Source organism: Prionailurus viverrinus, chromosome D3 (assembly GCF_022837055.1).
Source record: "Prionailurus viverrinus isolate Anna chromosome D3, UM_Priviv_1.0, whole genome shotgun sequence".
Lineage (NCBI taxonomy): Eukaryota > Metazoa > Chordata > Mammalia > Carnivora > Felidae > Prionailurus > Prionailurus viverrinus.
The window spans coordinates 13843203-14070166 of record NC_062572.1 but is presented as its reverse complement, the minus strand read 5'-3'; the positions used below and the strand labels follow the sequence as shown (position 1 = coordinate 14070166).

Below are 226964 nucleotides of genomic sequence, written 5' to 3'. Positions count from 1 at the left end.
TACACCACGGATATGGGCAAATGCTACAAAGTAGGGCGTCCCCAGCTTTACCTGCATACCACTAGATAGCGCTTCCCCCGTCAGGCACTGTTTTAAGCCCTTTCAAATACCCACGTTTCGCCCTCACGCCACCCGGACCAAGGCATCATTATTATTGCCATTTTACAGATGGGGAAACTGAGGCCCAGGGAGGGGAAGTCACTTGCGCACATATGGTCTGGGAGCCTTCCCTAACGGGAAGGTGGGAGAGCCGCAGGAATACCATCCTTGAGGTCTCTGGGCACCGCTGTCCTTTGTGGACTCACGGTCACCAGCCATTCTAATCTCGGCCACCCGTTTTAATCAGCTCCTCGGGGAGAAGAGAGGCAGTTGCCTGGTGACCGAAGTGTTTTCCAGCCCCCGGAAGGGCACGCCGTGTAAAGCGAACCTAAAGATCCCCACACGGGGTGCCCCTTTTGCAGGGCTCCAGATGCAATCAGCCGAGCCAGACCCCACACGAGGCTCCAGACCTCCTTCCTGCTCTGACGCCACCAGAGCCACTGTTAGGATGGAATTAAAGCCGTGACGCCCTAGAACAGGCAGCAGCAGGCTTCGTGTGGGGGAGAGCCCATGCTGCGTTCGTGCATCACCGCCAGAGCAGGGGGGCAAGGCCCAGGCCCCCCACACCTCACAGATACAGCTGTCCACCCAGTGTGTGCCTCCGGCCTGCCCATTTGGGCTCGCAGCTGGGGCTAGTCCTGGATTCCCCGAAGCTCGGCTTAAGGGATGACAAGAGTCTTTCCAGGAACCATTCTGGCTTGAACATTCTGGATCTTTCCTGGCCTAAGTCAGCCCGTGCTTGACCCCTCTGCCTTGTCACCTCCTGTGTGTCTGTCTGCCCATTCCTCCAGGAGTTCCTTAGGAGCCAAAGGGTGGCTCCTGATTGTTCCTGGTTTGTGGCCCCAGGACCCAGCCAGGGGTTGCCACATCAGGGTTTCAATAAACGTGAAATGGATGAATGAACGAGCACTTGGCCTTGGCCTCTCCAGCTTCCTGCTGCCACAAGGAACTCCTGAGTATCTCCCCAAGGCTTGCAGTCAGGAATAAATACCCCCCCTGGTCATCACGTCCCAGGCCCCCCCTCCTCCAGCTCCCTGCTGGCTCCTGAAGGTGGCTTATTGGCAACAGACCCAGGAGGGCGGAGGGAGGCCTTGAGGAGGCCTCTCAGAGGAGGTGATGTTTACACTGAGATCTGAAGAGGAAGCCCCAGCTGTAGGAAGAGGGAGGGGAAGGGACAAGTGCCAGGACTCATCTAGGAGCTGACAGGAGCCAGTGGGCTTGAGGTGACCGTGTAGACAGGTCATAGAGTGAAGACAGACATCCCACACGCTGGGGCCTCTTGGTATCACTGAGGGGCAGAGCAGAGCCATGCTTCCCCCCACCACCCGACTGCCCCAGAGCTTTCTTCCCCACCCACCTGCACTGTCTCTAGCTCTGGGAGCAGCTATGCCGAGGGGGCGGAGGTGCGGTCCTGAAAATGCTATTTTCTGTGTCTTCAGCAGAAAGCCCCGTCATTTAACCCTTGGATAATTTAATATAATAAAATTCCAGGAACTGGTATTTTACTTTATTCCAAACTTTGTTTACTTATTTAAAAAAAATTAATGTTTATTTATTTTTGAGAGAGAGACAGAGCGTGAGCGGGGGAGGGACAGAGAGAGAGAGGGAGACACAGAATCCGAAGCAGGCTCCAGGCTCTGAGCTATCAGCACAGAGCCCAACGCAGGGCTCCAGGGCTCGAACGTACAAATCATAAGATCATGACCTGAGCCGAAGTAGGACGCTTCGCTGCTTAACCAACTGAACCACCAGGTGCCCCTAAAGTTTATTTATTTATGTTGAGAGAGAGAGAAGGAGGGAGAGCAGGGGAGGGGCAGAGAGAGAAGGAGACACAAAATCCCAAGCAGGCTCTGTGCTACCAGCACAGAGCCTGAGGATGTGAGGCTCAGACTCACGAACCATGAGATCATGACCTGAGCCGGAATCAGGAGTCCAGTGCTCAATCGACTGAGCCACCCAGGTGCCCCAGGAACAGGTACTTTTTTTTTTTTTTTTTTTTTTTAGGAACTGGTATTTTAAATGAGAATAAAATTGTGTCCAGCAATTGTGGGTAATTCCGAAGGGGCCCTAGAACCCCTTTCCTGGTCCTGAGGCCAATCTGGATTTCTAGATTCCTTCTTGCCTTGAAATGCAAACTCTGGGTCCAGTTAACTCAGACCAGCTGATGCCCCACAGCCAACACTCCCCCAGCTTGGCTATCTCGGCACTGCCCAAGAATGCTTTGGAAATGCAGATTCCAGGTACTGCTCCAGAGTGCCAACAGAGTGGTAACGGGCATCTGGATCTTCACCTAGGAGGGGGGGGTCCCTTTCCTTCTTTCCGCAGCTCTGGCTGGTTGCAGGACACTGCCGCCTCCCCCCACCCCAGGGCTGTGACTCTCACTTTGGACCTGTGATCGGGAGGAATGGGCAGTGCCCTCCCCAGTGCCCTGTGAAGCTGCTGTAGGTGGGCCCATCTAGGTCTTTGTGAGCACCTACACTGTCACAGAGCCTGGCATCCGGGACATACACCAAGTACGTGCTGAACATTGATGGCCACATCACCAAGCACTGTGGAGCACAATGGCCTGGCCTTGAGACCTAGAAGATGTTGACTTTGAATTTCTGCCCTGGCCGTGCGACCTTTCTGAGAATCGGTTCCTCCCTTGTAAAATGGATGTGATTCCACAGCAACTGCCTTGTGCTTCGTCCCATGCCAGGCCCTTCTGATAGACCTGTCATTGACTGTCATCGTCCCCATTTTAACTAGAAAGAATCAGGGTCAAACAGGTGGCAAGACTGGCCCAGGTCATCCAGGCTGACCACAGCATCCCATTCCTTAAACCAATTTAAGGCAAAACTTCTCCCAGGAGGCTCAGGGACCACCCTCATTACATTCTCTCTGGCATTTGGAAATGCAGCCTCCCGGGCCCTGCCTCAGTCGGAATGGTGGGGGAAGGGGGAGTCCCCTGCCCCTCAAGTTTGAGAACCTCACCCCCCCCACCCCGGGCTCCTGGGCTGTGTTACTAGGATGGGCCGCTCTGGCCTGGGGTTTGTCCGCTTCATCAAGGTGCTGGGGAGGGGCCAAGGACTTTTCCTGGAACAAAGCCAAGCCAAGCACCCGGTGCGCATTTAAGTGGGATTACTATTATTAGGTTACCTTCACTGCTGTTCGCCATCGAGCTAGTTAACCCTGGCTGTGTTTCTTCACTGTCCCAGGTGAGTTTCCCTCCTGAGATCTGGGAGGGTGTGGTGGAAGCGGGGTGGGGGTGAACACGGAACCTCCCAGGGGGCTGCTCCCGCCCACCTACACCCCAACTCTGTTCACACCTGCCTCTTTCCAAAGCCGGCGGCGCTGCGGAGGTGGTGCCGAGCCGCGAGGAGCCCGGCCGCTGCGTGGGGGACGGGGGAACCTTGGCGGGGGGCTCCTAGGCCCTGCACCCACTTCCACCCCTCCTCACCGTTTCTTGCGGGGGGCAGGGCGCTCCCCCTCCTCCCCGCGGTGCTCGAAGCCGGCGCGCGCTAGGACCGCGGCGCGCCGCCCTCCGCCGCTATAAGAGGCCGCGCTCGCGCCCCACGCGGAACCCGCGGCTCAGACCCGTCCCCGGCGTTCCGACCCGCGCTGGACCCGAGGCCGGACCCGCCGCGGCGCAGCCGACGCCAGCCCGGGGCCTGCGAGGGACGCGCGCCCCGGGGTCCCCGCCGCGGGCACCATGGGCGCTGCCCACTCCGCGTCCGAGGAGGTGCGGGAGCTCGTGGGCAAGACCGGCTGTGAGTATCCGCGGGGACGCGGGCGGGGACCGGCGGCCGGCCGGCCGGCTGGCGCGGGGCTCCCAGCCCACTGCCGCCCGGCCGGCTCCGCGCCGCCGCGCTGTGTGACCTTGGGCCGGCAGCTGGCCCTCTCTGCGCCTCAGTCTCCCCCTCCTGCAAATGGGTCCCCGCCGGCCACTTTGCAGGCTGCGGCGAGGAGCTCCGCGGCGATGCTGAGTAAGTGCCGCGGCCGCTCAGCCTCGGCGACCTCGGGGTTGGCAGGGAGCCCCCGGGCCTGGGGATTGCGGACCCGGGAGGGAGCAGGGCTGGGCAGGCGTCCCGGCCGGGAGGGTGAGCGCCCGGGCCGCCCAGCCGGTGTGCGCGCTCCGCACCTGAAAGTCGTTCGGGTTCGCGAGGCGCAGGGGCCGGAAAGTTTTGAAGTCGACGGGACCTGGGTGGCAGCCGGGCGTTCTCCGGCCGTGTGACCTCGGGCGGGGGAGCGCCTCCCCCTGCGCCTTTGTCCTCCCGTCTGTAAAGTGGGTTCAGGCGGGCCCACCTCCCCGCGTAGCTGGCAGAGCCCGGGGAGCACTGGGCTGGAGCCCGGCGACCTTCCTCAAGCTCGCCCGGGCTCCTGGGACCCGCAGAGGCTGCGCGCCCCGCATCCGGCCCGAGGCTGGGCGCACGGAGCTGTCTGGCCGCGGGGGCCCCCCGAGCTGACCGCAGGGAAGTGACGGCGGAAGCGTTTGTCCGCCCCAGTCCAGCCCAGCTGGGAACTTGACCCTGGGCTCTGACCTCGGGGTGCCGGGTTCTGCCACCCGCTGTGAAGGGGAGCGTGGACTGAAGACCCAGGGAGGCCGGGTTCCCAGTGCGAGGGGGCGCACTAGACAGGGCGATGTGAATCCTGCCGACACCGCTTTCTGGCTGTGTGACCTTGGGCTAGTCACTTCCTCTCTCTGTTTCCTTCTCTCTAGAAGGAGAGTTCTGCTAGTACCTGCTAGATGCCCAAGATATGGGAGCTGCAGTGTTATTTCAAGGGAAGAGCTGGCACCTGCTTTGAATTTTGTGCAGCCAGGTCCATAATTGGTCACCTGGGTGGGGGTGGAGGTGACCCAGCCACTTGTGCCCAGGCTGAAAGGCGACCCCTGCTGATCCTAATCTGAACAGCTCTTTCCAGGAGAATTGGGTGAAAATTACAGAAAACACCTTAATAACTGGTCTGGGGAGGGTGTGTGTGGGGGTGTGTGTGTGTGTGTGTACACGCATGCGTGCATACACACATTCACACACCACGTACATGCATGTGTATATCTTCCCGTGGACAAATACAAAAGTATTTGCGACTGGAGGGGGGAAAAGTGTGTACTATATATAATATGGAACACTTTTTGGTTTAAAAATAATAATAACAGGGGCGCCTGGGTGGCTCAGTTGGTTGAGCGTCCGGCTTCGGCTCAGGTCATGATGTCACGGTCTGTGAGTTCGAGCCCTGCGTCAGGCTCTGTGCTGACAGCTCGGAGCCTGGAGCCTGCTTCCGATTCTGTGTCTCCCTGTCTCTCTGACCCTCCCCCGTTCATGCTCTGTCTCTCTCTGTCTCAAAAATAAAATAAACATTAAAAAAAATAAGAACCTATGTTTATAATCGCTTTGTTTACATCAAGGACTCTGGAAGGATCCACAAGGAAGAATAATGAATACTTGGAGGTTTGGTGGGAGGGATGAAGGGAGAGGGAGCTTTTCATTATAGTTTTTTAAAATATTTTCATTTTTGAACAATGTATGAATGTTTTACTTCGAAAAGTTTTAAGTCCAGTTCAACCCGAAGGCTAACATGAGAGAGGAGGTAGGATTCCCCTCTTTGTTGGGTTTCCCCGGTTAGCTGCACACTCTCTTGCTGCCTTGTGTCTGGACTGGTTGAAATCAGGGTTCCCTGGAGCTGGGATTTCTGCCAGAAGGGTGGGCTGGCCACCAGCCTCCATCACTCAGGCAGCCCCCACACAGGCGGTTGCGGGGGATTCCATCTGTTTGTGAGTTTGACAGGCGATGGGACTGCAGAGCATGATGGGAATCTTGTCAGTTTCCTGGGTCCGTCAGGTCTGGGGTAGGGGGTGGGGGGAGAAGACTGATGCTGAGTGTTCCCCCTGTAGCTTTCCTACAAATGGCTGATGTGGCTTCCCTTCCTGTTGCCCCAGGATTCTAGTTTCGTACCCCAAAGGGAGAAGAGAGACGGGGGGGGGGGGGCAGGGTCAGGAAAGGGGTTCTGAAGTCAGAAAGGAGAATGAATGCCTTCAGTTCTCTGAACTTTCAGCAGGTGGAAAGTTCCACCTAGTTCTCTGATAGGGGCTGGTACAGTGTGGCGCTTTTACCCGTTCAGTGAGTATTTGTTGACCAGGGACTTGGAGATTTAGAGGCTGACGTCCCTGAGGGGAGTTACACAGTGGCACGAGAGTCCCAGGAAGGGCAAGGGAACAATTCTTTAGAGAGGATCAGGAGGGCTTCTCTGCAGAGGCAAAAATGGAACAGAAACCTAACTAGGAAGGAACCAGCTACGTGCAGGTCAGCAAAAAGTACATTTTGGGCAGAGGGAACAGTCAGTGCAAGGGCCCTGTGGCGGGAAGACGTTGAGGACAATAAATGAGAATTGTGTGAGAGGAGGGTGCAGCCATAGTGAGGGCTCAGTTTGTGGGAGGAGCCTGATTTAAAGGGGTCTTGCTAGGTGTGTGGCTTTGGGTGAGTGTTTGGTACTGTTGGCCGTGTTTTAGACCCATTTGTCCCCATCACTCTGAACCACGGCTAAGAGTTAAAGCTTGGTCCTACTTCTTCCCAGCTGCGTGACCTTAAACAAGTCCTTGTACCTCTGAGCGTCAGTGTCCCCATCTGGATTCTGGGGCGGTTACATGGATTCAGTGACATGATGAATATATGTATGTCAAGGGCTTGGCTTGGCATGGGAAGGTCAGCTCCCAGGATCCTGCTCCCACAAGAATCCGCGGCAAGCATTCAGCCTAAAGGCCCAGTCAGCCAAGGAACGGGCTGTGCCCACAACGTTGCTGGGCTCCCCGGCCTCTTTGAGGACCAAGACGTCCCTAATTTGAAGGGTCAGCCTGGCCCCTCTCTGAGGACTCCATCTGGAACTGATGAGCACGAGATGATGACAGTGGGCATGATTCCTTGAGCACCGGGCTCTGTGCTGAACCCTCTGCGCGCATTCTGGTGGAATCTTCATAATAACCCTCCGTGGAAGATGGCCATGTGGCCATTTTACGGATAAGGAAACTGAGGCTTGGAGGGGTGAAGCCTCCAAGGTGGCAGCCCCAGGGGTCATAAGTGGAGGAGCAGGGGCTCAGAGGATCCCTAAGTCCATTTCCTCCGACACTGTGCTTTCACTGTGTTGAGTTGCCTCTCTGATGTCTAGGAACGCAGAAGGGGTAGGAACAGGTTGCTCTTCTCTTTTTCTCACCTCCGGGCCGTGGTGCAAGCCATTCCCTCTGCCTGGAGCACTCTTCCCTCGACTGTGCATGATTTGGCGTTTATGTCAGGAGATGCTTCTGTAACCAGCAGCCAGGTTAAGATGGCAAACACTTCCCCTCAGGCCTGTCTTTTGGCAAACCCCTTCGTCGTGGTCCAGGGCTCCGTAGCGCCCTTCCAGAAGCCGCCCTGGTTACTCTCCATCCAGCCTTTGAGGGTTAATGTGCATCCTCGAGGTGGCCACGCCCCCTGCGTCCCCTCCCGTTATAGCACACATCACACCCCGGTGGAACTGTCAGCTCTGTCACCAGCCACCCCCTCGAAGCTGGGCGCTTCTCGACCGCAGGAGACGTGGTGTCTTTCTCATTCACCTTTGTATGTGTGCGTGGTCCTCGGGCCACAAGGCGCTCGTGTTGGAGAGGCGGAGACCCCGGGGACTTTATGACCCAAGGGGTGTTGCCCAGGAGTGACCCCCGGTGCCACCCCACCGGCCGGCCTCGGCCACGCCCGCCCGGCACCGTGAGATCCAGTCTGTGGGCTTCAGCGCTGAGCCAGCCCCGCCAAAAATAGGCCTGAGCGCAAGCTCGCCCACACAGGGCATCTCTGGGTTCCACGCCCACCTCCCCTTGCCTGCGAGAGTCTCCTTGATTGATTTAAAACCTAAAAAAAGTCATCCAAACATCTCTTCTGAGCCGAGAAGGCTGACTACCTGGATTGTTAAAATTCACATTAAACCCTGAGCTGGCCTTTCTCTTTCCACAGCGGGATCAGTCCCGAGGTGTGACGGGGGCCCCCTGATGGGAAGAGAGGCCCCTAGGGAATCACTCACCGAAGGTGTCCGTCCGCTCCCCTTCACCACCTTGAGCAGGCGTGGCCCCTTCCTGCCACCCGCCTCCCCCCCCCCCCGCCCCCCCAATCTGGTCTGCTCCTGAGGCTGCAAAGGAAATAATAAATGAAGAATTCTGGGAAAGGTGGAGGGTCTATTTTTTCCTTCAGGCTTCCAAACAGCTCCACAGGCCTATCTATGTACATGCCAAGAAGCTGCCAGAAGGACGAAGGAAAAACAACGTCCCAGATCTAGAGTTAGACCTCGTCATGGTGACAGTGAGTGTGCACCAGGTGCCCGTCATCTGCCGAACTCGGAGCCGAGCCGTGTGGTTTACGTGCACAGCTGCTCTTGGGCCCCCCACTCCGCCCCCCTTCCCCCAGGTACACCGTAGATTCCCGTTTGTCAGATGAGGCCCTGGAAGCTTCGGGGAGCGGGCCCCTTGCCCGAGGCCGCAGGCTACTGAGAAGTAGAGCCGGGGTTCGGTTTCTGGTCTGCTCCCCAGACCTCTTCACCAGGGACGGAGGCTTGTGTGGCCCACACGGGCGAGTGTGGGTGGCACTGCGTTTTCCACTGGCCTCTGGCCGCCGGGCACTACTCTGAGGTCATAAAGGCCTCGGCCTATGTGCCGTGCGTTATGTTCCCTCTGGATAGCCAGGCCGACTGGACCCCTTCCCGGCCCTCCAGGAGCTCAGGGCCTTTGAGGGGTGCAGGCGCCCTGGCCGGTACCACTGAGTTCGTCCTGTCATCCGCCGAGGCCTGTGAAGTCAAATGACCGATAGCACCTACCCAGCCCCCTTTCTGTTTCCTGCGGGTGGATTATGGCTTTTGCCCTGGGCTCCGGGGTCACTCTGTAAGCCCCACGAAATAGGGTGCGCTGCTGTGTCTGTGGGGCTCTGGCGGGGTGGGGTTGGGACCAGACCCCCAGCGCTCATCAGACTCATGTAAATCCTAAATCCTCCCGTAATAAGAAAATAATTGAAAACATTTTTTAGGACAAGGCGAAAAGTGGCCTCTGGGCAAGGAAGAATAAGCACGTCTGTGGGGCCTGGGGAGGATCTGTCACCACAGGCTGAGCTCTCGGGGTGGGCTGGGGCCCGTGGTCTGGTGGTGATGTGGGCACAGTGGTCCCGGCCCTCGGGAACCCTCCAGAGCTTGGTAAGGTGGGCAGTATCCAGATTCTTCCACCCCTGCTCATCCCGGGGTGCTTGCGGTGCGGAAATGTGCAGGCTGCTTCTGGAAGCCTTTAAAAGGGCCGGGTGGGAAATGCACTTAATTCGTAAGCACCGGAAGCACCTCTGCCCTCTGGCCCAGCACTGCTAATACTTTGTACCCCGGCTGGGCCGGATCCTCTCCACTTTCACGGTAGCATATGTTGCCAATTTACAGATGAGGAAACGGAGGCTCAGACACCCGAAGGGACTGCTCAAGGTCACTTAAATGCTGAGCGTGGAACCCAAATTCAAAGCTGACTCTCCCACGTGACCTAAGCCCCACACAAGCTGGACAGAGACCAAGGATCTTGTATGTCTGGGAGAGGCAACGCCGTTACACCGTGACCTCGTAGACAGGGTCCCACATGCTCGTTTACTAAGTTGGCAGGGGGAGAATTGGACCTTGAGGCAGACAGGCTTGGTCTTGTGCTGTCCCCAGGGAGGACAAGCTCGGTGGGGGGCATCACGAGGGGGGATTGGGGGCTCTGAGAGCGAGAGCTGGGATGTGCTGCCCTCTCCGCTCCGTGGGGTCTTACTGGGTGGCTCACGTCTGTTTCAGAGGAAGAATCTGTATTTTCGCTGCAGGAAAGTAATTGGCAGGCCGCTCAAGACTTCCTATAGCTCCGCGAATTAGGAGTAACCAGATCCCTTATGCGTCTTTCTTTCTCACCCCACCCCCAGCCCCACTCTGGCAGGATCTCTTTTTGTGAGTTAATGGCCCCCCGGAATGCAGCACGGACTGTCACCAGTGCCCAGACATGCCGCAGGACCCAATCATCCAGATGGAATACCTTGAGTGTCGATAAGGTGCTTTTTACTCTCGCAGAGCCCTCCAGTATCTGCTATCTCAAGTGGCGGGAACATGGTGTTTTTGGCTCAGAGGTGCCCACTGCTTTGGGGAGATAGGGCGAGGGGCCCTCTCGTACCCACGTTGGTGGGACCAGGCGAGGGGATGGAGAGGAGGCGGCGTCTGGGCCCGTGAGCCGCCCTGCCCCCCCTTCCAACTTTATTATTAATTCATAAAGCCAGAAGGTCGAGTGGGTGATTTGCGCCGGTGGTGGCAGCCACCTTAAGCGCGAGGACAAAAAGGCCCTTTGTTGTTCCAGCAGTGTGACCTTTGCGGATGGGCAAGCTGTCAGAAGTGGGTCTTGGGCTCTTGGCACGGCTCCCTAGGAGGCGAGAAGGCACATTCAGGTCTCGGGGATCAGGTGCCTCTGGGAGGGCGGGCAGGCGGCCAGCAGGAGACCTCACTACTGGCGTGGCGGAGTCCTAGACCGTGATGGAGGGAGAAGGTGGCCACGGTCAAGGACTTTGTGGGCTGAGGTTAGAAGGGGGGGGGTTCCCTTCCTTCCTCCTGAGCATTTATGCTGGGGTCCCAGTGGTCAAAGAACCCTCAATTGAGCACTTAGCAGTTAGGCCCAACACACCTGATGTTCCTGGGGGTTCTCTTGTCTTGTCCTCACCTGCATCCCCCAAGACTGCAGCCGGGGTCCCACACAGGCACATGCTGGCCTCCCCCGACCTTGGCCCATAGCAGCAGATAGATGCGGCTTTGAACTGTGGCACCGCCTTTCCCTGTCTGGGCGAGTAACTTTGCTTCCACGTCTTGGTTTTCTCATCTGTCAGATGGGCACGTGTTGCAGGGCTATTGGGAGGATTAAATGAGAATTTTAGCAAAGCCCTTGACACATCGTAAGTGTTCAGTAGCTGTTGGCAAGTACTAATTCCATTAGAAACCACTCGGAGGCAGGGGTGCCTGGGTGGCTCAGTCAGTTGAGTGTCCGATTTCGGCTCAGGTCGTGATCTCGTGGTCTGTGGGTTCGAGCCCCGCATCAGGCTCTGTGCTGACAGCTTGGAGCCTGGAGCCTGCTTCGGATTCTGTCTCTTTCTCTCTCTCTGACCCTCCCCTGCTCATTCATTCTCTCTCTCTCTCTCTCTCTCTCTCTCTCTCAAAAATAAGTAAATATTAAAAAAAAAAAAGGAACCATTCAGGGGCTGGCTGTGTTCCTCCCTTTTTAAAATTTCATTTCATTTTTCATTTTGTGGAGAGTGGGGGAGCGGGGCAGAGGCAGAGAGAGAATCTTCAGCAGGCTCCATGCTCAGTGTGGAGCCCAATACGGGGCTTCATCCCACGACCCTGGGATGGTGACCTGAGCCCAGATCGAGAGTTGGATGCCTAACCGACGGAACCACCCAGGCGCCCCATACAATGTTTCCCTTTTAGGGCATTCTGTAACTTCGCTAATTCATTTCATGTTTTGACATGGCCGCCATTTGACACAAGTGACATTAGTCTTTGTCTTTGCCTGTACTGATGATCAGGGACCTTAACACACCTTAATTTGTGTCACTCTGTGGTGCTTTTTCTGTTTTTGAAAGCCACTCATTGGTTTGATTATTCCTATATGCAGACCCTATTAATTCTTGGAACAGGTTTCCCCCCCAGATCTCATTTTCGTATGTGCTCCACCTTTCCATAGGTTTTCCAGTGACTCTCTGAGTCAGCAGCTGTCTGGAAGTGACTAGATTTTGCCAGGATCCTCCTGGGATCACTGGCTGGCTATATCTTCTCTCAGCACTTTGGTTTTGGTCCCTTGTTGCTGTTGAGAAGTCAGCTCTTTGGTCTGATTCTTTTGTGTGAAATCTGCTTTTGCACCTCTGAGATTTTGGGGGTTTTGTTTTTGTTTTTAACTGCACGTTGTCTAGGTGGATTTGTTTTATTTGTCCTGCTTGAGAATGGTTTATGCTCTTTTATTCTGAAGAAGGCTTACGTCTTACAGTATGAAAAATGTTTTCTCCCCGACCCTTCTCTTTATTTTCTTCTTCAGTAATTCCTATTAGAAATACATTGGACCGGGGCGCCTGGGTGGCTCAGTCGGTTAAGCGTCTTGCTTTGGCTCAGGTCATGATCTCACCGTCTGTGAGTTCGAGCCCCGCGTCAGGCTCTGTGCTGACAGCTTGGAGCCTGCTTCAGATTCTGTGTCTCCCCCTCTCTCTGACCCTCCCCTGCTCATGCTCTGTCTCTCTCTGTCTCAAAAATAAATAAACATTAAAAAAAAATTTTAAAAAGAAATATGTTGGACCATGTCATTCTGTCTTGAATGCCTCTTTACTCCTCTCTGATATTTTCCATCATTTTATTGCTTTTTGCTGTATTTGGAGTCTTTTTCCTAGGTCTCTCTTCCACTTCACTAATTCTCTCTTTAGCTATTAAAACCTTATTGCCCCAGGGTACCTGGGTGGGTCAGTCGGTTGGGCATCCAACTTTGGCTCAGGTCATGATCTTACCATCAGTGAGTTCGAGCCCCACGTCGGGCTCTGTGCTGACAGCCTGGAGCCTGCTTCGGATTCTGTGTCTCCCTCTCTCTCTGCCCCTCCCCGGCTTGTGCTCTGTCTCTCTCAAAAATAAAATACACATTAAAAAATTTTAAATCTTGCTGCCCCTTAAGTTTTTAAATTCCAATGACTTTAAAAAAAAACACGGGGCACCTGGGTGGCCCAGTCAGTTAAACGACTGACTCTTGATTTCAGCTCAGGTCCTGATCTCATGGTTTTGAGATCAGGCCCACATTGGGCTCTGCCCTGATGGTGTGGAGCCTGCTTGGGATTTTCTCTCTTCCTCTCTCTCTCTCTGCCCTTCCCCTGCTCCTGTGTGTGCACGCTATTTCTCAACAAAACTTAAAACATTTTTTTATGAGTTCTATATGGTTTTCAAACTCACTGCTTTTGTCATAGTGCTCTTTCATTATTTGTAAAAATTTAACGCTTACTACAGGGTTTCTTCTGTTTCACCCTCTTGTGGTGCCATTCCTTGTTAAAATTAAAGAAAAAATTTAAACTCTACCCCCAACATAGGGTTCAAACGTACAACCCCAAGATCAAGAGTTAGGTGCTCTACCGACTGAGCCAGCCAGGCATGCCCCCCCCCGGCCCCAATTTAAAAAAAAAATTTTTTTTAATGTTTATTTATGTTTGAGAGACAGAGACAGAGTGTGAGCAGGTGAGGGGGCAGAGAGAGGGAGACACAGAATCTGAAGCTCCAAGGCTCCAGGCTCCAGGCTCCAAGCTGTCAGCACAGAGCTCGACGTGGGGCTTGAACTCACAAACTGTGAGATCACGACCCGCGCGAAGTCGGATGTTTAACCAATTGAGCCACCTAGGCGCCCCCCGATTTTTTTATTGAAAAAAATTTCTTGAAGCATAATTGACATACAACGTTAGTAAGCGACCTAGTGATTTGCCAATTCTGGACATTACTCAGTGCTAGGCACAGTAAGTGTGGTCGCCATTTATCACCATACGGTGTCATGACGATAGTATTGTCTCTATTCCGCACGCCTACCTTTCATCTCTGTGACCGAAAGTTTGTGACCCTTAATCCCTTTCACCCATTCCTCCTCCCACACCTTCTCTCTGGCAACTACCAGCTCCTTGTATTCAAGAGTCTGTTTTGTTTTCTAGATCCTACATAGCAGTGAAATCCTATGGTATTTGTCTTTCTCCGACTTATTTCACTTCGCATAATTCCCTCTAGGGGTCCATCCCAGATCTGGTATTGTCGGATCTTGTCGTCGGCGACACTGGGGTGCTTCCGTATTTTGGCTATTGTAAATAGTGCTGCAAGAAACATAGGGGTGCGTGTGTTTTCAAATTCGCGTTTCCATTTTCTTTGGGTAAAATACCCAGGAGTGGAATTACTGGCTCGTGTGATTTTTGTTGTTGTTGTTGTTGAGGAAACTTCATGCTGTTTTCCACGGCTGTTATGCCGATTTACATTCTTACCGGCAGTGCTCGAGAGTCCCTTTTCTCCACACCCTCACCACCACTCATTTGTCTTTTTGATATTAACCATTCTCACTGGTGTGAGGTGATCTCTCATTGTGGTTTAAATGTGCATTTCCCTGAGGAATGATATTAAACATCTTTTCACGTCTGATGGCCATCACTTTTCTTATATATCTTCTTAATGTTTATTTTGGAGATAGGCAGAGTACGAGTGGGGAAGGGGCAGAGAGAGGAGGGGTTAGAAGATCTTAGATGGGCTCCACGCTGAGAGCTGAGTCCGACACAGGGCTCAAACTCATGAACCTTGAGACCATGACCTGAGCCGAAGTCAGACACTGAACTGACTGAACCACCCAGGCTCCCCTGGCCATCTTTTCTCTTTGCGAAAAAAATGTCTATTCAGGTCCTCTGCTTGTTTTTTAAATAGAATTGTTCGGCATGGGTGGGGAGGGGGTTGGTGTTAAATTGTATGAGTTCTTTATATACCTTGGATATTAACCTCTTACTGCACGTGCCATTTGCAAATATCTTCTCCCATTTGGTACGTTGCCTTTTGGTTTTGTTGATGGTTTCTTTTGCTATGCAAAAGCTTTTTAGTTTAGTGGTCCCATTTGTTTCTAAGCTTGATGTCCAAGAGATTATTGCCTATGTTTTCTCTTGGGGCTTTGATAGTTTCAGGTCTCGTATTTAGGTCTTTAACCCATTTTGAGTTTGTTTTTTTGGGTATGGTGTGAGCAAGTAGTCCAGTTCTATTTTTTTTTTGCACGTAGCTGTCCGAGTTTTCCCAACACTGCTTATTGGAAAGACTGTTTCTTCCCCATTGTGTATTCTTGCCTCCTTTGTCATAGATTAATTGACCACAGGAGCATAAGTTTATTTCTGGGCCCTTGTTCCTGTTGCAGTGACGTAGGTGTCTATTTTTTTTTTTTTTGCCAGTATTCTACTGTTTTGAGTATTAGAGCTTTGTAGTAGGTTTTGAAATCTGGAACCTGTAAGTCCATCTTTCTCAAGATTGCTTTTGCTATTTTGGGTCTTTCATGGTTCCATACAAATTATAGGCTGATTTGTTGTAGTTCCGTGAAAAATGCTTTTTGCTGTTTTGATAGGCATTGCTTTGAATCTATAGATTACTTTGGGTAGTAGAGACATTGAACAATATTCTGCCAATCCATGAAGATGGTATATCTTCCTATCTGTGTCCTCTTGAATTTCATTTATCAGCGTCTTACGGTTTTCACAGTATATGTCTTTCCTTCCTTGGTTAAATTTATTCTTTTTGGTGCAGTTATAAATGGGGTTGTTTTCTTAATTTCTTTATCTGCCACTTCATTATTAGTGTATAAAGTTGCAACAGATTTCTGTATATTCTGTATCCTACAACTTTACTGGAATTCATTTTGTTTCATGTCTGACTGCTGCAGCTAGAAGGACTTCCACTACTATGTTGAAGAAAAGTGGTGAGAGAGGACAACCCTGTCTTGTTCCTGATCTTAGAGTAAAAGTTCTCAGTTTTTCACCATTGACTATGATGTTAGCTGTGAGTTTTTCGGCTATGGACTTCTTTACGTTTGTTTGGGTATGTTCCCTCTAAATCCCCTTAAGAGTTTTAATCCTGAATGGATATCTTGTCAAATGCTTTTTCTGCCTCTTTTGTTATGATCATAAGGCTTTTATCTTTTCTCTTGTTAGTGTGATGTATCACTTTGATTGATTTGCAAATATTGAAACACCCTTGCATCCCTGGAATAAATCCCACCAGATCGTGATGTTATTAACACATTTAAAACAAAAAGGGTGCCCTTCCTTTTGTTAATTGTGTCTGCTGATTGTCCCTTACGGTGATTCATTTGCTTGCGTGGTTTGATTTTTGATTATGAGCTCATGTTCGACTGGGCTGCCTCCCCTGGTTTTCACATCCTCTTGGAACTATCTTCAGCGCCCGATTTATGCTGAGGCCAAACCAAGTGGAGAAGGGCTTATCTAAAGTACCTCTCCCATGAGGGTCCCTCACAGTGCTTTGCATTTATTTCTAGTACCTTAGAGATGTCACTGGTCTAGAAACACTTTTTGCATTGATTCCTCAGTTTGGCTTTCCTGCACCACACGGGTTTGGATCTTGCACCTGTGCATGGCACAGACTTGGCATCTTGGTACATCACAGGCCTGCCCCCTTTCTCCTGCATCCGGTCACCTCCTTAGCCAAGTCCACTTCCTTGCTGATTGTCGGAGACAGTAGGGAATACTTTTTCTAGCCCATCTTCCATGGGGAAGCAGCCTTTTATGCTTCAGCTTCTGATAGGAGTCTCCCTTCTAGCCTCCATAGAACCACGGCCACTTCTGTCACTCAGTGCGCTGGAAGCTTCCTACCCTTAGCTGTTAGAGCCTGTAACCATTCTCACAGCCCTGGGCCACCTCAGCAGCATCTCATACTCCCACCGTGCTGGGTGTGACGTCCCTCCTTGCTTCTGGCCTTGAGAGTGTCCCTTGCTTTTGAGCTTAGTGGTGTATGTGAGGTTTTTCCTATTTTATCCAGTGCTTCGGGGATCTGTGCTGGGATGGAGGGTCTGTGTTAGTTCCACGTAGCAGGAACTGGAGTTCTTTACCTAATAAGCCTTCCTGCTTTCGGTGAGCCTGTCTCCGCTTGATTTGGCCTCCAGCTAATTCTGGAGTTGAAGATAGTTCTGGAAGGATGTGGGAAGCCATTTGTTTCCTTGGATGCTCTGAAAGACGCCCACTCTTCAAATCTCTGCTGGTTCACTCGCATCTCCCCCCACCCGCCTTCCCCATCTTTAGTCTTCTTATTACAACGGAGACCTCTTTGTCTCTTTAGTGACATAAATGATACATGTTCCTTGTCCCCCTCATCCTCAACTTTGGGCACAGAGCAGCTCCTGCCTCTGAGTAATTGCTACCACATGGCAGTTATTGCTGGGATCGGGCAAATGGCAAAGCACACAGCAGTAGGAAGGTGAGCACAGATGAGCAAAGCCCAGGCTGTGTGATTCTGAGAGTCGTGCTCACCCACTCTGACTGGGTGCCAAGGTGCCTCATCGCTCTTGGGAGGAGGATAGTTTCCAAAGTCAAGCCCCTTCATTCTGTCTCAGCTTCTGCTATGGAAGATTCATTCCGCGAGGAAAGATACCCACAGAGATCCTTAGGAGACCCTCCATACTTGAGACTAAAATAAAAGCCATCCCCGTGCTGGCCGGGACCTGGGGCAGCCCCTCCCAGGAGTTCCTTGGCTCGTAACTTAGAGACTGAGTTGAAGTTGGCATGAAAAAGGTTCGAAGGTGCTGGATAAAAGCCAGTAGCGGACCTCCTTGTTCCTACTTCTGCTTTGGAGATTAGAATTGGCTTTGATAATTTCCTTCTCAAGGCCGAGTGCGTCTTTGTGGGTTTTTTTTTTTTTTTTAAGTTTGCTTATTTTTGAGAGCACGCTCATGAGCGCGGGGGGAGGCTAGTGGGCAGAGAGAGGGAGAGAGAGCATCCCAAGTGGGCTCCATGCTGCCGGCACAGAGCCCGATTCGGCGCTCGAACTCACGAACTGCGGGATCATGACCTGAGCTGAGATCACGAGTTGGGACCCTTACCCAACTGAGCCACCCAGGCGCGCTGCATCGCTGGTTTATTTACAAATCCCGGCGGTGAGGCGTGGTCCCTGATGGGTACACACTGAGCGTGTGGCGCAGGGGAAGGACGGAAGCAGGGCGTCCGTGAAGCCACGCGAAGCATCTTCTGTACGACGGGCTGGTCCCTTTCCAGGCTGTGGAGGTCTCCATCCACTCTTACCCCTCCTCCCCCCCACCTCCCTCCCGAGGCCCAGGATTAGTCATTGCTTTGGCTGTAGCCCCAGGCAGCGTGCAGTTGCCTCTTCCCTCCCCTGTGAGTGAGCTGGGAGACCTCGGAGGAGCAGAGTAGGTACCACAGGGTTATTACTTTAAGGGCATCGTCATAGCCCTAGTGGCAACTCTGGTGTCTCAGCTCTTCCCGCTGGGTCCGGTGCAAAATATATGTGATTTTCTTTATTTAAAATTAAAAAAAAAATTGTTAATGTCTATCTATTTATTATTTATTTTTTTAATGTTTATTTTTGAGAGAGACAGAGACAGAATGCGAGTGGGTGACGGGCAGAGAGAGAGGGGAGGCACAGAATCCAAAGCCGGCTCCGGGCTCCGAGCTGTCAGCACAGAGCCCCATGTGGGGCTTGAACTCACGAACCCGGAGATCACGAACCGAGCCGAAGTCGGACGCCCAACCCACGGAGCCACCCAGGCGCCCCTGATTTTTTTTATTTAATTGGGGAAAGACTCACACAACCTAAAACTTCCCATAGTCACCATTTTTGAACCTACAGTTCGCTGGCTTAGTTAAGCACATCCACGGTGTTGTGCGGCCATCAGTTCCAGGGCATCCTCGCCGCCCCCCCCCAAAAAAGAAACTTCATGCCCATTAGCTGCCCCTGAAATCCCCCCGCGCACAGCCCGTGGCAACCACAAATCTGCTTTCTGAACCCGTGGACTCGCCTTTTTGAATTTTTTTTTTTCCAACGTTTATTTATTTTTGGGACAGAGAGAGACAGAGCATGAACGGGGGGAGGGGCAGAGAGAGAGGGAGACACAGAATCGGAAACAGGCTCCAGGCTCTGAGCCATCAGCCCAGAGCCTGACGCGGGGCTCGAACTCCCGGACCGCGAGATCGTGACCTGGCTGAAGTTGGACGCTTAACCGACTGCGCCACCTAGGCGCCCCAGGACTCGCCTTTTTGGATGCTCCATGTAAATGGCAGGCTACAGCGGTGGCCTTGGGTGCTTGGCATCCTGTTTTCAAGGTCGTCTGTGCTGCAGCAGGTGTCCGTGCTTCCTTCCTTTCTGTGGTAGGATGATGTGGGGCTGCGTAGGGCTACCCCGTTTGGTTCATCTGTCGACCACTTGATGCACGCTTGGGTGTCCCTCCCCTCCGGGGATTGCGCATGGCGTGTCTGCGACTCTGATTGTTTTCCGGGGCGTGGACAGCTTCAGGAGGGTGGTGCTCTTGTGATCTCTGTATTCCGGGGGAGGCGAGGACAGTTTAGTGGGACGGGAAGCTGGGGACCGAGCCAGCAGCTCTTGGCAGAGATGTTGTTAGCTCACCTTTCTGTCTGGCCTGGCTCACCTCTGTATTTGGGGACTTTGGCTGGTGCTTGGGTTGAGTCCTGGCCGGTCTGTCAGGACATGGCAAGCCGGAGAGCTTTGGGGGCCCTGGAAGCCACCGAGACTTTCCCAGTGATGCCACTTGGCGTCCTGGGGCCTGCATCCAGGGCGGCACGGCTGGGGAGACGGGGAGGCAGGGTGGCTCCTGCAGAGCCCCTGGAGAGATCAGGTGCATAATGTCAGCCACCCTTGTCCTTGCAACTGCGTTTTGAGACCCCCACCCCCACCCCCGGACGGCTACACCTGCCGACCCCTCAGTGGGTTCCCTACATCCTGTCCTTTGCATCCACCCTGCATACTGTCACCAGGCACATGCGATCTTGTCTCTTCCCTTAGCATCCTATGTAAACTCAGGGTGAGGTCTGAATGCTTGAGTTCAGTCAGTATGTGTGACTGCCGCTACTTACCTCCTTTCTCCGCTGTCCTCAGCCTGCCTTCTGCCCAGGCTGAAGAACCCGGGGCTTCCTGAGCTCTGCCCTCCCCGGCCTGGCCCTCAGCCTTCAGGATCCCACAGGGCATCAGCTCCCTATGGGTGCTCCTTGGCAAGCTGACACCATGTTTCTTACCCTGGACCCCAGGGAGGTGACGTGCGTTTCCAGTAGATAAGGGCTCTGCTCGTGTCTGTACCCCCCAGCATCTACCGGGCGCCCAGTAAATGTCTCTTAGTGAACAGCATCCCTCAGAGGGAGTCAGTCAGGTCTCCCCACACCCCTGGGAGCCAGCGTGGATTTGGGAAGGACCAAGCGCTATTTTAGGTGTCCTTTGCCACCAGACTCGGGCCCCTGGAGATACAGGCTCAAGTGATCCTGGCCACCCCATAGTGGGTGTGGTGAAGGCTGATGCTCGATCTCCTCCAGAGTCAGATGAGGGAGGCTGGGCCTCGTGACGGATTTCATGCCCCTTTTCTGGGTCTCCTGCCTCCACCCGGGCTCCTGCCTCCACCTCCTTGAGGGTTGTCTCTGACCTCCTGGTCTACGTGACCCTCCTCCTGCCCGGTGACCCCTTGCTCAGCACAGCGAGGCTGTAAGGTGGCTCCCACAGCCTGACAGGGGAGGCCAGGACCAGGCAGAAACCCTGTGTCCACATCACTCCACATTCCTCTCGACCCCGAACCCTGGCAACCCCTTAATCTTCTTTCTGTGGCGAGATTTGCCTACTCTGGACGTTTCACATACATGGAATCCTACGATACGTGGCTGCATCCGGCTTCTCTCCTTGGCATTATGTATTCAGGGTTCATGGATGTTGGAGCACGTGTCCACGCTTCGTTCCGCTTGTGACCGAATCCTATGCCACTGTATGGACAGACCACGTTTTGTTTATAGTTTCATCTATCGTTGGACGTTTGCGTTGTTCCCTCTAGGCTATTGTGAATGGTGCCGCTGTGAACGCTCGTTTATGGGTTTTTGTGTGGACGTGGTTTTCATGTATCTCGGGTACGTATTTGGGAGGAAGATTTCTGGATTACGTGGTGAATCTGTCTTTATTGAGGATCCACGGAATTGTGTCCCACGGTGGCTGCACCGTGTGACATTCCCATCAGCAGCTCACGAGGATGTCAGTTTCTCCGCAGTCTCACCAGCGCTTGTTACTGTAGGTTTTAGTTTTCATCCTAGCCATCAAAGTTGAAATTGAAGATTATACAAGGCATCTCTGATAATTACAGAAAAGTTAAGGGACCGATCAGCAAAGATCAGGGACAAGAGGAAGAGAGGGATGTCCTGTAAACCTGCCGCCTGGAAGCACTGTGCTATTTTGTTCATCCTTTCCTATTTTTTTCCTGTGCACACAACTGTATCATTACGGACTTTCATGTACGTGAGATCTTGTGGCCTGTTGGTTTTTCCCTGTAGCGATATCCCATGAAAATTTTTCTGTGTTCTAAATATTTTTAAAAAATTTTTTTAATGTTTATTTTTGAGAGAGAGGGAGAGACAGAGTGTGAACGAGGGAGGAGCAGAGAGGGAGACAGAGACGGAATCCAAAGCAGTCTCCAGGCTCTGAGCTGTCTGCACAGCGGGGCTCAAACCCGGGGTCACGACTTGAGCTGAAATCGGATCCTTAACCAACTGAGCCACCCAGGCTCCCCTAAATATTTTAAAAATGTTTCTTAAGGCTCTGTAGTGTACTGCCTTTGGGATGTACCAGGATTTATTTCAACGCGTTTCCTTATAGCTCACCACTTCCCCAATTTTAAAGTTTGCTTATTTACATACTTATTTATAGATTTTTTTTTAAAGTTTATTTTGAGAGAGAAAGAGCATGCAAGCAGGGAAGGGGCAGATAAAGAGCGAGAGCACATGAGAATCCATAGCAGGCTCTGCACGAAGCCTGACACGGGGCTGGTACCCACTAACCATGAGATCGTGACCTGAGCTGAAATCAGGAATCAGATGCTTAAGCCACTGAACCACCCAGGTGTCCCATGAGTTTATTTATTTTGAGAGAGGGAGGGAGGGAGAGAGAGAGCGGGCATGTGCACATGAGCAGGGGAGGGGGAGAGAGAGAATCCCAAGCAGGCTCCACACTGTCAGTGCAGAGCCCGACGCTGGGCTCTGTCTTCCAGTTAGATCATGAGCTGAAGTCAAGAGTCATGTGCTTAACTGACCGGGCCACCCAGGTGACCCAGTTTTTTACTGTTTTAAACAGGCCAGGATGATGACGGTTACCTGTTTATCTCTGTACAGTCGTCTCAGTTCCTCAGTATTTGTTCCTAGGGATCAAGTTGCTGGTTAAAAGCAGATACCAGCACTGTCCAGTGCAAATTATAATGCAAGGCGGAATAATTCTAAATGTTTTCAGAAGCTACATATGTAATTCTACGTTTTCTAGTAGCCATGCTTTAAAAAAAATTTTGTAATGTTTATTTTTGAGGGAAAGCACGAGCAGGGGGGGAGGGGCAGAGAGACGGAGAGACACAGAATCCGAAGCAGGCGCCAGGCTCCAAGCCAACAGCACAGAGCCTGACGCGGGGCTCGAACCCACGAACCGAGAGATCGTGACCTGAGCCGAAGTCGGCCGCTTAACTGACTGAGCCACCCAGGCACCGCCCCTGTAGTAGCCATGTTTAGAAAAGAAACAAGATACAGTTAATTTTAATATTTTACTTCTAAAATATTTCAACGTGTGACCAATATAAAAATTATGGAGACTGTGTGCATTCTTTTTTGTACTAAGTCTTTGGAAGCTGGTGTGTATTTTACACAATTTCACACCTCCGGTCCCAGCTTGGACTACACACACACACACACACACACACACACACACAGATTGGGCCAGTTAAACTCCCACCAGCCTGTGGAAGGGTGTGACCTCAACCCTCAGGCTGAAATCTAAAACCAAAGATAACGAGGTCAACGTGCCAGGCACCCAAGTGACTCTGCCTCTTGTCTCCATGACACCCGTGACCGCCTGGGGACCTGGAGAAGGGCTGAGGGAGGAGCAGGGAGACTAGAAGAGCTTCCGTCCTCGATGGCGCTCCGCACACAGGTGTAGGTGCCCACAGGACACATCCTCTGGGGGTCCCCAGGGACCCGAGAGCGCGTGAGGTCTTCAGAAGTCAGTTCGTGAGGCCTCGGATGTTCCTTCTCCCAGTCCCTGAGCCCAGGGAGGCTTCCCCGAGTTGAGCTCCGAGCTCTTGGCTCAGGGGATTTGGGTGCCGAAGACGGGACCAGAGATGGGAGGCTGTTTTCCTCATCCCTCTGCTTTCAGTCAGGCACGACAAGGAAGGGTGTGGGCACCCGTGCGTGCGCTTTGGATGCAATTCGCCAGAATTTCATTAGACAAACCTGGTCTCTGATTTCTGGCGTGCCCACCACCTCTTGTCTGTGTGAGCGTGGGCACGTCTCGGTGTTCCCGTCTCTAGAATGGGGGTACACACCATCCCTAGCCGATAGGATTGACGAGAGGGTTGTGTGAGTAGGGCTGACACAGTGCCCTTGACACAGCGCTCAATTGACGTGGACTACTGTGGTTCCTGGGATTAGGCACGTAATTCATTTTCCTGATGGCGCTTTTGAGACGTAACACGTTCCCTACATCTCACCCATTCAAAGTGTACTCGGGTTTTAGTATAATCACAGGGCTGGGCGTCCCTCACAATCTAACTTTGGAACATTTTCCTCCCCTCCCCCCCGCCCTCCCCCAAGAGGCTCAGTACCTATCAGCATGACTCCCCATCCTTGCCTAGCCCCAGGCAAGCCCTGGTCTAGTTTGGATTTGCCTACCTGAGCATCTCCTATAAATGGATTCATGCAATGTTAGGAGCACACGTGTGGCTGCAATTTCTATGGTTATTTCTCGTCTGTGTGCTTTTGTTTTTTGTGTTTTTGTTTTTGGGGTTTTTTTTGACCTGCGGTTGAGAGCTGGGCTGCCTTTGATCGGTAACCCACGAGCATAAAACCGCACACGTTCTGCCAGACAAACTGAGCTTAAATCCTGGGTCTCCCTTTCAAGTTTAGGGCCTGACCTTCAAGTCACCTAACCCCTCAGATCCTCAGTTTGCTCTTCTGGAAAATGGGAGCAGTCCTTCCATTATACGGTCATGGTAAGGGTTAAATAAGACCACATGTGCCCAGGACGTGGTACTCAGCTAACAGATGATTCATCAGTAGCAATATTTTCGAGATCCTTCGGCTGTCCCATGTGGTACTATATTGTGTGCCTCAAATATTCATTACATGACTAATAAATATGCATTGTGTATTAGAGGAAATTTAGAAGATATAGATGAATTCAACCAAAACAAAGCCTTTAATCCCTCTACTGAGAAAGACAATTGCTATTATTATTTTGGGGAAAGGGAGTCCGGATTTTCTTTCATAACTTCTATACATTTGTGTATATCTACATGTTTTCCCCAGCATGAGGTCATGCTATTTTTGTAGCAGGCGGTTGTGTTTTAAGCAAGGTCTATGCCCAGTGTGGGGCTTGACCTCACAACCCCAAGACTGAGAGGGGCAGGCTCTGCCCGCTGAGCCAGCCAGGCGCCCCATAGCAAGCTGTTTTAAACATTTTTAAAGTTCATTTTGAGCGAGAGACAGACACACACACACACACACACACACACACACACACACACGGAATCCCAAGCAGGCTTTGCATTGACAGGGCTCGAACTCACAAACCATGAGATCATGACTTGAGCTGATATCAAGAGTGGGACCCTCAGTTGAGCTACCTGGGCGCCCTGACTTTTAAACATTCTCTGTGGAACGTATTTTCATGTCCGATATATAACTGTCACTTCTCAAAAGCAGCTTGCTTTTTTTTTTTTTTTTTAATTGGCTAAGCATGCCGTAAAATATTTGACCAATCTGCTTTGGGTGAGCACTTAGGTCGAGTCCATTTTTTAAGCTGTTAAGAATCCACGGGTGGGGGCGCCTGGGTGGCGTAGTCGGTTAAGCGTCCGACTTCAGCCAGGTCACGATCTCGCGGTCCGTGAGTTCGAGCCCCGCGTCAGGCTCTGGGCTGATGGCTCAGAGCCTGGAGCCTGTTTCCGTTTCTGTGTCTCCCTCTCTTTCTGCCCCTCGTCCGTTCATGCTCTGTCTCTCTCTGTCCCAAAAATAAATAAACGTTGAAAAAAAAAAATTTAAAAAAAAAAAAAAAAAAGAAAAAAAAAATAGAAAAAAAAAAAAAAAAAGAATCCACGGGTGGACACATTTAAGTATTTGTCTTTTGTACTCGTTGGATTTACTTTTTCCTGCCAGGTAGAATCACTGAAATTTTCGGGTAAACCTTTTATCGTAGTATCAGGTACAGAAAAGTACATCACCTGTGAGCATAGAGCTCCATGTCCTTGCTGAGCACACGTGTGTGTAACCTGAACCTGGATGAAGAAATAGAATATTCCCACTACCCAGAGGCGCCCCTCACGCCCCATTCAAATCACTACTCCCCGTTCGGGAGCAACCACTATTCTGACTTCTCCTTTTTAAAAAAATAAGACAACATCATCATCATTTTTATTATATTTTTTAAAGTCTTTTGTTTCTTTTAGAGAGTGCATGAGTGGGGGAGGCGGGGAGAGAGAGAGAGAGAGAGAGAGAGAGAGAGAGAGAGAGAATCTCCAGCAGGCCCCATGCTCATGTGGAGCTTGACGTGGGGCTTGCTCCCATGACCCTGGGATCATGACCCGAGCCGGTATCAACGGTTGGACACTCAACTCTCTGTGCCACCCAGGCACCACCTTGTCATTACTATTATCAGACAAGTTTTAGATAGGTTCATAGCAAAATTCGGAGGAAGTTAGTTTTCGCCTGTGCCCTCACCCCGACACGTGCCATAGCCTCCCGCCTTATCCGTGGCCCCCACCAGTGTGGAACGTTTGATACAGTCGATGAACCTGTATCGACACTTGATTATCGCCCGGAGTCCATTGTTCACATTAGGGTTCACCTGTGGTGGTGCACCTTCTGCAGGTTTGGACGTATGTTCAGCGACGTGTGTCCGTCATGATGGGACCCACAGGATAGTTTAACTGCCCCGGAAACCCTCTGTGCTCTGCCTGTTCATTCCTCATCCCCAGACTCGGACACGGAGACCTTTCTCATGTCTTCGCGGTTTTGCCTTTTCCAGGAGGTCCTATAGTAGAATCTCACCGTGCGCAGCCTTTCCATCCCGACTTCTGACACTACAGAGGAGTTTTTACCCGTTTTCGAGCTCCATTTAAATGGAATCCTGACGCACTTGCTCTTTTGCATCTGACTTCTTTTCCTTGGTTTTATGTTTCTGAAGCTCACCCAAGTTATGGCACGTGCCGTCTGCTCGTTTTCCTTGCCGTATTCTATTCCATTGCTTGAGTAGACTGCACCTCAACACTTGATTCTGCTGCTGTCGGGCGTTTGGATAGGTTCCAGTCTAGGGCTGTTGGAACCGCACTGCTGTGACCCTCTCCTTCTTTTCTGTACCTCTTCTGACGAGCGCAAGTGTGCATTTCTGTTGGATGCGTACCCAGGACTGCAATCGCTCAGCCCTGTAGAGTATTCGGATTCCTCGCTGATACACTCATGATGGGAATGGCCGTGTCCTCCTCCAGAAAGGTGGTTATTGCCCCTCACGGTCGTCCCACTTTTCCAAGAGTCAGTTTCTACAGCCCTATCCCAGGGTGCCATGGGGAACAGGTGCACTAATGTGTGGAGATGTGCCTCTGGTACACGGAGAACCCTTCACAGCTGTTGGCCGTCCTAAGGGGTATTTCCTCACCAACAGCTTCTAGGGAGGCTGGAGAATTCTGAGCTATAGATGCTTTTTTTTTTAAAAAAAATACTTATTTACTTTGGGAAGAGCACAAGCAGGGGAGGGGCAGAGAGAGGGGGACAGAGGATCTGCAGCAGGCTCTGCGCGGACAGCAGTGAGCCCGACGTGGGGCTCGAATTCACAAACCGTGAGATCATGACTTGGGCCGAAGTCAGACGCTCAACTGACTGAGCCGCCCAGGAGCCCTTGAGCTACGTATTCTTTTTTTTTTTTTTTTTTTTTCAACGTTTATTTATTTTTGGGACAGAGAGAGACAGAGTATGAACGGGGGAGGGGCAGAGAGAGAGGGAGACACAGAATCGGAAACAGGCTCCAGGCTCTGAGCCATCAGCCCAGAGCCCGACGCGGGGCTCGAACTCACGGACCTCAAGATCGTGACCTGGCTGAAGTCGGACGCTTAACCGACTGCGCCACCCAGGCGCCCCAAGCTACGTATTCTTAAAGTGATACAACCTGAGCCTGAGACCCCCCCCACCTCACCCCTCCCCAAAAAAAGAGGAGGACACCTGGCTAGCTCAGTCGGTGGAGCATGTGACTCTTGATCTTGGGGTTGTAGTTTGAACCCTGCATTGGGGAAAGAGATTACTTAAATTACTTAAAAAGGGGGTGCCTAGGTGGCTCAGTCGGCTGAGTGTCTGACTCTTGATTTCGGCTCAGGTCATGATCCCAGGGTCGTGGGATCTAGCCCCACGTTGGGCTCCGTGCTGAGCGTGGAGACTGCTTGGGATTCTCTCTCCCTCTGCCCCTTTCCCCCCTCATGCACACACACACACTCTCTCTCTCTCTCTCTCTAAGGTAAAAAAAAATATTTTTTTCTTTTAATACTTGGAAAAAACCCAACAGCAAATGAGATGACCAGCTGGTCCCAGAAATTAGCTGTCTCTGGAACAAGAAAAGACATTTATAATAGGGCATGGGAAATGCCGGGAGGAGCCGGGGGGAGGGGGGGGGATGGCTGTTTCTCAGCCCAGCCCCTGTTTGGAAAGTTTTGCCTGAACCGTGTATAGTCCCCGGGAACCGGCCCTCAAGGCCTTGGAGCACCAGGATATGTGGGCGGGCAGGCGATACCGAGTGAAGGCAGGTTGAAGGCAGGGTCAGGAGATGGACCCCACTCCACCAGTCACCGGTCGTGCGGTCTCGAGTGCTCTGAGCTGCAGTTTGCAAATTATCCCACAGAGAAAAGCACATCTGCTCCCTTATGCAGGATGGGTCGTGGATGAGGGGAGAGAATGCAGGTCCGGGTGCCATACTGTGTGCTTCATAAACAGGCCCTCGTGGGGGCGGAGCCCTTATGAAACCTGGAACGTGCAAGGCCCCGTCTTACCGGGGAAGACACGGCGGCCCGCCAGCCCGAAATGGTAATTACGAAAAACTGTACTTAAGGTTTTCTAGAACTACTGGGAAGGTCTGAATACGTCCTCCACGGCGCAATGATCACAATTCTCTTTCTTCTCCCTCCCAGCCCCTTGCTGCACCAGATTCTCCTTCCGCGTCCTACTGCGCGTCTCCCAAGTGACTTCCAGCAGCAGCCCGAACCCCTTTGCCCTGCCCCTCTGTCTCTCCGTCCGTGACCGTATGAAGCCCCTTGCTCAGCTAGGAAAACCCCTGTCTTCGGGAGCAGGAGGGGAAGAAGTCACACGGACGTGATCCCTTTAGGGGGAAGGGGAAAGTGAGCTGGTTCACTTTCGTGCTGTCCCGGCAGCTGCCGTTCGTAGCACAGGCTGTCTTGCCGGGGGATCGGAGGTAATGACCCCAGGGGTGCACTGCCAGGAAGAATGAGACGCCCTTTGTCGGTTTCTTCGTCTGGTGGTGGTCGGTGTTGCCCGCCTGGGAAGTGTGGGAGAATGTCACCAGCCTCCTGCTGGTGGCTCAAGTTCAGCGGTCAGTGATGTCTTCTCTCTCTCTCTTTCTCTCCCTCCCTCCCCCGTTTCCCAGTCTCCTCAGACCAGATCGAGCAGCTCCACCGGAGGTTTAAGCAGCTGAGTGGAGACCAGCCCACCATTCGGTAAGATCTGCAGTTGGGTTTGGGCCTTGGGCAGCTCCATGGCCCTGGAGGATTTCTCTTCTGTCTCTTTCCCTGAGTTCAGCATGACTCTGGAAGAGCCCCTGGGTGGCCCCACTTCCTGTGGCAAACTTGCAGTTGTCATTCTTTTGGTCCCTCTAGATAAGATGTTCCAGAGCCAATGTAGAGCCATACTTGTTGGCATCAGGAATGTCTGTCTAGAGTGAAGACAGGGGGCCAGTCAGCCACGTGTACCCTGCCCTGGCTTCCTCAGATGGGACATGCTCCTGGCCTCTGTGCTTAGAATCTCAGGTGTACGTAACTTGAAGACCTCGTTGAAGGTCTCTTCACTCTGCTTCCTCTCTGTTGTTAGTTCCGGCCTCAGGCAAGATGGCGGGCAGCAGACTGATTTCTTGACAGAAGTCAGACTGGCCATCCTACATTGCCTTTAAAAAAATTTGTTTTTAAATGTTTATTTTTGAGAGACAGAGCGTGAGTGGGGGAGGGGCAGAGACAGAGGGAGACACAGAATCGGAAGCAGGCTCCAGTCTCTGAGCTGTCAGCACGGAGCCCGACTCGGGGCCTGAACTCACAAGCCGTAAGATCATGACCTGAGCTAAAGTCAGATGCTTACCCGACTGAGCCACCCAGGTGCCCCCCTACATTGCATGTTTAATGTTAATCTTTTAGAAGCTGGGTAGGTTCATTCTCTTTTTTTTAATTTGTTTTTAAGTTTATTTTTGACAGAGTACGAGCATGAACTGGGGAGGGGCAGACAGAGAGGGAGACACAGAATGTGAAGCAGGCTCCAGGCTATGAGCTGTCAGCACGGAGCCGGACACGGGGCTCGAACTCACAGACTGTGAGATCATGACCTGGGCCGAAGTCAGACGCCCAACCGACTGAGCCACCCAGGCACCCCAGGTTATTTCTTTATGAGGAGGAATGCCCTAATCTGTCCTCCTTACCCCAAGAGAGAGTGTGTTCAGTCTTCCATGCTGGTTGAGTTCTATAGAACTAGGCTAGTGAGCGATCCTAGTTAGCATGTTGGGTCGTTGCACAGTTGGGGGGGAGGAAGCTTCGAGTTGAAGTGTAGCAAGCGGGGTCCCCGACGCACAGTAAACAGCGTTCTACCACAGACTTTCAAACAGATGGAGTTTCCTAAAACAAGTATGCAAGGTCGTAAGGTTACAGTCTTTGAACTTCCAACATTTAATAGTATTTAATAATAATTTAATAATATTAAAAATATTAAAATTTAAAAATAATACTTAATAACCTTTAATAACCCAGGGAAACGTCCTTCTTCTTAGCCAACAGACTAAAATTTCACCTAAGCTTTATGGAAATTGACAGAAACAATGATCCCTTTCCCTGGTCTGTCTAAACAAGAGCATGTTGTCGATCCCACGCGTCATGGTTTCAAAGCATCCGTTTCCAGAGCTTAGATTCTGGTGATCTCTTGGTTCCTGTGGCCTCCTGTCTCAGTTTGATTGTATCCAAGGCAGAATTAAAGCCAGTTAGGAGTGTCGTGGTCAATTCTGTCCGTGACACCTGGGTAAGCCCCGTGAAGGAGAGGGAGTGAGCCCAGGGGAAAGTCACCTGGCTTCTCATCGGCTCCGAGAGCGTTCCATGTCCGAGTCGGAGCCGGTCACCGTGGCCAGGGCTAGAGATGCAAACAGGTTTTTCCCAGAGCAGTGACGGAGCAGGGCTGGGCCATCAGCCGGGGTGGAGACTGGAGTGCTTTCCCAGGGCCGGGTGGGCACACCTTGGCCGGACAGCTGGGAGTCTAAGGAGAGGCCGCATCTGTGCACCTGGATGTTGGAACCTGGAAGTGTCAAGGGCACCCCCCTTCCTTCAGAAGTGTCTGGGCATGTGCTCTGTACCAGGTGCTTCGTACCTGTGCTGCCGGATGCAGCCTACAGTGGGTGGTGTGTGAAGGCGGGGCCCCCTTTCTCAAGATAGTTTTCCAGTAAGCCCCGTAAGAAGCTGCTCTAGTCTGGGGTCTCTGGGTCTTGCCTCTTGAGAGGTTTTAAGTTCCCATGCCACGTGTGTTTAATTTCCAGACTTGGGGGAAACAGAGGCAAAAACCCAGACTTGAGAAACCGTTTGCATCGGCCTCCTGTATAGGAGGGGCTGTGTGTGTTTGCGTTAGTTGCTCTCTGTCTCTGAGCCTCCGTCCTCATCCGTAAAGTGATTTGGGTGCGGAAAGTAAGCAGGTGCCATGCGGGAAGATGCCACTTTGAGCCGGTTGGGCAGCCCGACTGCCATCCGCCCCACGGTTGGTGAGGTCTCGGGGACCCACCTTGAGATGCCTGTCAGCAGATGTCTGACCGTGGGGCGGGAGTGGAGGCGGGGAGCACAGGTGCTGTGTGGGGAGGGGGCTGTGAGGCCCTCGGAGCCCCTCCCACTTTGAGGTTCTAGCATCCGAGCCCGGTGTTGCCCAGCGGCCCCTCCGGGGCCTCTGCAAGGATGAACTGAAACACTGTGACCTGCACACATTCTTTCCCAGCTTGAGCGTGTGTGTGTGGATCACTCGAGAATGTTCCTAATGCAGGCTCGGCCTCAGCAGGTGGGTGGGGCCTGAGACTCTGCATTCACTGGGGGTCGCAGGGCCCCCCGGGCGGCCAGCACGGTGCCCCGGGGCACAGTTAAGTGCTCACTCAGCAAATGCAGCTGCCTTTCTCTCTGCCACTGACCAGCTCTCCCGCCCCCTGGCCTCAGACGTCAGTCTGTGTGGTATTCCCAACCTCCTCCACTCCCCTCAGGCCCGTGGCCTCCCTCCCTGGCCTCACATCCCTCTGACTAAACCCGACCCGGCTGTTGGGCCTTAGCAACGTTTCTTCAGCCAAGTCTGCCTGGACGATGCCCCTGACCCGGTCAGCACCCCGTCAGGCTCCCTGGGCCCCGCACATCTTCTCTGTAGCCACATGGGGTGACTCCAGTTCGCCTCCCTGTGGGACGCTGGCTGTGAATGTGCGTGTGAATCACCTGGGAGCCTGGTTCAAAGGCAGGATTTGATTCACGGGTCTGGAGCCGGGCCCGAGACTCTGCATTTCCAACAAGCATGGGTGGCCGTGGGCAGGTCGGCCTCCCCAGCACAGAGGATGGTGCCCAGTGGGCCCCCCGGGTTCTATGGGTGGAGGCTGCACCCTCTCAGGCATGGAGACTCCTACCTCCCACTCGTGGGCTAGGCCAGGGCGTGGGAATACGAGCCCTCGGCTCTGCCTGCCCACCCCCAGGACCACCGCACACCTCACCCTTTGCGCATCTGCCGAGACCCAGTGAGCAGCCCTTGCTCCAGCTTTTGGGGCTCCCCTGTGCCTTTAAGGTGCCATCCGTACTCTAGCTGGGGTCCGCCAAGGTCTTTAGATGCTGGCTTTTGCTTTGCTGAGGTCTCAGTGTGGACACCACATCCTGCAGGATAACCCCCCTACCTCCTGTCCTCCCATGGCCTCCTCCTGGGGGTGCCCCAACCTGCCACTTACAGAATTGCAACTGTGCCCCTAATAGACAGCTGGCCCCGTGCAGGGCGGGAACTGGGGCTTTTTTTCTTGGGCCTAGTGCTCAGTTCAGGGCCGGTAACGTTCTAGATGCTCGGGGGTACAACTGGTCGGTTGAATGAATGAATGAATGAATGAATGAGACCAAAGTAATGAGGCAAAAGTGAGTATAAGAACTACCAAAATTCTTTAAAATTGTTTTTAATGTTTATTTTTGAGAGGGAGAGGGAGGGAGGGAGGGGCAGAGAGAGAGAGACAGACAGAATCTGAAGCAGGGTCCAGGCTCTGAGCTGTCAGCACAGAGCCCAGTGTGGGGCTCAAACTGATGAACTAAAGATCAGAGGCTTAACCAACTGAGCCACCCAGGCACCCCAGGACTACCGAAGTTCTCTTTATACGCCATGAAGCATGGTGTACGTGAGACCCGTTGTTGTTAATACTGTTTCCCTCCAGAGGGTGTACGTATTCCCGGGAAAGAATTTATCTGGGGCCTGGCTCGTAGGAACTGCTCACCGATGTAAGCTGTTATTATCTGCGCACGTTTTCTGTGCTGCGTAGCCGGAGCATGTTACTTGAGCCTCATAAAAACCCCACAGGAAGCAGTGGTAGGAACACCTGTTCTTTCCATTTTACAGACGGGAGGCTCAGAGAGGTCGTGTACCTACGCCTGAGTCACACAGCTCGTAAGTGGAGGAGCTCAGTGCTGAGATGCCTCTGTAAGGAAGTTGTGGACATTTCTTGCGAGTGGTCTCAGGACCTCATTCGCCCTCGTCTGCCGTCTGAGGACCCTTACCATCCACGGTGGGCATGTATAATTCCCACCACCAAAGCCCCTGCTCCCTAATTTCCTAGTCTCTGCTGGGAGGGTAGCGTCAGCTGCACATGGTGACAGCCCTGCCCAGCAGGAAGGAGGTGACAGGCCACAGTGTTCTATGCAAACAGGCCTGCCTGAAAAGCCCCTCCCAGACCCACTTTGCCTGATCCTAATCTGTCTCTCAGGACCTGGAAAAGGGTGATTGGGCAGGTTTTCCGTCCCACGGGCTTTCCTGCCCACCCTCCTAGGGCAGAAGGGTGAGCAGCCCTGGGCTGTGATCTGGTCCTTAGCACCGTCCCCACACTGCCAGGGGGTTCCCGAGTGACCCTGGGGGGGGGGGCTCTCTGATACCTGGGCACACCTGGGGGGGCTGTGGGCTATACTGGGGTTTCTGAGTAGGGAAAGGAGCTTTTGCTTCCTTAGGGTTGAGTTTGGCGAAAGGCACTGACTGGGGTCCGCTGGGCGAGGCCCCCAGCACCGCAGTCTGTGAGGGGTGTGGGAGGCAGCACCCTTTGCCCCTGCCTCTCAGAAAATGAAGGTGCCCACGAGCCTAGGATCCCATGGGGCAGGGGTTGGAGGGGGGGGGGAGGGGTAAATACCTCCAGTGCAAAAAGGCTCCTTAAAAGTGGCCATTTAAACCTGCAGGCTTTAAACATAGACCTAATAAGTTCTGTAAGTTGCATTAAAAAATGAAGAGGGGCTCAGGTCATGATCTCCACGGTTCATGGGTTCGACTCTGCATGGATAGTGGGGAGCCTGCTTGGGATTCTCGCTCTCCCTCTCTCTCTGCCCCTCCCCCACTTGCTCTCTTTCAAAATAAGTTAACTTTAAAAAATATAAAATTTCATTAATGAAGAATTGAGTTTCTGAATTTGTGACTTTGATAAGTTGTATATAGCTTAAAAAAAAAATCAAAACCGAGTGAAAACTGCCAAAACGGATTTAATGTTAACCCACCATTTTTTCCTATCCATGTTTGGTTGGTCTCCTCTCCTGCTAAAAATTATCCTAGGATGTGCAGGGATGGCCTCACCCCTGAGGCCTCAAAGCTGTTGTGTCAGGACTCCTGCTGTGTGTGTGTGTGTGTGTGTGTGTGTGTGTGTGTGTGTGTTTCTTACAAAGCCCAGCATCTGATTTAAAAAACAAAAATTCGGGGCGCCTGGGTGGCTCAGTCGGTTGGGCGTCCAACTTCGTCTCCGTTCATGATCTCAGGGTCCGTGTGTTCGAGCCCCGTGTCGGGCTCTGTGCTGTCAGTTCTGAGCCTGGAGCCTGCTTTGGATTCTGTGTCTCCTCTCTCTGCCCCTCCCCTACTGACGTCTGTCTCTATCAAAAAATGAATAGATGTTAAAAAAAATTTTTTTAAACAAAAATTCATAATGCTGCATTATTTTTCTTTAAGGGCCCCCCAAAACCTGAATCCACCCTGACCACAGAGCATTGAGCTCCGTGGCCTCTTGGAGAAATGCTTGAGTAGAAAATGGTCATGTGACACATTGAGTACCAATCCTATGCAGAGACTTCTGTCCTCAAAACGTTGTTTTCTTCTTCCAGCAGGGAAGCCCCTCCCCAAGGAAACCCCAAGGATTGCAGGTAGTGAGGAAAATACAATAATTGCTGCTTGCACTTTTTCTTTCTGAAGTCGGGCCACTCGACTGGTGAATGTCTTAAACAGCAAATTTGACTTCCTGAGAGTGCCCGAGGCAGGCTCTCGAAGCCCCAGAAATAGACGCTGTGCCATAGGTCAGACATAGTGCTGCAGGCCGGTAGGAGGGCTGATTAGGTAAAGCCACACCGCAAAAATATTTGTAGATTCACCAGGCCCCCGAGTGTGGAGTGAGTCGTGGCATGAATGGAACCACGGACATACGAGGCGAAGGCGGGGAGCGGTGTTCGTTGTTCGTCCCCAAAGCATACGGCAGTCTTCGGACAGGCTGCCCGCCAGGGCACTGACAAAGCCCTGACTCCACGTCCTGTTTTGCGTCCCCCGGCGGCACTCACCCCGGCTCTGTCGAGTTAAAGGTCTGCTCACAGTCAAGTGTGTACGTAGGAGCCCCAGCTGCCGTTAGCTGAGGGCTGGCATGTGCCGGGCACGGGGCTGAATGGCCACACGTGGGGTCCTAGGGGTCTCAGGGAGCCTGTGAAGTTCACGCCATTATCCCATCTTCCAGATTGAGAAACTGAGGCTCCAGAGGATAAGGTCACCCAGCAGGGCTGGGGGGTTCAGAGGCAGAGCTGGAGGCCCCCAAATATTTTCCTATTTAAAATTTGTATCTTTTAGGGACACCTGGGTGGCTCAGTTGGTGGAGCGTCCTAGCCTTGGTTTCAGCTCAGGTCATGAGCTCACGGTTCATGGGTTCGAGCCCCGCGTCGGGCTCTGTGCTGGCAGCTCAGAGCCTGGAGTCTGCTTCCATTTCTTTGTCTCCCTCTCTGTGTTCCTCCCCCACTCGCACTCTGTCTCACTCTCTCAAAAATAAGCAAACATTAAAAAATTTTTTTTAAAGCTGCATCTTTTGATGGGTTTACTTAGGGAGGGTGTTCCCTGCTTAGAAGAAAAGCCAGAGCCTACAGTGATCACACTGCATTTGTCTAAAGTAAGTCATTTTAATCCAGTAACTTTGCTTTTAACTTGTCAAATAGCTAGAAATTTCCTTTTTTTTTTCCCTTTCTTTAAGTACTCACAACAGTGAAGAGTTGAGGCCCTGCCTTCATCCTCAGGCCATTTTGCTGTCAGTGTTTAACAGGTTCCGGGAGTTAACGCATCTTCCCTTTAAGGCGTCAGCTTGTAAAACTCCCCAGGCCACAGTGGGCACAAGCGGGCCCGCTCTCCTGTCCGTTCAGGTGACCCGGAGAGCCGTGCAGGGGTCCCTTCAGTGTGAGGGGTGCAAGGTGTCCCTGAAACAGGACGAAGCTTTCTAAATGGACCCGAATAAGTCGCAAGTACTCGAATAGAAAGTTTTTACAGAGACTCTTTCCCCCGGAAGTTGAAGGACTCAGCCCTTGCTTGCAGAAGCTTCTGGGGGCTTCTGTTTGGAGTGGGGACATGGGTGGGGGTGCGGGGAGGGAGGACCGCAGAGGGAACTAGCATGCACACAAGTTCATTATATGTATTCTTTAGGGTTTTTTTTTTAGTGTTTATTTTTGAGAGAAAAAGAGCATGAATAGGGGAGAGAGGGAGACACAATCCAAAGCAGGCTCCAGGCTCTGAGCTGTCAGCACAAAACCCACCGCGGGGCTTGAACTTACAAAGAATGAAATCATGACCTGAGCGGAAGTCGGATGCTTAACCGACTGAGCCACCCACGCGTCCCGCAAGCTCATCACATGTGAGATGAGGGAAGGAAACAGGACAGGGAGGGTGTATGTCTTGGGACCGCGGTGGGAGAAGGACCTTGGGGTAGGTGGCCATGTTTGGACTAGAACAGAAGGGACAGAAGGAGCTCTGTGTGATGACAAGAGGGAAGGGGCGCTAGACAGAGGCAGTGGCAGACCCCTGTGCGATGGGCCTTCGTCCCTACCTCCCTCCTGACCTGTCAGCCTCCTGCTCCAGTCCTAACTCCTCGTCCTGTTTTGCATCCCCCGGCAACACTCACCCCTGCTTTGTCAAGTTAAAGGTCTGCTCACAGTCAGGTGCATACATAGGAGCCCCAGCTGCCGTTAGCTGAGGGCTGGCATGTGCCGGGCACGGGGCTGTTCCTGCTGTTCCCGCCTCGGAGCTCTAGAACGCATTCATGACCTGCTTTCTAGAATGCTTTTCTCCAGAGCGGGGTTTCTATTGGCACTTGGGGGAGAATGTGTGTGGGGGCAGGGGTGTTCTGTGCATGGTAGGGTGTAAAGCACATTCTGGGACCCCCCCCCCACCGGGTGACTCCCGAAAAGGTCCCCAGACGCGGCCCCGTGTTCCCTGGGGGTTTGAGAACTCGCCACCCTCTGCTCTCTGCCATGTGTCACCTTTCCTGGTCACCCCACTGAGACTTTATCCGATTCTCTGGGGTCTCTGTCCTGTCTCTGCTTGGTGTGCTTGCAAAGTGCTCATTGCTGCCCGAGACAGGTCATTTTCCCTCTGTCTCATTTCCCCTGCTGGAATCCCAGGAGGGGTGATGTCTGTCCCACTCACTGCTGAAGCCAGCACCTGGAAGCGGGTCTGGCACGTGGAAGGTCCCTGTGATCAGCACATGGCAGGTGTTGAGAGGACAGCTGGGTACGGGCCTGGAGCAGATACAGGAGAAGTTGAGAAAGCGTGTGGTGGGGAAGGGTGACGTTGGTGATGCTGCCCCAGTCACTGAAAGAGGCGTTTGCCTGGTGGCAAGGGGACCAGGGCTCTGTGTGTGTGTGTGTGTGTGTGCGCGCGCGCGCGCGCGCGCGCGCACACACACACATATTTAGTGTTTATTTTGAGAGTAAGAATGTGTGTACATGAGCTGGGGAAGGGCAGAGAGAGAGAGAGGGTGGGAGAGGAACTCCCAAGCAGGCTGCACAGTGTGCAGAGCCTGATGCAGGGCTCGATCCCACGAACTGCAAGATCATGACCTGAGCCGAAGTCAAGAGTTGGACGCTTAACCGACTGAGCCACCCAGGTGCTCCTCTGCCAGACCTTTTGTGCAAAGGCATGTGGACGGGAGAAACGCCTGGCACGGTTAGGGAATTCCTAGCATTTCTTAAACGTTAACCTTCACGCGAGTTCCCCGGGGATCACGTTAAAATGCAGGCTCTGATTCCGGGCCAGCTAAGGGCTCTGTGTGTCACACACCAAGTGAGACTGATGCTTCTGGTCCGGGGATGACACTTTGAGCTGCTCAGCATTGCCCGGGGAGACCCGCGGTTAGTGACTCTTGGTTCCTCCTTTGTGAGTCCCCATGGGTCCCCAGTTTCCCCAGGGTGGGGCCTCCAGGAGAGTTGGGCAGGCAGCCCCCGCGGTAGAGACCCTTCTCCGATGGGCCGGTGAGAGCAGGGAGGCTGGAGTTCCAGGCTGGGAGCCGTTGGGGCCTCGCTGGGTCTTCAGCTCCCGGTGGGTCAGGCCCGGTGGGGGCTGAGGATGACCGAGCCGGCAGAGGGCCTGGCAGAGAAGCTGGCCCTCAGAGCTGCCGGAAACCGGCCCCCACGACGAGGCTTGCGGAGGAGCCCCTCCTTGGTGGTTGCTCAGTCTTTCCTTCCCTTGCGGGCTGGACGCTTGTCTTGCCTTCTTTCTGGGTCCCGGATGGGGCCTCTCGGGGCTGGGTGGGGGCAGATCCCCAACCAAGATTTCAGTTGTGTGCTCTCTTTCAAGTAAAACCGTGCAACCCAGAGGAAGTAGCAAGTGTGAGGAAGCGCACAGGGCGGTTAGAGCCGGATTCAGAGCTGTCCTCCTAGCTGTGGGGCTGTGGCCTCCTCACTTGGCCTCCCTGGGCCTCCTTTTCTCACCTGCACGATGGGGACTGTGGTTGTGTGTGGGGCGGATCAAACGTGGCGGTGTTTGCAAAGCGCTTAGCACAGCCTGGCCCTGGGAAAGCCCTCAGGATGCGGGCGAGGGGGGTGCAGAGAACCCTTAAAGCCCGGGGTTCGATCCCCCACCCCACCCAGAGGAGGTGTGCCAGTTGTGTGCCCCTGGGGTCTCCGTGGGGGACCCCTCCCCGCTGGTCACAGGGGCCCCATGGCCGGACCCCCTGGCCACCGCCTATCAGCTGTGGCCCCAGAGCCCTGGGCTTGGGTGGAGCAGAGCCCTTCTCGGGCTGCAGCCTGGGCCCAACACCTTCAGCTGAGCCGGTTCTACCGGCCCAGTGGGCACCTGGCGGTGGGGGTGGGGGAGGAAGGAAAACAAGACCGAAACTGGCGTTTATGGGACATTAAACTGCGGTCAGCCTCTCCCAGGCTCCTCTGGACTCGAGGCCTGCAATCGGCTCGTTCAAAAAGGAGGTTGGCAAATATCCGGGAGTGTCCCCGAGACCGGCAGCCAGGACCGAAGTCTTGCTAGCATCTGCTCCCTGGGGCTTCCGAGTGCTGCCTGTCTCTTTTCTTTGCCACAAGACAGTTCTTTAGCTCTCTGCCTCAGTTTCCCCCATCTTTAACATGGGGATGAGTGTCTGCCTTGTAGGAGAATAAGGTAAATCTCTTAGAGCACTTACCAGACACCTTGGGAGTAATAGGTTAGTTGGTATTATTCCACTTTTAAATACACGCATACGTGTGTGTGTGTGTGTATACATATATATTTATTTACTTTAAGCTTTTATTCATTTATTTTGAGACCGACAGAGAGCAAGTGGGGGAGGGACAGAGAGAGGGAGAGAGAGAATCCCAAGCAGGCTCCACGCGGTCAGTGAGAAGCCTCACGCAGGGCTCGAACCCAAGAACTGCGAGATCATGACCTGAGCCGAAACCAGGAGTCGGAGGCTTGACCAACTGAGTCACCCAGGCACCCCTATTATTCTCATTTTAAAGTTAAGAGCTCGCTGTGTGTCAGGCAATGTCCCAAGTACCTTATGTGTGTTTATCGGATTTAGTAATTTCGTTAACCCCATGATACTGCCTAGGCATTCCCGTGATCCCCATTTCACAGAGGAGAAATCGAGGCTCTGAGATGTGGAGAGGCTCACCCAAGATGATGGGCCTGGTGAGGAGCAGATCCTGAACCAGACCCCGGGTACACTTGATTTCACGTCCCCTTTGCCGTGGGAGGTGCTAGGTGTTCACCAAATTCACAGATGAAGAAACTGAGGCACGGGGCATCAGTACGGTGCCCGTGTGAGGGAGAGCTGAGCTTTGAGGGGGAATCCAGCAGGCACCCATGGAGAGAGGGAGCAAGGGCAGCTGGGCTTCTGAGACACCTGCACAGACCCGCCAAAGGCTGTGATGCCAGGACCCAGGACACTGCCCTCGTCCGAGTCCGAGTATCTGCCTCACTTCCTCTGCTGTCAGTGGGAGGTCAGCCTTCTTTTCTAAATTTTTTTTTTTCCAACGTTTATTTATTTTTGGGACAGAGAGAGACAGAGCATGAACAGGGGAGGGGCAGAGAGAGAGGGAGACACAGAATCGGAAGCAGGCTCCAGGCTCTGAGCCATCAGCCCAGAGCCTGACGCGGGGCTCGAACTCCCAGACCGCGAGATCGTGACCTGGCTGAAGTCGGACGCTTAACCGACTGCGCCACCCAGGCGCCCCAGCCTTCTTTTCTTATTACCATTCTTCTGTAGACACTGGTCAGGCTCCGTGAGGTCCTTCTTCCCTCTATCCTGCCTCCTTCCAGAGTCAGCATAGGCCCGGGTTTCTCCCAACCCCCTAGCACCCGCAGTTTCCCTGTCGATGGTCTCTGTTCCCTTCCGGGGAATTAACCAGATCCATTTCCCGGGTGTGTCCCCCACTATGCTTCTTCCAGCAGCTCCGGGGGACAGCTCCTCTGGTAGCCCATTCCCGAGCTCAGCAAGCCACAGCTGGGGGTTGATGGTCTCCAAGGATCCAAGGGGAAGTCCTGGGAGCAGCTGAAAGGTCTGGGCACCTGGGAGGGGAACTGAGTCTGGTGCCAGCCAGGTGCTCAGGACAGAATGAACCGGGAGGCGAGCCCCGCCCCTTCCACTCCGCTCCCTGAGCACCTGTGATGCCCCCAGCCATACGAGGTTGAGAATGTGGGGCTATGGGAATGAGAGTCCCTGTCCCCATGCTGCATGCGCTCGGGCGTGTGAAAGCTTCCGTCTGTGGCAGCTGTGTGCCTGCTTTACAGATGAGGAAACTGAGGCTGAGGAGGAATTAGCCGTGACCCTCTGGCCAATGAAAGCCAGAGGGGGCTTGGGGTCTCGTGTACTAACTCGCCACGGGGCAGCTGGTTGCTGCTTTTCCATTCTTCCAGAAGTCTCTCTCCGGCTCCACGTGGCCCCTTTGACTTGACTTGTTCCCATGCGGGGTCTCTGGGCATTCTGTCTCTTGTCTCCAGTTGGGTATGATGTGCACAGAGAAAAGCAGAAATGTGTCGGGTCACAGAGAGGGACTTTCATGGATTGAACATACCCATGACCGACACCCAGATCGAGAGCAGAACGTTCTCAGCCTCAAAGCCTCCCCACGGCCCCTCCTGGTCACCCTCCCCGAAAGCAGTTGACCTGTATCCTGACTTCGAGCTGCAGGGCTTAGTGTTGGTACCTTTTGTTCTTTATGTAAATACAGTCACAGTGCAGTGGTTCTTTGCTTTTTGGTTTTTGGATGTATTTTAGGGGATTTTTTAAAAATGCAGCATTGAGATATAATGCACATTATTGTACAGTTTACCCATTTAAAGTACGTGATCAGGAGCGCCTGGGTGGCTTGGTTGAGCTTCCAACTTTGGTTCAGGTCATGATCTCCTGGTTCATGGGTTCGAGCCCTGCATCAGGCTCTGTGCTGACAGCTCGGAGCCTGGAGCCTGCCCCGGGTTCTGTGTCTCCCCTTCTCTCCCTGCTCCTCCCCTGCTCACACTCTGTCTCTCTCTAAGAATAAACATTTAAAAGAATTTTTAAAAGTATATTAAAAGAAAGTATGCAATCAATTTGAGGACATTTCTGTCACCACCCCCCCAAAGAAACCCTGTACTAATTAGCCATCAACCCCTCTAGGACCCTACCCCTGGCAACCAGTCGTCGTCTTTCAGTCCCTATGGATTTCTCTCTTCCAGTCACCAAGTATAAATGGGTCCTCTCATACGTGGCCCTTTTGAGCCAGGCTGCTACTTTTTCTTTTTCTTTTTCTTTTTCTTTTTCTTTTTCTTTTTCTTTTTCTTTTTCTTTTTTGTTCCCTTCCCTTCCCTTCTTTTTTTTTTTTATGTTTAATTACTTTTGAGAGAGAGGAAAAAAAAAAAACACACAAGTGAGGGAGGGGCAGAGAGAGAGGGAAACACAGAATCCGAAGCAGGCTCAGGCTCTGAGCTGTCAGCACCGAGCCGGGTGCGGGGCTCGAACTCACAAACCGCGAGATCACAGCCTGAGCCAAAATCAAGAGCCAGATGCTCAACTGCTTGCACCACCCAAGCATCCCGTGCCTGGCTTCCTTCACTTAGTGCCATGTCTTCAAAGTTGGTCTACATCGTAGCATGTATCCGTACCACATTCCTTGTCATGGCCAAATAGTATTCCATCCCCCAGGCCACTGTCCTGAGTGCACCCCTTCTTTGGACCTGGGATCTTAGGAATCTAAAACGCGGGCATCCACTGACACTGGCTCCTGAGTTTGGCCCGGCGCCCCACCAGCCAGCCCGGCCGGGAGCATCGGGAGAAAGACAGAAACGAGTGTGGGGGTCGGGGTGGGCTCACGGGGGCAGGGGATTCTGAACGCCAGGACCAGGTCTCCGTTTCCCTCTGGGCCTCAGTCTCCCCATCGGTAGGGTGGGGGCGGGACAGGGGTCAGCCATGTGCTTCGGGAAGCTTCCAACTCAAACCGTGCTTAATCCTCCAGGTATGTGGCACTTCCTCCTTCCCAGCAGGGCTTTGTTCTAGTTTTGAGTTCCAGATCTGATGAATATCCCACCCCTGGACATTCTCGTTTTAAGTAGCTACTATTTCCTCTTCCCTGGCCTGGGGTGCCTCCTTGCTCCCCGGGGTTACCAGCCTGTGCCTTGGGTCCCTTTCAAGGCTACTACTCCCTGAAGTCCATGGAACAGAAGAAAGAGGTGAGTAGGAAGCAGGTTCTGAGAACAGAGGATGGCCTTATGTGGGAAGGTTGGACTGTGGACCCGCAGCCTGTATGACCCCGGGACAGGGTAGCTGGGTTTGAAATTCACCCTCTCCCACCCCAAGCCAGCATCGTTTTTTTGTTGTTGTTGTTTTTGTTGTTTCAAACATCTTTACCGAAATACAGGTCACCTACCATACGTCTTGCCCATTAGAATGTATAATTCCAGGGGTGCCTGGCTGCCTCAGTGGGTAGAGCAGGCGACTCTTGATCTCGGGGTTGTGAGTTCAAGCCCCACGTTGGGTATAGATCACTTAAAAATAAAATCTTTTTTTTTTTTTTTTTTAATTTTTTTTCAACATTTATTTATTTTTGGGACAGAGAGAAACAGAGCATGAACAGGGGAGGGGCAGAGAGAGAGGGAGACACAGAATCGGAAACAGGCTCCAGGCTCTGAGCCATCAGCCCAGAGCCCGACGCGGGGCTCAAACTCACGGACCGCGAGATCGTGACCTGGCTGAAGTCGGACGCTTAACCGACTGTGCCACCCAGGCGCCCCAAAAATAAAATCTTAAAAAAGTGTATATAATTCCGTGGCTTTTAGAATCCTTGAAGGTGTGTGTCCAGCCCCACAGTCAATTTCCGAACATTTTGATCATCCTCTAAAGAAACCTTGTACCTTTGCTGTCACTTTCCATCATTGTCCCAGCCCCTGGCAACCACCGGTCTACTTCCTGTCTCTACGGATTTACCCGTTCTAGATGTTTCGTGTAGATGGAATCACACTGTGTAGTCTTTGGCGTCTGGCTGCTTTTAGTCAGCACATCTAGTGTTTTCAAGGCTCCTCTGTGTTGCAGCGTGGATCCCTACTTCTCTCCTTTTTATGGCTGGAGAATCGACCGCAATTTATCGACTCATCGATTCACAGACACCTGGGAGATTCCCACTTTGTGGCTCTTATGAGTAAGGCTGCTATACCACGCACGTACGAGTCTTTACGTGGATGCGTGTTTTCATTTCCCTTGGCCGTATATCTAGGAGTGGAACTGCTGGGGCACGCAGTAACTCTCCACGCCACCCACTGAGGACTCGTCAGACTATCTTCTGGTGTCCAAGCCACCATTCTGCTGCCCCAATTCCAGAATGGCCCAACCAGGGTCTCCTTACCTGGGGGTCTGTGATGGGCCTCCGGTGGTCTCTGAGTCCTTGGGGTGGGGTGCACGTCTTGTGTCTCTGTGTTTTTCTGAGGGTGAACGTCGAGGACACGTAACATCTTTGAGCCTCCGAATCCTCCCAGCTCCTGCCAGTCAAAGGTTAGAGTGGGGGCAGATCAATGCAGCACATTCCAGTCTCATCTCTGGACTCTTCTTGTGGGATTGGCTCAGGATTAAAAATACAGCCCGATAAGTGGTGGACCTGCCATCTGACATTTGATTTCTCCCCCCCTCTTTCTTTTCCTGGTGCTTCTCCTTCCTGGAACTCAGCAAAGAGAACTTCAACAATGTTCCTGACCTGGAGCTCAACCCGATCCGCTCCAAAATCGTCCGTGCCTTCTTCGACAACAGGTGGGCCCTTGTCCCTGAACCGGCCCGATGGCAGATGACTTTGGCCTTGAGGGAGTGTTTTCCCTTTGTACCTTCTTATGGTGCTGTGTGCTCCGAATATCTCCTTAAGCCATTGAGCAGAGGAGGGGGTTGCTTTGAGTAGGAGTTATGAGCACAGTTTGGGTCAGACAACTCTGGCTCGTTGACTTTGGGCAGCTCACTCAGTCCCTCTAGGCCTGTGTATTAGTTAGCTATGACTGCGTAACAAATTATCCCAGTACTTAGCAGTTTAAAACAAATACCACCTCACTGTTTCTGTACATGAGGGACCCACGGGCAAGCTATCTGAGTTCTCGGGTTCAAAGGCACTGGGGCTCCAGCAATCTGAAGGCTCGACGGGGGGCAGCTCTGTTTCCAAGCTCACACATGTGGCTGCCAGCAGGCCCCACTTCGGGGACCTCCCATCAGTTTTTCTGTGTCCTCTTCATGAGAAGTGAGTCACCAGGGCCTCCCACACGAGGAGAGGGGACCACACGGGGCTGAGTGCCAGGAGGTGGGGATCGTTGAGGGTGATTTCAGAGGCTACCTCAGTTCCCTTACCTGTAAAACGGATGTAACGATAGCATCTGCCTCGCAGGATTGCTGAGGGTACACTGATCTGATGTGTACCAGGTTGGCTATCATTCTGCTCATTGCCCTGACTTACAGGGAAACTGAGGCACAGGGAGGCGGTGCACCTGGGCCAGTGTCCCAGAGCTGAGGCTCCAAGCAGAGCTCGTGTCCTCAACCGTCCAGCGTTGTCGGAGTTGCGAGACTCTCGTGACTGGATGGAGGCTAGCTCTGTCTGAGGCTCTAGCAAGATTCGGGTCGGGTACGCCCTCTCCAGGCTGCCAGGGCCTGTGGGCAAACACACCGGGACCATATGCCCGACAGCCAGTGTCTGCAGAGATGGCCGAGAAACCGGGAGAACCGGCAGAAAGAGGGAGGAAGGGAACAGCCATGCTGTGGCCAGAAGATGGGCAGTGACTTCCGGACAGATTTCAGGTTTGTGAGCCTGAGCCACTCAGCTCTGGTTCTGCCAGCTGTGCCTCCCTCTCTGGGCCTTCCCTGTTCATGGGGTAGGGGTAGGAGTCCTCAGCTGCTCTGGAAGATGCAGGGCAAGGCCTGAGACAGTGACCAAGAGTTAATGAGGCAAAGCAGAGAGAGGTGTTCTGGGAGGACAGAACTGCATGTACAAAGGCCCTGCGGCACAAAGTACAGCGAGTGTGTGTGGCAGAAAGGAGGTCTGGCCGGAGCACAGGCCACGCAAGAGGAGAGGGGTGCGGAGGGCAGAGCTGCATCGTGCGGCCTCTTGACCAGTAAGAGGGGTCTTGACCTCAACCTGAGAGCAGCGGTGGGGGCGGGGGGGGGGGGGGCGCTGATGGGTTTAAGGTGGGGCGTGGAGCGCACACTCTGGCCGCCGGCGCGTTGTAGGGGCCCGGGGCCCGGGAGGGAGCATCCTGCGGTTCCCCCAGGCTGGAGGCAGGGCTGCTGAGGGAAGCCGGAGAGCCGTGGGCAGCTTTGCGCCACCGGGGAGGGGATGCCAGAGGACGGAGCGAGAGTCCGGTCTGGGGTTGGAGGTGACGAGCCGGCGCAGAAGGAACCTTCACGGCGGATTGTCCCGTCGCCGGGGTGGAAGGCGCACGGTCCGTGGTGGAGGTGGGGCTGGAATTCAGAGCCCCCACCTCCTTGTGACCCTGGTTCTGTCTGAAGGGTCTCGGAGGGAGGCCTCGGTGGGCAGTGAGGCTGACAGGTGGCGGGAGGGGGTGCCGGGGGAGTTGATATGGGTTGGGGGTTCTAGGGCTGGGGTCTAGGGTTGAAAGGTGTCACGGGAAGATGGCAGAAGGTGACCAGAGCCTAGTGGTGCCTGGCACGGCAAGGGGGGGTGGTGAGGATGTGTGCGCGTTGTCCGCGTGCCTGCCGCGTGTGGGTCTGTAAGGGGACGCTTGTTTCCAAAAGGCTCCGTGCGGACCTGGCCACCTGAGTAGCTGGCCGGGCACCAGGGACCCAGCCTTCCGTGGGGTAGAGCTGGAGGGGCCAGTGTCTCCCGTAGCACGAGGTCCACTCGGGTGGGGAGAGGGTGGTGGCCCCGGAGGGACCAGCAAAGCCGGCTCCCCGGGGCCTGCGGGAGCCGGCCGGGGCCGGGAACGCGCAGGCTGGTCCTTCATTCCTCCCCACTGCTCTAGCAGGGAGCGTATTCGGACGAGAGAGAGAGAGAGAGAGGGCACTCCTGGCGTGGGCAAGAATGTTTGGGGGCCTTAAATCTGACCCGAGGTCGCAGCTTGGCTTTCATCCGTCACCCGTGGGAACTGGGAGCGGCCTCAGGAGCTGGTTTTTCAGCTCTCGGGTGGCATTCAGGTGTCGGCTGAGGCCTCTGTCCGGCTCGGGGACTGGACTTCGGGGCGGTCAGTGAGAGGCAGGAGGGACAAGCCCCCCCTTCCTCGGAGGGTCCGGAGTTAGGACAGCTGGCGGAGGGCTGGTGCAGACGCGGTGCTGCCACAGGAGGAAGGAAGTGATGTCAGGCGGTCGGGGGATATTGAGTGTCCAGAAGATAGACATCCGGACAAGCCTGTGGGGACCGGAGTGCGGCAGGAAGGGTTGTCCAGGGCTGGGGTGGCTGGTGAGACCAATACCTGCCTTCCGGGCCTGAGATAGCAGGTGGGGGGAGCTGGGGTTACCCTGAGAACCGAGGCCTCTGGATGGCTTCGGGCAGGGGAGCAGTGGGGTCTGATCTGCGTTTTGCAAAAGCCCATGTGGCTGCTCCTGGAGCACAGCGGGGGAGGGTCCTGCTGGGAATGGCGGAGCTGGGTGGCCATGGCAGGTAGGCGAGGCCAGGCAGGCAGGCAGCCTGGAAGTCTCTGAAGAGGGGACGACTGAGGAAGGGCTCCCCCAGCCAGTCCCCAGAACAGCCTGGACGCTGCAGCTAAGAGTCTGTATATCCCGTAGCTCTTCACTCCTCGTCCTAGAAGTTCCGAGGGGCGTGGTGAAGAAGGACTTTGGGGGGGGTGGGGCAGAAACAGAATTTTCTTTGCACGAAATACCACGGTCAGCCTTGCCTCCCGAGACCCTTCAGGAACAGGACTGTGGACGGAGAAGCCGGTCTGGAGGGCGGTGTGAGCAGGGTCCTTCCCCACCTCGAAGGGTTCCATCATATGGGATCCTCGGGAAGTTAAGGATGGAAAATAGTGTCTGAACTGGGCATCTTTGCAGAAGAGAAGGGAAACTGCCCGTCTGCTGAGCGCCTGCTGTATGCCTGGCACCGGGCCAGCCACGAGGCTGACCCAGCTTGAGCCTCACCTGGAACACGAACCCTTCTTGCCCCTTCTGAAAAGCAGGTCAGCGGCGACCACCTGGAGCCCGCCTTGACTTGCTAAAAAAACCCTGAAATTAAGAGTAGACTTTTCACTTTGGTAGTAAAGCGGTTACTCAGCCAAGCTGACCACTGTGCTAGAGTTTGAGGCAGCTGATAGACAGCAGGAGTCGGCAAACTTTTTCTGCAAAAGGCCACAGAGTAAATATTTTAGGCTTCGTGGGCCATGCGGTGTCTGTCAGGGCTGCTCAGCTCTGCCTTGGTAGCAGGAAAGCAGCCACAGACAGCAAATGAATGGGCGTGGCTGTGTGCCAATAAAACTTTATTTATAGACGTTGACTTGCAAATTTTATGTGATTTTTACCAAAGTTTGTCATGAAGTGCTGCTACCGTTTCGGGTTTTTTCTCCCCGAAAACCTATTTGCAACCATTCGAAAACATAAAAGCCCTTCTCTCGGTTCACGGACCATACAAAAATCGGCAGCAGGCAGGGTTTGGCCCGCGGGCCGCGGTTACCCGCCCTGGATCTGAAGGAAAGGGTCAGTTTGGTGAGTTACTGAAGTGCTTGGTGCCTTGGTTTCCCCACCCTTGAGGGCCCCGCCCTGCGCACTGTAGCACACCCAGGCAGCTCTCCACCCCGGCCTTCACCAACAGCAGTGCAACTGTGTGTCTCCCCCTGGCCCCCCTCATGCTGAGGTCTGGGAGGGCAGCACCTCCTCCACCCCTCCCACCCCCACCCCCCACCCCCCAGCTGCCCCGCACCCCATAAGCAGGTTGCTGGGAAACAGAACCCAAGGCTAGGACGGCCCCCGTGGGCGAGGCGTGTGCCCAGAAGGGCCGAGTTCTCTGAAGCATCGGCGCTCAAAGAGTAAGATCCGGCGTTTAATCCGTCGCTGACTTCCCGTCTCTGCTCCCACAGGAACCTGCGCAAGGGATCCAGTGGCCTGGCCGACGAGATCAACTTTGAGGACTTCCTGACCATCATGTCCTACTTCCGGCCCATCGACACCACCATGGACGAGGAGCAGGTGCAGCTGTGCCGGAAGGAGAAGCTGAGATGTGCGTGAGCATGGGGGCCGCGCCCCTGCGGCAGGCGGTGGGCGAGCATGGAGGGGTGGGTGGGGGGACGCCGGTCCCAGGTTACGGCACCCAGGAAGGCCCCCACTGGTGTTTCTCCTCCCAGGCCGCGCCCTGGTGGCCTCCTCGTGGACACCCCCCAGCAGCTGGTGTTTTGGGGGAATGGCGGGGGGTGGAGTGGGTGACGGGAACAGAGCAAGGACCTGGGCTCCAGTCGGGCCCCTTCCACTAAGCAGACGTGTGGCCTTGAACCAGGACACGTGCTGATGGTGAACACAGCCCGTTGTGAGGCTCAGTGAGGTCACATAGGCAGAGACCCTGGCTTCCCTCGTCCTCGAGGCGCCTCAAATGCCAAGTTCATGGGACAAGCCTCTGGCTGATATGTCCTGGAGGAACCCCCCGGGCCTCCGGGCTCTGGAGCAGGGTTGGCTGTGATCCGGGCTGGCCAAGCAGCACAGGGTCCCAGGGTCCCATGCGTCACACGTCCGTCCCTGGTGTGGACTTTCCCACGACTCCTGACATCCCGCCCCCACCCCACCCGAGGCTCAGCCTCATCGGCAGGAACATGTAAACACGGGGACTGGGCTGTATTTAGCTCTGGAATGCAGACGGGAGGGCTGCCGGGAACTTTCCCGGGCTGGGTGGCCCGAGGCCTTCCGACGGCATCCTGGACGGGGGGCAGCCTGGTGGCGGCCCAGCTGCCCACCTGCTCCAAGGGCCAGGTCAGAGGTCGTGGGGGCCCCTGGTTTCCCCTCCCTTCATGGGGCAGCCGTGGGCAAACACGTTAACTTGTCTGAGCTTCGACGGTGCAGTCTGTGAAACGGGCTCAGGGCAGCCTTGCCTCACGGGGTCACGTGTGGATGAGAAGAAATGACGCTTGCCACACGCTGCGTGGCTCAGGGCGTCTGATCCATGCGGGGTCAGGGCCGGGGACTTTGTGAGTTTGAGGGTGAGCCGCTGGGGCAGGGCTTGCCCCCCCTTCGGCTCCTGGCCTCTTTGGGCTGCTGGATGCTGCGTGATGCCAGTAAAGGAACAAAGGACTGTCACCAAGTGGGATAACCAGAGGAGAGGAGGTGCTGGTGTCCTTCGGGCCCGCCAGGGACCAGCTCAGACCAGTCAGGGGTCTGGAGCACGGGCAGTGGGGTCCACGACCTGCCGATGGTAGTCTTCGAGGAAATGACATTTTGGGATCATGTTGATTTGTCTTCACTTCGACGAGAGTGTCGCATCTGCGCTGACAGTGTGCCGGGACCGCTGGTCCCTAACCCCCAGCTCGGTGGCTCACTGAGCCCTCGGGACGCCTCGAAGTGGACACTGTTGTTGTTGCTCTCGTTTTATAGGTGGGAGAGCCGAGGCTCAGAAGTTAGGTCACTTGCCCAAGGTCACCCGCCAGGAAGTAGGCGGTCTGGACCCACGGCCTTTGCCCTTGACCCCTACGGTTGCCGTTTAGGGTTCATTATGGGTGTCTTTTGCTCATTTGGAGGTAGCTTTCTGAGCAAGAAGGTTGGGGGAGCAGGAGGACCCGGGGCTCCCCTCCTGGCTCGTCTGACCAAGCCCTTCTCTCTCCCCCCGCCGCCGCCCCCAGTTCTGTTCCACATGTATGACTCGGACAGCGACGGCCGCATCACCCTGGAGGAATATCGAAATGTAAAGTATGCTCCTCTGCCCACGGGCCAGGGCTCCTGGCACCTCCCCGCCCCGTGGCCTGGACGGAGGCCCAAGGTCACCCTGTGTCTACTCGCCCGGCAGGTGGTAGAGGAGCTGCTGTCGGGAAACCCGCACATCGAGAAGGAGTCGGCCCGCTCCATCGCCGACGGGGCCATGATGGAGGCGGCCAGCGTGTGCGTGGGGCAGATGGTGAGCCAGGGCCCCAGAATCTCCGGTCCCCTCCCCTGCCCCTTGGCTAACTCCCACACCTTGCCCTGCTTGTGGTCCGTGTTTCTGGAAGGCCTGGTGGTGCCTGTCCGACTCGCTGCTCTTACCCCACTGCTTTCCCGCCCCGGGGAGACCCCTGGAGTGGAGACCCCGCCAGGCAGCCCCCGCAGTGTGTAGCCTCCCCCCCACCCCCCCCCCCACCGAGCCCTGCTGTCAGCGTGCCACACGCAGTTGATGACAAGTGGCTGGGAGGGCATTTCTGGTCTGGAGAAGGGGTCAGCAGGGCCACCTAGTCTGGGGACCCGTGTGGAGCTGGGAGTGGGGGGCACGTGTAAACGGGACAGAGGAGGGGGGTGTTGGCCTCGGGGCTGGCGACTGTGGAGGGGGAGCCCCCGGCCGGCCCCAGAAGTGATGCGGGGGCCAGAGGCAGGTAGCCGTGGAGGGGGACGTGTGGCTGCCGGGGGCCTGGGGCAGGGCTGAGGGGGGAGGAGGACAGGCAGGCGGGAGCATTGGAGCCTCCACACACGTGCTCGTCGGGGCTGCGCTGGTAGGAAGCGGCTGGGTCATTTCTCAGAGCGCCACGCGGGACAGCCATCCGTGGTGGGGACCGTCCTGTGAGTCGTAGGGTGTTTAGCCGCGTCCCTGGCCTTCACCCGTTAGACGTCAGTCACTCCCTCCTAGTCGTGACAACCAAGGGTGTCCCCAGACGTGGCCAGATGTCCCTGGCAGGAGGCCGGGATGGTCCCCAATGAAGAGCCGTCAACTGGAGGGGCCCAGAAACAGACAGTGAGCCGAACGGTCGCCGCACTGGGCCCGACGAGTGGTGGCTGTCGCGCGTGTGGGGCACCCGCGGGTAGGCTCCTCCCTCTGAGCGTGACCGCACGGCATGTGCAGACGTGCGTTGTTTCATAGGTTTTTAGTCCCATTTTACTGGTGGGGAAACTGAGGCCCGAGGACATAAGGAACTTTCTGGAATTGGGGGCAGTGATCTTTACTGTGCCCGCTGGACACACTCTTGTAGGACCGGGTCTAGCCTGGCTAGCCCGGCACAGTGGCTTTGAGCCCCGGGGGACCTTGAGGACAGGACGGGCACCCGACTGTCTCGATGACTTCGTTCCCTGAGGGTTTCGGTGGGTCCCACCGAACCGTCAACCTCCTCACACCTTGTGCTTAAAGCGGCTGTGGCTCTCGATGCCTTTACGGCGTTGGGTTCAGCACGGCCCGAGTGGAGGGGTGTGTTCCTGCCGGAACCTGCTGTCTGTGCCCCCGGCCTGCCATCGAGGGTCCTGGCACGCCCGGGGCCTGCTCCCAGAGGCAGGGGCTGTGGTCATTTTCTTGGCCTGCATTTTATCGGTCTGCTTCTGGGGCCCAGGGGGAGGCGTCTGGCTTTGGTGAAACCACCCCCCACTCAGCAGATTAACTGTGGCAGAAAGGGCCGGCGACCTCCGTGGAGAGCGCAGGGATCCCCCTGCCGTGCCGGCAAGCCAAATTCCCATTTGACTTAATTACACTCTCCTCCTCCAAATTGCTCCCCGTCTCGCTCCGGTGGCAACCGGTGACAGTTTCCTTAATTTGCTGCAGTGAAACTGTTGGCAGCTGGCAGCTGCTCATCTGCATAAAAGGCACACGACCTCAGAAGCGGGGCTATTTGAGAGCCCGTGGCTGCCTCCCGGGTGTGTGTCCCGAGCCTCTCTCTCTACTTACGGGTCCTCCGTGTGCTCTGAAAATGTTTTCTCGTGTCAACGTCAGCCGGATAAACGTGAGCCATGCACACGCACGCACAGGGCGAGGGCCGGCCGCGCGGTTCAATACCATCCGGCCTCCAGGGACGCCGAGCGTTCCAGCCTGTGCAGCCCACCGAAGCCAGCCGATCCATCGCCCCGCGTTAATGGACTTCCAGAGCCGGTTATTGATCGGAGCAGTGCTTTCTTCCCAGAGTGCTTTCTCTGGACGGTCTTGTGGCTTGAGGGTGGGGCTGCTTGGCTGGGGTCTCAGCTTGGGTTCCCCCCCCTCCCCGCCCCCGCCCAGGATACAGAGCCTGGTCTATAATTAGCTCCCCTCGGCTGCCCCAGGGGACCTGGGGGTTGCCTTCAGAGAGAGGGCACCCACCTCTCCCTGCGCCCCTGGGCGGGAGGAGCAGGGAGCCCCAGGGACCTGCCGGGGGATTGGAGAACTGGTCACATTTACAAAATTAAGACGTATATATAGATTTGTTTTCTGTGTTAAAAACAAGTGTAAAGAAACCCCAGAGGGTGAAGAATCCTATCAGACACTTGGAGTCAGCCGTGCTACTCCCAGCTGGGCAGGCAGGTGGCCTTGCCTCTGTGCACCTCAGTGGCCTTATCTGTAAAATGGAACTAAGAACAGAGCCCAAATAGCAGACACTGAGTGCCTGCTATTTAATACACATCAGAACAACTCCAGGGGCGCCTGGGGGGCTGAGTCGGTTAAGCATCCAACTTCGGCTCAGGTCATGATCTCGCGGTTCGTGAGTTCGAGCCCCGCGTCGGGCTCTGTGCTGACAGCTCAGGGCCTGGAACCTGCGTCTGATTCTGTGTCTCCCTCTCTCTCTGCCTCCCTCCTCCCCCGCCTGCCACCACTCACGCTCTCTCTCTCTCAAAAATAAATAGAACATTAAAAAGGTTAAAAAAAATTGCAGGGAGGTATAGGAAGAGAGGTGAATTCTCTGTGCCCTTCTCCCCCTCAACCACTCCTCCCTAGAGGGAAGCATCCTTGCTGGAGTTTATTTTCCAACACACACCGACGTACACGTGTGTCTTTTATTTTTGACGTGCACACAATGGAACTGACCGGACTCCTTTGCCTCTGCTGACCCCACACGTCCCCAGGGCAGATGGCGACAGTCTGGTTAGCGATACAGGAAGAAATTGGAATGCGTGCACGGATCTGCAGACCTCTTTCTGCGTTTTTTTCCACTATGCATCTTGGAGCCTTTTCCATATCTGCATGTAGGGATCGACCCCTTCTTAATGGATGCTTGGTAATCAATAGCATGGAGGACTACGATTTATTTAGCCAGTCTTCTGTTGATGGACACGGGACGGCAGCTGGGCTTTCGGTCACAGAGTGCTGCAGGCAGGGGTGAGGTCTGGGGAGCCTTAGCTGTGCCAGAGCCCGAGATAGTCGTACGAGGGGCAGGAGCCCCACCTCTGGTCTCATGAGGTCATGTGTGCCCAGAGCAGGAAGGACACAGGTGGAGACTGGCACTGGCCATGACTAGGTGGGTGAGAGGCCCGGCGGGCAGGCATTATCATGGTGACTCACTGGGTGAGAGGGGTGGGCCGCACGGGCCGGCCCTTTACCCCCCTTGCCCCAGTGGTCTGTGAGCTCAGAGGGTCAGTGCGGGCATGGTGACGCAGGACCGGGAAATGGCAGCAGGGTGGCCGGGGGGAAGGGGAGCCCGTGCCTCTGTACCCACCGCCTTCCTTTCCACCCTCACCCACCAGGTTCTCCCTGGGGGCCTTGGATGGGGCCCTGGTCAGCCCGCACCCTCCCTTCCAGTCCGAGTTGGAATTCGGAGGGACTGGCTTCCGGCTGGAAGCAGCAGGTCCGGAGGGACCCCCGCTTCTCGTGACTGAATGGGCCCAACCATCTGTGTCCCGGGGGGGGATGGGGTCTCCCGGGAGGCCGCTCACTCTGCATGTGCTCTGTCCCCAGGAGCCTGACCAGGTGTACGAGGGAATCACCTTCGACGACTTCCTGAAGGTGGGTGTCTAGGAGCAGAGGTGGGGGCTGAGGGGGGTTCCTGCCCGCTGGGCAGGAGGAGACTGGCACCTCTGTGGAAAGGGGACACGCACGGCTGTACTAATTTTTATCGGGAGGGCAATAGTCACACGCGGTCGGAGCGACTGGAGCCTTACAAAAGGGCTGCGACGATACCGTTTCTCCCCCACAAGTCCCCGGTCCCCATGTCAGAAGCGTCACTGCCGACAGTTGGAACCGGGTTCTGGAATGTTCTATGCCTGCGAGTCACATAGTGGAATCAGCGGTGTGGGGTTTAGCCCCTCGCTTCTCCCGTGCCTTGGACATAGCTGCCCATTCTCCCAGCCCCCACGGGTGGACACCAGGCCCCTGCCGTCACAAACGTGCTCCGAGGTTGGGAACTGGGACCCCCTCACTGCTCGGACTGGCAGGTGCCCGGCGGAGGGAGATGAACCCGCCTGCCCTGTGCCTGGTGCCGAGTGCCCCGACAGCGGGCCACCAGGCTCATTCTGGGATTAGGACAGGAAGTCAGGGGAACGCGACCCAGAGGTCCCGGTCCAGCCTGCCGCGCCAGCCTCTGACCTGCCTGAGCGCGCTGATGGGCCCGGGCCTGGAGCCGGGCGGGGACTTGGGCGGTCACAGCCCCATGGAGCCCGGGGGCAGCTCGATGGGCACTCCGCCCGGGCTGCACTGCTAACCTGGCCACTCAGCTGCCAGCTCTGCAGGAAGGGGGCTGGGCAGCCTCTTCCGCCTTGCACCCGCTGGGGCTGGGCAGGGCGAAGAGCCTGCGAGACCCAGCTTCTTCCCCGAAAGTCTCCCCCTGCCCCCCACCCAAGGCCTCCAGTGTTCCCCAAGCCTGTCCCCACCCCGTGGGGGCCCTTCCTGACCGGCTGGCCCCTCCACTCCCCTGGGCCTTGCCGGTGACCCTGTTCCCACCTGGCATTTAGCAGAAAGCACCCCGGGTGCCCCACTACCTTCCCCAGGAACCGGGTCTGTTTTCTCTGACCCCTCCCAGCACCACACCAAGAACAGGTGCAGGATCCCAGGAAGCAGCTTGGGTGCCGGCAGGACTCTGACTGCAGCCTGGTGGCAGGCCCTGGAGATGCTGCAGGCGACAGCTTGAGTGTTACAAGTTCTCACAAGCGGGGAGGCCGAGCCAGGTCTGGCCGTTTCTCCGTCTGCGGCCCTCTTGGGCCGCCCCCGCCCCGCTGAGTGGCCAAAGAGCTGGCAAGCGCAGTCCTGGGAGTGGGGAGGCTCGTAGCGTGGCAGTTCGGGTCAGATGTCCCCCGGGGCCGTGGCCAGGGTGGACTGTCACGGCAGAACCCGTGCCAGGTACGTGCCTGCGGACATCTTTGCCCTTCCCGGGCGTGAGCTTGTCTACGTAGAACCGAGGTGGCTTATCCCAGGGAGGCTATAAACACCAAACTGTCGTGACCTTTTAATTAGCGAGGATGGCTTAATGAAACGGTGCGACTAACGCACAGCGCTTAATAGTTTACAGAATGTTTCCACGGATGATCCCCTCTGAGCCCCCGACATCGCGTGACTTAACGTGGGCAGTGCAGGTGGTGGTCCCGGCATGGTGCTGATGAAGAGGTTTACTGGGGTTAAGGAACTCGCATGAAAATCACAGAGCCTGAAGTGTGGTGGGTGGGACGGGAATGACTTGGAGCGAAGAGCTTGGATTCAGCACTTAATAACAATTTGCTGTGACAGCATCAGAGAGGAACCACACGTCAGAGCCAAATTAACCCGCAGAAAGGCAGGTGGAAGTTTCTTTTCCTCGCTTGGCTCACAGCCTTGAAACCGGCTCTCTGGTTGTCACCTGTCCTGGTGGAGGGGAGGGCGGGGACGTGGGCGGGGACGTGGGCCGGTGGCGGCAGGGACGCGCGCTCAGTGCTGCTGCTCTGTCCGTTCCAGATCTGGCAGGGAATAGACATCGAGACCAAGATGCACGTCCGCTTCCTCAATATGGAAACCATCGCCCTTTGCCACTGACCTGCAGGCATCCCCGCCCCCCCGGAAGCCGCACCGGGGTCCGCAGCCGCCCTCGGGGCCCGAGGCCACCGGTGTCCTGCTGCAGCTCTTGTAAATAGCCCCCCTCTGCCGTCCTGTTTTCCCGAGGGTGTGGTATGTGGGACTACTCTGTTTTTATCTCTAATAAAAAAGAAGACGGTTGGTTTGTTAATGAACATGGCTCCTGTCTGTTCCCCACGTCCACTCGGTGGCCTGGCCGCCTGGTGGCACGAGGCTGAACAGGACAGCTAATTTTCAAAGGCTGGGTTGGAAAAGGGGAGTTTTGGGGTTTTTTCCCCAGACCTTTTCTGGTGTATTTTGGGTGCAAGGTTTGCTCCTTTGCATGAGTGCCGGGCGGTAATTAGTAAGACGAGGCAGCTCCTCGTGCCGTGGTGGCCGCGACGCAGGCGGTGTGGTTTCCTTGGTATTGTGACCGAGCATCTAGGCCAGAGGAGATAAGGGGGACCTGCGGTGATGTGCCCAAGCCCGCCGACGGTACCCGGGGCACTGGACTCCGGGCCTGGCTGCCGAGGTCGGGCTGGGTGCGTCCACACCCTCCCAGGCCGGCATGTGGCAGTCCCCAGTGGTGGTGGCGGCAGCAGGGGAGGGGACTGTCCCCGGTGAGTGGCTCCCACAGCTCCAAGGTCACCTTCTGACTCAGGGGTGAGCTGCGCTGGGGGCGGGGAGATGAAGGTTGTCCATCCGGTTGGTGGCTATGGCCGGTGGGTCAGCAGAGGCCGGCACGGGCTGAACGCTCCCGGTTGGTGCTCGGTGGGGCCAGCACGGCCATTGCTGTGATCGCTCATCGCTGGCGGCGTCCCGGGCCCCCTTGCGTGGCTCCTGCCGTCCACACTCACTGGGAGGTCCCTTTCCAGCCTTCCAAGAAAGTTCTGGGAAGCACTTCCGGAGCTTTGTTACTAAGCGTGTTTTAGCTAACACCTGTGCATGGGGGTTCAGAATTGAAAAGGCGCAGGAAGGCACAGCACACGGCCCTTCTCCCGTGCCGGCGGGCCCCGGCTTGCCCTTCCCCGAGGCAGTCAGGTCAGCCTGTTTCTTTGACATCTTTCCGGGGCTGTTCCTGCAGACGTAAGCAGGTATATTGCCGAGGAGGAGCTGAATGTCGGCATTTAAGTGAAAAGTTGAAACAGAGCAGTGAGGCAGGGTGGAGGGGGACTGTGTGGACGGAGCACCGTGTGCAGGGCAGGAGTCCCGAGGCTGGCACACCGTGGCGGTGGCGGTTTGGGAAGCGCGCGCATCCTTCTGGTGACGCTTAGGACCTTGGAGGTGAGAGCAGACGCCTCTTGGAGGTGAGGCAGTAAGGGCATAACTGGGCCGCCTGGGGCCCCGGGGCCTGAGGGATGCTGGCCTGCGGTGCGAGCCGGGGCCTCCTCTCTCCCTCCCGGGCCCCGGTGGATGGCAGGGAGGCCACATGGCCCCGGCCGTGGGGAAGTAGAGAGCGGTCTGAAGTCACTTCCAGAGCTCGGCTGTTTAGACTAGCGCCTGGTCAACAAGTATTTGACATTTCCTAAGCGGTAGGTCTGCGGGGAAGGCAGAGGCCTGGCTTCCTGCCCTCAGGGTACCAGCCACCTGGTGGGACCCTGAACTGTGTTTCCTGGAGCAGGAGTGGGACGTGAGCTGCCTCATCTCACTGCTGCCCCTAGGGACCGTCTTGCTCACGTCCTTGGCTTTCCCGGCTGCCCTCGGAGACGGTCTCAAGTCCCTGGCATGGCCTGGTGTGCTGGAATCTGGCACTCTCCCGGAAGCATCTCAGAAGCATCTCGGCCCGGTGACCCCCTGCAGCCTCGCAGAGGCACGCACCCTCCCCTTCCCCGCCCCCCACGGTGCCTTTGAGCAGTGGGACGGCTGGCGTGGCCACCGTCGGCCTGGACTTTCTGGGGCTCCCCCAATTTGCTTCGATTTTGTGCTTCTCAACAAAGGCAGTTCGTTAATGTGAAGTGTTGTTAGAAACCGTTTCCCATCAGCCCCTGTGCCCTGAGTTTTAGTTTGGGAGAGGTGGCCACTGTGGGCACACATCAAACGTTTTCATCTGTTCGGACCGCTGAGGGCCAGCCTAACGTCTTTGAAGATTTGGGCCCCGGCTTACCTAAACAGCTAATTAAAAGGAGATTTATTCACCATGAGCCCAGTCCATGCTGCTCAAAAGAAAGCTAATTTGTTCCCAGTCACTGAGGGTGTCACAAAATTGGCAGGGTTAAGGCTTATTTCCACCAGAGCACGGCCTGCAGAGTTTACCTGGGGCTCCCACCGGCTCCCAGGGTGCCCGTTCGGTCATTTGGGGAGTGATCAGGGTTTCCTAGCAGTGGGTGCAAACCTGCTTCTAGAAAGGGCAGTTAATTCCCCACAGTCTAGCAGAGGACACAGGCGGGGGCTCCCATTCCCTCCTGTCACCCGCTGGACTGGTGAGGGTGCCCAGGAAGGGCTTTGTGGCTGCATCGCCCCTGAGCAAGTATGGCTACGTCCCTGGGTCCCTGGATCGGGCGCCTCGTCAGAAGCAAGTGGTGTGTTTGTTTGGAAATTGGTTCTAAAAGAGGCAAGTGGTCGAATCAACAGAGATGCTTGTTCAACAGCCTGTCTTCTATCAAGAATTACACCAGTGACTAAAAGGAAATAGGCAGAAATCAGTGCTAAGGCAAATATTTGGAGGAAGTGAGGTCGTGCTTTGAAGGCCGCAGGAGGTGGGTGGAGACCCAGCAGGGTGAGGGCCCCCTTCTGTTCTTCACCCATCTGCCCGCAGTCGGGTTGAAAGCCGGATCTAGTCTCATGCTGCCGTGTCACCAAGGGGAGAAGTTACCAGAACTCAGCTTTTGGATGTTCAGAGAATCCAATTTGACACAAACGCAGGAGTCTGGTAGCTTCACAAAAGGGCTGCGTAATGGAAATCTAATAGGAGAAGCTCGGGGGAAACATCCGGCAGCCACGTTGACCGTGCATCACAGACCAGGGAATAGCACAAGATCACAACCACTTCCAAATTTGGCCAAGCACCACCTTGCTGGACTTGCGCAAAACAACTCCATTACCTTCTTGTCCGAGGGACTGGAAAGTTCTTTCTGTGCTCTGCTCAGGGGAGGCAGGTCACACATGCACCCGAGCCTGCCCCCACCTGCCTGCTGAGGCTGAACCGCAGCACCGGGACCGGCAGTGACTTCCGTGGGCTGACAGAGTTAAAAATACAAGTTGCCTTGGCGAGGGTTTTTGCAAACACCTGCTTTGCAAGCTGTCCTCCCACACGGTGACCTTGGGAAGGCCTTGGAGAGGGGGGAGCCGGGGTTTCTGTCAGCTCTGCCTTTGTCTCTGGGCCTTTCCGGAATCAGGAGGCAAGTGCCAGCGGGGTGTTCGGCGGTGGATGAACTTGGCCCGTGGTGGCTGCCGAGCCTTCTAATCCAACCAAGTCAGCAAGGGACCAGGCTCCACGTTCAGCCCCAGAGCCCCGAGCAGCAGTCAGGGTGAGGGATATGTTGAGCAGCGGCGTCGGTCCCCTCGGTCTTCGAGGGACAGGGACCATCCTGCCAGTGGGCACGGGAAGGGAAGATGTGACAGGCTCAGCTCTTGAGGCTGCGGGGAGCTGGGAGCGTTCCCGCCCTTCCTAGGGAAGAAGCGGGCCCTGGCGCTGAGCCGGTGTGCAAACCTGCGGCTGGAAACCCACGGCGAAGGTCGGAGGCCGAACGCCTGCCCTGCCCGGGGCCGCTGCAGCCCAGCGAGAGGGAACCTGCCACCGCACATCGGAGGCGGCCCTGTCCAGACCGCCACCAGCAGGGCCCGCCGCAGCAGCCAGGTAACCGTCTGGCCTGGCTCGAGGGCGAGGCGGGCAGGTCTGCGTGGCTCACGGCGCCACGGCCCAGCTGGCATCATAAGCTCCTGGCCGCTGCAGTGGCTGCTCAAAGCAGAGGCCCCGAGTCGGGGGGCGAGACAGCACCTGTCTAGCCCGTGGTCACGGACCTGCCGGTAATGGCAAGCCACCAGGAGGTTCTAAGGAGAAGGCTGTGCCCTCATGAGGGGAAGCCACTTCGCCTCCTCAGTGAGCAGAGTCTGTCTGCAGTAAGCTGGTGCTTGTCATTCAAACGCAGAGCGGCATGCCATCCCCTACATGCCGGGCCTCTAGTTTAAAAACAAAATTTGTTGTTTATGCTCGAGTAGGGGAGGGGCAGAGAGAGGGAGGGAGACACAGGATCCGAAGCAGCTCCAGGCTCTGAGCCATCAGCACGGAGCCCGACACGGGGCTCGAACCCACAAACGGCGAGATTTGACCCGAGCTGAAGTTGGACGCCCAACTGACTGAGCCGCCCCATCACATGTTCCCTTCACAACAGACCCAAATCCCCATCTTGGGGAAGTCATCAGCCAGGGAGAGCGTTGTGCCTCCTGGGGGTGATGATGCCACCCCCGGGGTAGCTTTTAAACACAAATCACTGGCTGCGCAATGGCAGCTTGGCTCAAAAGGCGCAATCCAGTGGCCGAGAAGTGATTCTCGGCAGTCCCCTTACACGACCTGACGAAAGCCAACCTGCCTAACGCTTGTGTCCGGTTTCACACCTCATCTTGTGGGTTTCTTGGATCCTGGCCTGGGAACCCCTGTGAGTGGTGGTCGCGCTCCCCTGTGGCCTGCGACACCAGGCTGCCCTGCTGGTGGAGCACGCCGGGGGTCGGGGAGAGCAGGTGCCACGGTCGGCTGGCCGGGGGCCTTGCCAGGTCATTTGAGCAAGAAACAAATTTCAAAAATTTAATATTGGGACAGACAGTTGATAAAAGTAGAAAGCAAAAGGCAGGTGATGTTCTAGGACACAAGAGCCCTGGTGTGGGGCCCTCTGGCTCCCCAGGTGGTACAGGAGCTGCTTGTGTCTTCGGGGGAGCCGGAGGGGGTAGAGTCTGAGGAGGAGAAGAGCTACGGAGGAAGGAAAGGAGATGATCCACCTGCGAACTCAGAACCTGCAAAGAAGCTTCCTCAAAAGAGCCAACAGGGATCCAGGTAAGGTGGGCAGAGCAGAAGGGGTGGGGGGATACGGGCCAAGGCGTTTTAAGTCACCGGGTAAATGTGAATTTATGGAGGAATTCGGTCCCTTCCCCACGTTTCAGGATGTAAAGTTTGTAGCAGCAAACACAGGTTACCGTGCCTGGGGATCAGAGTCTGGATCTGATAAACCCTCCTCCGCAAAAAACAGGCACTTCTCCATAAGGGGAGAGGTTATAAACGGGCTGGGGAGGTAAGAAAACCCCTGTGGTGGTGCCATTTTACGCCGGACCAGCTTTTGGCCGCGAATGACAAGAGTTTGGAACCATTTTTAGTTTCGGTATATTTTTCTGGGTCTGACTTCTTTGCAACTCTTCAACTACCTTTCACGGCTGCGGAGCCAGGAAGGGTGACTGCGTCTGCAAAATGAGAGGTGAAAATCGGATTGGAAGGGCCTGCTTCTTAGAAGAAAAAGGTCTCTTACCCAGTGGTCCAGTTACATTAAGGCTATGAAAGATGAAAACCGTATAAAGCGAGGTCACTAGGGGGTCAGAGCAGCACATGACATGAGGAGTAAATAAAATCCTTCATCTGCTAACTGCAGACCGGCTTCATTTATGAAGTAATTTGGTTGAAAGGAAGCAGAAGGCGGTCCTGATGAAGCTCCTGCCCAGGAAGGCGGTCTGAAAGCCAGCGTCACCCTGCGGGTTGAGTGAGGATTCCCAGCCGGGGCTTTTCCCGGTTCCCCCGTCCTATCTAGCTGCACGTCGGTTTTTTTTTTTTTTTTAATTTTTTTTTTTCAACGTTTTTTATTTATTTTTGGGACAGAGAGAGACAGAGCATGAACGGGGGAGGGGCAGAGAGAGAGGGAGACACAGAATCGGAAACAGGCTCCAGGCTCCGAGCCATCAGCCCAGAGCCTGACGCGGGGCTCGAACTCACGGACCGCGAGATCGTGACCTGGCTGAAGTCGGACGCCTAACCGACTGCGCCACCCAGGAGCGCCTGCACGTCGGTTTTTAACGTGGACCGAATTCATCTGAAAAAACTGAAACTTTCACAACTCAGAAGGGCCGGGACTCTCTGTCATGGCACACGTGTCTCAATTTTCTCCCGGGTACGGTAGGAAAGCGTCCCTTTCTCTTGGGTCAGCGTGGGCAGGTTGTCGCCCTGAAAAGCCCCTTGTGCCTTTTTTTTTTTTAAATCAAGACTTGTATATTTTGGCTTTTCAAAAAAGCTGGTCCAGTGTAAAAGGGTACAAGTGTGGGGTTTCCGGCATTGTGATAAACTTTACTATTTATTGGCTTTCTGTCCCATCAATGTGTTTTTTAATCTTTGCTTAACACCCTCCTTTGAGGTCTCTGAGGTGACAGCTATTCATTTATCTTGGCCTGTTGTGTTTTCTACTCAAGCCACAGCTTCTGTCCACCCTGCCCTCGCCTTGGGGGTTTTGATGTTCAGTGCAGTCATGGTCACCCTGGTCTAGGGAGTTCATATTTCCATTTTTCTTTAAACCAATTCTGGAGTATTTGGAATTTCCAGGTGGACGTATTTCACCTTATCTAATTTTACTGCATCAGGGGTCATGGAATTTGGCCTGGATGGGATCATCCTTTGTGGTCCTCACACGGACTCAGGTGCCGTGCATGGTCTACGGGTATTTAAAGAGGCCCCAAACTACATACGCGTATTGGATCATGCTTGTAAATTCCGCCAAGTAAATCCTCGGAGTCCTTATCACTCGCTCTGGGAATGGACTTTCCCTTCATGGTCCTCTCAGTTTCTGCTTTGCTGTTTTGAAGGGACATCGGGCGGTTGCTGCTGCACAGTCTCCATCCTTTGTAAGGTGACCGCTCGGCCTCCCCCTCCCTCGGAAATGGAGGCTGTTTATCATACTCGTGCCCCCCCCCCAGGTGTTGCCCTGCTGTAGCGCCGTGGTTTAGGGTAGCGGTTTCTCCGCCAGCTCTTCCTCTTCCATCCTGCGTGGAGGATGGCTGTTTATGCAACGCACATGTAGAAAATAATCTACTTTGTATCACAGGTTGTGGACAAAAGAGCAGACCACAGAGTCCTTAATGCAATTGTATAAATATATAATTATGAATCATGGTTAAGAACTAGGAGGAAACAGGCCTGTGATCCCAAGTCTACACCGGGTGGTGGCATCACAGACCAGCCCGAGTGAGTATGTGCTCTCGGGTCCAGGGGAGGTGGGGCCGTGTCAGCTCAGGCACCTCCCCTCCCCCTGCCCCTGGAGAAAGGGCTTGAAGACCGGAACGATGGCGGCAGCAGGTGAGCAGGGCCCTGGACTGTAAAGACGTGGGGGGAGGTCCACACGGTATCCGGACAGAGGGGCCCGGATGGGGTCAGGGTGGACGTGGAGGGGTGGGGGGAGGAGGTGCAGTGTGAGTGGTAAGAAAGCCCCAGAAGAGGACCAGAGCACCCAGAAAACAGACGAGACAAGCCGTGACAGGCTCCCGCTTTCCACAGGCAGCTACAGAAAAACGAACAGGCAGCGGAGGAAGGCAAAGGCAGCCGAGGCAAGTAGGGGTCAGACGAGTGCACCCGGGGGTCGTGTTCTTCCCCCGGCAGTTTCCAAATCCGGCAGGCATGGTTCTTCCCACTCCGCAGGGAGGCTCGCGCCTAACTCCGGTCCTGGGGGAAGGCGAGCGCGAGGGCATAGCCGTGGCCGGCCGTGGGGTCCGCGGACGAACGGCAGACGGGCAGCGTGCTCTGCAAGGCCAGCCGGTCCACCGCGAACTCGTAGGCGTGGATCAGCCCGCGGTGCCTAGAGGAAGCACAGACAGCATGCGTCGGGACGGTCCCCGTGAACGCTCCCGTCCTTCGGGCCGACAGCATGGCGGACACGCAGTCCCGGGACTGGAGACAGGTGAGCCGCCGCGTCTGACGGAGGGGAGGCCAGCAGTCACCCGAGCCACCTGCACGGGGGTCTCTCCCGGGTTGGGAATGGAGTCCCCCAGCAGATGGAGCAGGAGGAGGGGGCTTTGCCACCGTCACCGGGAGCGTAACCACGGCGGGAGCATCGCCATGCACACACACTTTGCTGCGCGGCCGCGTAAGTTCGCAGCTTCTGTGGAAACAATGGCCGTACCTGATGGGGTACGAGGTGACCCTGACGGGGACGAGGTGGCCCAGGGGTCCTAGTAACACAGTCAAGCCAAGATGCTGTGTTCTGAGCCCCGACAAAGCCAGCCCCACGCACTGACCTCCTGTGGGCCGTGAAGTCCAGGTCAGTGTTGCGCACCACCCTCTCGTAGGGCACGTTGGCCGTGATGAGGCTGTGGCTGTTGAAGGACAGGTGGCGGACGGGGTGCCTGGAACACAACGGAGAGCGCCTGGTAAAGGGAAGCCCCCCCAAACTGGGCCCCCTCTACGTTCGGAAGTTTAGAGTACAGGGGCTCTAGAACCCTCTACCAAGCTTCTCATGAACAGGGTTCGAGGAACCCGGGCCCCCAACAGGGGCAGAGGCTTGCCTTGGTTCTGTACTCTGGGCACTGCTGTTAACAAGTCCGGGTGCCCCCTATGTCTCCTGGCGGGCCACCCAACTTGGTATGTTTTGACGTGAAGGATTTTAGCACGTGGTAGAGAACAGCCCCATTTCTGGCTGGCCGGCCCTGGACAGGTTCGCCAGGCTCCCCCTCTGCAGGGTGTGGGGCTGATCCATCAAAGGCCCCCTCCTCCTATGTTTGAGAGGGCTACAACTGATAGTTGGACTCTGTGCTCTTGTGCTGCAAAATTTAGCAACAGTAGCTTGAAACCGATGGATGGAGTAAAGGCTTTTGTTCATTCTAAACACTTCTATCCAGTGCCTTGGTCACAGCTCCAAGCCAGGAGCCACAGGATGTAAAGGATGTCCAATGCGATCGGGAACCTGCTATCAGAGGTTTCCTAACTAGCTAAGAATGTAAGAGTGCATTCCCCCAAAATGAAACCAAGGTTTCTAGAGCATGAAAGATGTCACAAGCCCCAAGGATGGGACACAGGCTTCAGCACTGAGCCCATCAGCCAGGCCCTTGCAGAAAGGCAGAGATGAGGGAAACTCTGTGCAGGCCCAGCAGGGGCTGGCTTCTTGGCCGGAACAGAGCATTCTCTTCTCGGTATCGAAAGTCCGGGGGAATCTGAACCTGGCCCCGCCAGTCCAGGATTCGGGGCACCAACCAGCAGTAAGCATGTCTGGGAGACTTCACTAGGGGCCCGGCGAGGTGGGGCCAAGGGAGAGCGGGCTGAGTGTGGAGGGAGAGGCTCTGCTGTACCGCGGGGCCGGACCAGAGGCTCGAGAGGACCCAGACGGGCTGCACGCAAGGCAGGCGAGGACCTGGTGAGCACACGAGCTCCAGGTAGGACACTCAAGAGTGGGGCCCAGCCCTTCACTGGTGGACATGGGGACCTTGCCAGGTGGCCCAAGCCACTAACTGGCAGCGAGGACGACCTCACTGTGGCTTCGCTTGAATGATACGTCAAAGGGAACACAGCTCTTCCAGGAGAGAAACCGAGATTTTGCTGGAGTCCAGCCCTAGTGAACAGGCGGCGCTGCTGCTGGAAAGCGGGACGGGAGGGTGGCAGCGCCCCAGGGCCCCAGCTGCAGTGAGCTGTGCTAGTAGGAGAGGCTGAGCCGGCTCGTCCAAGCACTAAAAGGGCTTCCTCCTCCTGAGGTGCCACCATGGAGGACGGTTAGTGGCCTTTCGGCACCACCTGGTGGCAACTCTTCGTATCACCACAGAAAGCAGGAAAAGGGCTTTTGCACCTGTTTGCTAAGACAGGGCTGGACAGAGCCAGACGGTGTAGTCTGATAGAAGCTGCCAGAGGGAGCAAGCACTAGCCACCCCTGTCTTTTAAGAAGCAGCCAATTCCTGTTTTAACCTTGCCACCGCTGGTACTGGGCCTGGACTGTACTGCCTTCTCTTACTGGGACTTGAAATTTCTATTTGTGGGCTCGGCGTCTGTGTGTTTCTTCCTCTTCTTCTCCCAGTCCACGTCGCAGAATGTGCCTTCACAGTGGTGCTGGGCCAGCTGGGAAGAAGGCCCTCGTCTTTCCCTGCCCCCCAACTGGTGGCATATAGGGCCAGGTGGCTGTGGCAGGGTAAGGGGGGAGGGAGAGCCCCTTCCCCAGGCAAGAGGGGGACGGCCTCAAGTCAGCTCCAGGCACGGCTGCCTCTACCTGTTAGGCATCCTTAACGTTATCTGCCTACATCCGTGAGGCCCCCCACCTACACTTGGGATAATGAAAGGCCACACTGCTCCCTCCTTAGCTGAAGCCTGACTACTTGCAGTCCTAGGGCCCTTCTAAACAGTGGAAAGCAAGTCCAAGAAATGGACAATCAAGGTCCCGCATGTTGGGACTCCAGAGTGGAGGATGCGGTTGGGGACTCCCAGCAGGCCTTGCCTACCCTGGCTGGGTGTAAGTCACGGCAGCTTTAACGGCGTGAGTAGAACCACCTCTCCAGTGACCAGCGCCGTCTCTGGGTCTCAGGTTCCTCGCCTGAGAAATGGAGAGAGGAACTTACCCCAGCCAGCTCCTCGGTTACGCTGAGGACGGTGTGGTGACACAAGGAACTGGCTCAGAGGCGGCCTGCTACCCCTACGGCTCCTGTTCCGTTCAGTTACCTGGAATGCACCTCCCACAGCTTCTGGTTCATCCGATAGTCCCACACCGAGACCAGGCCTTCTTCGCCTCCACTGACGATTTTCCAGTCGTCCATCTGCACTGCAGAGACGCCCAGTTGGTGGGCGGAGAGCGACAGGGCGATTTTGTCAGTGCGGAAGTCATGGATCCTCACCCTGGAAGGCCCGAGAGAAGCACAGAGAAGAGAAATGGGATTCGTGTTAAGGCCCGAAATGACAGGTTCATCCTTGGTTGTGCTGGTCGATGCCCAACAATCTTGTGCCAGAACATTAAAAAAAAAACAAAAAACCGTTGTGCGCCAACATCTTCATACTGATATAGAACTTTTACCTCCTTATTAGTACATGGTCATAGGATGCGAGGGTGCGACAGAAATGAACGAGTTTACAGTACCCACAACTGTCTAATCAGAATGATTTAGAAGCCCCCGGAACAAGATAGACTCAAGACAACTATATCAGCTGACCCGTCACACATGCTTTCTCTGCTCAACAGGGAAGACACCTGCCCTGAGCGGGAGTCCACACACAGGAAAGCTCAACTCTGACCACACCGGACCGAGGAGGCTGACCCAGTGGTAAGTCTACTGCCCAGCCCAGGAGTTTTGCTGGTACCACCAAATTCTGTTAAGGGCAGGAGGTAAACCGGCCACGCTCGTCTGTAACCCAAACCCTTACCCGGTTGGGAAAATGACACTTTTCTGGGGTTGAATTTAACTTGACTTTTAAATGTTATCACCCTCTTGTCGAAATTTGGAAAGCGATGTGTCTGTAGTTGACGAAGCATAATAAAATCACGATAAGAATATGTGGACACTTGGCTGCCACTCATCTGAAGTCCCACAATAATTACTTGCCTTGTAATAATGTGAATTTAAGAACCTCTTTAAAAATGACTCTGCTTGGGGTGCCTGGGTGGCTCAGTCGGTTAAGCGTCCGACTCCTGATTTTGGCTCAGGTCATGATCTCACGGTTCCTGGGTTCAAGCCTGGTGTGGGCTCTATGCTGACAGCTCAGGCCTGGAGCCTGCTTTGGATTCTGTGTCTCCCTCTCTGTGCTCTTACCCTGCTAGTGTTCTGCCTCTCTCTCAAAAATAAATTTTAAAAAATGTTAAATGACTGTTTAAGTATATGCTGCATTTCCACACATGGATAAATGAGACAGATCCCTTATGTGGCAAAACACCAACACGGTTCCTGAAATAAAAGCCACAGAGCAAAAATTAAAAGGGGCAAAATTTCAGTACAGGTGAACTTAACAGCCTCGCTGCTACAAGTCAAAAAGTAAAAGACCCAGTGTCTAGCAGGAGGCCAGTCCCAGCTAATGCTAGCATGGTAAGTGTGGTCTAGACAAGTGGTGCGCAGAGAGGGTCTGAAACCCGCTGGGTCCTCCACTCCCAGTTATGAGCATGTGCACCAGATCAATGGTATGCAGAGTTCTGAGGAACATTAGTTTGAACCAAAACTTCTATACCTCGTGGACCTACCGAGTTCGAAGGCTTAATTAAGATTTTTTTTTTAACAGAAAAGGACCCCAAATCTGCTACCTGTGGATCTCTCGAAAAGAAAGGGACGTGGCAAAATACTGGAAGGACTGTGAGGGGAGCACACAGAGGGATGCATGAAACACTCCAGCGTGGCTCGAGAAGATGGCTTTGCGAAGTCACAGACTGCATGTGGGAAGAACCCACCTAGGAGCAAGAAGGGCTCCGAATGGATCACCAAGTACCTCCAACTCAGTATGTGCTACGAATGAGAGGTGGACTGCAGCAGGAAAAGCTTTATAATGATGGAGACAGTTTAGTAAGTGTCTGATAAAACTTGCCTGGACAGGAAAAACCTACATGGACCTAATTTTTTTTGGAGATTTTTTTTTTTTTTTTAAATAATGGTTTCTTCAGTCACTATGTACTCAGGTTTGAGCCGATTTTCTTCAATCTCCTGGGAATTACCCAAACTGACCCCCGAGGATAGAAAAAGTAACAATGAGCAGATGGGGAAAGCTCTCAAGGGAGCCAACGGTCCCTGGAACAAGCGAGCGACACAGGCACACCCTGGAGGCCGCGCACCTGGCTCCCCAGCACAAGAAGGAGCAAACCGCTTCCCCGAGCTTGATGTGAGGCCGGCATCCTGTCATCACCCAGACCCTGCCGATCGGCCCAGTGTGAGAGGCGGCGCTGGGTCTGGGTCAATGCCAGACCTCAAGACAGTACAGCAGGGTCCAGAGCCATGTGCTGCCCACAAGCAGAACCTGTCGAGGAATCTACTGCAGTTCACCACGTGACTACAACGAATGGGGAAAGCCACACGGTCGTTTCCACAAACGCTGAAAAGAAATTCGAGGAGACAGAACACTTCCTTCTACCGAAGGCTTTAAAAAACGATGATCCGTTTTTACCAATACTTCACAGTGTTTAATAACAGACACAATTAGGGGCACCTGGGTGGCTCAGGTCACGATCCCAAGGTTCGTGAATTTGAGCCCCGCGTCAGGCTCTCTGCTGTCAAGTGCGGAGCCCGCTGGGACCCTCCATCCCCCTCCCCGGCTTGCACCCTCTCAAACATTTAAAAAAAAAACCCAGACACGATTAGATAAAAGACAAAATGAGAAGGGGACAAATTAGAGATGACAGCCAAAGATAATTCAGTAATAACTCAGAATCAAATGAAATTAATACGTCAAAATCAATAGCTGTCTTAAAACCAACCACTGGTTTTAAAAATGTAATCAAAGATCCCACTTAAGAGAGCAATTAACTCTCTCAACTTGGATCTCTACCATATACACTGCATCAAAATAAATTACAGGTGGCTCAAAGAGTTCAACATAATTAACGGCCAAGAATATTCAGAATAGGGAAGGCCCTTCTAAACACCTAAACCCAGAAGTCAAAAATATTGATAAAAGTATTGAAATTTTTCCCACGGAGGGGGGAAAAATCAAAGTTGAGGCAAATGATAAACTGGGGAAAATGTATGCATCAGAGAGGAATGGCTAATTTCTTGTAAAAAAAAAAATTCCTTCAAATTGAAAGTAAAGATGGGCAACCTGAAATTAAAATAAAAGCTAAGAAAAAACACGAAATTACTAATGGCTTTTAAACATGTGTGAGATGTGCTCACTGGTAATGAGAGAAATTAAGAACTAGAACTACAGTTCGATACCACCGGTTACCTGTCTACCCAGCAGAGATCAAGTTTGGTAATCCACCCCGTGAGACCCTCCACGCTGGAGAGACCTGGATAGACACACACTTGCACACACCCCTCTTCGGGGAGTGTTCTGGCAATATCCAGCAACAATATACTTCGTTTCTGACCCAGCAGTTTCGCTGCTAGGAATTTTATCTAGGCTGTACCTAATATACACATACAAATACACATGGCCACACAAGGCCATTAGCACGGTTTTTAGAAGATGGGGTTTCTGTTTTAGACAATTTCCTGACCCTCCCACTGAAAGTCACTTAATACTCCCAGATAAATTACACCCCTGAAAATGCACTGCTCGGTGTCTCAGTTGCCGGCATGCATGTGGGGTGGGGTGAGTCTGTTGCCAGGTGCCAACCTCAGGAACTACGGGTAGGGTTGGAGCTTCCCAAAACACAGCGGCAAGAAGGTTAAGACTTGGGCCCACCCAAAGGGGGTGGGGATAGATTCATGCTTTACACACACACACACACACAAAAGTCACAGTTCTATAAACGAGGGGTGCCTGGGTGGCTCAGGTAAGCATCCGACTCTTGGGTTCGGCTCAGGTCATGACCTCATGGTTCGTGGGGCTCAAACCCCTGGGCTGAAAGCACAGAGCCGGCTTGGGACTCTTTGTCTTTTCTTCTCTCTCTGCTCTCACTCACTCTCTCAAAATTTTTTTTAATGTTTATTTTTGAGAGAGACAGGGCATGAGTGGGGGAGGGGCAGAGAGAGGGCGACACAGAATCTGAAGCAGGCTCCAGGCTGTCAGCACTGAGACTGATGCTTCACAGACTGAGCCACTCAAGTGCCCCTCGAAATAAGTAAACTTAAAAAAAATTCTTTTTTTTTTTTTTTCTAATTTTATTTTTCAACGTTTTTATTTATTTTTGGGACACAGAGAGACAGAGCATGAACAGGGGAGGGGCAGAGAGAGAGGGAGACACAGAATCGGAAACAGGCTCCAGGCTCTGAGCCATCAGCCCAGAGCCCGACACGGGGCTCGAACTCACGGACCACGAGATCGTGACCTGGCTGAAGTCGGACGCTTAACCGACTGCGCCACCCAGGCGCCCCCTTTTTTTTTTTTTTTTTTAACTTAAAAAAAAATTCTTATGTAAAACTTCTGTAAATGAAAACACAGTCCCTGAAATTAAATTCATTAGATAGGCTGGAAGACTTTGTGGATTAGACGATAAATCTGAAAGATGACCTAGAATGGAGTGCACATAAATAAAAAATGTGACCAACGGATTAGGAGACACAAATGATAGAAGGGGACAGTTCAGCCTGTGTCCAAAAGAAGTTCCAGACGGAGAAAACAAAGCATACTGCAAAGAGGCAATATTCGAATAGTAAGTGGCGGGCGTGTTTCTAGCACTCACGAAGGGCACGCATGCTCACGCTCGGCACTCATCAAAGTGAGAATGACATACTGAAGAGTAGCTTACTAAAGGGGGCAAGTGCAGAAGACAAAAGGCCTTCAACCTGAGGGAAAGACGCATCACCTCTCGAGCGCCAAGCAGGGTGGCGGGAGCCACGGGACGCCGTGGAGTAGGCACGAGTGTGAATGGACGCGGACGGCCCTCGCTCGGTCACTGCTGGTGCAGTCACACGGTGGCCGTGCCCGGTCTCTACCATGGGAGGGGAGCTGTCACCAAGCCACTGCTACACACGGAGGGCACGGGGGCGGGGGAAGAACATCTCCGCGCATGTGCGTACAGACCCCTCCGGAGAATGCTGACCGAGGAGGAGGACCAGGCTGCTGGGGAAGAGAAGTGCCCAGAAACGTCGCTTCTCCCTCTGTATCGTGCTTCTGACCGTGCAGGTTACCTGTTTAAGATGCTGGAAGGACGCACTTGAATGCGTAACAGCAGTTACGGCGGGGAGGAGTGGAGACAGCGGGACGAAGTAAAGGTGCCTGCTCCCTCTAGTCGCGGGCACCGTCATGCTGTTTGCGAAGCAGACTCGTTCACGACGGGGGCACTGGGTAGGCTGGGCGGTGGCCGCACAGGCACGCTGTTCCTGTTCAAACCGTGCCGTGTCTCACACGCGCTCCTGTACGTAAACCTGGAGTTTAGAAATCCGTACTCCTGGCACATGGGCGAGGGCCTGGAACCACCTCACACTCTCTGACTATGGCGCGCCCCGCGGGCCCCCCTCCCCGGCGCGGGGTCTGGACCCGAGATGCAGACAGCGTGGAGCAGACTTGGGAGACAAAGGTCTCCCTCCATCAGCATTTAGAGCCACTTGAGGCATCTGTGAGAAAAGGTGGACCCCCTGGAAAAGGCAGGCTGGCAGCAGGCGACAGCTGCACCGCTTACCAACCGCAACGTGAAGAGGAAGATTCTAGCCCCAGTACTTGTCAGCGGATATCTGGTTAATAGGGGTCCATTTCACCGTGGTGATTTTCATAAAGAGCTCCTCTGTTGAATATTTATACTCCATAATTTACAGTTTGGCTGTTAGGAAGACAAAGGCAAACACAAATTCGGTCCAGAAGTTCTAAGTTTGCCATCTGTTTTCCTATTGTATTTAGATACCAGCATGGATGGCTCCAAACAAAATAAACAAATACACCAAAAGATGCAGCATTTGCGTATTTTACATCACTAAGGAAAACAAGAACGGCCAAGACGGACTTGAACCACCCCCCCCCACCACCAGGAAAAAAGGAAAAGCAGGTATAGGACATCTCCCGGGAGAGGCATCCTCTGCATTCTTGTCGAAAGACAGAAATGGCAGAGTCCGCGCGAGCCATTCCACGTTCCCACGGGGAGAGCAGGGTCTGCCTCGAACGCCTGACGGAGCCACCCTGCCCTGAACTGCCTGCCTTGGCAAATTCAGCGCTCCAACCAAAGACTTGATGCTGGGACACAGGTAGCACCACAAACGGGCACAACATAACGCCAAGCCCACCGATGCCAGGGACAAAAAGAAGCCAACGGTAGATATTGTGAATTCCTATCCTGCGAGTATTTCATCAACTTTGCCCGTTGAAAAGAAAAATAATTGGTCCGAAAGCTGTAATTGTGTTATGTTTAATATTCATGGTTGGGTTTGGAGGGCTGTTCCAACACTCCCTCACTCCAGCCCCTCTCTAATGAAAATCGCACCGTAGGAGTCGGCTCTCGCCCGCCAATTAAAATAAAAGACACCAGAACCTTCCAAAGACTCCAGCAGAGGAGCATCCATCTGATGGGCAGGAAAACGTGCTGGAACGGGGAGGGAGGCCCACTCTGGTTGGTCCTGTGCTAAGAGCTCTGAATAACTTATTCTAACACTTACAGATGGAGCAAACACAACATTTACGCCCCGCTCCCCGCTCGCTCGCTGACAGCAGGGAGCAGGGCACCACAACTTCCTATTTGTCAGGGCCAGAAGTAAGCTCCGAGACTCTCTGACTGGGGCGGGGGGGGGGGGGGGGGGGCTCGCTTCCCATTGGTTTGGATTAAATAGTCCTGTATGATAATAAGGCAAGCCGTAGCTGATGGCAGAGATGAAGCCTTTTCAGACTCTGGCTCAGCAGTTTCATTTAGAAGGACCTGACCTCAAGCTGGATTTCTATCCAGAAAATAGACGGGACAAATAAGAAACCTTTAAAATGGAAGTGTGTGTGTGTGTGTTTAATATATATATATATATATATTTTTTTTTTTTTTTTTTTAAAGAGATCACAGGATTCTGTTTTGTCTCACTGAACTTGGGCTATTAGAGAGGACCTTACATACCACCTTATATGCCAAAATGAATAGCTTTGTCTATATACCACTGATGGCCTCTGGTGAATGATTCACTTGAAACAGCAACTAGAAGAACACACAGTTTTAAAGGAGAACTAGCCAGTTTAATGATCCAACTCCAGGGTCGGCTCAGAGCTCTGCGTGTTAAAAGCTGTATGTCTCTGGGGTTTAGAGCCCCCCTTACGGTGTCCACGAAGAGCAGGAGGACCCGTGGAATGATCACTCAACCTTTCTGGCCCTCGTTCCTCAGCTGGGCCAGCACTGGATGGCCCTGAAGAGGTCTGTGAGCAGTAACGGTGAAACACAGAACGCCCAAATAATACGGCACAAGATCCCAAACTGGAAACATGGAAATATGTAGCTTACGTTAATGTCCTTGTAGATTTTCAATTTTAATCAGATGAGTACACTCGGAATAACCTATTTTATGGTCAGTTGATTTTCAACAATGGTACTGAGACAGTTCAATGGGGGGAAAGAACAGTCTTTTCAACAGATGGTGCTGGGACACCAGGGCATCCACATGTGAGAGAATGAGGCCAGACTACTCCTACCTCACAACATACAAAAATCAACTCCAAATGCATTGGAGACCTTACTGTAGCAGCCCAAACTAGAAAACCTCTTTAGAGAAAACAGAAGAGTAAATCGTGGTGATCCTGGGCTAGGAAATGGCTTCTTCAATAGGACACCAACAGCGCTGGTGACAGAAAAAAACAGATACACTGAACTTCACTCAAATTAAAAACGATTGTGTTTCAAAGGATGCCACTGAGAGAGTGAAGGGACAACCCACACATTAGGAGCAAATACTTACCAATCCTATCTGATAAAGGATTGGTATCTGTAATCTATGAAAGACTCTTACAACTCAATAAATAAAAAGACAACCCAGCTCAAAAATGGGCCAAGGATCTGAATGGACATTTATCCGATGAGGCCAAAAAGCAAATGAAAGGGTGTTCAACATCATCAGCCACCGGGAGAATGAAAATCAAAATGACAATGAGCTACCCCTCATACCCGTTAGGGCTGTAATTAGAGACCAGAGTAAGTACGGGCCAGGCGGTGGAGAAATGAGAACCATCACCGACTGCCAGTGGGGATGTGAAATGGCGCAGTCACTTTCAAAAAAGGGACTAAGTTCAAAAAAGGCGTCTAAGTTCCCGAGATGGGTAAACGTTGGGTTACCATATAAGCCAGGAACTCCACTCCTAAGTACGTATCCAAGAAAACTGAAAACATACGTCTACACAAAAATTTGTACCTGAATGACGACAGCAGTCTTCATAATAGTCAGAAAGTGGAAATAACCCAGATGTTCATTAACTGATGAATGAATAATGTGGCACACTCACACAATGAATACCGTCCGTCCATAAAAAGGAATAAAGTAGTGATTCATGCTACAACACACGTTTATCTCGGAAATAACTATGCCAAGTGGAAGAAGCCAGTCACGACGGGTCACATTTTATAGGATTCCATTTATAGGAAATGTCCCAGACAGATGGGGATGATGGTGATGGTCGCACAACCTTGTGGATGTTACACTCAACTGTACAGTTTAAACTGGTGAGTTGTAGGCATGTGAATTTTATCTCAATAAAGCTGCTAAAAATTTAAATAATCTTGAGATTACAGGGAGAAAAAAGCAGTGGGAATTGTTGGTGCAGTACTGTTGCCTTGACAACCCACTACCAACCTGACCTAGGCCCTCACCACCACATCCTATTTAGATCCTCCCTGCAGAGCACTGATGAGCTGCTCTGTTCCAGATCCCAGGTTTCATGGCGGGGAATGAGCAGGTCACCGATGAGAAGACTGAGAACAACAGACAGAATGGGAAGGGGCCTCATTCAACACAGCCCCTGACTGCCAACTATTTTATTGAAATCACTGAAGAGAAGATGGGAGTTCTGGTTCTGGCCAAGAGGAACTAAAGCCCATTACCACCTCTGTCTCCTGCTGAACTACAACCAAAACCTCTGGATGCAACACAAAAACCAAACACCTGAAGACTCTGGAGAGTCAACTCGAGACGCCGGGCTACAGAGGCAGTGATCACGCGGGGGTCCTCTTGCTCACAGCGAAGCCCCAGGCATGAGCTCCAAGAGCAGAGCTGTACGTGCAACAGGAGCTAAAGCTCCAAAAAAATCCCACCACCTTTCTGAAGAACCACGGAAAGGGGCCCCTGCAGTCCCAACAATGTGGGTGTTGTTGGGGGGGGGAGTTCTTTGTGGGGATTTCTCCCTCTTTTCTCTGTTGCTTTGCCCCAAAGGCAGACTCTAGTCACAGGGTTGCACGGTGGTAGCAAAGCAGGCCAGTAAAACTCTGAGAGAAACCCCCTCTTCCGGTGAGAGGCCCAAGGGCAAGGAGCACCTGGAAGGCTGGAGAGTGCAGGGCTGAAGAGAGGAGGGCACTAAAGGAAAGCCTCTTACACAGACGTGAATCCCAGGCTCATCTCTGAGCTGCACAGGTGAGATCCAAATCAGCGGAGCAAAGGCTGTGCGATCTCAACTAAGATTTAAACCGCTGCCATCTCCAGAGGAGCTGAATAGACATTTTTTCCTGAGGACAGAGGTGACCAACAGACACATGACAAGATGCTCAACACCACTCATCATCAGGGAAATGCAAATCAAAACCACAATGAGATACGACCTCATGCCAGTTAGAATGGCTAGTATGGAAGAGAAATAACAAGGGGGGTGCCTGGGTGGCTCACTCGATTAAACACCTGACTCTTGATTTTGGGTCGGGTCATGATCTCATGGTTGTGAGATCGAGCCCCACGTCGGGCTCTGTGCTGACAGCTCGGAGCCTGGAGCCTGCTTCAGATTCTGTTGTCCCCTCTCTCTTTGCCCCTCCCCCGCTCAATGCTCTGTCTCACTCTGTCTCAAAAATTAATACAAACATTAAAAAAAATATTCAAAATTCTATCACTGGTTATTTACCCAAAGAAAACAAAACCACTAATTTGAAAAGATGCGTGGCATCCCCATGTTCACTGCAGCATTATTTACAAGAGCCAAGATACGGAAGCAACTTAAGTGTCTGTTGGTGGATGGATAAAGAGGTAGTGTGTATATACAATGGAACACTACTCAGCCACAAAAAACGAAGTCTCTCCTCCTACAACATGCACGGACCTAGAAGGTATTATACTACCTGAAATAAGTCAAAGAGAAAAAGACAAATACCATATGATGTCACAGATATGGAACCTAAAAAACAAAACGAGATCAAACCAAAAACAGAAACAGACTCATAAATATGGAGAATGAACTCGTGGCTGCCGGAGCAAAGGGAGGTTGGGAGGATGAGCAAAACGGTGAAGGAGACTAAGAGGATACAGAATCCTAGTTATGAAATAAATAAGTCACAGAGATGAAAAGTACAGCAGAGGGAATACGGTCCAGAATGTTATAAAAATATTGTATGGTAATGGATGGTAACTACCCTTATTCTGCTGATAATGGATAGGTGGATAAAACGGCTGATCACCATGTTGTACACGTGAAACTAATATAACATTATATGTCAACCAATATTTCAACTTAAAAGAGTAAAAGACCACTGCCATCTCAGACTAACCCCTAGGGAGCTGGGTGGCATATGTGTGGGACAGAGCGAGAGCGGCATAAAAAAAAACCTTTGAAAATTGAGCGGACACTTGAATATCCACCCACAGGAGACAGAACTTCCAGTCTGAACTTAACCAGGACGGCTGCCTATTGAAAACAAAAATCTTAACATTCTCCAGAGGATTATACAATAGGATCCAAAGCAGACACAACGTAACACTCCAAATGTCCAGGATATAGTCCTCAATTACTTGACATACCCCCCACCCCACCCCTGCAAACACACACACACACACACACACACACACACACACACACACACCCAGGAAAATGTGACCCGCTCTCATGGGAAAAAACAACCCAGACTTGGGGAATCATCAATGACTTTCAAAGCAGCTACTGTGACTATATTCCAAGGAGTAGAGGTAAAAATGGTAAGAGAGAATGATGTTCTGAACAGAGAAAGAGATCTAAGTGGAAATTTTGAACTAAAAATATCTGACATAAAAAATTCACTGAAGGGGCTCAGTAGGAACATGGGGATGCCAGAGGAAAGAAGGCGGCCACGAACCTGAAATTAAATGGATACTTATGCAGTCTGAAGAACAGAAAGTTTAGGGAAGAAAAGGAACATATAGCATCAGTGGCTGATGGACAGTATCCGAAGGTCTGACTCTGACATCGCTGGAGTCCCAGGAGGGGAGGGGATGGGCGCAGAAAAAAAATATCTGAAGAAGTAATGACCGAAAACTTTCTAAATTTTGTAGAAGACATAAATTCACAGATTTAAATGCTCGGTGAACGCCAAACAGGTTAAACAACAACAACAACAACAACAACGTGGCTTATTTCCTGCAGTCTTCCTCTTGGTAATCTATTCAAGCTTCTCATAAATGTTCTCATTCCCAGGCCATTAGTTCATTTTTGCCTTCAGTGAACAAATACATAGTTTCATTTAATTAAAAATACCATTGATCGTAAGAAGCACCGTTACTTTGGGTAACATTTAAAAACGCTGCCAATTTTATGATGCCCTTGTAAACGGCAAGTCCTGATTCCACAGAGGTGAAAACGTAAAAGGAGAAGGGCATCTTAGAGTAAATACAAAGCTTTGTGGTGGGCACTCGCTGAGCGCTAGACTGACCCTCTGGGGAGGAACGCGAGTGTCCGTGGTACTCCGCTATTCCTCACTCTTCTTGCTTTGCCAGGAAAGGACAAAGGGTGCGTTCAGAAGAAGTCACTGATCTATAGTGTTAAAACTCTCGTGCAGAGCCACACCTCACTCTGTCCCTGCTTTATAGCCCTTCTCTGCCAGCAGGGGAGAGGCAGAGGCATGATCCAACCAGAGCTGTTTCCAGGCAATCATTCTCTTCAACTTCATCAGACTCTAACCTGCTTCTTGTGGACAGGGTGACAGGCTAGCTGAGCTTTTTCCGTGTGTGTGTGTGTGTGTGTGTGTGTGTGTGTGTGTGTGTGTGTTTAATGTTTATTTCTGAGGGAGAGAGCATGAGCAGGAAAGGCAGAGAGAGAGAGGGAGATAGAGAATCAGATGCAGGCTCTAGGCTGTCAGCATGGAGCCCAACGCGGGGCTCGAACACACAAACTGAGAGATCATGACCTGAGCTGAAGTTGGACGCTTAACCAACTGAGCCACCCAGGTGCCCTGCTATTTTTTCCTTTTTAATTTCAGCCTATCAGTCCCCCCTGCTTCCCACCCCTCCCCCAAGCTCCTTACAAAATTCTACCCATGTTTGCTGATTTCCTTATGTTAATGAAAAATTATTTTTGTCCTAACCTGGGACAGTTTCATGTATCTTCAGAGTCCACTACACTCTTAGGTTGTTGATAGAGTATGAAGAGAGTGCAGTAGGATTAAGTTTCAATATAAAAAAGGAGGTTCCAGGCTTTTACAAGTGCATTGACCATTATAGTGGCAGCCAGAACTACATATAGTTCTCTTCATAGTATTTGACCCCTTTCTGCCTCTGTTGAAATGAAACATAAGCCGCATGAGCCTGGGTGTGCATTTCTAGTGAGATCCTACTCATAGCTCATTAAGCCTTTGGGGAAACACATGCACGCACGACTTCCCTCTACCGATCTGAAAGCCTACATTCTTTATTCTTTTCTTTTTCCAGACATAATTTTTTAACACCCATGTTTCAAATTCTTTGTGCTTACACTGCTTTTCTGCTTCACAGAGAATGACCTCCTATATGATGGTCACCAGCAGAGTGGTCAAACAGCTGGCACGCAGTTGTAGGACTGCCCTCATGAAATGCCACCTTGCACACCGCCTCCTGAACGCCAAACCACTAGTCTGTTCCTTTCACCCCACAGAGACAGGGGATTAAGAAACAAACAAAAAACATAACATTCGTTTCCTAATAAAACAGGCTTAACATGGTCAAATCTGCACTTGAAAATGACCAGAGAGGGGTGCCTGGGCGGTTCAGTCGGTTGGGCGTCCGACTTTGGCTCAGGTCATGATCTCGCGGTTCGTGTGTTTGAGCCCCACGTTGGGCTCCGTGCTGAGCCTGGAGACTGCTTCGGATTCTGTGTCTCGCTCCCTCCCTCTCTCTCTCTGCCTCTCCCCTGCTTGTGCTCTTTCAAAAATAAACAAACATTAAAAAAATTTTTTTAGAAAGAAAGAAAGAGAGAGAGAAAGAGAGAGAGAGAGAGAGAAAGAGAGAGAGAAAGAGAGAAAGAAAGAAAGAAAGAAAGAAAGAAAGACCGACCAGAGAGCCATTTTACACAGGGCCTTTAGCCCCTCAGACAGCCTTGCTCTAGGGGAAAAATTCAGCTTTACAGAGTCAGAAGTCTGTAGGTCTCCTAACTGACAAGGATCCTGTTCAGCCAACAAGGGTCAGGAAAACCTGGCTTTAACTGCCCTACAACCGACTAGGCTCAGTCAGGCAGAAGGGAGCCGTCTCTTCTCTGGAACACTACCATGCTGTCCTGTGAGCCGAGATGTAGCTGAACACCTACCTAAATGCTCACGCTGTAAACAAACTCTGAAGCATAAGCTACAATCCGAAACCCTTCCATGTGGACGCCCGCAGGAGCCCTCTGCATTCGCTCTCCTGGAAAACGGTTAGTAGCTACTAGGGCCCTGGAGGGAGATCCTATCAGATAAGCCTGGAGCCTTTGTACAGCTCAGTCTACAAACTCAAACATGGGAGTAGAACTACAAACTGATTGGTTTCTTTTGCTGTGCCTCACGCGGGCCGCTTATCAAGCCTGGTTTTGTTTTGTTTTGTTTTGAAATAGAAAAATGGGACCTACACTGAGGAGTTCAATTCTCGAGCTCAGAAATCATCAGCCATTTTAGGAAGCCTCGAGAAAAAAATTTTCCTTCGATAGAGCACACTCACATAATCTGTTTGCTCTAGGGGAAGGGGGTAGCAGAGGGGTGAAGGTCAGGAGTTGAAAATATTATTTGACATGATAATTATTTTTGCAAGCTGCTGCAGCGGTGCGGGTGCGGCCGAGGTCTGGGACTTGGCACGCAGGAGTGCCCGCCTCGCGATCCGATCCCCCCCAACCGAGCAGCCCACCACCTGCAGCCCGGGGCCGGGCCGGGGGAGGGGGGCGCCGGCAGACCCTGGCCTCTAGCCATGCTACCTCTCTTCGGGGCACCGGATCAGACAAGGCAGATAACCAGCCAAAAAAAAAGAGAAAAGAAAAAAAAAAAAAAAGACAAGGAAAAGAAAAGACAAGGGGGAGAGGGAATGGGCAGAGAAAAAGACCTAAAATTTGGACTCAGAGGGTCTTTTCAAACACTTTAATCCTTTCGTGCTGATGGTTCCTGGAGCGTCGTGGCTGGCACTGGACCCCGTACCAGGAAAATCCGACTCCCTAAGCCAAAGCGTTAAAGAGAAGACTGCTAATCAGCTAAAGAGAAACTGGAATCTGTTCCCATCAAGTCCCTTTCTCCCCCCATCACCAGAGGGACACCACAGTGTTCTGAAATACACTCTTGACATCATTTGGCAGGCAACCCTATTCTGTTGAACATGATTCAGCCCTTAGGTTATTGTTTTTAATATTAGAAAGTGAGCTTTTAAATGCCAAACAAATTTTGCAGCAGGGGAACAAAAGATATTCCAAGTGGTCTCACCGGACCTTCTACCAACTGTGTCCACCAAATGGCTGAAAAGACCACCTTCCCGGAGCGTTTCAGAAATGAGGCGGAGACCCAGCTCTGTCCAACTATTACCTAATGCAAGACTTTGTTCTCCACGTTCACAGGGGCGGTATTTAAGGATCAGGGCTGAGCTGAGGCGGGCGAGGCTGTGGAGCGAGCACGCAGCGGTGTGAGCAGCAGAGGGAATGAGCGAGAACAGTGGCGCCGAGCCGAGGGGCAAAGCCTCGGCAGGAGCTCCCGTGGCTACGAGACGCGGCTCCTCGCTCACACTTACCTCCTGTCCATGTTGCCACTGACCATGAGGTTGGGAGGGCTGTCTCTGAGGTTGACGCAAGTGAAATCCCCGAGCGCGTTACCCAGCTTCGAGAGGCAGCGCTCTGCCTCCAGGCTGTACACCAGGATCTGGGAAGGAAGGAAGACGCGTGGGTTTGCAGCTGCACACAGGAGGCCTACGTGCAACACTTCTCACTGCAGCCTTGCCCAGGGCAGGGCCACTGTTACTCCCCAGCTCCTTTTTTAAGGGACAGGATCTGCCGCTTAATGTCCTTACCTTCTCCAAGGAGTGACAGTGTAGGGATATGGCTATTGGAATGACAAAAGGACACGCAAAAGAAAACAAAAGAACATCCCAAGAATTCCTCAGGCCAAGGTGCAAAATCCTAGGACACAAAAGAAAATGCCAAATGGGGATATGAGGTATCCCAATTTCCTAAGCCAGAAAAAGCAGCAGAGAAAACAAGGGTCACTGGCTGCTGAGAAGCCGCTTTCTGATTTTCTGATGTCTGCAGATGAGCCAGCCTGTGTTCTCTTTATTTTTCCCCTCTCTCTGTGGATATCCCGGAAGGTAAAAACAACACTACAAGTTTCCGGGAAGACGGACACTTAATCACTACATGACCAGTGATTCCTTTAGGTTAAACTGCAAACCAAAACACAAAGCCTTGTTCCCAAACATTAAAAAAAATTTTTTTATTGATATAATTGGTATAATCATATTGGTATAATGAACATTCCAAAACATTTCTCTCTTCAGCCACTCTCAACTTGCTAATTTTAGGAGGCTCTGTTCTATAAGGTATAGAGGCAAATAAGGTATCCTTGATCACTAGACAAGGTATTCATCATATTTGAACATTTCTGTGCTATCTCTCCAGCAAAAAGAAAAAAAAGGAGCATTTATGAGGAATCTTTCTAAAGAATATTTAAGTCTTTTACTAAACAAAAAATCTTAGTAATTCAGTGAATCAACATGAAATGCTTGCTATGCATTATTCACTGTTGTTAATACTGAAGATACAGCCCTTGCCCAAATTCACAGTTCAAAAGCCTCCTCATTCACCCACACTCACACACACACACCCTCCCTGAACACGCATTCTATCCTGTTGGTCATGTGGTTAAATTTATGAACTCAGAAGTTTTAATATTAATATTTTGTAGATAGATTCTCCTCCCTTCTCACACACGTGAAAATGAAATGTGCTATCTTTTTCTTCTCAACCTATTCGATTACCAATTATCAGGATACAGATTCTTATTTCAGTACTGAGAGGTTGTGGGTCTCCACCTTGAAAACCACGATCTCTTCATCAACACACACTTCTAATAAGTGAACCTTTGGAAATGCTTCACAGTTTAAAAAAAAAAGACTAATATTAATTAACTATTGTGAGCAGCACCTGAAAGAGGCTGAAAGGAAAGAGGCAATTTCAAAGTTTAAACCGCCTTCCTAATCATAAAGACTACAGAGAGCAAGCTAAATTTTATTTTCATTTTCACGCAGTTGAAAGTAAGTTTGAGAAAATTCCAACAATTTTAAATGAAAACAATTTCAACAATTCTAAAATATCCAAAAGAAGTTCTTCTTGCAAGTAATATTGATTAGAAGTAATCAAATCTATCTATAGTGAGTAACCTAAAAGTTGCATAAAATCCATTCCTGGAAGGATAAAAACAATTCAAACAGCAACCTCATGGTCTCTCATAATTTCCACACTTCTGTATCATAATAGAGCTTTCAGTAGAGTTGTTAGACTCAATTTCTTTTTGTTTTTATAATAGTTCCACTTCCATCGTAGGAAGGTAAGCCTTAAAAGTGCAAAGGTCCGTGGTAAACCTAACAATTAAAATCTGGTATTGGGTCCATCTTTACTTTTTCTAGTTCATTTTTGACAAGTGGATAGGTCATCTCTGAGTGACACAGGGAACTCTGATCCCTCTCCGGAAAGACTGCAAATTCATCATAAAGGCACCAAAGTTCATAGCGAAGAGTCAAGTATTTTCTGAGATGTTTAATAATTCAATGAATCAGAATATCCAAAGAGTACCTTTACCATTAGGGTTAGTTAAAGACCACAGAGATTAGAAAACACATTACCCATCTCTGAGGCGGTTCTTTCCATGTTAAAAGTCCCTTAACGACCTTTACCATTTCTCCCTCCCTTGCTCGCTCCCTCCCACGCTCTCTCTCTTTTAATAAGGTTGAGCAAATGGGACTTCATTTTATCTGATTGCCACAGACTAGTGAGATTAATTATTCATGCTCACACTCCCCCTCTTGTTAAGACCATGCATTAGACTAATTTTTCTCTTTATTGCCCTAGTTGGGTGAGTCTCAACCCATGGCCACTTGACTCCCTCTCAGAGGTGTATGGATATGCTAGAAAGAAGGAAAATACTACCCAGAGCTAAAATCTTGGAGAAAATGTTCTGCATTCATGTGACCACCAAATCAATAGATGCTGCTGGGGATTTTTCCTTTTAAGTACCAAGTGAATGTTGCAGAAGAGCCTACATAGTGATTACAGAGCAAATTTTTATTTTAAGAATTATCTACAATGACCAACAGCTATTTTGCAGAGGTAACTATAGGATGTGCGGTGTTACAGTCGCAGGACACTGGGTGGCCCTCCCTGCTCTTTGGCTTCCAGGCAGATCGAGAGGGCACTGGATGGAAGCAAACACCATAGACAAAGAACTTCAGCAGAAAGTTTTTTTCTGTGTTTTTTCCTCCTCTTCGTAAAAACCTTAAAATATCTTCATAAATCCTGGTCTTAGAATCCAAACTTTAAATTCTGTCAGCTATTCAGATTTCTTTGAAATTCTTTTCTTAAAAAAAAATTGTTTTCTGATTTCAAACGTAATAGATCTTGTAACAAATTCTAACACAACAGAATTAAATAAGGAGTGGTAACCTTCTGTAGGTCAATCTCAGAAATAACTACACTTCAGCAGTTCGGTGTATATACTGCTAGACTTTTTCTGACACAGGTCTGCCTTGCCTTTCTACGTGTGTGTGTGTAAAACTGTTTTTTCCCTGAATGGGATTATTGTTTTATAACTTGTTTTTCCTACTTAAACAACAGGAGAGTCCTTTCTTCATTAGTATTTATAGGTAAATCTTGTTCTTTTTAATGCCTGCATAGAATTTCTTAGATGTATAATTTCGTATTGATGGCTATTTGGGCTGTTAATAAATTTTTACACAAAATAACGTACTTCGTTACTGCAACAAATATTTATCAATCATCTTCTTTGCAGACGGTACTGGAATGAACAGGGACGGTGGGTGACACGTGGAGGCCTCAGCCTGCTGCCAGCTGCAACGAGCCGCCTCTTCACCAGCTGGTGCACGGCCACCGGCTGTCCTGCTCCTTGATATGTGGGACCCGCCTCTCTGAGGAGGCCCACCTTACAGCCACATCCTAGCATCTGGTGTTGTAATGGCAGGGGCGGCAGGGTAGAATCAGGAACTGGGGGGCGGCCACGGGGCCAGCATCTGGGATACCCCGGTGCGACCCGGAACACTCAGTGTGCCCAGGACTGGCCTTCCTATCAAAGCGTGAAGGCAAGAGCTGACCAACGGCTACTGTCCCTGCAGTGGGCGAGGTCCTTCACCCACCTAGTAAGAAGTGAATATCGCACGGCAGAGGTTTCCTAAATGTGGGCACGCTGTTACCTTCATCATGAAACAGCACCCAGTTGCATACAGGAATCACTACGAAGAGATTACAGAGCCTCACGGTCCCCGACTTTTGGTCACACACTGATGAATGAAGAAAGGAACTCCGTCTGTGTTCTGATTTTAAACTTACCAAAACAGTAAGTCCTCCTCATACACTTCTGTCAAAGGCATCACTCCAACACCCACCTGAGCAGCTGGCTGGCCTCCTCGGGACCGCAGCACTGCCTTTCCCAAAAAGTGAGGAGTGGTCAGAAGCCTTCCTTACGAGACAGTGGCATTTTCAAAAGCATGGGGAATTAAAGATCACTTGTCTGCTGCGTGGGGGAGGGGCAGAGAGAGAGGGAGACAGAGGATCCAAAGTGCGCTCCGGGCTGACAGAGAGCCCGACACGGGGCTTGAATCCACAAACTGAGATCACAACCCGAGCCGAAGTCAGATGCTTAACTGGCTGAGCCGCCCAGGCACCCCCTCTGCTGCTATTTTAAGAAGGGGAAGGGACAAGGAGAGCGGAAGGTTGGCAGATGCTAGGCTGAGAGAGTCCAAGATAAAAGGCATGGGGGTGGGTATTTGACTGAAATCTTTGGAGATGACAGTCTACCTACTTTTCTCTATTGATTCCCTAATAACCCACCCCCACCACTACCACACATACTTTGCTCTTCTGAGGGGAGAAAGTCATGGTAAGAAGCCGAATTCTAGGGCATAAAGCAAACAGTTCTCACGTCCTCTCCTCTTCCACCCCAAGGAAGCTTATTTTGTGCTCTCTCTGTGCCTTTGGCAGAGTTCATCTCCAATCGTCGGTAATGAAGGTATTTACTGTCTACACACTTCAGCTGCTGTTTATGAGGTGCTGTCTCGAACGGCACGTCAGCTTCTTTTTCCTCAGACCCGTGGTTCTCTTTTTTTTTTTTAATTTTTTTTTTCCAACGTTTTTATTTTTATTTTTGGAACAGAGAGAGACAGAGCATGAACGGGGGAGGGGCAGAGAGAGAGGGAGACACAGAATCGGAAACAGGCTCCAGGCTCTGAGCCATCAGCCCAGAGCCCGACTCGGGGCTCGTACTCACGGACCGCGAGATCGTGACCTGGCTGAAGTCGGATGCTTAACCGACTGCGCCACCCAGGCGCCCCCGACCCGTGGTTTTCAAACACCGGAAACTGGTTCGGCCAGGCCAGCTGAGGCTGTGCTACCAAGCACCATGCCACATGCCATAGAACACTGCCTCGGACTCAGACCCTAAGTTCCTTAAGGAAGAAATCCTATCATTCATTCCTGCAGCACTGATCAAGGGCCCAGCATGTGCTTGGAGATGAACTGATCGGTACATTGGCAAATCTGGTAACCACAGTCTGGTTCACGATAAATACGCAGATACACCTTTTTTTGCTTGACGCATTCCCCCATTTCTGGATGCCTAATCCCGTTATTGGCTTATACAAAGAATTACTTCATCCTACTCAAAACAGAAGGAGGTTCCACAGATCCCTCTCCAGACCATCCAGATTCTAGAGCACTCCAACTGTAGCCAGGCTAAGGTTTTCTCTGACAGCGCAGCAGACTAGAATATGGGGAAAACCCTCCTGTTTACAAACACTGAAAATGCTGCATAAGATTCAGTCTATTAAATATTCCTCAAACATTCTGTTTAACTCCTGAGAAATCAGAGAAATTCGGAGGAGCCAAAAACGAAGAGGGCGCTAAAACCAGAAAAGGAAGGGGCACTCATGTCAGGGGCTGCTCTGAGGATATCTGCCAATGTCAGGAGCCCAGGAGCCCGGGGAGACAAGAGGCACGGTTTCTGGCCAGCACCAAGTGGAAACACCAGAACCGAGATGTCTGCCTATTGCTGGGGCCCTCGTACGGACGGGTACGCTCAGTAAAAATCAGACCAGTGGAGAAGCCTATCCATTGGCAAATAGAGCCTCTCTGGAAACTCGTTTCTGCCTCAGGTTCAACTCAGTGTGGAAACTGTTTGCCCCGAGTCTGCCCTCACCCAGGTTCACAGTTTAAATTTATACTACCTGTAAGGCCCAAAGCACCTGGGTGGCTCAGTCAGTCAAGCGTCCAACTCTTTGATTTCAACTCAGGTCATGATCTCTCATTGGCGGGATAGAGCGCCCCCCCCCCCCCCCCCCCACCGCCCACATAGGGCTCTGTGCTGACAGTCTGGAGCCTGCTTGGGATTCTCTCTCCCTTTCTCAAAAATAAATAAATAGACATTTAAACTACTTTCAAGGCCCCAAAGCCCCCTAGCCTGGTAACTGAAGTATTTTCAGGTTGGTAACATGTCTCCTGGTAGCTGGCAGGGTCTTCTCAGGAGGAAGATCCTCTCAACCCAGGCCCCTTAGGAAACCTACAAATTGCTTTCCTTTTCTCCGCCATTGTGGTGTGGGCAGTTGACGGTTGTCTCCGTGTCTTCTCACAAGACTTTCCGGATCAAGCAATTCATGGCCAAGGAACAAAAGCAGAATCATCCTATTCCCCAGTGGATTCAGATAAAAACCGGTAATAAAATCAGGTACAACTCCAAGAGGAGACACTGGAGAAGAACCAAGCTGCATCTACAAGGGATCGCACATGAGATGGCACACACATTAATGCTGCGTGAGGCCCCATGTTCCTCCCCTATCACTCTGTAGTCATCCCTACGACCTGAACAATAGACCTGTTTTACCGGGGAAATGATTTTTGTCTGTTACTGTGCCTCTGCACCAGTAGGTTGGCTCAGTAAGAAATATGTGAGACCTTTTGATTGGAAAAAAACAAAGAACAAAAGAAAACCTACAAATCAAGATCAGCCAAATACAGCTCATAAAAAAAAAATCCCAAGGCAGGGCTGGGCAGGGGGGAGAGGAGAGAGGGAAAGAAACCACAAGAGACTCTTAAGGACAGAGAACAAACTGAGGGTTGATGGAAGGAGGTGGGTGGGGGATGGGCTAGATGGGCATTAAGGAGGCACTTGTGATGGGCACTGGGTATTGTATGTAAGTGATGGATCACTAAATTATTCTGAAACCAATATTAGTATGTTAACTAAAATTTAAATTAAAAGTAAAAATAAATAAATAGATAGATATTTATGAGGCTCAAAAAAAAAATCCCAACTACAGAAAGGAACAACTCGTCAAAAATGAGAGGTAGAAAACAAACTGATTAGACTTCCAAGGATATCAGATGTTTATTAGATAAAACAAAAAACGTATGCTGAAAATGTTTATAGAAATAAAATGGTGAGGAGTCAAAAGCATCAAAGAAGCCTCTGCAAAAACAAAACAAACAATTTCTAGAAATTACAAAGGCAACGGACGAGCTAGAGAATTAAAGTCCAAGGAATTCCATGAACTGAAGACAGATTTGAAGACGTCACTTAGAATGCAACACGGAGAGGCAGAGATGGAAAATGTGAGTGAGCAGCGCACAGCCCAGAAGAGAGGACAAGCTGGTCCAACACACATCTGCCCTGAGTTCCAGAGAGGAAGAACAGACAGGATGAGGGAGAAGAAAATTTCCACAATGACTGAGAATGTTCTACAACCGGAAGGAGGAAGCACAAGAGATCCAATGGGAAAAATGAAAGTACAGGCACACCTAGAGACATCAGAGAGAAACCACAGAAAAGTAAGACTAGGAAAAGATCTTCAAAGCAGACAAAAGAGGAGGAAGAGGCTTGAGCACAATGACCGTTAGACTGACAGCCAAGCTCTCAGTGGACCCAATGGAGTCCAAACCGATCGTCTCTCCAAAGGGCTGAGCGTAGAGGACTGTCAACCCACAGTTATAAGGGACCAGCAAAACTACCTTTAGACTGAGGCCAAAAAAAAAAAGAGGTTCTTGGGGAAAAATACAGAGAACTCCTGCGCCTAGGAGACCCTCACTAAAGGAACTTCTTAAGAGTATATTTTTGGAAGGTGGAAAATCATTCCAGAAAAAAGGTCTGAGGTGCTGGAAGGAACGGTGAGCAAAGATTCAGGTAAATGTGCTTAGAAGTCCGCAAATACCGATTATCCACAATAACCCTGCCGATCTGGGTTAAATAAGTAGTTCAAACTGCACGTGGTCCTTATTCCAAACAGACGAGTGCCATGGGTCAGGGCACTGCACCACGGCCACAAAGATGCCGGCTGCCCAGGGGGCCCTCTGGCACTATGGTGTGGAGTGGACAGGTACTTCCTGGAGACCTGTGCTGTGTTTGGCACCATGGGAGGGACTGAATGTGGATCTGATGAAAGAATGAGTGAGTGCTACACATCTCGGCCTGTGTCTATCGATCCCGGGCCCACGGCACACCGGCCTACATTAGCGATCCGCTCCGTGCATACAAATGAACACATTAAGTCCATTGGCTTTTCCACTCATGGCAACGTATTTAGCTGTTTCATAAGTGGGAGGTACAGTTCGTTCAGTACGGCTCTTGAGGTACAAAACTAGTAATGCCCATTTAAAACAATACAAAAGGTACAAGAGAAAAAGACTTCTCAGTCTTTGGGGTAGAATTTACTCATGTAAATGACCCAAGCTGCTGTCCTGACCCAACATAAATATGGCCTGCAAAAACGTGGTTAAAATTTCACTACAAAACAATGCAGGGCCAGCATATTCATACTCACATGCAAAGCTAAGTCAACAGCCTCTATAAATTCACAGATGAGCTAAGATTAAAAAAAAAAAAAAAACAAAACGAGGAGGAAGACAGACAATTGGGGAGGGAGGGGGGACCTAGTGAGAAAAGAGTAAATCATACACAAAACAGCCAATAAAAAAATAAAAAAGCAGTTAATATACATGAATAATGGATGTCTGATTTAAAAGCAGTTTACTCCGATATGATGTAATTTTTGACAATCAGCCAGAGAGACTATTTTGTAAGTCCTTGCCAGAGAGAAGTCAGAGCGTGAGGCTTGGTAACACGGCGGATCTGTGAACATGTGCAAAATGACTTTCACCACCAGCCCAAAGGTGACTGTCTGTTGGCAAACAGAAAGTTGCCTCTCAGGTGCACTTAGCAGCAGCAACCAGCAAGACGTGAAGCTTGAAGAAACGGACCCCCGACACGAACGCAGGCCCCCGAAACGTGGCACCCCCTCCACGGTCTCCATGACATGCTCCTGGCACGGGCCACGCTCACATGCAGCACAAAGGGAGCAGCAGCCTGGGCTGCTTTCATGTTGAAGTTTTAATTGGAGTGACAAGCCCACAAGGCCAAGATATTTCAGAGATGGGACCGTGTTGCTGAGAGTCGCCAGGCGCTGGGGGGGCAAGGCCCGTGTGCGCTCCGCACCAGCACGTGCCAATGCACCTGCAACCCCCGCTGTTCCAGGACTGGACCCTGCCTGGGAAGGCACTGCCAATCACCGTGGTCTGTGCCAAACGCAGGGGCTCTGTGGCGCGGGCAGATGTCTACAAAGGACCAGAGCGAGGCCGAACCAACACCTATTATGACCTAAACCCGAAAGCAACCCAGAGAGCAAGAGTAAGCTCGGGTGAAAACGCAGGCAGATGTAACCCACATCTCTCTCTCTCAGCCCTACGTTCATAGATGCTGGAAATAAGAAAGGCAGGTCTACTTTGTGGAGTGAGCAGAATACAGCTCCCTGCTTTGCTTCAGGGCTCTCTCTAGACAATCTCTGTCCTAGTGCTAGAATAAAGAACAGAGAGGTGGCCACAAACAACCGGATAAGGGGCACATAAAATCAACAGGAAATGCTCCTTGTCAGAGCATTCAGCCCAATGAAGAGATTACACTGGGTATACAAACGTCTAACCGAAAGCTGAAAATCCTCCCGTCCTCCTGTTATGTCCCAACACGCCTCATGGTAACAAAGAGCACAGCCAGTTTCAAAGCCCTTCACAAATATTAGCCACATGTAACTGATCATAGCCCCCACGAGAAAGAAAGTTATTACATCTCTCTCCTATAGGGAAGAAAAGGGAGGCTGCAGACTCTGAAATGAATTCTTCAAAATGATAGGCAACTGAGACGTTATTTTTCCAACAGGAAGATTACAAGTGAGACGATCATCACGTGAAGGTATCTGTAAGCCTACAGACTCCACATCGCTCCTGAAGTTCAGGCTATCACACTGGCTCGGTTCTCAATTTTCCTTTGACGAGCCTGGAGACTTCTCGTTTGGCCCCAGGTTAGACTTGACAAAGGCTTTGAAGGGGACAGACAGGCAGAGTGGGGCTAAAATCAGATCACAGGACCAGGACGGCCGACGGAGGAGGCCAGCAATCGCAGTGAACAATCGGCCTTTGGCGTAGGGCAGACAGTCCACCCCGCCAGTGTGGTTCACGACTGCACCCACACGCATGAGCTTAGACGTGTTCTGTACATAAGGAATGCTATACATAGCAGCTGTTAATGATAATTCTGATATTCCTTTCATATAAATCCTTTCAGAATATTCCACGTGATTCTCACAGCCACCAAGAGGAAAACAGACAAATACTACTGCCTACGTTTTATACATGAAGAAACTAAGGCCTAGAAATGCTCGAATAGCTTGCCCCAATTACACAGGTGACGACAGTAGCCAAGGACACAGCAGGCAGAGCCCATCCTGTCCCATCCCTACATCAGTGTCTGCCACCATGTCACAATGCCTTTCTGGATTCCAAGAAAAATGGTTAATAATGGCTGACGCTTACAGCGTTCTCTCAGGTGCAAAAGCCCACCATGACGCAGTCTCTCACCCGATCCCCACAATCCCATATGGTGGGTATTATGACTTTACACCCTGTATACATGCGGAAGCGGAGGTGTGGAGAGGTCAAAGCATCTACATAGTGAGGAGGTTTGGGGACCAGGATTCAAACCTTGGTGGCAGGCCTCCAAGCCGATGCTCTTTAAACCTCTGCCCCGGGATGCACAAGAGTATGGCCCCTGGACGAGTGGCATCATAGCCCTCGCTAGACATGCAGATTCTTGTGTTCTCCCACCCCAGAGCCCCCGACTCAGAAGCCTTGGGGTAGGGTGCAGAGGTCCATATATTTCTGTGTCCCCTGGCACCTGAGAACCCCTGCACTAACCTATACTACCTCCCAAGCCAAAAATGAGTCTCCACCAGGACAGAAGTGTTACTCAACTATAAATGCTCACTTCCTGCCTCCTAGCTGATGCCAATCTGGTTAAGAATCGTGAGGGGGAAGCGACAGTACCAAAACGTGAGATTTACACCCACGTGCCACACAAGTCAGAGAAGAAGGGTATGCGCTGAGAGTCAGACATCAGTAAGGCTCCTTCTGGCAAGTGGGACTCTGGACGGACCTTCCCTGAAAGGACGTGGGGAGACAGGAGGGGAAGAGGGAACGCTACCGCTAGTCAGTAACATGGCATATTCTGGATCGAGTTGGCCTGGCTGGAGCAAGGGGCTCGTTCTGGAGGTGTGGGATGCAGGACGGAAATCCGACCCCCCCAGGTCTTGAGGGCCACGCTGAAGGCCAGCACCAGGGCCTTACCCACAGTCCTCAGCACGCAGCCCTCACTCTGGTAAAACCAGACAGGGACCATGAGGAGGTAGGCTGATAGGTGGTCTAAGAGGCAGTGGTGGGGAGAGGGCAGAGACAAGGGAGGGGGGCCTGGGGAGCAAATACTTTCATGTCATTTTTGTGAACATGAGACAAGAGTTCACACCCCGAGGAAACACTGCAGGGCAATGGGGCCACCCAGCGGAGTAGATGGAGCCTCAGCCAGAGGTCCTAACCTAGAAAGGATCTGGATATTGAATTTGGTCCAGATCCAGCCAAGTCGGTCCCTTATCAATGGACGTTTCTGGAGCAGGAGAGCTGAGCAGAGGCTGGGGCCCACGCCCCAGCAGACCTACTTTCTGCCTGCTGAACAGTTCAGAAGATTTCTGGCCTCGGGGTTTTTTCCTTTTTCCTTTTTTCTTTTCTTTTCTTTCTTTTCTTTTTCTTTCTTTCTCTCTCTCTCTCTCTCTCTCTCTTTCTCCTTCCTTCCTCCCTCCCTCCCTCCCTCCCTTCCTTCCTTTGAAACAAATAGTTACCATCTTATAATTCTGTAGGTTGGAAACCTACTGTGGGTCTCACTGGCTAACATCCAGGTGTCAGCTAGCTATGTTCCGTGCTAAAGCCTAGGGAAGAATCCGTTTCCTTGCCTTTTCCAGCTTCTAGAAGCTGCCCACATTCCCTGGCTCTTAGATCCCTTCCCTCCGTCTCAACTGGGGGTCAGGACCTTCTCATGTGACATTACTCCGACCTCCTCTCCTGCCTCCCTCCTTCCACTTTTAAGGACCCTTGTGATTACACTCAGTTCCACCAGATAATCCAGAACAATCTCCCTATTTTAAGGTCAAGAGATTGGCAACCTTACTTCCATCTACAGCCTTCATTCCCCTCTGTCATGTAACCTAACCTATTCACAGGTTCCAATAACTGTGGACGTTTGGTGAGGGGCACTCTTTTGGATTCCTGGCCTCATTTGAACACACTGTAAACCTCATAACTCATCTCAAATTCCTTAATGTGGAATACGATCAAACTTGGACTGAGCTAGAGTTTTCTTTTACCCTGCAAATTAGTAACACACAGAATGCTTAGAAGAATAACTTTGTGTCCATTAGGACTCATCTGCAACTCAATAATTTATCATTATTAACCCACTCTAACATGATGCCTTGTAGGAGACTGAAGAGCTGAGTGAATGAATAAATCATATTCCATCTATGGAATGAATAAAAAGCAAAGTTCTCTAACTTGTAATATTTTGTTAGTCTAGTCCAAGCTGCTATGCGTACTTGAAAACAGTAAAATGTCATAAGTGTTCTGAAATTCCACTCACACAGGTCATCTGTGTGCCTTCTTTTTCCTACTCTTTGCCAAGCTACCCATCAGTTTCAAATGTGTGTGTGTGTGTGTGTGTGTGTGTGTGTGTATGTATCAAAAGCATGAAGCCTATTCTATGGTGTTATTGCTTTTACTTCCAGGGCAAAGACAAACATTTCCAATAGCCACCCCTTGATCTTTATTAACTTAAAAAACAAGCTAATTTTTAACCTTAACAAAACCTAGTTGCTGCTTGGGCTATATTTACTTTAAGGCTGATGTGTCACAAAGAAACCAAAGCCATAACTATTTGTGAGGTGAAACAAACACAAAGGTCAACTCCAAGTTCACGCTCTTCCATGGGTGCGGAATGGTAAACCAGGATGGAAAGTCCATGTAATTGATCAGGAAAGCCATTAGAAAAATCAGGCCCTGTTAATAGATCGGTAGATCTTCTTTGGATAGGTGAAGGGGATTAAGAGGTACAAACTTCCAGTTGTAAGTTATGGGGATGAGAAACACAGCACAGGAAATGTAGTAATACTGTAAAAACACTGTATGCAGACAGACAGAATAACCGAATGTACAGACCTGTTAAATCACTATGTGGAACACCTGAAACTAATACGACACTGCATGTCGGCTATATCTCAGTTAAAAAAGAGAGAGAGAAAATTAGGCCCTAACTAAAACTCTAAGCTAATTCAAGGGGCAAAAGAGAAGAAAGGCAACGAGATTATATACATCTTGTAATCTTGCTTAGAACTTCAAGAATACTGGTCAATGTTTTTAAAACTTCCAAAATGATACAAATGTCACTGGTGTACAAAAATCATGCAAATGTGAGCAAAGACAAAGATGTGCGAGACACAGCGCCAGCCCTCCAGCCCTCTCCGATAAGGCTTTTGACACAAAGAGACTCGGCATTCACATTAACTTACTCCAGTAGTTCTGCAAGAAGCTAAGTGGGTCCACCCCTTATCTATTCTAAATGTATTCTTCCAGAACAATTTTCAGGAAAATGAATCTCGGGAAGCACCACAGACTGCTATTACTACAAGTACGGCCCTAGCCCAGCCCCGCACCAGCCCCTGGGCCCCTGTGTTCCGGCCGGCCCACATCACCCCAATGCTGCTCTCCCCCCTCCCAGACTCCCTCCTCCAGGCCTGATGCCTCTGTCTGGACTTGCACCCGGCCCAGGCTCTCCTGAAGAACTTCCACTTGACCTAAAGCCGGGGGGGGGGGGGGGGGGGGGAGGCCAAGGAGGAAACTGACAAGTGCTGAGCACCAGCCATGTGCAAAGCCCACCACCTGCCTTTGCCGGGTCTTTTCCCTTTCTAAACGGGGAGCCTGAGGCATGCAAGTGACCCACCTAAGGTGTAACTGACTCCAGAACCCTTGCTGAGTCCCCAGTGGTTACAGAGCTTCTCGAATGGAGCTGAAAACACTTTCCCCTGTACTTCCTTTCTCCGACTTTGTCACTCCCTCTCAGCAGTGATTCAGGACCGCTAGAGACCCTCAAGCCCTCTTAGCTTCCGTGAGCCGCAGTACTCCCAAGAAATACAGAATCACCTGCCATGGCTGCACAGGATATCAGAGGCAGTCCCGAAGGTCTCTAAAGTCAGAGGTTCTGTGCTCTGTCCTGAGAAACCCCAGGGCTAGGGAGGTGCTCCAAGGCTTTCATGACATGTGAGTGTTATTATTAACAACATAGAAAAATTATATCACCTCCTGACACCATTTTAATACTAAAACGTGTCCAAAATGCATTTGGGTGCTTTTTGGTTTTTCTTTTTTCTTTTTCTTTTTTTTTTTTTTTTGCATTTGAAGGTCCAATCATCATCTATTTATCTGTAGAACTTTTCATTACCCTGAAATTCAACAACATCAGGAAGAGGGCGCCCACAGGGCCTCGGGTCCATTTTGATGAGGTGAAAACCACCTTTATGTTGCTAAGTTGTTGGTAAGGCCCACAAGGCTGTAACCCCCCATGCAGATGTCATGTGTGATTCATCTGTTTCCAGTGCTGATCAGAAATTCAGCTTTAAGGTATGTGTGCGATAAGCAGTCATTAACAACGGCCGCAACCACAACAGCAAAAATGATGGTCAGCCTCACTCAGGAACCCAGAAAACTGGTCTTCAAGAGCTATTTTCTTAAATTTCTCCAAGAACAAAACATACAGATATAGTTAAAGCTTTCAAGGTGAGAGTGAAAAGAAAATTAGCCATTTACTTTGTGAACTTTAAATTTTAAATCAGTCATCCTGCTTGTGAAATACCAAGCTTTTATTCTCTGCAATAGAACCTTGAGCAAAAAATGGACGTTCCATTCTGGTGTAGGTATGGGAGAGCAGCGCCCGAATCCACAGGCGCTGTGTTTCTGATTCCGAAGGCTCTCTCAGACAGATATTTCAAGTTGTGATGAGTACAAGCAACCAATCCAGAGTCTTTTCACGTCCACGTACAGGGAATGATTATCATAGGAGACGTTAGCAATTATTTTCCAGCGTGATGTAAGCTGAGGCAGCAGGGCCAAGCAAGCGTCCTTGTCAAACATATTCCAGCCTTCTGGATTACTTCACTCGCATCTCCCTGATTAGGATGCGCGCCGCATGCTGCTTAATACAATCTGCCATCGAATGCCAAGTACTTCAGAACTAAATTAGGAAATATGTCCAAATACATAGAATGACGCTAAGAGCCCTAAGTGGGTCTCTCTCTTTCCTTTATGAGGCATGAGGCTCATCATCAACATAATGCTCTTAAATGAGGCAATTCTATCTTCTAACCCTCTACCTCTGAGAGCAAAATTTAATTCAAGCAGCAAAAGAATTAATAAAGATAATATGGTATCATAAATACCATTCTCATGGAGGAAGTATTTTTGACAGAGTCAGGAAATGTGAGACACACAAACAAATTTTAGAGGGATGTTAACAGAAGTGACACTGATTTCTACACGGCAGCATGGTGGAGAGGCCAGAGTAATCACAACCACATCTTTTTTCCTTCAGTCACTTGGCAATGGCTACCTTTCAGGTCATCGATGCCAATGAAGGTAAGAGCCCAAGAAGGCAATATCAAAACTCTGGAACCCCTAAATCTGGGGATCCTTGCACACAGGCAAACCAAGATATACTGGGACACTACTCTCTCTCTCTGAACCCTCCTACCTGAGCCGGAAATAGCTGAACAATCAGCTGTGTTTACAAGCCTTTTCTTTTTAATTTTTTAAAAAGCTTATTTATTTATTTTGAGAGAGCACATGAGTGGCAGAGGGGCAGAGAGAGAGAGAGAGAGAGAGAGAATCCCATGCAGCGGGGCTCAATCTTATGACTGTGAGATCACGACCTGAGCCGAAATTAAGAGTTGGACACTCAACCAACTGAGCCACCCAGAGGCTCCTACAAGCCTCTTCTTAAGACTAAATACACTTCTGCTATGGTCCGTGTTTCATTTCCTTAGGAGACTATGTGTAGTAAGAGGGCTAGGTTCTTGACAAGTGCCAGTTTGCTGAAGTCTATGCAGAATGCCGTTGTCAAGCTCCAATGCCAGGAACACAACTGGTGTTCTGTAACTCTCTGTGCCGAACACAGGTCCGGCTGGCTAGCTAGATGCGTGAATGGATGGATTTGAACCATTATTACTTGATGCTCAGACAGCTGTGGTGCCTATAAAATGCTAATGTGATCATCATACGGTGCAAGGATGTTCTCCTGATAAACAAAAATAGCGCCTCTGGAATACTTCTACAGGTTAGGGAAATTCTGGTTGCTGACTCAAATTCTGTGTCAGTATTTGGACTTCACTGTCCGCTTTGATCACAGTTAATCAATAACGGATTATAACTAAACCCCAGTTCTGTATCAGTAAAAACGAAGATAAACCAAACTCTCTGTTCTCATAAAGCTTTCATCTGAATCCTAAATACACAGGCCAGAGGCACAGACACAAACCCCCCTGTGTATATAGCTCCAGGCAAACTCTACTGGTAATGGTCTCGCATCAACCTAATAAAATGTGCTGGGCCACATGCGGCCGGGCCACAGCACAGATGTAGCCAAAACATGGTACTCACAAGCACGGTGACACCGAGCAACGCACATGAGACTGTTTGGGAATTATGATATTACGATATAGGATTGCAGGAGGACACTAAAATCTCACAGCGTCACCCATAACATGGCTTAATTCACACAGGGATATCACATGACAATTTCAATTCCTAAAAATGCAGGTTTTTCTCAGGAAGCAGACAATCCATTAAACGTAATCAGACGGAAAGTGCTGCCTCCTCAAAAATGAGGGAAGTTTCATAGGGAAAGCCTGGCTTCCCTCACGTTCCTGTGGGCGGCACTCATGTCGGAGAAACAGCTCCATGCAAAGTTATTACCAAACAACAACCGACTCTCCACCCACACAAGTGATGGAGGGTTTGAAGCCGCACTCACAAAATATTTGGATGACTAATGCTACCGTCAGATTTCGAAGAGGTCGTTAAACACGCTCTTGTAGCAAATTTATTTCCACTCTTCATTTTAAAACCCCGATGAAAAATACCGGGTAATCACTTATTTGAGGGACTAGAAACTTTTAAAAATGGATTTTCATAAAAATCAATAGATTAATCAGCTGATTCTTATAATCAATGCTTTTAACTGGGTTGAAAAACCCAAAAGGCATCCCAAACAGCACTTTCTTACATCGATGTTGAAAGGATGCTCCCGGTCTAAATTTGAGCTCAACACTCTGCCCCTTTGCTGGTTTCTCAAATATATCCACTCACGTAAGTCAAAGATAAAGAGGGCCTATTTAAGAAACATTTATTAAAGTATGACAAATTTAAACCAGGCTAGTGCTAAATATAACTATCATCTCACTACGCCGAGAACTTGAGAAATAAATGAGAACCAAAGCCTGAAAGTATGATGGATGAAAAGTCAGAAAGCAAACAGTCTCTCCTCTCAACAAATGAGCTCAGTGGGGACCAGAAAAGAAGGTGTTCTCAAAGCCCGAGAAAGGAAACTGCCTTAGGACACCAACTGTGGTCCCCTCCCCCACTTCCTAGGAAGGCACAGCACAATTCTATCATCGTCTATCTCGCCAGCTAAGCTGTGAATGTGCTCCAACAAAACAGGCCAACTTGAGCACAAAGGGAGTCCGTTGTCACAGTGAGGTTACAATAAGCCACACATATTTTCTGCCACTTTATTGCCTCTTCCTGAACGAAGAAGAGGTCCGTGGAATCCAGGATGCTTCAATTCTTTGAGCACTTACTAAGTTGCAAAACCAGTGAACATCTAAATGAATGAGATCTGACCTTACAGGGGGCTACACAAAGGGGAAACGGTATGTAAAAACCACAACCAGAGGCCAGACTTAAACTATGAGGGGAGGAAATAAAAGCGCCGTGATGGTAATGCTCGCTCGCCAGGCACCACGCTTAAAGCTTTACAGACAGGTTTTCATTTACCCCTACAATTTTACCAAGTAGCCACTGTTCTGAACTCCCTGGGGCATGAAGAGGGTTAAGCCACCTGCTTAAGGTCACACAGGGCGGTAGGTTACTACCGAGCTGGTACTGAAACTCAGGCTGTGTGCATCCAGAGTCGGCTCCTCCAGCTCCTGTGCTGCTCTGTGGAGAAGGGCTTCCTTCCCGAAGGAGAAGGGTGCTGTCAGAGGAGCCGCTGGCTCAGGGAAGTTCCTTCCCAGGGACTGTACCCATAGGCAGCAGGGTCAAGAGCAGGAAAATTGGAGAAAAACAAAGCAAAACAAAATAAAAAACTGAATCCCTTTCTCCCGATTCCACTGGAAGAGAAAGAGTTCTATAAATCAAGTTTAAGACTAACTACTTGGTTTACAGTCAGGCTAATAAAATGCTAGGTAGTGATAAAATTTAGTCATCATGCAAAGAATTTCAATTACAAACCTGTCTCCTTAATTCTGGCTCAAGGATGATCAGAAGGCACTTTTATGCACTACTGGTGAGAATGCAAGTCTTGCTGCAACCCTTACCACCATCCCGAGTGTATACCTTCTGCCCAGGCAACACAACCGCTGGGAATCTATCCCAGAGATCGACCACACAAGGACTCGCAAGAGTTGCAATATGCATCGTAGCACTGCCTGTAATCGCTGAGACAGTGAAAGTGACCTAAATGCCCACCAGTGAGGGGGCCAGATACACAGACCATGGGTTGTAAGCCTACGCCAGAATCCTAGCGAGACGGAGCATGGTATGTGGTGATGTGGAATGCCCTCCAAGGCTTATTACTGAATAAAAATGTTGGGTACAGAACAGATGTATACTACAATCGCATTTCCACAAATACAGTTTTTGGTGCATAAATGTACTTCTAAACACATTAAATTTTTCTTGATACCTAAAAAATGCTTAGTTTCTTCTGTGGAATGGGGCTGGGGGAAGGGAGGAGAAAGGAGACAATTACTTTCCATTTTACATCCTTTAGAAGAGCTTCAGGGTCTGTTTTTTTTTTGTTGTTTTTTTTTTTTTTTTTTTTTTTTTTTTTTTTTTTTTTTTTTACCATGCTAAATGTATATGGTCTGAATACATCTTAAAAATATATAATATCAGAGAGCCTTAATTTTTTAATTGCCTTCTATCACGACCTCGCGGTCCATGAGTTCGAGCCCCGCGTCGGGCTCTGGGCTGATGGCTCAGAGCCTGGAGCCTGTTTCTGATTCTGTGTCTCCCTCTCTCTCTGCCCCTCGCCCGTTCATGCTCTGTCTCTCTCTGTCCCAAAAATAAATAAACGTTGAAAAAAAAAATTTTAATTGCCTTCTAAAAAATAAAAATCGACGTTCTTTTTCGTTGATTATACACCCTACTATTTCTGTACCTTGTTTCCTTCGTATACCCATCCCAGACTCTTCACACCAAAAGCAGCCTGGTTGGCTGAGACATCCAGACACGTGACCGGCTGGCCATAGACGTAATGGAGGGTTCTGGCAGAGTCTTCAGCTTTCAGCAGGTATACCAGATCTCCAGCTGTGGCCACTGCCACAGGATACCTTCCGGTATCTGGAACGATTTCAAGGTAGTCAACCTGTGAACGGGGAAGAGTTACACAGTCTGTCAGGTCTCACCTCCAGCTCATCCTTACTTGGTCAAAAAACACACGATGCCTCCCAGAGGTCACTAAGACCAGCGGCCTAACAGAAAAAGATGGGCAAAGAAACAGTTCATAGGAAAGGAGAACACAGTTCCTACACTAATAAAGAGAAGCTCTTTGTAAAAGAAACACAGTATGTTCCTAATAAGAGAAATACGAAGTAAAAATTCACCGAGATACCATTTTTACCAGTCATAGCAGTAAAATCCATTAGCTTGATAGGACACCGGTCTGGAAGTAGAGGGGGGACAACCATATTTGTGGATCCCACTTACAGTTGGTGGGATGTAATCTAGTCCAACTTCTCTAGAGGGAAATCTGGCAATACTTATCACGATGTCAAACGCACATACGCACTGAACCAGCAAGTCAGTCCTAGGAATTTACTTACAAATACACACACACACACACACACACACACACACACACACACACACACAACTGCATACAAGGTTATCTGCTGTAGCACAATGCTGTCATAGCTAAAAACTGGAAACACCTACTACACATGCCTTACTAAGGGGCTAACTAACAGGAATACCATGTAGTCACAGAAAAAAGCATGATACAAAATGGAATCATCTCCAAGATAAATTTGGGGACAAAAAGCAAGGAAGGGGAGTAGCAGGATTCACAGTGCACTAACGTGCGTGGAGGGGGGGAGAGGGAACACGGTGTGCGTGCCTTGTGCAAGCATAAATCTGCTAAGGACGGCTGCCTGCAAAGAGGGAACAGAGTTCTTTGATGGGGTGGAAGAGAGATTTCTCCCATAAACCGTACTGCCTTTTAAATTCTGAAACATGAGAGTATAAGAACTATTCAAAATATTAAGTTTCCTTGTTTTCTTTTTTTACAAGAAACTGAATCAAATCCCCTCGGTTCCCAATCAGCAAAATTCACATTTTAGCATTTGTGCAGGTACCAGAAATGTGCAGCTAAAAGGCTAAAAAGAGCGGCGTTATCCGTCCTCTGCTGTTTCCAGGTCATCGAGGGTATGATACCACCGCCACGGTACTCCTGACCGTGTTAGCGCGACCGCTGCCCTCTGATCTGCCCGGCAACGAGGCGCTCCCTTCAGGCATCGCTTGCTTTTCTACTTCCCTAAGTGGCACATTTCTCCCGAGCACATTTCACACCAGGTTTCCACCTCCTTGAGTAAAATCTCAGCGTACAAAAGCAGGTGTGCCACACTGTGTAATCGTGAAAACTACCGCGTGAAAGGACAGCGTGGCCCTGACAAGAAGCCAAACGAGTTCAAAAGCCTGAATCCTAAGGACTGTCCAGAGGAGCTGGAGGGACAGTGTACATCCGGGGGCCTCTGCTGTTCATCCTCGGGCCCAAGAGTGTGAGTGTGAGTGCTGCCCCCGCCCCCAACCTGCCCAGCTGAGGACTCATCACAAAGGAAGGACGGAAGGGCTAGGCCAGTGCTGCAGCCCAGGGAAGATGGCCACTGTGATTCGGGAGCCCACCTGGGAAGACAAAAGTGGCCCGCAGGGCCGGGCCGCGGCGGGGGGGGGGGGGGGGGGACCTTTTTCAGGGAGGCCCGGCAGCCCCTCATCCGAGATGAGAAATGAGGCCTATGCTGCCAAGCAGTTGTGGCTTGCTTCCTCTCCCCCCCCATTCTAAAAGTCATTTCCTATTTCCCTAAAATTAACATCCTCAGCCTAGCTGTTTAGTTTCACTTTATTGTTGGACTTCTGACAGACCAAGAGGCTCAGACTGACTGTGGTGGTGCCATTTGCCAGAAGCTGTAAACTCCTTCAAAAAGCTTCCAGTGGGTGCCAGGATGCCACTTTATTGCCAAGGCAGGATTTACACTTTACGGAGGAACTCACATCTTAAGTAACTGTCTGCATTCATATAATTATTGCTGGTCTAGAATGTTCTTTACGCAGACACCAAATAATAAGCACTACGGTAGTTTTGAGAACAAAGAAAGATGGTACTTCACATTTTTCTAGTAAAACCCCCGAGAGGAGCATCAGATGGTTTGGGGGGAACACCACCCACAGGGCAGAAACTGGTCATTAAAGGGACAAGAAGCTTATGCAGGCGAAGTGCTGACATCATGGCTTTTTAGTTACTCAAGGCTAACAAGATCTCCACCAGGGGGAAAAGGCAGAAAAACAGGATCTGTTCTGGATCAGACCACCAATTCGTTATTCAACACTGGCTTTTCTGCTCGCTCTACTAGTGCCAAAATCGAGTTTGTTTACATTAAATCCAAATTTAGCGCAGATTTGAGCACTTCCTTCTTACCGCAGAATCACCTCCCACCGTATAAAAGTGGAGGCTCACGTGTAACTGAGTATGGAGATAAGCTTGACGTAAAGAACACTTCAGGTTGGCTGAGCTTCACGCATGACATCCTGGAACTCGGCTCCCCAATTAACACTGACTTAAACTTGTTTTCACTCAGGAGTTACTCTTAATTCCAGGTGAGAAAATCTGAGGCGGAAGAAAGTGTAGGACGGAAATCTTCCCTCCCATATGGACTGGGAAGGTACCACTGAATTCATTTTCATCATTTTCACTGACATGATAGGCCAGAAACCGAGCTCACATTACCAGAGGCGAACATCTCATTTTAGGTGAAGGAGGCTGAGGACCACAGTGACGAGAAACCCCAGGCCTGGAGGTCAGCCCCGAGATCTGAATCTCAGCTCCTTAGCTCTGAGATCCGGGGCAAGCCGATAGATACACTGCTCTCAGCCTCTACAGGCTTTTTGGTAAATGGGGAAAAAGAATACTATCTACCTATTTTGCAAGGCTGCAGTGAGATTTAGAAATGTAAGGCCCCCAGGAAACCCCGAGGGAACGGGAGCTGCTGAAGTCATTACTATCTGTTTGATCGGACCCAGAGGTTCTAAGAATGGACAATCAAATGACTGGACTAAAAAGCTCACCAGTTTCTGAACTTCGAACTCTGCCGCGATTTGCCAGTAGCCCTCGTCGTTGGGGCGCAACATTACAACATCAAAAGCGGAAGCTGTGGCAACCGTTGCATCTTCCTGGCTGAGGGCTAGTGCCTGTATTCTTGCGTCATGCTCAAAACGATGGATGGGATACTTTCCGGTCCTTAGATCCCAGATATTAAGAAACCCTACGTAGAGAAAAACAGGGCAGGTAATTTTAGATTTCCTTAAAACGCACAATTGTAAAGTAATCATGCAATATAAAGAAAGTTAAAAGGTAAATGACAAATTTGCATCGCATACAACACAGGGCCGATTTCCTTAACAATGAGCTTCTAAGGTCCAATAAGAAAAAAAAAAGCAATTGGAAAGTGAGCAAAGGACAAGAGCATGCTGGTCACAGTAAAAGAAATACAACTGATGTACAAACGTAAGAAAAATGCAAAACTTCACTCACAATTAGAAAAATACAAAAACGGGGGTGCCTGGGTGGCTCAGTCGGCTGAGCATCTGACTTCAGCTCAGGTCATGATTCCATGGTTCATGCATTCGAGCCCTGCATCGGGCTCTGTGCTGACAGCTCAGAGCCTGGAGCCTGGAGCCTGCTTCGGATTCTGTGTCCCTCTCTTGCTCTGCCCCCCCCCGCCCCCTCTCCCCCGTTCACGGGCAAGCGCACGCGCGCTCTCTCTCTAAGAAAAAATAAAACACTAAAAAAAAAAAAGAAAAACACAAAAACGGTAACAGAATATTATTTTTCATCCATTAAATTGACAAAGATGAAAAATTTCATAAAACATTTTGTTGTTGAGGCTATAGGGAAATAGGCTCTATTTTTTTAAATGCTTATTTATTTTGAGGGGGGAGAGGGGCAGAGAGAGCTGGGGGGGGGGGGAGGAGAGAATCCCAAGCAGGCCCCATGCTGTCAGTGCAGAGCCCGACCTAGGGCTCGATCTCACAACCAAACCATGAGATCATGACCTGAGCCAAAACTGACTGAGTCAGATGCTTCACTGACAAAGCCACCCAGGCACCCTAGGCTCTATCTTAAATTGTTGGTGGAGATATAAACTAATTCACCCAACTTGGGAGGCAATTTGATGATACGTACCAAATTACGAATGTCTATAGGATAGTCGCTGAAATGTTTTTCGTTATGTCAAAAGATTAGAAGCTATCTAAATGTGCACCACAGTTTGAAATTTAAATAAAATGAGGAGTTAAAAAGACTGTGCCAGACTTATACATAAGCTATCTGAAAGATCAACAAAATATATTATTAAATGAAAAAAGTGAAGGACAGAGTAGTGGTATAGCAGGTTATACTACTTTCGTGTTTTAAAAAATTTACACACACACACACACACACACACAAACGTATACACAGACTATCCTCGTGTATGGAAGGATACACAAGAAACTGTTACCAGTGCTTGGCATTGAAGGAAAGAAACCAAAGAGAAGGGACAAGAGTAGGAGGGCATTTTACTATATATCCACTTGTATATTCTGAAGATTTTCCCTAAAATTATTTTTACTAAAAAGATAAATTTTATAAAATGTTTTTATGAGACAAACTTAACAATAGCGGGACACACATCAATTGCTGAATACTTTGCACATATGGCGCTCCTAATTCATTCTCTTAATTGTCCATTCATGCAACAAATAATTTTTCCCAGTTTTATTGATTATAGTTGACATATAAGTTGTACGACACAACAGTCTGATATATGCATACACTGTAAAATGATTACCATAGTACATTATTAGTTAATACCCATCACCTCACACAGTTAACAAATTTCTTTTTCCTTAGAATGAGAACTTTTAAAATCTACTCTCTTTGCAACTTTCAAGTATACGGTACGGTATTAACTGTGGTCGTCATGTTGTAGGTTAGATCCCCAGAACTTATCTTCTAACTGGAAGCTTGGACACCTTTTGACCACCTTTACTGATTTTTCCCACACCTCCGTCCCCAGGAATCACAAATCTGTTCTCTGTTTCTGAGGGTTTTGTTTGTTTGTTTTTAGATTCCACACATAAGTGAGATCATACAGTACTTATTTTTCCTCGGACTTATTTCACTTAGCATAACGCCCTCAAGGTTCACCCATGTTGTTGCCAATAGCGGAATTTTCATGGCTGAATAGTATTCCGTTGGACACGTATACCACAATTTCTTTATCTGTTCGACTGTCAGTGGACACTCAGGCTGTTTCCACGTCTTGGCTGTCATGAATAATGCCAATGCTGCAGTGCACGTGGGGTGCGGACGGTTCTTCGGGACAGTGACTTCATCTCCTCTGGACGTATACCCAGAAGTGGAATTGCTGGACCATATGAAATCTAGAGTTCTAGATTTCATTTTTTGGGGAACCTCCATACCGTTTTCCAGTGGTTGCACAAATTTACATTCCCACCGACAATGCACGAGGGCTCCTTTCTCTCCACATCCTCACCAGCATCTGTCATCCCTGGTCTTTGACGACAGCCATTCTAGCAAGCGTGAGGTATCAGGCAGAAAATTACTGAGCATGCTTTATACGGGGCACTGTTCCAGATGCCAGCAAGATCTGAACACAGCCACTAACTTGTATTTTACATCCTTCCTCACACCACCCTCTTCCAGCCGCAGTGAGCACTGATGCTTTACTTTCCATCATTATCACACGTGAGCTTAACTATCCTACACTTGCTAAAAACCTTGATCTACCTACACACCCTTCTCTCTCCAGCTCCCTGGATGCTGCTACCCAGATGAATCCCTCTTACACACACTGGCTGTGTGTCTCCACCTTTCTCAAATGGTCTACAGCATGATATCCAAGTTTTCCAAGATCTTCAGACCAGAAGCCCCAGCAGCTGCAGCATCACCTGAGGGCTTGTGAGAAATGCAGATTTTGGGGCAACAGAAACTCTGGGGATATACACTCAAGTCTGAGAACCAGTCTGTCTACAGGAACTTACACTCTTCTATCAGAAACAGAAACTTTTCTGTACCTGGGATGCCTTTCTTCTTCTTACCCAAATTCTTTTTATCATTCCCACCCACTTCTTTCCCTGCCAATATGTACCCAAGAAAATAATTACTGTCTGCATCATACTGGATAACGTCCTGCTCCAATTCCCACTGATTTTATTTTTCACAGTTCCCTGAGAAATGACTGTACAGAAATAACAGTCTGTGGTTATTTGAGTTCAAATCCAGCTCTACCACTTGCTAGCAGAAGGTCTCGGGCAAGTTACTTTAAGCTGTGGGCCTGTCTCTTCATCTACAAAACGGAAGATAACATTACCTACTGCACAGGACTGTTGGACAGGCGAAAGGGGAAGAGCCACACCAAAGGCTGGAAATAGGCCAATCATTTTTACCTTTCATGTGTTCTAGAAGGCCTGCCATGTTGTAAAGCATGTTTACAATCTACTAACAGTGCAAATTCCCTCCGTTGCTCCTCCAAAAATCTAATCCTACTTCCTACAACTTCCTAGTACCCAAAACAGATAAAGCTCTTTCACGTTTCTTCTCTCGGCAACCCAAGTGCTTTGAACTTAGGATCTTACCATAAAGCATCATTCAGTACTAAATAAATACAGTCAGAAGAAAGTAATGCATGTGGGCTGCTTTGCAAGACTTTGAAACCGCCAGCAGGCTAGGTAGGTGATGACAAACAGAAGCGGAGCTTTCTTCGAGTTAAATGTCGCTTCAGACGTAAAACAGCGTTCTTTTCTAAGAATTATGATAAACCAAGGGATCCGCGGGTCACACACGGCTCCACGACACATTCCCCTGGCAAATCTTTTGGCAAGTCCTCCCCACTCTCAGAAGAAACAGAGATGCTGCAGAAAACGCTGACTACACATTCAATAGGAGACAGGCATATTCCAAGACGTGCCTCCTCCAAGCACTTCTGCGTTATGTGTGTTTGCCTTTGTTCAGAGACGTCACAATAAACAGTCACGAGAGAAACAAAATTTGCAATTTTCATAGAGCTTTCGAGAGTGAGACATTTTCATTTGTCTCCTCTCATTGAGTGCTCACTTCCATTTTGGGAGGAACATCATTATCCTCATTTACAAAAGAGAACAGAAGCTCCGAGTGGTTAAACAACTGGTCCAAAGCCACTTGGTATGTGATGAGGCTGGGCTGGAATTATGCTGGGAAAGTGCGGGATGTGCGGCTGCCTCTCCAAGTGCATAAAATAACCATGAGCTCCACGAGCAAATGACGTAAACTTGCCTGGATTCTGCCAAATGTGGAAGTTACTCAACCACGGCTCATTCTAAGCACACATGGAGTTTATCTATAAACACATTTTTCATTATTAATCAACTACTCGGTTTTGTCGGCATCACTATTCCAACAGAATCTTGTGCAATAAAATATCCTTTGCTGCAAGGGTGAACTTCACAGAGCCATCCTAAGAAAGGTCTTTTTGGAAAATATATTCTAGGGTTCCCTCAATTTAATGCCCACATTCTTTTCTGGACTCCCACAGCATCGTCATCTTTATCAACTCTCTCTACTCCCTTCAACTACTAAGCATATAAAACCTTGTCAGCCCCTTCCTTGTCGACAGCACAGTCCTCCAAGACCACTTTTACATGTGTGAACATTTAAAACTGTCATGTCCTCTTCCGATTCTGTGTCTCCCTCTCTCTCTGACGCTCCCCCGTTCATGCTCTGTCTCTCTCTGTCCCAAAAATAAATAAACGTTGAAAAAAAAAAATTAAAAAATAAATAAATAAAATAAAATAAAACTGTCATGTCCTCTGAACGAATTGACCCTTCGTTGTGTGAAATGTCCCTCTTTACCCCTGGTTGTGTTCTTTGCTCTGAGATCTTCTTTGTCTGCTATGGATATAGGCATTCCAGCTTTCTCCTGATTAGTGTTAGCACTGTATATATTTTTCTGTCCTTTCTCTTTGCCTTGTGTCTTCACATTTGAAACGAGTTTCTTGTCAACAGCATATATACTTGGTCTTGTTTTTAACTGGAGTGTGTAGACTATTTCCTTTAATGTGGTTATGGGCAGGAATGGGTTTTTCCTACCATTTTGCTATTTGTCCCATTTGTTCTGTGTTCCCTTTTTCTCTTTTTCTGCCTGCTTTTAGATGGAGTATTTGCTTCAACTGAGTATGTGTTTATTCCATTTGCGTTCCCCTGTTGGCTCATTAGCCCAAACTCTTGTTGTGTTATTTTAGCCCAAGTGCTTCAGCATTTTAGCATTCATCTTTAACTTATCGGTCTACCCTCCAGTGACACTGCCCCACTTCATGTGAAGAGGGCGAGCTTCACTGCCACTCACTTCCATTTCCTGCCCCCCAGCCTTTGTGCCACTGTGGTCAGGCTTTTCGTTTCTATGTGTGTGATGAACCCCATGTACATTATTACTTTTGCATCAGCAGGCAATTAATCTTTAAAAAAGGACTTAAATAGTAAGAAAAAAAAAAGCCACGTATACTTACCCATGTAATTACCGCATCCGGGGCTCTTCCAATATCATTTTTAACATTAAATCCTGCAGCTGTTGCAAGATTTGCAATTTCACTTTGCAACTGTGTTGCTGGACACTTGACCCAAAAACACCCGGGCAAGGTGGGCAGGAAGAGACACAGCAGCGAATGGGGAGAGACGTTTGGGTGGAAGCTAGTTTTATAAATGATCAATCTATTCGTTAGTAGTTACATCATGGCTACTCTTACAACCCCAGAACTGCAGGGACTTGAACTACGAATACCTGAATTATAATAATGTCTTGTAATATTGTAGCTATCACCCACGTTAACCAACATTTAGTCAAAAGGGAATCGATGTAATAGTAAAATCAAGTATTTACTGAGCCCCGGCTTTGGACCAGCCACTATTCTAGGTAGTCGGGAAACTGTGGCAAATAAGACAAAATAAAACAAGAAAGTCACTGACTGCATGCAGTGAATATTCTCGTGGCATCTACCAAGCATTTCGTTTGGGGGCAGACAGAAAGGATAGGACTCCTATTCTCACAAAACCTGCACCTGAGAGAAACAAACCTTTTAATGACCAAAATGTAACACATAACAGAAGATACAAAGTACAATGGGAAAATGGATATGCTTTTTATCATGCCATAAAATCATTTTAATATCCCCAAAGAAGGGGCGGCTAATTTCTCTAGACACTTCAAGTTGAACTGGATGCACAACCATCACGTGACATTAAGAAGTAAGTAGCCAATGCCTGTCCGAACCAAATATAGTCACTTGTCAAACAGGTGGTAATTTTTTTTTCAATATATGAAATTTATTGTCAAATTGGTTTCCATACAACACCCAGTGCTCATCCCAACAGGTGTCCTTCTCAATACCCATCACCCACCCTCCCCTCCCTCCCACCCCCCCATCAACCCTCAGTTTGTTCCCAGTTTTTAAGAGTCTCTTATGCTTTGGCTCTCTCCCACTCTAACCTCTTTTTTTTTTTTTTTTCTTTTCCTTCCCCTCCCCCATGGGTTTCAAACAGGTGATAATTTTTAAAAATCTGATAGAAATTCATTCAAAAGGCCAAGTTTTATATCACAGAAATAATAATGATATGGAGTTGGCTCTTGATATTGTGTGGACCTCTCAAGTGTCAGAACTGTGTCCTTTTTCTTCCATATCGCCTATGTCAGTGAATTCATAATGTCACTGACAACATGGCTGTCAATAAAGGTTTGCCAAATGTTTGTCTTACGTTTTAGCAAGGGACATCTGGTTCTGAGAAACAAAAATCCACCACAACTCAAACACAAAAGGGAAATGGGCTGGGAGGGAATGGGGCTATTTCATGGAACCCAAAGGCAAGAAGTACAGCTGGAGATCATAAGGAATCTGAACCAGGGACTAGGAAGACATTCAGAACCAAGGCAGGCTATGTGTTCTGTGTGCCTCTCTGTGCAGCTGTTTTCATTCTTCTGTCTCCCCCACAAACCAGCCGTCGCTCTTCCCCAATCTGCAGAGTCTTCTAATCCAAGCACAGAACCCAGACTAAATGTGTGAGGCCCAAATGGCTCGTCCCAATCCATGAATTAGCTGCCCCCTGGGCCTACGGTTCCCACCCTCGTCCAACCGAGGCCAAAGACTAATGCAAACACTCACTGTGAACGTGCCTACCCCTACGGGGACTAAGGAGGTTCGCTGGGGTTAGGAGACACCCCAAAAGTGTCTACTACACTTATCCTGCAAGTCAGGCCAGGGGAAAACAAGAAAATGTCTTAGCAAATGCAAAGGGAGGACCTGTGTAGTTAGTTCCTCAGTAGTGACTTAAAAAGCAGGTCACTGCCATCATTTCCTGAACAAGCCATGATCCCTAAGCGCCAGAGCTCACGGCCCCCATTTATTTGCCCCACACCGGGAAAACTAAAAGGACAGCAGAGGTCTCTCTTTCTCCCTGACGAAACCTCAAGAGCTGGATGAAGGATGTTCAACTCTGAGCCAGTGCCAGCCTCACGACAACACGGCTTCATCCACGAGAAATATGAAACGGATGCAGACGAAAGAAGAAAAAGGGTCTGTCAAAAAATCTGGAAGAGCACAATGAGTGAAGGCCCTCAGCCCAATCGAGGAGACGGGAGTGGGGCTCTGACAAGCGGCAGCAGGGCGGAAGCAACTCGGAGCTCACCCTAGACCGGGGAACGGTTGTTAACAATGACATGAGTAACGATGGCCAGTCTTCTGAGGAGACACAAAGCCTGCTCAGCAGCTGTGGTGGGCACCCATGCCAGTTTGCGACATGCCCCTCCCTCCTCCCGGAGGAGACCAGCCAGAGTGTGGTAATGAAACTGCACATAGTGGAAATGGGATCTAAATGAGTTTAAACTGATTTATGTGAGCTTTTGTAAAGATTACTCGATATCAGGAAAGTGCTACCACTGTGAAATAATGTCGACAATCCTTAAGACCTCCGCCTAATGGTACTTGCACAGAATATTTATATTCCTCGTCATGGGAACAAGGACCATAATGGATACCATTTTTGTTTTATTAGGGATGCATATTTAAATTAATCTGCTATTTGCCTAAACAATTAGCTGCTTCTGTTTGTGTGCACAAAGCCAAAATTGCAATTAGGCTTCCATCAAAAAGATAAGTCCCAACTAAAACTGTCCCGGTGGGGTCGTAAGAGCTCAGGGCAGAACTTTCCAAAATTACTTTTTAGCATAATGGTAATTATGTTAATTGCTTGAAAGGTAAATAACTGCTGAACTGGTTTGGGGGGGGGCGGGGAAACACACCACACACAACTGGCCCTGCCCCCTCCCCTTTGATCTTTTTCAAGCACCATTAAAATTTAAAACAGGTTGACAGTTTAGAAAGTCACAGACTGGTCACTTCTTAAACCACAGAGTGTCTTGTGGTCTTTAGTGCTTCCTTGATTAGAACTTATTGTAGCCATGAGCTCCTATCCTCTTGAGCTTGGACAGTAAACACCTGAGGCGTAGGGCAGTTTCTGACCACAGTAATCGACCCCCCCATTACCTGTGGGGGATACGTTTCAAGATCCCCAGGACATGCCTGACCATGGACAGTTCCAAACCCGCTAGGTACTATGTTTTTTCCTTTACATACATACCCTTGATGAAGTTTAATTTATAAACAACAACAAAAAAAAGCACAGTAAGAGATCAACAATAAAATAGCACAATTATAACACTATATTGTGACAAAAGTCATGTGAATGTGGTCTCTCTCTCAAAGTATCTTATTGAACTGAACTCATCCCTCTTTTTGCGATGATGTGAGATAATAGCACACCTGCGTGAAGAGATGGAACGATGTGCATGAGGTAGCATTAGACTACCACTGACCGAGGACACCCCCCCCCACTTCTAGACCACAGTGGCTGCGGGTAACTGAAGCTGCAGAAACTGAAATCACGGATAAGGGGGCACTGCTGTAGTCACGTAGGCAGGGTCATCTAACTGCAGTTCAGAGAACAGTGAGTGAAACTATTTTTAAAAACAGCTTGTAACTTCAATTTCCACCCCGTAAACACTTGCCTATAAATAAACAGGAGCCAAAAAAACTCCTTGACAAGAGAAAAAGCATTTTAACAAAAATTTAAGATCTACCCATTGCATTCACTAACTGTGTACTGCCTCATTCATCAAGTCCATACAACAGCACTATGAGATAGAGGCCAGAGGTGTAAAGGTGGCATGGGTTTGAAAGGAGAAAATAAATTTTGCTTTTACGGAAGAGGTGGCCAGGGAGGTTCATATCAGTGCAAACAAGGGTCATGTTGAAGTGCTCGGTACGGAAGGTCTGGAATAAGACAAAGCGTCTACCGTGCATGTTCATCCTCAACACTGCAGCCGAACACAACTCTAAACCTGAACCCTGTGATGTGGAGGAAAACAACGCATAGGAAGCATTCTGGAAGCTGTACTTTGGACTGACGAGAATCTGAATGGGCTCATGGACCGATCAAGTGGCTGGTTAGGCACAACAGATCAGCGACCGGATGAGAGATCACCAAAGCAGAAAGAGAGTCAAGAAGAAAGCAAGATGAATATAGTTAGGAGTCTCGGGTTCAAAGCAGAAGAAAAACATTTTAAAAATAAAAAATGAGAAAAGACAGTAAGTTGAAAAGGAATCAAATAACAGATCGTAAGACAGGACAATGTGACTCCGTAGAAGAATTCAGAGTAACGGAGTCCAAGGAAAAACAGATTCATGGGGAAGCATCCGGACCAGGTCTTCTACAAGGGGAAGTGCCAAGGAGGCAGAGAATGCGAAAGAGACATCACTATGCACGCAGCCACCAACCCTGCCAGCTCCAGCCAGTGTCTTCCCACACTATAACGGAGCAATATAAACATAATCTGGAATATATTTTGAAGAGTCCATCAGACAGTGGTACTAGGTGATGCCTCCAGCGCACAAACTATGGTACTGGGCAATCGGACAGTGGTGGTGGGTAGAGAAAGAACACTTATTCTTCACTACACATCCTCTGGGACAATTTGAATTTTTCCTACATGTTATACTATCTCAAAAATTTTATTATAATTTGTATACATATCTTTATAAATATTAACATGATTTGTGATGAGATTTTTTTCACTTTTCCCAATCACGGTCCACATAATTTTATAATCAACATTTAACTCTGATATACAAATTCTACTTCTGACTCAGTGATAGGTTAAGGTGAATTAAACTCCAAAGGAGTACGCAACATCGCCACCACTTTCCTGACCAGACAGGTGCAAGAGAGCCCAGGCCAAGAGTAGCCCAGGGTAAATCTTAATCTCCTTGTTCTTTCTCTTTTCAAAAAGTTTATTTGTTACTAAAAGGCAAATAGGTCTATCTTCAAAAACAGTTCCACTCATGTGCTAAGTGACAGAACTATATAATATTTAGAAATGCGTGATTTAAGATAACGCTCAGGACTACTGAAGCAGAATGATGGGTACATGGGGATTCATCACCCTATTCTCCCCAATTTTGTGTATTTTGAATTTCCTACAATAAAACGATTCTTAAAAATAATTTGAAAAGCTATCACTGACAAAAGTGAAGACACAGAACTTGTATTTTGCAAAAGTTTTCAGGAGCTACGCTCCGAACTTAGTGTAGTCTCAGAACAGATTTGCAATGGAAATTCCAGCGATGACATTTTGCAGGTTTTGGAAATCCCCTTCCAAGCCCTCGAAATATCCTGAAATCATACTATCAATGAATTCTCTTTCAATAAAAGTATTACATGGCTCAAAGGAAAAGTAGAAAAAAATCAAAGATTTAGATTATGGCACCACTGCAGTCAACTCTGAGTTACGCCAAACAAGAAGGAGAAAGGGAACAGCAGATGATCTCACATTTCACTTAGGCATCTGAAACCCCCAATGCAAATCTCCCTGCATGTGGATGGGTTTTGCCAGGAGGGCCAAGAATGTTTAAGCTGGGGCGCCCCCATGTCCCTAGGTGCTCCCTGGGGGACAAGACAGGGGCAGGTGTGGATTACAACAGCCCTATACAGATTCTTCTCTGAACTCCAGACCCATGGATCCACGTGCCTTAAAGACTAGTGGTCTTCAGACTTTTTTGTTCACCTGCCCCCTAAAATTATTTTGGCAAATCAGGTCTCCCTTTCATATCTTACATATAAAACCGAAAAATCTTGTTTATCGTGTAGTGGCAAAAAAAAAAACCAAAAAACCAAAAAACACACCAAAAAAACCCCTAACTTCTGGCATACTGCTAAATACTGACATTTTAAAATAAAATGGCTATGCTTCAGATTCCGTGTCCTCCCTCTCTGTCCTTCCCCCGCTCACACACTGTCTCACTCTCTGAAATAAATAAATGTTAAAAAAATATTTAAATAATAAAATAAAATGGCTATATCATTCTTTAAAAAGTATTCTTTGGAAATGAAATATCACTCATACCATCATGCATTAAATAAAAGGGGGAAAGAATAGCCCAAAGATAAATAGCAAAATACAGACACAAAGTATGTGGAGAATCCTTAATCGTAGAATCACCACCAGAAGAACCTAGGTCCTAATCTCATCGACTATCAGGCTCCCAATTCAGCGAAAAAGAAAACGGTCAGGCACATTTTTTTTTCCTGAGTAATCAGCATATAAATACATGGCATTTTAAATTGCTATGAGAAAAATTTTACCTTGTTTAATGATTTTTTAATTTTGAAATATTTGAGACTTACAAAAAAGCTCTAAAAATCATACAAGGAGTTACAGTTGACCCTTCACCCAGCTTCCCCGATGTTAACATACTACATAACCACAGCAACATGATCAAAGCCAGGAAATCAACATTGATACAAGATGTTTAACCTATAGACCTTATTTCCATTTCATGAAGTGGTTCACCAAAATCCTTCCCCCACCCTCGACCCCGTCCAGGATCCAATTCAGAATTCCATGTTGCATTTGTCATGTCTCCTTGCTCTGAGACAATTCCTCAATCTATCTTTGTCCTTCCTGTCCCTGACACTTGAAAAGTACTGACCATGTATCTTATAGAAGATCTCTCAGTTGTCTAATGTTTACTCATGGTTAAAATCAGGTTATGCATTTTTTGACATAAGTAGCACAGAAGTAACGTGCCTTTTCAGTGAATCAGGAGGTACATGATGTCAATTTCTCATTATTCACCATATCCTGTTTTTCATCATACTAATTTTAGCATCCATTGATTCTTGCCTGTAAGAATTATTCTAGTACTTGCCAAATGAGTTTCTATTTTCATCACTCCTCCATATAGAGAAATTCATTAATTGACATGCTATTGTAAAGAAGAGCTGACTCTTCTCCCTTGCTTATTTATTTAACTATTTATTTATACTGGCATGGACTCGTGGATATTTACTTTATTCTATAGGTTATAATCCATTAATATCCTATTTTGTTGCTTGAACTGCCCCTGATTTTGCCGTTGGGAAAGAGCTCCAGTTTGTTTCCATTTTCCTATAAAGAGAACCTCCTCCTTCCATGTTACCCACTTTTTTTTTTTTTGGTCCATCCTTACTTTCTGGTCCCACAAGATGTTCCAGACTCATCTTGTATTTGTCTCTCCTAGCACTGGTTCCACTCACTGAAGAATTAATGATATTTAGAGACCAAGATCTGGGCACTAGCTGCGCTTATTGTTACTAGGGTAGCACAATGCATGCCTGCAACTCTTAGGAATTAGAATAAAAGCCAGGTCTTTGCCTCAAAGGTCATAAACTCTTTAAAATATGCAGAAAAGTCTTCCATGGCCTTGGAATAAAGAATTGAGGAGAGTTGCTTATCCAGGAATTTTTTTTTTTTTTTTTTTTTGTAATATCGCATGATCCTGGGTTTTAAGTCCTATTTCAGAGCAGAGTTAAACACAAAGAAAGAGGAACAATTCCAGGTACATATAGCCACTAGTTTTGGCCATGCCTGCTACCACTATACTATGATCCCATAAATACAATATCTATTACTTTGTATTTCTTTGAAAATAGGTCCAGATTTCTTCACGAAAGATTATTGTTAAATTAAAGACACAACAAAAACTTCAATCACTAAACATGTTCTGGTGGCCATGAGCCACCAGGGGAATTCTCTGCTCTCAAGCATCCACTCAACTCTAGAACTGAGATGGAAAGCACTCTTGTTCTTGGACTCTAACACATTTCAGAATCTTGACCGTTCCTGATGAGCAAAAACCAACAAAACAAAACTTCCCAAGAGTAGCACCAACTATATTGTAGAAAATCTTGAAATGGGACTTTTTGGTCTTTTAAAAATATGTTTAAAAATCATGTAGTTCTAACCTACATGTAAAAAAACCTCATCAACTTTAAGTGCACTATTGGATACGAACAGACAAATATTTATGGTCCCGTAACCACCACCCAATCATAACAGAATATTTCCACCACACTTTTGACAGTCACCTTCCCCTGGCAACTATTCACTTGCTTTCTGTCATAGTTTTGCTTCTTCTAGAATTCCACATAAACAGAATTATATAGTATGTACTCTTTTGTGGCTGGCTTCTTTTACTTAGCATTAGCGCTACTAAGATTTATCCGTATTGTTGCATGTATCTGTAGTTTGTTGTCTAAAATTGACGAGCGATGGCCTATTGTATGGATGTACTACAATACACCTGCTCATTCATCGGTTAATATTGATCTACGTGGCTTCCAGTTTGGAGCTACCATGATTAAAATGTTATAGCATGTAAGCAATGAACTATAGTAATCTACCCTCAAAACCAAGAGCACACCATACACACTGTATGTCAGCCAATTTGATAAATTATATTAAAACAAATAAAATTCTATAAATATTCAAGTACAAGTTTTTGTGTGAACATAGGTTTCATTCTCTTGGATAATATAGGAGTGGGAGTGCTTGGGTCATCTGGTGAGTTTGTGTTTAGTTTTGTAAGAAACTGCCAACCTGTTTACCCACGTGGCTGCGCCATTTTGCATTCCCACCAGCAAGGAAAGAAAGTGCCAACTCCACCGGTCTCACCAACATGTGGTATTATCGGTCTTTTAAAGCCGGTGTATTATGTGCAACAGTATACTTCATAATGGTCTTAATTCACATTTCCCTAACGATTAATAGTGCTGAGCATCTTTTCATGTGTTTACTTTCCATTTATAGGTCTTCTCTGAAAGGTCTATCCAAACCTTCTCCTACTTTTAATAGGCTGTCTTCTCATATTTGAACTATAAATGTTCTTCATATATTCTAGATGTAAGTCCTACATCAGATGTGTTTTGCAAATATTTTCTGCCAATCTGTAGCTTGCCTTTTCATTTTCTTAGTATCTTCACGATCAAAGGTTTTTACTTGACGAAGTCTAACATCTTTTTTTATTTTACAATTTGTGCTTTCTGTGTCCTAAGAAATCTTCGCCCAGCCAAGGTCTCAAAGATTTTTCTACTTTTTGTCTGAAAATTTTATATTTAAGTCTATATAATCCATTTGAGTTCACTTGTAGATAGCATGGAGTAAAAGTAGAGGTTCACAGGCAGGGATAAAAAGGAATAGAGCTATCTGCTTGTTTCGACATCATTTGTTGAAAAGACAATCATTTCTTCATTGAATGACCTTGGCACTTTTATTAAAAAATCAGTGGGTGGGTTTTTCTGGACTTTATTCTGTTCCAGTGGCCTATGGGTCTATCCTCAGGCCAGTATTGTTACACTGTTTTGATTACTAGTTTCACAGTAAACCTGGAAATTGGATAGGGTAACTCTACCAACTTTGTACTTCTTTTTCAAAATTGTTCCTTGCTATTCTTGGTCCTATGCATTTTTAGATTTTAAATTTTAGAATAAGCTTATCAATTTCTATCAAAAGAAAAAAAAATTCTTCAGGGATTCTGACTGGGATTGAACTGAATCTCTAGGTCATTGAGGGGACAGCTGAATCTCAACAGCATTCAATCTTCCCATCCATGAATATAAGTCTCTACATTCATTTGGGCTTTAATTTCTCTCAGTATTTTGTAGTTTTCAGCACATAGGTCTTACACATATTTTGCTGAATATTTGTTGAATTAATCCCAATTAGCTTATGTTTTTCCAACTGTCTGTTGCTAACTTGAATACGACTTGTTTTTTGCATACTGATCTCATCTCCAGTGACAGTTCTAAAGATACTTACAAGTTCTAGTGACATTTTTGTTGACTGTTTAGGATTTTATGCAAAGACAATTTATCTACAACCACTCTTACTTTTTTCTATCTGTATGCCCTTTCTTTTTCTGGCATGAGTGGACTAAGGAGGACTTCCAATACAGTGTTGGGTAACAGCAGTAAAAGTGGACATCCTTGCCATGTTTCCAATTTTGAGAAAGCCTGGTCTTTTACCATTATGTAAAAGTACCATTATGAAGTTAGCTTTCTCTTTCATAGAAAGGTCTTTTTTTTTTTTAGTTTGAGAGAGAGAGCATGCACACACAAGTGGATGACAGGAAAAGAGAGAATCCCAAGCAGGCTCCCCACTATCAGCACAGAGCCTGTCATGGGGCTCGAACCCACAAACTGTGAAATCATGAGCTGAGCTGAAATGAAATGAAGACGGACGCTCAACTGATCGAGCCACCCAAGCACCCCGAAAGGTCCCTTTCTATGTCACTCAGCCAGGAGTCTTTTTGTTTTTCAATTTTTAACGTTTATTTATTTTTGAGAGAGAGAGAGCATCAGCGGGGAAGGGGCAGAGAGAGAGGGAGCCACAGAATCCAAAGCAGGCTCCAGACTCCAAGCTGTCAACAGAGCCCAACGTGGGGCTCGAACCCACAAACTATGAGATCATGACCTGAGCCAAAGTTGGATGCTTAACCGACTGAGCCACCAGGCACCCCAGTCAGCCAGGAGTTTTTAATCATCAATACTAATTGGTTCTTGTCAAATATTTTTTTCTGTTTCATTGAGTTGATCAGTTTTTCTTTTATAATCTGTTAATATAATGAAATGATTTTCAAGTGTTAAACTAACCTTAAATTCCCTGGATGAATCTTAAGTGGCTATGATGTATTATCCTTTCAATGTATTGTAGGACTCCATTTTACAGTATTTTGTTAAGCATTTTTACACTTCTATTCACGTGGAATATTGATCTGTAGTTTCCTTATTTTCATACACCAGTTACTTTTTCGTATCTGGTTTTGGTATGAGGGTAATGCTGATCTCATTGAAAAGTGTTCCCTCCTAGTCTATTTTATGAAAGTATACAGGATTATTACTTCCTTAGACCCTTGGTAGAATTCTCCAGTAAAGCCGCTGGACTTGAATTTTATTTTAAGCTTTCTAGTTCTTAAGTGAATTTTGGTAGCTTGTGTCTTTCAAAAAGTCAATTTATCCACTTCATCTAAGAGGATGAATTTACTGGTGTAAAGTTGTTCTTAATTTTTCAGTGCAGTCTTAACATCTGTAAGATCTGTGATGATGTGCCTTTTGCATTCCTGATGTTGGGTTTTCTCCCCCTAATCATTCTGACTAGTGCTTGTCAACTTGATTTTTTTTTTTTTTAAACAAACCAGTTTTGATTTTCCTGTATTTTTTCCCCTTCAATTTCATGGATTCCTATTATTATTGTACTTCTCCTGCTTATTTTAATTTGCTCTTTTTCTAGTTAAGGTGAAAAGTGAGATCATGGACTTGAGACTTTTTTCTAATGTAAGCATTTATTGCTTTAAATCTCCCTCTAAGCACTGCTTTGGCTACATTGCATACACTTTGATATACAGTTTTTCATTTTCATTCAAAATATTACCTGATTTATTTTTTTAATGTTTATTTTTGAGAACGAGTGAGCATGAGTGGGGGAGAAGCAGAGAGAGGCGGGAACAGAGAATCCGAAGCAGGCTCCGCGCTGACAGCAGCAAGCCCGACACAGGGCTGGAACTCATGAAATGGGAGATCATGACCTGAACCGAAGTTGGATGCTCAACCAACTGGGCCACCCAGGCGTCCCTCTTCTTTAACTTATGGGTTATTTAGAAGTGTGCTGTTCAGGGGCGCCTAGGTGGCTCAGTCGGTTAAGCATCCGACTTTGGCTCAGGTCATGAGTTCACCGTTCAGGAGTTTGAGCCCCACATGGGGCTCTGAGGGGACAGCTCGGAGCCTGGAGCCTGCTTCAGAAACTGTGTCTCCCTCTCTTTCTGACCCTCTACCATTCTCACTCTCTCTCAAAACTGAAGTAAAAAAATAAATTTTTAAGAAAGTGTGTTGTTTAATTTCCAAGGACTTGCAGGTTTTATAGCTATTTTGTTATTTTCACTTTAATTCTGTAGTTGTCCAAAAGCACACTTTGTGGGAAAACACATTTTGTAGGATATCAATCGTCTTAAAGTTACTGAAACTAATTTTATGGCCCAGAACATAGTCTGTCTTGATCTACCTGAAAAGAATGTGTATTTTGTAGTTGCTGCAGATAAAGTTCTATAAATGTCAATTAGGTAAAACTGTCTGACAATGTTGTTCAATCTTGTATGACCTTACTAATTACTGATTACCTGCATCAATTACTGAAATCAAAGTGCCTGAAATTTCCACTATAATTATGAATTTGTCTATTCCCCTTTCACTGGTCGCTTTTGTGTATTTTGAAGTTGTGTTATTAGACGCATACATATTTAGGGTTTTTATATCCACTTGATGAACTGACCCCTTTTATCACTATGAAATGTCCCTTTTTTCCCTGATAATATTCCCTGTTGTAAAATCTACTTTGTTTAGGGTGCCTGGGTGGCTTAGTTGGCTAAGCGTCCAACTTCGGCTGAGGTCATGATCTCACAGTTCGTGAGTTCAAGCCCACATTGGGCTCTGTGCTGACAGCTCGGAGCCTGGAGCCTGCTTCGGATTCTGTGTCTTCCTCTCTCTCTATTCCTTGCCCACTCACCTCTTTCTCTCTCTCTCAAAAATAAACATTAAAAAATTAAATTAAATTAAAATAAGTAAAATCTACTTTGTTTGAAATTAATTTAGCCACTCCAGCTTTCTTTTGATTTATGCTTGCATGGTATAACTGCCCATCCTCTTAACCTACTTGTATCTTCATACTTAAAATAGCTTTCTTGTAAAGCTATGGACTGAATGTTTGTCTCCCCTCAGATTCACAAGTGGAAGCTTAAAGCCCCAATGTGATGCTATATGGAGATGGGGTTTTTGGGAGGTGATTGGGATTAGATTAAGTCTTGAGAGGGGGCCCTCATGATAGGATCAATGGCCTTATAAGAAGAGAGAGCTCTTTCCCTGATGTTTGGTGGGAACGAAAACTATTCCTAACCCCATGTGAGCTTCAAAAATTGTTCTGCCTTCTCCTTTTCTGGCAGTTATTTCCCTGGTCTTGGGTATTTCTTCTCACACACGGGCACATCAGTACTCAAACACAGAGGGGTCCCTTTAGATCTGCAGAGTTCTCACTTTGTGCAGCTCCCTCCTCCCTGACACTCTGGCCCACAAATTCTTTCCATCTTGGCTTCCTTGACCTCTTGGTGTCTCCTCAACTCAGTGAGGTCCAGGTTCTGTTCAGGTTCCCTTTCCTTGTACTGGGTTGTTTCTAGTTGGTAAGCTGTTTCTGGTTGGTAAGCTTGTTTGAAAAACACGTAGTCCAAGACTCTGATCCCTTAAAGAAGATCAATGTCTGAAAACTGTTTAATATATTCTATCTGGTTTTCTGGTTGTTTAAGGCAGAAGAATAAATCTACTCCCTGTTAGTTCATCTTAATCAGAAGCAAAAGTTGTTAGTTTGTTTTTTTTTTTAACTTACGGTGAAACAATCTGACAATTACAGAAAACTTGCAAGAACTTCTACATACCCATTATTCAGATCCCATTTCCAATTGTTCCAGTAATGTCCTTTATAGCAAAAGGATCCAATCTGGGATAACACATGGCACTCCCTTGTCTTGTCTCCTTCAACCTAGAATATTTTCTTTTTTAACACTTTCATGAGTTTGACAGCTTTTTAGGAGTCAGATCAGTCTTTCTGTGGAATGTCCTTCAATTTGGGTCTTCTAATATTTCCTCATGATTCGACCGGGCTATATCCTTTTTGACTGGAATATCACAGAAGCAATTCTGTGTTTGTCTCAATGTATTCTATTAAGTAGCACAGGATGTCAATTTGTCCCATTACTGATGTTGAATGTGACCACTTTATTAATTTGGCATCTGCCAGACTTGACTACAAAGTTACTTTTTTTCCTCACTCTGTAATTAATTAGTGTTTGGCAGGGAGCTTCTTTGAGATGTAAAATCCTATCCCTTATCTTCTTCTCATCTCTAGTTTTAGCATCAATAGATTTTTTTTTGTCTCAATTATCATCATCCTAACTGCCAATTAATGATTTTCTAATGCCATCATTCCTTCTGTATTTGTTAGGTGACATTCTACTTTAAGTGTGTAACTCAAGGATTCCTATTTTGTCCGGTAAATTGTAATCTGTTACTAGCATTATTCTGATATTCAAATTGTCCCAGGTTTGGCCAGTGAGAACGCCTTCAAGGTAGCTTCTGTGTTCTTTTGACACGTCACCCTTATTCCTTAAGCACTTCCATATTCCCCGGTACAGTAGGATGTTCCAGGCTTATTTCATTCTTTCCCTAGCCCAGCCCTGGAGTCAACCTCTTTGCCAAGCAGCCCCGATTCCTTTCAGTGGAGACTCGTATTTTTAAGATCTGAGCACTACATGTGTTCACTGCTACCGGACTATTACTGCTCTTACACCTTCCCAGCAAACAAAGCTAGGACACACGTACTAGCGCATGGACATCTCTACTCGCTTCTCCATCTATGTTGAAAACCATGAATTCCACACGGACACCTCCTATTCCAATCCAGCACCACAGGGTTCATCTGGATCGCTCTCTTCCATGCCTGTAACTCCCTTCTCCAATAGTGAGAAAACTGGCTTCCACGATCCTTAATATACTTACCTAATTCCATCTCCCTCGATGCTGCCAACCTCCCACACCCGCCAGGCCACTGTTCAGACTCCCTCCTCCACCTGTCCCTGGCCCCACTGGGCTCCCTTCCTACTCTACTGCAGCTTGCCTAACAGCCTTTTGACTGGAATGGCAGACAAGCGGGCACATCTTGCTTTTAAAACAAAAATACGCTCCACGAGTATGTTTACTTCTGCTTTAACAGAGCCCTAGGGTTTAGTACAGAATAAACGCTACAATCAAAATTACAAGTATTGAAAGGGAAATTAAATTTTCACGCTGATCTGATTTATCAGCCTCCAAAACAACAAATTAATGTTTGGATTTCATTAGGTACATTTAAGAACTTTGATAATTTATTTCTGTAGTCTCCAACTGTCTCCCTGGAAAAATACTTTGCACTATTTTTTGTTCCTTTCTATTTTTAATCTCAACTTTAATAAGACAGGACAAATACTTGGAATTTAATGCATCAGACTGTGTGTTACTAAATATCAGGTTTCAGGGGCGCCTGGGTGGTTCAGTCAGTTGAGCACCTGTCTCTTCATTTCGGCTCAGGTCGTGGTCTCCCAGTTTGTGAGATCCAGCCCCTTGTCAGGCTCTGCACTGACAGCGAAGAGCCTGCTTGGGATTCTCTCTTTCCCCCTCTCTCCCTCTCTCTGCCCCTCCCCTGCTTGTGCTCTCTCTCTCAAAAGAAATAAACATTAAAAAAAAAAATCAGTTTTCAAGAAAACCACGCAATAAATCAGATTACCACCAAATCTCCTCCCATAAATTTAATGTGCCACTTTCCGCATGAGAAAAATTGTTTCAAGTTTTTTTCATTAGTAACTTCAAAAACGGGTGGTTATCCTAGAAATTTATCATCTGCTAATCTGTGCCTATAGCATAAGAACTTCCCTCCCCAGTGTTTCTTAAATTTGAGAGATTTCAGACTTCTAAAAAATCACCTGTGGACCCACAGCATGAAAAACAACCACAAGGCATGTAGGTCATGTGATCACTTGGTGCCAATAGGCTGGGAACACAAAATGCAAATTCAAACACTGAGATCATGCAGTATGGTTCAGTTACAAGGTCAAAGGATCCAGTTTTGTTTTTCTTTTTTTTTTTTTTTTTTAGATTCCTATAAAACTATAGATGTAAACAGAACAAACCTTTTGTAGAGATCTCACAGCTCCTGCTCAAGACTTTATCTCTAAATTCCCATTTGAGGAACAAGGCATATGTAACCCAAAGTGTGCAACTCAGCCCAAAGCATATGTAACCAAGTGTGCAATATAATGCCAAACTCTTCTCACCAAAAATGGAAAAACTTTTAAAAGATTTCTAATTTTTTTGAGAGGGAGAGAGTCAGCCAATCTTAAGCAGGCTCCACAACCCAGAGATGAGCCTGACATAGGGCTCAATCTCATGACTGTGAGATCATGACCTGAGCCCAAATTAAGAGTTGAATGTTTTAGGGGCACCTGGGTGGCTCAGTCGGTCAAGCGTCCAACTTTGGCTCAGGTCATGATCTCGCGGTTTGTGAGTTCAACCCCCGCGTTGGACTCTGGGCTGACAGCTCAGAGCCTGGAGCCTGCTTGGGTTTCTGTGTCTCCCTCTCTCTGTGCCCCTCCCCCACTTGTTCTCATTCGCCCTCTCTGTCTCCCAAAAATAAGTAAACATGAAGTTAAAAAAAAAAAAAGAAAGAAAGAGTTGGATGCTTTACTGACTGAGCCACCCAGGAGCCCCCGAAGTTTTTTTTTATTCAAAAACGTCCTGCATATGCACAGTCCCTATGGCATGTCTATGAAACACAATGTAGCACTCCAGCCCATGCCAGATGGCAGTCCACTTTCAAGTTCAATCCCCCCAGAAATACTCCCTCAACACTGAAAAGAATGACCTCAGTTCAGAACTCTGCATTTCAGGGTTTAATTCCGCTCCGAGGAACTTGACAATGTGAGCGTTCCTACTGTTCATTGTTCATGTCTATCAAGGTATCCTATCTTTTAAAAGGACTACACCCAGTATTTGGGGGGTTGTCAGAAAGTGGTTGCATTTTGTTTTGTCAAATATCTGAGGAAGACTCCTAGACCCAAGGGTAGGCAGAGGTTTCAAACAAAAACTAGTTACTGAAACTGAAGAGAAAAATGAACAGCCAAGAAAGGCCTTGGCAAAAAAAAAAAAAAAAAAAAAAAAAATCCTCCATAATCCACAGCCAGGTGTGTGAGCCACCTCCCAAGCGATGCTCTGACATGTTAATGTTCCACTTCTAAAACTTCTATCTTGATTGGGGGGGAGGCGGGGCCGTAATTGTATGTTACTATAGTCACAAGTTATGCCATTATATTCAAATGTCACCATCAACTTACACACAAGACACATAAGCAAACCAAAGAATTCATTTTTTTTTGTTAAACATACAATTATAAACAAAGCTTAAAAAGCACCCAGTCTCCATCAAAGCCGCCTAACTAAAACACGGTCCTACCGAGGCCCGGAGAGACCCACTCCCATCCATTGTTCCTACACCAGGAAGTGAGAAATGACAGTCACCCCAGCCCTGGGACAACGCAGCATGTGTGTGTTGCGACAATTGTGCTGGGAGTGCCGCAGGAGTGGAGAAGCCACTCCGCCTTGCCGGACGGTGGCACAGGACGACTGTTGGCTATCCCGGCCCGGCTTCCACACGCTAGCTAATACCCACCGGGCCGTGTCTCTCCTGTCCACTCAGGGGGCCAGACGAGAACTTCTTTGCACCTACGAAGGGTGCCATCTCGTTTCTCACCCAACAGTGAGTTTTCAAGACAAACTCTGTGAACGGGGAGCGGGTTTCGAGTACACCGCCTTCCCTCGTGCTGTGGCTCGGGGCCAGAGGCAGGCAAGCATGGAGCAGATGGAGTCCTGGCAAGGTCCCCACTGTCCCCGCATTAGCAGCATCTGCTCATTACTCAGAACCTTCGCCTGCTTTATCTAATGCTCCAGGAAAAGCATTTTGATTTGATTCATTTCGGTACGGTAACGTGCAACACAATTAGTGGTAAAATCAAACTGGAGGACGGCCAGTGCTGACAATCGGAAACAAGGCAGAAGAAATATGAGGCCAGTGGGTTGGAATTCACAAAATCACAACTGTGGATCACCTTGCCAAATCTCAACACCCCAGGTGGGTGTACAGTGTTCCCGCAGGGCGAGGAGGCTGAAAAGGATGTAGGGACGACTTCCTTGCACCCAAAGCGGCTTCCATCTCCCCTCTGGATCAGACCCCTTCCGTGGAGAATACGTGTGTAGACCATCAACAGGGCCTCAGTGGCTAAGAGCCTCCCTTCGGCACAGCCAAGGGTGCTGAAGTTCATGAACTCATCCTATCATCTTATTCTTCTCTTCTGCATGGCAGTTGCAAATACTACACAGCAGACCCCACAAGGTACATTGCCTTTTCACCGTGTTTTGCCTAAGAAGTGCCTGTTTGCGGCTCCTGGAAAGGAACTGTATCAAAATGTGCATTTGATTATTTCAATCTGTCTTTGCCCAGAAGTAGCTACTCATGAATATGTTGGTATAAATACCACAGTGTCAATCTGTTAAACTGAAGTGAGACCAAAGACAATGCCACCTGAGGTCTGGGAAAAAAAACGAAAGAGTTGTGTAGCCCATGAATAGTTAAATCCCAATCAGACTGGTAAAACCAGCTCAGAGTGAGAGGGAAATAAACACATAAGAGTTCTCACCAAAGAAATAGTCCTTATACCAACATGAATTTGAGACCAACCAAAGATTTCAACATAAACGATGGAAGTACTATAGATTGAATCTGACCTTAGAGTAGGGTTGACCCCCCCCCACCCCAAGCATGCCAGGAAACTGAGAAAGACAAACGTGAAGGTGTAAAAGTAAAACAACTAGACAGACCAACAGGAACAGAGCATAACATCCAGAAACAGACCTGGGTACTAAGAGAATCTCACACCTAAAAACATATAAAGGCAGCACCTCAAACCAGTGAGTAGGTAGGGATGGGCTTTCTAGTAAGAGATGCCAGAAAAAAAATTCTCAGATTCGTATTTTATACAGTCCCAGGATGAACTCTATATTGGCCAAAATTCAAGCATGAAAAATAAGCCCCAGCTTATTAGAAAGAGGTACAAGTAACAGGTACAAAGATGAAAAAAATTCTTAGGCTAAGAGATGTAAACTGAAACTACATTTGGGTACCATTTTTTTTTTTTTAGATTTTATTTTTCAGTTATCTCTACACCCAACATGGGGCTGGAACTCACAATCTCGAGATCAAAAGTCACACACACGCTCCACCGACTGAGCCAGCCAGGCGCCCTTGGATACCATATCTGATCTATCAAACCAACAAATACCTAGATGTCTGAAACACATCTTGCTGGCAAAACTCTGAGGAAATAGGGGCGCCTGGGTGGCTCAGTCATTGAGCGTCCGACTTCGGCTCAGGTCATGATCTCGTGGTTCATGGGTTCGAGCCCATCAGGCTCTGTGCTAACAAACAGCTCAGGGCCTGGAGCCCATTTCAGATTCTGTGTCTCCCTCTTTCTCTGCCCCTTCCCCACTCTCACTCTGTCTCCAAAATAAATAAACGTTAAAAAAAAAAAAAAACTGTGAGGAAACAGGCATACCTACATACCTTGCTGGTGACAGAGCAACACTGTATAAACCCCATTTGCATTTCCCCTCTGATTCGTCAATTTTATAGGAAACTACCCTTCCTGCATGTACATGAACGGTCTTATAGGCAGGGTCTTTCATTACAATGCTGTAATGGCGGAAGGTCAGCAACAACACAACAGTTCCTCAATAACGGACAGTGTCAGTGAACCAAGGTCCTTGTACGTATCGAATACTGTGCAGGTATGAAAAAAAGAGGAAGCTGTGTTTCTACATACAGACATGGACAAGCTTTCAAGACAGGTCATTAAGTGAAAAAAAGCCAAGGTGTGGAATAATACAAAGTAATATGTGAGCTTTCATTTAAGAAAAAGGGGGAGAATGGGCCGCTTGAAGGGCTCAGTAGGTTGAGCATCCGACTTCGGCTCAGGTCATGATCTGGCGGTTCCTGAGTTCAAGCCCTACGTTGGGCTCTGTGCTGACAGTTCAGAGCCCGGAGCCTGTTTCGGATTCTGTGTCTCCCTCTGTCTGCCCCTCCCCTACTCTCACTCTCTCTCTCAAAAATAAACAAACATTTAAAAAAATTAAAAAAAGGGGGGGGGAGAATAAGAATATTCATATTTGCTTATATTTACAATGCTGAAATACTGGAAGGACAGACAAAATCCTAAAATATATGGTTGCTTTAGAATGGAGTAGACAAAATAGGTAAAAGCAAGACTTCTCAACGTGTAACTGTTTATAGTTGTTTCATCTTATGTCCCCCAAAATGTAGTACTTATTCAAAGACGTTAAATTACAAAATGAAACCCACTTCATTTATGGATTAAAAAATTAAATTAGGGGGTGCCTGGGTGGCTCAGTCGGTTAAAGAGTCCGGCTCTTGATTTCGACTCAGGTCACGATTCCACAGTTTGAGAGATCGAGTCCCGCGTCAGGTACTGTGCTGGGCATGGAGCCTACTCGGGATTCTCTATCTCCCCACCTCTGCCCCTCCCCCCCCCCTTGTACACACGTTCTCTCTCAAAAAATTAGAATTATACACATGTACAACTACCATCTTGAAAAATAAACCATAAATAAGGTCCACCGAAGAAAAACTGACGAGCTGAAAAAATATACTTGAAGTAGGCATGGCAAGGACTACATCCTTATCCCTTTCTTTCCAACCAGAAAAGAGAACCCAGAGAAAAATGGGAACAGACAGGAGGAACAAGCCATTTGCAGAAAAATAGGGAAAAAGGAAGACAATGAAATTCACTGCATTCACATGAAGGCAGACAAAGACAACGGGGAAATGCCATTTCCACCCATCAGACCAGCATGAGGAAGCCGTCACTCTCATCTATTTGGTGCGACCATTAACTGGTTGAACCTTTTTGGAGGGCAATTTGGTAGTATTTATCAAAACATAAAGCATCTGTAGCCTCCAACCCGGTAATGACTAGTAATTTACCCCATAGCTGGACTCGCACGAGTCCATCGTGATATTTGTTAGAGGATATTGCTTGCAGCGCTGTTTTTAATAACAAAAATAAACAATCCAAGTGTGTGTCATTAAGGGCTCTAATAAATAAATTATAAATACAGCCACTTCATGCCATAGTACACAGGATGAAAAAGTTTACCTATAAGTGCCAATGTGGAAGGATACCAAGATGTGTCATTATGTTATTAAAAAAATAAAATAAAATAAAATAAAATAAAATAAAATAAAATAAAATAAAATAAAATAAAATAAAAGCAAGGTGCAGAAAAGCACATCGCATAGGACCTCTGAGTAAAACGTGAAAGGAACAGAGACGGGGGGCAGGATGGAACACGTCAGCTTCTCTTTGGATACACTTTCTTTTCATTTTATATTTTTGCTCTGTTTGAATTTTAACTGTATTTTTTTAAATCAAGTTTTAAAAATACATTTTGGCCATTATTTGCCAAAGGAAGTAGTCTCTCTGTCCTACCTTTGTGGCTCCCCAATGTTTCTGTGCGGCAACAGGGAAGAGGGGGACAAACACAATTGTCACCAGTGACGCAAAACCAGGAGCCTGCGTGCCTATCTCCTCAAGCTGTATTTTCAAGCTCACAAGATAGGAAACATGGGGGTGGAAATCAATCAGGTGCCCATATTCCTCCAAGCATCTGTGTTTCAGATTATATAAATAGTGCACTACAACCCTGGCATGGCCTGGGACACATATTCACACTTCTAGATACACTCAAGCAAATCACTCAGTTGGCCTCTCTGGACCCCATTTCCCCGTCTGAAGAAAAATGTGGGTGTACATGTATGCATGTGGCGGGGGGAGGGGTGGCTAGGAGAGGATTCTAAAACTGTAGGATTCTAACTACACTACAACCTTTGCATACTTGTATTTAAAAAACCCTCTAGGAATGCAAGCTGGTGCAGCCACTCTGGTAAACAGTATGGAGGTTCCTCAAAAAACTAAAAACAGAACTACCCTACAACCCAGCAAGTGCACTACTAGGCATTTATCCACGGGATACAGGTGTGCTGTTTCGAAGGGACACATGCACCCCCATGTTTAGAGCAGCACTTTCAACAATAGCCAACGTATGGAAAGAGCCCAAATGTCCACTGATGGATGAATGGATAAAGAAGATGTGGTACGTATATACAAAGGAGTATTACTTGGCAATCAAAAAGAATGAAATCTTGCCATTTGCAACTACGTGGATGGAACTGGAGGGTATTATGCTAAGTGAAATTAGTCAGTCAGAGAAAGACAAATATCATATGACTTCACTCATAGGAGCACTTTAAGACACAGAACAGATGAGCACAAGGGAAGGGAAACAAAAATAAGATAAAAACAGGGAGGGGGACAAAACAGAAGAGACTCATAAACATGGAGAACAAACTGAGGGTTGCTGGAGGGGTTGTGGGAGGGAGGATGGGTTAAATGGGTAAGGGGCACTAAGGAATCTACTCCTGAAATCATTGTTGCACTACATACTAGCTAATTTGGATGTAAATTTAAAAATAAATAAATAAAATTAAAAAAATTAAACCACACACACAAAAAACCTCATTGGTAATTTGGAAAGTACCGAACACACTCAAGCTCATCTTCTGTTATCTATCCAGGATCTCAGTAAACATAGAGGAAATACTACATACTACAGAAAACAGCTTAGCTGAATTTCTAGAGGCTGAAAAAAATCTACCAATGGTGTCTACTAATGTCAAACTGAAAGAACAGAGTTCATGTTGTTAAAGTAATAAATCGAAAATATTTTCAAGACTTCAGCCCTATTTTTTAAACGACATACGAATCTAAAATTGCATGAGCTACTTTACTATAGTTTTGTCCCTGAGCCAACCACTGACTCTGAAGATTTGCCATAGTGCCACAACATGAACACTAACATTCCAAAATATTTTGTGGTTCACCTTTCAGGCAAGTGGGGAAACAGAGCTTAGAGATTCCAAATTCACACATAACGGAAGGCAGGAACACAGATGTCATGGCCCTCGAAATCATTATTTCTGTTAGCTACAAAACTGACCAGTGTTTCGTGACTCAGGCGCATATAATTTTAGACTTTTCCTAGCTAGTTCTGTAAATCCACAGTTGTTTGTACACAAAAGGATTCGATCAATCCCAGAGAGACCACAGATCACCGTAAATTATCTTGTATGGTATGGAAGTGCCAGGAAAAGGTAGGCACTGACTTTTATTTTTCTATTTCCATATTTGTCAATAGATTATCTGTCTATCCCTCCCTTTCCCTGTTCCCTTTGGACTGAGCAGAGACTGAAGGAAAAGTAGGCCAAGTATATTTAATATTTTATACCAAACAAGCTATTTGCTTAAGATGGCTTGGCCAGCCTCGTGTCTGGCACAGAAACCCAGTCTACCAGCTCCAGTAGGAATTAAACACCAGTCTTACTGGGTGCTGTGCTCCACTGCCTACTAATGCATGGACGGTTATTGGCCAACTTCTTCACATAAAGGCAAAGAGTGAGTGTATGTGTGTGCACATGTGTGTGTGCCCACGTGTATGTATGCAGGGATTACAGGGGGGAGCCGGCCACAGCTGCTTAATTTTTGTAAAGCTTTTTTTTTTTCCTTAATAGGGAGGAGGGTTGCCGGTTACTTACCATCCTCATAAGCCGCTACCGCCAGCGAGCTGTTTATCCTCACAAAGGAGACATATGGCTGCATTCCAGGCTCGTCCTCCTCATACTCTGAGTCCAGGAAAGGGGCTGTGTAGTCCCAGGTGCGGGTGTCCCACACCCTTACGTCCCCTGATGTATATCTGGAAAAGAAGGGCACACCTGGGTCCAAATGGGGACCGGAGAGCAGGGCTGTGGTGGGGGAAATGGGGAGAGCCTTAAAACAACAGAGGAAGAAGATCTGGTCGGTGTAGAACCACTCCTGCCACGTTGTTTAGATGAGTGACTCCAACAGGAGAAGATGTCAAGCAGACGACAGAAGGCTGTCAACACGGTTCGTGTTCTCACAGCACAATGGCGACGGTTCAATGAGAACGCCACACTACGACACTGGGTGTCGAGATCTCCTTTACGCCATCGTGACGAGTCTGCTACCCTGCATTCTCCCAGCAAAGGGATGGCTAGCAGGAATTTGTAGAAGTCCCAGTGTTTGTTTACACATATACACTCAAGACAGAGAGATGCTAAGGACTAATGGTCTTACAGGCTCGAGCTTTCTAATGCCTCATCCGTGCATCAGATTTGACTGAGTAAAGTCCCCAAAGACTAATTGATTTGCTGAAACAATTAAATCTTGCCTTTAGCAGCCAGACAATGCTGCTTTCTCATGAAAAGCTCTTGCCCGAATGCATGACGCTCCCCGGTTTTGCCCACTTAGAAAATAGGAGCACTCACTCTCTCCTATTACTACTGCCACTCCAACAAATGACTCTCTCCATCAAAGCCAAGGCAGGGCCAGAAGCTGCTCAGACATCAGGCCCCACAGATACGAGGATAATGGAATGACCAGATGAGGTGGTGTGCCTGCCATCGAGGTATTTACACCAAGTTCCTTACATCTGCCACAGAGGGTTCGATTCAACGTGTACGGCGACTGTGAGGAGGTGTGTTAGAAATGCTTTAAGAGTCTAATGATGCACCCCCCCCCCACACAAACACAAAGACAGGCAGGCAAGTTTAAGCAGGTTCAGTCCTCCTGAGGCTGTAGGTCCTTCAGGGTTTCTTGGATCTGACATTAAAAGTATACACACTCAAACAAGATAATCTCTGAGATTTACTTAACTACTGAAATCACATGATAGATCTGTGAAGTCGTTACAGATCAATTTCTCATGGGAGATTTCTCAATAAACAAACTAAGAACACTCTGATAGAGGAGTGCTTCGTTTACTGAACGTAGCAGGATTTCCCTCAAACTACTGACAGTAAATACACATATCATGTAATTCAAAGGTGATTCTGTCACACAAAGTCCCTCCGTTGGAGATCCGGTTCTCCCCCTGCAGGACAGTGCCTGGGGAGTGTACGTGTGGTGTAAAGGGCCAACAGGAGAGACATGCTTTCTAAAATCGGACTCAGGGAACTCTGCAGGACCACTGATCCTCCAGTAAATAGGAACGTTCACTCCACGAATGTCGTTAAGCCTGGCGATAAGCAAGCAAGGGCGGATATTGATATCCCCGCGGCCAAAGCACGGCCGCTGGCTCCCAGGTCTTCCGGGCAGTATTCCAAATCACCCCTCCTAATGAGGAACCCTACACAAGAACACACACCACTGTGCCAGATCTACCAGCTCACCACGACATCCCTGACAACAACTCCGGCGTTCCCTGGACAGAGGCCACTCGCTTAGCTATCGCAACACTCAAGAGAGATAACGTGTTTGACTGTCTAGACTGTGCATGATGAGATTCTCCAGGTTACATTCCATGTGGAAGTTAGGAGCCATTTCAGAAAAGACAGAAGGGCGGGGCACACGGGTGGCTCAGTTGGTTAAGCGTCCGACTTTGGTTCAAGTCATGATCTCGTGGTTTGTGGGTTCGAGCCCCGCGTCGGGCTCTGTGCTGACAGCTTGGAGCCTGCTTCGGATTCTGCGTCTCCCTCTCTCTCTGCCCTTCCCCTGCTCATGCTCTGTCTCTCAATAATAAATAAACATTAAAAAAGATTAAAGAAAAGAAAAGAGAGAAGGGTGGTGACGCCCCGAAGTACAGAGAAGGGGACTGGGAGACACAGAAAGGGAACGCGGTAGTCAGAGAACGAAGGGCTTTCAGGGCGAGGTGTGCTTGGGAGGTGTGCTTCCTGTCCGTTGACGACCAGTAAGCTGGCCCACACCCACAGTCTCACAGGTGCACCCCACCAGGGGCCACAGGAGAGCGTTTCAGCGGCCTGAGCTCCAGCCCCAAGGTCCCTTTACATATATAGTTTGGAGGCAAAACCACAAAACCAAAACCTGAAAAACTGCTGGACCACACCCAGCAGCAAGCTGGGAAATACAACCGGATGCCCCCGCTCAGCTCCCGGGAGGAGGAGAGGGAGGGCACGCAGGGCCCCACCAAGAGCGCTCTATTAATACGTGGAGGGTCCTGATGGGCCTGTCCTCCACAAAAAATGTCCCACTCACCCTGAGATGCCATGTGTTTAGAATTAAATGCACGTGCTCCTTGAAAGGCTTCAGTTCGCCACAAACCAGCCTGTTGCTAAACTCCTTCCTTTCCTCGGTGACCACACTAGTCCCATCACCGGTGCAAAACCAGGCAGCTCCTCCATACCCTCTCTGCCGCCCACCACACACTGTCCTCTGCGTTCAGGGGCCACGTCCTCTCCCTTCCCTTCCCCAGGGATGCCACTCCGGTCCAAACCTCTCGGCACCTCACAGCCCCTTAGTTTGAGCCTCCCCCAGAGTCAACCCTGCACAAGCCAAGCTCTCAAAAGTACTTGATGACATGAATACTCATTCTCCCTCCCTCCCTTCACCTCCACACTAGCCCAAATCCCCCCGTGATCTAGCCCAGATGACAGCAACCTAGACTTTTTTCTCATGGCAAGTGTGTGTGTGCGTGCGTGTGTGTGTGTGTGTGTGTGTGTGTCTGCTCATCTCCCCAAGAACCTACAAGCCTGCTTCTCAGGGCACGGGCTGGGCCTTACTGTGAGTCCAACAACTAGAAGAGTCAGGCCAGAATAGCACCGGACACTGAGGAAGCTTCACTAGCTCCTCAGGCCTTGACGGCTTCATCACTGGGCCTCGCACAGAGAACCCTCCCCAAACTAGCTTCCACCCAGTCTCCTGTTCTGCTCTTCGTTAGCATGAACCGGCCTCCAGCCAAGCCTGCCATTCCTGGCTTCCACATACTCTTGCCTCTGCATCTCTGTTCAACTGTCCACTTTTCTGGGGTGTTCTCCCTCCTGACAACCCAGCCCAGGGGGGTCCCAGTGCTGGCTGCACACGAGAATCACCTGGGATGCTTTCCAAACTCCTGATGCCTGAAGCACACACAGACCAGTTAAAATCGGACTCTCTCGGAGTGGAACCAGGCCATCAGTGTTTCCAATGTTTAGGCAACATGGAGAACCCCTGACCTGGCCCAAGCCTACCAACCCCTCAGTGTCCAGCAGATGCCCTCCTCCCCCAGGAAGCCTTTTCTGACTCAACTAGCACACCCTGTACCTAAAGAAACAGCATTCCAGTTACATTCCAGGTCTCAACTTCACTGTCAAGTCCCTGAGAAGGCCAGATATCAATGCTGTTATCTCCATCACAGTGGCTTACACACGGGTGACAGTAAACAGTGACTGAAAGAGGGTGTCCACAAGGAACAACCTGACCGGTTTGAGTGGCACCTCCTTCTACCCCTACTGCCCACCTTCTGCTGATGGTCAGTGACACACTCAGAACACACACACTGATAGGTCTTAAATACCCTGCATTTACTTCCAAACTGATTAAAGTATCTATAAAAACACAGGATAAGCTAAATTATTTTGGTAAAGAAGAACATTTTCATAGATATCCATTTAAATCAACTTCATTCTTCATGTCCAAAGAGCATGAGAATAGATCAATGTTTTTTTTTGTTTTTTTTTTTATAATTTAATTTTAATTTCAGAGAGAGCATGCGAGCCAGGGAGAGGGTCACAGAGAGAGAGAGAGAGAGAGAGAGAGAGAGAGAGAGAGAATATATCAATCTTAGGCAGGCTCCAGCCATCTCAGAGCCCAAAGAGGGCTCAATCCCATGACCCTGAGATCATGACCTGAGCCAAAAACAAGAGTTGGACGATCGACTGACTGCACCACCCAGGTGCCCCAACAGCATAAATGTTTTGCTGCAAAATATAAAAGACCGTATGTCTCCTTTTTGAGCAGAATGAACAGAGAATAAATACCATTTCAGGAGGTGCTGGGGGATGACTCAGAGCCAGGCTCTAGAATCTAATGCAAGTGCAAGCAGCCATAGCCAAGGAGATCAGACTCCATACTAACGAACTCGTGCTCAAGAAACAGACAGCTTCATGAGGGTACAACACCGGTTGGAGCAGAGGGAAATGGACCAAGCCCTAAATGTGATCTAAAAGTGCTTAACAACATTGGCCAGGAGAAGCAAGAACAGATATCGAAGGGAGGCAGGAAAGAAAGCTGATTTTTCTCCAGAGCTCCAGATGTCTTTATCGCTGCCTAATGACAATTACACTCAACCAATTAAGACGCCACTATGACAGTTGCATTGTCGGTAAGCCTTTGGACCCCAATGTTGATGGCTCTCTAATTAGTGTCTGTGCAAAGTACAACTGCAACTAATATATTAGCTGATGTAAGAGCACTAAAGAAAAACTGAAGGAGAAAGAAGGCTTTTCAAAATGAGGGAGGATGTCCCAGCCCACGGCACAGACCAGTGACACTGTATGCTCTCTCAATCTCTTTTACGCTTGGCAAGGTTACCTCCAAATAAATAGGTCAGAGACCACAGCTGATTTTTTGTTGAAAGAATGGGAATAGAGCCTCTCTCAAGCTCCGCTCGCCAGAGCAATTGCCAATTTTCGATGATTTACCACCGAAGAGCTTCCATTAACTAGTAAGTTTCCACCAAACGGACTACTCATTTGGACTAAGAGACCCGAAGGAAAAGAAGAAATGCTGTGCAGTTAAAAACAAAAAACAAAAAAAACAAAAAAAAAACCACCCAAAAAAACCCAACAACCCAACTTTAGCCTTTCTTCTTGTATAAATATCCAAAGGGGGGGGTTGGGCAGCAGAGAGGAAAGGGGGGGTGTTTACACTGCTTCCAGGTGCCTGTACTTATTTGCTAAAAACACTTTTTTCCCCAGGCTCTTCGAGACGGGGGGGGGGGGGGGGGGGGGGGGGGGGGGGGGTTGTTTTGATTTAAGAATGCTGTAAGTAAGGTTAAGTGACTCACCCAAGGTCACAAAAAACATTTTAGTGGCACAGCTGGGATCAAAACAGGTCCCCAGGCTGTTCTCCAACTGCTGCTTAGCCAACGAGCCAGGCTGCCTCCTCACAGGACAGTGTCTTCAAACAAATACGGCTTTCCAGTACCATCCCCACTCAAGTGCAACATACGCCCTTTATCGTTTTCAGTATTGGGACTCAGGCTTGCAGGACACAACTCCTGAACCTAACCCACCAATCCCACCACCGTCTCTAACCGGAAGGGAGGCAGCCAACAAAAAGACTCCCTGTGCTGGCAAGGAGCGTGAGGCCGGGTGGGCGCAGTGGAGCCTCCCACACATGCTCCACGGGGGACGTGGGAGGACGTACAGAACGGCTGACAGAACCGCACCCTCGACAGAGCCACACGCATACAACCATCCCCAAAGCGAAGTCACGGTTCTCTTCTGGTCAATACTCGTGGCAGCCAAAAGGAGCCTTGCTACGAGGCCTCAGGCCAGGAATGCAAATGTTTGCATTTGTGTGTCAAATCCGGGAAGCTGGTAGCGGCTGCCTACAGGCCGGTGTGGAGAAGGATCCTGAAGCTGAACGCCATCACAAATGCTTTGATGGATTACTAATGCCCATCGCAGGTGTGGGACTGAGGAGTGGCAGCACGTAGGGAACTCATTCGCATCCCTGCCTCAGACAAAACTCTACCCGCCAGCTCCCACTCATCCTTCCAGACTCGGCTGAGAAGTCACGTCCCAGCAGAAAGCCGGCCTGACTCCAGGCCCGGACGAGGTGCCTCTCCCCAGTGTACTATGGCGGGCGCCCTGCTCTCGGCCTCCCCTCACGTCTCCCTGGTTGTTCTGTGGCCGCCTGGGCCGTGTCCCTTGCCAGCCGGGGAGCAAGGGAGGTGTCTGGAGTATTCATGCGTGCTTAGTAAATGTTGAATGAATCAATCTACCGACTTAAACTCAGAAGGTAGAAGTGGTTTAAAGCCTACAAAGCAATTTGGCAGAGGTCCCACATTTCAGGAAACATTTTTTCCCTTAACATGTAGAAGCTTTAAGGACTATTCTCATGCTCCATAGTTTATTTAGTAATAACCAAAGAGTACAAATCAATGAGATCAAGAGTATTTACTGTTTTCTATGAAACATGACTGTATTGGATTATGCAATTAACAAAATGAACTCAATCCCACAGTGCAGTCTTTCCGTGGAAAAGCACTACTGTAGACATCAAGTGCAGCTTAAGACGCATCAATTGAAAAATAATGAACATCTTAATGGACCTTACGAGATACATGCTCTACACACTTAAAACTGTTTTCCATACATCTTGGTTAATCACAATCAATAGAGTCAGAGTCAATGATGGTTATGCAGAGTTATTGTAGCTGTGGCCCTTCCCATTATTCCTTGGAGAACCAGAGATGGATAAATGCAGTCATGAGTTCACCAGTATTTATTAAGGATATTCTGGAGCTCCTTCATTAAGGATATAATAAATGTAATGCTCTCCTCCAGTCTCTTATCAATACCTTACCTCAGACTTACTTACCAGAAGAGCATGTATACCTCACAGCAGAAAATAAATAAATTTAGAAGTATTTTTTAAAAAGAGGTCCCTAACGGATAATGATCGAATTCCTTATGGGAAACAGTCCAATGTCATAATGAGCCGCAGCACAAAATCTATATAAACCAAGGTTGAAAGGAAAACTGTCAAGAGAAAAAGTTCCTTAAGAAGGAGAAAGATAAAAAGCATGTCCTTACTAAGTATAAGCGAGGGGACATTTATCTGACACATCTTTATCACCGGTCTCTACTTACAAAGCATGTTATCTCAGAAGTCTCAAAGCAATCCACAGGTATTACCCGTTTTTTATACATTCACTTGAAGCTAGCCGAGTATTAAATCCCGTCTTTGCCGTCTTTAGCTCCTGGGTAGAATGTATTTTTAAAATGGGGCACACACACGATTTCAGAGGAAAGCCATTTGTGGTGTGGTAACATGGTCAACTAAAAGGCACTTTTTTAATTACTGGGAAAAAGTGGAGGCAGAGGGGCTAAAAGCAGGGTATTTCAAGTTCCCTTAGATGTGGGACTGCATTTGAATCACTATTTTCCTGTAGTTCTTAATTAGAAATAATGAGACAATTGTACTGCAAGTGCAAACTGAACCAGACGGTCAGACGTTCTATTTTACATATAGAAACTGGAAGCTCAAAGCTCAGCTTCCCCCCCGCGGAAGCCCTGGTGTCCAGGTCATGCGGACATACAGAGCTACTAAAGGCAGAAGCCGGAGCCACAGCCACAAGTCACTTGGCTGCTACAGACAGGTGCCGGCACTCTGGTCACACGTCTGCTCGGGCACTCTTGCCTCACAGGGAACAGGGGTGGATGAAAACGAGACCACAGGGGACAGCAACATCTTCAGGGAAGGAAGAGTGCTGATATTTTGCCACGCCAAATGCTAGTTCGCCCCTCCAACCACTCTTGGCAGAGGCACCGATCGCAGATCATGGATCAGAGACACTGAGACGCTGTCACCGTTCCTTCCAGTACAGACAGAGACCGTACGCTAAAAAGGCAGATCACATCAGCAGAGGACAGGGCAGGAAAACATTAAGGAGTGTTGAGAAAAACCGCAGCACAGAGAGGGGGCCTCATATCGGTTCAACCAAATGGGGAGGAAAAGGTCCTCGAACGGGGATAGGGGAGCATGCTCTTCCGCAAACCGCAACGCTTCTGGCTTGCGAATCGTGCGTAACAGTGAGGAGGGAGTTTGTTTCAAGACACCACAATACACCGGGCATCTGACAAAAGCATCTGGGGAGCTAACAGCCTCATGGGGGGCGGCACACAAGGCCCCCGGCGAGCCCCAGGCTGACGGTATCCTGCACGTCGTACCTGGAGTTCTCTCCTTCACTAGGTGGCGGTAAAGCCAATCTCCTTCTGGCCCATCACACCTAGACCTACAGCTCAGGTTTACAACGGGGCCTCTCTCAACTCGTGAGGTCCTCTGTTTTCAACGCTCTTCCCTTCCAGAGTGCAACTGGGGACACGAAGAGCAGTGGAAGCATCACAAAACAGGCCAGGGATGTTCCCCTGGGCTCATCTCTGATCCGCAGAACTTGAGAAACATTTTAAAATTCCCAGAGCTGTCATCACCAAAAGAAACACAAAGACCACACTTCCTAATTGCGGATAATCCACAAACCGTCCAGATCACATCTCTTCTTCTAAATACAAGGGAAAGCACACACGAAACCTCAGTTTCAGGAGTCGTACCCCATCACAGAGGAAACACAGCCGGAGGATGAACTCTGACAGACAGGTGGTTTACTGCGTGGAGATTGCTGGCTTCTGAACACAAATTTCTCCTCAGGTTAAAGAAATGGGTGGGGCGCCTGGGTTAAGCATCCGACTTCGGCTCAGGTCATGATCTCGCAGTTCGGGAGTTCGAGCCCCGCGTCGGGCTCTGTGCTGAGAGCCTGGAGCCTGCCTCAGAGTCTGTGTCTCCCTCTCTCTCTGCGCCCCACCCCCACCCGCCCTGCTCACACTCTGTCTCTCTCTCAAAAATAAACATTTTTTAAAATTTTATTAAAAAAAAGAGGAAACGGAAGTTTTAGCTGGAAGAACAAGGTATAGGTTGTGTCTAACTCAGTCACAGGTGAAGGAACTTCTACTTTTCCAATCAGCAAAGAAAACAACGGCTGCAGGTGCTTTCCGGGATGCTGCACACCACTGCTAAGCGGCCAAAGAAGACCACAGAAAGGCAAGAAGGGCGGCGACAGGAGCCCGGGCAGTAAGGTACGGAAGATGCGGTCAGGAAACACAGAAAGCGCAGGGTCCCAGAAGCAGGGAGTTTTCATTCCGTACACTTTCCTCCAAGGTTCTCGGGTGCCGGGCCCGGTGTGAGGCTCTGAGGGTCCACACGCGCTCGATGCACCACCTCCAGCACGTTAAGAGGGATACAGCCAACAGGACCCAACACGGCCACCACACGGGAGGGGATGGGCCAAGAAAAGACCGCCGGCCCGTGAGCACCGGTGACCTGTGACAGCGTGTGGCTCGGTGGAAGGGCAGGGATGAAGCCACGCTGCAGGAAGTTAAGATGTGAACGTGTCTGCTCATTACTTATGCACAGACACAAACGAGGGAGGTGTATTCAGGAGGGCAGGCTTGAGGGACGGTTTGGAGACTTCAAAGCAAAAAATTAGACTGGAAAGGAGTTGAGGGTCATCGGGGCATTTCGAAAGTAGTTTCTTGGGGCACCTGGGTGGCTCAGTCGGTTACGCGTCCCACTCTCGGTTTTGGCTCAGGTTATGATCTCGCAGTTTCATGGGTTTGAGCCCTCGAGCCGCTGGCACAGAGCCTGCTTGGGATTCTCTCTCCCTCTCTCTCTGCCCCTCCCCCGCTCGTACAGTCTCAGTCTCTATTCAATAAAAAACTACAAAAAATATTTTAAAAATAATAATTTCTCAATCTGGAAAGTGTGAAAATTTATTCCTCTAAATCCAGCAATTCCACAAATGGGACTCTTGCCTAGGAAAACGAGGCTAGGGACGTGTCATTCTTTATTCCACACACTTCTATGGAATTTAAAGGCTCTTAATAAGCACGTGTTTTATAATTTTTAAAGAAGCTTGGTAGTACAGGCCATCACAGTAGCAAATGAGGACTCGAGAAGGGAGCCCTGGCGCCCGGCTCTCCACGTGGACACTGCAGACGAACGGCAGAGCGGCCGTGCACGCACACGCCAGTCCCGGCTCGCCACACCCCTCGGCCTCGGTCAGCCACACAAAACGAGCGTGCTTTGAAACAGTTTCCTCGACAGCGCCTTCCAGGTTTAAAACTACATGATTCCAAGTTTCTTGAAAAGGCTAAGAAATCAAAGAACAGACCAGAGAAATTAGGGGTTTCTCCAGTTTACCATGTAACATGCGGTATACAGGTGGGATGGGGGTCTGTATATTAAATTGTAGTACTTCTTTCGGACAAAATGATGTACAAGCACTTTGGGGCAGTTAATCAAATATCACATGCCACCCCTAGTCTTAAAAAAGATGCTTACAGGGACACCTGGGTGGCTTAGTCATTTAAGTGTCCGACTCCTGGTTTTGGCTCAGGTCATGACCTCATGGTATGTAAGTTCGAGCACCACGACGGGTTTTGAGTTGACAGTGTGGAGCCTGCTTGGAATTCTCTCTCTCTCCCTCTCTCTCTGCCTCACCCTGCTCTCAAATAAACTAAAAAAAAAAAAATTCTTACAAATTAACTGCACAGAAAATACAAGGCTGTGAATTATTTCAACGTAAAGCCACAGCAGAAAACAAACATGTCAGGGCAAAGCTGTGCTGGAAGCTGCAGACAGTCACTTCCCCAGGAGTCAGGAGGTGGGCAGATATTGGGGTGGGGTTAATAGGCCAGGGGGCTAGAGATGCCCACGGGAGGAGAGAAGACTTGAGTTCGGCCTTAAAGAATGGGGACTGGGTTCTTTTTAGGGTGATGAAAATGTTCTGGATGAGACAGTGGCAGAAGGTTATGGAAAAAAGAGCAAAAGACCAAAAGCCCTAAGAATAACATCTGCCTACTGTGCTGGAAGACAAGTCTGAGGGAGGAGGCGTCGGCCAGGTCCTGCTCATTTGAGGTCTGGGTCTCGGGCGGGTTTGAGTGAAAGAGTATTTGAAGGTCACTCTGGTTCTGAGTGAGGCAGAGCGAGGCAGACCCAAGATGGGGTCACCTGCAAGGCTAATTGTAATGCAAATTACTCTAGGCCTTAGCAATGTGACTCCAAAGCAGGAACTTTTACACAGAGGCTTGAAAAAGATGGGAAGAAGCAGGAGGTTTCGTAACAGCCTTTGCTGTCAACTATATGAAACAAACTTAACAGATTTCGGTTTAGCTGTAGGTGCACAAAACTTAAGCCCCCGAGCAAATTCTGCCTATGATCAAAGGGAGAGAAAGGAAAAGAAGCAAAATCAGAGAAACACAGGCTAAGGACGGGGGAAAGAGATGGCGAAGTGGCGTCTCTGCAGGCAAGTCCTTGGAGATGCACAGGCTGCACAAAGCCGGGCGAATACGACATTGATTGGGAATGAGGTAACCACAAACACCGCTGTCTCAAATGAAAAGGGATCCAAGATCCAACCCAGAAAACAAGCATCGTAACCACCAGATAAAATTTTAATGATAAACACAAGATGCTCTACGCACAAGCAAGACCAAAGTACCCAATGCCAGGTCGTAAACGCAAGGTTCTCTTAGGAAGAGGAGTCGGGAGGAGCCTCTCTGACCCACAGGTCCTGCTTCATCCTATCGACCCACCAAACTCTGCCACTGCTTTGCGTTGCACTGGCATCATCTGTAACGTGGAGAAGCCCTCAGGGGAACGGACAGGCAGGAAAGAAAGGGCTGGCCTCTGGACTCGTGGCCAGCCTGCCCTTGTGAGGTCCATGTCCAGATCAATTCACACTTGGCTTCTGAGATTAAAGTCCCCTTTAGCCATAATTTCTTCTATGACTCAGTCCAAACTCAATATTCTGTCCTCAAAGGCCTCCTGACACACCAGGAGACCCCTTTAAGCTAGAAGGACAGAGGTCCTTTCCAAGTTACCATGGAGTCTTAGAATTTGTGGGCAGAAAGGACCATATGGAGCATGAGCTCTTAGGCCCACATTTTAGCAACGAGAGACAGAAGCCAAAAGCCACACTTCCGTATTTGTGGTCCACTCATCTTTCTAAAAACAGTAGTTCTATGGCATTTACAGCAAGGGCATTAACCTCTAAATTGTGGCCAGGAAAACAAAAGCTAAGGAAAAGTGTTCCTCCTGAGCAGATCTTGTTTAAAGCAAACATACTTTTTTTAGGCCCCGCAGATCATGGAACATTTACCTGTTTGGAGTTTCAACTCAAATGGTGTCCTTCGAGGAATGCTTAAGGATCGAGTCTTCTTGGGGCACCTGGGTGGCTCAGTCAGTTAAGCATCTGACTTTGGCTCAGGTCATGATCTCACAGTTTGTGAGTTCAAGCACCACATCTGGCTTTCTGCTGACAGCTCAGAGCCTGGAGCCTGCTCTGGACTTTGTGTCTCCCTTGGTCTCTGCCCCTCCCCTGCTTGCCCCCTGTCTTTCAAAAGTAAATAAATAAACATTAAGAATGGGAAAAAAAAAAAAAAAGGAAAGCGTCCTCTTTATTTTTTTTTTTAATTTTTTTTTCAACGTTTTTTATTTATTTTTGGGACAGAGAGAGACAGAGCATGAACGGGGGAGGGGCAGAGAGAGAGGGAGACACAGAATCGGAAACAGGCTCCAGGCTCCGAGCCATCAGCCCAGAGCCCGACGCGGGGCTCGAACTCACGGACCGCGAGATCGTGACCTGGCTGAAGTCGGACGCTTAACCGACTGCACCACCCAGGCGCCCCGAAAGCGTCCTCTTTAAAGAAAAAGACTACCTACTACCAAGCTGTTCAGGCCAAGGTTTGTTTTTGGTTTCCTCCAAGTAGAAACCTCTCCTAGGGGACTCACCCCAAATCTAATCCAGACTCAGGGTTTTAAGTATTCTGGTCTCCACTTCAAATGTTAAGTATACAATTTGAGACTGTAATTCAAGACGGCTTTTTTTTTTTAATGTTTATTCATTTTTTCCTGAAAATTTGTTAGTTTTTAAATATAATGTATTGTCAAATTGGCTTACATACAACACCCGGTGCTCATCCCAACAGGTGCCCTCCTCCATGCCCATCACCCACTTTCCCCTCTCCCCCAACCCCCATCAACCCTCAGTTTGTTCTCTGTATTTAAGAGTCTCCGATGGTTTGCCTCCCTCCCTCTCTGTAACTATTTTTTTCCCCTTCCCCTCCCCCATGGTCTTCTGTTAAGCTTCTCAAGATCCACGTACGAGTGAAAAACATGAGATCTGTCAAGATTGCTTCTCAATCCAAAGATGAAATAGGTCTCCTCACTGTACATTAAAGAAATACACAAACCGTTTCACATTTCTATAGTCAAACAGGAAGAATTCACGAAAGGGGTTTTTGGGACAGAAGCCACTGGAATTTACAGAAGCTAAAATTCAATTTCTTCGTGATGGAGATAACTAAAAAGCCTATTTCAGGACAAGTTAAGCAGCAGATGCACACTGTGTGGCGGGGCAGGAAGATTATGTGTGGCCGCGGCCCTTCCTCCTAACGGCCTCAGAACAAGAGTAAGAGTGGGCTCTGTTTGTGCCAACACGTATCATTCTTGCTTGACTTTTTTATGTCTTCATAAAATACTGACGGTTTGCCTTAATGAAAATCTAACCTAACACACCACAAGAGTGATTTAAAAGCCAGGAAAGACACATGGAGACAAATGGACTGTAGCTCTAGGCTACACCGCGCGCTTCTCACCACCAACTTCAGACTCCGATCCCGGACGGCAGAATCATGGAGAGTGTCCGTCTCAAACCCGGGCTGAGGCGGGAAGGTACACGCTCTCAGGGGAAGATCGCGGCACTGGGACTCAGAGGGTGGCGCGTGAGAAACGAAAGACCTTAAGATGAAGAGTTAATCACTATGTGAAAAAAGGTTTTTGCTTACCCGGCAATGACAACGCCGTCATGGGAATGCACGTCACACAAAACCGCATCGGGAACGTGCTCCAGTTCGCTCACGGCACCTTTGCGATTCTGCATAAGGAGAAGGGGGATGCAGTTGGTCGTACTCTCGGGACACCCCGACGGCAGCACTCCGCGCTCGGCTACGCTCCACGGCCGTGTCTTACCACGGGTATTGTGCTCAAAGTCACCGGGGCGTTCCACAGGACCACGAGGACAGCTAATCTGCTAAGGTATTAGCATTTACGAGTTACCCCACACAAGAAGACCGTGAACCCGGGGGCACGGCCGTGGGAGACACTGCTCCCGCGCTCAGGGGGGTTACAGGCTAGAAAGGCAAGGTGTGCGCTCCACTAGGCTGGCGGGGGCACGTATCTGAAGAAACACAAAGTCTGTTTCGAAAGCGCAGTTCTGAGGACAGAAGGTATTTAAGGCTGTTTTACGTGCCAACAGCCCTTACGAACACTCAGAGGATACGACGAGAGAGCACACACAGAGACAAAAGTCAGGACGGGGAAAGGAAGAAGACCGCAAGGTCAGAGGTTCGTGGAATTGGTATTTTTAAAGGGAACCCTAAAGCCCAGGACACGTGTGGTTCCTGAGACTAGGCGGCAGGTAGCAGATGGGTTTTCCACCGTATGGACTCTGGTGACTTTTGAGTCACTTGTACAAAGATCATCATGCCGGCCACAGGCCAGGCTGTACGGGAGGAGCATTAAACAGTCATCCTCGCCACTACCCTATGAGCGGGCTACCATCGGCCCCCACTTCAGAGAGGGGAAAACGGGGGCATCCGAAGGAAAGCAACTTGCTCTAACACCACTTTTCATGTTTCGATGGAGCTTTCTCTCTAGAATCACAGTAAGAATCCCACCATCACAGTCAGGGCAGGACTCCCCATTTCACATTTCACTTTCGTAGTCCTCACTGTTAACAGGGCCAGGGAAGGGGCTGAGCCATCTGACTCCAGTCCACTAACTCATTTATCAAGCGCTAACCAAACAAATGGCTTTATACTTGCTAAAAACAACGAGACGTGCCAGTCAACTGTATGTGACTTGCAGCGGTTATGGAGGGCCAGATGCCTGGAGGCAGGGCTCCGGACACCTTCACTGCTGCCACCTCCAGCGGACGAGGAGGTACCTGCCTCCCTCTGGGGCTTTCTCCACCACCAAAGAGGAAGCAGAAAACTTAGCGGCTGCGCTCTCTCAGGGTCTGACGGCTCAGAATTCGAGCCGATGTACACAGACCATTGCAGCACCCACGTGCACAAGTCAAAATATCCCTCCTTCCCGGAGGGAAAGGCCCCAGTTCAAGCTAACTCACCAGCTCTCCTTCAATTCCAGCCCTTCCTGCCAGGCTCGGGCCCAGCTCATCTAAGCAGCTCTGTCACACCCTCACAGCTGCCTCTCACCGACTTCCCTCACGCAGGCCCAGCCAAGCACATGGGCAAGAAGGCTGGGTGGGGAGGGGTCTCCACACGAGGCTATCATCTGGTGAGCACGCAGCTGCGGGGCCAGGGTGCTTTTTACTCAGAGGCGTCTTAACAGCCTACGAAAGGACACCTATGCTCGTTCCCCTTGGAAAGGCAGTTCTCAGCCGGGGGCCACTGTGCCCCCGCCCCAAGGGACATCTGACACGCCTGAAGCCATCTGTGGCTGTCACGACGTGGGGTAGGTGGAGGATGCTGTTGGCACCCACTGGGTAGAGGTTAAGGAAGCTGCTCAACATGCTACCACACACACAGGGCAGCCCCCACCAAAGGAATTGTCTGGCCCCTAATGCGAGGTTGAGAAACACTGCTCCTATTCGCTTGGCGAGAAACTGTGAGTTTACCCAGACCAAGAGCATCGGTCACTAATGAGGTTATGAGGTGACCGAGGACGGACCCGCACGCAGGCAACGGGTCACCGTCAGTAATGAGCAAAAGCCTGTGATCTCAAAGTCCGTTAGGATCGACCTTTACAGGAGCGGAGGCAGTAGGTGTGGTTCCACCGCTGCCCTACGAGGGCGTCTCCGGCTACCAGGTAGGAAGGAGGGCCGCCACCGCACTGTGGTCTCATCAGGCCTCGAACGGCTTTACGTAACGCCGTTCTTGACAGAGATTTCCTACAGAAACACAGCACCGTGCAAATTCTTAGCTGTGATCTAATATTTCTGTAGAGATTCTGAAGCGATAAATGCTATGGAAGCAAGCCAGTGGGTTACGTGAGGGGAGAGAAGACAGGACTCAGAGACATTTAACAACCTCCCTCGCAGTCACTGGAAATCACATTTGCAGCACTGCTTTCGTATTCAGGTGGTGCTTTTGCTTTGTTGATGCGTCAGGGGTCAGGGTCGGTGAAAGTGAAAGGGGACTGCACTGAGCACGAGCCATCAGAGGGGAGGGGGCGGCACCCCAGCCTCACCCCTCCTCTCCTAGACAACAGGATGCTCCCCAACGGCACGGCTGCAAAGGGGGGCAGATACCCTACGGCGAGCAAAACGGGCAACGAACCACCGGCAGCCGACAGGATGCTCACCGCACTCCTCTTTGCTTTTGGCAGTTAGCTGGCCTCAGGCCGTAATCGGAGGACCTGCGGGGTTAATCCGGGGCCTGGATTCCCGAGCGTCCTTGCCGGCTATTCTTCAGTACAGGTAACGAGACTGGCCACCGCCTACCTTCCAGTTGGTTCTTAACATGTGTTCCTTGGCTCGGCACTCTTGGAAGATGAGCTTCCAGCACGAGTAATCAGAGATGCTGCTCTCGGGAAGGTGCCCTTCCTGCCGGCACAGCCGGTACCAAAGCACTTCGTCTTCGGCAATCACCTTCCACGTCTTGCTCACCTAAAACGGCACAAGTGACACAAATGTCGAATTCTGCAATTTGAGAAGCCCCTCGCCATCCAAAAATCAATCAACACCTTTATTATCACCCCGAGTTTATGGCAGTATAAAACGTCTCATTAACAAAACATTCTGAGGTGGAAAAGAAATACAAGCAAACGTTTCCAGTTTTATTTTTCGAGATTTCCAAACTGTTGTTCTATCATTTCATACCACATGTTAGATGCCTTGGTTAAATTATTATATAACATGTAAGGAAATTATTATATAACATGTAAGGAAAAGATACACAAATACATAAACGGCAAAAAATGTAAACTGCAACTGTACAGTTTTTCAGACCAGAATGTCTTCACTTTCCTTTTACCAATAGGCACTTGTATTTCTTTCCTTTTCTTTCTTTCTTTTCCTTCTTTCTTTTTTTTTTTTTTTTTTTATATTTCTTCTTATACAAGTGGAGACTGACTGTCTCTGAAATAAAAGGCTGTAAGAAAATCAATATCCATAACTCAACACTTCTGGTCATATGAGAAATTCAAATTTATATTATGTAGAAAAACTTAGACTTTAAGTGGATAGACTAAAAAAAATTTTTTACACAAAACTCAAGCTGTTCACCAGGACCATAACGTCTGATAGAGAGAAATTAATGTTCTGTCTGGACTGAATTTCAAATCCCAACAGTATCCAGAGGAAATGGCCATTTTTGCTATTAGTATTCTGTCCTCCAAACCTAACTCAGGGGACAAAGCAGTTACTTCTTCACAGGATATCGTACAAAGTTGTACAAAAGGTGGACTCTGTTGGCAAGATGAGAGAATGATCCAGCAAATCAACATGATCTTGAGTCTGTGGGGTCAAGTGCTTAACACTTGCCGCCCATCTAAAGGTTGAGACTCATTTCTAATAAAGTGAAGGTCACTGGTTTACAGTAACCTGTGCTCCTGAACACTCCCTTGGGGCCACTTCAAGACGAAGAATACACAGACAGAAGAGCGAACACGAGACAAAGTGGGCGAGAGTGCACACAGCATGTGTCTCATTAGGATTCCTCGTTTGAAGAAGTACCAACAGGTAGTTCACTTTTAGGATGGCAGAATAAAGAACTCCAAAAATCTGCTCCTACATTCAAGCAACAAGAATACTGCCAAAAGTTGTCAAAATCAACTTTTTCAGAACTCTGGAAATTAACTAAAGACTTCCAACATTCCGCGGAGCATTTATTCAAGAAAAATGTTTTCATCTTGGTAAGGGCAACTACCTCCATGTTGTTTTAACTTGCACTAATCCCATCCTCCTCTTCCGGCACCACAGGTAGCTCCACGGTAACCTTGAAAAACAACAGCCTCGCAACTATGCTAGCTGTGAAAAACAGCAGCCTGGAAGACACCGAAGGGGCCAGATGGCTTCACAGGTGCCCAAAATGCCATCCCCAGGGCATGGTCACCATTTGACCTGTGTGACAGCCTGCTGGAAAGCTCTCTTCTGGAGGCTTGTCTTTATCTGACCTGACTCAAAGCTTCCTCTGCCTTATCTCCAGTGCATTTGTCCCAAACAGTAAGGGAGAACTGTTTAAGGTTGTGGCTGCCTGAGGTACCATTACCACCCTGGGGCTACAAAGAGTTGACCTAAAACTTAAAAGGGAAACCTGGGGAATGGGATGTCCCTAAGGGGCTTTGAAAGGCTCCCACAGATTTCTGGGACTCAGTGTCATGCACCTGTATAGGACTGTGTGTGCGCCCAGAAAAGGGATCAGAAGGCCCTGATCTCTCACTCTGGCTAAACTTGAAGCTTTGCACAGCATGATGTGAAGGCTAAACAGAGTTGTGAACCGCTGGCACAATGAAAGCATGCCCCAACATACAGAAAGCAACTCAGCAAAAGATGGGAGATTTATTGCTTCAACATATTTAAGGAAACCTCTGTCCAATCACTAACCACTCAGCTAAATGAGCAGAGATTTCAGTGGTCACACGTGACAAAAAATACAAACCAGAGTATTAGTCCAGAAAAGTCACTAAAAAATAGCAGCAATAACAAACAGCAAAAACTAACTCTCCAGAAGAGAGTGAATCACATTTTAAAGGAGTTGTCACGTTTTAAAAGTCAATTTTTTAAACACAAAATGTAGACACATGCAAAGAAACAGTAAAGAATGAACCATATGTGGAAAGAAAAAGCAGCCTGAGCAAGTCCAGACTTTGGACTTATTAAACTAAGACTTTAAGTCAGCTATTATAAATATGTTCAAAACACTAAAGGAGAGCATGTCTAGAAAAATAAAAGTTATAAGCACAATGTTTCACCAAGTAGAAAACAGTGATAAAGAAACTTTAAAAAAACACAAGTTTTAAAGTCAAAAAGCACAGTAACTGAAATAAAAAATTCAATAGAGGGGCTCAACGGATTTGAGCTAACAGAATAATCAGCAAACTCAAGGTCAATTAAGATTATCCAGTCTAGGGGCGTCTGGGTGGCTTAGTTGGTTGGGTGTCCAACTTTGGCTCAGATCATGATCTCGTGGTTCAGGAGTTCAAGCCCCACATTGGACTCTCTGCTGTCGGTGGGGAGCCTGCTTCGGTTCCTCTGCCCCCCCCCACCCCGCCCCTCGTCAGCTCGTTCTGTCTCTCTCCCTCCCCCTCCCCCCCCCTTTTGGAATAAATAAACTTAAAAAAAAAAAAAAGATTATCCAGTCTAAGGAAAAAAAAAAAAAGCACAAAAGAACCCCCCTTCCCAAAATTAACAGAACCTCAGAGACCTGCTGGATACAAGTGGATCAACAAAGGCATTATCGGAGTCCTATAAGGGACGGAGAAAGGGGTAGAAGGAACATCTGAAGAAATAATGGCTAGAAACTTTCCAAACATGACGAAAAACATTGATCCACACACTAAAGCAGCTCACTGAACTCCAAGAAGGATAAACTCAAAGAGATTCACACCTAGACACATCATAGTCAAACCGTTGAAAACTGGAAAGCAACAAAAGAAAAAGACACATTGTGTGTTCTTCTCATTAAAAATTAGGGAGGTCAGAAAGCAGTCGGCTGGCATATTCAAAGTGCTAAAGGAAGAGACTGCCAGCCAATAACTGCATCTAGCGAAACTACCCCCCCAAATAAGAGAGAAATTATTCCAAGATAAATAAAAATAAGATAATTCATCACTAGTAGACTTGTCCTACAAGAAACACCAAGGGAGTCCTTTAGGCTAAAATACAAGGACACCTTGGGGCGCCTGGGTGGCGCAGTCGGTGAAGCGTCCGACTTCAGCCAGGTCACGATCTCGCGGTCCGTGAGTTCGAGCCCCGCGTCGGGCTCTGGGCTGATGGCTCAGAGCCTGGAGCCTGTTTCCGATTCTGTGTCTCCCTCTCTCTCTGCCCCTCCCCCATTCATGCTCTGTCTCTCTCTGTCCCAAAAATAAATAAACGTTGGAAAAAAAAAAATTAAAAAAAAAAAAAAAATACAAGGACACCAGACAGGAACTCAACCCACATAAATAAAGAAAGTAAACCAGTAAAGGTCATTATAAGGGTAAATATAAAAGACAGTATAAATACAGTTTTGCTTGCAATGCTTTTCTTTTATCTAACTAAAAAGATAACTGCCTAAAGTAAAACAATAAAGACATAATTTGTATGAAATAATAGTTAAAGAAGGGAGAAGGAATGAAGTTATATTGTAGCAGTTTTGCTGTACTACTGAAAGTAAGTTGGCATTAATACAAACTAGATTGTTTTGAGACGTCAGTTGTAATCCCTGGGCAATCATTAAGAAAAAAAACTTTAAAAAGAGTAGCAAAAGATAAAAGGAATTAAAATAGTATGCTAGAAAAAGGTCTACTTAAACACAAAAGGAGGCAGTAATGAAGAGAAAGAGGAACTAAAAAGACGTAAGACATACAGAAAACAAATAGCAAAATGGCAGATATAAATGCTTCCTTATCAATAATTATATTAAATGGAAATGGACTAAGCACTCCAAGCAAAAGACAGAGATTGGTGGTATAAATAAACATGACCTAAGGATATGCTGACTACAAGATAACTACATACTTTTTTTTTTTTTTTTAAGTAGGCTTCACTCCCAGTGTGGAGCTTGAACTCACAGCCCTGAGATCAAGACCTGAGCTGAGATCAAGAGTCGGACACTTAACTGACTGAGCTGCCCAGATGTCCCCATACATTTTTTTTTTAACTAAACTCTGCACCCAACATGGGGCTCAAACTCACAACCCCGAGATCAAGAGTCACATGCTCTACAACGGAGACAACCAGGTGCCCTGAGACACACACACTTTAGATCCACACACACAAACAGTAAAAGGATAGAAAAAGGTATAACTTGTAAGCAGTACCTGAAAGAGAGCTAGAGTGCATATACCAATACCACTTAAAATAATTTTTAAGACAAAAATGATTACTAGAGACAAAAGATATTTTTATAATGAGGGTCAATCCATCACAAAAACCTAACAATTGTAAACATATATTCCTAACAACAAAGCCCCCAAACACAAGCAAAAAAATGAAAAAACTGAAGAAATGGATAATCGGACTCCAATACCCACTTTCGATAAAAGATAGAGTAAGTAGAATATCTATCAACAAGAAAATAGAAGAACCCAACTCTATAAACCAACTAGACATAAGAGACATCCATGGGACACTCTACTCAACAACAATTTGAGCATTATTCTCAAGTGCAATGGAACACTCTACAGGATAGACCATATACTAGGCTATAAAACAAATCTCAATAAATTCAAAAGAACCAAAATTATACAAAGTATGTTCTCTGACCACAGTAGAGTGAAAATCAGAAATTGATAAAAGGAGGAAATATGGGAAATTCACAAATGTGTGGAAATTAAACAACACACTAACAAATGTTAACATGCTAAACAACCAATGTGTCAAAGAAGAAAGTGCAGAAGAAACTAGAAAATACTCTGCAGTGAGTGAAAATAATAGAACGTTCAAAACTTATGAGGCACAGTGAAGGCAGTGCTTAGAGAAAAATTTATAGCTATAAATTCCCATATTTTAAAAAATCTAAAATCTATAACCTAGCCTTCCAGAGGCTAGGTTAGAGAAAAAGAAAACTAAACCCAAGAAGAAAATAAAAATTACAACAGAAACGGGGCGCCTGGGTGGCTCAGTTCCTTGAGCATCCGACTTCAGCTCCGAGCATGATCTCACGGTTCAGGAGTTTGAGCCCCACATCGGGCTCGCTGCTGTCAGCACAAAACCTGCTTTGGATCCTCTGCTCTGTCCCCTTCTCTCTCTGCCCCTCCCGGCTTGTGCTCACTCTCTCAAAAATAAACGTTAAAAAAAATTTACACACACACACACATTACAACAGAAATAAGTGAAACAAAAAGAAAATGAAGTAAAAACTGGTTACTTGCAAAGATCACCAAAATTTACAAACCTTTAGCTAGATTGACCAAATGGGGGCGTGGGTGTGGAGAAGGCTCAAATTCCTAAACCCAAGCAGAGGGGCCATCACTATCGACAACCACAAAAACGAAAAGCATTATAAAGGGACACTAGGAACAATTTATATGCCAAAGTTAGGTGATTATAGGCAAATGCTTAGAAAAAGACACGAAGTACTGAAGTTAACTCGAGAGGATGGAAAATCTGCATAGACTTACAAGAGGTTACATTAGTGATTAAAACAACAACAACAACTGGGGCGCCTGGGTGGCGCAGTCGGTTAAGGGTCCGACTTCAGCCAGGTCACGATCTCGCGGTCCGTGAGTTCGAGCCCCGCATCGGGCTCTGGGCTGATGGCTCGGAGCCTGGAGCCTGTTTCCGATTCTGTGTCTCCCTCTCTCTCTGCCCCTCCCCCGCTCATGCTCTGTCTCTCTCTGTCCCAAAAATAAATAAACGTTGAAAAAAAAAAAAGTATAAAAAAAAAAAACAAAAAAAACCACAACAACTTAGCGCAAAGCAAAGTCCAAGCCTAGATGACATCACTGGTAAATTCTAAATGTTTGAAAAGAATTTTAAAAATGGTTAAAACTAAGTTAAAAGAAATTTTAAAAGAATTAACTCTTACCAAATGTTTTAAAAGATTAATGAATTAACCAATCATTCACAAATTCTTCCAAAAACAAAAGAGGAGGGAACGCTTCCCAACACCTTCTACGAGGCTAGTATTTCTCTGATATCCAAACCAGACAAAGACCTCACAAGAAAACTACACACCAATAACTCCTGATGCGATGAACATACGTAAAAATCTTCAACGAAACCCCAGCAAACTGAATCCAGCTATGTACAACAAGGGTAGTACGTCATAACCCTGTGCGATTTGTCTCAGGGATGCAGAGTCAGTTTAACACACAAATATCAAGGTGATATCCTGGTACTAGGGTCAAGGACAAAAACCACATGCAGTTCTCAGATTAACAAACACTTTAAAATTAAAGGGAGTTCATTACATTCAAAATAAATCTGTACTATACAAAAGAGTTCCTTTACATAATGATGTCCCTAAAGAGCCCTAAAGTGATAGGGATATACGTACAAATTTGATCAACTTTTTAGGAAGGCACTCAAGGTCACCTGTATTATCCAAGGAGCAGCAAGATACAATAGAAAACCAGTTACATTTGGGGTGAAAAAACCCCAAACCTCAGATTCTTGTGTCCAGTCTTTCACTAACTAGCTGCGGGACTGTGACAAGGTCACTAGGCTTTTCCGCACCGCTTTCCTCCTCAGTGGTGGGGAGGAATCCGACACCTTAAAATGTCTCTTACAACACTAAACTATGACCTTGGGGCCTTGGTCTTCTCATCCTCCAAATGTGAGCCACCATATCCCACCACCCACAGAGCTGTTGTGCATCTCAAAGGGTTCAAGTGTTGTGCAAGTGTAATTCTTTACACACAGGTCACACACTACACACAGGTCACCGATAACACTACAGGATACAGCTCCTTATTGTAAACTTACGCTGCTCCAATTACTTTAAAGAAGCCATTAGCTTTTTATTTTTACAAATAACTTTTATTAAATCTATAGTGGGGTGCTACTTGCTCCACGGCAGCAGAAAGAGGCTAGAACTTAGAAGTAAAAGTTAGTCTGAGGGGCGCCTGGGTGGCTCAGTCAGTTAATTAAGCGTCTGACTTCGGCTCAGGTCATAATCTCACAGTTCATGAGTTCGAGCCCCACGTCAGGTTCTGTGCCAACAGCTCAGAGCCTGGGGCCTGCTTCAGATTCTGTGCGTGTGTGTGTGTGTGTGTGTGTGTGTGTCTGCCCCTCCCCCACTCACGCTGTCTCTCTCAAAAGACAGACATTTAAAAAATAATTTAAAAAAATAAGTAAAAATTAGTCAGAATCCAAGAACTCGGGTTGTTTAGTGTCAAAATTTCTGATTTTCCATCTCGAGCAGACTATATTAAAAACATTCCTTAGGATACCTTATTCAACTGAAAGTATACTAAAAGTGTCAAAGTGACACTGACCCACAGAACATTCTTGTGATGGCACACTGAAATTCTGGCTTCCTTGATTACATTTTTGCTGTGTATGCGGGCATGTAAGCTCTAGGTGTGACAAACAATCATGTCACCTAGGTCACCTTCCCTTTAGGCACGGGCACTCTGCGTGGAAGGCACAGCGTCAGAAATTAGACCAGGTGGCACAAAGTAGTACAGGCTCCAATCACTTTTCTGAACCAAAGTGCCACACCATGATGCAGCAGGGGTCACACTGGCTCCAGTGTTCGATTGTTTAGAAACTGAAGAAGAGAGGTCCAGGAGACCAACCGGGGCAACTCCCCACCCCAGGAAGGGCTCCTCCTGGCAGCCCTGGTTGGGGAGAGGCTTCTGCAGAGAGCTGACCCTCACATCGGGCTGATCGACCGCAAAGCAGTCTGGCTATTAGGAAGTACTTCCTCCCTTTCCTTAGTAAAGGGATTCCACCCATGGCCCTAATTTTGCCTTTCTGAAGAAATCTCTATTCCTTCTTCCACTGATAGTTCTTCAAAAGGCTGAAGATACCATCATGATTCCCCTTAGTCATCTTGTAGGTCTATCGTCCATTTCTTCAACTAACTGCCCTAGGACTAGACTGGTTCGTGTACCCATGATCTCTGAACGTACCCTAGTATTTATGCATATACAGTAACCCCTTCACATGTGGTACTCAGGATGGAACACTATCCCAAATGTGGGCTGTCAAGTGCCACCAACAGGAGGATTTTATCAGACGCTCATTTGCTGCTTCACTTGTAAATACACCATCGTGGCTACTAAACTCACAGTGCACCGAACCTTCTGGAGTCTGTTTAGTTAATTAAACATTTAAAGCAAACAACAACAAAAATACTACAAACACCTGTGGACTCACCATCCCACTTAAGATACTGATAAGTTTAAAGTCCCACGGGGCACTTGGGTGGCTCAGTCAGTTGAGCGTCCGACTTCGGCTCAGGTCATGATCTCACAGCTGGTGAGTTCGAGCCCCGGGTTGGGCTCTGTGCTGATAGCTCAGAGCCTGGAGCCTGCTTCGGCTTCTGTGTCTCCCTCTCTCTCTGCCCCTAACCCACTCGCATTCTGTCTCTGTCTCTCTCAAAAATAAATAAACATTAAAAACATTTTTTTAAATAAATAAAATAAAAAATAAATAAATAAAAATAATAAAGTCCTGTACATTTCTGATGCACATACTCTCCCCTGTCTCAAGGGTAATCTGAATTTGGTGTTCATCATTCTTCAGAGTTTTTTGTTTTTTTTAAACACAAACGGCAATTAAAGTCCCTACCTCTTACTTTCACGCTATGTTTTTTTTTTTTAATATAATTTTTTTTTCCAACGTTTATTTATTTTTGGGACAGAGAGAGACAGAGCATGAACAGGGGAGGGGCAGAGAGAGAGGGAGACACAGAATCGGAAACAGGCTCCAGGCTCTGAGCCATCAGCCCAGAGCCTGACGCGGGGCTCGAACCCACGGACCGCGAGATCGTGACCTGGCTGAAGTCGGACGCTCAACCGACTGTGCCACCCAGGCGCCCCTTAATATAATTTTAAAACCCGTTTTAAACCCCAGCTCACTGTACCCACCCCCTTCCCAGCATTTTAGTGCATCCCTGAATCCCAATTCTGTCATCTGTTGCATTAGCTACTTCTCCCATACACACTCTTCTGCAAAATATGGTCTGCGGGCCTTTGCGTCTTATTTACAGAAAAAAAAAAGTTAACCAGGATGGGGCTGAGGACAGAGCCCGTGGCAAACCACTATAGCCTTCCCCCCCACCAAGGCTGACATGGGTCCATTAAGCAGCCCACCCCAGGCCTGGCCACAGCATCAGTTACAAATCCACTTACCCACACTGTCAGCCCACACTTCTCCACCTTAGCCATGAGGGCATCAGGGAAACCAACCCTCACCTGATCACAAGTGGTCAGGCCATAAAGAATGGGAGAGCGACTCCGTAACACCGAAGCTCCAGTTCTGACGAGACAGAACACCACGGTTTTACTTTGGGCGTGTTTGGTCCACAGCTGAGCCTGCCCCTGCCACGAGCAGTGTCTGTCCATCTGTCTGTGCCAGAGTTGAGTCTGCGCACTGGGCAATCACGAAGAGCAGAGAGGGACGGACCAAGCCACAACTCAAATGGTTCCAGAGCAGAATCACCTCCCTACCAGACCTCTGGAATTCGGGGTTAAATAAAGTAGAAGATCAGGGCTAACAGCCAGCAACCCTAATGGGTCCTCAAAGGCAGCAAGTGCTAACTAAACACAGGGCAGCTCCCCTCTGATCTGGGGATACGTGAGCCTTTTCCGTAAAAATTATAAAATGTAAAATGTTGTAAAAACTATGAAATGTAACTGGACAAAAGACTCAGAGTAGCTGAGACAGAATATAAATGGTAGGCATTATTGCACAGACTGGCACTTTCCCAAGCATGTTCAGTAAAACAACAGCTCCTCAGGGGGGTTAATAATGTTACTTATAAAAAGGATTCCATGGCCGGGGTGCCTGGGTGGCTCAATCGGTTGAGCGTCCGACTTCGGCTCAGGTCATGATCTCACAGTCTGTGGGTTCGAGCCCCGCGCCGGGCTCTGTGCCGACAGCTCGGAGCCTGGAGCTACTTCGGGTTCTGTGTCTCCCTCTCTCTCTGCCCCTTCCCCATTCATTCTCTGTCTCTCTCTCAAAAATAAACACTAAAAAAATTTTTTTAAAGGATTCCATGGTCAGAGGAGTTTGGGGAACACTGGTTTAAACAAAACTAAGCAGGGCTATTTGCTGAAGAACTTCTGAGAGCTTTTAACCAACTGACACGTGCTGGAGCTCTCTCAGAAGGATGGGATACGCTGCGTTCCTCAAACTTACTTGGCTCCTGAACGCTTCCTGCAAGAACAGTCTGAAAGCTTTAGTGCTCTGCAGAAGACACTGGAGAGAACACCAATATGGGTTACTGGTGGCCTGATTAAGGTCTGTGCTGGCCACAAGGAGCAGCAATTCTCCACCTGCCAGTTCCATCTGCCAAACAGACCCCCTTTGCAGGACACTTCTCCCCTGTGGTGGGGAAGCTACAGGGAAAGGTTTTGGTCTCTGCCTTTACAGTCAGGTTGGATCCCAAGCCTGGACCAAGTGTGGGACAATGTTTTTAACTCTCTAGTGCAAAAATTAGCTACAGGACATTTTGTTCTTTGTTGTTATTTTATTTTTTTAATTTTTTTTAACGTTTATTTATTTTTGAGACAGAGAGAGACAGAGCATGAACGGGGGAGGGGCAGAGAGAGAGGGAGACACAGAACCGGAAGCAGGCTCCAGACTCTGAGCCATCAGCCCAGAGCCCGACGCGGGGCTCCAACTCACAGACCGTGAGATCGTGACCTGAGCTGAAGTCAGACGCTTCACCGACTGCGCCACCCAGGCGCCCCTGTCGTTATTTTAAGTAGATGGAGCCACTGAATCAGCGGCAGCGTTTGAAGAAAACCCAAATCCGATGCTCAGTGATTACAAACTAGAAGATACCAGTTAAAATAAACATTCTGGGAGCGCCTGGGTGGCGCAGTCGGTTGAGCGTCCGACTTCAGCCAGGTCACGATCTCGCGGTCCGTGGGTTCGAGCCCCGCGTCGGGCTCTGGGCTGATGGCTCGGAGCCTGGAGCCTGTTTCCGATTCTGTGTCTCCCTCTCTCTCTGCCCCTCCCCCGTTCATGCTCTGTCTCTCTCTGTCCCAAAAATAAATAAACGTTGGGAAAAAAAAATTTTTAAAAATAAAATAAAATAAAATAAACATTCTGGAATAGTTTTCATGAGATCTACTACACCATACAGTTCGCAGCCACTTTAAAATGGAGGAACTTTTTTCTCAGTGAGACTTTCAAGAAGTCCCCCATACATGAGACCTTAAAAGCACCGGAAGCAGAAAACAGGTTTTTCTCTCCCCTTCAAAGAAAATGCCAAGTCACTTTAAACAACGTGACCTGAAATTTGTATAACACGGTTTTGGGATGAAAAACGGAGAACAAAAAGTTGAGGTTTCGGTACATCACTCCCACTGCTAGCCCCTAGATCCCAGGGCTTATTCTGTGGAAAGTAATATTCAGGATCAAGTTTAAATCCTGGATAACCAACAATAATCTCTTTGAGGGATTTACAAAAACTAGAGGCGAGAGTTCCTTCCAAAAAGGGATCAGGACTATACCTACAGTTAGGTATTAAACACAGAAACGTGCCAACAATTTCTTCGGCAAACTGTAAAGGGAGGGTGCTTTTTCTCTCTTCTTTTAAAGGAGCACAAAAATGACAGGTTTTAAGAATTTCTTTTAATCCTGAAAGGAAAAACAAAACAAAATGATAAGACCTAAACTTTCACAATTTTAAAGATTCTCACCAAAAAGAAAGCTAATAGTTTAAATTTCTTACATTAAATTAAACCTTGCAGGTTTATAAGCCTGAATTTTCCAAAGGCCTAATGGTCTTTAATACACTAGGACTGGAATGGCTCTGCCCAGTAAAAGCCCCACTGAGTGAGCCTCAGCTGTGAGAATTTGCTAATAAAAGTGTCTCCAGCATTTTGCTTTATAGCACCACTGTGAATTACAGCATCAAAAAAAAAAAAAAAAGAAAGAAAGAAAGCCCTTGGCTCCAAAACTAGCTTTATTAACTCTGCCTGGATTAGGGTTACCAGTGAGGCCCATGACAAGGGGAAAAGCATCATTGTTCTAGTCGCATGTTCACGAATCCAGTCTACTTGGGGAAGATACACCTTGCACAGACAGTTCTACATTCTCTCAATTTCCTTATCTCCTTTTTCCCCATTCACTCTCAAACCTGCTCACCCTAGCCCCAGATTCACCCCGTGTGCACCATGCCACGGATTCTGGTCAAGGTTGCCAGTGACCTCCAAGGTGCTCAATCCAATGGCTACTTCTCAGTCATCCTCTTGCTTGACTAACAGTTGCACTTAACCCTCTGATCGCCGTCTCCTCCTCGAAAAGGTTATCCGTTGGTTCCAGGGGACCGTGTGCTCTGGGTTCCTCCCCACGTCACAGGGACTGCCTTCTCCAATGCCTCATCTTGGCCTCTCACCACTGTGGTGTGACAGGGCTCAATCCCTGAATCCCCCACCCCCTTCGCTCACTTCCCTGATGACCTCGTCCAGTTTCCCGGACTTAAATGCCCATGATGCGCTCACGGCTCCCCAGTTCCTATCTCCCTCCAGCCTCACATCTCACTACTGATCTTCCCCCAAAACTTGGTCATCTCACGGTCTCCCCCTGGTCAGTAACCACAATCTGGTCCGTGCGGTTGTTTAGGCCAAATAAACAGAGTCCCGGCCAACTCCTCTTTCTCTCCCCCTTCCATTGCCATTGGCAGTCCCGACTTTGCCCACATCTACTGGTACCACGTGCTCCAAGCCACCATCTTCTCTCGTCTGGGTTATTCGAGTAGCTCACTCACGGGTCTCCCTGCTGCATCCTTGTCCCCCTTCAGGTCCGGTCTCCACACAGCAACCGAGATGATCCCGCTCAGAAGGGAAGTCAGACCTTGTAACTACTCTGCTCAAAGCACTCGAATGGCTTCCCGCCTCATTCCGAATACACGTTCAAGTTATTTTGACGGATTTAAGTGCCTTTCACATTTTGACTATTTCTTCTTCTCTTATCCCCATCTGCTCATTATACCTTCACCCCTATTAGTTTCCTGTTGGTGCTCTAACAAATTACCACAAACCTAGTATCTAAAAACAATACAAATTTATTCTGTTTGGTTCTGGAGGCCAGAAGTCCAAAATCAAAAGTGTAGGAGGCAGGGCTCCATTTCTTCTGGAGGCTTTGGGGGAAATATCTGTTTCCTTCTTTCCACCTTCTATTCCTCAGCTTTGTAGTCTGTTCCTCCATTTTCAGAGCCAACAACGCACCATTTTCTCTTCTCTCTGACCTCCAGCCTCCCTCCTGGAGGGAGCCCACCTGGATCATCCAAGATAACCATCCCATCCCAAGATCCTTAACCTCCTCACATCTGCAAAGGCCCGTTACCAGACGACGTAACATATTCATAGGTTCTGAGGATTAGGAAGTGGACATCTCGGGGAAGGGGCATTATTCTGTCTACCACCTCCCCCCGGCTCTGACCTTCCTGCTGTTCCTCTACCCTAACAGGTGCGCGCCACCTCAAGGCCTCTGCACCTGCTACGGGCCTCCGCCAGAGATCTGCACAGCTTCTTTCTTCCCTCGTTCAGGTCTTTGCCCAAAGGTCACCTTCCCTGTGAAGTCTTCCCTGGCCGCTTACAAGGGCAGCCCCCACATCACCTCTGTGGGCACAGGTTTCTCCATAGCACACATCACCATCTGGAACACACGTTACTTAACTGGGCGCTTACTAAAGGGGTAAATAACTGAAAGAGACGGAGAAACAAGTCCAACTTTTAAAAATTCAACACTTAAAAAAAAAAAACTGCATTGCTTTTATTTTCAATGGCCAGCTTCTGGCATGTACTGTCCTCAAGAGGCTCTGACTTTCTTATAAATACCAGTTCTCGCTTTCTGGGTTTTTTTCCCCCTTCTTTTAAACTTTTTAATTAGGGACAATTTCAAACACACACAAAATAAAGTGAGCAGTAGAAAGCGCCTCAGGACTCAGTCCCCAGGACTCAGTTCAAGTACTTATCAAGACCCTGCCCTTCTTGCAGCCGGCTCCCCATCTTCTCCCAGAGTTGCTGTTTTTCAGTCACCCCCGTTAAAGGAGGCAGCCACGGCAACTCTGCGAATTAAAAGGAAACCCCTGAGGGGGCCTGGGCCCGGGGCATGTGTCCCTGGGAGATGGAGTCAAGTGGCAAAGGCCACTATTAAGGACCAAAGGAACCCTGCCAGCAGTTACAGGTTTTCAGAATCATTTCTGCTAAGAAAAATCAGACTAGCAGCGCTTGGCTGTGGACTCCCAGCTTGAAAGACTCCATGAAGATCTTTAGCCATAAAAGCTCAGATTTTAGGTGCTTCTGTTTGGATATCTGGGAAGATCACGAGATCACATTTTCCTTAAAGCCTGAAATATCAGGGGTGCCTGGCCGGCTCAGTCAGTAGAGTGTGCTACTCCTGATTTCAAGGTTGTGAGTTCAAGCCCCGTCTCGAGTGTAGAACCTACTTAACAACTTCAAACATCATGATCTATCTAGTACGGTGGGCTTTAGTTCCCAATTTATCTATTTTGGTAACACCTGCTTCTTGCTTACCAATTTTATCATACGTCTTAAGCTGTTAACCTCCGTCTCTTCCCTTGTTCCTTTACTGCTCTCTTCATGCACGTTTTTCTACTTCTCACTTGAAGAATGTGACATTGTTACCTATGCCGCTAGATTTCTAAAATTTTACTTTAGCAAATATACATAAATAAAATGTGATACAAATGAAAATTTAAAAAAAGACCAAATTATAGAGATGAAAACAGATCAGGGTTGCCAGGGGTTAGGGATGGGGAGTGGCAGAGGTGGCCAGGCCAGAAAAGGTAGCACAAAAGATCCTTGTGATGAATGTTGTATGCCTTTACTGTGTGGTCACACAAATCCACCACACCTGTGATAAAACTGCACAGAACTAAATTCACTCACAAGTGTACGTAAAACTGTGGAAATCTGAGTAAGCTCCGTGGACTGTGCTGAGGTCAGTTTCCTGGCTTTGCTAAGACTAGGTCGTTACGCAAGATATTGCCAACGAAGGAAACTGGGGGAAGAGAACACAAGACCTCTCCGTACTATCTTTTGCAACTACCCATGAATTTATGATTATTTTTAAAGTTTTAAAAATGAAAGTAAATCCTAAAACTGTTACTCCTCAGAATTATTCATATTGTAATATAATAGCAGACTTACTCTTCCCATAAAAAAAAAAAACTTTCTGTAACTTTGAACTCAGTTTTGTAATTGTTATCCATTTAAAAATATTATCTTTTAAAGTGCCAGGGATCTTGTGGGCGTGCACACACACCCACATACAAAACCATAAAATTGTAAGTAGCAAAATGATAAAGCCGTTCAATGAATCGCCCAGTGCATAACTTTGTTTACTACAAGTCACACTGTTCTCAAGACATTTCGGCATGGAACACTCCCACAAGGACACTAAATCCCTCGAGGGACAACTATGGATAGCAAGGAGCTAGAAAGGTCAGCAGCAGAGGTATACAAGGATCACAAACTAATGTACCAGGACTTTCTTTCTGGAAGCACAAAGCCTACAGAGCAGAAAAAGAGGGGATGCAGAAAGGAGACAAAGTCAGAGCAAAATCACTTCTCCAGCACAGTTCGTGGTATAATTAAATCTCAACAAGTCCTTCCCGATCTGGGTTCCTTACTGTTAGTCAGTTACCAATTTGGCATACAGATCTAAGCAAACAGGTTTTCTCCAAGGGCACACATATAGTTCATGGTGCCAATTCCACTAGAACTGGCCCAATTTCACTAAAATCCCAAGGTGGCTCGATTAAAAGAGAAAAGAGACAGACAGGGACAGACAGAGCAAGCCCCTTCTAAAATCAAATCATAAAGCAGCAGGACATTCCACTACAGAAGGACTTTTTCCCAGTTTCAAAAATAAAAACACCCCAAGAAACAAATGAAAATGCTACTCATCTTTATTGCTTTGCAGTTGTATTTTAATGCTCGAAAAAACAAAGCCAATTCTAAAAATCACTGGCTGCCCATGGTCACCTTCATGAAAAGGCGCTATTAAAAAAAAGAAAAAAAAAAAAATTCTTGGCTTCATAGACCAGAGCCACCGGAAGGGTTCTGCTTAAGAATCTTTTCTATTCATATACGTGTGCTCTAAAAATTAGATTGAAAGGAGAAACAAAAAACAAATCCAACTGGCCAAAGAGAGAAGAATTCTGCTGGACAATTGGACCACTGTGTTGCAAATGAAACCGTTCACACCTGCACAATAATCTCACCAGCATAACGAATCTCTCCTGAAACGCAGCCCCCTTGTACCAAAAGGGGGATCTCTTCTTCCACCAGATCCTATCTTTCACCGATAAACTCTTTGGATGAGAAAACCAGCAGCAGACGTGAAAGCCACATGGCCCTCTACAAAGCGGGGGAGCAAAAAGCAATGTTAAAAGAAATGATTCCTTGAACAGCAGCTCCCTATCAAGAGTGAAGATTTTATCATCTAATGCGGACTTTGTGGAAAACAGCTAGCTATTAGACCCTGTTCCAAGACTTCGGCTAACAGCATCAGGCTGAAATCCAGGAGTTGGACTCATTTAGCTACACCCTTGTTTTCAACTCTCGGGAACAGGGCCAAAGTGTAAAGTTAGAATAGAACAAATCCAATTTCCAAGGGAAAGAAGAAGACGATATAGGTACTCTTGCTTAATGCGACTGATAGGCTCCGAGCATGGTTTACATTTCAGTCCGTTTTTATTTAGTGAATTTTAGCCCTGGAATAATTCCTTCCATCATTCCTAAAGATTCCAGACTCTGCATCAAAAAAAAAATAGTCGCGAACACCCCCACGTAATAGTGTGGCAGTCAAGAACACTGTAAACTTCTTCAAATTCGTATCTAGGTAGAAAATTTTGATTAGGCAAACTGCTTCATAAAAAAATAGCATAAGCCAGAAACTTTTAAAATTGCCTTGTATTTTCTGTGACTTCACAGAAGTGCCAGAGTAGCAACCTCCAGAGTCTAAATCTGGTCACTAGAGTTTACACCTCTCAAGCTGCCGTAATGTTTTTAACTCCACGTTCTTGGTGCTTTAGGGTTTTTTTTTGTTTGTTTGTTTTTTACATTTTTTAAAGTTTATTTATTTCAGTAATCTCTACACCTAACGTGGGGCTTGAACTCACAACCCCGACATCAAGAGTTGCATTCTCTTCCAACTGAGCCAGCCAGGCATCCCTGGATTTTTAGTACCACTCCATTTTACCTAGCTCTTTCTTTTAAAGGTGTAGACATGTATGTAAAATGCAGTCTAGAATCCAGGGGTAGGAAATGGTAGCCATTAGGCAAATTAATTCTTTGGGAGTTATGGACAACAGATACTCTTTCTCCTGGGAAATACAGTTATCCATGAAAGCCAAATGGTCAGCAATCATATATTTGTCTTTGGAGAAATTATACTCTTTGCCAAAAAGAGGTGAACAAGAGACCCAATTCAATGGCATAAACCTTTGCCTCTCCAAGTGTGGCCAAAGCCACGCTGACATTACCCGGTTCGGAACGCAGAAGATGAGTCCCACTCCGGACCTCCTGAGTTGGAATTTGCATCTTATCAAGATCCCCTGTGATTCACGTACACAGTGAAGTGTGGCCCGGACGGTATCTGCCACCGTGAAACCCCACGGGCGTATGCCCCAGAAGGCAGGAGATGGGGACACCGATTTGCAATTCCCTCAGCGGGTGTCAGTTCTCAGGTGCCTCGCACATCACTGAGTGGGATTCTAGTGTTTAAAGGGCAATTTGGACTCTACGCCTAAAACGCGACTTCACGGTTTTGTCCCCAGGCTGACCCTCAGCTCCCAACCTAACGACTGGCTTGATTTGACCAAGGGCTGGCGGCATCTCTGCATTAAAAACAGCGAGGACACGAACAGCTCAGGCTAGCTCGAGAAGCAGAGCACAAAGTCGTCGGTCACGAGCACACTGCCACAGGCCAACCCTACGGAGACTGCGGGGGAACAGAGCTCTTGAGCAGACCGTCACAAAGAGATAAACACCAACTGGAGATGTGGAGCATAAGCCTTAGGTTCAGGGTTGCTTTCCTTCAAGCAGAGTGGCTACTTGATTCCTTCCTTCTTTCCAGTCTGCAGTTCTGGGAAGTCACGTTCTGTTACCCAGGAGCTTCCTATACTTTTGTCTCGCGTGGAAGTAAACCTTGAACACCAGTTTAGTGGCTGCTTACCTGTGCACACCTTCCCAGGTCTTTCCTGTCCAGATACTGAAATATGTTGATTGCCAGCTCGTAAGGCAGCTGGATGTCAAAGAAGGGCACGTCATCCATCTCATTCTGAGGAGAAGAAAAGGGAAAGAAGCTTACAATTCGGAGGAATGAAAATGCTCCTTTCGATGACAAGAGATATCGTGAAGTGGGAACGGGAGAGGTGCTGTCGTCCCGGGGGGAGCCACGCATTCTCACGACTCCACGGGGCAGTCACAGAACGGACTCACAACCGGATGGCCACAAGCCCACCCTCCTCACTCTTGTAAAATCCGCAAGGCCACTTCCCATAAGGCTTCACAAAGGAGAAGCAAGGGCGCCAGCTGACAACCTGGGGTCTGGGAGAGGTGGACGCCTCGGGCATCCGCGCACAGGCTGCGGGAAGCTCTTGGCCTCTAAGGGAAGCTGAGCGGTGTGCAGCCAAGAAGGTGAGCTTTGAAATCGGAGGGGCCACCGGTCCCCCCAGGACAACTCTTACTTCACCCCCGCCCCCCGGAGGGCAGCGAGCACCCGCAGCCAGAGAAGCGCTGACCGAGGTAGGTCACTAAGGGGCCCCCGTCAGGGGAGCAGGGCTATGAACGGGGGCGAGAAGTACACAAACGAAATGCTGCTCCTGAAGGAGGTGAGCACCGCCTCCCTTCCGCCGCTGGAGAAGCACAGGGTTTCCTAATGCACTCAGGGGCCCCCACCGGTGAACCTGAGGGAGCCAGTGCAAACGATGCAGATCTTCGGTGTCATTTATTAATGTGGAGAAATGAGAGCTCGCCTGCCTTTGGATAAGCAATTAGGGATGAGGTAACAGGCTTTATTTGAGAGATAAGGCTGTCATGACGATCCTGGTAGCACAAAGGAACGGGAGGGTGAAACACAAAGAAAGCCAAGAGTGTATGTGTTCCTCTCTGCCTGTTCCCAAATCCACCTGCTGAAGTTCACTTTTGTATGTATTTCTGCAAAGCTAGGGAAAGCAGGCTGTTGGTCTCAATGGAACTTAATAAAATTCATTTTTAATAAGCTCTGGCTGACATCAGTGACTTGTAGGTTGCCAGCGAATTCGTCATTCACCGAACACAACGGTCCTATACCGCAAGCTACAGTCTGAAAGCTGAAAGTCGTCTCGGCATTTTTAAGGGAACGTGAGCACTGATTTAGACCCGACCAAGATCCAGGGTAAAGATTTTTCTGGATCATGTTTCCATTCATCTAGGAGCCTCAGAGCTAAAAGATAACGTGAGGGCCTAAGAAGGAAATGTGTTGACTTTGCAACAACAGTGCAAGGCTGAATACGAGGGCCAAAAAGGAGCTCTGGAGGGAACAGAGCAAGAGCTGACAGTTCTCTGGGGGCAAAGACAGGGCAGAGTGTGAAACCGGCAGAGAGATGCTGGCCATACAGGGGGAGACGGAAAAACAAAACGGGAAAAAATCTGCAAGTGTAATCAGCAGGCGAAGGGGTCCCGCCTAAAAACATAACGGAAAGTCATTAGTCTGATGTCAGGCTAGGTCCCCTCTTACAGCTAGTCGGCTTCATTCGTGAGGAGAAGAGGCAGCTCTCTCTCACTTTCCCCAGATACAACTGGAGACTCCTTCACACAACCCGGTGGGGGGCGGGGGGGGGGGGGGGTCACCCACTGCCAGCTGAGCAAAGCCACACACGAGCCAGCCTGTCATTTGTGACCCTGGAGTTCCCTCTGCTTTCTCTTGGATTACTGGGCCATGGTAAGGTGAAGGAGCCTACTTTACCTCCTTGGTAGAGAAACAAGGGAAAAATGCTTATCCTTCCTTAACCTCATACGAGAGGGAGGAAGGCCAACACAAGCCTGCACTCGTGCAAAGTGAACTCCTGTTGAGCTTTTCACAGTTAGAGATGCCAGGCATCACTTTCTTCCATCGGTCCCCCCTTCGGGACTATCAACTGCTTTCTGGATGTGACACTACTGTAATGAAGCAGGACAAATCGCCTTTGTTTTTAGTTATCCTAGGACAGAAAATCACACTTCTGGTGGCAGGAGGCTTCCCCCTCTTCTGCTCACTGAGATGGCCAATCCTCCCTCCTCCGGGAGAACGGCGCCTCTGCCCTGCCGCCTTCCTCCTTGATCCCAACCACGGTGACCTCTGGGATGGAGGTTCAGGACCAAGATTCAAACTGATAACCTTTGTTCTGCCAGCTGAGTAACCACGTGACTACGCTAAATACATCCGAGCCTCGGCTTCATCTCTAAAGGAGAATGTACCTACTTGGGAGAGTTACAAGAATAAAGCGAAACAGTACACAGGAAGGGTGTGGGCGGGCCAAGTACCAGGGCAAAGCATACAATACCTGATTAATACTGCCATCTTCCTTCCTGGAGTGGCAGCCCAGCTCTCTTCTTCCCCTTCAACAAGTATTGGCCGATTAGGTCCACATTCCATGGGGCTCCTCTACGTGCTGTTTACACAGAAAAGCGGTCTTCCCCTGTCCTACCAGAAGCAAAGGACAGCTGGCAACAGTGGAGAGGGGAAGGCACGTGGACATGAAGTATTCGGGAGTCTGAACGATGGGAGTGTCCATACAACAGGTCTTTTTCCAGAGAAACTTTCCAAGAGAATCACCAATTTTAAAAGGTTACACCACAGTAATAACCAAAGAAGGATTTGCTTTAGTGCACAGTGGAAGACAACAGTGTAGCCACCAGCGAGAGCAGATGACCAGTCAGGGGTGTAATGTCCCTCACGCCAACAAATTAGCTGAGATGCCATGCTGGTCTCACTGTTAATGTACCAGTGATGATGCGTCTTGAGAAGTGAACTTCACAGCAATGAATTATAATTATGTAAACACAAACATTACAAAGCCACACTTCTTAAAAATCACTGTGCCCCGAGAATTACAACGTCTAAACTCCAAAATGACTGTCAACCCTCAACAGATCAGATTCCAGACTCATGTGAACAACCCTCCCTGTTGCTACCACTGGTTGGGGAATGGCAGGGAAGGAAAGAAACCGATGTGCTAAAGGAAGGTCCACCTCTCAAGACCTACGGAGACCCACAAGGTCAGGAGATCGAAGGCTGAAGTTTCAGGCTGCACACTTGGAATCTTTTTGGCAAGATATTTTTATCACCAGTCCGTGTAGTGGATGCTGCAGGGGTCACTCAGACTCTACCTGTGGGTCCCTAACACCCATTCCCCCAGATGGGCACAATGCTTCCTGCTCATGGCTCACTGGCTCAGCCTGACAGCAGAGTCCCTTCCTAGGCACCGCCCTTGGTCAAACAAGCTGTCTTGTCCAAGGCTACATCCCCTCCTGGAGCCCACATCCAGTGACCAGTCAATACCTAGGGACAAATGCTTGGCCCCCTTGCCTCAGTTCGGGACTTCTGGGAAAGGCCAACCTGCTCAACTGCCTGCCCGCAGATCTCCAACCCAGAATCTGTTTCGCGAAAAATCCAACCTGTTTTCCCAAAGCAGCAGATGTGATCCAGGACAGTCCTGTACTGAGCACATTCCCAAAGGCTCTGCTGCACAACTGTGGAGACAGGAGCCTAGCTAACCCACTTCCCTTTCCTCCACTCGAGGAAGTGGAATGAAGTTATAGGGACATTATGACACCCAAAAGACAAAACAATCCAGAGTGGATTCAAGGTTAAATAAGTCACTCATAACTGTCGCTTTGTTATTAGTAACCCATCACTTGGGAAACACCTTACCAAAGATTGAGAGTTAGAAGCATGTTTGACCCTGTGGTTGAAAATGCAATTCTCTTCTAGGAATCCAGGATTTGACAAGGATGTGGAGCCACATCCTGGACAGAGGTACTAGCCCACTAACTACACACAACCTACCAGGACTTAAGCACTCCCATCTGGCACTTCCCACAGTTTAGAAACAGAAGTAAAAAAACACCATTTGCTACCAGTATGCAGAGAAATACCTTATAATATAAAGGATGCTAGGAGATTTCCACCTAGGCCTTTCTGAAACACACAGCCATCTGAAAAGTTATAGGCCACATGAACCAATTTTGTATCTATATGAACTTTCAAACATGGAAAGGGACAAGTTGACATTTCAGAAACAGAGATATCCCAAGAATGAAGAAATATTAACGTGGAAAACTGGTCACATTACAAAAAGGGCCACAGGACTACAATGTTTAGAGAGAATCACTTCCCATTAATTTTATAGCCCAAGCAACATGACAATGGCCAATAATGCTACAGAAAACTAATATATTGATGTATTAACATGGTTTCGAATTTGAGGAAAAACATCATGTGGATAAAACACAACTGGGCTTTTAACTCTTTATGGCTCAAATATTGATTCTTTACCACTAAGGTGACTCTTGTCCTGTATTACATATCAAGACCATCTGTAGAGTTAAAAAAAAAAATGCCCCAAATTGCCTATTACTCCAAATTTCCAGGGGTGAGGCTCGAGTAGCTCTTCCTCAGGGATCCTCATGCACACTAGAAGTTGAAAACCACAACCCTAAATCATAGGTGGATTAAAAACAATCCTTTTCCACTCAAGCAAAAAAAAAAAAAGAAAAAGAAAAAGAAAAAGAAAAGAAAAGAAAACCCACACAAACCCCACAAAGGGCTCATGTTACTTTGTTAATTCAAAGTCAGTGAACAGTAGATTTTCCCAAAGTCTACTGGACTTCCTCCAAAAATGCTAAAAGAAATTGCAAACAGATCCATCCCAGGGGAGGCTGATTTGTACTCCTATGTGCTAATGTAAGACTAATTCTGTAAATGGATTGGTTTTGTGCCTTACTGTTAGAAATTTAATCTGTCTTCTCTGGTTTAGAAGAAGAAGGGGTAATTATTAAGAGCCAAAATCAGTGAGAAGTGAAGAAACGGACTCCACGTTTGTCCCCAGTGGACATCTCCAGGGCAAACAGAACACTCCAGATCTCTCTAGGTGGTGTCCAAAGGAACAGAGAAGAACACCTCAGACACACAACAGACATAGTAGTATTTCTGCTCCATCTGTGGCTGACAGGACACTTTTCTAAAGGAATTTCTCTCCATTCTCTGCCTCCTGCAAACGTGGAGTACGGCAGGACCACACAATCCCAACCAGAACAGAGGAGTGCTGGGTTCACCCGGGTCTTCTTCCAAAAAAAGAAACAGGGTCTGAAACGCCGTCCAGATAAATAGGCATTTGTTCACAATCCCACAGTGGTCTTGAAATACAAATTCTTATTCGTACCAAAAAAAAAAAAAAAAATGCCCAAAGTACACCAAATAAATGTTAGCAGCAGTAGTCGCCTTTGAGCAACGGCATTACAGGATTTGTTTTCTTCTTCTTCTGAAATCCCCAAGTATTTTTACAATAAGTTTGTGGTATTTTCACAGACACAGCAAAGCAACACACTTTTGAAACAAGGTGCTCGGTGTTCAAAACACTATCTGGAATCAGGGCCATCCCAGGTGCTGGTGGCAAATGTGTTAAGAAAGGATGTCTACACTCATACGGCTCAAATCTTTGAGAGAGAGAAGTCATCGTCCCATGGAACAGCATCAAAACAGGCGACTACGAAAGGCAACATAAACGGTCCCCGAAGGTATTCCAAAGTTCATTAGGAAGTCAGCTATTTAGAACTTGAGAAGCATTTCTCCAAAGAAGCCGGGCAAGGAGTGGTTAAGCTCCAGAACAGTCCACAAAAAGCCAAGTTATCTCTTCACATTTAACCTAATCCCCGTGCCTCTTGAGGAGAAAGGGCAAAAAATGTTTAGGTTTCTGTCGACTGCATGCGTGGCGACAGAAACGTAACACTGCACGGTCTAAGCGGCACGCTGCCTTGCACACAGCCGACACACGACTAAGGTCCGAGGGACTTTTTTTTTTTTTAAACAGGCTTTCCAACTTCAAGGACAATTCTCATTCACCACCTACTGGTAGGATTCGGCTGGGCACTCTGGCAAGGGACGGAGGCAGAAAATGCCAATCTGAAGGACCGGGAGCGAGCGCTTGGCGTGGCAGCAAAAGAAGCCGGTGGGAGGCAAGAGAGGCGGGAGCTCTGCCTTCAAAGTCGCAGTTTAAACTGGGATCTGGGGCGCCTGGGTGGCTCAGTCGGTTAAGCATCCGACTCTAGATCTCGGCTCAGGTCATGATCTCAACAGTTTGTGAATTTGAGCATCGCAGCGGGCCCTGCATGCTGGGCATGGAGCCTGTTTGGGATTCTCGCTCTCTCGCTCTCTCGCCCTCTCGCCCTCTCTGCACCTCCCCTGCTCACTCTCACTCTCTTAAAGTAAATACGAATTAAAAAAATTTTAAATAAACCGGGATCGGAGCTTAAGGACCCAGAAAGGAGGTAAGACAGGTGACGGGGCAGCTCCCTAGTCAGAAACTTGGACCAGTGTGCCCATGGATTCATTTGTGAGAAGAGCAAATAGTTTCATGTCAAGTGTCCTAACCACTCCAAGGACGTTCCTACCATCAGAATTGGCTATATAATCTGTGGAGACCCACGTAAAACAAAACAGGGGAGGCCCTTGTTGGAAAAGGATTAAAAAAATAAAAAATAACATCCTTAAAGTTTATTTAGAGAGAGAGAGAGAATGAGCTGGGGAAGGGCAGAGGGAGAGAGACAGAGAGACAGAGAGAGAGGGAGATGAAGACAGAAGATCCGAAGCTGGCTCTATGTTGACAAAAGAGAGTCCGATGCGGGGCTCAAACTCATGAACCAGGAGATCATGACCTCAGCCAAAGTCAGACACTTAACCAACTGAGCCACCCAAGTGCCCCAAAAAAGATTAAGAATTTTAAATTCCATAGGTCACACAGGCCACAAGGCCAGCCGACCTTGGCCACCACAAAACCTCCACATTTGCTGTTCTCTGCCGAGATTCCCCCCCCCCCCCAGATCTCTTCACGCTTGCTTCCTCATCTCCTTCCACAAAGTGTGAGTCTTCAGGAAGGCCTTCTTGAACAGTGCTATTTAAAATTATAGCCTCTCTCCCGAAACTTACACACTCGATTCCTCCTACTTGTTTAATTTTTCTCCAGACCATTATTTGACAATTATTTGTTCATTGTCTACCTCCCTCCAGGACGTAAGTTGTATAAGGGTATGGATCTTTTCGGTCTTGTTCGTGGCTGTATCTTCCATGCCTAGAACAGTGCCTGGTACTAAGAAGCCACTTAATAAATATTTGTGGAATGAATGAATAAAGCCCAAGCTGCTTCCACCAGCAGAATCTTCCAATGAAGAGATGGCCTGCGTTACAAGTTGTTCTGGTATACACAGAGGCCATTTCAAAGGGTACCCAAGCAGAGACCTCCTAATCCATAACAGGAAAAAAAAATGAATCGCATGGATAGTAAGAACTTTCCCATTGAGGGAACGAAGAAGGAAGAGAAATCTGGGCTGGAGAGATCAGAGAAGAGTTAACACAAGAGACAGAACCCAAGGTGAACATTAAAGAGAAGACAGAAGGCAGCAAAGAGGAAGGGAAGCTGTCCCAGCTAAGCCATGTCAGGAGTTTACATCCGATTGTTTCCCTCAGTGCAGATTAGCAACTTTCCTCACTCATTGCTAACTTAAAAGCAGAAGGAAGCTAAGCCATCAAACTGATCTTGCTGACAGCAGAGCTGGAGGTTCTGACAAACCAAATACTGACATAGTGAACAATACAGATCAGCCAGCACTATTAAAACTTTATCAAGCCTGAAAACCCCAATCTTAACTTGAAGAACGTTTGAACGTTCCCAGGGGTTCTAACAACCCTAGAGCCTCTCTGTAACACCGCTGTTGGGAGCAGGAATTCTGCCCATGTTATTTCAATGCAACAAATGTAGTTGGGGCCCCTACTGCACGGAGTACTAGAGGTGAGGGGACAGGAGTAAGACAGGAGGCCCTGCCCTCCAGGGACTCCCAATCCAAGGAGGAGGGCGGCAGAGGCTGATCGGTGAGAAGTCTTAGCAAAGAGGAAGTGAGCAGAGTGAACTCTCCTGCAATAGTAATGATACTAATAGGACCAGCTTTGGGGTGCCTGGGTGGCTCAAAGTCGGTTAAGTGTCCAACTTTGGCTCAGGTCATGATCTCGCGGTTTGTGAGTTCGAGCCCTGCATGGGGCTCTGTGCTGACATCTCAGAGCCTGGAACCTGCCTCAGACACTGTGTCTTCCTCTCTCTCTGCCCCTCCCCTGCTCATGCTCTCTCTCTCAAAAATAAACATTAAAAAATTTTTTTTAAATAACAGGACCAGCTTGAATTTGTTGGCTGCTCACTGCATGCCAGGCTTTGTGCTAGAACATTCCAGGTTTTGTTTCACAGTCTCTTCATAAGACAGGCATTAGCGTCATCCTCATTTGATAAGTAAGGTAGGGTAAGTTAACCTGTCCAACACCAAAGAGGCAGTTAGCAGAGTCTGAATTTGAACTTGGGTCCGCCTGACTCCGGAGCCTAGACCCATAACCAGGCTTATAGCTTTCATTAATGCCATGCTTTCAGTTAAAAGAAGCAAGACTACGGGCTTCTCGGGTCAGAGACTGTGTCCATTCTGTTTACTATTGATTCCCCAGCCCCCAGGTGATCAATAAATACGTTTGGCGATTAGAAAACACAAACATTCTCATAGTTAGGGCTGTTCCAAACCCCACCTAAGATGAATATCTGTTGTCTCTGCTGTTTCCTGCCCAATATTCACTCCCTCTTCTCTTAGGAAACCACCTGACGGCCACACTCGGACTACATGGTTCAGTGAGGCTGACCCCTCTGCCCTGATCATCAGGAGTGGGCAGTGGACACAAGCCTGGCCAACTTGAGCCCGTGACCGGCCTGAGGATGAACACATGATCCAGTCTAGACCAATGGGAATTTAAGTTCGTAACTTCTGCAGAAAACAGATGCTCCCTTTCTCCTGTTAGAAGCAAACAGAAGGTAAGACTGGAGCTGCTGGTAGTCATTTTATTTCCAGGAGGGGAGAATCTTCCTGTGAATAGAGACAAAAAGAGGGGGCGCCTGGGTGACTCAGTCAGTTAAGTGTATGGCTCTTGATTTCAGCTCAGGTCATGATCTCACAGTTGTGAGATGGAGCCCTGTGGAGGGCTCCACGCTCAGGGTGGAGTCTGCTTGGGATTCTCTCTCTCCCTCCCTTTCTGCCCCTCTCCCACACTCACGCACTCTTTCTCTCTAAATAACTAAACAAACAAACAAACAAAAAAGGAAAGCAGGACCGCAGAGATTTCCAGGTGCATTATCTAAGCACCCAGACCAAGCACCACCACCTGGAATTTTCAGTTATTTGAGTCAAGAGATTCCAGTTTGGGTTTCTGAAGCCACTTTGAGTTTGGCGCTGATTTCTTGTGGCTCCAAGCTGGACGTATCACCTGAACAGAAACAGGACCAATCAACTGGACATCACAGATTCCAAGAAAGAAGCATACTTGCAGTTTTGCTCAAGTGCCCCATGACCATGGAGAAGTTGGAGGTAACGGAGAGAGAAATGGAAGAAAAAAAGGGTGCCTACTGCCTCTGAAATTCTGTCCAGGGCCGTAGCATTTCTTTCACCAGTTAAAAAACCCTATACTAAAAAGACAGTCCAGATGTTCCCATTCATCACCTAAAAGCACATGGCTTCTCAGGGCCGTTACTTAAAGCCTCAGAAGCGAAGATGCGGCTCAAGAGAACGCACTTCCCACTTTTTAGCTCAGCTGTGCTTGTCCGTCGAAGGTCTGGCCGACACCCAGCCCGACACCGTCAGGCAGTGCTGTTTGCCTAATTCCTCCGAAGGCAAAGACTCCCGACTGCTAACTTACTAGCTGGCTCTCACTCCAGTGAGGATACTGAGAACTCTGAAGTGAAAGAGGCTGCGTCAGGTGAGGTACGGCAGGGTGGGCTGGCACGACAGAGCGCACCAAAGGTGGCGGGGCAGTGCCCCTCGAGAGGGGGTGTGAGGAGGTGGCACCGAATTTTTCCTTATCTCTCACGTCAACTGGATCAACCTGTCAGTTTCTGTGGCGTCTCAAACGGAACTAAATCTTCCTTTTCAGGAGTCAGGCATGGATCAAATAAGGATTCTTTGGAAAATAAAGGCAAAGATCACAAACTCCTAACCCAAGGCAGACCTGGCCCACAGGTTTCATTTAACCCACAGTGTTAGTACTTAAAATTTTTTTGTATTCCTTACCAACAATTACAAACAGGAAGAATTTGAGTGATAGAGGGCATTAGTGGCCTCTGCTTTGTTCATTCCTCCCTGTATCCAGGCACCGGGTGACTCCACGTGAACTCCAGACTTGGCCATACGGCTTGCTCTGGCCAACGTGACAATAACAAGGATTACCTGGCCAGAGACTTTGAAGGCACTTGGGCATTACAACGAGCCCTCCTCTTGCTCTAAGAACTCTGAGAAGGCCCACCCAGGGCTCACCTGTTGGATGATGAGACCTATAACGAATGCGCACGTACTCAACAACTAGCCAGCCCCCCAAAGCGAAGCTACCTGGCTAACCAGCAGCTAACCTTAAACATCTGAGTGAACCCACCGATGCCCGGCCCAAATTGCCACTTTGCAAAATGGTGAGCTAACTCTGTGATTTTTTTAAATTTTTATTTATTTTTTGAGAGAGAGATAGAGAGGAAGCAGGGGAGGAGGAGGAGGGGGGGGGGAGGAGGAGGAGGAGGAGGAGGAGGAGGAGGAGGAGAGAGAGAGAGAGAGAGAATTCCAAGCAGGCTTTGCACTGTTAGCACAGAGTCAGATACGGGGCTCACTCTCACAAACCGTGAGTCCATGACCCGAGTCAAAATCAAGAGTTGCACACTCACCCGACTGAGCCACCCAGGTGCCCCGAGCTAAATACCGGTGTTTTAGGCCAAAGTCTTGGGTGTTTGTTGTGTTGCAAAAACGGACAGAGTCCACATAAAAATAAACATTCCCAATGACAAAAGTCTGAAGGCGTCCACACTGGGACCACATTCCCACAAGGAAACAACCAGTTGACATGGGCAGTGGCTCCCACCTTTAGCCCAGCTACAGTGTGTATTCCCCAAATTGTCACTTTCTCATCCGCATCACGTGGAGGTCAAGTTCGGTTGCCATACATCATCTCAGTTAGATGCGGTTATATTTATGGCAAAGAAAAAAGTGAAATACCATAATCTACACGCTTATTATCAGGTAGGAAAACGACTGTAACTACCTTGGAAAACTGTCTGCCAGTGGCTACTAAGGCTGCACATCTGCATACCTATGACCCAGCAATTCCACGATTAGGTGTGTACCCAAGAAAAATGGGTACACACATTCCAAAAGATATGCAAAGCATTCACAGCACTACTCCCAACAGTCCCAAACTGGCTGTTGAACTACTTATCAAGAATGCCCATCAACAGAATAAAACAGGACATGTTCATAGGGATGAATCTCACACAGGATGCTACGTGCTAGAACCAGACACAAGAGAGAGAGCACGTGCTGCAGGATTCTACTTATAGTTCAAAAACAGACAAAATTAAAATAAAGTGTTAGAAGTCAGGTGAGAGTGAAAGAAGAGAATACGTTGGGGGTTCTGACGAGCTGATAATGCTGTTCTGAAATCTGGGTGCTGTTTACATGGATGTGTACGCCCGTGGTAACTCACCAACTTGTACATCTATGATTTTATGCAGGGTATGATTTAAAGAAAAAACATTTAATGATTTAGAGAGAGAGCACGTATGATGAGGAGGGGAGGGGCAGAAACAGAAAGAGGAGAGAGGATCCCAAGCAGGCTCCGCACTGTCAGCACAGAGCACGATGCTGGGCACGACCTCACGGCTATGATGAGTCAGTCGTGAGATTGAGATGTCAAATGCTTAACCAACTGAGTCACCTAGGCGCCCCTGAAAAAACTTTCAAAAGGAGAAAAACAAGACCGAGACGAGGACGAGGCTTTGAAAAAACATTTAAGTATTTTTTAGGGATATCATGAAAGTCATTTCTAGGGGCGCCTGGGTGGCGCACTCGGTTAAGCGTCCGACTTCAGCCAGGTCACGATCTCGCGGTCCGTGAGTTCGAGCCCCGCGTTGGGCTCTGGGCTGATGGCTCAGAGCCTTGAGCCTGTTTCCAATTCTGTGTCTCCCTCTCTCTCTGCCCCTCCCCCGTTCATGCTCTGTCTCTCTCTGTCCCAAAAATAAATAAACGTTGAAAAAAAAAATTAAAAAAAGTCATTTCTACACGGTCATGTTTAATATTTAATGTGACAAAAAGAATGATAGCCATCATGGGATGTCTGGCTGGCTCAATTGGTGGAACATGTGACTCTTGGTCTTGGGGTTGTGAGTTTGAGCCCCAAGTTGGGTATACAGAGTAAATAAATTAAAGAAAAAGAAAAAAAAAGCTAGCCATCATGAATCGAAGCATTACAGGTGTATGATTGGAACATGGAAAAGATACCTAACAAGACACCTGATGAACTAGGAAAAAGGAGGGAACAAGCCATACCTAGGCTACCTCACTCCTTTGCATTATCTGCTTGACCTCCGGGCTTTGGGGCTTACAACCACTGATCTAGGAATCGAAGCCTTTTCTATAAAGGTTACCATCATTTCTCACATTAAGATACCGAGTGGGTTGACTGCCCCTGAAAAATCAATTACTTTCTTAATGCTCATCTGTCAAATGGGGCTAATAATAGCCATGGAAGAGGGTTGTTGGGAGAACTGAAGAAGGTCTTTAAACCCTTAAAGCAGTACCAAGGAGAAAGCGAGTAATTTTATTTACAGCTGTAATTTTATTTATAGTATTTTAAAGTACTTAAAAAAAAAAAAGCACCCTGAAGGTTGCATGTTCGTAGGATGTAGAGCCCAGCAGTACCTGATGTGGGGATTCTGGCGACAGAGGAGATCATGGACATGCATTCCAGGGAAGGTTTTTTTTTTTTAAATAAACTCTGATACCAGTACGCCCCTGGGATCCTACAGTAGGCAGGCCCCCTCCATTTCTAGAACACTTCATTTAGGGCTCCACTATTTTTGGTATCAATGCCTATCCCTCAGAGGTATTAGGGCTAGAAAGCCTTTAAGAGTCAAGACATTAAACCAAAAGAAACTGTGCAGCAGAGAACAAGGTCTCAAAATTGCCTGACCATCTCAAACATCACATTTCTAGAAGCCTCCTCTGGATATTGATTAGGCAGGTCTAGGTACAGACCAGAACCTGTCTTTTAATAAAGCAAAGGGGATTCCTACACTCAGTCAGGTTTGCAAAACTCCTAGCTGGTGAAATTTAGAGTCCAAGAGACCTGGATCCAAATTTAATCCCCAGAACTTATCATCCAGGTATCCCTGGAACAGTTACACAAAACGTTTTTGAACATCCTCATTCATAAAAGGAGACTAACAACAGGTACTTCCCAGGATTCTTATGAAGCCTGAAGACACTGCCACATTCAGTAGGTTGGATTTTAACTGGCAGGCCCCCAACCGTGCCTCGGTCCTAACAATCCACTTTCCTGTTTCTCTCTACCTCCATGAGCTGGTCTTGCCTTAGTCTACAAATCTATTTCCCAGGGAATTAATTCTGCATAGATCTGGACTGGCCTGACCAACTTATCTGGTACTAAACCACCTTACCAAGGCATTCAAAGATTATTTTTACATCTGCCAGACTTCCTTAGTGATGACCCACTTCTTATAGAAGCAGAAGTGACGCCAGCAAGAATTTTCATATATACGAGAATTGTTCACATTAAAGGAGAGCTTGTAACTCACATACCACACACACACACACACACACACACACACACACACACACACACACACACAGCTTCTCTCAACTTAGAGACAGGCAGAGCACAGGACCAGAAACTTGGTGAAAACCCCAATAGCTATTAATGTTATTTGAACAGAACTGTTAAATAAACCATTTTTTCTCAAAACAGCTTTTGCCAATTACACAATTACTCTAAACTGGGAGGCTGTAGAAGGCTTAAGCCTAATTTAAGTTGAACCACTAAAACCTGCTGTATTGCCGTAACCTTTAACCATGGATGTGTTTCAGGTGATCCTGACCATGCCAACTTCGTAAAGGGGCCCTTCTTTAGGGGAGAGAGGGTCCCCAGCTTCTCTGCAGATCCTCCGAAAGGATCCATGTGCACAAAACGAGAAAGAACCTCCATGCCAATGGTGGTGCCCAAAGGATTTTTCCTTTCCTGCTTTATGAATACATGTGCAATTGGGAAAAAATGAGTAATACGAATATTCTACAGAATAAAAACAATTGCTTCCTAACCGTCCTGAGACCTCTTGCCTCCCTAAAGGCAACCCTTGTTAAGTTACAGGAGTTCTTGAAGAGCAGGAGTTCGCCAGCTGATACTGACACTGTGGGCTGGATCGTTTTCTTCTGGGCGCTGTCTATACACGGCAGGATGTTCGGGAGTATCCCTGACTTCTACCCATTAGATTTATGATAGCAACGCCCCCAACCCAGTAGTGGTATCCAAAAAAAGGTCTGCAGACACTACTACCGAGATGGGAAAAAAACAAGGTCACCCAGGGTGGAAACTACCACTTCCAGAGATACTCTATGCATGCACAGACCCCGGGTGGCACAGTTACTTTCCGTTTCGTTGCGGGGGTGTGTGGCCGGGGCAGGCCCGGACCTCGGCAGGAGGCTGAAGCCACTCACCAGGTCTCGGATGAGCTGGTCCACCAGCTGCTCCCCGCCCCCCGCGGCCTCGCGGGCCGGAGGGGAGCGGGAGCGGCTCGCCGCGTCCTGCCTCTCGGCCCGGGTCGCCCGCGGAGCCGGGGGCCGCCCCGCGCCCTCCAGGAGGCCCTGGGCCAGCGCCAGGTACCCCGAGGCCTGCTCGCCGCGCCCCAGAGCCACTTCGGGCCGCCGCGGCCGCCGCTCTGCAGTCTCGGGCCGCCGCCGCTTCCTGAGCGCCTGGGCCTGCGCCAGCTCCTCCTGCCAGCGCCGGCGGAACTCGTCCAGGCTGTGGTCGTCCATCGCCGCCGCCGCCGCTCCCCGCCCTCCGCGTCGCTCTCGGCCCGCCGGCTGCCACGGGACAGTCCCTCCGCGGGAAGTGTCCGCCGCGGCCGGAAACCCGCGCCGCCGCCGCACCCGAGTTCCGGGTGGGTGGCCCCGCCCCCGGCGCGCCCCTCGAACGGTCCCCGGCGGAGGTGGGCGGAGGTGGCTCGCGCTGCCCCAGGCCGAGCCCAGAGGCCGGACCCGGGCGCCCAGCCTCTCCGCTTCCCGCCTGGCGCCTTCGTCAAGCACGGACTTGACCCCAAGCACCGTTTCTTCATTCATCGAACATCCAATTGAGCAACTACTAGATGCCAGGAGCTGAGGATTCGGCATTTAAATCCTAAAACCCCGCAATATCCCTCCCCTCTTGGGGTTTCAAGTTGGGGGGGGGGGGTAAGAGGGGGGAGGAGACCTTCCACAAATGAACAGGAAGGTTTGAATCAGTGGTAACTGGTAAGGAAATAAAGGAAAAATGAGGCACAGGGTGGGGATGGGGGCGGTTGACTTTACAGGGATGTTCAGGGAGGGCATCTCAGAGATGTCATCTGCACAAAGAGCTAAATGAGAAGAGAAACCAGCCCTGGGAAGATCTAAGAGACATTTCCGGAAGGAACTACAAGGGAGATAGGAAAGGAAGGCACATACAATCGCATTCCATCTTCCAAATGCTTTGTAACTGCTGTTTCCTTCTCCGGGAATTTTGCTTCCCCCTTGACCTAGTTAAGGCCTATACATCTTTCATAGCTCAGCTCCCACCTGACTTAAACTCCGTCCCCCTCCACCCAAAATGGGGTCACCTGGTTATTCATTCCCATAGCATCCCATACTTCTCATAACACAGAACAGTTTGTAATTTTGTATTTGTGTAAATTTTTTTTTAGTTTATATATTTATTTTGAGAGAGAACGAGAGCACGCACACTCACGCACACTCACGCACGGGGGGGGGGGGGGGGGACAAGGCGAGAGGGAGAGAATCTCATGCAGGCTCCCAGCTGTCAGCGCTTAGAGCCTGAGGCGGGGCACCATCCCACTAACCCTGCGATGAGGACCTGAGCAGAAATCAAGTGGGCACCCGAACCACTGAGCCACCCAGGCGCCCCCGTGTAATTATAATATTTCCCTTTCCTACTGGACTGCCCATTCTTAGCTTGGAGTCTGGAGATTAGTAGGCATTCAATGAATATTTACTAACAACCCCTTTGGATGAGAACTATTGTCCTGGCTTTACAGATGAAGAAACAGAGCCAAAAAAGAAAAAAAGAAAAAAAAAAATCACACAGCTGGTGATGTGCAGACCAAGGATTCTGATTATACATATTAAAAAAAAAAAAAAAATATATATATATATATATATATATATATATGTATTTTAACTCCAGACCTCACCTCTTTAAATCATAAGCCAGCTAGGAACCATTGGCTACTTTCATTACCATGATTTTTCAATGCAGGGAAATTAACAGCATGGTTATCAACAGCCTGAGCTCCAGAATCAGACAGACATCTAGGTGGGAATCCCAGCACCTCATTTACTCACATCTGCTTTCTTCCAGCAACTTCATTTCTACGAGTTTATCCTAAGAGAAGAAAATGGAGGATGAATTCAAAGAATACCTTCAAGGATGTACACCGAAGCATTGTTTTCTAATACTGAAAATCAGAAGCAATCGAAGTAACTGACAAGAGGCCATTGATTAAATAAATTTTGCCCCATTAGGATGTAAGAAAGATTCTAACTAGAATGTCAGCTCCGCGAGAGCAGAGATCTTCGTTCACTGCTAAGTCTTCAGCACTCAAAACTATGCCTGGGACATAGTAGCTGCTCTATAAATAATGCATCGATGAAATACTGTGCAGCTATTAAATATCACATGGAGAAAATTTAATCACCTGAAAATATAACCTAGCAAGTGAAAGAAAGCCAGGACAAACATAATACAGTATGATCCCAGTACTGCTTACTAAGTGTATGTGCATTTCGGGCACCTGGGTGGTTCAATCCGTTAAGCATCCTACTTCGCCTCAGGTCATGATCTCACAGTTCATGGGTTCGAGCCCCACGTCTGGCCCTGTGCTGACAGCTCAGGGCCTGGAGCCTGAGCCAGATTCTGTGTCTCCCTCTCTATTTCTCTCTGCCTCTCCCCTGCTCACACTGTCTCTCTCTGAAAAATAAACATTAAAAAAAGTTTAAGGTGTGTATGCTTTTAAGAAGAATATATACTCAAAACAGAAGAGCTCTCTAAAGGGCAGGATTATGGGTTAGTGTTTTTATCTGTATATTCTAACTTCCTACAGTGAAGGTTAGCCTAGCCTGGATCCCCCTAGAAAACAGAGCCTGAGACCTGGGCTTGCAGGCAGCTAGTTTGTTGAAGTGCCTCTGGAAAATAGGAGTGGGGTACCAAGAAAGGAATAAACAGGAAGGAGGGACAGCTAATCCAAAGACCATCTTGAGTTGGTCCTGCTGTGCACAACTTACACTCCATCCCTCTGAGATCATCCAAGCAGCCTTTTGAAGACGACCCCTCTGGATGGTCTTCCCAAGAGATCAGAAATGGAAGAAGGGAGACTGGATTCACTCAGCCATCCTCTATTAGAGGAACGTTAAGGAAAGAGTTTTTCGTAGTCTCCTGCTTCCAATGGAAGGGGAGTTTAAGAAAATGGGTTGTTACCAATGTCCCACACCAGGGGAGCAGAGATGCTCTCGGGCAAAAAGCAAGAACTACCCTATGCAGCAAACAGGAGGGACTGTCCAGTGACCCTTGCACAAAGCCTGTTACTAAGCAATGACGAAGGAGAAGGTGAGTCAAGAAGATGTGATGTGGGGCATATGAGTCCAGTGAGGATTCTTTTTATAATAAAAACAAGGAGCTGTTTTCTTCAGAAATTTTAGCTTACGTCCTGCCTCATACTATTTTCCATATGAAATTCCAAGGGTCAGGTTTGTTTTGATTATCTGTTTGTGAGTCAAAACCCACATATGGCTTTTCTGATAGCTCTGGAGTTTACAGAACATCTAATATTTAAGACAAAACAATTTTAAAACACCTAATAATGATGTTAAAAAAAATCATGGTTTCCTCTTGCCTTTTTAAAAGAATTTTTACAGGGCCGATGCAGGCAGGCTAATGGGGCCATTGGTCACCCAGAGAAAGTGGGGGGGGGGGGGGGAGAAAATCTGCCAAAAGAAAGGAAGATACTGTGCTCCATTCAGCATTGCAGAATTCACTGACAATATGTATGTTGATTCTGGTTTTTTTTTCAACAGTAAATTCCTGGGCCTCTCATTTCCTCAAATGAAAAATAAAAATATATTCCGTTCAGAGTGATTGAAAGGTTGATAGTGGTTTATAGAACTCCTAGCGCCCGTAAGGCACACAGTAGACATTGAGTAAAGGCTGGCTATAATCCATATTATTAAGTCTTGGCCAATAGAGATTACATCCAACCTACGCTCTACAGGTCTGGTGTTCCATGTGACCCACCTTTTTCTAGATCTAGTGTTCCTTGCAAGTTCAGTCCATTAAAATTCCTTGGTTGCAAGTCTCACTAGCTTAAGCAAAAAGCAATGGAGCTCAGGATGGCTCACAAAGTTAAAACAAAACAAAAAAAATCATATCCTCAGAATACCCAGAATCAGATCAGATTCAGGAGTTTCATTAGAGGAAGCCATGAACCACCGGTTTTGGATGATCTCACCACCTGTCTTCTGTCTTCTAAGACTCAAATTCTGAGAGCAATGGTTCTCAGTGTGGTCCCTCAACCCAGCATCACCTGGGAACTTGTAAGGAATGCAAATTCTCAGCCTAGAATTACTGAGTCAGAAACTCTGGGGGTACAACCCCAACAATGCATGTTTTCACAATCCCTCTCAGTACCTTCCAGAGAACCAGTATTCAACAGAATGGCCTGGTTCCTGGCCCTTGAAGAGTTGGGGGTCGCAATGGCTCACTTTCCAGGACTCTCTGAAATGAGGAGGCAGAGTTCCCCAAAACAGAACGGGTAGGGAGGGATACTGGGCCAAACTAAAAATCGACAAGACTATCACGGAAGGGAGACTTTAGGAATCCAGTCTTCATGCCTCTCATGCCATCAGAGTCTTTTACTGCCCACTGTCGATGTGCTGTGTGTCCCCCTCGAAACCCAAGCTCAGGTCTGCCAGAGCCACAGAAAGATGGCGGGGAAAATGGCCACCATCTTTCCCCCAAGTACGTCCTGTCTCATTTGCCCTCCTCAGGCCAGTCCCACACTGGACTACCAAGATGAAGTTCTAGAGGCCAGAGTCCAAAAGCAGTTTCACAGCGCTGAAACCAAGGTATGGGCAGGACCATGCTTCCTCCATTGGAAATTCTGTTTCATTGCTCTTCCCAGCTTCCAGAGCTGCATTCCTGGGCTTGTGGTTCCTGCCTCCACCTTCAAAAGCCAGCAGCATAGCATTTTTGCTTCAGCCGGTATCTACCTTCTGTCTCTGGGTTCAGGTCACCCTCTGCCTCCCTCTTATAAGGATACTTGTGATCACAGAAGGCATATCTGGATAATCCAGGATCCTCTTCTGTTCAAGAGCCTTAATTTGGACACATCTGCAAAATCTTTTTTGCCGTCCAAGATAACATTCACAGGTTCCAGGGATTAGGACCTGGCTGTCTTTGGGGGCTATCATTCAGCCTATTGCAGAAAGCCTTCAGTGACCACAGACCCAAATGCCTACAGATGACTCCAGGAAACAGAAATGAGGCAGGTGAGCCAGGTGTAGACTGTCCCAAGCTGGAGCGTGGATGCCCATCTAGACAGTGCTCCACCCACCTGCTGGATCTTAGTCCGGATCATCTGACAATGACTATCTTGATTTTTAATTATTAGCAACACGTTCCACTTTCTTAAAGAATAAAGATTTTTTTGTTAAAAGCATAAATTGCATTCGGTAGGCTTCGAACCCAGACGTAGTTCGTTCTTGAACAATCCATGACAAAACTCCCTTTAGCTTTTTTTTTTAATTTTGTTTTATGTTTATTCATTTTTGAAAGACAGAGAGAGAGCACAAGCAGGGGTGGGGTGGAGAGAGAGGGGGACACAGAATCTGAAGCAGGCTCTGAGCTGTCAGCACAGAGCACGACATGGGGCTCGAACTCACGAACCACGAGATCATGACCTGAGCCGACGTCAGACGCTAAGCTGACTGAGCCACCCAGGCACCCCAAAACCCCCTTTAACTTACATTAAGATACCTCCTTAGCTCTCGTGAGCAGGACTGGAGAATCACACCTCATTTGGAATCATTAGTGTGTGAGGAACACCAGATCAACATGAAAAGTGATACAAGGCAACAATTATGATTCAAAGTGTATTGTTTAGCCACATCAACAAAAACATCAGAATGCAGCCATTTTGAAAGTCAACAATGACCCTGATGTATCGATCGCTATGGGCATTATTGCTATTTTGTGCCCTCGCAATCAACAAAACATAAAATTCCGTGGGGGAAAAATAAAACTTGGGTCTTTAAAAAAAGAAAAGCGATCTGTAGCAAGAGACAATTTGCTTGTTCTTGAGAATCCCCCCACGGATAATTCCTTTCTTTAAAAGGCTGCACAGACGGGATTCAGTGTCAGCTGCTAGCTACAGACTTAGTCATTCAAAAGGAAGTTGTCCCATATGGACACCACTCCCCATCTCTCTCGCTCTCTCCTCGATCCCTTCCTGCTTTTATTGAAGCCTCCTCCAATCTGCCCCTAATCTCCCCAGCCTGGTTCCCAAGCCCCTCCCTCTGAAACGTTACCTTCTTCCGGAGAAGGTTCCGTCTTTGGGGTCCCTTTTCTGTCTCTTGGGAATTCAGCTCATCAGAGATGCTTCGCTCAGCCATCGCTGGCACACAAGGAAGAGGTGGTGACGTTGGTCTGCGAGATGGGTGTTCTCACTCCAACTCAGACTCTGAGGCTCCAAGAACTGATCTCCTCGTCTGCCCATTTAAGAAGCAGCGTGCTAAGACAAAGCACGAGTTTTTCCTGGAGTTGCCGCACTCTGGACGCACACGAAGATATTCTGGTTCTTAGCCTGACTTTGACCCTGACTCCTCCAAGGAAAGGAGCACCCCAAAATTATTTTTTAATTCCAAATCGTTTCTCCCAACTTGTTTCTTCGCAACTCCAATCAAGTTTTTCCTATCTCAGCCAACTACACTGCTACCCCAGTGCTTTAGAACCAGGAACCTGGTTCTCACATTAGCAAAGCCTGACAAGTGTACCTTCACAATACATATTGAATCTGTCTGCTTTTCTCCATCTCTCCCACCAGCCTAGTGCAGGTGGGGTTGCCCCATAACATACAGGACGCCCGATTCAATTGGGATACCAGACACACAATGAATTTTTTTTGTATGATGGTGCAAAATTTGAATTTGAATTTGAGGTCAGCAAAGAACTTTTTATTATGAATATGCCCCATGCAATATTTGGGGGGGGGCATACTTATACTGAAAATAGTTCTTTGCTTATCTGAAATTCAAATTTAACTAGGTGTTCTGCATTGTTATTCACTAAATCTGGCAGCCCTAAGTCCAAGACCCTGACGTTGCCCCTGGACCACCGAAGTCACTCCTAACTGGTCTCCCCACTTCCATTCTTTTTACTTTTAATTTTTGTTAATGTTTATTTATTTTTGAGAGAGAGAGAGAGAGAGAGAGAGAGAGATCGAGGGAGAGAGAGCAGGAGCGGGGAAGGGGCATAGAGAGAGGGAGACACAGAATCCAAAGCAGGCTCCAGGCTCTGAGCTGTCAGCACAGAGCCCGACGCGGGGCTCGAACCCATGAGCCATGAGATCATGACCTGAGCCAAAGTTGGACGTTTAACTGACTGAGCCACTCAGGCACCCCTCTTTTTTTTTTTAACGTTTATTCACTTTTTGAGTGAGTGAGAGAGAGAGAGACAGAGAGAGAGAGAGAATAAGTGGGGGAGGGGCAGAGAGAGAGGAGGACAGGGGATCCAAAGCAGGCTCTACCCTGACAGCAGCGAGCCCAATGCAGGGCTCAAACTCAACGAACCATGAAATCAGGACCTGAGCCAAAGTCTGACCCTCAACTGACTAAGCCACCCAAGCGCCTCTCCCCACCTCCATTCTCGATCCTGGCAATGAATCACACAGCTGCCCCTTTTGTAAAAGTGAGTCAAATCAGGACACCCTCATTTAAAACACCTTGAGGTGCCTCCGTGTTCTTAAAATAACAAATAAAAATCCTTTTTGAAAACAGCTTTATTGAGATACAATTCACATGCTGTACAATTCACCCATCTGAAGAATGCAGTTCAATGGCTTTGAGAATATTCACAGATATGTGTAATCATCACTACATTTAATTTTTTTAAGAATTTTACTTTTGGGGCACCTGGGTGGCTCAGTCAGTTAAGCGGCTGACTAAAGCTCAGGTCATGATCTCATGGTCCGTGAGTTTGAGCCCCGCGTCGGGCTCTGTGCTGACAGCTCAGAGCCTGGAGCCTGTTTCAGATTCTGTGTCTCCCTCTCTCTGACCCTCCCCCGTTCATGCTCTGTCTCTCTCTGTCTCAAAAATAAATAAAAAATTAATATAATTAATTAATTTAATAAAATTAATTAATAAAATTAATTTTAAAAATAAATAAATAAATAAAGAATTTTACTTTTAAGTAATCCCTACACCCAACATGGGGCTCAAACTCACAACCTAGAGATCAAGAGTCACATGCTTTTCCGACTGAGTCACCGAGGCACCCCATCACTACATTTTAGAACGTTTTCACCACCCCAGAAAAAAAAAACACTTTCTTTGGCCATCACCCTTAAATCTTTCCTAGCCAAGCATAATTCCACTTTCTATATAGATTTCTCTCTTCTGGACATTTCACATAAATGGAATCATACGACGTGTGGTCCTTTGCAACTGGTTTCATTCAGAGCATCATGTTTTCGAGGTTCAACCATGTTGTAGCGTCTATTAGCACGCCGTTCCTTTTAATGGTGGAATAATATTTCATTGTATGCATAGATCACATTTTATTTATTCATTCATCCATTCACAGACATCTGGGTTGCTTCTACCCATTGGCGATTGTGAATATGCTGCTACGAACATTCATTCCAGGTGTTTGTGTAGGCACGTGTTTTCGTTTTTCTTGGCTATACACTTGGACTATTAGGTTAAGTCATTAAAATTTTTTTTTAAGTTTTAATTTATTTATCCATTTTAAGTACTCTCTACACCCAGTGTGCAGCTTGAACTCACGACCCCAAGATCAAGAGTAGCATAGAATCCTAAGGCTGAGCCAGCCAGGCGCCCTTACTGGGTTAAGTCCTTTAAAATCGTGTTTAATCATTAGAGACACTCCCATGCGGTTTTTTCAAAGTGGATGCACTATTTTACCTCCCTACCCGTAGTGTACGAGGGCTTGCTGTGTATTTTACACCTTCCCATTTAGACCTGTTTGTGGTCTGAAGAAGGTAAGCCTTTTTCCACCCCCAGGGCCTTTACACATACTTCTGTCTTCTCAAATACTCTTTCCACATCACTCCTCGGTGTGGCTTTGCCCTTCAGCTCTCAGCTTAAAGGTGACCTCCTCAGACAAGCCGTCCCTGTGTGCCTCATCCAAGTAACACATCCACACACAAGTTTCTCTATTCCTGAAATTGGCCCTTACCTTAATGGGTTAATTGTTTTGTTAGTTACATGTTTGTACATCTCTCCCATCAGAATATAGGCTCCCTGAGAGTGGGAAGCACGTCCCGTTGTTCGTTCCTAGCACAGAGCCTGGTTCCTAGGATGTGTTCAATAATTGTTGGTTCATGGGGTGCCTGGGTGGCTCAGTCGATTAAGCGTCTGACTTTAGCTCTGGTCATGATCTCCCGGTTCCTGGGTTCGGGCCCCCAATAGCTGACAGCTCAGAGCCTGGATCCTGCTTTGGATTCTGTGTCTCTGTCTCTGCCCCCACCCCCACTCATGCTCTGTTTCTCTCTCAAAAATAAATAAACATAGGGGCACCTGGGTGGCTCAGTCGGTTGAGCGTCCGACTTCGGCTCAGGTCATGATCTCCTGGTCTGTGGGTTCCAGCCCCGTGTCAGGCTCTGTGCTGACAGCTTGCTCAGAGCCTGGAGCCTGCTTCTGATTCTGTGTCTCCCTCTCTCTCTGCCCCTCCCCCGCTCATGCTCTGTCTGTCTGTCTGTCTGTCTCTCTCTCTCTTTGTCAAAAATAAATAAACATTAAAAAAAATAAAAAATAATGGGGCGCCTGGGTGGCTCAGTCGGTTAAGCGTCTGACTTCAGCTCAGGTCACGATCTCACAGTCTGTGAGTTCGAGCCCCGCGTCGGGCTCTGGGCTGATGGCTCAGAGCCTGGAGCCTGCTTCCGATTCTGTGTCTCCCTCTCTCTCTGTCCCTCCCCCATTCATGCTCTGTCTCTCTCTGTCTCAAAAATAAATAAACGTTTAAAAAAATTTTTTTAAATAAATAAATAAATAATAAGCATTAAAAAAATGTTGGTTCATTGGTTGAAGGAATGAATGAATAAACAAATGAATCCATGAATGATGGAGCTAGGAGAGGGCAGAAGGTATTTCTGAGGTTTGTGACCACACATGGTAAATGCTCAATAAAAACTTGTGTTATGGATGAGGCTACAATAAAGATATGCATACACACACACACACACACACACACACACACACAGCAGCAGAGAGAAAGATGAATTCACTCCTATAAGAAGGAAGTGAGAGATGTCACTGTAAGCCTCATAAATCTCGCCCCAAGTGCTTGTACAGGAGATAGAAGGAGTTGCCTGGTCTATTCCACTTTCCACTCTGCTAAAGAGAGAGGAGCTTCCTCTCCTTTCTGTTTCAATAGAAAAATCACTCTGAGCACTTTGGTGCACGGAGCACTTTGGAACTCTAATTACAGGTGACACACAAATGGAAAGAAAAATAGGAAATCAAACATTTGAGCCAATGAGTTACGATTTATAGGAGCACTTAACAGCAGCAAAGTGCCCTAAGCGGCTGAGGATTCCTTCAAAGCACTTTGCAGATGGACATCTCAGGAGCTGTCATGAGGGTGAAGTCAGGAATGTCTTTAATGTGCCTGCATTCTTTGGAGATGTGTCATTGTTGTGAATCTTAATGCCTGGTTTCACAAGATTTCTCCAAGGACAATGCCATCTAAGACCTCCTGCAATCTGACTCTAGCCCATCTCTGCAGCCTGATCTCTGGACACTTTCCGTTCCGTCTCTAAGCTCTGATCATCTCAGACTCTTCCAGCCTCCCACTACCTTGTGCTCTCTCTTGCCTGGAACTCTCATCCCCTGTCGCTGACACTTGCCTAACTCCTGCCAGGTTTTGTTTTAGAGGACACTTCCTCCGAGAAGCCTTCCTCTCCTTCTTCCTCCTTCTCCAGACTGAGTTAGGTTCTGTATTACTTAAGATATTTTAGGTTGACTTTCACTTCTGCGTGTTAGGAGCTTGGAAGTCTCTACTCTGTCCTAACATCAAGTAAAAACCTGAACAGACTGAAAAATCATCAACTCTTCTTGGATCTGTAGCAGAGGTGAGGACGCAGAGAAAACTCACTGGCCCCAAGAATGGAAACAGACAAATACAGGGAGTCTCAGCTTACCAAAGCAGACTCACAAGTTGAAACCAATGCCGGGGTAGGAAATCCTGAACTGCAATTGACAAACTGCTGGAGACTCAGCGAGGACAAGGCTGAGAGTGAAAAGCTCCAGAGGGACGGAGTCACAGAAGGGGCCCAACCTTTTTGGAGTTTTTCCTCCAGGAGCTTGAGCCAGTTCTCACAACAGATAGGTGGGTGGGGGGGAAAGTCTCCTCTCGCTTCCAGCAGAGAGGAAGGAAAGAACCATCTTTGCAACACTACTCTGTTCTTCTTAACAAGACCTGCCCTCAGGAGACGCTAGTTAACAAGAGCCTAACCTGCTGGAGTATTATCAGAGCCTAACTGATCTGGGAAAGGGAAATACCCAAATCCCGTTAGCTCCAGCCTTCCTCACGGGAGAAGGAAATTCCAGCCCACTCCAGCCGTCCTGTCCCACCGCAGGGGAAAGAAAAAACTAAGAAACACACAAAATTCGCGTTATATAGGTAGAGGTCCACTTAAAGATGGCCCTGATCACAGGACTATGGAATGCTCCTGCCTCCCACACCCCCCTCACCACCATATTACCAAAGGTCTATTTACAGCAGTCCCTTTTACTTGGTACAGTACATGATCCTATCAAGAAGACGTCATAAAGCATACTAAATGAGACACGCACACACACAATTTGAAGAGCTGAAACAAGCATCAGGCCCAGACATGGCAGAGATGCTGGAATTATCTGACCAGGAGCTTAAAACAGCAAGGGTTCATGCGCTACAAAGCCCTCGGATAAAGTAGACAGCGGACCAGAGCAGATGGGCAATGAACGCAGGGAGCTGGAAATCCTAGGAAAGAACCAAAAAGAAATGCTAGAGATCGAAAACGGAAACGGAAATGGAGAATGACTTTGAGGGGCTTATTAGTAGATGGGGCACAGCTGAGGAAAAACCCTCTGAGCTTGGGGGGGGGGGGGTCTCTCAACAGAAACTTCCAAAACTGAAAAGGAAAAAGAAAACAAAGACTGAGAAAACACAGAACAGAAGATCAAAAGACCGTGGGGCCACTACAAAAGGTATAACATATGCATCATGGGAACACCAGGAGGAATGACAAGAGTAAAGAACAGAAGAAATATTTGAAACAATGATGACTGAGGATGTTCCCCCAGATTAATGTCAGACATCAAACCACAGCTCCAGGAAGCTGGGAGAACTCCAAGCAGGAAAAAAAAAAAAGCCCCCAAATCTATACCTAGAGGTATCCCTTTCAAACTACAGAAAATCAAAAATAAAGGGAAAAAATCCTGAAAGAAGCCAGAGCAGGAGAAAAATATACCTTACCTAGAGAGTAACAAAGAATTACAGGGGCGCCTGGATGGCTCAGTCGGTTAAGCGTCCGACTTCGGCTCAGGTCACGATCTCACGGTCTGTGGGTTCGAGCCCCGCGTCAGGCTCTGGGCTGATGGCTCAGAGCCTGGAGCCTATTTCCAATTCTGTGTCTCCCTCTCTCTCTGCCCCTCCCCCGTTCATGCTCTGTCTCTCTCTGTCTCAAAAATAAATAAACATTAAAAAAAATTAAAAAAAAAAAAAAGAATTACATCTGACTTCCCAGAAACCAGGCAAACAAGGAGGAAGTAGACTGCATTGAATAATAGGACAAGTGGACTATTGGATACATTGAGAGGAAAAGAATCCATCGACCTAGAATTCTGTTCCCTACAAAATTATCCTCCCAAGGTGAAGAGAAATAAAGACTTTCTCAGGCAAACAAAACTTGGGAGATTTTGTGCCAGTAAGTCTGCGCTGCAAGAAACATCGAAAGGTGTTTAGGGAGCAGGAAAATGACAACAGGTCAGAAACTGAGATAGACAGAAAAAAAAGGAAGAGCATCAAAGGAGTAAGTGAAGGCAAAATAAAAACTATTTTGGGGGGCATCTGGGTGACCCAGTCGGTTAAGCGTCCGACTTCGGCTCAGGTCATGATCTCCCGGTCTGTGGGTTCGAGTCCCGCGTCGGGCTCTGTGCTGACAGCTTGCTCAGAGCCTGGAGCCTGGAGCCTGATTCTGTGTCTCCCTCTCTCTCTCTGCCCCTCCCCCGCTCACACCCTGTCTCTCTCTAAAATAAATAAATAATAAAAAAAATTTTAAGTAAAACAAGAAAACTATTTTTCTTATTCCTAATTGATATAACAGATAAGTTTGTTCAAAATAATAACAACAATGTATTCAATTATGTATGAATGCTTACATATATATATCTTATGTATATATACCTATGCGTGTTTATATATAGTGGAACGACAGCAATGATACAAGGATGGGAAGGAGGAATTAGGGTTACTCTGTTATGATAGGGTACTCACATCACCACAAAGTGGTATACTGTTATCTGAAAGTGGGCTTGGATTAGTTGTGAATGTATATTGAAAACTCTAACTCGAGCACTAAAAAAAGTTTTAAAAGGTGTGTAACTGATAGACTAAGAAAAGAGAGAAAATGGAAATATACAACAACCAGTGAAAACCACAAAAGGCGGAAAGAGTGGAAGACAAAACTAGAACAAAGAAAAAGGGCAGCCAATAGGAAATAGTAACAAATACAGTAGCTATTAACCCAACTATATCAATAATTGCTTTGAACATCAATGGTCCAAATGCACTAATTAAAAGAAATTATCATAGTGGATTTAAAAAACAAGACCCACCTATACATTGTCTACAAGAAGCCCACTTTAAATATAGACACAGCTAGGGGCGCCTGGGTGGCGCAGTCGGTTAAGCGTCCGACTTCAGCCAGATCACGATCTCACGGTCCGTGAGTTCGAGCCCCGCGTCAGGCTCTGGGCTGATGGCTCGGAGCCTGGAGCCTGTTTCCGATTCTGTGTCTCCCTCTCTCTCTGCCCCTCCCCTGTTCATGCTCTGTCTCTCTCTGTCCCCAAAATAAATAAACGTTGAAAAAAATTTTTTAAATAAATAAATAAATAAATAAATATAGACACATCTAGATTAAAAGTAAATGGATGGAGAAAAATATACCATGTTAGCACCACTCAGAAGAAAACAGGAGTAGCTATATTAATGTCAGACAGAGCAGACTTCAAAGGAAAAAAGTTATCAGGGATACAGGGGGCATTATGTATAATGATATAGGGGTCAATTCTCCAAGAAGGTAACAATCCTTAACTTGTAGGTGCCTTGTATTTGACAGCCTCAAACCATGCATGGCAAAAATCAATAGAATTGCAAGGAGAAATGGATGGATCCACTATCATAGTTGGAGATGTCAACACCCCTCTATTAGAAACAGACAGATCAGCAGGCATAAAATCGCAAGGACATAACTGAACTCAACAACACCATAAGTCAACTGGATGTAACTGACATTTATAGACAACTTCATCCAACAACAGTAGAATATACATCCTTTTCAACCTTATCTGAAACTTTCACCAAGAGAGACCACACTCTGGGCCATAAAAAAACACCTTTAGAATTGTAAAGAATAGATATTATACAATATCTGTTTTCAGACTACAATGGAATTAAAATTAAATGGAATTAAAATAAAATCAATAGGGGCGCCTGGGTGGCGCAGTCGGTTAAGCGTCCGACTTCAGCCAGGTCACGATCTCGCGGTCCGTGAGTTCGAGCCCCGCGTCAGGCTCTGGGCTGATGGCTCGGAGCCTGGAGCCTGTTTCCGATTCTGTGTCTCCCTCTCTCTCTGCCCCTCCCCCGTTCATGCTCTGTCTCTCTCTGTCTCAAAAATAAATAAAAACGTTGAAAAAAAAAATTTAAAAAATAAATAAATAAAAAATAAAATAAAATCAATAACAGAAAGATAGTTGGAAAATCCCCAAAATGTGTGAAGATTAAACACACTTCTAAATAGCCAATGAAGAAGAAATCTCAAGAAAAATTTTAAAATGTTTTGAACTAAATAAAAACTCAACTTATCAAAATTTGTGGGGTGCAGGGAAAACAGTGCTGAGAGGAAAATTAATAGCATTGAATACATAGATTCGAAAAGAAAAAAGATATAACATCCATAATCTAAGTTCCCACTTTAGGAAACTAGAAAAAGAAGAGCAAATTAAATTAAGTGAGCAGAAGAAAAATAAATAATAAGAACAGAATTGAGTGAAATTGAAAACAGGAAATCAATAGAGAAAATTGATGATATCCAAAGCTGATGCTTTTTTAAAAAAAATTTTTTTTTTCAACGTTTTTTATTTATTTTTGGGACAGAGAGAGGCAGAGCATGAACGGGGGAGGGGCAGAGAGAGAGGGAGACACAGAATCGGGAACAGGCTCCAGGCTCCGAGCCATCAGCCCAGAGCCTGACGCGGGGCTCGAACTCACGGAGCGCAAGATCGTGACCTGGCTGAAGTCGGACGCTTAACCGACTGCGCCACCCAGGCGCCCCCCAAAGCTGATGCTTTGAAAAGATCAATAACATTGTTAAGCCTCTAACCAAGCCAACTAAGAAAAAAGAGAAGGTGTGAATTACTAATATCAAAAACGATAGGGGATATCATTACAGATCTCATGGAGATATAAAGGAGTATTATGAACAACTTCATGCCCACAAATTTGATAATACATGAGAAGGACCAATTCCTTGAGAGGTGCCATCTGCCAAAACTCATACAAGAGAAATAGATGATCTGATAGGCCTGTGTCTATTAAAGAAATTGAATCAATAATGAATAACCTTCTAGAACAGAAAGCACCAGGCCCAGATGGGATCACTGGTGAATTCTACCATACACTTGAGGAATAAATTATACCAATTCTCTCAAATCTATTTCAGAGGACAGAAGCAGAGGAGAGGGAATACTTTTTAATTTTTTTGTGAGGCCAGCATTACCCTAATACCCAAACCAGCCAAAGTCACCACCAGAAAAGAAAACTACAGATTAATCTCTCTCTCATGAACATAGAGAAAAAAGTCCTCAACAAAATGTTAGCAAATCAAATCCAACAATGTATAAAAAGAATTATACACCATGACTGTGATATTGTGGTTTATTTTTTAAATGTTTATTTACTTGTGAGAGAGAGACAGAGAGACAGAGAGAGTGAGCAGGAGCGGGGGAGGGGCAGAGAGAGAGAGGAAGACACAGAATCCGAAGCAGGCTCCAGGCTCCAAGCTGTCAGCACAGAGCCTGATGTGGGGCTCGAACCCACAAACAGTGAGATCATGACCTGAGCCAAAGTTGGACGCTTAACCGACTGAGCCACCCAGGCACCACTGTGATATTGTGATTTCTGTGAAAAAATTATATTTTGTCATTGAGATGATCAAAATAGATTTCTAATATACATTTGGTCTTCCTCCATGGTTCCTGCCTTACAGCTACCCAAACCCTTGGCATTTCTTAAGAGTTGAGAGTGATACCCAAGATTGTTTTTCAAATACATCTATCTATACATCTAGTTTGTGCATACAAGTATTCAATATCCGTAAGCATGAATCTATCACATTTCATTTACCCACTCTCCTTTTGGGGATATTTTTGTTTCTTCTAAATTTTGTTTATTTCAAACAACGCTGCATGAACATATTTGAGCTCCACTGGTGGGCTTAGTGCAGCAAATACCATCATTTCTTCCTTCTTCCTTGCCAATAAAGTCCTGGTTTTGCTTGAATATTCTGTGCCCAGCCACAAGGAATAAATCATAATTTGTCTAAGGCAGAGTTTGGCAAAACTGTCCAGTAAAAGGCAAAAAAAGTAAATCTTTTCGGCTCACAGGTCATACAGCTTCCGTCACACGTGCTTAATTCCGCTGTTAGAGTGTAAGAACAGACACGGATGATATATCAACGGTTGAGTGTGTTCCAATAAAACTTTATTGACAAAAATAGATGAAGTGCCCAATGAAGATATACAAATAGCAGATAGGCATATGTAAAAATGGGTAACATCATTTGCCATTAGGCAAAAGCAAATTAAAACCACAATGCGATATCACCACACACCTGTCGGCATGGCTAAAACACAAAATAGTGACGACACCAAATGCTGGAGAGGATGCAGAGAAACTGAGATCACTCATCCATTGCTGGTGGGCATATAAAATGGCCCCCCTATGCTGGAAACAGTTTGGTAGATTCTTAGAAAACTAGATATACAACTATCACATGACCCGATAACTGGATTCCTGGGCATTTATCCCAGGAAAATGAAAACTTATATTCACACAAACACCTGTACGTGAATGTTCATAGTAATTTTATTTCCCAGAGCCTCAAACTGGAAACAACCCAGATGTTCTTTGGTGAGTGAATAATTTAACAAATTACGGCACCTCCATACCATGGAATCAGTAGCTTTACGATAACGATGGATACATGAACCTGCACAGGTGATTAAATTGTACAGAACTTATGTGCACACATATACAAACACACAAGTGCACGTAGAATGGGAAATCTGAATAAGAGCAGTGGATCACATCAATGTCCATATCCTGGTTATGGTATTATACTAGAATTTTGCCATATAGCCTTACCTTTGGCGGATACTGGGCAAAGTGTAGAAGGGATTTGCCTATATTATTTCTATAATTGCACGTGAATCTATCATTATTCAATACACATTTCATTAAAAAAAGAAAAACAGACGGAAGACTGAAGTTGGCCTGCAGGCCATGGGTTGCCAACCCCTGGTCTAAGGCAATGATGGCGAGGCAAAGACCTTAAGCGACCATCTGTTCTTCCCTTCCTTTTTAGTAACACAACTCATATATTAGCTAGGCACATGGCTGCCTAGCTAAAAGACTACAATTCCCAGCATCCCATGTAGCTAGATGTGGCCATGTGATTGCTATTCTGGTCAATAAAATGTATGTGAAAGTGTTAAATGGTAATTCTGGGAATGTAGAAGCGTTGTGGGAATTCAAGGGGCCATTTTGGATCATGAGACAGTACACTATGCCTCCCAAGTCTCCAGGGAAGAATCTTTCCTTGCTTGTCTCCTAGCTTCTGGTGGTTTCCAGCATTCCTTGGTATTCCTTGATTTGTGCCAGCATCACTCCACTCTCTGCCTCCATTTTTACATAGCCATTTCCCAAATTTCCATCTTTTTACGAGGAAGCCAGTCATTGGATTAGGACCTGCCCTAATTCCGTATGACCTCATTTTAACTTGTTTACATTTGCAAAGCACCTATCTTCCAAGAAGGTTGAATTCGCAGCTTCTAGATGGAGATGAATTTGTGAGAACTTGTGAAGACACTATTCAACCCGGTACACGTGTGACATCTGGATCTGTGGCAGCCATCTTGCTGCCACGAGACAAATAAGCCTGAGGACTAAAACCAACATTCTAAGGGTGACGGAGCAGAAGTATAGGCATAGCCTGATCCACAATGAAAACTTGCACTACAAACCCAACCCTGAGCTTGCCTTTCTCCGGATCAGGGGTCGACACACTTTTTCTATAAAGGGCCAGATAGGTGGCAATATTTTAGACTTTGCAGGCCATACGATTTCTGTTGCAACTATTTAACTCTGCTGTTATAGCGCAAAAGCAGCCAGAAATAATGCATCAATGAATGAGCATGGTTGTGTTCAAATGAAATTATTTCAGAAACAGGCAGTGAGCCGACTGGTCCACATATCATAGTTTGACAAGCCCTGCTCTGGACTTTTGTTAAGCAAAGAGTAAAAATCCTTATGATTTAAGACTCTACCAGTCAGATTTCCTGTTACTTGCAGCAAATGCATACTGATATATCTAGAGCAGGGTTTCTCAAGCTCAGCACTATTGACCTTTTAGGACAGATAAGTATTTGTTGTCTGTGCATTGTTGGATGTGAAGCAGCATCCCTAGCTTTTAGGCATTAGATCCTAGTAGGACACTTTAGTTTTTTTTTTTAAGTTTATTTATTTATTTTGAGAGAGAGAGAGAGAGAGAGACAGACAGAGCGAGAGAGAGGAGCGCACACAAGCGGGGGAGGGGCAGGATCCCAAGCAGGCTCCGTGCCATCAGCGCAGAGCCCGATGCAGGGCTGGAACCCACAAACCTGGAGATCACGCCCTGAGCTGAAATTGGGAGTCAGACACTTAACCGACTGAGCCACCCAGGCGCCCAATAGCACCCTTCAGTTTTGATAACCAAAATACGTCTCCAGACATTGCCAAATGTCTCCCGGGGAGCAAAATTGTTCTTAGTTGAGAAGCACTGATCTAGAAATAGTTAGAAATGGAATCACCTGGTCATAGGGCAGGTGCACGTTCAGCTCTTCCACGTTTGCCAAATTGTTCTCCAACATTTGTCCTCATTTACCCTCTCAACAGTATAATTTCAAGTCTAGCAATTCACTTGTTTAAACTAAGCTCGGTTGCCTTCAATAAAGTGATTATTGCCTGAGCAAAGGACAATATGTCTGAATTTTCACAGCAGGAATGCTGCTTTAATCAACCCTATCTTTTGTGACTCCAGTAATCAAGGCATTAGGTTTTATTTAAGTGAGGTTTACCCTTTACACTTAAAGTATTGATGAGACTATAATTATGGGCTGGTTAGTTTTTTTTTTCTCCCCTGCTGTGGACATCCGTGGCTGTTCCCTCTTTACTTACAACAAAAAGATCCTTAAGGGAGAGGTAGCAAATGAATAATTAGGAGATCCCTGGAGAAGGCGTTACCCCATCTTTTCAGGTATCAGAGGGTGAAATAGCATAAATTTGAGAGATGATAGCTGTCCTGCTCTGGGTCTATTAAGTGGAGGGAACTTTCCTGGGAATAACTGTAATGTAATTGAATATTGGACTCACTGAAATCGGAATCCTCTTGTTTTCCCAATGGGTTTGGGTCAGGGTCCCAGTTCTTTTTCTTAAGTGGATGCTTAATATTCCCGATAGAATAACAAGGACATCACTAATATTTACTGAGTGCCAAACACTTTGCTAACCACTCAATAATTCTCTCTTTCAATCCTCGCAGCAACCCAACGAGGCAGAGACTATGCTTATTCCTATTTTACAGATGGGAAAGTGGAGGCTCAAAGAGGTGAACAATATGCCCAAGGTAGCTAGCTATTGCATGGTGAGGCTAGGGTTCAAACTCGGATCTCTCTGGCTCGGAGTGTCAAGCCACTCTGCTATAACTCTGACTTTGATTCAAGAACTCCGTTGTTCACCAAGCCGACTCCTGGCATCGAATCTGGCCCTGGCATTAATACATGGCTTCAGGAAACACAGCTGTTTGGAGGAGGCAACAGCTGTTCATTCATTTACCACTTCACCAAGCCACACGAATTAAAACACCATAAGGTAAGGCTCACTCAGTCTCAAACACCAGGATAGGTAATTATTGCTTTCATCAAAAAATTAAAAAAATACCCTTCCCCTTCCTGCTCAAAACACTTGCGTATTGATTTCTGTAGGAGGTGAGGGAATGATGTGGAGTAGGACATTTTCGTATGTTATCGATGATAATTCTATATCGTGTACGTTTGAGAGAGAGACAAATCAGGATGCTTATCATTCATTCATCCACTGAATCTCCCCTTCAACGAATGTTTACTGAATACCTATTGTGTGCTAAGCCCAGCTCTCAGCACTGGGACACCGTAGGAAACCTTCATGGACAAGAAAAATCTGTCCTATTTCTTTAGGAGAGATAGCTGGCACATCCTTGCAACGGACGGGGAAAGGTTCCTCGTCAGCTGGATTTCACGAAGCATTTCTCAAACCATCCCTAAAACCTCTCCTCCCTTACACGTCTCCAACAGGACGAGGAAGAAGGGAGCGTGTACGCAGTCCTAGAACTCAGTCCTTTGCAAGAACCCGGGAACATGTGCGGCCACGGTCTGGTAAGTACCTGCTTCCACCTTCCCTTTTGGGACATTCTTTCCCTCTCGTGGTCTCTGTCTTCATTTGCTAGGGCCGCCACAACAAAGTGCTACACACTGGGTAGCTTAAACCACAGACATTTATTTTCTCAGATAATAATCAATCTCTCGAGGGGCTGGAAGGGGTGATTTCTCTTGAAGCCTCTCTCCTCGGCTTGCAGATGACCACCCCTTTGCACCCCTGGTATCTCCCCGTCTTTTTTTTTCTTTTTTAAGTTTATTTATTTATTTTGAGAGAGAGAGAGAGCACAAGCAGGGGAGGGGCAGAGAGAGACAGAGAAAGAGAGAGAGAGACAGAGAGAGAGAGAGAGAGAGAGAGAGAGAGAGAATGGAAGAGAGAATCCCAAGCAGCCTCGGCGCTGTTATTGTGGAAATGGACCAGGGCTCGATCTCACGAACCGTGGGATCACGACCTGAGCTGAAATCAAGAGCTGGATGCTTAACCAACAGAGCCACCCAGGTGCCCCTCTCCCTCTTTTTATAAGGACACTAGTCATATTGGATTAGGGCCCCATCCTTATGACCTAATTTAACCTTAATTACCTCTTTAAAGACCTTGTCTCCTAATAGAATCATTCTGAGGTCTTGAGGATTAGGGCTCCCACACAGGAATTTTAGGGAGACACAGTTCAGCCCATAATAGCCTCCCTCTCTCTCTCTCTCTCTCTCTCTCTCTCGTCCCAAGTGCCCAGTAGTGGCATAATGCTAATGAGCACAGACAGCTATGTGACCTTGGAGAAGCTCTTTAAATACCCTGCCTCCATTTGTTCATCCAAAATACAGGACCCGTCCTATGACATACGGTTGTTAGAAGGGTTCAATGAGTCAACAGGTCTAAGGACTTAGAACAGCGCCTCGTACAAAGGAAGCACTATATAAGTGTTTAGTAAACATCAAAATTAAAAACTCATTTTTACTGAACTGTGAAGAGGGTGTTATTTACTCTCCCCAAGGCTTTGCTTTTTCTGGACAACACTTAACATCAGCGATGGAACAGCCAACTCACAATAGGGGAATCATGTATCATTGAGGGTGTGGGCCCTCCAACATTCTTCAAAGCACACTGTTTAGCTTACAAGATCTACTTTAGAATATTAATAGTCAACATTTTTTCTTAAGTAGGCTTCATGCCCAGCGTGGAGTCCGACGTGGGGCTTGAACTCATGACCTGGAGGTCAAGACCTGAGCTGAGCAGGTCAAGGTCTTGAGCAAGGTCAAGACCTTGCTGAGCTGAGCTCAAGAAACTGAACCGCCCAGGCACCCCCAGTAGCCTGTATTTATTAGATGCGAACAATATGCCGGACACAGTGCTCAGGGCATTACGGTACGGTCTTATTTAATTCTATAAGGTAGGTACTATTACTGTTTCCACTTTACAGATGGGGAAAACGGAGGCTCCGAAAAGCCTTATCTCAAGGCTAAGATCTCCAGTTGGCGAATGGTGGGGTGGGGCCAAACAACTCCAGCATGAACAAATTAGGGACTGTCAGATGCGGAGTGCGCGGGTGTGTGACTTCTCTTTTCTCCCACTCTCCATCACCCTTCTCTTTTCCCTCTGTTGAGTGACACATCCCCACGGCCAAGGCTGCACTCTCTTTGCTACAGAAAACATCCAAGCGGCTGGGACCCAACCCAGCGCCACCTTGCGAGCCTAGCATTTCGAGGGGCAGGCTTCCAAACAGGGTAATAATCGTCCCATTAAAATTAATGTCCATGAAGTGAGCCATTAAAAGCGTGCAGATTAAAAAGGGGGGGAGGGAATTGTTCAGTTTAAATCCAAAGGGCTTTTCAAATAGACACTGTATCTTCATTCTTGGAACGCTACACCGGGCAATGGATCAGGTCCCCTCTGCACAGACTAGGGGGGATTAAGGAGGTGAGTCCCCAGAGAATGAGAAAGTGGTTCTGGCCAGGAGCAAAGGGAACCAAGGTTTATCCAGGGCCCACTGCATGCCAGGTGCTTGGCATACATTTCTCTCATTTAATCTCTGCCCCAATCCTGGGAGGGAGGTATTATTATTCCCAGATTACAGGGGGCAGTATAAAACCATGGTTGAGCGCTTAGAGCCTGCAGCATGCCGTCCTAATTTAGATCCAGGTTCACTCTTCACCAACTCTGTGAACTTGGGCAAGAGGCCTTGACTGCCCGTGCCTCAGTCTCTCCATCTGCAAAGTAGGCCAGTAAGAGCACCCCTCCGACCCCAGAAGTGTTAGGGGATTTACTTTAGGCAGCCAGGCAGGGACCTTACTACCCCAGTAACCTGCACAGAAGGCGCTCAGAAGGTAAATTTCGGCCCTTACTAAGTGTAGCAAAACGCACTGGGGGAGGGCAGCGCCCGCCAAGATCACACCGCGGAGCTGGGATCTGAGCCCCGACCGTGCTGGAGGCCAAGGGGAAATCTCTCCTCGTGATAAATGCAAACCCAAACGTGTTCATGGTCTTGAGAATCTTTTCCAAAAGACCCAAGGACTTGGGCCTGGGCGACACTCTGCCCGAGGGAAGGAGAGAATCAAAGTTTTTTCATCAGGTTCCAGAGAGCCGGCTCGGAGACGCCTCTGGCGCCTCCAGTTTTCTGAATCCCAAAGTTATCCGAATCCCATTAAATTTAAGAAGGACTCATTATCTCCCCCCCAAAATCCTGAGTGTCCCTCGCCCATCTATATCTTCAGTAGCAGGGACAACTCCAGCTTCTCCAGTCTAAAGTCTCCTGAGCCCCTCCCCCTCGTCGGCCCCAGAGGGTCTGTGTCTCCACTGCCCATTAAATCGGGATCGCCGCTAGAAACTGGAGCCCCGGCAGGAAAACAATATTCACAAGGAAGCAGACAAAAATAAGTTACCTTCTAGAAAGCCCTTTGCGAGGGTCTTTTCGGGTGCGGTGCGTCGCGAATGCGCGCCTCTGCGCCCCTCCGGGGCTAAGGATCGACCCCTCTCACCCCCCCCCCCCCCCCCCCGCCACCTCCATCAAGCGCTCTAGAGGCGGTGGGGGCGCTTAAGGGTCTGGCCGGGAAGCTCAGAGCGGGGTGGGGGCGTGTGTTGGGTGTATGCAAATCCGAAGCCTATAGGTGCCGAGTCAGACCTGAAAGTGGGCAAGTTGGGTCGCATCTGGCTCTCTCAGGAGATTTTTGAATCAACCCACCTCCCCAAAACAAAACAATAGCCTCGGAATATTTTTGAATAATGCAGCCGGATTCGATACCAGCTCCATCCAAAACGGCAAACCAGCCTGCTTCCCTCGCCAAATCGGAACCGGAGCCTTATTCAGGAGAAAGGGAAGGAGAAGGCCTTCGCTCGCGCTCTCCGCCTCCGCGGGGCCCCACGCGACCCCCCAAGCCCGAGACCTCCCCGGCGGGGGCCTCGCCGCGTCCCCGCGCGCCGCGCTCCTCCTCTCCCAAACGCGCGCCCTCTCGCTGCCGGCGCCGCTAGGGTTAAAAGTTACCTCTCGGTTTCTTCTGCCTGCAGCCCCCCCCCCCGGGGGCCGGATGATGTAACCCCCCTCCCCGCGCCCTCCCCGCCCCCCTCCACCATGTGACACTTTAATTAATAATAGCGCCGTCAGCACAACAAACGCACAACACAAGGAGAAACTTGGTGTCCAGGGGAGGCCCCCGGCGGCTGCAGCGCGGCGGAGGCAGGCGCAGAGGCCGGAGGGAGCGGAGGCGAGGGGCGGCCCGAGCGCGGGGAGGGAGAGAGGCGAGCGGTCATGTGCCCGTGCCCCCTGCACCGCGGCCGCGGCCCCCCGGCCGTGTGCGCCTGCAGCGCGGGCCGCCTGGGTCTGCGCTCGTCCGCCGCGCAGCTCACGGCCGCTCGGCTCAAGGCGCTCGGCGACGAGCTGCACCAGCGCACCATGTGGCGGCGCCGCGCGCGGAGCCGGAGGGCGCCGGCGCCCGGCGCGCTCCCCACCTACTGGCCCTGGCTGTGCGCGGCCGCGCAGGTGGCGGCGCTGGCGGCCTGGCTGCTCGGCAGGCGGAACTTGTAGGAACGCGGGGCTTCTTGGTGGGGCCGGAGCCGAGACCCAGCCGGAGAGAGCAACAGGTACGCGAGCGAGCGCCAGGGCGCGGTGGCTGGAGACTGGTCACGCAGGGCAGGCCGGGAGCGGGAGAGCGACAAGTTTGCTTTCTTCCCTTCCCATCCCTTTCTTCCTCTGCTCCCTCCTCGCGCCAGGATCGCCACCCCCCTCGCCTCCAGCTCCCATCTCTCCTTCCAAGTGTCAGCTCAGCTATTCCTGTCCTCCTCTCTCGACTCCTTAAGCGCATCTTGCCACTCTCTCCAGTGGGATGGCTTTGGGAGGACTTTGCCCCCCCCCCCCCCCCCCCGGCCCCGTAATGCCCACCGGCGCCGCAAGTAAACACACAATGCAAGCAAAAAGTGTGCTTGCTAGGAGTGCGTAGTTGCAAGCTACGCCAAAGAATTCTAACCTATCGCGGGTTCAGGGCAGGTCTCCCGTCCTCTTCCAAGCCGTCTGCTGCTCCTAAGTCGCCACTGTCTCCAAACCCTCTTAAGTGGCACTTCCCTCGTTTCTGTTCCTCGTTCTCTGGCGCCGGGAGCGCCTCTCTGGACTGCCTCCCCCTCCAGGTTTCCGCTGGAGCTGTCTTTCCCCTGCGGCCCGCGCACTTTGCAGTTTTCCTCTGCTTTGCCAACTTTTTCACTCCTTCTGCAGCGAGGTGTCCCGTTGAAGGAACTGGGCCTCCGCTTCACCAGAAGGTTGGAGCTGAGACGAAGCAGGAGGTGCCCCCAAAGTGGGCTGGGATCTGAGGCTGTTAGGGAAACTCCAAGGGGAAACCTTACTAGAAGAGCATTTATTGAGCTCCTTCTGGGTGCTAGGCCCTAAAATGTTTAGGGGGGGAATGTTTGAAGGCTTGCGGTATGCTAGGCACTGCGTGCCGGTGGGCGTGGGGAGTATTGAACGCCGTGTTCGCTACCAGTGGGAGAAAGGCACTGAGCATCTTCTGTGCCCTAGGCCCTTGGGGTTGGGGACTTACTGAGCACCAGCTGTGCGCCTAGGGGAGCAGCCGTGTAAGGGACTGTCTTCTCAGATTCTGGAACAGAGCAGAACTGCAGAGAATGGGGAAGGAGAGAAAATCAGCCCGAGCCCACCATAGGTGGGTCTAGGGCTGGAAGGTGAAGGTCGAAGCTGAGAAAGCCGGCGGCCCCGGGTGCCACGACCCCACAGATGCCGAGCGCTCGGCCCTGGCCGAGTCCTGGCCGAGCCCCGCCGTGCGCCGACACCCTGGGAAGCTGGCGCGGCGCCCGCGGAGAGAGGCGGCAGCCGGAGCGTGGGGGGTGACAGCGCCAGGGGAGCTGCGGGGGTGCGCAGGGTGTGAGCCGGGAGCGCGGGCGACAGATGTCGCGTGGGCCGGCGCAGCCCTGGCGCTGGCGAAGAGAGGTGCGTGCTTCGGGACGCTCTCTGCCCGGCCCCTGGAGGTCCCATCCGGGGCAGGTCGAATCCCAGGGGCAGGAGCCACCTTCTGGACGGGGCGGGTGGGATGGGGGTGGGGCAGAAAAAGGGAGTCGAGCGGGAGGCGCGAAGCCCAAAGCGTGGAATTTACGCAAGGGCGGACAGAAAGCGGAAGGAGAGGGAAATAAAAAGCGGGCGGCGAGACCAGGATAGAAAGGTGAGGGAACCGGAGAAGAAGAGAAACGGCTTGGAACACAAATTGCAAGATAGTGGGGATGTGAATTAGAAGGAAGATGCGAGGAAGAGGAACCCAGTCAGAGGACTGGGACGCGGCTTCCCACGGTCTTGGGGTCCAGGCGGGGCTGGGAGAGCGCTCCCTTCCCAGAACGGGGCGGTGCGGGCTGCTGAGCGCCCACCCCGGGGTGGGGGGCGGAGAACCGGCCGTGCGCGCGTCGGGGCTGGGGGTGCCCCCGGGGCCCGCGGTGGAGGCGGCCCCGGGAGGTGGCGGGAGACCTCCGAGAGGGCGCGCGGTGAGGACGGAGTGCGCCCCTGTGCGCCCAGGCCGGGCACAGGGGGCGGGGGTTGGAGCTGGGAGACCCGGGTCCACGCAGCGGGGGAGGGGGCCCGACGGGAGCTTCGCGGCGGCGGCAGATAATTGCCGGTGTAGGATGTATTGCCCCCTCCTCCCTTCGCTTCTGCCCCAGAGTTCCGGGCCGCTTCTCGACTCCAGATCATCCCTGGGTTCTTCTTTCCCCTCCTGAGTCCCCCCCGGCCTCCCCGGCAGCCACACCCTCCCGAGTTCTCCCTCCTCGCCTGCCCTGACCCCAGAATGCCGTGGGCTTCCCCGGGGCGCCGCGCCTCCCTCCGTCGGGACACCAGCGCTCGTGTCCTGGGGTTCGCCGGGCGTGGGCTCCCAGCCTCCGTCCCCCTGTCCGAGGAACTCGCGTTCCCGGCCCCGCCGCCTACCAGCCTGCAGCTCGCTCGGGCCTTTGGTGTGCCTTTGGCTTACCTGGCGGGACACCCGTCTTTTCCAGGCCTCTCCGGCCAGTTGGGAAGAAGTGAAAGACAATCCACTGGAGAAAGACAATTTGTTGAGTTCTGTCTGCGGTCCTCTCCGTTCTTCCTACCCGAGAGGGAAAGTGGGAGTGCTCACGGGATGACTTAGGAATTTCAGGGAGGCCTGAGTCAGCCCTGTGGGGCAGGCCCTTCTTTTAGGCGTTAAGGGTGACCTTGGCTATATGCAAGACCACAATTTCAACAAGCTTATTTTGAGCTGCTGCTGTGAGCGGGCGGTACTTTTCTCAGACGCCATCATTAAACAAACAAACAAACAAACACCCCAGACTCAGTTTTCCCCATACGTAAAATGGGGACCATGATAGTCCTTGGTGGCAAAGGTGTTGTCAAGAGGGTAAAATGAATTCACCTACAGAGGGTTCTAGAACAGTGCCAGAGGCATGAGAAGTAGATATACAGGTAAGCTGTCATGCTTATGATTGTGCATTTAATACCTTTCTTTCCCCAAAGAGATCACTTTCTATTGTTGGCAATTGCTGGCAATTCCCCACCGTCCCTACATGCCCTCTTGGGGGCTCAGAGCCAGAGAGGCCAGGATAGTACAACGGTGAAGAGCATGGGTTTAGGGACCGGATGGGCCTGGACTGAAGTCCCGGCCCAGGAACTTGCCGGCACTGTGACCTTGGGCAAGAATCATAACCTTTCTGAGCCTTTATCTGTAAACCGGAGCTGTGTCTCTTCTAGAGTCGTTGAGGAGGCTGATGGGGGGAGCATCCATTTAAAGTACCCGAGGCAGCGCCTGGCACTTAGTTCACTCATCAGAGGCCGTTATGAAATGGGTCATGCCATTCTGATGATTTCAAAGGGGAAACTGAGGCAGAGAGGGTTCACGGAGTCCCAAAGGGTTGGTGGCAACATCAGAAATGGAATTGGGTTTCTGTCTCTGAGCACACAGTGCCCCGGCCTCAACCCCGCCCGGCGCAGATGACTTGGGGGTGCAGGGGAGAAGACACTGGCAGAAAGCAGAGGGGGGTGAAGAGTCGTGAATTCCTGCACTAGCCAGATTCCCTTTCTCTGAGAGCCTCAGGGGAGTCTCCTTGGAGGCTGAGGAGGCCAAGGGGAGATGGGTGTGATTGAAGCAGTCACTGCAAAAGGTTCCAGAGAGAACAAAAGATGCTTTCTGGTGAGCACTGGCTGGTGGAGGAGGGGAGGGAGGCAGAACTGTGCCCTGGGAGGGGGCAGGGAGGGAGAGAGAAAGCAGCTGGGGAGTCTGGCTGGGAGAAGGGGCCAAAGGTGGGCAGACCCTTGCCTTGGGATGAAGAAGAAGGGGAGAAAGAGGACTCCGCAGGCCCAAGAGCCAACACGGTTGGGGACAAGGAAGATAATGGGCCAGCAGCAGCCTGCTTTAATGAAGTAATGACAGCCTGGCCTGCCAGAAGGATGTGCTAACTGGTTCTTGGCAGGTACTTTGGGGACTAAGTGGTTAAACCTGGAGGCGCCTCCCTGCAGCCTCCCACCCAGCCGCTGCACCCCTGCCAGGATTACTTCTAGAGCCTGAAAGCCTAGGCCAGGGGAGGGAGCAACCCATAGGGAAGGAGACAGCTGTTGGGGAGGTACCCCCCGGGAAGGGGCCAGATGTGCAGGACCTTGGCAGCCTTCCCACCACATGGTCCCTGTCTGGAGTCACCCGCTTGCCTAGGGACAGGCCAGGGCACAAGTGGCTGAGCTGTCGTGTAAAAACAGCCGTACCCCGGGATAATTAAATACACCCCCAGAGGTGGGCAGGGCGGATTTGGCAGTTTCTGGCTTTTGACAGTCGGCTTTTCAGACCTACACTGGGGGTAGGGAGGGAGCAAAGCGGGGGCTTCTCTTTCCCCTCTGGTCATCCCCAGTGTGACGTGTGATAGGATTTCAAGGGAACAATGGGATGCCCCACAGTCCATGACTTGCTTGTCACATAGTAGGCATACGATAGCTGTGTGATGAATAAATGAATCAACCCGAAACTATTCAAGGTAGGTATTCCCAAATCCAGCTGCTTTCACTTACTCAACAATTCGTTACTGAGTACCTACTCTCTGAAGGGCGTGGTGGACACAGGGAGGACACAGACAAAGAAGTCCCGGCCCTTTAGGGGGAAGAGACAGATGATAAGTTAGATGACAGAAAGATTGTTTTGGTTATTATTGCTGTGTAACTAATTACTCCAAAGCTCAGTGGCTTAAAACAATCGTCTGACTATGCTTATACATCCTGTGGGTTAGGGATTCGGAGACGGCATAGCAGGGGCGACCAGCTCCAGGCCGGTTGGGGGCTGGAATCACGGTGGGCATGGGGAGGAGGTAGTGGGGATCTTCGCTGCGCCTCCTTTGTGGCCTGGGCTTTTCCAGAGCCCGGGAGCCTCACGGTGGTTGGATTCTGACCTGGTGACTCAGAGCTCCAAGAGCGAGTTTCCAGGGGACCCAGGAGAAGCTGCTTTGCCTTTTTCTGACCCAACTTCAGAAGTCACTTAAGTTAGAAGTAAGTCACAAGCCAGCCCATATTCAAGGGGAGTGGAATTAGACACCACCCCACGGGGGAGTGGCAAGGTTCTAGAATAGCATGTGGGACTGGAGATAATGTGGCCATTTTTGGATTATGCAATCTCACACAGATAATTTCAGAAAGTGCCAAGGACTCTGATGGTGTTACAGGAAGGTCATGTAATAGAGAGCCCAGGGGACTCCTTACCTGCCGTGGTTAGGGATGGCCACTTTCAGAAGGGGCCAGGGGACCGGTGACTGGAACGACAAGAAGGAGCCAGCCATGTGAAGGCCTGCAAGAAAGGTGTTCCGGGGAGAGAACAGCAAGTCCAGTGGCCCGGGAAGGGAGACTTTGCACGGTGTGTTTGAGGAAGAAACAAAACCTGAGTAGTGTGGCTAATGCCATATGAACTTGGGGAAGCAGTCTGAGAGGTAGGGAAGGGCTGGCTAATAATCAGGCCATGGTGAGACGGCCAAGTTTGGTTCTAAGGTCAATAGGCAGAAAGGGGTGAGAAAATCAAGCTCGGAGACTCTTTTATCGGTAATGGCGCACGGGCAGGTGCGTCGTAAGGTGGGGGATTAGACGTGACTCAGGAAAGAGGGCAACATTCCGTCACCAGCTACAACATGCACACTGGGATGCAGGGAGGAATGAGTCCCAGCTCCTGGCCTCAGATGCTCCTAGACTTCAGGGGCTGGAGATCCTGGCTCTCTCACCGCAGCAGCCTCTCGGTGGAAATGAGCTCGTTCACCTTCTGCCAGGGTCTGAGAGGTCCTGATTCCTCTACCAGCTCACTGATGCCCAACCTTTGGTGCCCTCAGAACGTTGTGGATCCTGGCTGGATTTCCATTACGTAAGAAATGCCACCAATCAACTCAGGATCGTCTCCCTGCCTCCTTCCTGCCCTACAATGGTGTCCCTGCTATTGGGTGGGGGAACATGAAATGAAGTTACTTTGGGAAACTTTATGTAATATCCCCATTAAAAAATATCTTGGGGTGCCTGGGTGGCTCAATCGGTTAAGCGTCTCGCTCTTGATTTTGGCTCAGGTCGTGATCTCCCAGTCTGTGAGTTCACAAGCCCCGTGTCTGGCTCCTCACCAACCACCAACATTGTGGAGCCTTCTTGGGATTCTCTCTCTCTGTCCCTCCCTCTCTCTCTGCCCCTCCCCCGCATTCTCTCTCTCTCTCAAAACAAACTTTTAAAAAGTCGTAAAAATAGCTTTTTCTTGATTACAAAAAATATTACAAATTCATTAACAAATATTTGGAAAACGCTGAATAAAAGACAGTTTTTGTTGATTATTTCCATCTCACTACCCACTGTTCATATTTTCTTCTTTCTTTATTTAAAAAAATTTGTTTTAATGTTTATTCATTTCTGAGAGACAGAGACAGAGCACACGTGTGGGAGAGGCAGAGAGAGACAGACAGACACAGAATCCAAAGCAGGCTCCAGGCTCTGAGCTGTCAGCACAGAGCCCCACGTGGGGCTCGAACTCAAGGACCTCGAGATCATGACCGGAGCTGAAGTCGGACGCTTAACCGACTGAGCCCCCCCAGGCACTCCCCACTGTTAATGTTTTCAGTAGACTTCTTTCCATTTTCAAAAAGACATCGATGGGTACTTTCACAAAGGGAATCACTCGCTCTAAATATATTCTCTGTAATATGACTTTTCCATCATAGCACAGACATGTCTCCATGCCTTGAAATATTTTCTACGACACACTTAGAGGTCACTTACTGTTTCATCATTCTGCTGTCCTGCCATTTATGTTCCCAATCCACTATTGTTGGGCATTTAGGTTGTTTCCAACATGATGATGAAGCATCCTTGTATATTACTCTTAGGGCACATCACAGGTGATTTTCTTAAAAATGCCTACAAGTGGAGGGGCGCCTGGGTGGCGCAGTCGGTTAAGCGTCCGACTTCAGCCAGGTCACGATCTCGCGGTCCGTGAGTTCGAGCCCCGTGTCAGGCTCTGGGCTGATGGCTCGGAGCCTGGAGCCTGTTTCTGATTCTGTGTGTCTCCCTCTCTCTCTGCCCCTCCCCCGTTCATGCTCTGTCTCTCTCTGTCCCAAAAATAAATAAACGTTGAAAAAAAAATTAAAAAAAAAATGCCTACAAGTGGAACTTTGATATCAAAGCATATGTAAACATTCATTACAACAGTTGTCTAAAGGGTATAAAACCTTTTTTTTTTCTTTAATGTTTAGTTTTGAGAGAGATAGAGAGTGCGAGTGGGGAGGGGTAGAGAGAGAGAGAGAGAGGGAGACGCAGAATCTGAAGCAGGCTTCAGGCTCCAAGCTGTCAGCACAGAGCCAGACACAGGGCTCGAACCCATGAACTGCGAGATCATGACCTGAGCCGAAGTCGGACACTTAACCAACTGAGCCACCCAGGTGCCCCCTTTTTAAAAAATAGGCTTCATGCTCAGGATAGAGCCCAATTCGGAGTTTGAACTCACAACCCTGAGATCAAGACCTAAGCTGAGAGCCACACAGGCGCCCTGGGGCGGGGGGGGGGGGGGCGGGGGGGGGGAACCTTGTGGTTAAGGTCCAGAGGGTTTTCTAGACAAACACTGCCATTTGTTCCCATATGTCATTCATGTCACTGGCTTCTATATATAAGATGGGTTTGAGCTTGGCTCTTGAGTTGGCTGTTACCATTCTCAGCTAAATCTATGTTGTTTTTTTGTGGAATGTTCTTCGTGGACCACACCTCTAGCTATTGTTGGAGTGCCCAAGAGTAGGGATGACTCCTTCATGTCCATCCCGACATTGGGAAAGAGCTCCAAGTCTGAGCAATGTTACTAAGGGTTTGGAGAGCTTCCCTGCCTGCCTGGCTCTACCTATCACCATGGTACAGCCATGTACCATGTACATCGGATATTCTTGGATCTAGCACATGGTGCTTAATAAATACTGAAGGATGCTAACATATACTGATGATGGGGAAACTTAGCTTTTGGTAGGGGGAGGTCTTCAGAGAGTGGGAATGTGTCAGGGGCAATGGGATGGATTTAAGAAGAGGTCACTTTCAAAGACAGCCCAGATCTGAAATGTTTTAGTTGGCACACCACGGGCTCCAAGTCTTGATTCTGAAATTTTAACCACTGGTAACAGTTCATCCTGTTGACCCAGATTTTATGCGGAGGCGGGACAGCTTGGTGGAAAGTGACACGAACTTTGGAGTCAGGCTGACTTTTGGATCAGGTCCGAATCTGCCATTTACCAAACGTCCCTTTACCTTCTGAGCAGTATGAGGCATGTCACTATGTTGAGAAAATGGTAGAGAATGGTCAATGGTAGTGCAGGATATGTGTCGTTTTTATTTGGGATAAAATTCAGTCCTTGGGTCCGTATTCGGAGTATGGTGGGGAACTCATACTGGACTTTTGCAAGCCTTTTGTTTAAAGCCATTGCCAGTCTTGCCTCCCCCACTCTGTGGCTCACCAGCAGCCTGCTTAAGCCACTGTGCCGGGGCTGGGAGAACCTCCAGAACAGGACTTCCCAACCTGGGCAACACTGGCTTTTAGGTCTTCTGAGAGCACCAATCAGGTCTATTTTGCCCACCATTGTATCCCAGCCCCCAGCATGGTGACTAGCACAGAGCAGGCATCCAGTAACTACTGAATGAATGAATGGATAAATGGATGAATGGATGGGTGGATGGATAAATGAATGAATTGGGGGGACACCTCAAGGAATTTGGGAACCCTCCAAAATTCCACATAGAATTGGCTGACTTCATACTCCTCTGTTTCTCCCTAGTTGAGAGGGAAACCACGGCTTTGATCCAATTCTCCTAACATCTATGACCATAAAAGGTCACCATTCTAGAAATATAGCCAGAGCTAGACAGGACTTTAGAGACCACCTGGCCCAACTCCCTCACTTTCCAGACAGGGACACTGAGGCACAAAGATGGCTGCTGAGGGTTAAGATGAGGTGGCCTTCAATGCCAGCTGACTCTAAGGGTTTGAACAAGTTTTCACACCTGGTGGTCTCCCAGCTGAATCTGACCTGCAGTTGCTTTTTCTTTCTTTCTTTTCTTTTCTTTTTTTTTTTTTTTTTGACTACCGTGTCTTCCCCCACCCCCGCCGGGCACTGAAAAATCAGGCACTTTCTTACGGAAGTCTGTACTTACAGTTTTTCTGGAAAAAAAAAAATGGAAAGGTCTGACAAGACTGAGTCTGTATTCCCACGTGGCAGCAAAAGCCTGGATGAATATCAGAAGCCCCTTTAGATGGGATACAGGCTCTCGGGATACCCCGACCCCTCCCGGGCACACTTCGCTGGTCCCAGGCAAGCATTTAAATTTGCAAGGCCTGCTTTAGGGGACCACCTTGTCAGACATCCCAGGATGCATACACACACCCACCCACATACCCTATTTTAAATAAGTGAGATCATCTGTTCATGTTGCTCTGTAATCCGCTTCCCCCCCCCCCCACTAAAAATAGACTGCTGAGCTCTTCCTGTGTCAACCAAGAAAGGTTTCATCACCCTTTTGAACGGCTGTATGATGCTCCATTGTTGGATGAGCCATGACTCACTTACTTGGTCAACCCCCACCCCCCGCCCCCCAGGACATGTCTGCCGTTTCTCATTGTCTGATAGCATGAACAAGGTATATTCTGGTTTGGACAATTTTGCAAAAAAAAAAAAAGGGGGGGGGGAGTTCCTAGGGGTGAAATTATTCGGTCAAGGAATGTGCGTGTTATAACAGGTGAATCATCTGGGGAGACACTCTAAGGAGGGTCTGCCCATTTGGTGTCATTTCTCTGCTGCGTCGCTACCTCCCCACCCTCAGGGCTACCCATCCCGGATGTCTGGTTAGCATGCATACAGTCCACCTGCTGTCACTCATAGTGGACAGAAGCTCCCAGTTCTCTGCTCTCTCCTCACAGGCTTTACGTAATCAATAACGACTCACCGAAGCACTGATAACTGCCCGGTGATAGCCGTGGTATTCACTGGTACCCCTGATAACTAGTCCCTGAGACCAGGGTGCCAGCGGCTTCCAGAGGCTGCCGGATGGCCTCTTCCTCTCTCACGTCGTGCCTCAGAGCCAGCCTCCTGCCTTTTTGATCCCTTCACCCTCCCATCTCCTTGGCACCCACCGCCCTAAGTGGGCAGCATGAACTACAGGGATGGAGGCTGAAGTGAAGACACAGACCAGAGCAGGCGTCCCTCCAGGAGAATTCTGCACGGAGACCTTTGTCCCCATGATTCTTAGGCGCTGGGACTGACCGCGGGGACCATCTGAACTCCGCAGTCAAAATAAAGCTCCCTGAAACCAAAGGCGGAGAGTGGGGAAGTTGCCACCCCTATTCCCTCGTTCACGTACCCACGGTCCCCCGGCAGGTTGAAATGGGCCCCTGTTCTGTGTAGGACATCGTGCTGGGCTCTGGGGACCCAAGGACGAAGGGGAGAGACACGGTGTCTGTTAACGCACAGAGAATATTCTGGGAGGTGTAGCCGTGGAGCGAAGGGGGCTTTCCTTTTCATTTCTTTATCCTTCTCTGCGGTTTGAATTTGTAACTTAACATGTGTGCAAACAGCAAGAGCAAAAAAAGATGTTTTTAAAAATGAAATATTGGGACCTCCTAGGAAGGAAGCCAAGAGTCTTCATCTCCGATATAGGAAGAAGGGGGTGAGCCTCCCGCCTGCTCTCCTGTGTCAGTGGAGCTGGCCGTTCACCGCTTCCCCCCTTCACGCCCACAACAGGGTGACGGGACCATGGCCCAGGGAGGCAGGACCCTGAGGGGCCATGTTCTCCCCTCTCCCCGCCTGCCCCCTCCATTCGGTGGGCGCAAAGGGGAAACAGGGACATTTTTTTAAAGGCAAAGTTTCATGTATCTCTTCAGCTGTGAGCTTGGGTTCTGAGTCAGCATTTGAGAAGGTGTTTTATGAGCCAAGTTTGAGGAAAAACATCTCAGGGAGTAGGACAGTGGGTCACAGGGGATGACAGACTTTGTTTTTTACAAACACCGCTGAGGGGCACCTGGGTGGCTCAGCTGGTTGAGCGTTCAACTCTTCATTTTGGCTCAGGTCGTGATCTCACCGGTCGTGAGATCGAGCCCCGGGTCGGATGCTGCGCTGACAGCAGGGAGCCTGCTTGGGATTCTCTCGCTCTCTGCCCCTCCCCCATTCACACACTCTCTCTCTCTCAAAATAAATAAACGTTTAAAAAAATAAAATAAAAATACAGCTGACTCTTGAATAACATGGGTTTGAACTGCACAGGCCCGGTTATATGCAGATTTTTGGGGATAAATTCAGTCTAGTACTGTCAATGTATTTTCTCTTCCTTACGATGTTCTTAATATATTTTCTTTCCTCTGGATTGCTTTATTCTAAGAATGTAGCAAATATGACACATATGACACACAAAATAGGTGCTAATTGACTGTTTATGTTATGAACAAGGCTTCCAGTCAACATATGAGTAGTTAAGTTTTAGGGGAGTCAAAAGTTATATGGGGATTTTCAACTACGTGGGGCGGGGGGGGGGGTGGGGTCAGCGCCCCTCACCCCTGCATTGTGCCAGGGTCAACTGTAGTTTTATTTTATTTTATTTTCATTTTTTAATTTTTACTTATTTTTTAAATTTTTTTCTAACATTTATTTTTGAGAGACGGAGTGAGACAGAGCACGAATGGGGGAGGGGTGGGGGTGGGGGGACACAGAATCCAAAGCAGGCTCCAGGCTCTGAGCTGTCAGCACAGACTCGAACTCATGGACTGTGAGATCATGACCTGAGCCAAAGTCGGCCACCCAACCGACTGAGCCACCCAGCGCCCCTGTAGTTTTAAATTATATAATTACTACTTGTTCCTTGAGAGGAACCAAAAAAGAAAGAAAGAAAAATGACAAATGATACAGAAGTGTATAAAGTGCTCTTTCACTCTGTCCCCAAAGTCACTCTCCTGTGTAACTTTCAGTCTGGAGTACATCGCAACAATCGTAATAGCAGACCTTACTATGCGCTGAACTTCTAAGTGCCTCACATATGTTAATAACTTTTAGTCCTCACATTGACACGGTGAAATTCACTGTTCCTCCCCCTACTTCCATATAGGGCACCTAACCAGAGAGGTTAGTAACTGGCCCAAGGTCACACAGCTTTTAAGTGTCTGAATCAGGATTCCCACTCAGGTGTTGGGCTCCAGAGTCTGTGCTCTTAACCATTATGCTATTTTGCATATCTGTGCACTGTTTTTTATATGGATATATAGAGATACATAGATATCTGTACATATGTATAGACACATACACGTATACATATTCATTAAAGGGAAAAAGGCCTGAGATCATACTATTTGGCCATTTGCTCTTTTCAATTAAGACTCAGAACATGCGAATGCAAATTGGTGCAGCCGCTCTGGAAAACAGTACGGAGGTTCCTCAAAAAATTAAAAATAGAACTGCTCTATGACCCAGCAATTGCGCTGCTAGGTATTTACCCAAGGGATACAGGTGTGCCGTTTCGAAGGGACACATGCACCCCCATGTTTAGAGCAGCACTTTCAACCATAGCCAAAGTATGGAAAGAGCCCAAACGTCCATTGATTGATGAATGGATAAAAAATTTGTGGTATATATATACAATGGAGTATATAGCAATCAAAAAGAATGAAATCTTGCCACTTGCAACTACGTGGATGGAACTGGAGGGTATTATGCTAAGGGAAATTAGTCAGAGAAAGACAAATATCATATGACTTCACTCATAGGAGGACTTGAAGACACAGAACAGATGAACACAAGGGAAGGGAAGCAAAAATAACATAAAAACAGGGAGGGGGACAAAACAGAAGAGACTCTTAAATACGGAGAACAAACAGGGTTACTGGAGGGGTGGTGGGGGGGGGGATGGGCTTAATGGGTAAGGGGCATTAAGGAATCTACTCCATTGTTGCACTATATGCTAACTAACTTGGATGTAAATTTAAAAAACAAAAAACAAAAAAAAAAAAGAATCGTAACATACTTTGGGGCCCCTGGGTGGCTCAGTCAGTTAAATGTCTGACTCTAAGTTTTGGCTTGGGTCATGATCTCGCGGTTTTGTGAGTTTGAGCCCCATGTGCTTGGGATTCTCTCTCTCTCTCCCTCTGTCTCTGGCCCTTCCCTGCTCATACTGTCTCCGTCTCTCTCAAAAATAAACTTAAAACAAATTAAAAAAAAAAAAAAGAATCGATCCACCTCCTTCTCATTTGCATGTAGCTTAATGTATTCATCCAGTCTCCTGCTGATGGACATATGGGTTGTTTCCAAACTGCTGCTCTTAGCGACAAGCTGGAGGGAACACCCTTGACCATATTTAGGTGACTACTTCTGTGCGCTAGGTCCCTAGGCTACCGTGTTCCCTTTAAGATCCCCAGAAGTGTAGGCACAGGCCCCCTCTCTGGGTGTAGGATGTGGTTACACGGCACCACTGGCCACGCGGAGGCGTCCTCCTGATGTCCATCTGTCACTACCGACACCAACCTGCAACCAGGACATAAACAGGTGTGGCAATTTGTCCATTTAAGTGCACCGGGAGGCCCTTAGGAAGACACGTTATAGGCTTAATGATTTACAGGTAGGAAAAACGAAAACCCTTTGCTGGTCCTACCTAGTCTTGCAAGAAGATGCCATTCCTTCTGTGGATGGAGCAGATTAGTGCTGTAAAGACAGAGGTTCCTTACCTCTCCTGATGCCATTGTTATTTTCCCTTCGTCGCTTTCAGTGGACATATCTATGCAGCCTCGCTCTGCACAGCTTTGGGGTGCAGGTCCCTGCTCATCATGGTCCTCGGATTGAGCCATATGTGTCTTGACCTCGTGCTCTGCTCTGGCCCTTTCCCCACATAAATGATCCTTCCTTCTTCCAATTAGTATTATTTTTGAGAGATTTCGAGCAGAGGAGGGGCAGAGGAAGAGGGAGAGAGAATCTCAGGCAGGCTTCATGCCCAGCACGGAGCCCAACATGGGGCTTGATCTCACGACCTTGAGATCATGACCTGAGCCAAAATCAAGAGTCAGACGCTTAACCGACTGAGCCACCCGGGCGCCCTCCTTCTTCCAATTATTGAGAAAATATGAATGCATATCTTAAAGGTCCAGTTCAAATCTTGCTTCCGCTCTGAAGCTTTCCCGGTGAGCACAGCCACATCCTGACTTCTGATAGTGGTAGACAATGGTCTTCCACAGTTCTGGCCTCTGACATATCCTGTCTCCCAGAAAAAGACTGGAGGCAAATCGAGGACAGGTACTGGCCTCATCTAGTGCCCAGAACGATGCTTAGCGGAAAGTTAACACGCTCAGTAGCATGTAGATGTGGTTCCTCTCTCTCCCTCCGTCCTTCCTTTTTGTGCGTGCTGAAGGCAGCGTCATCCTCTTAAGCTAATGCTGCAAGGTTCCACTGATTTTTTGAAGATCGGTGTGAGTAGGAGCCAACAAAGCGAGCTTTTGTGAATTGAGCGTGTTTATCAGCTGAGTTGGTGGACGACTGATTGATTCGGCATCCCCTGAACGCATAGGGTGGCAACACGGTAATACGGAAGTCCTGCTGTGCTCTGCCTTCATGGGATGAAAGGGGAAACGGCGTTCGTGGTGACAGGGGTCCTCTGCCTCCACCTGAGCAGGTCAGGGCAAAAAGGACTGAGGTCACTGATTTGGATGACCGTCCGCTAATGTAGACTGTCGGATCCATGGGATTAGGACTCCCTTCGTTCGTGCAGACATATATATTGGGTAAGGGTCCAAGTAAGAGGCAGAGAGTACCCCCAGGCTGGTAACCAGAGAAGAAGTTAGTGAAGGTTCGGTGACAGAGTGTAGACAGGGTTTAGGAAACTGAGGAGGAGTAACGCAGTACTACAGGGCTGGCCACAGAGGAGAGCCGTCCTTCCCGGCCTGAAGGGCTGAGGTGAGGCACTAGGACCTGGAGTCCAGCCGGGGAGCCGAGCCCAGTGGGCGCTGTGGCCTGACAGGGTGGGAGCCAGGGGAATACATACCCAGGTCTTGTGCCCCATTAGGGCCTTCTGTTGAGTAGACCCAGCGGGAAAACCTATGGGTGCAGTTCGTACAGGTCAATATGCCAGGTTCTTGCCAATGTAGAAACTGATCTCTCTCCCACCTTGTCTCCTACGCCGCTGGATTTGCACTGAGTAAGGTGCTGTCGTCTGTGAACTTACAGCCCCTGCTAACTCTCCAGCCTCACCCCTCCCCGGCCCCGTCGCCCAGGCTGTGCTGAAACCTCATCAGGCGCCTTGACCTCGTCAGGGCATTTCGCTGCTGTGTTCTCTCCCTTGTCCTGCTTCTTCCCTTCTTCCCGGCCACCTCTCCGTCCCCTTCCTCTGCTCCCTCTTCCTCCTTCTTCTGACATAATTCCCCTGCCAGAAAAATCCATCCTTTTGAAGTGCACAACTCAGTGGTTTTTATTTTAGTTTATACTTCCAGAGTTGTGCAACCATTCCCACCATCGATCTTAGAACGTTTTCGATTCCCCAACGCAAACCCTGTCCCCATTAGTAGTGATGTCCTAATTCCCTCCTCCTCCTCGCAGCCCTGGACACCCACTAACCTACTTCTGTCTCTAAAGACTTGTCCCTTGTGGACATGTCCTATACGTGGCATCATACAATCTGCGATCTTTTGTGCCCGGCTTCTTTCATTTAGCATAATGACCTCAAGGTTCATCCAGGTCTCGTGTGAGTCCTTTTTACGGCTGAATAATACTCTGTTGTGTGGAAATACCCCACCGTATTTATCGGTTGATGGACACATGGGTTGTTTCCACTTTTTGGCTATCAAGAATAATGCTGCGGTGAACACTGATGCCCAAGTTTTTGGATGAAAATGTTTTTCGATTCTCTGGGGTATATACTATTTGTGTGGCCCTTCCTGGAATGCCTCATCCTGGCTAATTCCCTAGCATCCTTCAGTGCTCAGTAAGGGTCTCTGCTTCCTTCTCCCAAGAGCTCTCTCTGACTCCCCCTTTCGCTTCTGGGCTCCCCTAGCTCGTGTTTATCCAGATTATGCTTCACATGACACTGCCATTGATACCGATTTCTTCTCATCTCTTTCTGTTGGCTTCAGAGCCCCTGAAGGGCAAGAACTATGTCGCTGGATTTCTAACACCTAGCATAGTTCTTGGTATGTTTGGCAATGAACAAAGGAATCAATGAGAATAGAGACTGTCCTACAAGTCTGCCTTGAATATGAGTCTATGAAGTGAATAGATGAAGGAGCAAAAAAGGCAGCATGGTTCTGTATTCTCTCTCTTTTTTAAATGTTTATTTTTTTGAGACAGAGAGAGAGATGGAGCATGAGCGGGGAAGAGGCAGAGAGAGAGAGGGAGCCACAGAATCAGAAGCAGGCTCCAGCCTCTGAGCTCTCAGCACAGAACCTGATGCGGGGCTCGAACTCGTGAACCGTGAGATCGTGACCTAAGCCGAAGTCGGATGCTTAACCTACTGAGCCTCCCAGGAGCCCCTATATTCTCTTTTTTAATCACAGAAGATGCTTATATCTGAAAACAGAAATGCGTGTGTGTGTATGTGTGTGTGTTTTCAAATGTTTGTTTAGGGAATGCGGGTGGATGGATAGGGCTTTGGCTGGGGTGGGGGCGGGGATGGCCACTAAATCTAGCTTCTGGGGGAACCTTTCCTCCAAATCAAAGCTCTGTCTCTCGCAGCTCTCTCCCATCCCCCTCCACCTTCCAACATCCAGGGCTGGCTGTGCAGAGGCCCAAGGCACTGACGTCATCCCCAGCAGCTGTCTGCACGTGCCTACTGACCGAAATACAAATCTTTATTTCTGCAGGTTGGTGAAAACCCTGTGTCCTTGGAGAAAGCTGGTTCCCATTTTCCTGAGGGGGAGCCCAGAGCTTGAAAGGCCGCAGTTGGCGCTTCGAGAAGGAAGTGGAGAGGCGTCTGGAGCCATAGTAGCAACGGCGGAAAGGGACTGGGGAAGCCCTTTGCATATCCAGCTGCAGAAACAGACACCCCAATGCTATTTACATACAGCTCTATATATAAAAAAAGAAAATATGAATATTACTACTCAGTGCATGTCTTGTCGAGGACACGGTCCCCTCCCTTTTCTGCACCTTCCCGTGTGAACTTTGATGCTTCCGTGTCTGGGGCACCAGAAGTGAGGTGCGTACTGTGTACCTGGAAAATCTGCAAAGACTGGTGGGAATCAGCCCCAGAGTCGACCAACCACCTGGGGAGGGATGCTGGCGGAGCGAGGGGGAAATTGCAAAAGGCAAAATAGAAAGAAAAGAGGAAAGTAAGGAGGGGGGGGGGGGTGGGCAGCTCTGTTAGAGGCAGTCTGGGATTCCTCCATTTGTAAGTCTTGACAAGTCCCCGCCTCTCTGTACCTACCCAGGTAGATAGCCTGTCCCGCTAGCACATCAAGACAGATGGGATTTATTTCCCTCCCAATCTGGTGTCTGGTCCTTCACTTAGATTTTGCTGGTGCTAAGTGTGTTCTTGCTGGCACTGCTATGGGGTTCTGCGGCCAGACTGCAAGGCCAGGGGACAAGAGAGATGTCTATTTTGCTGTTTCAGATTCATTTTTTTTTTAAAGGGACAAGTCGCAAAAGTGCCACTTGAGAGTCTCTTCTCTTTCTCTGTGGGGATGAAAACCCAGAGGTGTTTTGGAGCAAACCTTGGGGCCTGGGAGGGAGGAAGGGAAGGGATGCTATTGAGTGGCTCCCTGGTGGAGGCCTTTCTACCGAGGTGGAAAGCTGACCTCATATGTGACTTGTCTGCTCTGTCCTCTACCCCCGCAAAAGTGTCCTGGGAGTTCAGCCCACAGCCTCCCCCACTCCCCAAGGGGATTTCAGGGCTTAGGTTTTATGGATTAAAGAGCCAAGAAATGGCTACGTTCTGGTCAAGGGTGATTTATAAGCAAGAGGCACTGGGGGAGGGAGCGGGTCGTTTAACCGAAATGCACCAGCATCTCAGTGACTGACAGAGGATCTGATTTTGTTTTCCAGGATAAGCTCCTATTTTCAGAAGTTTCTAGAAGGGCTAAAAAAAGATGTGTGCTGGACTGAGACTTGGCTGCAAAGATTCTTCAGGGAGCAATGATTATTTTTTTGCTTTCATTAAAAAAAAAAAAAAAAAACAAACCCAGGTATTATTCCTCTGTGCTGTGTCTCCCACACTGCCATGTGCAAAGCTGAGATGGTGGGGCACCAGGATGCAGGTCACAACCCAGTCCCTACGGACAGGGGGTCCGCTGGGCTGGTTAGCAGACACCCTTGCAGTTCTAAGAGGCCAGCAGGGGGATCAGCCATTGTTAAGGTTGACATGGGGCTGAATTATTCCTCACAGGCTTTGTTGAAAATTACCAGGTCCTTTAGAATGTAGGACCTTTTAGTGCTGTTGCAAGCTGGGAGCTGTCTTTCTTTCTTTCTTTTATCCATGCCTTATGTTTTCCTAAATGGCCCTTTAAAGAAAAATGTAACCCAAAGCTGCTGCAGGTGAGGGCGGTCCCCCCACCCCCACCCCCAGACAGCTTGTTGAGAAGGAAAGCTTGTTGATAGAGAACTTGCTTCCTTTTCCTCGAGGGAGCCCTCCCCACAGTTATGTTTCCAGGGGATGGGTGTGCAGGCAGCGTCTGCCCAGAGCAGCACGCGACATCCCCACCAAGCCGCGAACTTAGAGAAGGCAAATTAATTAGAATGATACGAAACACAGTCTCTGCTTCTGTATCATCACTTTCCAAGCCAGACACTAGAGTCTTTCCAACTCACCCCATTTTCTGGGGAGGGGGTTTCCATTCCTATAATGATATGTGGTCACGCTCTCTGCTGCTGTAAGCCTGTACCTTCCACGTGGCAGTGGGGCCATGCTGCCCATCTAGACACAGGGGAAAGGGGGAAGGTCAGAGAATCCCTTTTTCAACCCTGACTTGCCTACTAGCTCATGACATTTCCACTGGAGGATCCAAACTCCAAATGCCGGGGTTGGTATTTGGGGCAATTTTGATTTCAATGAAGCCGCACTGCTGAGAGACCTGGGCACCCATGACCCTCCTGATGGAGCTTTACAGCCAAGTCCCTTGTACATAGTCTCTTGTATTAATAGAAACTGTGTATTTACCTAATCCCGGCTTTTTTCTTGCACATCATTAATTTGAGTGCACTTCTCGACTGCCCCGATTTTTGACAAGGGGTTGTTTTTAATGCTTGTTTTTATATGAGATTTGACTTCTTGATGGACATTTGTATTAGGAAATTGAAGCATGATATATATGTCTATATTGTCTCCACCGTCTCTGAGGCCGCATTACTTGGATTGCATGAGATAGTGGGGTGGTGTATTTTTTTTTTAAATATTTCCACAGTGTGCAAAGTGCTGGCACCATCCCTCCCTCTCTCCCCCGCTTTTCTCCGGCTGCCAAGGAGTCATTGATTTTGATTAGCTTCACTGCAGAGCGTCTGTGAAGAGAGGGAGAGGGAGGGAGGCTTTGAAATAAATTTTAAAAAAGACCTCATATCGGGTTTCAGCAGACAGCAGAGTGTGTGTGTGTGTGTGTGTGTGTGCGCGCGCGCGCATGTGTGTCAGTGCAAAGCAGAGGGAGGCCTCTGAGATCATCGTTTAGGTAGGTTGCTGCATAATGAGGTGAGGAGCAAACAGAAGGGCCTCCTTCCTGATGGTGCTCGTTTGCTCTCAGAGGGTGGGGGGTCCAGGAGCCACAGGGATTGGAGCCTCCTGGGGCTTCAACATTCCCACTCCA

The 226964-nt window shown here is 48.6% G+C and overlaps 4 protein-coding genes and 2 long non-coding RNA genes across 7 annotated transcripts; 5 read left to right on the top strand and 1 right to left on the bottom strand.

The window, feature by feature from the left end:
* The first annotated feature begins 3644 nt into the window (after positions 1 to 3644).
* Positions 3645 to 56244, top strand: TESC (tescalcin). Its single transcript, XM_047828813.1, has 8 exons — positions 3645 to 3848; positions 28498 to 28567; positions 43969 to 44049; positions 48297 to 48436; positions 50040 to 50101; positions 50204 to 50311; positions 54008 to 54055; positions 55973 to 56244. The coding sequence occupies exons 1-8, from the start codon at positions 3791 to 3793 to the stop codon at positions 56048 to 56050; spliced, it is 645 nt and encodes a 214-aa protein (XP_047684769.1). The 5' UTR covers positions 3645 to 3790; the 3' UTR covers positions 56051 to 56244.
* A 2579-nt stretch (positions 56245 to 58823) lies between these two features.
* LOC125149669 (uncharacterized) lies at positions 58824 to 63137 on the top strand. The gene is made up of 3 exons (XR_007146002.1): positions 58824 to 59864; positions 60907 to 61055; positions 63079 to 63137. It is a non-coding gene; the product is annotated as an uncharacterized LOC125149669 (long non-coding RNA).
* FBXW8 (F-box and WD repeat domain containing 8) lies at positions 63110 to 182904 on the bottom strand. Of its 2 annotated transcripts, none has more exons than XM_047828811.1 (11): positions 182490 to 182904; positions 167857 to 167961; positions 149326 to 149490; positions 146648 to 146736; positions 132818 to 132975; positions 104136 to 104332; positions 100957 to 101163; positions 81623 to 81750; positions 66663 to 66836; positions 64265 to 64372; positions 63110 to 63825 (listed from the first exon to the last, which is right to left on the bottom strand). In XM_047828811.1, the coding sequence occupies exons 1-11, from the start codon at positions 182805 to 182807 to the stop codon at positions 63681 to 63683; spliced, it is 1794 nt and encodes a 597-aa protein (XP_047684767.1). In that variant the 5' UTR covers positions 182808 to 182904; the 3' UTR covers positions 63110 to 63680. The 2 variants fall into 2 exon arrangements, with proteins under 2 accessions (XP_047684767.1, XP_047684768.1); XM_047828812.1 differs by lacking the exon at positions 182490 to 182904 and adding an exon at positions 170207 to 173990.
* On the top strand, positions 63791 to 69809 carry LOC125149668 (uncharacterized). The gene is made up of 3 exons (XR_007146001.1): positions 63791 to 63927; positions 67177 to 67258; positions 68205 to 69809. It is a non-coding gene; the product is annotated as an uncharacterized LOC125149668 (long non-coding RNA).
* Positions 84186 to 87952, top strand: LOC125149291 (60S ribosomal protein L39-like). Its single transcript, XM_047828161.1, has 2 exons — positions 84186 to 84209; positions 87710 to 87952. The coding sequence occupies exons 1-2, from the start codon at positions 84186 to 84188 to the stop codon at positions 87950 to 87952; spliced, it is 267 nt and encodes an 88-aa protein (XP_047684117.1).
* A 24082-nt stretch (positions 182905 to 206986) lies between the features above and the next one.
* On the top strand, positions 206987 to 207262 carry HRK (harakiri, BCL2 interacting protein). Its single transcript, XM_047826818.1, has one exon. The coding sequence runs from the start codon at positions 206987 to 206989 to the stop codon at positions 207260 to 207262; it is 276 nt and encodes a 91-aa protein (XP_047682774.1).
* Positions 207263 to 226964: the final 19702 nt, after the last annotated feature.

Bases quoted from the DNA above. Each gene is read 5' to 3' on its own strand.
- LOC125149291 (XM_047828161.1), top strand. From the start codon at position 84,186: ATGACCAACAGCTATTTTGCAGAG. The intron at 84,210-87,709 runs GTAACTATAGGA...TGGTGTGGGCAG, and splicing joins CCAACAGCTATTTTGCAGAG to TTGACGGTTGTCTCCGTGTC.
- TESC (XM_047828813.1), top strand. From the start codon at position 3,791: ATGGGCGCTGCCCACTCCGCGTCCGAGGAGGTGCGGGAGCTCGTGGGC. The intron at 50,312-54,007 runs GTGAGCCAGGGC...CTCTGTCCCCAG, and splicing joins GCGTGTGCGTGGGGCAGATG to GAGCCTGACCAGGTGTACGA. The intron at 54,056-55,972 runs GTGGGTGTCTAG...TGTCCGTTCCAG, and splicing joins CCTTCGACGACTTCCTGAAG to ATCTGGCAGGGAATAGACAT.
- FBXW8 (XM_047828811.1), bottom strand. From the start codon at position 182,807: ATGGACGACCACAGCCTGGACGAGTTCCGCCGGCGCTGGCAGGAGGAG. The intron at 104,333-132,817 runs GTAAGTAACCGG...TTCTCTACGTAG, and splicing joins GGTAGCGGCTTATGAGGATG to GGTTTCTTAATATCTGGGAT. The intron at 64,373-66,662 runs GTAACTGAACGG...GTTGTGTTCCAG, and splicing joins CTGTGGGAGGTGCATTCCAG to GCACCCCGTCCGCCACCTGT.
- HRK (XM_047826818.1), top strand. From the start codon at position 206,987: ATGTGCCCGTGCCCCCTGCACCGCGGCCGCGGCCCCCCGGCCGTGTGC.